General features: G+C 36.3%; 3 protein-coding genes and 1 pseudogene across 6 annotated transcripts; 2 read left to right on the top strand and 2 right to left on the bottom strand.

Annotated features, from left to right (window-relative positions):
- Positions 1-86,245: 86,245 nt before the first annotated feature.
- HPGDS (hematopoietic prostaglandin D synthase) lies at positions 86,246-129,400 on the top strand. Its single transcript, XM_074228060.1, has 6 exons — positions 86,246-86,316; positions 106,927-107,068; positions 108,840-108,932; positions 109,816-109,925; positions 120,971-121,069; positions 127,375-129,400. Exons 2-6 carry the CDS (start codon positions 106,936-106,938, stop codon positions 127,537-127,539), a joined length of 600 nt encoding a protein of 199 aa, XP_074084161.1. The 5' UTR covers positions 86,246-86,316; positions 106,927-106,935; the 3' UTR covers positions 127,540-129,400.
- Positions 114,416-115,917, bottom strand: LOC141517229 (ribose-5-phosphate isomerase-like). Its single transcript, XM_074228055.1, has one exon. The coding sequence runs from the start codon at positions 115,900-115,902 to the stop codon at positions 115,228-115,230; it is 675 nt and encodes a 224-aa protein (XP_074084156.1). The 5' UTR covers positions 115,903-115,917; the 3' UTR covers positions 114,416-115,227.
- On the bottom strand, positions 118,167-230,060 carry SMARCAD1 (SNF2 related chromatin remodeling ATPase with DExD box 1). Of its 4 annotated transcripts, none has more exons than XM_074228056.1 (23): positions 229,823-230,060; positions 211,202-211,379; positions 208,406-208,553; positions 205,086-205,149; positions 195,647-195,747; positions 187,590-187,691; positions 185,361-185,514; positions 183,901-184,292; positions 177,172-177,371; positions 162,298-162,388; positions 161,134-161,233; positions 153,877-153,936; positions 152,256-152,331; positions 150,538-150,673; positions 149,823-149,960; positions 149,085-149,180; positions 148,871-148,988; positions 148,554-148,675; positions 138,060-138,248; positions 135,509-135,627; positions 134,099-134,281; positions 130,463-130,572; positions 120,237-129,880 (listed from the first exon to the last, which is right to left on the bottom strand). In XM_074228056.1, the coding sequence occupies exons 1-23, from the start codon at positions 230,025-230,027 to the stop codon at positions 129,819-129,821; spliced, it is 3,144 nt and encodes a 1,047-aa protein (XP_074084157.1). In that variant the 5' UTR covers positions 230,028-230,060; the 3' UTR covers positions 120,237-129,818. The 4 variants fall into 4 exon arrangements, with proteins under 4 accessions (XP_074084160.1, XP_074084159.1, XP_074084157.1 ...); XM_074228057.1 differs by having other exon boundaries at positions 185,430-185,514; XM_074228058.1 differs by lacking the exons at positions 185,361-185,514; positions 187,590-187,691; positions 195,647-195,747; ... (2 more) ...; positions 211,202-211,379; positions 229,823-230,060 and adding an exon at positions 184,845-185,348 and having other exon boundaries at positions 118,956-129,880.
- An 11,994-nt stretch (positions 230,061-242,054) lies between these two features.
- LOC141517207 (coiled-coil domain-containing protein 115 pseudogene) lies at positions 242,055-249,288 on the top strand (annotated as a pseudogene).
- Positions 249,289-288,358: the final 39,070 nt, after the last annotated feature.

The raw sequence follows: 288,358 nt of genomic DNA, 5'->3' as shown, positions 1-288,358 counted from the left end.
CTGCTAGTTTTTTTCTTCCATAGCTCTCATTTTATTCATAATTTGATTTTTAAATGCTGTTCAATTTCTTCCAGGTCTTGTTCTAGTCCTCGTGAGCAAGTTCTTCTTAAAAATTGAAGTTAGAGTGGTGCAGTTATTCTTTTCTTCTGGTTTTTCTCTAGGATGATTCTTGATCCATAATATTTCTTCATTGCATTTGTTGTCTTTGTCTGGTCACTCATATTCTAGCCTTGATCTTAATTTGAGCTTTGTCTCAGAGTCAGATCCTTCCTCCTTGAATGGGGTTCTCAAGCTAAAGTCCTAACCTTTTTTTTTAATTTTTTTAATTTTTAGGTTCTTCTAACTGATTTTTATTTAATCTTTCTGCTTTTAAAGAGCTGGCTGCAAGAGAGGTATGTTATATTGTCCTCCCCATTACCCTTCCCCTATTTAAAGTTTCCTTGATCAGGTCTTCCATCTTCCTGGAATTTCCCAGATCAGGGTGCTGAATGATCTTCTATCCTTAGGGGTCTGAATTAGGAAACTGACTGGTCTGTTTTCATTTAGGTTTCTCTAGTCAGGGATCCATTGTTAACTTCTATGTTCAGGGAGCCACCACAAGTTTTTGGTTTGTTTACCTGTATTCATCCTGGTTTCTCTGAAAATACCCTCTTCCAATAGTTATCATTTCTGTTTACTTTTTTGTGCAAGCCTGGAATTAATGGATATAATTCCTGGTGTTTCTCTTTTGGGTTCTTGTTCAATATAGTACTATATTTCTCTTGCCTGAGGTCCAGGTAGACACAACCATGTCACCTCTTTCCTAGAATTAAACAGTGCTCTGCCATCTGCTAGTCCAACAAAAGAAGTCTAAGACCCTGTTCGAGAATCCACTCCATTTAAATTCCTTATTATTCCAATAAATATTCCATATTTATTGACTTCTTGAGTGTTGTGAATTTGGAAATTTTCAACTTTGGTAATAGCACATCTTGGTAAATTGCACCTAACAACTTATATACTATCTCTTTGAAAACAGAAGCTTAAATTTATTTAGTGTGCATAATTAAAATATATGTTGGAAGACAACAATATAATTCATTGATCACAAAAGAAGAATTGACTCAATCGGATAATTACTTTGCCTGTGGAAATTTCTTTCAACAACTTCTCCCAGTAACTATTACACACTGTAGTTAGGCAAAGAATAGTAAAGCACAGAAGGACTATGATTCAGAGGAAGGAAAAAACACTATGTCTATAGACAGATAAAATATTTGGGAAGAGACAAAAGGCTACAAATTTCAGGGAAAGTAACTCTAGGAAGATAGAGTGGAATAATAAAGATACTTTCCCCCAGAGGTCTACTTGAACTTTCTTGCTGGAGTAAACTGAAACTACTAGTAAGGCAAGGAGAATAAGGAAGACTCTGAATCTTCTGTTCTCAGAAAGAAAAAAGGGAAAGGCGGAGGGAGAGGAAAAAGCAGGAAGGTGCAAGAGATAGATTGATGACAGATAGATGGATGGATAGATAGATGATAGATAGAGACTCTTCTGATACAAAGACAGAAATGCCTCTAAACCTACACCACTTAGAACAAAAGTTGTGCTGGACCTGAAGTTAGGGAGACCCTAGTTAAAACCAGACTCAGATGCTAGCTGTGTGATCTTGGGCAAGTCATTCACTTCTGTTACCTCCATTTCCTCAACTGCAAAATGAGGATTAATAATAGCATTTACCATCCAAGATTGTTGTAAAAAACCCTTAGCAGAATGCCTGACCTATAGTAGGCATCATATATATATATATATATATATATATATATATATATATATATGTATATATATATAAAATATGTATATATATGTGTGTGTGTATATGTATATATGTATGTGTATGTGTATATGTATGTGTATGTGTATGTGTATGTGTATATGTATATGTATATGTGTATGTGTATGTATATGTATATGTATATTCTTCCTATTGTTAAGGAAAAAACAGCCCAGTGGCTGACATATATAGTAAGCTTGTTGTTCAGTCTTGTCCAACTCTGTGACCCTGTGGACCACAGCACTCTAACTCTGTCCAAGCCGGTTTACTTGGCAAATTACTGGACTGGTTTGCCATTTTCTTCTTTAGTCACTTAAGTCAAGCAAAGATTAAGTGTCTTGCCCAGCTAATTAATGTCTGAAGCTGAATTTGAACTCAGGTCTTTCCAACTTCCAGACTCAATACTATCAATTGAGCCACTTGGTTGCCTCCATACAGCAAGCTAGTAACCATGTAGTAAATACTTCGTGATTGATTGAATGTCTCCCTGACTTAGAGGGAAAATCTTAAATATAAAACTGCCCTTTCCAATTTATATTTTCCAAAAAATCTCGCACCACTATCACAAAATCAGAAACCAATTTAAACCCCTCTCTGTTCAGTTTTCCTAACCTTTTCAAACTGCAAAATATACAGGTATCATTGATATTCCCTCTTTTTCCTTGCTAATGCCAAATGTTCTTTTTCACCATTATATCTTTTCCCCCCTTTTCAGCTTGTTCTTGAAAACATTTGTTTCTTTTCTAAAGTAGCTGTTAGCCAGCTGTACAGCAGTTGGTCATTTTCTTCCTGAACCAGATGAGAACAGGAGAGGCTAATCCTAAAAAGACTTGGCATTTTGCTTAATTCTCACCAGAAACCTTTTATATTTTGACTGAATCTAATTTCCTCTAATCTTGTGAGGATCTACTTAAAGTTTGTTCTATCAAAATTGTTAATTCTTTCAATGATCTATTTTTTTCTTGCTACCTAAGAGATCTAGCAATGTCAGGTTGGTAACCTTATGACAAATGTCCCTAAAGAGACAGAAGAGTAACAGGTTCTTCAGATACTTTCAGAAGACCTTATTTTACTGCTCCTAGGAAACTATTTGCAATCAATTCAATCATCAAATGAATCTCTTACAGCTTTGATGCAACTTTCATGAGTACTCCAGTAAAAATCATACCCAAAGATCTGTAGACATGAAAAAGTTATTTGACATTGATAAGAAAAATGAATATTGTAGGAAACTATATTATATTTAACTTTCTAATCAATCAATTAGCATTTATTAAGTTTGTCACATGCTGAATAACCTAATTTAGATTACTTATTTTCTCAAGGAAGGGGAAGAGGAAGGAGGGAGGAAGGGATAGAATTTAGAACTCAAAACTTTTTAAAAAATATTTTGAGATATAATTAGGGGAAAATATTATGTTAAAGAAAAAGTATTGGGGCAGTTAGGTGGCATAGTGGATAAAGTACTGGCCTTGGAGTCAGGAGTACCTGGGTTTAAATCCGGTCTCAGACACTTAATAATTACCTGGCTGTGTGGTGGCCTTGGGCAAGCCACTTAACCCCATTTTGCCTTGCAAAAAAAAAAAAAAAAGAAAAAGTATTTACCCTGTGCCAAGCACTATATTAAGTTCTGGTAATACAAATAAAAGTAGGAAAAAAGTAGTCCTTGCCCTCTAGGAGCTTACATTCTAATGGGGGAAGAAAAATAAAAGGAAACTGAAAAAGGAGATGGGGTTAGTGGAGAGACAAAGGGACCCATTATTGGGACATAGTAGAAGTTTTTATGAATGCAACCAAACTGGTTTTGATGCCTGCTGGCTAGATTCCCTGCCTCAATTGTATCCCCACTCCAAAACTTCTGCCACTCAGTTGTAAAACTGATTCTCCTGAAGATCAAGTATGACCATGTCATTCAATTAACTTCAGTGGCTCACTATCATCTCCAGGATCAAATATAAAATCCTATGATTAGCATTAAAAGTCTTTTTAAAAGGTGACCCCTTCTTATCTTTCTAATGTTGTTTCACCTTACTCTCCCAAATATACTCTGATCCAGTAATATTGGCCTCCTTGCTGTCCCTTGATATTCTAGCTTCCATTCTGCATTTTTACTGTCTATTCTCTCATCTCTACTTTATCTATACATTATCTATGTACATGTGTGTGACATAAATAAAGGCAAATTTAGTCTCTCATTTGAAGGAATGAATTACCTAATGTAGCAGATAACATGCAAAGAGCCATGTGAGATGCTAGCATTAATGGGGAAGATCAGGAATGACTTCTCATAAATAATGTAATTTTTCCTAAGGACTTAAATATAGTAAGAATGAAAGACGTTTGGTCTGGGTCCTTCCTCAAAACTGAGATTGGGGAAGAACCCAGCAGGGTAAAAAGGGATCCTTGCGGAGGGGTAGAGAAAGAAGGCAGCTGAAGCATGGTGACAAAGTCTTGAGACTAGATCCCTGGGCTTAAAAAAATGAACTTTTGTCTTAGTTTTCCTGGAACTAGACCTCTATCTTGGCCATCTCTGCTGCTTAGGCTAGCCTCAATCCCATTCCAGTTTCTCTTTCTACTTTGTCCTTCCTGACTAATTACATTCTAATGTAGTTCCTGAGGTCAGAACCTTCTTTGCTTGTTTATATATGTATGTCCAGGACCTGGTACAGAACAAACTCTCAAGGATTCTTGACTTTGACCAAAGTATAATGCTAAGGGTCAGTTATTGCTCATGTAAAAACAGATCTGAGGATTGGGATATGTGTGTTCCCATGGAGGGGGGCAGGGAGAGATGCTACTATCTCTCTTACCAACATACCCTTATATCTCACACCTGTTGTTACACTGTCATAGCTAACATTGCCTCGCTTGACAAAAGATGAAAGACTGATATAAGCTGTTGTTGATGGTTTTCATTCCTCTTCTAGGTCATTAAAAGGACACTTCTTCCCTTCCTCAACCCCCCTTAGTCATAGGACTTATTGTTACCCTGATGCCATCTGGGAGGATGGAAATAATGTCATATGCTTTTGAATCCAATAAATTTTTGACTCCCTGGGGCTTCAGATCAAATGGTTTTAAATTCCTTATGCCATTGGTAGTGGTCAAGAACAGAACAGAAATAGTTGGAGAAGATTCAAGCACCATGTACAGTAAGTTGGCAGAATACAAGTCAAAATATGTCTGTATGGCTGGACTGCTTTTGATGTGAAGCTCTACCCTGTATTCTTAGAATTAATTACAACATTGAGAGAGTAGTCAACATGGGCATACATAAAAGTTGTGTCCAGTGTCCCCAGGCTCATTCCAACATCTTGAAAAATGTGTATTTTGTGTGTCAGGCTTAAAGTTTAATTGTTAATTTTTTCAAAAGCAAATTTAAATTTTAGTTTATTTTGTTTGATGGATAAAAATAATGCCCTTTGTGATTGACTTCCTTTACATTTCAAGTAATTCAAATCATAAAGGAGATAACAGCTGAAATGGAAGGAAAGTGAACTTCAGAATGAGGAAGACCTGGGTTCAGCCTTTCAGACCCTTTCAGGCTTCAAGATGACTACAAATTACAGAACAAGCACCAATGTGCATTAGAAGAGGGAATTTCCTTATTGATAAATTTCTATGCCAATAAAATGAGAGATCTGATAAAAAAAAAGGATGAGTCCTTAAGTTTTTCAAATTGCTTTATTAACATTAAAAATGAATTTTCTAAAAAAAAAACCTTTCATTATGTGCTTATGGTGTACCTAGCACAGTGGTAAGTGCTGAGAATACAAATACAGAAACAAAGATGGTTCTGTCCTTAACAATCTCAACAATTTAATAGAGGAGACAGCACATTTGGGTGGGGGGCTCAAGGACTGGCACTTTGGACCTGCAGGTAGATGGAGCCACAAGGTAGTGTTCTGACACAACTCATTTGAGAACAATGGGAAAGTTGATTTGACCATAGATACAGAGTTAGGGATGGGGTGGAGAGGAAATAGTAGAGTAGAGCATAAAGTGAAGCAAGGATGGAACTTTTCCTAAAATAGTGGACCAGATGAGACATTCACCAGAGAAGAAAGTTTTAGAACTTCCAGGACATGGTCAGAGTATCCCATTTGATCTTTAAAACTTTCTAAAGGAGGTAGTTACAATATTGTTTTTCAGATAAGAAAATTGTGATGATCACACAGCAACCGAAGGACTCAGACTTTGATCTCTAGCTATAACTTCTGTGCTCTAACCACTGGGAAACTTTCTTCTTGTTTAAACATTTATATATAAATATTTCCTAGATGAAGACTACTTGGATTTAAATTGACTTAGGTTTCAAAAAGCAAATAGGTAAACAGAAGGGAGGGGTTGGTGGGTGGGGGGTGGGATGTATGTGTGTGAAAGATCCAGAGAGTTTGCATAAGCCACAACCTTGATATTATTCAGTTGAACAATAATTATTTATTCAGTACCTACAGGACCCTGTACTAGGTATTGTTTTGCAAGACAAACAAAATATCTTGACCTCCTTGAGGGTGATAATAATACACATTCATATGTGTGTGTGTTTGTGTGTGTCTGTGTGTGTGTGTGTGTGTGTGTGTGTGTGTGTGTGTGTGTATAAAAGCAAATACAAAGTAATTTGGGAATATAAACAGAAGTCTTATGTAGGAGGTGGCACTTGAGCTGAGACATGAAGGAAATGATGATTTGAAGAAGAAAAATTCAGAACGTGAAACCAGAGGGAGATAGGGAGAAACAGATGATAAGGGATGGAAATATAGTGTACAAAAATTCTTTGGACCAGTTTGGATGACAATATAAGATTTAATGCAGTTGACAAATCCTAAGGCCACTAGACGAAAGGATTGGTAATATCAGTTTGAGGTGTAGGGTGAAATAAAAAGTAAATTCTAATTATGAATGACTAAAACTAGTAAATGGAAAATATTGGAGATATATATATATATACATACATAAATATATATATATATCACTAGAAATGTTAATTATAGCAATAATAAGGAATTAGAATGGGCTATGAGGAACTGAAACTATCACTCTTTGAGGATGAGATGCAGATGTTTGCAGATGTATACTTTGAGAATTCTAGAAAATCCACAAAAAATTACTTGAAATAATTAATAATTTTGGCAAAGTTGCAAGGCATAAGCTTGATGAATGGAAGCTAAACTGAATAATTGCAAAACCATTATCAACCTTGAATAATATAACATAACTTCTTACTGAAGAGAAGTGGTGGTGGGGGGAAACTATGGCAAAATATATACATTGTCAGTTGTATTTGCTATAATTTATTGAAGGGAAGGCTTCTATTTGGGATTCTTTGGATAGGGGAGTATTTCCAGTCATGGTTGATATAAAATCAAGAGACATCAATAAACTTTTTACTCATATAAAATTTTTGCAAAAAGATTATAGATATGATAGCTACATGGAAGATGGACTAAAGGATGATATTCAGGCAGGGAGACAGATACAAGGCTATCACAATCGACCAGGTAAGAGGTAACGAGCAACAATTCAGTGTGATGTCTTTGTGAATGGAGAGAAGAGAAATAAATATTAAATGTGCTATAGTGATAGAATTGATAGGGTTTGTCAAAAGTTTGATTATGTGGGCAGAGATTATTCTTAGGTATGGGATTTGTGTGACTAGAAAGATGGTGATGTATTTAGGAGAAATAGGGAAGTTTAGAGGAGGAGCAGGTTTGGCAGGGGAAGAGTTCCATTTTGGATATATATTGAATTTCGTAGAGATGTACAATAGGCAGTAGTTGATGTATGCCAATAACTAGTTGTTTAATGTGGACTTGGGTATCTTAATAGGGGTGGTAGTTGAAGCCATGGGAGCTGTGGTAGAATCACCAAGAGAGAGTAGAAAAAGACATTAGAACTGGACAGTGCCAAGAGGCACATTCATGTGGAGCTGATGGGATATGGATGATGATGCCACAAAGATTATCACAAATTTATGCTTTAAGAGAATAACTAGGAGAGAGCAACATCATAAAAGTTGAGGGAAGAAAGCAATTTCCTCTCTTTGATTATCTCATCTTTTTTTTTAATTTCCTTTTTCTTGATCTACTCACTCATTCCACCTACAAATATCTCCTCTATTCTATGTGACCAAGGCTGTCCCTCTATACATAACATATTCTATGGCTTGAAAAGAAGCAAAATAGATATCTCCAGTTTTTATTTTCTCTACCTTTCTCCTAAGGAAACATTAATTCCTGCCATGAAGGGAAGTAGGAAGTTGGAACCAAAAGCTTAAACATATTGAACTTTTATTTCCAATCATAGCATCCTGAACCCATTCTCATCTAATCTCAGAAACTAAATAAGGTTAGGATGTGGTCTGTACTAAGATAGGAAAAATAATGACCATTTATGGCAGAGAGAAACTTGTGTTATACAAATTCCTTCAATTTAGACTCTTCTGAGATCAAGATGTTCCATGATTTATGATAGTAAAAAAATAATACTAATAGACAATAAGGAAAGGGAAAAAACCCACCCAGGAGAGAATTACAACTCAGTTCCTAAAAATGAAAAATAAAATTCCAAGGCATAAATCCTAGAGCACACCTGCATCTTCAAGGATTCCATGGGAATGACAAAAAAATTTGACAAAGCACATTCCCTTACAAAAGTCATGATATGGTCAAAACCATGATCATTTCTTTCTGATGATCATGAAACAAAAGAACTGGAAGCAATTAAAGCTGTAACCTTGGATTATTGACAATTGGCAAAGGAAGACATCATTAACTTAGGATCTTCCATAAAGAAGCTTGAGTATTTTAAAATAATAAACTCATTGATTCAAAAAAACAGATAGAAAATATTGGTCTGTCTTTTGAAGGAAAGTGTGGAGAGATGTTGCTTCAAAACGCATGGGTAAATGTTCTCAAATTAAGAGCCATTTTAATGACATCATCTGTAAATTATGACTAAAACCCAGTATAAACTCACAATACTATATGGCTGACTGCCTGTTTATTCATTGTTCCTGGAACCAATTATTCCTTTTAGCAGCTTCTCCTAACATGTTTTTGCAAAACCAATTGATGGTACTAGTAGTCATACATAATATACATATATATGCATACATAAGTATGCATGTATACACACATATATGTGCTAATTGAGTTCTTTGAGTTACATACATCTCTATAGATATAGACATTTAATTTTTTTATTGTTAATTGTCTTTGAAAATATTATCTATGTAACCTTGGTCAAATTAAAGAGATGCAGGACTAAACTGCAATTTCCTCTCAAGTCTAACACTCTATGATTTTATGGATCTCAAAAAACTGAAAAACTAAGATGTGATAGACATCTATATATCTATATTACATAATCATAATATTCAGCTTCATAATTTAGCCATTTCCCCAATATATGAAAATTGTAGTACCAATAAAGGAAGGATGCCTAACAATCAGCTATCAGACATTATCATAATTAGCTCCTCCTCAGACATATCATGCTGCTTCATGAGCAAAAACAAAAATAAAATAAAAGAGGAAAGAAAGAAAGAAAGGAAGGAAGGAAGGAAGGAAGGAAGGAAGGAAGAAAGAAAGAAAGAAAGAAAGAAAGAAAGAAAGAAAGAAAGAAAGAAAGAAAGAAAGAAAGAAAGAGAAAGGAAACAACTAATGAATAGAATTTGAAGAAGTTGAGAAGGGAGAAATCTACCTGATTAGCTGAGAGGAGAATGAAGGGAAGAGAATTATATCATCAGATAAAAGCAGGGAAAAAAGGAACTAACAAACAAAACAGTAAAGAGAAAAGGTTGACAGATGAGAAAGGGGGATCAAGGATAAGGGAAAGATAGCTGGTGAGAACATGGCCACCAAGAGAAAGAAAAGAAATAAAGAGTAAAATCACTGAAGGAACATAACTGGGTTTACAACAGAAAGGGGAAAGGGGAATTAAAGCTTGAATAAAAACAATTACAAACAGGAGGATAATATAAACCTAATTCTTATAATTTTAAATATGAATGGCTAAGTAGTTATAGAATATAATAACTTATAAGTTATAGATTAAATAAGAAAACAAACATAAGTTTTATTCATGAAGCATATTTTAAAAACCCACAAGACATACACAAAATAAAACTGAGGGGATCGGGAAAATTTTACTTTTCATCAAGTGAATCTAAAAAAACAGGAGTTGTCACCATGCCATCAGCTAAAGCAAAAGCAAACATTAAAAAAATAAAGAAGGAAGCATATATATATATATATATATATATATATATATATATATATATATATATATATATAATATATATATGTGTGTGTGTGTGTTTATTACATATGTATTATATATGTATTACAAATGCATATTTATGCTGAAAGGGATTATGAACAATAACCCAATATCAATAACAAACTTATGTACTCTGAGTACCATAGCATCCAAATTCAAAAAGGAAACAACATTATCTGAACTTTGAAAAGATATAGACAGTTAACACAATCTACAGAATATTTCAATAGATCTCTATCAGTTTTGAATAAATCTAACAGAAAGAAACAAAAGGGAAAATGTGTAACTGAACAAACTGCTGGAGAAGCTAGTGGTAAAAAGCTTTTGACATCTTTTAAATAGGATAATGAAGTCATATATGTATATATACATAATTCTCTGAACCACAAACAACTTTTTCAAAAAAATAATTATGTAGTAGGACATAAATACATTTAAAATAGATATAATACAAACTAATGTAAAAAGGAAGAAATAGTTAATATATGCTTTATAGACCCCAATTCAATGAAAATACAAATTAGTTCAGTGACCACAAAGAAAAGATATAGACCCAAATGAAGACTAAAAAAACAAAATCTTAAGCAATGAGTAGATCAAGGAACAAGTCATAGTAGTAACTGATGACTATGTAAAAGAAAATAATAATGAAACAGCATACAAAATTTCTGGGATGAGGCTAACACAGTCCTCAAAAGGAAAATCATGTCCTTACAAATGTTCATTAATAAAATAGAAAAAGAGAGGATTGATGAACTGATTATGCATTTAAAAATTAGAAAACCAACAAACAATGTAAGCACATAAGAGTAAATATTAAAGGAGGAATAGATAAATTGGAAATAAATATGTAGAAATGATAAAAGCTTTTAAAAAGATAGTTTGATAACCCTTAGCTAATCTGAAAAAAAAGAATTGAGCAGAATAGCAAAGCAATAAAATAGCAAATGAGCAAGATGAAATAGCAAAATCAGAGGAAATTAAAAGAACCTAAACACATTATAAAATAACAACAAACCCAGAAGAAATAAAAAGGATAATTTAAACATATTATGTATATATGTAAACAAAACTGAGAACTCTAAAGAAATTGAGGAATACCTTCAAAAATACAAAATACTCAGGGGTGGCTAGGTGGTACAGTGGATAGAGCACCAGCCCTGGAGTCAGGAGTACCTGAGTTCAAATCCGGCCTCAGACACTTAATAATTACCTAGCTGTGTGGCCTTGGGCAAGCCACTTGCAAAAACGAAAAAAAAAAAAAAATACAAAATACTCAAACTATTAGAAGACCAGCTAGAAATCTCATATAATCTAATATTATAAAAGAAAACAGACACAAAGGTAAAGAAACCACAAAGAAAAAAACCCCAAACCCGTGGTCTTGATAAATTCACAGGAGAGTTCTAGCAAACTTTTAAAGAAGTTAGTATTCATACTTCATAAATTATTCTCTAAAGTTGAGAAAGAAAGAATCCTAACAATCTTTTCGTGGAACAAATAAAGTCCTAATTCCTAAACAAGGAAAGATTAAAAAAAAAACAGAAGGAAAACTATAGACCAAACTAAAATTTGACTCTTTTAGGAGATTCACTGACAAGAACTCAAGCTTGGAAACATCTGGATTCTGAAAGGTTGATTTTCGTTTCATGAATAATATTGATGCTGTAACAAATTTTTAATGAATATTGGCTCAAAAAAATTAAACAAAATTCTCTGAAACTCCAGCAATTTATTCAAGACTGATCAGGGGAGGAAATATATACTATTGCAGCAAGAAAGTCCCATCTACTCTTGTTTGTGCTTATTATTGATGTTTTTTCTCATTAGAATCTAAACTTCTTGAGGGTGGGGTCTATTTTTGCTTTTTATTGGTATTCTGCCACAAAGTATATGCTTAACTGATTACTTGATATGATCAAGGTTCTAGTCCTGGATCTACCAGTTATTCTGTGATCAGAATTTATCTCCTCCTAAGCTTAGTTTCTTCACCTGGAAAATATTTGCCCTGACAACCTCACAGGGTTGTTATAGGGACCAAATAAAATAGTATACATGAAAACATTTTGCATTTCTTATGTAATGTTTTTTTAGTTTCAATGTGTTGAAGATCTGGGTTCAAGTTTGACGTTACCATTTGTCTGGTGACCTTGAGTCAATTATTTCACATTTCCCGGTCTCTATTTTCTAATCTGTATAATTAGAAATGGGTGGTGAGGTCAGTTGGCTCAGAATGGTCTTTTAAGGTTCCTTCCCGTTCTAATATTCTGTGATTCTTGATGTTTTTCTACATAGAGAATGAGCGGGAGATATATACAACCTCGAGCAAAACAAAACATACTATTAATTTAATACTCATTTAACATAAAATGTGGAAAATGTGGAAATACCTAAGTGTCAGTATTGGAAAAGGCCTAGGTGCTAGAGTCCTGGCAGGATTTCTGTAACTATCTGTCTATTCTCCATTTTTAACAATCAACAATTTCAACTAGTGCATTCTGAAACTTAAGCTATGTCAGCTAAGGTTTATTTTAGTCCACTTTAGATGCTTCTTCCAAGGTAAGAGAAATTTTGTAGAGAGATTTTTGGTGTGAGGAAACTACTCTTCTATGAATTTTGAATCTCTTTTGTTGCGCTTTGCTACATTTAATAAATTCGAGAGAAAAAAAAAAAGTTTGGCTCTTTTAAGAGACTCGCTGAAAAGAACTCAAGCATGGAAACATCTGTATTCTGAAAGGTTGACTTTCATTTCATGAATAATATTGATGTTGTAACAAATTTTTAATGAAGTGAATTACAAGATTTGGGTGGGGGGTAGTTATGAATAATTATGCAGCAGCAACCATAACCATATGAGTCCTTTCTGTAGGGGAACACAGATGGTGGTAGCCCAATGTGAACATGATGACTTTCTTTCTCCCTCTCTCTCTCCCCCTTTCTCTTTCTGAATCCCTCTTTCCTTCTCTTCTTCTTTCTCTCTCTCTCTCTCTCTCTCTCTCTCTCTCTCTCTCTCTCTCTCTCTCTCTCTCTTTCTTTTCTTCCCTTTCTTTTCTTTCTTTCTTTCTCTTTCTTTCTTTCTTTCTTTCTTTCTTTCTTTCTTTCTTTCTTTCTTTCTTTCTTTCTTCCCTTCTTTCCTCCCTCTGTCCCTCCCTCTCTCTTTCTTTCTTTTCTTCCTTCCTTCTTTCAGCTTGTCTGAGGCAGAGAGATATTTAAGTGAAAAAGACACTGCGCTTCATAACTCAGTACTTTAGATTGAGGATGGCTCTGGGTTTAGTCAAGAAGGGAAGACTAAAGCCAGGGAGAGTTCCTTTCCAGCTTAGAATTTCAAGTTTCAGATATATCAATTTTGATAGTCAACTGAATGATTGAAAAGTTGAAGTTTGGGAAAAATGATCTATGGTTTGGAGGACTCTGACAATGGGTGGATGTCACCAACCCACAGGCTGGAGTGTGTTGGAGCCAATGTATACTAGTTTAAAGGCGCCAATTGTTAAATATCCAGTGTTAGTTTCAGAAAGTGACAAATTACAAATCAAGGGTTGATTTTTTTGTTGATTGTCTAGAGTCTGAAAAGATTTGAAGAAATTGATAATAATGCAGATTAAATTGAAAAGTAAGTCATCATAAGATTTATTTTCCTCTGGGAGCTGTTGTTCAATGTTTATCAGCATACCACTACAATAACAGATAACAAATGAGATAAAAACATTCAATCTGTAACCTGTGATTGTAGCTTAAAGTTTAACAGAAGCAAGAGAAATGGTTTAATATACAGCCAGAGGAAAATCAATCAATTAACAAGTATTTATTAAGTAACTATATGCCAGCCTCTAGGGATGTGATATAATGCATGAAACAATCTCTACTTTTTTAAAATTTATTTTATTTTTAATTCATGGACTAAAACAAACTTTCCATAACAATAAAATATAATAAAAATAAATATAACAAAAAGGTGATTGCACATGAAACTACGCATCTATTGTGTACAACTTGATATTAGTTTTAAATATGTAATAAAGTTATTACACAAATTTCTTTTTCCTTCCCTTCCCACTCCCTACCCTAAAGATGTCTACCATCAGACACATAAATAGGTGTATAAATGTAGACTTTTATTTATCAGTTCTTTCTTTCTCAGGATGCAGATAGCATATTTCTTCATATGTCTTTTGTAGTTAATTTGGATACTTATAATAGTAAAAAAATTACTTATTTGCTTAAAGAAAGGATCTTCTAATACTAAGGTGTGAGCATGTAATATATAATTTGAGTAAAACTTGACTGCACATGTATGGATGTTGCTGAATAGAGCAGCTATTTCTTCTTTCCAAGTTTTTAAAACCATTTTATGACTCATGCTCATTTGCTAGTGGGCTAGTACCCTGTTTGTAATTCTTGTCCTGCTATAGTCTCTAAATTATGTATTGTTTTGCTTTTTTTGCTTATTTGCATATATATCCTAATCATTATGAACAGATCATGTGTGCCTACTGATATTGTTTCTATTAGCCGGCTCTTGTTGCTCATAGTGTACTAGTATGATTAAAAAATGGCACCTGTTTTGTGTAAATTGGCTTCCCTTTAAGGAGCCAGTGACTTGATCTTGGGGTTTGTTGTGTTCAGGAGATTTGAGCTAGAATTATTGACTTGACTGCCTTGTTATGGCACAGATAATATAGCACTCTAAATTTGCAAAGGGCCTTATAAATGTTATTTTATTTGATCTCACTCAACCCTATGAGGCAGATGCTATTATCCCCATTTTAGAGTTAAGGAAACTGATGCTGATAGGAGGAGGAGTACAGCTATGAAATGTTTGAGGTCAGATTCAAATGAAGGACTTCCTGGATCTATTCCCCATGTCACTTATCTGCCTGATCTAAATTCATTTAGATTATCTGCTGAAGAGATCATGATAAATTTATTATATATCTAAAAGGAATAGCAAGTTGGACATATTAGATTTTTAAAATGACATTATGGAATGGAAATGTTTATTTTCTTCCATCAACTAAAAAAAAGTTTTAAAATCACTGTGGGTTCTAAAATTTGCCCAATCCTTCTTGTCTCCAACTTTTACTAATGGAGAGGAAAGAGAAAGGGGAGTAGATAAGGGCTGAAGCTGAATAAAGTGCTGTTTGAGATCTGACGGCTTCAATAAATTGTATAACCAATAAGAGTGAATTGTTGAATCTGTTGGAGTTGGTGATGGAGGAATTCTTCAGAATGCCAATAACTATGGAGAGGGGTGGAGGAAATAAAGGGTAAAAGCTCTGTCTAAGTGGGGGCCCCATGCTACCTCTTCTTTCTGTTTGTGCTTCTCAAGTCATGGAATAGGAGCTTAGAGATTCAAGGTGATAGGAATGCTGTATTCTTGGCAATTTATGGGAACAATCCAGATTGTGAGTGGAGTCAAGGGGGAGGTGTACCAGTTTAATCACCAATGGAGTTTTGGAAAACATCAGCAGAAGACGCATAGACTACTCCCAGATAGTCCTAGTGTCACCTAGTGCCACACTACACCACAGTCCCTCAGCTCTCCAGAATAGTAGAGGCAAAGGAAGAGTAGATGTATGCTTTGAGAATTCTAGAAAATCCACAAAAAATTACTTGAAATAATTAATAATTTTGGCAAAGTTGCAAGGCATAATCTTGATGAATGGAAGCTAAACTGAATAATTGCAAAACCATTATCAACCTTGAATAATATAACATAACTTCTTACTGAAGAGAAGTGGTGGTGGGGGGAAACTACGGTAAAATATATACATTGTCAGTTGTATTTGCTATAATTTATTGAAGGGAAGGGTTCTATTTGGGATTCTTTGGATAGGGGAGTATTTCCAGTCATGGTTGATATAAAATCAAGAGACATCAATAAACTTTTTACTCATATAAAATTTTTGCAAAAAGATTATAGATATGATAGCTACATGGAAGATGGACTAAAGGATGATATTCAGGCAGGGAGACAGATACAAGGCTATCGCAATCGACCAGGTAAGAGGTAACGAGGAACAATTCAGTGTGATGTCTTTGTGAATGGAGAGAAGAGAAATAAATATTAAATGTGCTATAGTGATAGAATTGATAGGGTTTGTCAAAAGTTTGATTATGTGGGCAGAGATTATTCTTAGGTTTGGGATTTGTGTGACTAGAAAGATGGCGATGTATTTAGGAGAAATAGGGAAGTTTAGAGGAGGAGCAGGTTTGGCAGGGGAAGAGTTCCATTTTGGATATATATTGAATTTCGTAGAGATGTACAATAGGCAGTAGTTGATGTATGCCAATAACTAGTTGTTTAATGTGGACTTGGGTATCTTAATAGGGGTGGTAGTTGAAGCCATGGGAGCTGTGGTAGAATCACCAAGAGAGAGTAGAAAAAGACATTAGAACTGGACAGTGCCAAGAGGCACATTCATGTGGAGCTGATGGGATATGGATGATGATGCCACAAAGATTATCACAAATTTATACTTTAAGAGAATAACTAGGAGAGAGCAACATCATAAAAGTTGAGGGAAGAAAGCAATTTCCTCTCTTTGATTATCTCATCTTTTTTTTTAATTTCCTTTTTCTTGATCTACTCACTCATTCCACCTACAAATATCTCCTCTATTCTATGTGACCAAGGCTGTCCCTCTATACATAACATATTCTATGGCTTGAAAAGAAGCAAAATAGATATCTCCAGTTTTTATTTTCTCTACCTTTCTCCTAAGGAAACATTAATTCCTGCCATGAAGGGAAGTAGGAAGTTGGAACCAAAAGCTTAAACATATTGAACTTTTATTTCCAATCATAGCAGCCTGAACCCATTCTCATCTAATCTCAGAAACTAAATAAGGTTAGGATGTGGTCTGTACTAAGATAGGAAAAATAATGACCATTTATGGCAGAGAGAAACTTGTGTTATACAAATTCCTTCAATTTAGACTCTTCTGAGATCAAGATGTTCCATGATTTATGATAGTAAAAAAATAATAATAATAGACAATAAGGAAAGGGAAAAAACCCACCCAGGAGAGAATTACAACTCAGTTCCTAAAAATGAAAAATAAAATTCCAAGGCATAAATCCTAGAGCACACCTGCATCTTCAAGGATTCCATGGGAATGACAAAAAAATTTGACAAAGCACATTCCCTTACAAAAGTCATGATATGGTCAAAACCATGATCATTTCTTTCTGATGATCATGAAACAAAAGAACTGGAAGCAATTAAAGCTGTAACCTTGGATTATTGACAATTGGCAAAGGAAGACATCATTAACTTAGGATCTTCCATAAAGAAGCTTGAGTATTTTAAAATAATAAACTCATTGATTCAAAAAAACAGATAGAAAATATTGGTCTGTCTTTTGAAGGAAAGTGTGGAGAGATGTTGCTTCAAAACGCATGGGTAAATGTTCTCAAATTAAGAGCCATTTTAATGACATCATCTGTAAATTATGACTAAAACCCAATATAAACTCACAATACTATATGGCTGACTGCCTGTTTATTCATTGTTCCTGGAACCAATTATTCCTTTTAGCAGCTTCTCCTAACATGTTTTTGCAAAACCAATTGATGGTACTAGTAGTCATACATAATATACATATATATGCATACATAAGTATGCATGTATACACACATATATGTGCTAATTGAGTTCTTTGAGTTACATACATCTCTATAGATATAGACATTTAATTTTTTTATTGTTAATTGTCTTTGAAAATATTATCTATGTAACCTTGGTCAAATTAAAGAGATGCAGGACTAAACTGCAATTTCCTCTCAAGTCTAACACCCTATGATTTTATGGATCTCAAAAAACTGAAAAACTAAGATGTGATAGATATCTATATATCTATATTACATAATCATAATATTCAGCTTCATAATTTAGCCATTTCCCCAATATATGAAAATTGTAGTACCAATAAAGGAAGGATGCCTAACAATCAGCTATCAGACATTATCATAATTAGCTCCTCCTCAGACATATCATGCTGCTTCATGAGCAAAAACAAAAATAAAATAAAAGAGGAAAGAAAGAAAGGAAGGAAGGAAGGAAGGAAGGAAGGAAGGAAGAAAGAAAGAAAGAAAGAAAGAAAGAGAAAGAAAGAGAAAGAAAGAAAGAAAGAAAGAAAGAAAGAAAGAAAGAAAGAAAGAAAGAAAGAAAGAAAGAAAGAAAGAAAGAAAGAAAGAGAAAGGAAACAACTAATGAATAGAATTTGAAGAAGTTGAGAAGGGAGAAATCTACTTGATTAGCTGAGAGGAGAATGAAGGGAAGAGAATTATATCATCAGATAAAAGCAGGGAAAAAAGGAACTAACAAACAAAACAGTAAAGAGAAAAGGTTGACAGATGAGAAAGGGGGATCAAGGATAAGGGAAAGATAGCTGGTGAGAACATGGCCACCAAGAGAAAGAAAAGAAATAAAGAGTAAAATCACTGAAGGAACATAACTGGGTTTACAACAGAAAGGGGAAAGGGGAATTAAAGCTTGAATAAAAACAATTACAAACAGGAGGATAATATAAACCTAATTCTTATAATTTTAAATATGAATGGCTAAGTAGTTATAGAATATAATAACTTATAAGTTATAGATTAAATAAGAAAACAAACATAAGTTTTATTCATGAAGCATATTTTAAAAACCCACAAGACATACACAAAATAAAACTGAGGGGATCGGGAAAATTTTACTTTTCATCAAGTGAATCTAAAAAAACAGGAGTTGTCACCATGCCATCAGCTAAAGCAAAAGCAAACATTAAAAAAATAAAGAAGGAAGCATATATATATATATATATATGTATTACATATGTATTATATATGTATTACAAATGCATATTTATGCTGAAAGGGATTGTGAACAATAACCCAATATCAATAACAAACTTATGTACTCTGAGTACCATAGCATCCAAATTCAAAAAGGAAACAACATTATCTGAACTTTGAAAAGATATAGACAGTTAACACAATCTACAGAATATTTCAATAGATCTCTATCAGTTTTGAATAAATCTAACAGAAAGAAACAAAAGGGAAAATGTGTAACTGAACAAACTGCTGGAGAAGCTAGTGGTAAAAAGCTTTTGACATCTTTTAAATAGGATAATGAAGTCATATATGTATATATACATAATTCTCTGAACCACAAACAACTTTTTCAAAAAAATAATTATGTAGTAGGACATAAATACATTTAAAATAGATATAATACAAACTAATGTAAAAAGGAAGAAATAGTTAATATATACTTTATAGACCCCAATTCAATGAAAATACAAATTGGTTCAGTGACCACAAAGAAAAGATATAGACCCAAATGAAGACTAAAAAAACAAAATCTTAAGCAATGAGTAGATCAAGGAACAAGTCATAGTAGTAACTGATGACTATGTAAAAGAAAATAATAATGAAACAGCATACAAAATTTCTGGGATGAGGCTAACACAGTCCTCAGAAGGAAAATCATGTCCTTACAAATGTTCATTAATAAAATAGAAAAAGAGAGGATTGATGAACTGATTATGCATTTAAAAATTAGAAAACCAACAAACAATGTAAGCACATAAGAGTCAATATTAAAGGAGGAATAGATAAATTGGAAATAAATATGTAGAAATGATAAAAGCTTTTAAAAAGATAGTTTGATAACCCTTAGCTAATCTGAAAAAAAAGAATTGAGCAGAATAGCAAAGCAATAAAATAGCAAATGAGCAAGATGAAATAGCAAAATCAGAGGAAATTAAAAGAACCTAAACACATTATAAAATAACAACAAACCCAGAAGAAATAAAAAGGATAATTTAAACATATTATGTATATATGTAAACAAAACTGAGAACTCAAAAGAAACTGAGGAATACCTTCAAAAATACAAAATACTCAGGGGTGGCTAGGTGGTGCAATGGATAGAACACTGGCCCCTGGAGTCAGGAGTACCTGAGTTCAAATCCGGCCTCAGACACTTAATAATTACCTAGCTGTGTGGCCTTGGGCGAGCCACTTGCAAAAACTAAAAAAAAAAAGAAATACAAAATACTCAAACTATTAGAAGACCAGCTAGAAATCTCATATAATCTAATATTATAAAAGAAAACAGACACAAAGGTAAAGAAACCACAAAGAAAAAAACCCCAAACCCGTGGTCTTGATAAATTCACAGGAGAGTTCTAGCAAACTTTTAAAGAAGTTAGTATTCATACTTCATAAATTATTCTCTAAAGTTGAGAAAGAAAGAATCCTAACAATCTTTTCATGGAACAAATAAAGTCCTAATTCCTAAACAAGGAAAGATTAAAAAAAAAACAGAAGGAAAACTATAGACCAAACTAAAATTTGACTCTTTTAGGAGATTCACTGACAAGAACTCAAGCTTGGAAACATCTGGATTCTGAAAGGTTGATTTTCGTTTCATGAATAATATTGATGCTGTAACAAATTTTTAATGAATATTGGCTCAAAAAAATGAAACAAAATTCTCTGAAACTCCAGCAATTTATTCAAGACTGATCAAGGGAGGAAATATATACTATTGCAGCAAGAAAGTCCCATCTACTCTTGTCTGTGCTTATTATTGATGTTTTTTCTCATTAGAATCTAAACTTCTTGAGGGTGGGGTCTATTTTTGCTTTTTATTGGTATTCTGCCACAAAGTATATGCTTAACTGATTACTTGATATGATCAAGGTTCTAGTCCTGGATCTACCAGTTATTCTGTGATCAGAATTTATCTCCTCCTAAGCTTAGTTTCTTCACCTGGAAAATATTTGCCCTGACAACCTCACAGGGTTGTTATAGGGACCAAATAAAATAGTATACATGAAAACATTTTGCATTTCTTATGTAATGTTTTTTTAGTTTCAATGTGTTGAAGATCTGGGTTCAAGTTTGACATTACCATTTGTCTGGTGACCTTGAGTCAATTATTTCACATTTCCCGGTCTCTATTTTCTAATCTGTATAATTAGAAATGGGTGGTGAGGTCAGTTGGCTCAGAATGGTCTTTTAAGGTTCCTTCCCGTTCTAATATTCTGTGATTCTTGATGGTTTTCTACATAGAGAATGAGCGGGAGATATATACAACCTCGAGCAAAACAAAACATACTATTAATTTGATACTCATTTAACATAAAATGTGGAAAATGTGGAAATACCTAAGTGTCAGTATTGGAAAAGGCCTAGGTGCTAGAGTCCTGGCAGGATTTCTGTAACTATCTGTCTGTCTGTCTATTCTCCATTTTTAACAATCAACAATTTCAACTAGTGCATTCTGAAACTTAAGCTATGTCAGCTAAGGTTTATTTTAGTCCACTTTAGATGCTTCTTCCAAGGTAAGAGAAATTTTGTAGAGAGATTTTTGGTGTGAGGAAACTACTCTTCTATGAATTTTGAATCTCTTTTGTTGTGCTTTGCTACATTTAATAAATTCAAGAGAAAAAAAAGTTTGGCTCTTTTAAGAGACTCGCTGAAAAGAACTCAAGCATGGAAACATCTGTATTCTGAAAGGTTGACTTTCATTTCATGAATAATATTGATGTTGTAACAAATTTTTAATGAAGTGAATTACAAGATTTGGGTTGGGGGTAGTTATGAATAATTATGCAGCAGCAACCATAACCATATGAGTCCTTTCTGTAGGGGAACACAGATGGTGGTAGCCCAATGTGAACATGATGACTTTCTTTCTCCCTCTCTCTCTCCCCCTTTCTCTTTCTGAATCCCTCTTTCCTTCTCTTCTTCTTTCTTTCTCTCTTTCTTTCTTTCTTTCTTTCTTTCTTTCTTTTCTTCCCTCTTTTCTTTCTTTCTTTCTTTCTTTCTTTCTTTCTTTCTTTCTTTCTTTCTTCCCTTCTTTCCTCCCTCTGTCCCTCCCTCTCTCTTTCTTTCTTTTCTTCCTTCCTTCTTTCAGCTTGTCTGAGGCAGAGAGATATTTAAGTGAAAAAGACACTGCGCTTCATAACTCAGTACTTTAGATTGAGGATGGCTCTGGGTTTAGTCAAGAAGGGAAGACTAAAGCCAGGGAGAGTTCCTTTCCAGCTTAGAATTTCAAGTTTCAGATATATCAATTTTGATAGTCAACTGAATGATTGAAAAGTTGAAGTTTGGGAAAAATGATCTATGGTTTGGAGGACTCTGACAATGGGTGGATGTCACCAACCCACAGGCTGGAGTGTGTTGGAGCCAATGTATACTAGTTTAAAGGCGCCAATTGTTAAATATCCAGTGTTAGTTTCAGAAAATGACAAACTACAAATCAAGGGTTGATTTTTTTGTTGATTGTCTAGAGTCTGAAAAGATTTGAAGAAATTGATAATAATGCAGATTAAATTGAAAAGTAAGTCATCATAAGATTTATTTTCCTCTGGGAGCTGTTGTTCAATGTTTATCAGCATACCGCTACAATAACAGATAACAAATGAGATAAAAACATTCAATCTGTAACCTGTGATTGTAGCTTAAAGTTTAACAGAAGCAAGAGAAATGGTTTAATATACAGCCAGAGGAAAATCAATCAATTAACAAGTATTTATTAAGTAACTATATGCCAGCCTCTAGGGATGTGATATAATGCATGAAACAATCTCTACTTTTTTAAAATTTATTTTATTTTTAATTCATGGACTAAAACAAACTTTCCATAACAATAAAATATAATAAAAATAAATATAACAAAAAGGTGATTGCACATGAAACTACGCATCTATTGTGTACAACTTGATATTAGTTTTAAATATGTAATAAAGTTATTACACAAATTTCTTTTTCCTTCCCTTCCCACTCCCTACCCTAAAGATGTCTACCATCAGACACATAAATAGGTATATAAATGTAGACTTTTATTTATCAGTTCTTTCTTTCTCAGGATGCAGATAGCATATTTCTTCATATGTCTTTTGTAGTTAATTTGGATACTTATAATAGTAAAAAAATTACTTATTTGCTTAAAGAAAGGATCTTCTAATACTAAGGTGTGAGCATGTAATGTATAATTTGAGTAAAACTTGACTGCACATGTATGGATGTTGCTGAATAGAGCAGCTATTTCTTCTTTCCAAGTTTTTAAAACCATTTTATGACTCATGCTCATTTGCTAGTGGGCTAGTATCCTGTTTGTAATTCTTGTCCTGCTATAGTCTCTAAATTATGTATTGTTTTGCTTTTTTTGCTTATTTGCATATATATATCCTAATCATTATGAACAGATCATGTGTGCCTACTGATATTGTTTCTATTAGCTGGCTCTTGTTGCTCATAGTGTACTAGTATGATTAAAAATGGCACCTGTTTTATGTAAATTGGCTTCCCTTTAAGGAGCCAGTGACTTGATCTTGGGGTTTGTTGTGTTCAGGAGATTTGAGCTAGAATTATTGACTTGACTGCCTTGTTATGGCACAGATAATATAGCACTCTAAATTTGCAAAGGGCCTTATAAATGTTATTTTATTTGATCTCACTCAACCCTATGAGGCAGATGCTATTATCCCCATTTTAGAGTTAAGAAAACTGATGCTGATAGGAGGAGGAGTACAGCTATGAAATGTTTGAGGTCAGATTCAAATGAAGGACTTCCTGGATCTATTCCCCATGTCACTTATCTGCCTGATCTAAATTCATTTAGATTATCTGCTGAAGAGATCATGATAAATTTATTATATATCTAAAAGGAATAGCAAGTTGGACATATTAGATTTTTAAAATGACATTATGGAATGGAAATGTTTATTTTCTTCCATCAACTAAAAAAAAAGTTTTAAAATCACTGTGGGTTCTAAAATTTGCCCAATCCTTCTTGTCTCCAACTTTTACTAATGGAGAGGAAAGAGAAAGGGGACTAGATAAGGGCTGAAGCTGAATAAAGTGCTGTTTGAGATCTGACGGCTTCAATAAATTGTATAACCAATAAGAGTGAATTGTTGAATCTGTTGGAGTTGGTGATGGAGGAATTCTTCAGAATGCCAATAACTATGGAGAGGGGTGGAGGAAATAAAGGGTAAAAGCTCTGTCTAAGTGGGGGCCCCATGCTACCTCTTCTTTCTGTTTGTGCTTCTCAAGTCATGGAATAGGAGCTTAGAGATTCAAGGTGATAGGAATGCTGTATTCTTGGCAATTTATGGGAACAATCCAGATTGTGAGTGGAGTAAAGGGGGAGGTGTACCAGTTTAATCACCAATGGAGTTTTGGAAAACATCAGCAGAAGACGCATAGACTACTCCCAGATAGTCCTAGTGTCACCTAGTGCCACACTACACCACAGTCCCTCAGCTCTCCAATGAATAGTAGAGGCAAAGGAAGAGTCAGATGTATGCAAACCTAATACTACTATTATCAGCTCCCAAGAACTCACTTCCAATCCACAACAGCTGTCAGAGTGAGTCATCGGAAAGTAGAATGGGCTGCCTTGGAAGGCAAAAGATTCCCCTAGATCAGAGATCTTCAAACGAAGTGGTGAGCATTCTGAAAGAATGATCCCAAAGGGACTTAATGAAAAAAGTCATCTACAGGCATTCTGATCATATTTGGTCTCTGTATTCCTGAGGGTAAAGCGAGGCTGGCGACTTAGCATAGCATCTCCTCATTTAAGTTCAATTCACTTTCATGTCATGGCACCATCTCCTGATACTCATGGTTTTCTTAGAGAATGACAAACAACTACACCATCAACAACAATGAAGAAGATAAAGAAGAAAGAAGCTAGGAGAGGAAGAGGAAAATGCCATGGGAAACCACAGAGGGTTTGAGGTACTGAGACTTTTCCTTCCTTTCTGCTGAGGATGGTCATTGGATATCACTTCAGGATACTGGGGGGGTTTTGCTATTCCAGCTGATGTCTGGCTTGCAAACCCTAATTCTAAGTTCATGAGAACCTAGGAAGACTGCACTTCCTATGAGAGAGAGAAGAGATCCTAAATCATCAAGTCAACTTCATGTATTGCTGTGCATTTGCTTGCATCAGTAACTTTCCAATCTTTAAGACATGGTGTTTCTGGAGTGACGAGTTGCTATACTAATGTTTACAACTTGGCTAGACTGTTGGACCATATCACATAGGATGAAATTAAATCAGTTTCTCATATAGAAGATAAGGGAAGTGTAGTTGGAAAGAAGTTTGTCTGAAGAAGATCTGAGGGTTTAAGAGGACACACTATGAGAACAAAATGATTCAAGAGCATGTTACAGCATGAAAAGTTTCATGAAATGCTACATAGCTCCCAGGAATGCAAAGCTGATAATGCCACTCTACTTGGTCAGACCACCATAGCGTTTAATTATGACTTCAAGAAGTTTAGAAAAGACACTGACAGAAAAGAGAGAGTGTCTAGAGGGTAGCCCTCAGATCAGATCAAACTCTTAAAGTCCATGACATAAGCAAATCCTTTGAAGGGAACTGGGGCTTTATAATCTAATGGAGAAGTTATAGATTTCGAATGAGAAAGAACTTGGAGGTTCTCAAGTCCAACATCCTTATTTGATAAAGATCACCTAGTTAAAAGTGCTGAGGAACTTTTGAACCCAAGTCTTCTTGATTCCTTAGCCGATGCTTTGTCCAATATGCTCTAAAAACTCTGGTAGAGACATTATAGATTTAAATGGCTATCATATGAGAGTAGGATTATAATTGTTCTCTTTGACCCTCAAGGGCACAAGCAGGAATAATGGATAGAACTGGAAAGATGAACATTTAGATTTGATGTCATGAACAATTTAAAATCAATTATATCTTGTCCAAAAGTGAACATCAGATGGTGGTGGCTTCTCTTTCACTATAGGAATTCAAACAGATGTGGAATGACCAGTTATGAAGCATTGGTAGGAAAATTCTTGTCTATATAAAGTTTGGCATAGATGGCCAGAGAGGTACCTTCCAACTCTGAAATTCTATGATTGAAGGAGGAGGTCACCAGGGATGGGGGAAAAATGAGCCAAAGAAAATAATTTGAATTTGGACCCTGAAAGGAGTCTTGGCGAATAGCTGGAAACCTCTCCCTAAGAATATTACATAATTAAGTAGCTAAAAAAATTCAGAGCTACGAATGATATCATAAGAAAGATTACCACTTTTTTTCTGATCCTCTTAATCTCCTCCCCTTTCCCCTTTGCCATCTTTTCCCTTCTAGCAATATGTAGTTGTATGTGTGTACAATATATATGACTGCATATATTTATATTAGATAACATAAAGAAATGAAGAGCACTAAATTTTAAATGCCAACACTTAAAATGTGCATATACATTTCTGAGATTTAATGATTAACAATGCTTTAAATGAATATTTCATGAAACTAATTTCTGATATGAATATTCAATACATATATATGATAATCTCTATATTTTGACAGGCATTTAAAACTAAGCAATCTACACTACTGTAAATCCTCTAAAATTAAAGGGTAGGTCACCTTTTTAATGAGATTTTTTTTAAATTTGGGGAACTTTTCATTTTAAAACATAATTTTCAAAATCAAAAATTATTTTTGCCTAGAGTAAATTTAATGATTTCCAGATGGCAAAAAACACAGCAGAGTTTTCTATGTTATTACAGGAATAAAGGCCAGGCACTTATTTTCGACTTTTGGAGATATTACGAAAAGCTTACTTTTTATTTTCTTAAATGGCTTTAGCTGCATATAATTTCATATCCTGAATTTTATAGAGCAAATGCAACTACAAAGTTTAAGTCTCTTTAGAACATTAATTCCCCACAAAATAAAAAAGATATCTCAGAACTACAATGCTCACATTTGTAGACAATTCAAAGAAAAAAACAAAAATTCAATCCTGTTGCATATTATTAGTTATTTTTGAGTGACTCAAAAAAACCCCCCAACTATTTGCAGTGCAGTTCACCTTCCATGACCCAGTGTTAACTAGGACTTTGATATTTTTAGTCTAACATAACTGTCAGCAGATGGCGCTGGGTCAAAAGGAAAATGATGCCATGTAAGTCCCAGAAACAGATGGTAATGATCTGCTTCTGTCCTAGGCTCCTTTTCACTTGTTCTACTTATGGTGAACCCTTTGATTTACCAAGTGCTGTTAAATGTGCCTCTTAAATTTAAGTAAGGCATTATAATCATCAAAATAAAATTAAATAAAAAAACAAGGTGGTCCTTTTCTACTTGGGGAAGGAGGTAGGGAATGGCGTTGGGGGTGGGAAGAACTCACACTAGATGTGACAACTGTTCTAAATTCTGAAGGCTACCGGTGATTCTAAAAGGTGGTGGGGAGGAATGGAAGCATTTAGGTGTGTCTGACAGCCTGAGCAAGAGCCAGATTAAGGAGGTAGAATGCCATGCACAAAGAAACAAGTAGACCAGATTGGCTAGAAGTCAGAGGACAAGGAGAGTAAGGTGTGATAAGCCTGGAATAGACTCAAAAGTCAATCAGGGAATTTGTATATATCTTACAGGCAACGGGGAGCTTCTGGAGCTCTTTTGAGAAGGGGAATCACCTGCTTAGACCTATGCTTCAAGAATATCACTGTAGCATCTATATGTGGAGAATGTGGAAGAATTGGAAAAGCAAGATAAGGTGGGAAAGTCAATAAAAAAGCTATTGCAATGAATGAATGAATGGATTTTAAAAGCATATATTAATGTCACAAGGAATACAAACACAGAAAAGAACCAGTTCCTTCCTTAAGAAACTTACATTTTAATGAGGACAAACATCATGTTTATGAGGATTGAGACCAGGGAAGGGCAGTCACAGAATGATCAGTTGATGGCCTGCCCTTTCCAGGAAAAATGACAGGATGAAAATATTTATTTGAATATTAAACCCCAGAATAAAAAAGTGGAAAGGCAGCAAAAATACATGCAAAGTGGACAGTTGGGTCTGATGGTCTATGATACAAGATTGACAGAATGGATGGCTAAATGGAATATAAAACATAACCTGGTCTGGTTGTCAGGAGACAAATAGATAGTGATGACTAATTGAATTGTCACCAATCAATGACTGAGAAAAAGGCCACTGAATATGGTAATTAAGAGATCACTGAAATTTTGGGAAGAACAGATTCAGTTGATAAATGAAATTAGAAGCTAGATTGCAAAGTTTAAAAGTGAAAGGAAAGGAAGCTGAGCTTACAAATATATATAAAATAATAACTTTTTCTTTGAATTTGCCTGGGAAAGTAAAATATTTGATGAGAGTTTAAGAGAATAGTAAGGTCAAGTGATGATTATTGAAGAATGGGGAAAATTTCCACATGTTTGAAGACAGCAAGTAAAAAATAGGAGACGAGAGATTGGACTAAAAGAGAATAGAATAGAGGATAATGAAAGGGGGTTTTTGGATATCGAATGTAGAACGATAAGGGAGCTCATGTGAATGTTCTCTATTTTTTTCTGTGAAATACGCATCAAAGTTTCTATTTAGAAGAAGTAGGGAAGTGGTGTTGAAATAGGGTCAGAGAACCAGAAGAACATTGTACACCCTAATAGCAACATGGGGGTGATGACCAACCTTGATTATTCCATCAGGCACAATTTTGGGCTATCTGTAATGGAGAATACCATCTGTAACCAGAAAAAGAATTGTGGAGTTTGAACAAAGACCCAAGACTATTACCTTTAATTTAAAACAATTATCTTATTATGCAATTCTGCTATCTTTTATACTTTATATTTCTTCCTTAAGGATATGATTTCTCTGTCATCACATTCACCTTAGATCAGTGTATACCATGGAAACAATGTAAAGACTAACAGACTGACTTCTGTGGGGGGGGGGGGGAGGGGAAGCAAGATTAGGGGGAAAAATTGTAAAATTCAAAATAAAATCTTTTAAAAAAGAAATAGGGTCAGGGGTGTGTTTGGTAAATGTTTAACAACATTTTTTTAAAATTTAATTTGCATCTATTAATCTTAAGTCTTAAATCAATAAAACAATAACTCAAGCCCTTGTATATAGGATTGAGGGTACAAATTCTTAACACTAAAAATTTAATAAGTGGCTCTTTCCAGACTGGTGCAGCCTCCATCACACCCTGGGTAAATCAGAAGCAAGTAAGAAGAAAGGGTTTTTTAGAGCAGTTGGGGGCGGGGGATTTGAAGAACAGTCAATTAGGGAAGAGTAAAAAAAGATTGCCTGGTGGCATTTCTGAGTTTGGCTCTGAATGAATAACCTATTTTTATGGGTCATTTTGTCAACTTTAAATACAATAGAATTGACTTCTCTTGTGTCAAGATTTTTTCTTGTTTCAAGATTGTTGTAGTGGGATAATTATGTTAAAAATGACTATGCTGATCAATGATATAATAGCAAACATTTTTATAGTGTCTATTGTCTAAGTGCTTACAAATCTGGTCTTGATTGATCCTCACAACAAGTCAAGGAAGTGGGTGTTTTTATTATTTTCATTTCATATATGAGGAAACTGAGACGAAACAGAAGTGACTTCCTTATGGTCACACAACTAGTAAAGTTTGAAGCTAGAGTGAGCTCATTTCTTCCTGACTCCAGACCCGATACTCCATCTGCTATGCCATCTAACTAAAAGATGTACCCATCCTTAAGCTCTTTAATTTTTTCAGTTCCAGATGTTGTGTGGCTGTGAGTCATACAGTCCTTCAGGCTTTAAACATCTGAAGTGAACTATCACTCAGAGGACAATGGAGAGGCATCTGGTGGGTATGAGAAAGATGTAATCCATTATAAAAGAACTATAAATGAGGAGTGGTATAAAGAATTTCATCCAAGAACTGATTGGAAACAAAAGGTTATAGTTATGTAGAATAAATTAGGAAAAACTGATGGCTGACTGTTTGCCATTCATGTCCACATTTTGTCAAGAGAGTATAATGAAGGCTTTCAGAAAAAAGATTCCCAGTGGTGAACTTATTAGATGACATGAATGACAAAATACAAGATAGAAAGGTATAGATGAGTTGAAATATGCATCAATGGAGAATGATGATACTGCAGATTATTTGGAAGAAAGGGAATATGGTGCAGTGGGAAAAAACTGACTTTGGAATCACAGGTCCTGAATTCAAATCTGGCTTCGGCACTCCCTACTTATATGACCTTGGATAAATCATTTAATATATTTAGGTCTTAATTCCCTTATCTATAAAATAAGGGAGCTGAACTAAGTGACATTTAAAATTCTAGTTATAGAGCTATAATAGTACAGTTACAAAAGCAACGTCAAATAACAGAATCAATAGGGAAAAATATGAGAGACCTCTGAGAATAATATCAATAGTAAACTTCAGAATTAAGTGACACTATAAAGGACTAAGATTATGACAATTAGTCCCATCATTTCCTGGCAAGCAGAAGACTAGAAATGAAAGCAGTTTCAGAGTTTGTATTATTGAGTTCAAAGATCACTGCATGGTGACTGTAGACATGAAATTAAGACAATGCTCTATGGAAGGAAAGCTATGGTAAATTTGGATATCATACTAAAAAAGTAACAAAGGTCTATGTAGTCAAAGCTATGGTTTTTTTTCAGTGACAATATATGTCTTGGTTATTGTTTTGTAAGAAAAGCTGAGAACTGCAGATCAATGCTTTCAAATTGTGCTGTTGGAGAAGACTTTTGAGAGTCCCTTGGACAGCAAGGAGATCAAATCAGTCAGTATTTAAAGAAATGAATTCAGACTATTCAACACATACTGAAGCTGGAGCTTAACTACTCTGGTCACATAATGAGAAGACAGGAATCATTGGGGGAAAAACCCTAGTGTTGGAAAAGACTGAAGGCAAAAGGAGAAGGAAATGGCAAAGAGATGAATAGATGGTGTCATGGGAGCAATGAGCATGAGATTGTATAGGGTCATGAAGAGTTAGACATGACCGAATGACTGTAAAACAACAATATAAAGGACAATAAAAACACCTTTTGAGCGATATTGAGATTAATGAAAAGAATCAAGGAAGGGTTATTTCTGAGAATGGCAATCGACTCTGATTGGTTAACAGTTAATGAGAGGATGAATATTATAACGAGAGATGGGTTTATTCCAATGAGGGTCTTGAGGTTTGTGACACTGAGCACCCAAATTTTAGTCAAAGTTTTATGTTTCCGTATTACCAATCTGACAAAAGGAAGATACACATTTTTCCAGACCTGCCTGAATAAACACAATGAGCAGGAATCTATCATTTACCTAAACTTAGAATTTCTTTACTCTCTTTGTCCCCTTGAATGGGTAATTCTATGACCAAGGTTTCCCACACTGAGTGTTTTCTTGTTGAGAAAATAAAAAAAGGGAAAAAAATTGGTACTAATTCAATAATTAATTATTAATATGTGAAAGAAGTAATCATTTCTCTCAAGTGCAAGAAACTGCATGATGGTCCATGGATTTGACAAAAGTTTTGACTTTTCCCAGTAGGATGGAAGATCTTTCTGTTCTTTATATCAGATTAACAAGGAGACACCGACCACCATTTCTCTTCTCTGCTGCATTTGACTGATAATGGATAATCCATCACCTGATAGCACCTGTGAATTTCTATCATCGGTTTTGATGGCACAATAAGCTGCCTTTGGCAAAGCTAATTCAACTTCCCCAATAAAGGAAGAACCTCAATTATATGTATATAGCTGTAAACATTCACTGGTTTCTTTTTCTTCTTTCTCTTGTCACATTTTCCCTAATTGCAACCTTCAGACATAAGTCTGGTCTCCTTAGATCCTTTTCTGCTTTGTTTTCTCCTTTACATCCTCTTCCATTCTTTTAAAGAATACTTTATTCTCTAACGCAACTTAGAGAGTAGAAGCATATATTTCCAACTTCTTCATTTTTTTCCTATGGTAGGAAGTGAACCAACCGTATACATATATGGCTATTGCACAGTATGTCAGTGATGCAAACCCAGCACACTCTTTGGAGCTCATAGCAAAGTTTTCAGAATGCAGATTTTACACTCATTAGTGTTCTACTTGGTAACTTTTATATAACTTTTGGGCGATAGCTAGTATGACAAACTGCCTGACTTGACTTGTGAAGATAATGAGATGCCACTGCTTTGTTTTATTTTTTTTCCCACTAATATGCCAATGTTATCTTTTTACTCCCCTAAATACCAAGCTCTTTGACCCCTCTTGGCAGTAAATTTTGAGTGATTTTACAGAGAAAATCACATGATATGCCTCCATGGGTCAATGAGATAGTTCCCTTGACTCAAGAAAGGATGGGACCTGGCCAGAAGATGGGGAAAGAATCAGAATGGCAGGTACTACCCCCTTAGTATGTCCATGGAGTTCTTCAAATAAATAAGTTCTTATAGCTTACAGGAAGCAATCACAAGTTATTTGTATCTTATTTGTAATAATGAGAAGTTTGTGTGGGGAGAAGAAACCTTCTATCATATACCCTCAAGGGGCCCTACACAAATATACAAGAAAAAATAGCTATCTCCAGAACTGTTTCTCCATTTCCCTAGACACAATGACAGATATTAAAAACTATTGAGTCATATGCTGAAGCAAATGATCTTATCATAAACTGTAAAGGATGTGGGCTAGTCATAGGAGTATGGTAAGAACTAACATATGGACAGTCTGACTTAGAGTTCCCATACAACATAAAAAGATCCAGAGAAAAATCTTTACTATATAAGAGAGATCCATTTTGGTATATGTACTGGTAGACATGAAAAAGAATCACGCAGGATGAAAGGATGGGACTGACTTGCAGTCCCTAATAAGTGCATGCACACACTGAAGTTTGAGTATTTTACTGACCATTTTACATAGAACCAAGAGTCTTGATAAAATGAGAGTAAATTATACTTGTTGCTTCATTCAGTTTACCTACTCTATCATTCTCTCTTGTACCATGCAAGATGTTTTCATTAAGCCATGTTGATCATTTATTGTTTTCTCCAAAAATTTATGTAATAATTTTTTCCATCATTAATTCTAAGTAACAGTTTTACAAAATAAAAGACTTTCAGAATTGGAGAGTACTCTGTGGCTATTTGATTCTACCTGTATCCAAAGAAGAACCCTATCCATAATATTACTGTCAACTAGTCATTCAGCTCCTTCTTGAAGACTTGTGAAGATAACATGAAGGACAATAAAGAGTTAGTAATTATAAATTTGAATGTGAATGGGATGAACTCTCCCTTAAAACAAAAGGAAATAGCAGAATAGATTAAAAACCAGAATCCTATAATATGCTGCTTAAAAGAAACTCATTTGAAGCAGAGAGACACTTATAGAGTAAAGGTAAAAGTTGGAGCAAAATATATTTTGTTTCAGCTGAAGTGAAAAAAAAGCAGGGATAGCAATCCTTATCTCAGACAAAGTAGCTGCAAAAATAGTGTTAAAAGAGATAAGGAAGGGATCTATATCATCCTAAAAGATACCATAGACATTAAAGTAATTTTAATACTAAATATGTATGTACCCAATAGTAGAGCATCCAAATTCTTAGAGGAGAAGTTGAAAGAGTTACAAGAAGACACAGAAACCAAAACTCTACTAGTGGTAGAACTCAACCTCCCACTCTCAGATTTAGAAAAATCTAACCATAAAATAAACAAGAAGGAAGTAAGCTGGTAAATAGATTGTTAGAAAACCTAGACATGATAGACTTATGGAGGAAATTGAATGGGGGATAGAAAGGAATATACTTTTTCCTCTGCAGTACATGGCACTTACACAAAAATTGACCATGTACTAGGGCATAAAAATCTAATGATCAATTGCAGAAAGGCAGAAATAGTGGAGACATCTTTCTCAGATCATAATGCAATAAAAATTACATGCAATATTGGGCCAGGGAGATATAGACCCAAAACTAATTGGAAACTAAATAACCTCATTTTAAAACATGAGTGGATCAAACAACAAATTATAGAAAGAATTAATTATTTCATCCTAGATAATGACAATAATGAAACACCATACCAAAATCTATGGGATAATATATAATATGTCAGGGGACAGATTATATCTTTAAATGCTTACATGAATAAATTAGAGGAGGAAATAAATGAACTAAATATGGAACTAAAAACTTAAAGAGCAAATTAACCCCCCCCAATTAAATACCAAATTAGAAATCCTAAAAATTAAAGGAGAAATTAATAAAATTGAAAGCAAAAAAAAAACTATTGAATTAATAAAAACCAAGAGGTGGTTTTATGAAAAAATCAATAAAATTGATAAACCTCTGGTCAGTTTGATTAAAAAAGAAAGAAGAAAACTAAATTGCTAGTATCATAAATGAAAAATGTAAGCTCACAACCAATGAGGAAGAAATTAAAGTAAAAATTTGGAATTATTTTGCCCAGTGCTATGCCAATAAATTTGACAATCTAAGTGAAATTGGTGAATATTTACAAAAATATAAGTTGCCCAGGTTAAATAAAGAGGAGATTAAATACCTAAACAACCCTATGTCAGAAAAAGAAATTCAACAAGCCATCATTGAACTCCCTAAATAAAAATCTCCAGGGCCTGATGGATTCACAAGTGAATTCTATCAAACATTTAAGGAACAACTGGTTTCACTTCTATATAAACTCTTTGGAAAAATAGGTGAAGACAGAACTCTGCCTAACTCTTTCTATGACACCGATATAGTGCTGATACCCAAACCAGGAAGAGTTAAAACAGAGAAAGAAAAGTATAGATCTATCTCCCTGATGAATATAGATGCAAAAATCTTAAATAAAATCTTAGCAGAACAATTACAAGAAGTTATCACTAGGATAATACATTATGACCAAGTAGGATTTATCCCAGGAATGCAGGGTTGGTTCACTATTAGGAAAACTGTCAGTACAATTATTTTTATCAATAACAAACCTATCAGAAATGATATGATTAGACCAATAGATGCTGGAAAAGTTTTTGACAAAATACAGCACCCATTCCTATAAAAAACCACTAAAGAGCATAGGAATAAATGGATTGTTCCTTAGAATGATAAATAGTATCTATATGAAACTATCAACATGCATTATATGCATTGGGATTAAGCTAGAGGCATTCCCAATAAGATCAGGGTGAAACAAGGATGCCCATTATCACCACTACTATTCAATATCATATGAGAAATATTAGTTTCAGCAATAAGAGAAGAAAAAGAAATTGAAGGAATTAGAATTGGGAAGGAAGAGACAAAACTCTCACTCCTTGCAGGTGACATGATGATATACCTAGAGAATCTAAAAAAAATCATCTAACAAACTACTAGAAATAATTAGCAACTTTAGCAAAGTCACAGGATATAAAATAAACTCTCATATAACCTCAACATTTCTATATACGACTAACAAGATGTAGGAGAAAAAAACTAGAAAGAGAAATCCCATTTAAAGTAACTTCAGACAATATAAAATACCTGGGAGTCTACCTGCCAGGGCAGACTCAGAAACTTTTTGAAAACAATTGCAAAACACTTCTCACACAAATAAAATCAGTTTTAAATAACTGGGCAAACAGCGACTGCTCGTGGATAGGCCAAGCTAATATAATAAAAATGATAATTCTACCAAAAGCAAACTACTTGTTTAATGCCCTACCAAAAAATTACTTTAATGAGTTAGAAAAAAAATATAAGTAAATTCATATGAAGAAATAAAAAGCTGAGAATTTCCAGGGATTTAATGGAAAAAAAAAGTGCAAAAGAAGGTGGCTTAGCCCTACCAGATCTAAAATTATATTATAAAGCATCAGTCATCAAAATTGTCTGGTATTGGCTAAGGAATAGAGTGGTTTATCAATGGAATGGACTAGGTACAATAGCAGGAATTGATTATGGTAATTTGCTGTTTGAGAAACCCAAAGAGTCCAGCTATTGGGTTAAAAACTCTCTCTTTGATAAAAAAACTGTTGGGAAAATTGGAAGTTAGTATGGCAGAAACTTGGATTAGACCAACACCTAACACTCTTTATCAAGATAAGATCAAAATGGATATAGAATTTAGACATAAAAACAATATAAACATAAAAACAAAAGCAAACTAGGAGATCAAGGAAGAGTTTACCTGTTAGATCTATGGAAAGGGAAGCAGTTTATGACTAAGGAAGAGATAGAGAACATCATTAAAAACAAACTAGAGGGGCAGCTAGGTGGCACAGTGGATAAAGCACCAGCCCTGGAGTTGGGAGGACCTAAGTTCAAATCCAATCTCAGACACTTAATAATTACCTAACTGCTGTTGCCTTGCAAAAACCTAAAGGAAAAAACCCCCCAAAACCAAACAAACTAGAGAAGTTTGATTACATTAAATTAAAAAGCTTTTGCACAGACATGAGCACGGTAATCAAGATCAAAAGAAATGTAGGAAATTGGGAAACAATCTTTACAACCAGTTTTTCTGAAAAAGGACTCATTTCTAATATATACAGAAAACAGTCAATTTTTTAAAAAACAAGCCATTCCTCAACTGATAAATGGTCAAAGGATATGTAAAGTCAATTTACAGATGAGGAAATCAAAGTGATCCATAGTCATATGAAAAATTGCTCTGAATCACTACTTATTAGAGAAATGCCAATTAAAGCATCTCTGAGGTACCATCTCACACCTCTCAGACTGGCCAATATGACGAGAAAGGACACTGGTCATTGTTGGAAGGGATGTGGGAAATCTGGGACACATACATTGTTGGTGGAGCTGTGAACTCATCCAACCTTTCTGGAGAGCAATTTGGAATTATGCCCAAAAGGCAACAAAAATGTGCATAGCCTTTGAGATTATGAAAAAAGGGTAAAAACATCACTTGTACAAAAATATTCATAGCAGCCCTGTTTGTGGTGGTGAAGAATTGGAAATTAAGTGAATGTACATCATTTGGGAAATGGCTTAATAAACTGTGGTATATGTATGTCATGGGACACTAATGTTCTATTAGAAACCTTTAGGGATGGGATTTCAGGGAAGCCTGGAAAGATTTGCATGAACTGATGCTGAGTGAGATGAGCAGAACCAAAATAACACTGTACACCCTAACAGCATCATGGAAGTGATGTTCAACCTTAAGGGACTGGCTCATTCCATCAGTGCAACAAGCAGGCACAATTTTAGGGTATTTGTGATGGAGAATACCATCTGTATACAGAGAAAGAATTGTGGAGTGTGAACAAAGACCAAAGACAATTACTTTTGCTTTAAAAAAAAAACCCAGTATCTTATTATGTAATTTTGCTATCTCTTATATTTTATTTTTCTTACTTAAGGATATGATTTTTCTCTCCACTTAGATCAAATGTATACCATGGAAACAATGTAAAGACTAACAGATTGCCTTCTGTGGGGGTGGGGGGAGGGAGGCAAGATTAAGGGGAAAGTTGTAAAATTCAAAATAAATAAAATCTTTCTTTAATAAACAAACCAAAAAAGACTTGTGAGTGTGTTTCCCAAACCAGTGCATCTTCCTTTTCGATTATTTTGTACTATCTCATTATGAGCCAGTGAAACCTGGTTTGCCAGATTTGGCCCAAGCCCCAGGTTTCCATTTATGCTAAGTCTTAAGGGACCTGGAAGAGTCATTCTTTCTCTTGCCCCAGTCATGTTTATGCTATAGCAGAGCTAAGTTTTCTGGTTTCCTGTCTCTCAGTTTTCATCAGTAATTCAGAGAGGATACCCTTAATTCAGTGGTCCAGACTATGCCCTGCCTTGCCTCATTGGGTACTGCCCAGGCTTCTGTTAGTGTCAAATCAATTCTTTATCTTAAAACTCTATTTGGTTTGAATCTTGAGTGAGTTTAGACCTTTGATTGGAGGGTTCATCCAAGTGAATATCTGAGCCACAACACCAAGTGATACCTACTGGAGTAAAGTCAATGGAAGATCCAACTCCTATACTATTACCCATCAGTATGTTTTTTTTTCCTGTCCTTGTGAATAGCAATAATGTTCTGTTATCTGCTCTGCCTATGTAACTCTGTCAATTATCTGAAACATTCCCTAACCTTTTTGTACTATATTGTCCTCTTCAATTCATGTCTATTCAGTGTCTTATGCGAATTCAGATAATGACTCTTATCAATGTATGAATTTCCTCTAATAGAGAAGATTGCAATTCACCCATGAATTCTCATCTTTTCAGATTTTTGCCTAGGTCCTATACAGTCTCCACAAATATGAGCACAGTATACTAAAAGTCCTCTTTTCTATATTTTTTATATTTCAAGGAACATCTGGTTGTACATCTCTTTTCCCTCATTGCCACATAAGCAGCTCAACACTCTTTCTGATCTTATATCTACTCAATGATATCCCACTTTTTTGTTTCATAGATTACCAAGTGATCTCTCATGGCATCATATTGAAGGATAGCTGGTAGACAACTTGTGTGATTCACTGCTGTTCTTGTGATGTGAAGTAGATGTAAGGAAGCAGTATGCTCAGTCATGCTTATGGAAGAACATGAATAATAGTTATACAGGATAGATGTGCATAGAGGTGTTGCAATCTGCATTAGTGGAATACCCACATCAATCCCTTGGAAGGGTCCCTTGAAGTGTTCCACTTTGTCTCGTAAGTCATTATTGGAATTGTGCTGCAGCTTATTTGTATCCAACATATATCTTTCGATCACCTTTTCGATTACCCACAACTTGAATCCCATAAAGATTTTAGTCTTCCAGTATTTGCAACCTATAGCACCATTGAGAATTCATTTGTGTTTAAAGTATGATCTTTGCACCAAGAAGCAACTCATTACTGTTTTTTTTTAAAAAATAGTAATGCAATTCAACCCATTCTATTCCACCAATTCAGTGCTGAGTCAATTCAGTGCTTGTTCCAGCCAACATATATCTACTAAAGTACTAAACCAAATGACTAGCCATTCAATGATATATCCTCAAGACAATAGATATTTTAAAAATATTTTGAGTTTTTTCTGTATAGTTTGTTAGACTATTTTATTTTGAATAATCATGAGTATCTCTGAGGAATCATTTATATTGTCAATTATTTTTTATTTTTTTCCTGTAAATGCTTCCGGAGTTCCAATTTTGAATCTCTTCTTATAGCACCAAAAATAAATTTAAGGAAAAAACCCTTTGAAGACTGTGGATATAATCAGGCAGGAAAGATAGACAAAAAGCATCAAAGTACCGATTAAGTATTTACTATCTATCAGACACTGAACTAGGGACACAGAAACAAGTAAAGAGAAAAACATCACCTGCCCACAAGGAGCTTACACTCAAAGAAGGGGGGGGGGGGGGGCGGGGAACCAAACAGAAAAGGAAGCTGAAAGGTATAGGGAGAAAGGACTAAAGAAGGTACCAAGGTCTGCAAATGCTGAAGCAGAGGAGCTAGGAAGTAGAATGAAAGATGGCCCAGGGCCCTCCCCAAAATTTAGTTTCATGTTAAAACTTACTAATGGAAGAAGGACTGGAAGAGTTTAAAGGATTCTCTAGGGTGAGAAGTCCCTAGGTTCTGAGGGTTATTCCAGAGTGTAAACAAATGGAATTTTCCGTATTTGAGGATCCTTTGCTTTCTCCAGCCTTCAGATTGTAGGGGACCTTGTGGAAATAAGCTTTTAATACAAAAACACCAGGAACATAACAACCCAGAATGAGTATTTTTCTTGACCTAAGGTCGATCACTGAAGATCTATTTTTAAAAAAAGAAAAATTTATATACTTCTGTGCTTTTCTGAAGCATTGGCAGAAATGCTTGTGCTTAGGAACATTTCTGAATACTTATGTGTATTCTTCTTTCCAATTGTTTTGGAATGAGGCCTTTAATTGCTTCTCTGGTTATATAGAAACAAAAAAGATCTCCAAACCCTAAAAACAACAAACAAAAACCCCTTACTTGGAACATCTCGCATTCCTGAGAGACCTGTGGAGAATTAAGAAAAAAAGGTTTGCCTGGAAATGCAAAAAATATATTTGTAATTTTGAAATGCAGAGACACTAAAGTTCCCCTTGATAGCTTATATTTTCCCTTAAATGCTTGAAAATAATTTTAATAGGGAATGGTATTGGGAGAACATTCTGTCTGCTTGTGCTTGCAGTATATTTGTCCCACACACAAATAGCTGCCCAGCTGGTTGGAATTAAGAACTCCTCTACCCTTAGTTTTTTGTTGTCTTTGGATTTCCATACCCCTTTCTTCCCAAGTCACAACTGGGAAGCACAGATCAGCACAGTTTGGGATGCCAGCCTTTCCTTCCTTGACCTTCACTTATCATTTAGCTTCAGAACAAGATGGTCAATGTGAAAGAGGAGGAAGAAAGAAGGGTACATTTTCTTTTTCTCTCCAATAGAATGCAAGAACCTTATGGACAGAGACTTTTTGCTTATGCTATTCATGAGTCTACAAGGATAGACAACCATATATTCTACTACATGATATTCTTTGTTATTTGGGGGGCATACAATGACACCAAATTCATCACCTCCTTTCTTTAATTTTCTGTGGAATATTTGTGAGTTATTTTTCCATTTAACTTTTTCTTTGTTTTAGAATTATGTCAGCTGAGGCACGAGTCACAGATCTTACATTTATTTAGGGTACCAACAGATAAATTAATATTGATTCATAATCTAAAAACTGTTTCATAGCACCCTTTCAACATCTTTTTGCTCATCCTCCACCATCACTGTAGAAAAAAAAAGGGGCCAACCAATATCAAGAGAAGTATTGTTTAACATCCTCTGGGTGTGTGTTTGAGTGAACATTAGAATTAACATAATTTCCTGTTCTTTGAGTCATATCCAGTTTAATCAAGCTTTTATAAATTGCTTCAAATTCTTTACTTTTTATGTAATCAGAATAGAAAAGAAGTCTCTCATGATACCCAGAATTTTAATAGTCTCAGAAATGTTCTGCCAAAAACATGTTGAACAGGCCACTTGAAATTCCTTATCCCAGAAAAAAATATTCACAATGTGAATCCCCATCATACGCTTTTAATGCATATTTTTGAGGAAGAACAGTTCCCTTGGCTGGTAAGCAGTTTGTCTTTTAAAGGTCCATTTGAACTAACTGGCTCTTTTACCTGAGGAAAGAAAGAAATGTTTTATAAGTATCTCACTCACATAAATCCTTTCTTTTACCTCAAAGAAGAAACTATTTATTTTTTAGATGAAGTTGGTTTTGTGGGAAATGATAGTACAAAAAAGTTCTGTAAAGTTTAAAAGGATCAGTTATTCTTCTGGGAAAAGTTGAACTGTACATAAGAAATGCTATGCTCTGTAACTGCCTGGTCCCTGTAGACAAGTATTCTGTTTCTGAAAATGATACAAAATGATGTTTAATGGGTAGAAGGAAGTGGGTGTGGGCCAGGAGAGATGAGAGTTATTCTCCAAGTAATAGGTTTCAAAAAACCTATCTCAGAATTGGTTCCTAAAAGCATCTAGCCTTCCTTAAGCTCCATGAAGATAATGTGATTATAAATTATTTCATTCACATAATGTTTTTTTGAGACTCACACCAACTTATATGAGTGAGGTAGGTAGTAGAAGTATTGTTTCCCCATTTTATAAATGATGAAATTGAAGTGGAAATAATGCCTTAATCAAGAGCCTGGAAAAGACATTTGTTATTTCAGACAAGATCAGAAACTACTCCAATCTGGGTATTCCTGTCAAAGGCTTTAGGAAAACATAATAGATAGGTTTCTCCTGAATCTGCCAAATAATAAATATCTAAAACCAAAAACTCAACGTTATTTGTAATGAAGACCAGAAGTATTTTCAATAAAATTAGGAATAAAGCAAGAAAGTCCAATATCACCATTATTATTTAATATAGTCTCAGAGATGCTAGCTACAACTATGACAGAAAAGAGAAATGATAAATATTGGGATGATAATGCATTGCTGATGGAGTTGTGAAATGATCTAATCATTCTGGAGAGCAATTTGGAACTATGCCCAAAGAACAATAAAACTGTGCATAACTTTGATCCAGCAATACCAATACTAGTTGGGTGTAGGGTGTGGTCAAGGAGGACTAGTACCTCTATTGTTAGGGCTGCCTTCTTTGATGTCTTCCTGAGCCACCTAACTCTCACCTGTGGCTCCAAGAAGCTGTAACATGCACAGTGACCACATCCCAGTAAACCATTTCGACAGATGGGTTGAACCAATTTAAGGGTAACCAAGGGAGTCTCAAACTCACAGGTGAGTTGGGGGGTGGGAGGGTGTCTACCCCAAGCTTGTGAAGTCTTGCACTGATGGAATGGGAAGATGAGAACCCTGTTCCAATGGCCATGAAAGCAGTTGAAGAAGGTGCTATGGAATATTTAGAGCTTGGTTAGACATTAAAGACTCCAATATCATCCACTGCATTTAGAGCCTTCACCAGTTGTCTTGACTCTGTCTTGGCACTGGATCTTGATGACTTTGGAAGACAGAGTGAGGACTGAGACTCTGTGCAGCTCTGCCTTCCTTAAATCCAATTTATGTACACATAAAACATCACCCATACCACTTTATCATTCCTATCTCAAAGTCCTGTGGTGAGTGGCAAGTAACAAAGCAGCAGATATGGATACACTGAGACTTATAGTTATAACCCTGGACACAGGTCATAGGACCATTTCTCTCCCCCTACCCCACCCCCAAATCAGCAGTGGGATTCAGCAGCCCCCTGGGTGACTGAGTAGCCCTTTTAAGGATCACACTGCTTACCTCCTGGTGTGAGGAAGTTGCCCTAAAAATTACCCAACCCTGGCCTGATTACTGCAGCAGGCAGTAATCTTGACCCACAGTGCAGTCAAGACACACAAAAAATCTACAAAAAGTTATTCAAAGAAGAATCCGCTTACCATTGGTGCATGGAATGTGTGCACACTAATAGACAACACAAGATCCAATGGACCTGAAAGACAAACAGCTCTTGTTTCGAAAGAACTCAGCAGGTATCACATCCAAATAATATCTCTGAGTGAAACAAGGCTGGCAAATGAAAGTCAGCTTACTGAAGTTGGACCTGGACAGTGAAGGGGAGTGCCATGAGCTGGGGTAGGTTTTGCAATCAAAACTAATCTAGCTAACAAAGGTTGAATGCTTACCAAAAAGAGTGAATGACAGACTCTTGACAAAGAGATTTCTACTTTCAGGAAATACCACGCCACCATCATCAGTGCCTGGATTCCACCATGACAAACCCTGATGAAGTCAAAGAAAAATTTTATTATGAAGATCTGGAGACCCTTGTCATCAATGTACCAAAAGTGGATAAGCTTATAACTCTGGGTGACATTAATGCTAGAGTAGGCTCAGATTACCAGACATGGCAAGGAGTCCTTGAGAGGAATGGAGCTGGAAACAGCAACAGCAATTGTCACCTGTTACTGAAAACTTGGGTACCTCATGACCTGCTTATCACAAACACTGCCATTCCATTCCATTAAATGTCTTCCATTTAAAATAATATTTGTCCTTCATTTTTGGAAAAGACCATGGCATCAGGGAGGTGATTCCATGACAAGAACTTGAATTGGATTTGAGTGAGGGGGTGCCATGCTAAGTCACCAGCCTTACTTTCTCCTCCAGAGTCATCTGGGTCCAGTGGTCAGATATGAATCAGGATGACTGGAGATGGCCCTGGATGTGGGGCAATCAGAGTTAAGTGTCTTACCCAGCCAGATTTGAATTCCTGTCCTGAATCCAAGGCCAGTGCTCTCTCCACTGTGCCACCTAACTGCCTGGATGCATTCTTGTAGCAAATATTGGCATCCAATAGATTATGTGATTGTAAGAAGAGAGACAGGATGTGAGAATAACAAAGGCAATGTGTGATGCAGAGTGCTAGACAGATCACAGATTCATCCTCTCCAAGCTTAATATACATATTCAATGGAAGTAGTGTACCCAAGGCAAAAATGATTACTAGAAGAATCGATGTTAAGAGATTAGAGTGTCTCTCTGAGTGAGAAGAGTTTGTTGCTAACTTGGAGGGAAAACTGAGCCAACACACAGTTGGCAACAGTGGAGTGGAAAAAGAGATTGCAGTTTTCAAAGATCTGGTGTACAGCTCTGAAGTTACTCATTTGGGTAAGAAAACTTGCAAACATCAAGATTGGTTTGATGAAAATTATGAGGAAATTCAGAAGCTGCTCAATGAAAAATGAGAACTCCACAAGGTTTACCAGCAGAACAGTTTATTCATTTCTAAGAAGGCAGCATTTACTTCCATCAAAAGTAAAGGACAAGAGAAACTTAGAATGATGCAGGAAGGACTCTTGGCTCAGTAAGAAGGCAGATGAAATCCATTTTAAGCAGACAGTAATAATCCAAAGTACTTTATGTTGCCCTGGATGGACCAAAGACCTATGGTGCATCTCAACCCCCTCAGTGCTGATGGAATCATGATGATTAATGATAGGGAAAAGAGGCTAGAAAAAAAGAGTTAAATACTTCAATAGTTAATATTAATAGTTCTTAACAGACCATCATCACTCAATGCAGAACCATTGACTGTTTACTTCAAGTTGAAGTCAATCATTTCCTATTTGAAGTTCCAATCTGAAGAAGTGGTTTTGAATGCCATTAGGCTCCTTTCAAGTGGCAAACCACCTGTTGCTGGTGATATTCCAATTGATATCTACAAGGTGGTGGTGGTGGGGTGTCCATTGCTTATCCAAAAGTTGACTGAAATTTTTCAGGTTATATGGCATGAAGAGGTTATCCCTCAGGAATTCAAGGATGCTTCCATCATCCATCTCTCTAAAAGTAAAAGTAATATGACAATCTTTTAGTTATTGCTGCTTAGATTCTTGTCAGAGTTCTTCTCAATAGGCTGATCCTTCACACCTTGAGATGCAAAAAGTGTGAATTGGAAACACATATTCTCCATCAGCCACCACACCATCCATATGTGGAACCATCAGTTTCAGCAAATGGTGAAGTTTTGAGTACTGTGGGAAAGTTCACTTACCTTGGCAGTGTTCTTTCCAGGGAAGCCCACATTGACAATGAGGTTGACACTTACTTTGCCAGAGTTAGCTCAGTGTTTGGGAGGCTCCAAAAGAAAGCGTAAGGGAAAATATGTAGTAGATTAAAGTTTGTTCTTCATTTTCAAAGAAGATCATGACATCAGTAAAGTGATGCCATGACAAGCACATAAATTTGATTCGAGTGAGGGGGATGCTGTGCTAAGTCACCAACCTCACTTTCTTCTTCAGAACCATTAGACTATCAAACTGAAGGTCTACAGAGTCATTTTGCTAACCTCATTGCTATATGCCTGTGAAAGTCAGACAGTCTGCAGGCACTATGTCAGGAAAATGAATCACTTCCATTTAAATTGTCTTAGAAGATTCTGAAGATTATCTGGCAGGAGAAGATACCCGACCCTGAGGTCCTTTCTCCAGCTAAGCTGCCTAGCATTCCAACATTACTACAGAGAGTGCAATTATGATGGACTAGTCATGATGTTAGAATGCCAGACATGAACTTGCCAAAAAGACTATTTTATGGAGAACTCTCACAGGGCAAGTGCTCACAAGGGGTCAGAAGTAGTGATACCAGGACACCTTGAAGGTCTTTCTTAAGAACTTTAGAATTGATTATACAGCATGGGAGACCCTGGCACAAGACTGCCCAGCATGGAGTACCCTCATCTGTGAAGGTGCTGCACTCTATAAGGAAAGCATAATTGAAGCAGCTCAAAGAAAAAGTGACATATGTAAGTTTAGAATAAGAACCCCAGGTGATCACATGGACTATTTATTCCTGACTCTTGTAGTTGAGCATTCCAAAATTGTATTGGTCTGATCAGTCACAGTCTGACACACTATTTTTCATCTGAAATATACATGTTCAAGAATATTCATAGCAGCTCTTTTTGTGGTGGCAGAAAACTGGAAATTGAGGGGATGCTTATCAATTGGGGAATGTCAGAACAAGTTGTGGTGACCAAGAACTACACATTAAAAGTATACTCATCAATTAGGTAATGAATGAACAAATTCCAGTAAATGAATATCCTGGAATATAAATATTTTATAAGAAATAATGAAGGGGACAGTTTCAGAGAACTCTTGAAAGATTTGGATGAACTGATGCAAGGTGAGATGAGAACTAGCTAAATAATTTATGTAACTAAAACATTGTAAAGACAAATAACTTTGAAAAACATAGGACTTAAAAATTTTGATAAAAAAAACCAAAAACAAAACCATTATCAACTTTGACCAATTGCAATTCCAGAGGATACGTGATGAAGTAGGCTACTCACTTCCTGACTTACGGATCAGATTGAGACATTTTTTTGGACCTAGTCAATATGGCAATTTATTTTGTTTGACTACCCAAAGTGAGAATTTTGGTTTTTTCTTTCTTTTTTATAAAATAATGATAAGCGGTATAAGGGAGAGAAAACATATTTCTTGTTCATTGAAAATATTAAATTAAAATTTTAAAATAGATGACGAGTTTATTATATTCTTAAAAGTAGAAGTAAATTGTACATGATACTACTTGATGTTTTCTTAGAAAATCTTTTTTGTTCATCTTTGCATAAAGAAATTTCATTGTATTTGGTGTTTACTAAGGTCAGAATTTATAAAAATGAATTTTTTTAAAAGTAGAAGAAAGGTTATATGTCTATTATAGAAAATTAACCTTAAGTTAGCTCCTTAACTAGAAAGTTGCTTGATGAATCTTATAGGCCCAGAATCGCAAAATTGTCTACTGAGATAGGGTGGGGGTGCCTTCTTCACTGACTAAAAGAGTATTACCTCTTTCCCAATAGATATAGTATGCTGTGGTAGAAAGGTAATAGCCTCTCTACTCTAGACAGGATCTACATTCACATCCATCCTCTGATATTTAATATTCATGTTTCCTCATCTATACAATGAGGAGTTTTGACCACTGACTTCCCTTCTAGGTCCACATTTATGATCCAATGAAATCACGATTCTTATGAATCAGTGAAGTTAATACATTATTATTATTTTATTATTATGTTCACATGATAGAGAAATCCCCACTCTACAAAGTTGAGCAGTTACTGTGATCAAAGTCAAACCATTATTGGTCATCTAAAAATATAAAGTTTTTATTGTACAAGAATTTCTGTATTTGTTTCCTTATCTGACATTTGGAATTTTGTTTCAGATATAAAATCAGAGTTAAAATGGAGGCTCTTGTGTCACAGAATGTTGTAGAAGGAAAGACTTCAAGAATGAATCTTTCAATCCGGTCAACTTTGGATCAGGTCTATCCATAATAGCATGAAGATGTTGGTGTAAATGGTCCAATAGTTGGACCATTTACGGTCCTGTATTCATGTACTATTCCATTAATGATTCCTTTCCTTCCCTGACTCTGCCTCTTTTTCCTTATTAGAATTATATTCCATAAAAGATTGCCCTTTAACATGATCAACCCAGTTTGGTCATTAGGGCAACTTGGATAATTGGGCTATATGTTACTCCTGATTTGACCCTGATCCCATGGGCAGGCTCAAGTGGCTTAAAATGAGGGCTGCCCTGGGTTTCATGCCCTGGCTCATTGCTCATGGTGTGCAAATGGTCATGAGTCAGAAGATCATAAAACTAGAACTGGAAGAAACCTTATAGACTGTCTATCCCAATCCCTGACTCCCAGAGTGAGTATTAGAGGCAAGATCTGAACCTGAGTCCTCTGACTGCAGTTAGTACTGCTTCCATCATACTGTGCTATATACTCATGGGGGTAATATTAAAAAGTTGTGATGGTATCCTTTCTTTCTTTCTTATATTTTTTAACCTTTTCAAAAAATTTATTTTAATACCACTTTAAATTCTCACTATTTTTGAAATGAAGCTGAGAAAAGATATTCTTAATTGGCAACTTAATTTGTACAGGGGTCATAGAGGAAACCAAAAACAGAATCAGTAAAACAAAACATACTAGGACCTCTTGTATTTTATCCTCAATATAATTACTACTTTTCTTCACTAAATAATTTACCTCATTGGACCCCATAATATATGAGTACTATGAAAAGCAAGAAAGCAGAAAAAAAATTACTCCATGCAACTAATGAAGTAATGATTCAGCTTTACTGAACTGATAGTGGACAAACCACAGAGTCAGTTAGTCGTGGGTTCAAATTTCACCTCTGCCACTTACTGACTCTGTGAGCCTAAGAAAAGTTTCTCTGACTCTCCAAGACTCTAAGTCATATAATCATTACTTCTCGACCTGGAGGAGTGTCCTCACCCAAAAGTCCCTAACTAATGAACTCACAGGTATAGCATGAACACTGTTTCTTCCTTAAAAGAACCTTTTTTTTTTTTAAAGGATGACTGTTAGTTATGCTTGTCTCTTGTAAGGGCTAGAGAGGGCCTCTATGATCACTAGGTAGTGAATGTTCATTTGAAATAGTTGGTGAAGCACCAATGACTTTATTTCAAACATCATGTACTCTTTTTTTTTCAATTATAAAGATTTTATTTATTTTGAGTTTTGCAATTTTTCCCCTAATCTTACTTCCCTCCCCCCACCCCCCACAGAAGGCAACTTGCCAGTCTTTACATTGTTTCTATGGTATACATTGATCCAGATAGAATGTGATTAGAGAGAAATCATATCCTTAAGGAAGAAACATAAAGTATAAGAGATAGCAAGATCAGACAATGAGATATGTTTTTTTTTTTCTAAATTAAAGGTAATAGTCCTTGGTCTTTGTTCAAACTCCACAGTTTTCTCTGGATACAGATGGTATTCTCCATTGTAGACAGCCCCAAATTGTCCCTGATTGTTGCACTGATGGAATGAGCAAATCCATAAATGTTGATCATCACCCCCATATTGCTGTTAGGGTGTACAGTGTTTTTCTGGTTCTGCTCATCTTACTCATCAGCTAGCAAATTTTTTTAACTAAGACTGTAGTCTCAAAATTAGCAATCAGAACGTTTTCTGGTGTTTCCATAAAATGGTGTCTGACAGTCACAGAATCATAAATTCTCAGTTGTACATATTCATAGTTCTTTATTAACTGAATTTTTTTTTGCAAGGCAATGGGATTAAGTGACATACCCAAGGTCACACAGCTGGGTTATTATTAAATGCCTGAGGCTGGATTTGGACCCAGGTCACATTTGAACTCAGGTCCTCCTGACTCCAGGGCCAGTACTCTATTCACTGTACCACCTAGCTGCCCCTACATAGTTCTTTTTTTGTGTGTGTGTTGTCTATTTTTTATTTCAATTTCATGGTACAAAATGTTTTTTTAATTTATTTTTTATTCTCATTTTGTACAAATGTTTTTTTACATTAATAAAATATTCTTGTTTACAAGTAAACAAAATACCCCTCCTCCCCCATGAATATAGATAGACTTGTTTGGGTGAAAAAAGTAAAGGTGAGAGAAAAAAATTAAAATAAAAAAAATAATAGTAATAATTGTAGGTATGGCCAGGTGGCGCAATGGATGAAGCACCAGCCCTGGAGCACCCGAGTCCACATCCAGCCTCATAAACCCAACAATCACCCAGCCGTGTGACAATGCAAGCCACCTGATCCCCACTGCCCTGCAAAAACCAAAAAAAAAAAGAAAGAAGAAAAAGACCCAAAATAAAATAAAATAGTAATAATAGTAGGGGTGACTGGGTGGCAGACAGAGCATTGGCCCTTGAGCCAGGAGCACCTGGGTCCAAATCCGGCCCCAGACACCCAAAGATCACCCCGCTATGTGGCCCCAGGCAGGCCATCCAGCCCCACTTGCCCTGCACCCTCCCCCAAATAATCATAACAAAAAATGTGCTTGAGTCTTTGTTCCAACACCAACAACTCTGTCATGAGTGGATCACATTCTTTATGGTAAGTCCATCACAGAAGTTACTTCCATATTTTTCCACCATTGCCATTGCTGATCGCAACTCCCTCCTTTCTTATTTCTCCACTACCATGTACTCTATTTTCTCTCTCCTTTCACTCTGACTCTGCTGTAGGGTCGCTGAGTGGCGCAGCAGACAGATCCCTGGTCCTGGGGCCAAGAAGCCCTGAGCCCCCCTACCACCCCTTAGGCCCAGCATCCACCTGGCCCTATGGTCCTGGGCAGGCCTTCCATTCCCAGCCCCTTGCAAGAAGTAAGAAAGAAAATGTGTTATATCTGAACACTGTCCCCCCCATGGTCCATCCTCTCCTCCTTTATTCACATCCCCACCCCTTCCCCCTGCTCCCCCCCTCCTTCTTACTCCAAATGTCTATACCCCATTGAGTATATTTGCTGTTTCCTCTCCTAGCCATCTCTGATGAGAGCAAAGTTTCCCTCATTCCCCCTTGCCTCCCCACTTCCATATCATTGCAATAGCTCATTGTAATAAAAAAAATATTATGTGAAACATTTTGGACTATTCCCCCTCTCCTTTTTCTTTCTCCCATTCAATTTCCCTTTTTTTCTATTGACTCCATTTTTACACCATATTTTATCTTCGAATTCAGCTTTCTCCTGTGCTTCAACTTATAAAAGCTCTCTCTATCTGCTCTATTAACTAAGAAGGTTCATATGAGTATTATCAGTGTCATTTTTCTATGCAGGAATACATGCAGTTCATCCTCATTAAGTCCCTCATATTTCCCCTCTCTCCTCCAATCTCCATGCTGCACCTGAGTCCTGTATCTGAAGATCAAACCTTCTGTTCAGCTCTGGCCATTCCAAAAGGAACCTTTGAAATTCCCCTGGTTCATTGAAAGTCCATCTTTTTCCCTGGAAGAGGACATTCAGCCTTGCTGGGCAGTTCATTCTTGGCTGCATTCTAAGCTCTTTTGCCTTCCAGTATATTGTATTCCAAGCCCTACGAGCTTCCAATGTAGCTGCTGCTAAGTCCTGTGTGATCCTGACTGCAACTCCACGATATCTGAACTGTGTCCTTCTGGCTGCTTGTAATATTTTCTCTTTGACTTGGGAGTTCTGGAACTTGGCTATAATATTCCTAGGGGTTGGTTTTCTGGGATCTCTTTCTCTGGGGGATCGGTGGATTCTCTCCATTTCTATTTTGCCCTCTGCTTCTAGAATATCAGGGCAATTTTCCTGTAGTAATTCTTTGAAAATGATGTTCAAGGCTCTTTTCCTGATCATGACTTTCAGGTATTCCAATAATTTTTAAATTATCTTTCCTAAGTCTGTTTTCCATATCAGTTGTTTTTTCAATGAGATATTTCACATTTTCTTCTAATTTTTCATTTTTTTGGTTTTGAAGTATTGATTCCTGATTTCTGGTAAATTCATCAATCTCCCTGAATTCTGTTCTTTGTCTGAAGGATTTGTTTTCCTCAGAGTGTTTTCTTATCTCTTTTTCCATCTGGCCAATTTTGCTTTTTAAAACATTCTTCTCCTCCATAACTTTTTGAACTGTTCTATCCATTTGACCTAAGCTGGTTTTTAGCATGCTATTTTCTTCAGCATTTTTTTGGATTTCCTTGACTAAGCTGCTGACTTCATTTTCAAGTTTTTCCTGCATCTCTCTCCTTTCTTTTCCCAGTTTTTCTTCCAACTCCCTCATTTGATTTTCAAAGTCTTTTTTGAGCTCTATCATAGCCTGAGCCCAATTTCTGTTTTTCTTGGAGTCTTTAGATGCAGGAGCTTGTGCTTCGTCATCTTCAGACTGAGTGTTTTGATCCTTCTTGGGCTCATTTGCAAAATATTTCTCAATAGTCTTCTTTTTGTTTCTCTGCTTGCTCATTTCCCCAGCCTGGGCCTGGTTTGGGGTGTTTCTTGAGCTTTTGGGACACTCCCACAAGGGTCTCAGTGTGTGAGGCTCTGTCCTCCCTCCTGGTCTGTGAATGACCATAAGCGTCCCCCTCTGCCAAGGGGCTGATGTGGGGGGGGGGCTGCTGTTCTATGGGGGGGGGGGCCTAGACTGTGGTCAGGATCTGAATGTGGTCACAGCCCCAGAGTCCTGTTCCAGAGGCAGAGGACAGAGCTAGGCAGTCTCTCTTCACTCCCCTCCCTCAGCTCAATGGGCTCATGCCCTGGGGGCTCCTGCTTACCAGCTCCACCTGCTTCTGTTTCCTGGATCAGGGCTGGGGAAAGACCAAACTGCTGGCTGTGTGCCCTGACGGCTGGGCTCCATGTGCTCGCTCTGGCAGAGGTCCCCCACTTTGTGCCGGTGCTCCTCGGGGTGCAGCTCTGGAGACTTCCCCGCTGCTGTGAGCTGTGACTCCCAATGCCCTGGGGCTGCCTCCAGGAGGCTGAGGTTCTTTGGCTCTAGCGGGCCACCCCTCTGGTGGGCCGCCTCTCCGATCCCGGGCGCAGAGCCTTTCTGCTCTTTTCCCGGTTACCTTGGGTAGGAGAACTGCCTCACTGGGTCCTTTTGTGGGTTCTGTCTCTAGAAAGTTTAGTTAGAGTCCTTAGCTGATGAATTTTATCAGAGAGCTCCTAAGACTCGATCCCTTCTTGTCGCCATCTGGGCTCCTGCCCCCCGTCATGTACTCTTGGTGGGACTGTGCAAAGCACCTGTGTACACAGTTGGAGACTCATAAATGTATATGGTACTGTTCTCTGAATGAGTTGATTAAATGTTCTTGAAATTTAACTGTTACCTAAATTTAAATTAGAAATAAACAAAGTAAAAAATGACATTTGGAGTTTTTTTTAGCTATAAAAATAGAGTTAAAATGGAGACTCTTCAATCACAGAATGTTGGAGAAGGAAAGATTTTGGATTAGACCTATCCATGAATCTGTGCCCAATGAAGTATTCTCTCTAAATAACATTAAAGAAAACCTTTGTTGTGTGGGGATTTGGTACCTCAGTGAATGGCAGTTAAATCAATGCCTTTGGAATTAGCTTAAATTTTTATTTACATTAACTAAAATTTCCACCCCCCAGATTTCAGTTGCTATCGAAAGAAAAACTAACAAAGCAAATCCAGTTAATCCAACAATAAATCAAAATCCAGCAAGCACCTAGTAAACCCTTTGCTAAACACTAGGGGATACAATGACAAAAGTGAAAATAATCTCTCAAAGAACTTTCATTTTATCAGGGAAGACAGCATTACATATATTAGTATACACAAAACCCATGTAATTTGGTGGAGGAAGGCATCAGCAGCAGGGGAGATAAAGAAACATATCATGGAGAAGGTAGCACTGGAATTATTTTGAGGAAAGGGGGATTCTAAGATGGGGAAGTGAGCAAGGAGGGCATTCTAAATAAGTGGAGTTATCAAGGCAAAAGTATGGAAATGGGAAATGGTGTGCCAAATGTGAATAACAGTAAAGAAAACTGGTCTGTTGCATTAAAGAATGTAGGAATGGGAACAAAGGTTGAGAAAGTCAGAAAGTGGTCAAGTTGGGAAAGACTTTCAAAGTCAAATTTATGGTTTATAATTGAACCTAGAGGTAAGAAGAGCTATTAGAAAACTGAGTAGCAGAGTAATATGAGAAACCCTGCTCTTTTGGAAAAGAAAGTTGACAGTTGAGTTGAAGACAGATTGGAGTACAAAGCAAAATGAGATAAGGAAAGCAATTGGAAGGTTAGAGCAAACATCTAGGCTACAAGTGAGGAGAATAGCACTGAACTTAGGTGATTGTGTTGTAGGTCTTGAGAAGGGATTGGATCTGAGACAGATGGCATATTCTCTGAGGAGAGGATATGCCAATATTGCAAACATGGGTGACTGGAAGGTTGATAGTACTCAATAGAAAGGGTAGTTTCAGAGGAAAAACTTGTTTGGGAAAAAAAGAAAATTAGCTCAGTGTTGAATTTGTTGAGCTAATTGTAAATATTCTGGGGGTAAATGGAGATAAACAACTGGAGTTCAAGGGACTAGAAATGTTTCTATAAAACTGGATCTCTGTGGTCACTGAGTCAGTGAAAAGAAAGGATAAGAGCAGACCTGTACAGAGCCTTGGAAACAGAAGATCAGGAGGCACGATATGGATGGCAACCAGCAAAGGAGACTGGAAATGATGGTTAAGACAGCCACCAAGAAAGCAGAGTCACAAAAATGAGGAGAGGAGAAAGCGTCCAGAAGGAGAACATAGTCGACAGCATCAGAGTATGTGGAGAGATCCAGATGAGCTACGATTGAGAAGAGTCCATGAAATTTGATCATCAACATATCTCTAGTAACTCTGGAGAAAACAATGAAAGGTGAGCTTTGAGGACAGAAGTCAGTTTACAAGAGACAGAGAACTAGAAGAGAAGGGACACCATATCCTAAAAATGAACTGCGAAAGGAGAGATTTAGGACTCGATGAGATAGAGTTTATGAAGGGTTTTTCTTTCCCCTTAAGATGAGGGAGACTTGTTTGTTTGTAGACAGTTGAGAAGGAACCAAAGATGCTGTAGTAGAGGATGTGCAGTAGAAGGGCTTTAACTGTGTGACCCCTGATTATTAGGTAGCTTCAGTTTCCTCATCTGTAAAACAAGGTTAATAATAACACCTATCTCCTAGGAGTGTTATGAAGATCAAATGTGATAATTGTAAAATGTTTAACACAGTTACTGGCACATAACAGGTATCATATAAATATTTGCTATTTTTGTAAGGGAAAGACTGATGATTAGAATAAAAAAAAGACTGGGAGGACAATCTGCTATAGAAAATAGGAAGGGATGGAATCAAGGGTTCATGTGGAGGTTGGTTATTAGAAAGAAAGAAAAAAGGGAAGAAAAGAGTATAGTTCCTATAAAGGAAAGAACATACTTGAAGAACAGTCAGTGTTATTATCCATGCAGATTTATAGAGAACTCTTGCATGAGGTGGTGTTTGTCTACAAATAATAGCTTGATATATTTTACTAGTTCCTGGAATTGATAAATGTCTGGCAAAAAAATTCATTAACCATATTGAATTAGGATTTGAATTTATAGGTTACATACCTTGGCCCAAAGACTCATGATCCAGTTTTTCCAAATAAATGAACAGAAATTGGACATCAGGAAGAAAATGTTTCAATTAAAAGCAATTATTATGCCATCTCTAGAGAGATGATTCCCTGGCAAAATCTGAATATAATATTGATCACACATGCTGGGAAAGCAAAAGACATTGCCTACAATTAAAACATGACATTTAATTTTTAAACTGAACTTCCTTTGGACAACAAACCTATTTCCTTTTGGAATGGGAAAGGAATTTTGGTTCCAATAAATATTGTGCTTCCAAGTAAGACAAACAGATACAAACACAGATTTTAAACAGTGTTTAAGAACCCCTTCAGCAATAGGGAAATTACATTAATTCCTTAGTGCTATTAGAAGATCATTTAGGGGTAGCTAGGTGGTGTAGTGGATAAAGCACCGGCCTTGGAGTCAGGAGTACCTGGGTTCAAATCTGGTCTCAGACACTTAATAATTACCTAGCTGTGTGGCCTTGGGCAAGCCACTTAACCCCATTGCCTAAAAACCCATAAAAAAATCATTTAGAGGATTATTGTGGTGTTAAAATGTCCTAAAAATGATCTAAATGGCCCAGTGACTGGTTGAATTAAACCAGAATGATACCATTAGGAACATTTTCATTTTTTAAAATTAGAAGACTAGACATGATGTTGGTTTCTGGATAATATGTGAATGCATAAGGCCAAGTGATTATTAAGAGCAAGCATGGGTTCGTAAAAAACAGATCATGCCGTATGAAACTAATTTCCTGTTCTAAAAGGTTATCAGGTTAGTAGATCAGAGTGGTATCATAGACATAGCATGTAGATTTTAAAGCATTCGAATCTGTATTTCTTAGGCACCTACAAAGTCTCATGCCCAGGGAATACAAAAGTGAGACATCTGCCCTCAAGAAACTTGCATCTATTGTCTGAAATAACATGTATGCAAATAAACACACATAAGATATATGCTAAATACATGCAAAGTAATTGGGATAGGGGACAATGGGAATAAAGAAAGTCTTCTTTGAAGGAAGAGCACTTGAGCTGAGGCTTCCAAAAGGAGGAAGTGAGGAGGGAAGCTATCACATGTCTTGGGGGACCAGCCTTACCTCTGAACCCTGAGCTTCCCCACCGAATTTCCTTATTTTTATCCTTCATTTTTGAAGAAGACAACAACTTCAGGGAGGTGATGCTAGGATGAGCACCTGAATTGGATTTGAGTGGGGTGGGGGGTGAGGGGGGACTCTACCAAGTCACCAGCATCACTTTCTCCTCCAAAGCATCTGGGTCCAGTGACCAGATGAAACATTCCACTTTTAATCATCATTGTTACAGCTGCTTGCAGTTCTATGAAGTCAAAGGGAAAGAATATGGGAAGATTATTGGGGGCATGAAATTAACTACATGGCTTAGTATTGGGGATGTTTAGTATTGGGGCTTAGTATTTAGCTTTGGGGCAGCCTTTGTTCTGTTACACTTTCCCAAAATCAGATCAACTACTGCCAAACTACATTTCTATTGACTTTCTGAATATAACAGAATACAGTTCTAGATCTGTTCTTGACATACATGTCCTTGTCCCATGGCACCTCTAATAACCTTTATCATTTATCTCTCTCCAGATGGGGCAGCTCTGCTGCTGTTACATTTTCAGAAAACTTTGAGACCTTTGAATTACCTCTATGTTCAAAAAATAAGATATCTTGGAACCAGTCAAAACTAGTTTGCCTTATAAAAGATTACTCTTTCCTTCACCCCGCTCCCCTTTCTCTCTCTCTCTCTCTCTCTCTCATACAAAAGATATTTGTTATGAAGAAACAACTAGAGCTAACAATAGATTGGCCATGTGAGGTGAGTAAGGGTGAGGAGGGACTGAAGCACATAGCTTCTGAGGTTCTTTTCAACTCTGAGATTCTAAGGAATATTGTTTTGATAATTTAACTTTTCTCAGATTGGAAAACTTTAGAAAGTACATTGTTTGGTTCAGTTTTCATGGAATTCAATACTCTTACTTTTTTTCAGTTCACAATCATTTATTTTCTTGTCCTTCAACACCACATTTATAAGGAAAAAAAAAGAAAAACCAAAATAATTGGTTCCATTTCAAACCATTATACAAAATGTATTTTAAAAAAACCCTTTAATTTATTTTTATTTTTTTAACTTTTTCAAGGCAGTGGAGTCAAATGACTTGCCCAAGGTCACACAGCTAGGTAATTATTAAGTGTCTGAGTGCAGATTTGAACTCAGGTCCTCTTGACTGCAGGCCTGGTACTCTGTCCACAGTGCCACCTAACTGCCCCCTAAAAAAAAACTTTTAAAAATTCTTTTAAACTCTTCTGAATACTAATTGTAGAGTGGGGGGATGGAGAGGGTAGAGAAACAACACTAAATTTTGTGATTTGAATTTAGTCTCTGGATTCGTGAATTTAGTTTCTGGATGATGTGTCACTATTGTGAAAGGAAGATATCCATTCAGTCCCAAATACAAGGACATTTTGGATCACACTTAATTTGCAATAGTTGCCTTTTGACATCAAAACTATTTTGCATTTTATTAAATAAGTAAAAATAAGTCAGCCTGTAGTAGAGGACATATATTGGACAGAGAGATATGTTCTATAACTAATCTATTCCCTATAAACTGAATATGAATCTTACATTTAAACATTGACTCTAACCCACTGTTCAAGGCAATACACACCCTTATCCCATTGCATTGTCCAAACTACCAAGATGAGGTCCATGAACTTTTAGAATACTACCTTGTGCTTCCTGGACTAGGTAAATCCCTTCCTCCAAGTACAAGACAAGCCCCTGTCAATGTGAAATCCTTAAAATAAAGCCAGTTTTGCTTTTCTGTTTCTATCCTTAGCATTTTAGCATAGAGCTTAGCACCAAATTAGCACTTAATAAATGTTTTTGTACTCATTCTTTCATTCATTCATTCAAGCCAATTTATAGCTTCATTTTACTTAAGACAGACCACAAAAGGGAATAGAGCTTTTCATTTCTATCAATATAAATTTAGTCATAGCTATAATTTGTAGTTGTCTTGAATAACTTAAGGTAGCTAAATATCTCAGTGCTGGATCTAGAGAAAGGAAAACCTGAGTCCAAATCTGAGCTAAGACACTTCCTAGCTTTGTGCTCCTGGGCAAGCTACTTCTCCCTATTTCCTTATCTGGAAAATGAGCTGGAAAAGAAACATGGGGTCCTAAAGAGTTAAACAAAACTGAAATGACTCAACCTCAACAAAATGATAACATAGATAAAACTCTAGAAGATAATGGCATGTTAATACTTTGTCAGCATAATAACATTCTATTATAATATAATCTATGATTATATCCTATGACTGTATCAACCAAGCTGGGAGGAAGGAAGCAAATTGTCCCCTTCTTTAAACATGAGTCATAGGTTATAGTTCAAATTTGTCATTATAATCTTCATTGAGTATTTTATATTACTAAATGCATATATTATTTCATTTTACTCTTAATTTATGGAATAAAACAAGCATTTCCATAACATAGTATAATAAAAACTGTAGATCTACCATGCACAACTTGTTAGTCTTTGTTAATACAACAGAACTATCATGTAAATTTTTTCTTTTTTTTTTCTTCCCTTCCATCTGCCCTAGATAGGGCTACCACTCAATGCAAATTTATATGCACACATTATACATATATATAAATATATGTAGATTTATACACATATGTATAAAATTATTCTTTAAACTCTTTATGTTTATTTATGTTCTTATGTTCTTTCTCTGAATGTCAATGGCATCTTTTTTCATATGTCCTTTTCAGTTAATTTGGGCATTTAAAATAGACAATTAACTTTTTCGCTCAAAGTCATTCTTAAACCAGTATTGCTGTTGCTGTTCCCTAGGTTCTGCCCATTTCACTTTTGCAAGTCTTTCCATATTTCTCTAAAATCATTGAACTCACTGGTTCTTATAGCAAAGACACATTCTATCACAATTATATACCACAACTTATTTGGCCATTCCCTAGTCAATCAGCATCCCAACAATTGCCATTTCTTTGCTACCACAAAGAAAGCTGTTCTAGACATTTTAAAACACATAGACTCTTTTTCTTTTTCCCTAATCATCTTTAAAGATGTTCCAAGTTAGTGAGATTGGTGGATCAAAGGACGTAGATAGTTTAATAAACTCTTTGAAGATATAAATATATAATAAGTACATGCTCAGAATAATATGTCTTTGCAACATATGATGATGGATGAATGATTTCATTGTTAGGGTTTTACATATTCAAAGGCTCATGTATCCAGAGTCAGGAGTCATAGACCTCAGAAGTCATCTAGACCAGGTAGGAGAAGAGTCAAGAGATAGCAGTATCATGAAAAATAGAGAAGAAAGAATAACCTGAAGGAGATAGTGGTCAACAGTGTCTTGCAGTAGTCATGAAATCTGAAAACTCAGACTTTACAATTCAAATTTGTTATTTTAACATTAACTGAATATTTTATATTTCTAAATGCATGTTTTGTTTTATCTTACAGTAGTCATGAAGTCTAAGAACTCAGAAAAATCTGTAGGCAATTATGAAATCATCAATAGCTTAAGTACAGGAAGTTTTAGTTGAGTGATAAATTTGCTAGGTTGCAGAGGATTAAGAAGTTAATAAGGGGGAAAGGAGGTGGAAGTAGCAAGTGTAGACAGATTTTTAAAGAAATTTGGCTGTAGAAAAGGGTGGATTGAAGAGAGATATTGGATCATAGCTTAAGAGAATAAGAAAGTCCAGATAGACTCTTTTTAAGGATGGGGATGGGAGGACCAGAGCATACTGGGACAACAGAGAGTGAGCCTACATATAGGGACAAATGAAGACTAGAAAGTGAGAGGAGAGATTGTGGGCATGATCTCTTGAGGAGAGGTAAGGAAGCTCTACCACTTATTCAAATATGGATATTGCCCTTGTTAAGCATAAGAGCAATCTATTCAGCACATCCAGGATGGAGAATAATGTCAAGAAATTATGAGATTTAAAGTAGGAAAGAAGGGGCATTTCACTTTCTGAAGAGTTGGAAGCATACTTTTAAAATTTTTTCTTTTTCTTGAGGTTTCTTTTGGGGGAAGTCTATTTTCTTTCATAACTTAAGTATTATGGAAATGTTTTGCAAGAATACACATTGATAAGCTATATCAAATTGCTTGTTTTCTCAGTGACAGGGTGAGGAACAGAAGGAAGGGAGAGAAATTGGAACTGTTTTTAAAGCCAATGATAAAAATTAATTTCCAGATAACAGGAAAAATAAAATACTAAGTAAGCAAATTTAAAAAAAATCTCTGTAAAGCATGACACAAGACCTTCTACAGAGATTTAGGAAATCATTGGCAACTTTGGAGATCAATTTTAATTGAATGCTGAAGTGGAAAGTCAGATTAAAGGAAGCTTAAAAGAACATAAGAGAAAACATTAATTATATGATTTTTTTCAAGTGGTTTAACTGAAAAGGGAAGAAGAGCTATAGGATTGCTGATTTTGTTTTTTATTTGTTTGATGAGGGATTCTTGGGTGTGATTGTGGGCTCTAGGGAAGGAACTTGTATATAGGAAAGGATTGAGGATTAAAGAGAAAGTGGAAATGAATACAATTTACTAGGTAAGGGAGGAGAGTGGAGGGAATCAAAAAATTAAAGCTATAGTCGATAGATTGCTCTTGACCAGAAGGGATGCCTCCTTATGAGGGTCTGAGTGATCTTTCAGTATATGGTCTTCATTTTTTTTCAGTTAAGCATAAGATGAGGTTCTCAGCACAGATGATAGGGGGAAAGGAATGACAAAGTAGATCTGAGAGGAAAAATAATACTTGAAACAGTGACAGTGGTGAGTAGCAGAGGGAATTGATTTGGGAGGAGTAATAGGACTGCCTTGCTCTAGGGAGGGTCCAGCTGAGATCACTGATGCAATCTGTAGTGGACCCAATCAAATCGGTGTGTGATTTTTTTTTTCTAACTCCATTACACAGAATTTAAGCAAGGAAATCTGTAAAGTAGGCAGATGCTGAAAACAATCCAGGTGTAGAGTTTGACAAAGCAGTAGGACAAATGTATTCAAGAGAAAAGGATAAGGGGCAGTTGCTCAGTGGATAGAGCACTGGCCCTAGAGTCAGGAGGACCTGAGTTCAAATCTGACCTCAGACACTTAATAATTACCTAGTTGTGTGGCCTTGGGCAAGTCACTTGACCCCATTGCCTTGCCAAAAAAAAAATATTCCAGAGGACTGAGGATGAAGCCCACTTCTTGACAGAGATCTGACTGACTAAAGGGACAGAATGAGAAGAGGATAGTATAGTATTCAACTGGTTTACCAAGGGGTTAAGATTAGGAAAAAGACAAAGTATAAACAGAAGTGGAATGATGCCCTGGGAAAGTACTGAAGGATGAAAGAATCAGAATTAGAAAGAATTTATGATGAAAATGAAGAGTAGGTTTAGGAAGATTGAGGTATAGAGAAGGATAGAAAGATAAATGATTATGATTGGATAAAGGAAATGCATAATTTTTTATATGGAGCGTAATGCTTGTTGGGGGCGACAAAATCAAGGATAAACCCATGAGCAGCTAAGATGGAGGTGAGGAATTGGCCTTCCATATTGAGTATAAGGAGAAACTGAGAATGTAGGGTATTTAAGGGAATATCAAGAATGAGGGAAGGAGATGGAGGGAAAGAGACTAAACTAAGTACTGAATTTTTTAAGAAAGGAAGGAATGATTGAATAAATCGTGGTATATAATGATGGAAAATTCCTATGCTAGAAGAAATGAGCTCAATAATCTTTAAAAAAATGGGTAGACTTGTATGAAATAATGAAGTGAAATGGGCAGAACCTGGAGAACATTGTATATAGTAACAATATTGTTTTAAAGACAACATCGAGTGAATAAATCATTTTGACTATTTAAATGCTCAAATTAAATATAAAGGACATATGATGGAAGATACGATCTGCCTCCAGAGAAAGAACTGATAAGTAGAAGTGTATATAGAATGATTTTATATATATACAAAAAAAAATGCATATTTGTGCTAAGGATAGTCATAGCTAGGGTGAGGGAGGGAAGAAAAAAAGGGGAAAAGTTACAAAATAACTTTATTATATATTTAAAAGATGTAGCAAATTATACACAATAGATTAATGTTTCAAGTAAAAAAGAGAGAAAGAAAGGAAGGAGAACTCACAATTCCAATTCAGGAAGCTGGGTTGGGAGTTTAGTTGTGGGCTCGGAATGGCCCTGGCCTGAATAGCAGGACCAGTTTTGGCAGAAGATAAGATGAAACCTAAGTAGAATTTCTCCAACCAGAATGATGATGTGGAACAGCATGACAGCTCCCCAGAGCTGACAGGAAGAATCTGAAGATGGAGGGCCTGATACAATTTCATGTCAACTTCTGAAGAAAGACCCTGAACAGGAGGAAGTAGAAATGCTATCAGAGAAAGATAATGAGTCTGCTGTCACTGATATGCAGGAGCATAGCCAGGCTCTGGAGCTTTATTTGCCTGACCCTGAAGAATAAAGATGAAGAAGAGAAGGGAGCCATAGCACTGTGCTGCAGAGGCTCTATGCCAGAACTTGTGAAGTTGGGGAAGCACAGAAATATGCTTGCCCCAGGAATACCTGCTTGAGAGATTTCAGATGCCCCATGGAAGAATATAGCATGTCACATTCTCTAAGCTCAACTGGCAAGTTCTCTGTTGATGTGACTAAAATTGAAAACAATCTTATTTCCCTTTTTCCAATTCCAGACCCAGTACCACCTTAGTACATAAATGGATATATTCGTGGTATCAAATTATTTGTTCAGGCAAACTGAATCATCTCCAAATACCCCCTTTTACTCATGTCTGTACATGTGGGGACATCTGTCCAAGCCCAACCCAGTTTAGCAAGTAATGCTTGGCAGAGAATAAAGCATAGTCAATTTTTTTAAGAGAGAAAGAAGATAAAATAATCTGGGGGTTGGTAGACTCCCAGCTGTCAAAACAGCTATCAAAATCTGGGTTGGATGATAAATGTGGGTTGAATGAACCTCAAGGGAGGAAAAGTTGCTGAGTGATGACAGAAAGCTGAAGGAGCAAGGAGGACCCCAAAGCCATTACTGTGACCAGGGTGAGAGATATGAGAGAAAATACAAGCAGTTATCATCAAAGACGAAAGAAATTAGAAAAGAAGGCATTCCAGAAGACATAATGGAAGAAAGTCTGGAGTGGAAAACTGTGACAGTCTGAAAGGGAGGAGAATGAAGTGGGTGATCAGAGAAGATTGGTTAGGAGAGTTTGTTTTGGGGAAGCTCACTGTTACACAATTGTGCCTGATTCTTAGTGGAGTTCTCTTGACAAAAATACTAGAGCAATTTGCCATTTTTTTTTCTAGTTTTAAGGCAAACAGAGGTTGAGTGACTTGCCCAGGGTCACACAGCTAATGAGTGACTCTGGCTGGATTTGAACTTAGGTCTTCCTGTAACAATTGTAACAACTGAATCACCCAGTTGCAGGATTTATTATTATAGGGATGGAAAAATTGTAGGTGTACTAACCATTAAAGAATGAGTCCAGGGGGCAGCTAGGTGGCGTAATGGATAAAGCACCGGCCCTGGAGTCAGGAGTACCTGGGTTCAAATACAACCTAGCTGTGTGGCCTTGGGCAAGCCACTTAACCCCATTTGCCTTGCAAAAAAAAAAAGAAAAAAGAATGAGTCCAGTTTGAATAATGATATCTGCTGATGAAAAGAGATGCTTTAAAAGGTACAAGGTAAACAATTTGTTCCATCACAATCCCAAATGCCCAACTTGCTCTGTTGCTGTGAATTGGGGTAAACCAGATAGATTTGTGATCCTAGCTCTGTTGCCCAAATGAGAGACCTTGGGAGAGGATGGTAGGTGGTTTTGGTAGGTCCCTAGAACAGGACCTCACCAAGTTGGTCCTTTTGGTTAGTCTTATTGAGGATGATTGGTTAAATTGTAGGATGTAGATTTTTGCAGGGAAGGGTTACCTTCCATTGAGCTAAACATGAACCCCGAACCCTTGCTGAGACAGAGATATAGCCTAGTCTCTTGAAGAGAGGACAATCAATCAAGAAACACTGGACCACATTCACTTTGATTTACTCTGGTGAAAAAAGGGAAAGCAAAGAGGAGCTTGCAATTTAATATGTATATAGATAGTCAATAAGATACATACAGTGAAAGCAAAATGGGGCTATACTTTTGGGAAATGGAAAATCTTAGGCAAAGACTTATCCAGGCTAAGATCTAATCATAAAGTAAAAGAAATTCTGAGGTTAGGCTAATGGGTGGCTTCATGCTCATTTTGTTTACTCAGACAAATCTAGGAAAATGTGAATTCTCCTTTTAAGAGGAAATTACTAGCATTTCATGCTTCAGTAAAAGTTTCCCTCCCAAAAATGTTCAAGGTGAGTCTTAAATTAAGGAATCTAAAGAGGTTGAGGTAAGGAGGGAGAGCATTTCAGGCAGTGAAAAGTCATGGAGATGGGAAATGGATCATCCTGGGCAAGTAATAATTATTTGGCCATTATCTAGGGTTACTAGGAAACAAATAGAATTTAATAAGTAGGTTGGGTGGAACTGGCAATGCTCTACATTTTAGGAACATCACTAGCAGCTGGGTGGAGGACTAATTGGAACAAGGAGAGACTTAAATGAAAGAGAAGAATTAGGAGGCTATTGCAATAATACATGAAAGGAGATGCAGGCTGGGCCAGGGGGTGAGTGGAAAAAAGGAGAAATATGTCAGTTAGTCAGCAAGAGTTAGTAGTTAACTGTGTGCCAGAGACTATGAAACAATTTGGAGACAGAACACCTCCTTTGGCAACTTCTTGCATATGTAGGGTGGGATAGAGTGGGGAGTCAAGTAGGAAAGGTTTTGAAACTTAGTTGATAGGAAAGAGGGTGATTTCATTGATAACAACAGGAGGGAGAGATAGCAAATTCTGTCTGGGATGTGTCGAATTTGAGATGTCTAAAAGTGACATCCAGCTTGAAATGTTCAAGGGACAGTTGGTGATTTGAGACTATGGTACAGAGAGATCAAGGGAATCATCTCTATAGGGATGATAACAGTTCCACAGAAGGTGAGGAGATCAACAAATAAGAAAGTAGGACACAGAGAATGCTTTAGCTTGGTCTTTGGTGGCTGGAGCTGTCTTTGTTCCCCAAAACCCAGGATGATAGATTAATATTGTATTCTATAGTCCATAAGAATGACCTGTTAATTGAATATACCCTTTTACCCTTCTGCTCTTGGATCTCCAGATCAGAGTGAAGCAAATGAATAAGCAAGGGTTTTCTCCAGCCTCCTTTTCCCATTAGAAGTAGCAATGGTGACTTTCAGGAGGAGCACATGGTGAATGTGAGTTGTGCCTTCTCTCTTCAGCTAATAACTGTTCTATTAATAATTTCTATTAATAACTATTGAATCGGGACCAAGGTTTTTCTCCTTTCCTACTTCCAGAAATAAGTCAGAGTGGGAAATCTTAGGCAAAGACTTATCCAGGCTAAGATCTAATCATAAAGTAAAAGAAATTCTGAGGTTAGGCTAATGGATGGCTTCATACTCATTTTGTTTACTGACAAATCTAGGGAAATGCGAGTTCTCCCTTTTGTCAATAGGTGATATGGAAATGGATAAAAGTCTCTTTCACAAATATTTGGGTGCTCAGTGTCGTGGACCTCAAGACTCCTTGGAAAATAGTCCACCTCTCATTATAATATTCATCCTCTTTAATTGTTAACCATTCAGAATCAATTGCCACCTAAGGAATCTACTGTTGACTCACAGTTTATATGCTCTTGCTAGAGCATATAAACTGTGAGTCAACCAACCTTAAGGGGCATTCAAGAATGTCACTAACTTCTTTTATTAAAATGCTAGCATTACTAATAAAATGACTAATTACCCAGAAATTATGTCTCTTGAACTCTTTAAATATAATACTACACAGGTGAATCTGAGAGCTTAGACCTGCCTCTTCTGGCTGCCTTTTTCTTCCTTACTTTTCTGAGCACAGATCAGAGATCAGATCTTGAGAATAGATGAATCCATCCTTTGGGTTGCATTTTAGGTGATTGTTGAAGCTAAAAATTCCTTAGTTAGAGAGCCTGGCACTAGCTTTCCAGAGGTAAGGCTTTCCCAAAAGATACCTAAAGTCATTCAGTGAGGAGCCAGTAGTCACCAATCAAGGTGAATGGGAAATATTCATTTAACAGTCTCACAAAAGATCTTTACATTTTGGGAGGGCAAAATGAATACTAGTTGTGTATAGTTTTCCTGGCTTTCGTCTATGTTTATGATTCCTATGAATTTTATGACTAAGGAAATGAAAAACTTCCCCATACCTGATATCCATGTCATATAAGGAGTACCTTGTGGGAGAGAATCCTGTTACCCACCTTGGGTAGACACAAGCTATATCAAAGTCTTATTTTAGAGATTTTCCTGGAACATTACTCAATGTAAGACTAGAGTCTTTAGGAAGGGACTCTGCCACTATTCTGACAGAACTGAACTAAACTTCCATATTTAACTTTTTTAACCTGATCTACCTTTTTGTATTCTCTATTCTGTTTCTATCTCTTTCTCCTCAACATAACTGTTTCTCTTTATATCATCAGAATGTCATTCTTCAGCATCTCTGATCCATCTTGGTCTCACTTTCTCAATATAGTTTCAGTTTTTAGAACTCTACTTTTCCTTCCTCTAGGAAATAATTGAGAGCAGTTTCATCCTTCCAAGATTCCTATCTTGCCTAACCAAGTCAACCAATTCCTCTCTTTGAATGAGTTAGATGTAGCAAAGAATTTTTTTAATGTTCCCTCTAGCTTTCAAAAGATAGAATTATTCTTGAGAAAAATCAAGAAGTTATTAGTTGTTTTTCTTTTGGCAAAGAGAGAGAGGAAGTGGGAGACAGAGACTGAGACTGAAAGACAGAGAAAGAGGCAGAGACAGAGAGATACATAGAAAGAATTCTAATAGATGTCTGGATAATTAAATTCTCCCATAATGACCATTATACCTCCGACCTAATTTATGTTTGCTTGAATTTATCTTCTTCCTCTTCCTGTCCAGATAGTCTGTCCTATACTCCAATGGGGGAAAAGAATGTTTTTTTCCTCCAGTTATTTCATGCAAATTTTTCTTTATCATGCCAAATTTTCTCACATCAGTATTATCTTCCTGTTATACAATTCTAAACCAGGCCCCCTTTTAAATTCTGTTTCCTTTGAATAAGATGTACACACCCAGAGTCATATTTTATTCTACCAACCCTCAGTGATCCCTATGAGATCAAAGTTGTCTTTTCTTTTAATTCTTTTATTTATTTTCACATACCATTATAGTCCTGTTGTTAAAGCAAACATAATATCCCCTCCCATTACAAAGATAGAAAAATCAAGAAAAATAAAGTGAAAGGGGGAAAAATGTACTTCAATCTATTTTCAGATACCAACAGTGTCTCTGGAATGGATAATATTTTTTATAAATTTAATTTTATTTATTCATACATTACTAAAATAGTCTTGTTGTAAGAGTAAACATAATCCTCCCTCCTCCCCAAATAAAAATCCTCATGAGAAATAAAGTGAAAGAAAGAGAAAAAAAATGTACTTGAGTCTGTGTGCTGATATCATCAACTCTGTCTCTGGGGTAGAACGCATTCTTTATCATAAGTCCATCAGAGAAGTTGCTTCCATATTTTTCCACAGTTACTGTTGCTGATTGTATTTCCCTCTATCCATTCCTCCCCACTACAATTTATTATATTTTCTCTCTCCTTTCACTCTGTCCCTCTTCAAATGTGTGCTATGGGGCAGTCAAGTGGCACAGAGGACAAAGCACCTGCCCTGGGGCTGGAAGACCCCAAGACCACATCCTACCCCAGAAACCCAGCAACCACCCAGCCCCATAGTCCTAGTCAGGCCACTCAATCCCACCACTTTGCAAAAAGTGAAAAAAGAAAATGTGTTATATCTGCCTATCCTCTCCCATGAGTCCTCTTCCCCTCCCTGTCCCTTTTCTCCCATTCCCTTTCTCTCCTTTCTCTTTTAGATTTCTATACCCTATTAAGTATGTATATGTTGTTTCCTCTCTGAGCCATTTCTGATGAGAATGAAGATTCCCTCATTAACCCTCACCTTCCCTACTTCCATACCATTGCAAAAGCTATTTCTTGACTCTTTTACATAAAATATCTTGGTCTATTCTACCTCTCCTTTCCCTTTCTCCCAGTACATTTCCTTTTCAGCCATTGACTCCATCTTTAAAATATATTATACCTTCACATTTAGCTCCCTCCTGTGCCTTGTCTATATATGCTCCTTCTACCTGCTCTATTAAATGAAAAAGTTCACTTGAGTATTATCAGTATCATCTTCCCATTCAGGAATACAAGCAGTTCAACATCATTAAGTCCCTCATAATTAGTCCTTGCTGTCCACCCTCTCTATGCTTCACCTGAGTCCTGTACTTGGGGATCAAATTTTCTGTTCAGCTCTGGTTGTTTCAACAGGAACATTTGAAATTCCCCTGGTTCATTGAAAGTCCATCTTTTTTCCCCCCTGGTAGAGGATGTTCAGTTTTGTTGGGTAGTTGATTCTCAGTTGCATTCCAAGCTCTTTTGCCTTCTGAAATACTATATTCCAAGCTCTATAAGCCCTTAATGTAGATGCTGCTAAGTCCTGTGTGATCCTGACTGTAGCTCTACAATATTTGAATTGTTTCCTTCTGGCTGCTTGTAATATTTTCTCTTTGACTTGGAAGTTCTGGAACTTGGCTATGATATTCTTGAGGGTTAATTTTTTTAGAGCTCTTTCTGGAGGAAATTGGTAGATTCTCTCAATTTCTATTTCGCCCTCTGCTTCTAGGATATCGGGGAAATTTTCCATAGAAATTCTTTAAAAATGAAGTCAAGGCTCTTTTCCTGATCATGACTTTCAGATAGCCCATTAATTTTTAAAATTGTCTCAGTTGTTTTTTCAATGAGATTTTTCATATTTTCTTCTAGTTTTTCATTCTTTAGATATTGTTTTACTGTGTCTTGATTTCTTGCAAAGTCAATGACTTCTTTTAGCTCCATTCTACATTTGAAGGAGTTGCTTTCTTCAGAGAGTTTTCTTATCTCCTTTTCCATTTGTCCAATTCTGCTTTTTAAGGAATTTTTCTCCTCATTAACTTTTTGAACTGCTCTTTCCATTTAACCCAAACTGGTTTTTAACATGTTTTCTTCAGCATTTTTTGGCTCTTCTTTACCATGCTACTAATTTGGTTTTTATGTTTTTCCTGGATATCTCTCATTTCTCTTCCCAATTTTCCCTCTAGCTCTCTTAGTTGATTTTCAAAATCTTTTTTGATCTGTCATAGTCTGAGCCCAACTCCTACTTTTCTCAGAAGTTTTAGATGCAGAAGCTTGGACTTTCTTATCTTCTGTATTTTGATCCTCCATGGGACCGAAATAATTGTCTATGGTCAGGTTCTTTTTTTCTGTTTACTCATTTCTCCATCCTGTGTCCTGGTTTTGGGGTGCTTCCCAAGCTTTTGAATTGTTATTGGGACACCTCCAGCAAGGACCTCAGTTCCTTCAAGGTCTTAAGGGAGGCTCTGACTGCTTTCCTGGCCTGTGCTCTGGTCTGTGGGGCCCTCCCCTCTGCCCTAGAGCTGGGAGGAGGGTCCCTGCTCTGTGGCAAAGGGGGGCTCCAGGCTGCAACCAGGGTCTGAATATGGACCAAGCAGCAGAGTCCTGCCCCAGAGACAGAGGAAAGACCTCCTTCCATGGGCTGAGTGCTCTGGAAGCAGCTGCAGGTCAGCTCCCTGCTGGGCGGCTCTTTGGGTCTGCTTCCATTTCCCGGGGTCTGGGCTGCATTGATGGCTGAAGCTACACTGAGGAGGACTGCACCAAGGAGGATTGCACTGAGGAGGGCTGTGCTGAGGAGAGCCACTCTGGCCTGAGCGTTGCCCTCTCTAGCATAGGTTTCCCCACTGCTTGGTGTTCCCTGAGTTGACAGGTCAGGAAACAGCTTCTGCTGCCAGGAGCCAGTGCTTCCAGGGACCCAGGGCTGGAACTCCTCTGCTCTGGTGATCCTAGATGCGCTGCTGCCCCCTCCAACCCCATGGAACAGAGCCTTCCCAAGGTCTTCCAGGTTACCTTGGACTGGAGACTTGCCTCACTGGATCTTTCTGTGGGTTTTGTTTCTCAAAAATTTAGTTAGTCATAATTTTAAGGTTTTCAAATATTTTGCAGAGAGCTCCTAAAAAAGGCTGTTCTCACACTGCCAACTTGGCTCTGCCCTCAAATTTGTTTTTTTTTATTAAGACTTTTAATTTAACTTGCTAATTGCCTAAACTTTGTTCAATGTCTATATACAACTAGTTGCCTACTTATTAATATGTTCAGCTATTCATGCATTAAAAAGAGATATAATAATAAAGATGCCTTGTGATTCATGGCAATCTGACCTCCTAGTGACCTTAAAAACATTGTTCTTTAAAGTTCATAATCCAGATGATTTTTGAAGTAAAATAGAAAACAAATTTTAGCTCTATCCAATGTGGTTACATATAGGTAGTTTAAACAGGAAAAAGATGATGACTAGAACTTCAAAACTCTTTTCTCAAACATCTGACACTCAAAGTTAGAATTACTGAAAAGAAATGCAAACACATACAAAGCCAACATTACCCATAGTGGAAATTCTCTCGGAAGTGGCCTTTATAGGCAGCAAAATATATTTACTATGCAAAGTAATGAAAAGTCAATAATAAGGAAGATAGAGATTGGCATTGTCAAAAGTAGAAATAACTTACTTCATGGATTGAATAGCAACCAAATTATCCTAGAGGGCCACAAACATTGACTCAACTGGGTGACATGTTCTGGTTCCAACATCAGGGAGCCTGTTGCTTTTTCTTCATAAATGGTTCCTCTTCTGAGTCCTGGAATTCTACTTACTTATTATCACCAGAATCATAATTAGTGCTTAACTCTTACTCAGGGGTAGCCACTTTCTCCTGGGAACGCGGGGAGGAGAGAACCTTCCTTTAGTGGTTCCTTCACTGTCCCTGTGGCTTTCATTTCTTGGTTCTCCTTAAGCTTCCTCCATAGGGGATGACCCTGAAGTCTACTCCCTAAGCCACCCCCTTTCCCAGGATCCCATCTCCATATCACATCTTTCTTCCAGAACAGCCCTTCTTTTTTCCTGCCTCCTCCCTCCAGATTCTCTGACATAGAATAGATGCCTCTCCCAGACCACCCTCCTCCTCACTCCCTTCCCCACCCCTACTTCCCAGAATGACACATAATTGTGATAACTGCTTTTTGACTTGAGTGAAATCATTCCTTGTCATGCACCTCTCTTCTGGGATTGCTATGAAAATACACTGAGATTACATTTATAAAGTACCTAGCACCTACCTGGCCCTATACAGATGCTTCCCTTCCTTTCCCCTTCCTTTGTGGTTATGTTTATCACTGTCACAACCACTTCTTCAATTCTGGGTTTTCCTTCCCCATATTTCTATTTTTAACTTCTCCTTTTTTTTCATAAATACCCAGTGTTCCTTTAAGTACTGATACTTTTTATAAATAGGGAACTTCCCCCCTACCTTATTTTTTAGGATACTTTAGGTATCTTGAGAATTTTTTAAATACAGAGAAGTAACACAAGTGTTTAAGTAGGAAAGGTAAAAGCTAACAGAGTTCTCAAAAGAAAACTCATCTTCCTCACAGAGCTGGTTCTACATACATCTTTCTGAGCTTCCTGCTATTGATTGACGCTGTCTTCCTTCAAGTCAGCTCCTAATCTTCTCAAATTCTTTTGCTTCTAATCCAAGATATTTACATTCACCACTGCCATACAGTCACGGAGTTGTTGCTTTTACTGACTTTATATAGGTAATTGGTGATGCCAGGACAGCTTTGCTAACACCTGGGGGAGTGTTGTCTCCTCATGCTCAATTAGGGGAAATGGAGAAAGCTGTGCTCTTCCAAAAAACAGATGAGTTAACAAACCTAGCCAAATTCAAAGCAAGGCAATGGCAAGGTCTGGTTTTTGGTCTTTGCTCAATCTTCTGCTCCTCTAGATTCAATAAATTCATGAAGCATTTAGGTGACCTCATGGAAAGAATGATGGATTTGGACTCAGAAGACCCAAGTTCAAGTCCACCTCAGATACTCATTAGCTATGTGACCCTGTAGCAGTTTCCTAATCTGTAAAATGGGCTAATAACATTTATTTCATAGAGTGGTGGTGATATAATGCAAAACTTGAATCATATAAATGCAAGGTAGCTGTACCTAAAAAAATTAAGGGAGTACCTGTTGCAATGCCTGGAATTCTAAGTGAAATCTTGCAATTAGAAAGGAAATCTTCAATTTTTTCTTATGAATTTTCAGGGCCTAATAAAACTGATTCTTTAACATGTTCCAGAAGTTTTAGTGCTGGAGTTCTTAGCCTTTTTGGTTAAGTACATAGATTCCCTAGCACCTTCTGGTGAGGCCCTGGGATCCCTTCTAAGAATAACATAAATGAATAAATAAACCTTAAAATGCATAAAACAAAGGTAGCCAATTTTACTGAAATATAGTGATCAATTTTAAAAAATCAGATTCACAGATCCCAGAGTAAGAACCCTGCTTGGTGGAATAATAAAAACATAATGGATACAGATTTTCATCTTTGCCCCCGTCAGCCCCTGTTATTTGTTTCTTTTTTTGTTTTGTTTTATTTTTAGGTTTTTTGCAGGGCAAATGGGATTAAGTGGCTTGCCCAAGGCCACACAGCTAGGTAATTATTAAGTGTCTGAGGCTGGATTTGAACTCAGGTCCTCCTGATTCCAGGGTCGGTGCTCTATCCACTGGGCAACCTAGCTGTCCAAGACTATAAGTCTTGAAGTCAGTTCTCCCCGATTCCAAAACTAGTTGTCTTATCCTCTAACTCATCTAAAGTAAAAACAAATAAACCTCAAACTCTATTCAGAAGGAACCTGGAAAATGTCTTTTTTTTAAATCAAACCATAAATTAAAAAGACTAAAAGTGTTAGAGAAAGTTCACATGATAAATCCAGACTTTTAAATAATTTAAATCTGATATTTGCTCTTCCTCCCTACCTCAAAAGAAAACTGAACAGTGTTGTTAGTTGATAGATGGTCCTTGAGAAAGTGATAACTCAATAAATACTTCTAGCTGATCAGTATTACTGAACATTATAAAGTTTAAGCTTTTGAAGGAAATTTAATGATTCACAAAAACCCCAAATACAATCTCTAAATCTATACAATAATAGCACCCATATTTTTCTAATGTTTCCAGGTTTATGAAATGTCTTATATACATCATCCCACTTGAACTATACAATAACCCTCTGAATAGCTACCAGAAATATTATTTCCCATATTTTCCAGATGAGGGAATTAAAGAATCAAATGACTTGTAGTTACAAAGTTAGAAAGTGTCAGCGTCAGAATTTAAACCCAATTTTCTTGACTCTACTATTCCATAAATAAACCAACATTCATTTGCGTTGGATGAAAATGGTTCACAAATGTATCCTAGATCCTAACTTGAATTTTAATCTAAAATAATTCCAAAAGTTTTATGTCAATACTCAGACTGTCATGGGTTTGGAGTGAAACAGAATATAGGAGCAATTTTCCTTTTAACAACTGATATTCTTATAATAAAACTTATGGAAGTACTTTTGGTGAAAACACAACTCTTCAAATAGAAGGTAATCAGTGATTATATTTAAGATCTAAGGCTGATACTTATAAAATAAATAAAGACCCAATGGGTTCTCTAGGATCCCAACATTGCCAGATGAAAGAACAGACTCTAAAAATATTCAAATTGTGAACCTGCCATTTATTGTGTTCACACAAAAAAATCCAAGATAATATGCTTATGAAACATGATTATATGGTAAACATTGAATATTTCCCTCAGGGAAGTTTACCGTTTGACATACATTAGCTGGAAGTCCCTGGGGCAAACCTTTTATGAAATTTCTCATTCAAGTTCTTAATCTATGCTCCCTTTCAGGTAGCCTTGGTGCAATGCTTTGTTTAAGATAAAAGGATACATGATGTTTTTAAATGTATTATTTAACATGTTAGAATTTTTTTTTTAGATTTTTGCAAGGCAATGCGGTTAAGTGGCTTGCCCAACGCCACACAGCTAGGTAATTATTAAGTGTCTGAGGCCAAGTACTCCTGACTCCAGGGCTGGTGTTCTATCCACTGCACCACCTAGCCTCCCCTTCATGTTAGAATTTTAAGTGGACTATGGACTCCTAAAAATGAACTATGGATTCCTACATGAGATCATTCTAAAGAGTTCATTTAAACAAACAACCTATATTCAGCAACTCATTTAATTCTTTTTTAAACTGATAAGAGTTTTAGTGATGCTCACCAAGAAGCACATTAAAAATTCACCACTTGAGAAAAGCAATAACCTTAAAGTAAAAAGACTTACAGTCTGCCTTAGGCAGAAAAAAAACCCACTCCAATATTTAATTTGGAGGAAATATGCATTAATAATCATTCTTACCTCTTCTTACTCACTATTCAAAGCTCCCCACTGAGACTCATTGTGGTACCAATTCTATTCTATCCTTGTATTGGCATCAGTCCAAGAGTGTTTTTGAATGCTCACAATCTGAGATACAGGAGCAGGTAATAGAGTTCAAGTAAACAGATTTTCTATTTCAAAGGGTTTCATCCTTCAGCAAATTGGGGGGCAAATATCCTTGGAATAAATCTGTTTGATTATCATGGAAAATAGCTTCTCACAAAATAACAAACCATAGGAATGAAGTTTCAAATGAAAAGTTCTTTATATTACCAATGTCAAGGTAATTTTTTAAGAAGTTGAAGCTGTATGTGAAGATCTCTGGCTTCTTGTCTAGGCTGGGAAGGTGGGAGAATGCTCCCAGATTCCTTGATAACTAGTATACGGCTCTGCCTCCTCTGGCTTCCCTCAGCACCTACTCTTTCGTTGGTTTCCTACTGTTGCTATTTGTGTGGCCACTGACACCGACTCTGAATAGTGCGGAAATGACCTGGTCATTTGGGACCTGGGAAGAACAGCAGGGTGAGTCCGACTCCAGCATCCTGTTGTAACAGAAAGAGGTAAATGTTTTAGATTGTCTTTGCTTCTTTGTTCCAATTGTACTTTAAAAGTAGCATTAGTGCTAAATATCTTTTCTCTTTTTTTAAAATTGTCACATACCTAATAACCAATTAAGAAAAACAAAGTATAAACTAAGGAATAAAAATCTTAAAAGTCCTTAGCATTTAATGAAATAGAATTAAAACAAGTAGATAAACTAATAAACAAAATATTTATTTGATTGATATTCTATTATAAATATCACTATTGTTGTTTGATTTTTTTAATACATAATATGAAAAGTATAAACTTAACTTGTGGTTGGTCTTGAGGTTGTGTATCACTTCCTATAGGTCCTTCTGCTTTTCTACATATTAATCATATGTATCACTTTTATAACACTGCAATATACCATTAAATTAATTTAGTAACATTTATTCAGTCATTCTTCTATTCGTTGGACACATTGGTTGTTCCAAGATGTTTGCTATTGGAAATGAATTAGCCGTGAACACTTTTGTATAGTTATACTTTTTTAAATGATATGTTAAATATAATGTCCAAACAATGGAATTAATAGTCCCAAAGTATGACCTTAATCATCATCTCTATGCAGATAACATTCAAATCTAAAAAAAATTCCCAAACATAACATATAGCATATAACATATTCTGACTATATTAGTCAGAAAGCACAGACAAAAATGATAGATAACCCAAGAAATATTTTTAAAAAGCTGAAAAAGTATGCTTTGATCTGAATTTAGTCTATCCAACTCTGGAGTACCACCTCATACCTCTCAGACTGGCCAATATGACCAGAAAGGATAACAATCCTTGTTGGAAGGATTGTGGGAAATCTGGGATACTATTACATTGTTGGTGGAGCTGTGAACTCATCCAACCTTTTGGAGAGAAATTTGGAACTTTGCCCAAAGGGCAACAAAAATGTGCATACTCTTTGATCCAGCAATACCACTCCTGGGTCTATATCCTGAAGAGATTATGAAAAAGGGTAAAATCATCACTTGTACAAAAATATTCATAATCATTACAACAACTGAGAGATACATCATCACATCTAGCAGATTGGCTAATATGACAGAAAAGGAAAATAGTAAATCTTGGAGGGAATGGGGAAAAATTAGGACATCAATGCACTGTAGGTGAAGTTTTGAATTGATTCAACCATTTTAGAGTGCAAATTGGAACTATGCCTAAAGGGTTACAAAATTATGAATACTTTTTGATGCAGCAATAACTCTATTAGGCCTATATCCCAAAGAGATTTAAAAAAAAAGAAAAAAGAAAATCCTTCCAAGCTTCCCTGGAAGAAAAAAAAATTCTCACAATTTTCCAATTTCTTTCTAATCTTGATTGTATTGATTTTGTTTAGGCAAACTCTTTTTAATTTAGTGTCAAAATTATCCATTTTACATACCAGAATGTCTTTTCTCTCTCTCTCTCTCTCTCTCTCTCTCTCTCTCTCTCTCTCTCTCTCTCTCTCTTTCATTGGATTTTAAATTCTTCCCTAGTACATAGATCTGAAAGAGAAAACATTCTATGTTCCCCTAATTTGCTTATGACATCACCATTTTTTATCTTATCTTGATATACTGTGTGAAATATTGACCTTTATCTAGTTTCTGTCAGACTACTATTCAGCTTTCATCTTTGACACATATTGAGTTCTTGTCCCAAAAACTTATCTGCATTTATCAGACATAAGATTAATATAATCATTTGTTATGGTGCACTGTGTACCTAATCTATTCCACTGATCCACCTCTGTATTTCTTATCCAAGACTAGATTGTTTTGATGACTATTGCTTTATATTGCATTTTGAGATCTGGTACTGGTAGAATACCTTCCTTCACATCTTTTTTCCATTTATTTCATTGACATTTTGACTTTTTTCTTTCAAATGAATTATTTTTTCCAGCTCTATAAAATAATTTTGATAATTTTATTGATATGACCCTGAATAAGTAAATTAATTTAAGTAGAATTTTCATTTTTATAATATTGGCTCAACCTACCCATGAACAAGCAGTATTTCTCCAATTGTTTAGATCTGATTTTATTTGTGTGAAAAGTGTTTTATAATTCTGTTCATATACTTCCTGGGTATATCTTTGCAGGTAGACTACCAAACATTTTACATTGTTTGCAGTTATTTTAAATAGAATTTCTCTTTCTATCTCTTCCCGCTGGACTTTGCTGGTAGTGAAGAGATAAGGTGAATGATTTGTTTCACATTCAGCAACTTTGCTCAAGGTTAATTATTTCAACTGGTTTAATTATTTCTCTAGAAATCTCTAAGTATACCATCATATCATATATAAAAAAATGATAGTTTTGTTTCCTCGTTGTCTATTTTAATTTCTGCAATTTCTTTTTCTTCTCTTATTGTCATAGCTGTTATTTCTAGTACAATTCTGAATAATAGTGGTGATAATGGGAATCTTACTTCACCCTGATTTTAATGGGAAGACTTTAAGCTTATCCCTATTACAGATAATACATGAAGAAGGTTTTAGATAGATATTACTTTTAATTTTAAGAAAAATTCCATTTATTCCTATGCTTTCCTAGTGTTTTTAATAGGAATGGATATTGTAGTTTATCAAAAAAGCATTTTCTATGTGTATTGAGATAATCATGATTTTTTGTTGACTCAGTAAGGTTAGTTGAGATGATAGTTTTTCTAATATTGAACCAGTTATGCACCCCTAGTAAAAATCTCACCTGGTCCTAGTATATTATATTTGTAATATATTGTTGTAATTTCCTTGTTAGCATTTTATTAAAAATACTTGCATCAATAATCATTAGGGAAATAAGCCTATAGTTTTCTTGCTCTGTTTTTGATCTTCTTGGTTTAGGTATCAACACTGTATTTTTAAAAGTTTTGCTAATCTTGTAATTTATATTATGTAAAAGAAATTTGGTTTACTCTTTTCCTATTTTTCCAAATAATTTATATAGTATTGAAATTATTTGTTCTTTAAATGTTTGGTAGAATATATTTGAGAATGCAACTAATCCTGAGGATTTTTTCTTAGGGAGTGACTTTCTTTTTCTAGGATAAGGTTACTTAAGTATTATGTTTAAATAGTAATTAATTAAATATATTGCTTAAGTATTATATTTCCTTTTCTGTTAATCTGGGCAAGTTTCATTTAGATTGTTAGATTTATTGTCACAAACTTGGGCAAAATCACTCCTCCTAATAATTTCTTTCATTTCTTTTTCATTTGTTATAGGTTCACCTTTTTCATTTTTGATTCAGAAAAAAAATAAATAGCTTAAGGCCAAACCCAGATTACTCAATTATGCCCTCCTTCATGTTTTATACTACTTCTTATTCGACCCACTTGGTCAATTCCAAACATGCTGCATTCTTCTTTCACATGTGCCTAATTCCTGTGCCCATTTTGTCAAAAATTCTAATAATAGTAAAAACGTATTTTTCCAGCTTTACTGACAATGCTCTAGTCCGTATCCTCCCTCCCTCCTACAAAAATTGCATAAGTGACTTTGTTAAAATGCTTTGATAAAATGTAGATAAAATACCTTCATTGGTAAAATAAATTTCCTTTCCTAGAGGTTCTTATCACTGCCTTCTCTTCAGGAGCTGTCGCAACCTTAAAAAATACAATTTAAATATTATAAAGGCATTTTTTAATTTATAGATGTAGAATGCCTAACTGATCAGTTTCCATATAACCCTGTATCTTAAAGGTCGAAATAGGCAGACTTTTTGTAGAATATTTTTTGCATTTCTATTTAAATGAGTTCAAACAAACACAATCCTCATGTGGGAAATCTCTTACAATAACATTAAAAATTCCAATTTAGGCAAGTTAACTAGAAAACCTGTGCTTCTAAAATTAAAATGAGAATTAAATTTGAAATAACAGAATTTGCAGTAAGGGGTTTTTCCTTAATAGGCAAGGGAAAAAGTCCCAGAACATATTTTTAAACATAAAAAGGAAGACTAGGACCATCTGTCTTCTCATTAAAAAGAGCAAAAATCCCACAATCCCACTTGGCAAATTCTTTTTTTTTTCAATTGGATGAACTGAAAACAAGGAATATGACAGTAAGTACACATAGCTTCTGTTTGATATTTTATTTTGGTTTTATAAAAATTTATAAAAATTAATTTTTATTTAACTACTCTTCTTTTTAAAATTATTGGCACATAGGGGTGGCTAGGTGCCACAGTGGATAGAGCACCGGCCCTGGAGTCAGGAATACCTGAGTTCAAATCCGGCCTCAGACACTTAATAATTACCTAGCTGTGTGGCCTTGGGCAAGCCACTTAACCCCATTGCCATGCAAAAAATAAAAATAAAAAATGAAATTATTGGCATGCTTGTCAGTTTTTTCCACAAATTATTGCCTATGTATGAATAAGTTTCTAGTTAAAAAGAAAGAACTAAGGGATGGGAGTTAATAGATTTTTAGTTTGTAATTTATATTTTGTAAAAGGAATTTGGTATACCCTTTCCCTATTTTTCCAAATAATTTATATAGTATTGAAATTATTTGTTCTTTAAATGTTTGGTAGAATATATTTGTGAATGTAACTAATCCTGAGGATTTTTCTTAAGGAATACCTTTAGGTTTTAATAGGTTTTAAGTTCCTGGAACACAAGTTGCTTTTTTCCTTGTTTGTCTCTAATTTGAAAATTGTCTTTGGATCATAAATCCTAGAACTTTCAGGACTTATAGAAGACATCTAGTCTAACTTCTTTTGTATTGCTATATTTTGTTTTGACCTCATCTGTATGATGGAATACATCCTCCTCCCACCCTTATCTAGTAGTGTATTATACACAGCAAAGAATAAAAAAAAAAGGAAGAAGAGGGAAAGCACCTCAGGAAAACTTACATACTCCCTGAATCTGGGATTAAAATCTTTCACATCCATAGGCTATCTCTGCAAAGAAGTGAGAGAGTGCATTTTCTTATTCACTGGACTCTATCATCTCTTTAAGCTATTTGCACAGTTCTGCCTCACTCAAATCCAATTCACAAACGAGTTAAGAGATCCCCTCATGAAGTATTGGTCCTCTGAAGAATGAAGGTAAACAACAACAATAAAGGCTGCTGCATAAGGTCTCTCTGCACAGGGATGAGGACTTCCAGAGAAGGTGTTGTGAGCTAACTCTTTGTCACACATATTTCTTACCTGTATGGTTTTACCACTATATGCATTCTGAATATATTTGTGAAAGGAGTGAACTAGGGTTTGGGGAGAAATTCAATTCAGACACAAGTCAAAACATCACCCCTGTGAGATCATTGGTCCTCTTCAAAAATGAGAATGCGAATGATGGACAATTATCTGATCTCTCTCCTCTTCTATTTGAAACTCTGCTTGATAATCAGGTTTCCAGTCTTATCAATAAACTGAAACTGTTACCTCTAATTAGCAACTATCTTTTAATTATAAAATCTTTCAGCCCTTATCCTTCCCAACCCATGTGCTTCACTTGACATTGTTGATTGTATTCTCTCCTTTCTGGGATTCCATACTACTATTCTCTTTTGTTTCATCCCTTACCTTTCTAAGCACTCCTCCATTTCTTTTACAGGCTCATTATCCATAACACATGCCCTTAACTATGGGAATTCCTCAAGGCTCTGTCCTCCTTTTTTCAAACAATTTCTCTTGGAGATTAGTTTTCTAAATGCTGTATTTTACAAACCTTTCATAGTGTTTCCTTCACTGATTATTCATCGCTTTCAATTAGATAATCAGACTAAACTAACTTTTGGAAATGGTCAAATACTGATGAATGGGATGTTTTTAGAAAAAAACTGATAAGGCATATATTCTGATGCAAAGTGAATGAATAGAATCAGGGAAACAATCAACACAATAACAGCAATATTGGGGTGGCTAGGTGGCGCAGTGGATAAAGCACTGGCCCTGGAGTCAGGAGTACCTGAGTTCAAATCTGACCTCAAACACTTAATAATTACCTAGCTGTGTGGCCTTAGGCAAGCCACTTAACCCCATTTGCCTTGCAAAAAAAAAAAAAAGATGATCTACTGTGAAAGTCTTAGTACTCTGATCTACCACAACTCCAAAGGACTCATGATGTAAAATTCTATGCATCTCCCAGGTATTTTTTCCTGTCAAAATTATTTTAAATGAGGTATTTCTAGTTATCTCTACTAGTAGGGTTAGGACCCTACTAGTAGTAGACCCTTCCCCTGGATCTTCCAAGTTGTCTTGGGCTAGAAAATTGTTTCATTCAATCTTTTTATGGGTTTTGTCACTAGAATTTGGTTAGAGTTATTATTTAAAGGTATTTGGAATGCTTTGGAGGAGAGCTTGGGTGAGAACCTGCCTTTAGTCCACCATCCTGGCTCTGCCTCCTCTCATTCTCTTTAATGAAATTATTGTTTCTATGATTTGTTCTTTAATCCACTTATTTTTAAAGAGTAGGTTGTTTAGGGGCAGCTAGGTGGCACAGTGGATAGAGTACCAGTTCAACTCAGGAAGACCTGAGTTCAAATCTGGCCTCAGAAACTTAATAATTGCCTTGTGACCTTGGGCAAGTCACTCTTAACCCCATTGCCTTAAAAAAATAAAATTAAAACTAAAAAAAAAGAGTAAGTTGTTTAGTCTCCAATCAATTTCTTTTTCTGTGTTTCCCATGGTTTCTATTTAAATATAATCTTTGTTGCATATTGGCATAAAAAGAAAGCATTTGATATTTTTACCTTTCTATAGTTTTTAGCTGTACAATTTTTTATGCCCTACTATATGGTTTATCTTGGTAAAAGTACCATGTGTATAGGGAATTAAAGTTATTTTTGTCATACAATTTTTATCTTAGGAACATTTAATTTGAAAAGTAAATATTCTATCTCTGAGATCTAAGGATATATGACAATATTAAAGATAAATTACTTTAAATTACATGATATTAACATTGTAAATTTCATAATCTCAAAATTGGAAGGGATTTGACTTCTAGTCTAGCATCTCCAAATATCTATTGGACATATCAAACTAGATGAGTCAATGTCATCTTTAACTCACTCTGTCTAAAACAGAACTCACTATCTCCTCCTACCACCTCAAATCTTCCCTTCCTTTCTAACTTTCCTATCACCATTACTGTGGAAGGTCTGCCTAGTCACCTTGGCTTGTAACCTAAGTGTGATCTTTGTCCTTACTCTTTTTCACTTTCACCCCTCCTCCACCCATAAACAATCAGTTGCAAGTCCTGTCATTCCTACTTTCAAAACATTTCTTTTAGTATTCCTCCTTCTCTCTTCTCAAACTGTCACCATTTTGGTACAAATCCTCATGATCTCATTCCTGGACTATTGTAATGGTCTAGTAGCAGTTCTCTCTTACTCAAGTCTCTCTTTACTCCAGTCCATTCTCCATTCAATTCTAAAAATTAATCAAATTTGAATATGCCACTACCTATTCAATCAATGCTAATGGCTCTCTATTGCTTCTAAGATCAAATATAGAATCCTGTTTGGCTTTCAAAGTTTCTAATAACTTGGAAACTTCCTACCTTTCTTATCTTACACTTGATAAAAATTGTATGGCAAAAATAACTTTAATTCCCTATACACACAGTAATTAAATACAAAAACAGTTGAAAAACTAAAGTACTATAGAAATGTAAAGTTTTGTAGTTTATAATTGAAAGCATTATTTTTATAATTATTTACTGAAGGCAAAAGTATTTTTCCTTGAAGCTGAAAACAGGCCTATATTTGGTTTTCTATAAACTATAACAAAAAATAATCATTTAAGAAACTTGATCATAAAGATAATAATTGTCTGAGGTGGGATTTGATTAGAGGCTTCCTGACCCCAATCCAATTCAACACCACTCTGCCAAACTGCCTTTATAACTATTAAAAATGTAAAAGTCTGAGAAAATATGTTGATATATTTTTATATAATATGTTTTAGTACATAGTACCAAATTAAATGTTTCAACAGGAGGAATTTTTGAAAAAAGGAATTTTCCTGAATATATTTTTTCCTATTGGAACATGGCAGCTTAAGAATTAAAATAGAGGGGGCAGAGCTAAGATGGCAGTGTGAGGGCAGGAATTCCAAAAACCTCTATTTTAAAAATACTCCAAAAACCTTAAACAAATATTAGAGAAGCAGAATACATAGAAAGACCTAGTGAAACAATTTTCCAGACAAGATAACTTGGAAGATCCATGGGAAAACTGTTCCACCAGGGTGGGAAGTGGCAGCAGCACAGCCAGGGTTATACTGCACAAGAGAGAAGAGCTCCAGCCTTCCAGGAACAGCCTGTGGGGCACCTGGGTTCCTGAGGGTGCCTGGGCTCATGGCAATGGTTTCCAGTCCTCCCAACCCACGGATCGCCAGACACAACTTGGAAGATCAGTGGGAAAACTCTGCCAGAGTGAGGGTAGAGCCCAGGCCAGTGCTGTCATCTTGGGGAAATGGAAGCAGGCCTATAGTGCCACTGAGCAGGGAGTTGCCTGGCAGCTGCTTCCAAGGGTACTCAACCCACAGAAGCTAGGAGGGTAGGGGGAGATTGTTGAGGTCTCTCTGCTATTCCTGGGACAGGACTCCTCTGCTTTGTCCATATTCAGACCCTGGTCACAGTCTGGGGCCCCCTATTGCCATAGTGGAGCTGGGACTCTCTTCACAGTTCCAGGGCAGAGGGAAGTGCTTGTGGTCATTCGCAGACCAGAGCACCAACTGGAAATGAGTCAGAGTCTCTCATAAGACACTGAAGGAACCGAGGTACTTGTGGGAGTGTCCCAATAACATTCAAAAGCTTAGGAAGTATCTCAAAACCAGGGTATAGACTGGGGAAATGAATAAATAGAGAAAAAAAAGAATCTGACCATAGATAATTACTTTGGTCCTTCAGAAGATGACAAAGTCAAAGTTTCTGTATCCAAAGCTTCCAAGAAAAATAGGTCTCAGGCTATGAAAGGGCTCAAAAAACATTTTGAAAACCAAGTAAGGGAAGTAGAGGAAAAATTGGGAAGAGAAATTAGAGCAATGCAGGAAAATCATGAAAACCAATCAGCAGCTTGGTCAAGGAGATACAAAAAAAAAATACCAAAGAAGACATATTAAAAACCAGTTTAATTCAAATGTAAAAAGCAATCCAAAAAGGTTAATGTGGAGAGGAATGGCTTAAAAAGCAGAATTGGCCAGATAGAAAAATGATAAGAAAATTCTCTGAAGAAAACAATTTCTTCAAATGTAGAATGGAGTTAAAGGAAGCTGACATTGTGAGGAATCAAGAAACAATAAAAGAAAACCAAAAGAATGAAAAGCTAGCAGACAATATGAAAATATCTCATTGGAAAAACAATGGATCTGGAAAACAGATCCAGAAGAGACAATTTAAAAATTATTGAGCTACCTGAAAGTCATGACCAGGAAGAGAGCCTTGACTTCAATTTTAAAGATTGCTACAGGAAAATTGCCCTGATATCCTAGAAGCAAAGGGTAAAATAAAAATTGAGGGAAACCACCGATCACCTCCTGAAAGAGATCCCCCCAAAAATAACTCCCAGGAATATTATAGCCAAATTCTAGAACTTCCAAGTCAAAGAAAAAACATTACAAGCAGCCAGAAACATTCCAAATATCATGGTACTATAGTCAGGATTACACAGAACTGGGGCAACTAGGTGAGGCAGTGGATAGAGCACTGGTCCTGGAGTCAGGAGGACCTGAGTTCAAATCCAGATTCAGACAATGACAAATTGCCTAGCTATGTGACTTTGGGTAAGTCATTTAACCCCATTTCTTTAAATAAATAATTTTTTAAAAAAAGGATTACACAGTTCTCAGCAGCAACTACATCAAGGGCTCATAGGGCTTAGAACATGATATTCTGGAAGGCAAAAGAGTTTGGATTACAACCAAGAATCAACCACTCAGCAAACTGAACATTCTCTTCCAGGGGGAAAAGATGGACATTCAGTAAAACAGGAATTCAAACTTTCCTGTTGAAGCAGCCAGAGCTGAACAGAAAGTTTGATCTCCAAGTACAGCACTCAGGAGAAGTACAAAGAGGAGTGGATGAGAACAATAAATTATGAGGGATTTAATTATGTTGAATTGCTTATGGGAATTGCAGTATGGGAAAATGATACTAAGTCATTTGAATCATCTCAATTAATAGAGTAATTAGAAGAAGCATATATATTAGACAAGACTCAGGAGAACGAATATGAAGGTATATTTTAAAGATGGAGTCAATGGAGGAAAAGAAATTGGTTGGGAGAAAGAGAAAGGAGAGGAAGAATGGGTGAAGATATTTCATGTTAAGAAAAACTTTTTTGCAATGGAGTGGAAGGGGGGAAGATGAGGGGGAATGAGTGAACCTTCATTTTCATTGAAATGAGAGGAAACCTCAAAGAGGAAACAAGATGACACTTAATAGGGTATAGAAATCTATCTTACTCTGGAGGAAAAAAGAAGAAAGGGATGGGAGAAAGGGTATGGGGGTGGGGAAGGGAGGTGTAGGTGAAAGAAGAAAGATCATGGAAGAGGGTAATCAGATACAACACTTTTTTTGTTGTTGGTTTTTGCAAGGAGGTGGGGTTAGTTGGCCTGTCTGGGATCACATGGCTGGGTGGTTGTTGGGTATCTGCGGCAAGATTTGGGCTTGGATTCTCTTGCCTCCAGGGCTGGTGCTCTGTCCACTGTGTCACTTGTTTGTCCCACAACACACTTTTAAGGAGGGATAAAGTTAAAGGAAAGAGAGAATAGAATAAATGGGAGTGGGGAAGAATGGATGGAGGGAAATGCAATTAGCAATAGCAACCATGGGAAAAAAATATGGAAGCAACTTCTCTGATGGAATTATGATGAAGGCAATCCATCCCAGAGACAGAGCTGATGGTATCTGAACACAGACTGAAGTACAATTTTTCTCTCACTTTTTTTCATGAGGTTTTTCTATTTTTTTGGGGGGGGGATTACTCTTACAACAAGACTATTTTAGTAATGTGTAAATAAATAATTTTTAAAAAAGAATTAAAATAGGAATGACATAGTAATACATACTTATAAACTCCCATGAACTTTGAATATCAAATTAACATCAAAAAGTTCCATTGATATGTGTACAAAGGTCCTTGAAAGTGCCCTGAGTAAGAGGAAGTCTGTATAATTTTGCTGTCTGCCCACACTATTTATTTTTAAGGAAATGAAAAGATATGTGGAAGTAACTTGCTGTCTTAGTGTGTTTGACTTCCATTTGTCTGTATTGTCTGAAGTACAGGGGCACAAGAGTCTAGAAGGAAGACACAAGAAAAGTAAGTAATCTTCCTAGGTAATAGGTGGAAAAGGAATGAAATATGCTTCTCTTCATTTTGTATTTTCTTTCTTTTTTAAATTCATATCTTGTTCTATCTCTGAATATTGAATCAGCTTTTTTCTTCTCATATAGCATGATTTTCAGTAGATCTAGTTTTGCTCTCAACTTCTCCATATTGTTACAGAAACAGAATTCTTTGATCATTTCAGAAAAAAAACATTTATCAAAACTAAATTTTGATATTTTTCCTTAACTGAACTTTCACTTTAAATTTTGCTCAGTTGTTTTAAATATGAATAACTTTTTGAGACCTGATTTGGGTTTTATTTTTTGGCAAAGATCCTGGAGGGGTGGGCCATTTCCTTCTCCAGTTGTTTTTTTTTACATAATGAGGAAACTGAGGCAAACTAGGTGACTTTCTAAGGATCATGTAACTAGTTTCTTAGGACAAATTTGAACCCAGATTTTCCTGATTCCAGTCATGGTGCTTTATCCAGTGTTAAAAATGACCACAATTCAGAGAAGAAAATGATGGAATATGAATACAAATCGAAATATTCCATTTTCACTGTCTTATATTTTTTCTCTTGTTCTGTTTCTTCTTTTACAACATTATTAATGTGGAATTATGTTTTATATAAGTGCACATATATAACCTAGGGAGGAAAGGAGGGAGAAAAATTTGAAACTCAAAATCTTTCAAAAAATGAACATTGCAAATTGAAAATTGGAACATTGCATAACTGGAAAAATAAAATACTATAAACTTTTTTTATGTTTTTGCAAGGCAAATGGGGTTAAGTGGCTTGCCCAAAGCCACATAGCTACGTAATTATTAAGTGTCTGAGACCGGATTTGAACCCAGGTACTCCTGACTCCAAGGCTGGTGCTTTATCCACTACACCACCTAGCCACCCCTTAATACTATAAACTTTTAAAAAAATTGATAGTAGTTCTTTTTGGTTTGTTTTTAGAAATTTAGTAGTGAGAAAGAAATACTATTTTGGTCATTTGAAATTTCTTACAGAAAGTTATCTGGCATTTCCCATTGGTATTTTGGAATGCATAACTGAAAACTTCTGTTTCATTTTTTTACTTTGTAACAAGTTGTAAATGTATAATTGTCTATTTTATCTACTATGTATTATACATTACTATGCATTATGTTACATTATGTACACACGTAGATTTAGAACATGCTTAAATATTTTGCCAAGAATTATATTTTTTACTGTTCTCAAGTTTTTAAAAATAACTACTATAGTGCAGTTAAGATTTGTTCCTAGTTCAGAATTTAGTGTCCGACACAATTTAAGATCAGAAATAATAATGATGATAATAATAGCCAACTCATATATGCTTCCTATATGCTAGGCACCATGCTGACAGCTTTACAATCTTTATCTCATTTGATCCTTCCAACAACCCTAGAAAGTGGATCCTGTTATTATCTCTATTTTTATACTTGAAAAAACTGAAGCAAATAGAAGTTAAATGTAGGGTCCAAGGTCACTCAGTAAGTATCAAAGGTAGGATTTAAACTCAGGACTTCCTTATTTCAGATCTAGCAACTTGTCCACTGTGAACCGTTAGCTGCCCCTAAATATAATGAAATTTCATTGGAATTCCAGAAGTAGAATTTAATTTCACAAGTCCCAATGATGAATTTTTTATTTGATTGATTTTGTAGTGCTTTTAATATTCTTCAAGCCTTTTAATAATCTTATAATCAATAGTTAATGAGAACAGAAGTTCTTAATTGTAAATGTAGTACCTCCCTAGTCCCCAACTCTTCCCAGAATTGCTCTTTTAGGTTCAATGTACTATTTGTACTATTTGAGTGCACAATTCATTCAAACCAGTAGTTCATGAGGCCCTACTAATGTTTGCTTTTTTTTTCTAGTCATTTAGCAAGCACAACTGATTCAAAGCAAAAACATATAATGAATAGGAAAAATGAATACATAAATTCACAGTTGAACATCATTTCCTGCCCTTAATAAATGTGAGTTATAAATAAATATACCATCAGTGCATGAGTAATGGAATACATATTTAGAAAAAAGTATGGCCAAGGCATATTCATATAAGGCTAATAAAACTGTCCAGGTATAAATTTCTTCTTATAATTTTATCATGCTACTCTTATTGAGCCTGCTTCCTCTTGTGTGTGGCATCTCTGCTGGGTATAACACTCCATTAGTCCCATGCTAACTTCTTCTTCTTCTTTTTATTTTTTTTTGGTTTTTTTCAAGGTAATGGGGTTAAGTAACTTGCCCAAGCTTGCCCAAACTCATACAGCTAGGTAATTATTTAACTGTCTGATTCTGTATTTGAACTCAGGTCCTCCTAACTCTATCCAATGCACCATTTAGCTGCCCCACCATGATAACTTCTTTTATGACTTGTGAGCAACTAACCTCAGCTGGCTATTCTCCAGTGGGTTTGTATTGTCCACTGGGTATGTGGACATTGGTCCCTGTTTTCAACTTCTGAGCTTCATCTCTTTAGGATTATGTATCCATTATCTCACCAGTCTGCTAAAGAATAGTGGCCTAATAAGGGCAGACGTACAGCTCATTAGTTATAGCTACCACACACAGCTAACACAACAAAGTAGAATGCTCCTAAACTAGTCATTTCTTTTCAGATTCTAATGTCTGAGCAGAGATTATAGCCCTTTGTTGCAGATAACTGTCTTGGATATTCCCAACATCTTCTCTGGTTAGTCATGTAAATGAATTTGAACCAGATCAAAATCTAAGTTACAGAGACAAATGGTGTTCTTCCTTCCCTACCTCTTCCCCAGGGTAGTTTCACTGCCTTTATAATGTCTTTAGCAGCAGGGAATTCCCAGAAAAAAAAATCAAGACCCATATATTTTAGTTGACCAGTAGAATTTATCTCTAAACTGATAATCTGATCAAAACTGACCCAATATCTCAGTCATGAGGAACAGTTATTGTCTATCTAAATATACAGAAAAAAAGTAAAATAAAATTATTACTTGATCTGACCAAACCTTTTTTATTGAAGGTCTTTGTCTAGTCATTGCTAGAGGTGAAATAGACCTTGGAGATCCCCTCATTTCATAATGAAAGAAATGATTATTTCTCTCTTATAATAAAAACAAATTATTGAATTGGACTAAGGATTTGTCCCCTTTTCTACTTCTCATTCAGAAATCAGGCTGCCTTTGAAGTTTAGGGCTGATGAGGAAAGGAAAAGTTCAGATCTGTTCAAATGGTAAAGAAATTTTAATTTAGGTGAAATGATGGACTGTGGCTTGTTGTGTTTACTCAGGCAGGTCTGAGGAAAAGTGGATTGATTCTCTCTTTAGTCTAGATTATCCTAGGTAGGGTGATGTGGGTGTAGATAAATCTTTTTTTTATTTTGAATTTTTCACAATTTTTCCCCTAATCCTACTTCCCTCCCCCACCCTCCCCCACAGAAGGCAGTCTGCCAGTCCCCACATTGTTTCCATGGTATACATTGATCTAAGTTGAATGTGATGAGAGAGAAATCATATCCCCAAGGAAGAAAAACAAAGTATTGTGCCTAGTTGTTGCATTAATGGAATGAACAAGTCCATCAATATGGGTCATCACCCCCATGTTGCTGCTAGGGTGCACAATATTCCTCTGGTTCTGTTCATCTCACTCAGCATCAGTCCAAGCAAATCTTTCCGGGCTTCCCTGAATTCCTATCCCTCCTGGCTTCTAATAGAACAATAATGTTCCATCACATACATATACCACATTTTGTTAAGCCATTCTCCAACTGAAGGACATTTACGTTAACTTCCAATTCTTTGCCTCCACAAAGAGAGTTGCTATGAATATTTTTGTGCAAGTGATGTATTTTTATACATTACTAAAATATTCTTGTTTAAGAATAAACATAATGCCCCCTGCCCCCCAAAATATTGACCTTCTTGAGAAATAAAGTAAAGAGAAAAAAATGTGTTTCAGTCTGTGTTCTGATACCATCTGCTCTGTCTCAGGTGGATCACATTACTTCCATATTTTTGCACTGTTGCTGTTGCTGATTGTAAATCCCTCCATCCATTCCTCCCCACTACCATATATTATATTTTCTCTCTCCTTTCACTCTGTCCCTCTTCTAAAAGGTACTGTAGGGTGGCTAATTAGCACAGAAGACTGATCACCGGTCCTGGGGCCAAAAGGCTCAGAGCCCACATACCACCCCTGAGACCCAGCAACCACCAGGCCCCGTGGTCCTGGACAGGCCACCCAATCCCAGACCCTTGCGAGAAGTAAAAAAGAAAATGTGTTATATTTGACTGTTCTCTCCTATGATCTACCCTCTCCTCTATCACCCACATTCCTGCCTTCCCCTTTTCCCCCTTCTCCCCTTTTTACTCTAGATGTCTACACCCTTTTGAGTGTGTGTGTGCTGTTTCCTCTCTGAGCCATTTCTGATGAGAATGAAGGTTCCCTCATTCCCCCTCACCTTCCCCCCTCCCATATCATTGCAATAGCTCATTGTATAAAGAAGAAAAAAATATCTTTTATATGAAATATCTTAGCCTATTCCACCTCTCCTTTCTCTTACTCCCAGTGCATTTCCCTTTTAGCCATTGTCTCCATTTTTACAACATATTATATCTTCATATTCAGCTCTCTCCTGTGCTTCATCTATAAAACCTCCTTCTATCTGCTCTATTAAATGAGAAGTTTCATATGAGTATTATCAGTATCATTTTTCTATGCAGGAATACATGCAGTTCATCATCATTAAGTCCCTCACATTTTACCCTTCTCCTCCGCCCTCTGTGCTTCACCTAAGTCCTGTATTTGAAGGCCAAACTTTCTGTTCAGCTCTGGTTGTTTCAACAGGAACATTTGAAATTTCCCTGGTTCGTTGAAAGTCCATCTTTTTCTCTGGAAAAAGATGTTCAGTTTTGCTGGGTAGTTGATTCTTGGTTGCATTCCAAGCTCTTTTGCCTTCTGGAATATTATATTCCAAGCCCTACATGCCCTTTATGTAGTTACTGCTAAGTCCTGTGTGATCCTGACTGCAGCTCCACGATATTTGAATTGTGTCTTTCTGGCTGCTTATAATATTTTCTCTTTGACTTGGGAATTCTGGAACTTGGCTACAATATTCCTGGGAGGTTTTTTTTGGATCTCTTTCCAGGGGAGATCAGTGGATTCTCTCAATTTCTATTTTGCCCTCTGCTTCTAGGATATCAGGGCAATTTTCCTGTAGTATTTCTTTAAAAACGAGGTCAAGGCTCTTTTCCTGATCATGACTTCCAGGTATACCAATAATTTTTAAATTATCTTCCCTGAATCTGTTTTCCAGATCAGTTGTTTTTTCAATGAGATGTTCCACATTTTCTTCTAATTTTTCATTCTTTTGGTGTTGAAGTATTGTCTTGACTTCTTGTAAAGTCAGCAGCTTCCTTTAGCTCCATAATAGATCTGAAAGATTTGTTTTCCTCAGAGAGCTTTCTTATCTCCTTTTCCATCTGGCCAATTCTGTTTTTTAAAGCATTCTTCTCCTCAATAACTTTTTTGAACTGTTTTATTCATTTGACCTATGCTGGTTTTTAACATGTTATTTTCTTCAGCATTTTTTTAGATCTCCTTGACTAAGCTACTGACTTCTTTTTCAAGTTTTTTTCTGCATCTCTCTCATTTCTTTTCCCAAATTTTCTTTTTTTTTTCTGCCAGAAGTACATTTTATTACATGGTACACAAATCATGTTTTCCTTAGATCTTCACATTGACCTAATTTCACATTGTATCTGGTATTATCCCCTTGGCTAATCTCATCATTTGACAACTAGAATCAACTTTCCAGGTCCAATGTTTCATTTTCAAAGTCAGACAGAAGCAAAGTAGAGATTCAACCAGTGAAGCCAACCAGATACCAAACCAGTACAAGAGCAGTTCACAAGAACAAAATACAAAATAAAATAATTACATTGCATTCTAAGAATGACACCCTACCATCTACCAAGGAGAAATCATTAATGCTTCTCTAGCCAATCCCCAGGGCAGGCCCTTGCAGAACATCATTTTGCTTTCTAGATCCAAGAAATATATTACTATCCATTTTTTGTTGGCAGGTAAAAATCTTCAACCAAAAGGTATCGAGAATGGAAGCAATCAAAGCTTGGCACCAAGGAGCCATCCAAGTCTTATGTTCTTTCAACAACCTAGCAATTTGTTAGCAGGACCAACAGGTTCTCTCTCTCACTCCTCCAAGTATCCTGATGCCTCCAAGGTTCTGCTTTCCCCTGTCTCCCCACAAAGGAAAACCCTCACTTTTTATTTTCTTAGTTTTTGCAAGGCAATGGGGACAAGTGGCCCGCCCAAGGCCACACAGCTAGACAATTACCAAGTGTCCGAGGCCGGACCGAACTCAGGCACTCCCAACTCCCGAGCGAGCGCTCCACCCACTGGGCCCAAATTTTCTTATATCTCCCTTACTTGATATTCAAAATCTTTTTTGAGCTCTGTTATAGCCTGAGCCCAACTTCCATTTTTCATAGAGTCTTTAGATGCAGGAGCTTGTACTTCCTCATCTTCAGATTGAGGAGGATTCTTGGGATCATAGATAATATATTTCTCAGTGTTGTTCCTCTTTTTCCTCTGTTTATTCATTTGTCCAGCCTGTGCCTGGTTTTGGAGTGCTTCCTGAGCTTTTGAGTATTATTGGGATACCCACTTTGGGGGTTCTTTTGGTACACCCCACTGGGACCTTTATTCCTCCAAGGGCATATGCTCTCTTGCCTGTGCTTTGATACGTAGATGACCACAGACACTCCCCTCTGCCCTGGAGTGTGAGTAGGGTCCCTGCTATCTTAGTATGGAAGGCCAAACTGCAACCTGGATCTGAGTGTGGGCAAACAGCAGAGTCCTGCCCCAGGGAGAGCAGAGAGATTTCTACAGTCTCCCCTAACCCCCTTACTGTCTGTAGGCTGTGCTCTGGAGTTGCAGGCTGGTTTCCCCTGATTCTTGCTGCAGGTTCTGTGGCCGGTGCTCCACACTCCACACTCATTCTGATGTAGCAGAGTTCTCTTACAGCCCCTTCAAGCTGTTGCTGGGCTGGGCTGGGCTGCACTACAGCCAACCCCCAGTCCTGGTGAAACACACCTTTCTCACAGAACTTCTGAGTTATCTTGGACTGGGAAAATGTATTGCTCAGTCTTTCTGTGGGTTCTGCCCCTCTAAATTTTGGCTAGAGTCATAATTTGTTGGCTTTTGGAGTTTGGGGGGGGCAGGAGTTTCTGGGAAATGCTGCCTTCACGCTGCCATCTTGGCTCTGCCCCTTATAGATAAATCTTTTTGACCAAGATTGGATGTACAGTCATGTCCCCCAGTCCCTCATTAGAATAAGACCACTTCTCATTATAATATTCATTCTTTGCAGTATTAACCAATTAGAGTTGATTTCCATGATCAGGAGCCTCCATTCTTCTAAGGCCATATAAGCATGAGTTCCATGAGGAATATTTGGCATTCAAGAATGCCACCGACATCTTTATTAATTATATGCTAGCATAATTAATAAAATAATTAATTACCCAGAAATTATGTCTTTTGAACTTTTTATATGTCAACATAAATATGAATATTCCAATCCAAAGAGGTACTAGGTTCAAGAACCAGTGCAGACAGTACCTCAGAGACTATATAATCAGTTCAACTCTCTGCTTTTATAAATGGGGAAACTAGGAATCTTGGGAGATTATATGACTCTTCCCAAGACACACAGACAGAGTATTTGAACCCAGCTCAATGAATGCTCTTTCCGTTGATCAGTAAACCTTTTGAACCCATAACTCTGAGTCCTAGTCCAGTTCATTATATTCTTCACCATCTGTTTTACATCCTAGGCAAAGCAAAGACTAAATATCATGACTACCTACCAGGGCACATTTGAAATATTATAGAATGTGTGGTTAGGAACATACATTTGAATATATCTGATATCTCTGTATCACTGGTAAGACAAGCAGAGCAAGGAAGAACAATCATCAACTTTCTAAATTGTCTTTATTTTGACCCTTCAAAATAACAAGTCATCAATTTATTATATCTGTGTAGGCCAAGAAACATGTTAGTAAGTGAAACTGTGTTTGAATTTCACCAACATATTTTGGTTTCCCATTTCTGAGAGAGTGCCAGACCTGGAGTCAGGAGGACTTGAGTTCAAATTCAGCCTCAGATGTTTACTAGCTGTGTGACCCTGGGCAACTCACTTAACCCTGTTTGTCTCAGTTTCCTTATTTGTAAAATGAACTGGAGAAAGAAATGGCAAATTATTCTAGTTTCTTTTCTAAGAAAATCCCAAATGGGACAGAGTCAAATAAGACTTATCAACTAAACAATAAGAAGAAGAAGAAGAAGAAGAAGAAGAAGCACCTACTGTATGTTAGGACTATACTGAGCACTCGATTACTGATACAAAAATGAAATAATCCCTGCTCTCAAGAAGAGGGAACAATAGGTACACACATAAGTAAATACAGCATATATACAAAGATCAAACACTTTCATTAAAAACCTAAATCAATGTAATTTATTACAGCATGTATCTGTGGCACAATTTGTCTCCAGGTCTCTCTGAATTCAAGACTGGCTCTCTGACCCTACTCATATTATCAGTGAGTGAATCCATAGATATTTTGTAAATTCCTCCTCTATCCTAAGTGCCTGAGATACATTATTTTTTGGCAAGGCAATGGCATTTAAGTGACTTGCACAAGGTCACACAGTTAGGTAATCATTAAGTGTCTGAGGTCGCATTTGAACTCATTTCCTCCTGACTCCAGGGCCAGTGCTCTATTCAATGTACTACCTAGCTGCCCCACCTGGGACACTTTTTAAAGCAATGATACAGTTCCTATCCTTATGGAGCCTACTCTCTATTGAAAAATAGTATGGTAAGGGGTAGCTAGGTGGCATAGTGGATAAAGCATCGGCCCTGGAGTCAGGAGTACTTGGGTTCAAATCCAGCCTCAGACACTTAATAATTACCTAGCTGTGTGGTCTTGGGCAAGTCACTTAACCCCTTTGCCTTGCAAAAAAAAAATAGTATGGTAGCAATGGGAAACAGGGGTTCAAATACATAGGCAAGCATAATAGAAGGTGGGGTTTATTAGAAGACAAGGAGAGGTCCAGACAATGGGCTCTAGGATATTTTGAGGAGAGTCAGACAGACAGACAGAAATAGAGAGATAGAATCAGAGACAGAGAGATGGAGTAAATGAATGAATGAATGAATGTATGAATATGCTTTTCCCAGGGGCATCAGGAAGGGTTTCATGTAGGAGGGAATGCTAATCTGAACAGCACTGTAAAAGAAAGAAATGAAGGGGATTACATTATAAGCATGAGGAATGCCCTGTGATGATATATGCAGGCAGGAGGCAGCATGTTGAGGTTGGAAAACAGCTAATAGTTCATGACTGGAATGTTGGGAAGTAATGTGGGATAAGGTTAGAAAGGTAGACTGGAATCAAATGATGATGTGTCTTTGTAAGGAAGTGCTTTATCTTAGGACTAATGGACTGAAGAGTAAATGAGGATGTGACATGGTAGATGCCACTTTGACAGTTTTAACATTTTATTTGTTTTTCAATTATATACAATAGTAATATATACCCATCATTTTTTGCAAGGCTCTGAATTCTACAATTTTCTCCCCCTGCCTTTCCACCCCCCAGAAGGCTGTCTGATAGTCTCTACATTGTTTCCATGCCATACATTGATGCAAATTGAATGTGTTATAAGAGTAAATATAAGAGTAAACACAAAGCCCCTCCCCACCCCCCAAGAAGATGAGAGACTTCAAGGAGAGAGAGAGAGAGAGAGAGAGAGAGAGAGAGAGAGAGAGAGAGAGAAGTTGTACTTCAGTCTGTGTTCAGATTTCAATGGCTCTGTCACTGGGGTGAGTTGCTTTCCTTATCATAAGTACACCAGAGAAGTGGCTTCAATATTTTTCCTACAGTTGCTATTACTAGCTTTACCTCCACTCTATTCCTCCCCACTTTCATTTATTCTATTCTCTCTCATCTTTCATCCTAGTCCAGTCCAAAAGTGTGTTGTATCTGAGTACCCTCTCCCTCATCTTCCCTCTCTTCTATCACCTAGTCCCCCCTTCCCTCCCACCATTACCCCTTATCCCATCCCTTTCTTCTCATTTTTCTCTAGGGTAAGATATATTTACTCACCCTATTAAGTGTGTATGTTATTTCCTCTCTGAGCCATTTCTGATGAAAATTGAGGCTCACTCATTCCCCCTTGCCTTTCCCTTTTCTACTCCATTGAAAAAAGCTTTTTCTTGACTTGTGTGAAATTTCTTAGCTTCTTCTTCATCTCCTTTCCCTTCCTCCTAGTACTTTCCTTTATCACTCATTGAGTCCATCTTTTTACTATATGATACCATTATATTCTGCTCCTTCCCATGTCCTGTCTATATATGCTCCTTCTAATAGCACTTATAAATGAGAAAGTTCATATGAGTTATCAATATCTTCTTCCCATGCAGGAATACAAATAGTTCAATATAATTAAGTTCCTCATAATCCTTCACTTCCACCCCCTCTATGATTCACCAGAATCTTGTACTTGTAGATCAAACTTTTTGTTTAGCTCTGGTCGTCTCAATAGGAAAATTTGAAAGTCCCCTGTTTCATTGAAAGTCCATCTTTTCCCCTTAAAGAGGATGTTCAGTTTTTCTGGGTAGTTGATTCTCGGTTGTAAACCAAGATCTTTTACCTTCTGGAATATCATATTCCAATCCCTACGAGCCTTAATGTAGATGCTGCCAGATCCTGTGTAATCCTGACTATGGAGCCTCAGTAGTTGAATTGCTTGTTTCTGAAAGCTTTTAGAATTTTCTCTTTGATTTGGGAGTTTTGGAATTTGGCTATAATATTCCTGGAAGTTTTTCTTTTGGGATCTCTTTCAGGTGACTGAATTCTCTTGATTTCTATTTTGCCCTCTGCTTCTAGGATCTCAGAACAACTTTGCTGTATTATTTCTTGAAAAATGAAGTCTAGGCTCTTCTCCTGATCATGGCTTTCAGGTAGCCCAATAATTTTAAAATTATTTCTTCTGGATCTGTTTTCGAGGTCAGTTGTTTTTCCAATGAGATATTTCACATTTTCTTCTAATTTTTGGCTTTTTTGGAAGAGTTTTATTTCTTCCTAATTTCTTGCAGTCATCAGCTTCCTTTACTTCCATTCTGTATTTGAAGGGTTATTTTCTTCAGAGAATTTTTTATCTCCTTTTCCAGCTGGCCAGTTCTGCTTTTTAAGGCATTCTTCTCTTCATTTGCCTTTTGCTTTGCTTTTTCCATTAGGCCTAAGCAGGTTTTTAACATATTATTTTCTTCAGTATTTTTTGTATGTCTTTCACCAAGCTTTTGATTTGGTTTTCATTTTTTCTGCATCACTCTCATTTCTCCTCCCAATTTTCCCTCCATCTCCCTTAATTGCTTTTCAAAGTCTTTTTTGAGCTCATCCATGCTCTGAGTCCATTTTCTATTTCTCTTGTAGGTTTTGGATACTTTGATTTGGATAGCTTTGGATTTTGGATAGCTTTGATTTTGTCATCATCTGAGTATGTGTTTTGATCTTCCATGGGACTAAAGTAATTCTCTGTGGTCAGATTCTTCTTTTTCTGTTGTTTACTCATTTCCTTAGCCCAAGACAGCACTTCTAATGCTTTGGGGTTTGGGGGGGGGGGGCACACCACTGGGACCTTTATTCCTCCAAGGTCTTATGCTCTCTAGCCTGTGCTTTGATATGTAGATGGCCCCCATATTTCCCATCTTGGTTGCTTAGTATGGAAACCCAAACTGCAACCTGGGTCTGAGTGTAGGCAAACCACAGAGTCCTACCCAGAGGAAGAGCAGAGAAATCTCTGCAGACTTCCCTTATCGTCTCTGGGGGTGCAGGCTGCTTTCTCCAGATTCTCACTGCAGATTCTGAAGCCAGTGCTCCTCACTCCACACTCATTCTGGTGTAGCAGAGTTTTCTCACTGCCCCTTCAAGCCATTGCTGGTGATCTCTGGGCTGGGCTAGGGTAGATACCACTTTGGCAGCAAGATGGAGAATGTATTGGAAAGGAAAGAGAAGTCAGTGGACAGAGACCTAAATTAGGAAACCATTTTAAGAATCAAAGAGACAAGTAGTGAGATGATGAACTAGAGATAGAAACAATAGATTGGCAAGAGAATGAACATGGGAGCTGAAGGAATATGAGAGTACAAAAATAGGAAGGAGGAAGGAAGGAAACAAGCATTTATCAATCAGTCAATATACAGGCATTTATTAAATGCCTACTGTGAACCAGGCAGTATGCCAAGCTTTATATACATATTATTTCACTTGATTCTTAAAACAACCTTGTGAGGTAGATGCTAATGTTACATTCCCCATTTTTACATTTGAGGAGACTGGGGCAGAAAGAATTTAAATGACTTTCTCAGGCTCACACAGCTAATAAATACTTGAGACTGTATTTGGACTCAAATCTTCTTGACTTAAGTATCCACTGCATCAACCTCTGGATAAATTTGACTCTAAAACTTTGAGCCTAGATGATTGAACTATTGGGTGAATGATATCAGTGAATGCAGAGGAATATGGGGGTGGGGTGGGAGTGATTTTAATTAGTTAATAAACTTTTATTAAGCCCTTACTATGTAACAGGTTAAGTACTAAAGATGCAAAAATAGGCAAGTTCCTGCCCTCAAGAAGTTCACATTCAAATGGAGGAAAAAATAGCATGCAAATAATTATGTTCATTCAATATATACAGTGGAAATAGAAGATAATCTCAAAAGGAAGACACTGGCAATGGGAAATAGGGAGAATGCCATCCAAGAAAACTTTTTTCCCATGAAGTGTAATCTGATTTTAGACTTAGAGAAAGCCAGGGGAAGTCAGATGTTGGAAGTGGGGAGGGATACCATTCCAAAGGCATCAATATAACAAGAGGGCCAGTGTCATTAAATCTTGGAATAAGCAAAGGGATTAAGGCTTTGTGGAAGGGAGTATGGTAGGAAGAGATCAGATTGTGAAGGACTTAAAAGCCAAATATGATCCTTGAGGTAATAGGGAATCACTTTAGGAAGACCACTGTGATCACTTTGAAGCTGAGCAGAGCATAGTCTGGAGTGGGAAGAGACTTCATGCACAGGCAGACTTAGCAACAAGCTATGGTTCAGGTTGAGGTGATGATAAGGGCTTGTACTAGGATAGCAGCAATATTAGAGGAGAGAAGGGAATATATTTCAGAAGTGTTTTTTTGTGTTTATTTTTTAATTCCCTCCCCCTTACACGCAAAAATAAGTTTCAACATTCATTTCCAAAATCTTGAGTTCCAAATTCTCTACCTTCTTCTCACCACACTCCCCCTTATTGAGGAATGTTTGAAAGGCAAAATTGGCAATAGATTGGATAAGAATGACACTTAGATTATATGCCTAGGTTAATCATTTGCATGATGACAGTAACAGGAAAATTAGAGAGTGAGGAAGACATTTTGAGTTTTAGATGTTTACAGTCCATCTAGCACAAAATGTCCAACAGACAGTGGTTAATTCAAGACTAGAGATAAATAAGATCTATTTATCTATTTATGGTTTTAGGGGATGATACAAAGAAACTTTTAATGAAATTGAGGCCTTGTTAGTTATAGGAATGCAACTAAAGAAAACATGAAGGCCTTATGAACTACAGTAGCCTTAACCCATGGAAAGGTAACCATGTAATAACTAAGTAACTTTTCTCTAACTTTGTCTTCAAATGTTTAATTATTTAATTATCTATTGGAAATGATAAGTCCATCCAAAGAATCATCCTACCATGTTTTCCTATTACCATAAACATACTGTACATTACTGTTGTATCAATCAGTCATTTCTGATTCTTTATGACCCCATTCTTGGCAAAGAGTGACTTGTCAATGCTATCTAACTATTAAAATAGTTCATTTTAACTATTTGGGGGGGGTTGCAAGGCAATAGGGTTAAGTGACTTGCCCAAGGTCACACAGCTAGGCAATTATTAAGTGTCTGAGGCTGGATTTGAACTCAGTTAGACAGTGGTTAATTTGAACTCAGCTAGACACCAGGTCCCATGCTCTATCCACTATGCAACCCAGGTGCCCCTTGATTTTTAACTATTAACAAGAAAATGTGGAAGAAAAACATCTGTTACAGTATTAGAGAAGCATCGTGCTTCTCTTTCATCAGAAAATTTGAACCAGGATCTTGTTTCAAATTCTTGGTCTGTTACTTTAGGAATTAATATTTTTTAAGTGTGATGGACTTTAGTAGTGTTGTTTTATTACTCTTGAAAGGCAGTGGAATAGAGGAGAGAGTTCTAGGTCTGGTGTTGGTTGGATAGATCTGGGGTCAAACCTCTCCTAATCATTATATCGCCCTGGATTAAGACAAACAGGTTAAATGACTTACCCAGGGTCACACAGCTAATACATGTGAGGGCACATTTGAACTCAGGTCTTTCTGACTCCAAGCCCAGCACTCTACTGAGACACCCAACTGCCTCTTGATATTACTAGTTAATTTTATCTATTAACAAGAAAATGTGGAAGAAAAACACTTGTTAGAGTATTAGAGAAGCATTGGGCTTTTCTTTCATCAGAGAATTTGAACCAAGATCTTGTTTCAAATTCTGGATCTGTTACTTTAGGAATGGTCTATATTTTTGAAGCATGATGGACTTTAGTAGTGTTATTTTATTACCCTTGAAAGGCAGTGTGGAATAGAGGAGAGAATTCTGGGTCTGGTAATGATTGGATAGATCTGAGGTCAAGCCTCTCTTCTGATTACTATGTCACCCTGGACAAGTCACCTAGCCTTTCATCCTCAACCTCTTTTCCAAAGAAAAATGATAATTCTTGTAGTTTTGGCCTCCCAGTGCTGCTATGAGGCACAAAAGAGAATTATGAACTTTTGTTTTCTATGCTTTCCAGTGCTCTATCAGAATCAGCAGCTATTCTACATGAAATTGGTATGGAAATCCTCAACTCAAATTCTTGTCTTTCTCTATTAACTTTAAACAAAAAACAATTAGACATATAAAGTTTTCTTAGCGTTAATGATTGTTCTTAGCAGCATATGCCTTAGCCTATTTGGTTTAGGGTTGAAAACATATATGGACATGTTCATACGAAAACCTGAGGAACAAAAATGCTTCCAGTTGGGGATTTTGGTAACTATAGGAACCAGAAGTGGAGATCTGTTGCCCAGGAAGGATAATTATACAGGTAATGACAGGAATGCAATATGAAGGTGCTGTTTCTTTAATGAGCTGTGACTGTTGAAAAGATGTTCTGTAGAAAAGATAAGCATTTGTTCTCTGTTTGTAGAGTTGGGACAGTTACCATGATCAGATGGAGAGATTATTCCTATTTTAGAAAAAAATAGTTACCTAGTTATGTGAATAATTTCAAAACTGATCTTTTGGCCTTAGTGAAGTAGTTTAATGTGAAATAGTAAAAGAACCAGAGAAAGCTCCCCACCCACACCCCCAAGCTGGTTGAAGGGGGAAGATTTACAGGAAGATGTGCACTGGACTAGCATGGGATGAGAACAGCACTGTGATCCCTGTATAAGGGAATAGAGTGCCTATGGAGAACCACACAAATATGGAAAGACTTCAAGAAATTGCCAGAGTATTTATGCTTCCCCCCCCCCAACTTGAAGACATCTCATTGCTTTCAGAGTTCATTGGGCACTAACTTCTGTTGTCTGGTATATGAAGAACTATTTTTAAAATGAGTTATCTTATGTATTTCTGTATTATGTGAGTAGATAGAGGAACATGTAGGAATATTATTAAATTCATTCTACATATGGATTAATATAAAAAATCACAATTCTCTTTGACTGAACATAGATTGGAAAAACTTTAAATGTGAGTCTGGTTCAATCCACCCATTTTAAAGAATTGTAAAAAGTTTATAAATATCTCAAAGTATTTTTAAAAGTGTCTTAAAAATAGCTGTACCAAAATAAATGAATAGATGGTTGGGCCAGTGAATGAAAGAAAATAGCCATAAACAGGATGGAAAGGCTGGACAAAGAGGCAGAGGAGAAGGTGATGTGAAATATAAAGATGTTTGAAGGTCTGTCATATGAAAGAGGGACTGGCCTTGACTTGCCTAGTCCCTGAATGCAGAAGAAGGGAAAATGGGTGAAAGTTGCAACAAACAAATTTAAGTTAAATGTAAGGAAAAACTTAAGAATAGTTAGAACTATCCTAAAGTGGAAAGGTCCATCTCACGGATGAAGGCCTTCAAAAGAACACGGATGACCATGTGCCTGGTACATTACAGATGGGATTCTTGGTGAGCTTGAACTGGGATATTTCTGAAGTCTGTTCCAATTCTGACATTCTGTGATACATATTTTTAATGAAAATAAAAACACTCATTTAACTGATCTATTAAAAATCTTTCAAATGAAAAACAAATTTAGTAAGGCCTGTGTAGTGGTTATAGATCTATTAGGCTTTCTGATTTAGATCAGCTGCTCACTTCTTCAGGAAACTTTTAATAATCATTCCTCTAATCTAAGGGAAGGAAACCTCATAAACAAGGAGGGACTTTTTTTTTTTTTGAGTAGATACAATAAATGTTTGTTAATAATTAGTGGCCATTCCCTCCAGAAGTCAGTTTGTATTTTCCTATCTGGACAAATGCTACATTCCTCTCCCCTCCTCTCAGGATCCCCTTCCTGCCTGTCCATCCCACCTGCCCTCCCTCATTCCTCTAGCTAGGGGAATATATGCTCTTTGAGCTGGGTGCTGAGGACACAAAGGCCCTATTCTCCATTTTCCTCATTAGTGGTTGGGCTCCATTGTGTTTCCCCTTCTGTGGACCAAAGTGCCAGTTTTCCATCAATCACTTTCTGTTTTCCTACAGAATTATCGTTTACATTTTCATTCTGTCAATTCTCCTTCTATCCCTTGAAGCTATAGTGAGTAAAATTATCCCATCTATATTGTAGGGAGTGGAGAGGGGTTAGGAAGTCTCAGGTCCCATTATCTGGAAAACCCACATAAAATTTTTTGGCCCTTCTTTCATACCAGAGATGAAGAAATTATGTATCATTTATGGTATTAAAAATATAATATGTTGATAGTATCCAGTACTATGCATATATGCATATGAGTTTCTAAACTTTTTTCTGTGTCATGGGCTGTCTTTCATGTGTCATCTGTGACTTCTGCAAAATTCCCCCCAAGATTCCCATTTAATTTCTTATGCCAACTCTAGTACAAGAACTATACTAGACAATGCAGACATTTGGGTTAAAATCAACAGCATCTGTGCCCAAGGAAATTATTTTCTGCTAGTGCAAAACAACATTGAGATATATATATATATAGGTGGCACTGTGGATAGAGCACTGGCTCTGGAGTCAGGAAGATCTGAGTTCAAATCATTTAATAATTTCCTAGCTGTGTGACCTTGGGCAAGTCACTTAACCCCATTGCCTTCTAAAAACCAAAAACAAACAAACAAACAAACTGCAATGAGGAAATTATGATATGGAAGGGATTACTGTGTTTTTAAGTCATTTGCAACATCTCTCAATATTCCAATGAGTGCTGGAGTCACCCTCTGAGGTGCTGGCATGTCACTTATGTCACACAATACAAAGGTCTTTCCCAGAATGTGTTTTCAAATGTCAACAGTTGCTAATACTTTGTTATATAGTCTTCACCATTTATTTGCTTTTAATTGACTGGTAAATACCAGTTGCTAATTAGATGTTATTGGTGTAGTTGGATAATCTGGATAAGAAAGAAGCAGATGTAATGGAAGCCTCTCCATTCTCCTTTCTCTTCACGCCACCACACCAGGCTAGATCAAGCAGGGTAGGCACCTTTTACTGATATGACAGTGATAACAGTAGAGATGACCATTGTGACAGGAGTAGCTAAAACTACTGTGCATTCGTCTAACTAGAAAACTGAGGGATAACAGGAAGTTCTTGTGAGCTATTATTTCAATTATTTCTAGCAAATAGCAAAAGGACCAGAGGATACTGCTAAATTTAGGCTTTCTGGATCAAAGTTAGGCATTGCAAGTAATCTCTGCCAAGAAAACTCCCAATGGGATCATGACGAATCAGACATAACTGAAAAAACTGAACAGCAACTTGTGACAAACTATAGTTGGGCTAAACACTTAGATGGACAACATTGAGGGAAGACTGGAAAGTGTTTCTTGTAGAAGGTGGGATTTTAACTTCAACTTGAAGGAAACCAAAAAAGTCAAGAGGCAGAGATGAAGAGGGAAAGCTTGAGAGACGGAGAGTCTTGCTTGAGGAACAGCAAACACTAATATGTGTGTACTAGATGATTCATATACACGAGCTAAAATAAACAACATCTGTGCTCTAGGAAATTATATTCTGCTATGGGAAACAATATACATACAAAGCTACACAAAATGTATGCAAATAAATACAAGGTGAGGGGGGTGGGGAGGTAGGGAGTCACAATCAACCAAGATATCAGAGAAGCCTCCGTGGAGGGAGAGGATATTTGGAAGGAAATGAGAATTTGAGGTGGGGAAGTTCAGTATTCCATATATGGAAGATAGCCAGTGGGGGGGGGGGCAAACAGAGATAGAATGTGTGAGGGATGGCAAGGCTAGTTTAGTTGGGCGGCAGACAGTGTGGAGGAGAAAATGTACAACAAAACTGGAAAGTTAGGTTGGAGCCAGGTTTTACTTAATCCTGAGAGTCATGGTTTTTTGAGCCAATGAATGACATGGTTAGACCAATGCTTTAGAAAAAGCACTTTGGCAGCTGTATGGATAACAGATTGCAGAAGGGAGATACTTGACACTGGGAAACCAAAGACATAGCTCTAGTAATTGTCAGTCAGTAAGATAAATATTTATTAAGTACATATTAGATGTAAGGCATTGTGTAAGCCCTGGAGGGCATACAAAGAAATGTAAAAAACGGTCCTTACCTTCAGCCCTTACCTTATTATCCTCCTCAGTCTGGGGAGACAGCATGCAAACAACTATGTACAAACAAGCTATATATGGAATAAATTGGACATAATAAAAGGAAGAAAGGCACTAGAATTAGGGGAGATAAGGAAAGACTTTCTGCAGAAGATAGGATTTTGGGTTGATACTTGAAGGAAGACTTGGATGCCACTAGGTGGAAATGAGAAGGGAGAGCACCTTGGCATGGCAGACAGCCAGTGAAAATGCCCAACACTATGAAATAAAGTTTCTTATTAGAGCACTGACTAATGTCAATGGATCATAAAATATGTGGGGGTGAGGGATGTAAGATATTAGAAGACTGGAAATATGGGGGTGGGGCATGTTAGGAAAGGACTTTGAATGCCAAATAAGATGATTATTTGATCCTGAAGGTGACAGGAAGAACAGTGGAATTTAGTAGGTAGAGGGGTGATATGAACAGGATCTGTACTAGAGTGGAGAGAGAATTGTGACAGAGAAACCAACCAGCAGACTGTTGCAGTGGTCCAGGCACGAGGTGATGAAGGTCTTTGATAGGGTGGTAGCTATATCAGAGGAGAGAAAAGGCAGTGCAGGTGAGGCATATCATGAAGGTAAAATCAATAGATCTTTGCAACAGATTAGATATTGGCGGGAAGGAGGGGTTATGGTGGGTGAGTAGGTTGAAAGGGGTGAGGAGTCAAAGATGGCACCTAAGATAACACTTTGGGTGGTGAGGAAGGCCTAAATTAGGGTAGTGGTCATGTGATTAGAGAAATGGGGATGGAGGAGAGATTTATTGTGTCAGTCAACAGACATTTATCATAATATGTGCCAGGCCCTTCACTACCTGTTGAGGATACTAAGAAAGGCCAATTGTTATCCCTTCCTTAGAGTTTACATTCATGGAAGTAGACAAAATACAATTAAATGTGCATATCCAAGATATGCACAGAGAGGATGAAAGAGAATCTGAGAAGATACTAGCATCTGGGAAAGGTTTCCTTCAAAAGGTGGTACTTAAACTGAATGCTGAAGGAAGCCAGGAAATCAAGAGGTAGAAGTGAGAGATTAATAAATTCCAGGCATGGGAGACAACCAGGCCTAGACAACCAGGACCACTGGAGGAACTGGAAGTGGGCTAGCATGACTGGATCATAGAAGATATTAAGGGGAGTCATGTGTGGGAAGTCCAGAAAAGTAGTGTAACCACTGGCTACTTGAGTTTGGTTCTGCCTATGAGGAATTTTCCATTAAACAATGAATCAATGGTACCCTCAAGAATGGGTATCTCCACCCAATTTGAGCAGCCTTTAAGATTACAATTCTCTACTTATAGTCAATTGACATCTCAAGAGTAGGTGGTGGTTAATTTATTTCTCCACCCGATTTCTTTCTGTTACATTCACAATTCTCTTCATCTTTCCCCTGCATCATTCGGAAGGTATCAAGTTATGAAGAACTTTAAGCACCAGACTTTATTTTGGATCTCAAACGTAAGAGGGTGCCAGTGAAGTGAATCGCAAATACTGTTGACTTGTGCATTGCTTTTTCTCTAGAATACTACTGAAATAATGTTTTCTATTCTTCTTTCTCAGAATTGTATAATGCCACATTACAAACTCATTTATTTTAATATAAGAGGGAGAGCAGAAATCATTCGCTATCTTTTGGCCTACTTAAACATACAGTATGAGGATCATCGGATAAGTCTAGATGACTGGTCTGCAGTCAAAAAAAGTAAGTGGAATTAGTAAGACTGATGCTTCTTGACCAATGATTTGACCAATGGGAATTAGAACCATGGTGCTTTCCTGCTATTTCTCCAATGGTAACATGGAAATACTGTAAGCATATAAAAAGGTGATTTCCAACTTTTGGGTAATGGCAAGAACTGATTATTTATTCAATTTATCAACACCTACAATCTCACTTTTTGAGGCTATTTTGACCACTGAATTGGATTAACACACAAATGTTTTAAGATTGTGGCAGGGAAGTGATGTCCATTAGTACAACAGATTCTATCCCTTAAGACCTGAAGTTCAAATGAACAGGCTAGATAGTTTGCATATACTTCATTTGAAAAAAATATTCTTAAAGTTTTTCCTTATTCTAACATTTTGTTTTTCTACTGATGCTGCTACTTAATCCTACCTAGATTTTCTCTTTTCATTTTTAGGATTTCACTAGCTATATGGATCCATTTCTAGAAATGGAGATTGGTACCCATATTGTATATTTTTTTTTATTTTTTGGGAAAGCCAGTATATATATCAAAAGCAGAATTTGAACACAGGTCTTCTTGACTCTGAGACCAACTCTCTCTCCCTTATGCCACATTTCACTTGTCTGATCATGATAAATCTTTTTTTTTAGGTTTTTTTTTTGCAAGGCAAATGGGATTAAGTGGCTTACCCAAGGCCACACAACTAGGTCATTATTAAGTGTCTGAGACAGGATTTGAACCCAGGTACTCCTGACTCCAGGGCTGGTGCTTTATCCACTATGCCACCTAGCCGCCCCAATTGTGATAAATCTTTTTTCAGAAATGAAAACTCTATAGGTGAAGTGAGTAACCAAAGTTTTAAAGACAAAACTTTCCATTGAGTACTTGGGGTTTAGAGTTATAATGGAGGAAGAAGGTGATTTGTTCTAGACCAGAGATTTGTGAGGATTTATAGGATCCAGGCTCATAAATTTATAGTGAAGAACCTTTGGGGGCGACTGACCAAACAGAGTGGGCTTCTAGCTCAGTTCTTCCTCATACCAAGAACACTTATATTACACCATGGCTGTCCTGGAATGTGAGTTGTGCTTTGTCCCAATCCATTTGCAGCAATTGGGAATAGGGACTCTTGTATATTATCAGAAAGATTTATTTACTAGAACAATCTTGCAAATAAATAGTCATTTAAATAAGTGATAATAAAACAGCTTGAATTCTAGGAATTTTCAAAATATCTAATACCTGAAATTGAAAACCTTAATTACACAACTACAATTAATGGACAGCCACTTTTTAGTTTTCTAAAGATAATGAAATCAATATTCCTATTGCTACTGGAAAGGGCATGAAAATCTACTGTTCTGTGGTCCCATTCATAATTCCTGTGACTGCCTTTCCTGGTTTCATTCTCAATATATAGTAGACTATTAACTCATTGAGGGTATGGGACTTTTTCATTTTTGTTTTAGTAAACTCAGCCCTGTAGCATAGTGCCCGGCAAAAAATAGGCATTTAATAAGTGTTTCTTTGTTTGGCTTATGAGGTAAGAATTAAAAGAATGGTACTTAGTCATTTTTCTGGCATAAGAGATGCCATCATACTTTGGGATCAGTTCTAAAAACTCTGAGCTTTCCCTCATATCCTTTGCCAAAGAGTTCATCACTCTTGATTTGGATTGAAAAAAAAATCTCCATAACTAATCTGAAAAAAAACCCCAAAACAAAAGTTCATTGTGTTTTTACTTTGTGTATTAACTATTGATTTATTTTATTTCAATTAAAGCTGTTCCATTTGGTAAAATTCCAATTTTGGAAGTTGATGGGGTTCCCCTTCACCAGAGTCTTGCCATAGGAAGGCTTTTGGCTAGAAAAGCAGGTAATGCATTTAAGATTTCTGCTATTATAGATATTTTGTATTGATGATTCTGGCAATAAAAAGCACTGGAATTTAGGTTGTGTATTGAATAGGGATACCAAAGCTGATTTATTGGAAGAATTTTTACTGAACACCTATGCCAGGGACAGTGGAAATTCCCTGTCTTCTAAAGATCTTACAGTCTCTTGATCCAAATATTAATTCCATTCTATCTGATATTTGTTCATAAAAATTCCCCAAGGGAGTAGGTAGGTGATACAGAAGGAATTTTGCTGGGACCAACCCTGAGCATGGAATGTTTGTATTTCAGTCATGGTCATAGTCGCTATTTACTCTCTAAGTCAAGGGAAATTAATTTTTTTAATTTTGTGTGATATACCTCTTGGACAGGCTGGTGTAACCAGTGGAGCTCTTCTCAAGTTTTGAGCATATAAAGCAAAATATATAGGATTACAAGTGAAACTAAAGGTTAATAAAAAGAAGGATGTACATTTTTTTCCCCCATCCAAATTCACAGACTTCCTGAAATCTATCCTTGGATGCCCAGGCTAAGAATCCCTATTCTAAAGAAATAGGTACAGTCTGTAGGGATGTTGTATTTACTGATTCCTGCTAAATTCCGGCTCGGTGTAGAAAGTTTTTAGAATTAGCAATGATAGTTTGCTTATTTCCCAATGAATAATACAGGAAATTTTCTTTTAAAGCTCACTCTTTGCCTCCTCCCATTTCCACAGTAATGCAAATTATATTAAACCTCTGGAAACTAGACAGAGTTACCATTGGAAAACTTTGCAAATATTCAGTAAATCCTTTTTTTCCCCCAGAAGAATAAATTATAGCAATTGCTTTTCTGGAGCTGTAGCAAGCTTTCTCTATTTGACAGGTCTGGCAGGGAAGACAGAGATGGAAGAATGTCATGTTGATGCCATCATTGATACGTTGGATGACTTCATGTCAAGATTTCCTTGGGCGGAGAAAAACCAAGATATCAGAGTAATATCATGTCAAAATAATCACTATCTATAAGTAACTTGTTCTAGTAGATAGAGAACTAGACTCTGATTCAGGAAGACACAGGTTCAGATCTCTCCTCTGACATATATTACTGTGGAACTCTGGGCAAGTCACTGGGAATTCTCTTCCCTAATGAAATCACAGGTCTGGGTACACCCCCCCCCACACACACACATGTACACATACACATACAGGTAAGTATGTATGTATGTGTATGTATACAGGCACATTTTTATGAGAAAAATGAAAATTTTAAAGTATTATGTTCATGATAGTTTAAATTACATAGGAAAATATGAAAGATAAGCAGTGTAAGTTACCAATATATTTTGAGCAAGGAGGGACCCTAGGAATCATTTAGACTACCTAAGTCCCTCATTTTAGACATGAAGAAAATGGACCCCAGAGAGAGGTGAAGTGACCCTCTCACCCGTCATTCACCCCTCTCACACACCAGCTGCTACCCACAAACCCTAAGTGTCCCACAGAAATACCATGTTGATCCTAATATCAAATGTTGCAATAAGATTTATTCAAAGGCCATCAATTCCCACATTTTGGATTCTTCACAAGCATTGAGAATCATTGATCTGCCCCATTGCATCTAGTATATTTCCCATTTTTTCCATCGTGGAAGACAGGGTATCATTTCTCTCAATTGTGGTTAAGGGTAGAGAAAACTGCTGCATCACTAGGGATCCAGGATTTATATTTCTTTTCCACAAGTTTTCATTCTGCCTAAGTGAACAGTTCCCACAGAATGTGCCAGAGCTGACTTTAGGTAGCCTCTTTGGTGTCTCCTCCTTCTGGTTTCTTCTTCCCTGGGTACCCTTTTAAGAGCAGTAGCCTTCTATTTGCCATTTGCTTCTATTCTACTCCCCCCCCCCCCCGGCCAAGAATAAGAGATTCTTTTACCTGGTGTTCCTTCTGTAGGAAGTTCAAAATGATGTATAAATTCTCTCAGGAGGGCATCTGTGTTTTAAACCTCTATAATGTAGAATAAGAGTTTTTCCCCTCTCCTTTTAAGTAGCTTTTAGGCAGGCAGAGTAGACTATTGATAAGCAGAGAAATTTAGAGGAACTTCTTTATTAAAAATGAACCCACTCTTAGACCATTTGCATGGGTTTGGACCTAACACATCATTAAGGTGCATTGATCATCACCTTTCCTTCTCTCCCCCCTCCCTTCAATGGATTCCTTTCCCTACACAACAGGTATTGTGAGAATTCATTAATTACTTCATAAAATATTTTTAAATGCTATTAAAACCTTTCAAAATCAGCAACTTCTCATCCAGATACATGGCTGATCTCTTTGATCAGTCATGCCAGGCACACTTCCCATATATTCTTGTGGAAGCCAGAATTTCTGAACTGATTTTTACAGATGACCTATAGACTCACAACAATGGGTTTTGAGCTTGGCAATGTTGCTGTTCAATCCTATTATAAAAACATTTTTTTAAAAATAGAAACACCAGGTTTTCAACTGAGGAACTTTTTTTTTTACACAATAAGCATTCAAATAATATTCCAGTAGCTTTGTGCAGTTCCTTCAAGTTTCTAATAAGGGAAGGGAAATTGAAAACCCAAGACTCGAGGTCAGCAAAGACATTCCGTTGAAGCAAACTGGTCTGAGAATCATTTGCAAAGAAAATCTGATCACTGAATCCCTGGCAGCTGATGGTGATCACCAAATGAAACAGAGTTGTTGTTATTCAGGCATTTTTCAATGGTGTCCAACTCTTTTGAGGTTTTTTTTCATCAAAGATACTGGAGTGCTTTGCCATTTTCTTCCCCAACTCATTTTTCAGATGAGGAGCTAAGACAAATAGAGTTAAGTGACATGCCAGGGCTACACAAGTAACTAAGTATCTAAGGTCAGATTTAAACTCATGAAGATAAGTCTTTCTGATTCCCAGCCCACTGCTCCATCCACTGTACCACCTAACTACCTATAGTGAATAGGACAAAGGAGAAAAGTAAAGAGCCCAAGACAGAGTTGTATGGGACACATATGGTGAATGGGCATGACCTGAATGAAGACCCAGCAAAGGATACTGAAAAGGTGTAGTCAGATGTAGGAGGAGAACCACAGTGGGCAATGTCATTAAAACCTGCAGAGAAAAGAACAAAGAGAATGCTTGACAGAGTCACTCTGCGAAAAAAAGTTAAAAAGGATAAGCACTGTCTATGAGGAGTTTCAGTTGAGTGATACAGTCACAAGTCAAAGGGTTGAATGAGAGAGAGAAGAGGAAGTGAAGGTGCCTTATGTAGGCAATTTTTCTAGGAGTTTAACTGAGAAAGGAGAGGTATGGGATGGTAGCTTGAAGAAGTAGTGTCCAGGGAATGTCTTGTAAGGAAAGAATAAAAATCAATATAAAGGGAGAAACAGAAACAGAATGAGAGGGAGAAAGAGGAAGAGACGGAGACGGAGAAACAGATTCAGAAAGAGAAGACAAAAGGAGAGGAGAGGAGGGGGGAGAAGAGTTAGGGAGAGGAGGGGAAATATATGGAGGAAGAAAGCAAAGGGAATTGAGAGTTTATATAGAGCAGATGATTTGGGCCAGAATAAAAACCACTTCATGATGAGACTTAAGAGTTAGTGGGGTATCATGTCAAGAGAAAAGGAAAAAATGGAAGTAGTGGGAGCTCAAGGTAAATGACTTCAGTTTTCTCAGGAAAGCAAGAGGTGAAGTTGTTTATTTTTTTTTTTTTATTTTTGCAAGGCAAATGGGGTTAAACAGCTTGCCCAAGGCCACACAGCTAGGTCATTACTAAGTGTCTGAGACCAGATTTGAACCAAGGTACTCCTGACTCCAAGGCCGGCGCTTTATCCACTACGCCACCTAGCCACCCCGAAATTGTTAGCTTATAGACAGGTATAGAAAGCTGAGAAGAGAACAGGTTTAGAATAGCTTCTGTGGGGAATGTGATAATCAGTAATGATCTGTCTTCAGGCTTGTGACCATCATTATTTGCTATAGGATCTAACTTTTAATACTAAATCTTGGGAAATAACCAGAAAAAACTTTATCATTAAATCCCACTTCTTTTTATGGTGAATGAAGGATCTGATGGATCAAATTACTTGTCAAATGTCACAGATAGTAAGTAGCAGAAGTGGGATTCTGAACCCAGGTTTCCTAGCTCCAAATCCATTTCCTAACTCCAAAGATAAAAGAATTTAGAGCAATACGTTTTATCAAAACACCAAATATATATTAATCATACATTATATGCAGAACAAGAATAGGTTCAGGGGCAGTTGTCCTCTGCAAAGTAACAATCTAGAAGAGGGAAGTAGTTGCAGTTTAGTAGAACAAAGGAATTGAACAGGTTCTAATTAAGAAGTAGAGATTATATTTGTGATTTCATTAGTGTGTGGAAGTATTGGGTAAGGAAGCTAAATGCAGATATCATCGCAACTTCGAGTTGGGGAGCACTTAGGTTATATGACTTATCCATGGTCACACAATCAGTGTGGAAATGATCCCAGGTCTCACTGGGCTGAGCCTGGCCCTCTACCTATGATATCCAACTGTCTCTCAAATAAATTCTGCAGATCATTTTTGTCAAACTCTGATGTTCACTTGGACTAAGTCCTAAGACTCTCCTCCATTTAACTTTGAAATGTTAGTCATTTCACTTCCCAGAGCATATCAGGTTTTTATCTTTAATCTTTCAAAAAGCATCACTCTGAGATAGCCACGGCATTGGAAGAAGGGAAAAATTATTCCCAGCAAGAATTGGAAATTCCTGGAATGCCCATCATTTGGGGAATGGCTGAAAAAGTTTGGGCATATAAACGTAATGGAATATTATTGTGCCATAAGAAAAGACAAAGAGAATGACTTCAGAAAAACCTGGAAAGATATACATGAACTGATACAGTTATTTGAGCAGAACAAGATCTTTGTACATAGTAATAGCAACACTATGATGAACAACTATGAGTGACTTAGCTAGTCTCTGCAATATAATGATCTAAGAAAGACACAAAAGGACTAAAGATGAAAAAATGCTATCTCCCTCCAGAGAAAGAACTGATGTTGTCTGAATACTCTTTCATTTTGTATGTATTTTCTTCCATAAAATGACTCATATGGAAATGTTTCCCATGACTGCACATGTATAATCTATATCAGATTACTTATCATCTCAGAAAAGGTAAAGCAAAAGGGAAGAATAGAAACTTTAAATGTTAAAAATTGTTTTACATCAAATTAGAAAAAATAAAGATAAAAATAAAAATGTACAACTGAGACAGAAAGTAACATAATTAAAAAGAAGGAAGACTATACCTTTTTTCTCTTCTCCTCCTGAACTCTCAAAGCTACTCAAAATGAGATATATATATATATATATATATATATATATATATATATATATATATATATATATTCAAGAAGCAGAGTAGCAGGCCAAGCCAACTAGAAATCAAATGCATTAATAACCTGAACTAATACCAGAAAAGACTAATTCTTTGGCACGGGGTTGTTTTATTTCAATACACACAGAATGCAAAAGGAGACATCTGATGCCCAACTGTGCAAGTGACAGACCCTAGGGGAGAAAGGCAAACAAAGAATCCAAAAGAGGTGGACAACAAAAACAAACCCTCCTGATGAGAGGTCTCTCCCAGCAGCACTAAGGATGTACTGGTAAAGTCCTCTCTGGCAGGGAGGCCGAGGGTCATGGGCTTCCCCGTTTGGGTGAGTGGCCTGACCTTGGCTGAGGTGGGCTGGGGCTCATAAAGGTCACTATCAAGGGCATTGCTCAGCTCACACACACACACTCTAGGCCTAAATGTGTGACTATTGTGAGCTATGAAAAAGTAAACTCAAAAATAAACCCACAAATCAAGAACAAAGGCATAAAGATCATCAATGGCTCCTGTAAGGCATCAGGGGGCTGTTGGTTCAGCCCTTAACAAACTGAGCTGGCACAGTGGCTGACATTTTGGGATTTCCCAGAAAACCAAACACTCAGAATAATAATATGAAACCAGTAGCCTCAAGGACTCAAAAAAAACTGTCTTTTTTTTTTTGGTAGTATTTCATATAAAACATGAAATCAAGTTTTTTTACTTCTTTTAAAAAAGTGAGTATTTTTAGATAGAAAAAAATATATATGCTTCTCTATTTCTTTAAAAAAAAAGACAGGGGCATTCAATAATATTTCAGGAGTCTCCCCCCATGCTCTGACCGGCCGTCCTGGGGCAAGTACATTAAGGCAAAGGCTCTTGGGCTTCTCTGCCTCAGTGACCGGTGCAGCCTAGGTCAGTGACACGGCCTCTCCCTCATGATGACCGAGCCATCTTCCATGCCAAAGTAGACTCTTTCAGCCATGTTGATAAAGAGACCTGTGTCCACAACACCTGGTATCATTTTGATGGCCGTGTTCACTTCACTCCATTTGTGGACTCGGTCAAACTTCCAATCCAGCAGAAAATTGTCATTGTCCATCACCACAGGACCTGCCTTGCACTCAGCCATTTGTAGCTCAGCCACTCCACTGAACCTCCAGGACAGGGCCCTGGACATGGGGACGTAGGCCATGGGGATGACTTCAATGGGAATGCCCTTCACCCAGTGGTCGCCAAGGTTTTTTGAATCCTTCCTATAATCAGCAATAACGATGAAACATTTGGCATAGCCGGCTACAATCTTCTCCTGAGTCAGACAGCCTCCACCACCTTTGATGAGATTGAGGTCAGCATCTACTTCATCAGCACCATCAATAGCAAGATCAAGCTCTGGGTGTCGGTCCAGGTCACTTAGGGGTAAGCCATTCTGAAGAATTAGCTGCCGGGCCTGAAAGGACATGGGAATACAGACAACGTTCAGGTTTTCTTGTTTCACTCTTTCAGCTATCCTCTGTATGGCATGGACAATGGTAGAGCCGCTGCCAATGCCCAGCACTTGGTTATTCTTCACGTGGTTCTCCAAGGCCATGCGGCCCGCCAGCCGCTTGGCCTACTCCGTCCTGCACGTGGCCGGGGCTAGGGCCGGCACTCAAGATTAATTCTAAGCCACTTATTTCATATTTCCTCATCAACTTCCATACTCAGGAATGGCAGACACATGAACCCAAAGGTTTGTTCTCTGGGATGCACTCAACAACTTCCTTGCTTGCAACTTTTTGTCTAGGTCAACACATTCTCTTCCTAATTTCACTGTTGCAACAATTCAAGAGAGAAATAAGAATCAATAAAAGCCTAAGTAATTTGAAGAATGGAAATACTTTTATCTTTAGTGGCCAGATTTACCCAAGAAATGAAAATAGAGAACTGATTGACTGGCAATGCAAATATTTAGTTATAGGCAATCGAGAAGAAGAATCCAAGATCATGGTACAAGCCAAAACATACGACCTTGAAGATTAGATGCGTAGAGACAGCTTAAGGATCATAGACCTCCCAGAACCACCTGATAAATAAAAAATGCAAGAAATAAAAAACACCATAATGCAACAAATACATAAAAAATTTTCTAAAACTCTAAATACAGAAAACAAAGTGCCAACCAAAGAATTCACAGATCATCTCCAGAAAAAAAAAAGAATCCTTATACTTTATGCTACAACAACAAGACGTTGGTTAAATCTAGCAATTCAAATAACAAAATTCTATAAATGACCAAGAAAAAGATATTCAGCCATAAAGAAAAGAAAATTCAAGTAAAACAAGACTCTTCTGCAATCACCAGAAACCTCAGAAAGGACTGGAATAATATAAGGATATTAGATAAAAGAAAGACATTTGAAATATTCCTATAGTGGAGAGGATGAGTGGGAACCATTTAAATCCTGACAGATTGTTCTAAAAGAACCCTAGAAAAGAGAAACCCAGAAAAGATAAATACAACCACCACGAAAAGCACAAGTAAGGAAAGGAAATGCATATTCAAAATAATATTAGCATATGAAATTGTAGCTGAGTGTTAAATGATCCTATTCCTATTTTTGGTCGTAATGTTCTTAAGCAAAACCTATCTCAGAAGCATAAGTCGCCAACAAATAATATACAAAGCCCATTGCATAAATCACATTAAAATGGAGATAGAGAAATGTTGGAAAAAATTGCTGATAAGTCTTAATGTCAATTTAATTAATATCAATAACAAGTAGTGATTAAACACCTATGATGTATTAGGCTCATACAGACAGAACAAAAATAGTCCCTGCCCTCATGTTTTCCATAGCTGATTTGAATACTGTCTGGTCTTTACCTCTATAAAATTACTAGAAATACTCAGAACCTATTAGTTCTGTTTATTGCTTGGAGTTTGGGGAAGACAAAGGACTTCACAAACTTTTTATACTAATTTAAGTTCATTTTCCTCAAGTTATATCTTCATTCCCAAGTTTCTAGGACCCAGGCTTACTTCAACCTAGTGTGGGTCTAGTTCAGGTTTTAATGATATGTCAATCTTGTTCAAATGCAAAAAGACAAAAAACTGAAAACCCCAAAAGAAAACTCTTTCTTTTAATCCCCATTTTTCCCCCTATGGCAGGGTTACACTACTGCCATCTTATGGTTCAAACCATTAAATTTCATCAGGGTGAAAGCTATTACTAGTTTTTCATCTTAGACTTCATGGCCTTCACATTTTTTAAAAAGGGCTGATATAAAAAGTACTCTATTTGAATAGATTATGAAAATTCCTCTCTTATAGCATCTTTCTGAAACTACCTTCTGTATATGAATCTCAGGTATTTGATTCCAGGTGGACTAGTATCTTTTCTAATAAGATTTCATGATCTAAAAAGTCACTGCAAAATTTTAGTCCTAATTTTTAAAGCAAAAAATATTGAGGTCCAAAGACCCTTTTAACAAATTGGCATCTTATTAAACTTCCTTGTAACTTTACTTCCTCTCTAGGATTCAGTGACCTTGTTAAGCTGAGAGGATTATAGATACTACCTGACTATAACATCCATCCATCCAATCTATTCATCCAATCAATCATACAATAAATAGACATTTAACAGATACCTATGCCGAGAATTGAGGTTGCAAAGACAAAAATGAACTATTTCTTTTTTTCAAAGTGCACTTTTTATGTAAGGAAATGCCACAAACCATACAATTATATATATATATATATATATACATATATATGTATATATATATATAAACAATACATGTAACATACATAATTATAACATGCATATTATACACATGCATATTATATATATATAATGTGTGTGTGTGTGTGTGTGTGTGTGTGTTTGTGTGCGTTTCCTAACAGCTGAGAGGAAACCAGAAAAGGTCTCCTGTAGGAAGTGATGGTGCTTGCTTAGGGATCCCAAGCAGCAGAGGTTCACCAAGAATCTCCTGGGAAGATTCTCTTGGGAATGTTGCATGTGAGCAACAAGGCCAATTTTGCTGGACGATAGAATACAATTCTAGCAATGCAATGCTTTTAGATAAAGATAGGAAATTTCTCCCTCTTTTGCCAATTCTCAGAACATTTGAAGAAGGTATTATTGCAATTTTTTTCATTAGGTGTCAAAATTCTTATAACTTGAAAAGTGACCTGTGTCTATCTTAAGAGACCTTGTAACACCAAAATATCTGAAGATAACTAATAAACAAGGTCCTATGGAAAGTTTGTCACAGTATTCACTACTGTTTTACTAAATAGTTTAATGGAGGAAAAGGGAGTGGATAAGTAAAGATAATGACCTTTATGATACAATTTTCAGTGGTGAAAGCTTAAAATTCATTCCAAATGGAAATTCACTGCCCAGAATCCCAGAGATGAAGGGAACCTTAAGAGACAGTCTAGTCACCTAGATGGTTGTTAAATATCATCAGATGGCAGTCCATTCTCAACATCTGCAAAGGAATTTCCTATATCTATCTTAATGAGAAGTTTGTCATTCATAATACAAAAGTCAAATCCATTTGGATTTATAAAGGATTTTTGTTAATTGTGTTTTTTTGAGTTTTATTACAGATATCTTTAAGATTAAAAATTAGCTTTTTATCTCAGAACTCAGGGGCCAGAGGATGAACTCACTCCTTTTCCCAATAATTAATTGACTCAGAGAATATTGAAAGGTTGACTTCCATTTACAAAGTGAGATTTGAACCTGTCTTTCTGGCTCTTTGGTCATCCTAGTAGTCACTAGCCCATGGAGCCTTATACATTACTTCACTCAGATCCCACCAAGAAATAACCATGTGAAAATGAATGTAAGAGGATCTGGAAAGCTTTTTGCTTCCAGTTTTAGGTCAGTAATGGTTGAGTCACTTCACAGATTGAATCTCAGCACAAGAAGACATCCTGGATCCTTTTTATTTCTAGATCTAATTAGAGTATTCCAACACCTGGAGCAAATCTAGGTGGGGGCAGGTTGGGATAGAACTCTTATGTGTGTGGCACATATGTACACATACAGTTCAAACACTGAAGCCAATAGTGACAGGTCTTGGGGATTAAGAACCGGTAGACTGGAGTATTTGAAGGAGGCTGGGGTTGAGGGAGAGAAAAAGGATCACGTACCTGAGATTCAGCTTACTGAGATACATATGTACCTAGTTGACCTCAACAAGAATGTGTTCAAGGAAGAGAGAACTTTAAAGGTGATTTCTGAATGACTGCATTGTTTATCCTTTGTTCTCAGACCATGACATCAGGGAGGTGATGCTGCTATGACACACACATGAATTGGATCTGAGGGAGGGGGTGCTGTGCTAAGTCACCAGTCTCACTTACTCCTCCAGAGCCAGCTGGGTCTAGTGGCCAGCTAGGAACCAGGACAACTGGAGATGGTTCTGAATGTAAGACAATCAGGGCTAAGTGACTCGCCCAAGGTCACACAGCTAGGTAATTAAGTGTCTGAAGCCAGATTAAGTATCTCAGGCTTCCAGGGTTGGTGCTCTATCTACTGCCACCTAGCTAGGTGATCGTGTCAGAGGGTATGACAGATTCATTGGGAAGAAGGCAGCAAGTGCCAACTCCTCTTTGTAACACTGTCAGGGCAGTAGTCATCAAGCCTGAAGCTCTGAGACAAAATTTGCCAGTGATCACATATCGAACAATTTTAAGACTTGAACTACGTTCCTTTCACTCTAAATCAGAGGAATCCAAACACACAATGGAAGCAAAGGGCAGAGTACTTTTTATACTTCTTTAATACTAAAGAGGGCGAATGGTGAGATTACTACCTAGGGGTTGAGGGAGGGAATTGAGTGGCTGTAGCCCCCATTGCTTTCTTTGCCGCTGGGCCCCCTGGACTTCCAAAGTGGAGTGAGCACCAGTCCAAGCAGTTTTCCCAGGTTACCCTATCCTCCCCTATATGGAAGATTACCCAGGAGAGTTTTTGAGGTCATTGAACTTTGGGGGTCAGCAGCCCAAGCCAAGAAATCAATTAAGGGAGAGTCGCGGCACTTCTTATGGCTTATGGTGTTTGGAGGTAGGGGTAAAAAGGTTGTGTAGCACAAGTTAGAAAGGAGGAAAAACTGGGTTTTGATGAGTTACAAGTTCACATGAGTTAACAGATTGGTAACCTCCCCAAATTTCCTGGACTTAAGATCTCTTGAGTGTCATCAGAGAAATATCATGTCTCAAAAGAGGGAGGTGCCAGTTCATCATCCTGCTGGATTTCAGTTTGCAGCTCAACAATGGTATATGCCCAAAGGCTAAACCTGATGGTGAGGAGATTGAAAACCATGCCATATCTGAACAGTTCAAAAGTTGGCAATGTTTGCTCTGAAGATGAAGGTGGCTTAGATGAAGACAGATGTCTACAAGATTCTACAACATAGAAGGTTTCTGATTGGTCCCAGAGAGCAGAGCTAGGGTGGAAAATAGGCATAAGTTGCAATTAGCTAGATCTAGCTTTGATTTACTAGTAGTATCAAAAGTAGAATGAACTGTACTCTGGGAGACATAAGATATACAGAAATCTGAAGTTTGAACGAGCAATTTTAGAATTGATATAGATAAAATTTTTCTTCAATTATGATTGCCTTAATCTTTAACAATCTTTTTCCCCCCTTCCTTCTCCTAGGATGAGGTGTTTAATGAACTACTCACAAATGATGCACCTGGTTTACTCCAAGACTTAGACCTTTATTTGGGGAAGAAAGACTGGTTTGTAGGCGACTCTGTAAGTATCAACATAGTAATGTTTAAGGTAAATTTTATTATTGTTCTTGACTATAATGATAATAGGCAGCCTAGCCTTGGCTAGATTAAGACATGGAGTAAACAAGCAAGATTCAAGTTTAAAACTCACCTCTGACATTTTACTAGCTATGGGCTCCAATTAACCTCTAGGTGCCTTGAGCCATTCCTCAGACCTTATCTTCCTAAAAGTTAGCACCTCCCACTCAAGGAGTTCTCTATGCTAAAAAGTCAAAGATTCTGGGGTTGTAAAAGAATGGCAACTCATATACTCCTTTAAGCTTTGACCATCCCTACAAGGCATATTGGGTGAATATCATTATGTCTGTTTAAAAAGATGAGGAAACTGAGGCAAAATACTTGCCCAGATGACAGAAGTCAAGACTTGAACCTTAGTCTTCTGACTCTGGCACAAGGACTTTTTCTACTGTAATTCTCTGTAATTCTTGCCTCTTATTAGATACACACAATATCAACTGTGGCCTAATGGGCCAAAATAATATTTCGATATTATAAGATTTACAAAGTGCTTTATTATTACATATTACTTTTCATCTTCACCACAACCCTGTGATCTTGATGAGATCAAAAATCAAGTTAACTTGTTCATTCACATGGATAGTCCAACCTTTCAATCCTGACCAGAGGGTCTCACATTAGATAAAATCTAGAATTAGGTTATGAAAATGTTTCTGAATGGCAAGGCTTTTAAAATTAATTAGCTTAGTATTGTTTGCTATTAATAATAATGGGGTTAATTATTCATTGAATTATTTAAATACTGCATTGCTTTTACTAAAGCCATCCTGAAACTACTTTCAGTAAGTATTTACCAGATGAGTTTAAAGTCCAATATGCTTTCATCAGTCACAAAGAAGTCCTATTACCTTGCTGGACAATGTCTGCAAAAAATTGAACATATTAAGAACAGCAGATGACTAACTTGTCCTTGGAGTGTTCCCTTAAACTTCATTGAAAAAAAAGGTGAGAAGGGTTGGTGATAAAAACCAGGAACTGCAAACACTCAAAACAGCACTTTCTTTTACTACCAAAGTGCTGAAATCAAACTAGATATTAATTGGACAATGATTAAACAAACAATGGTCCACAAATATAATGGAATATTAACCAAGCTGAAAGAAGCAATGACTATAATGAGTACTGTGAATCATGGGAAGATTTATATGAACTGATGCAAAGTGAAATAAACAGAATCAGGAAAACTAAATACACATGCACTACAGCAATGAAAATAGAAAGAACATCAATAAATCCATCAAAACCTAATATTGCGAAATTATATTCAAATTTGACCCCTCAGAGAAGATGTACCTCTCACTCCTTCATTAAAGCTGGAAGATTATGGTCTATTTTAAAGGACTTAAAATGTACACCAATACATGTTTGCCAATCCTATTCTTCAAAATAGCATTTCTGGAGGCCAGAAGTCTCTTGGCAAACATAGCCTTAGCTTTTTTGGTATTTTTACACTCTTTATTTTGCCTTGTAGGATAACTGTAATCATCTTCATCCAAAAGTTCAATTATAACTTTTGGATTCCAGTTTGAAAGTCTAGTTTTCTTAACAGAAAATTTTATACTTAATCAGGTCCAAATGATATTTTGATATAATTGGCAGTCTGTTATAGAAGCAGAGAGGTTGCATTATCTTTGGAAGACAGGAAGTGGGGTCAGAAGGTATGAATTCTAATACTGCATCAGTTACAAGTTATGTATCTTAATCCTGGGCAAATCACTTAATTTGTCAGCTTGTTTCTTCATCTGTAAAATAGGGATACCACCTACAGTTTTGTTAGGATCATATGAAGCATTTCTTCAAGTACTCTGAAAATTTTAAAAATGCTTTATAAATATAATTTCTACTGTAGGGATTCTACAAGATAAATATTTTTATGCTTTTTGGTGGAGTTTTATGTCAGCCACATTAGGTGATTATAATTCCATTTTTAATTTGGAAGTCATACTTAATTCTATTTAAGAGAGATAATGGAGTTTAAGGTCCAAAAGAACCACAATAGACTTAAACTGCCTGTGATTAATGCTATGTTTTATATAAATTATTCTTTAAATGAATTTTGGTGGTACCATATTAGTAAAAGACAACAATTTTCTATGTAGAAACCAAATACTTGAGTTCTCTTTGGATTTTGATATATTTTATGTTTCCAGTAGTAGAACTGAGTCAAACTTTGTAATAATCAATTCAACAAAAACAGGATGTCAGAAGGGTTTTTCAGTAATTGTTGAACTGACAAGTTGTTATTTAAATTCCTGGAGAATTTTTTTGGCATAACTTTTTCTCAGTCAATATACTGTTTTCTTGTGTTTATAGTCTTAAAAAAAACAACAAAGTCGAGAATGTTTTGTATAAAGTGCATAAACACATAACTGGCCTATATTTTGAGAAGTCAAGTCAACAAGCATTTATTAAATGCCTAGTAATTAATTACCAGGCACTGTTCTAAGCAATGGTAATACAAAGAAAGCCAAAAAACCCATTCCCTGCTCTCAAGGAGCTCACAGTCTAATGGAAGGGAGGGGAGGGAGGAAGGGAAGACAAAATACAAAAACTACCAAAAAATAAATATATACAAGATATATACACAAGTCTCTGGTGTTACCATCTTTTGGAAGTAGATATTCAATGCTTGCTCTTCAAAAAAAGGTCGAGTGGAAGCTAATCGAGTGTTTTGCTAATAATTCCTATGCCAATGTAAAAATGGTGAAGAACTAAGAGGGAAATTAGACCTTCCATGATCACCATCCTCATAAACCCAACTCTAAATATGTCAGTAAGAGAAGCATCAAAGAAATGGCCAAGACATGCAGATTTGTTCATAAAAACACAGACATTTGTTTATGCTAGAGACACCAGACTAGTTCATTGCCCTTGAAAATTACATTGCCAGCAAACAGCAGAAACTGCAACCCATCATTTCATGATGCAAAAAATTAGCTCCTACTGAATATAGAGAAGACATGACCTGGCAGCTGGAATTATACATCAGCTCATTAAGTTTTATAAACTAAAGGAAGACAAAACCCTCATATTACAAATGTAGGCCTTAAAATGTTAGAGAACTCAAAAAATAAACTACCGAACCCAGACCATATTAACACACAGAACTTTTAGACCACAACTGCTTAAACACTGATCCATGAAAATTTTAAAAAATTTAATAGATGTCATTATAGAAAATGTGTATAACCTCCAAGTTACATGGAATGAAAAACTTTTTAAGAGACCTATTAGAAGAAATCACAATCATATAGGAAAAGGATGAGATATATAGTCCCATTTTCCAGTCCTCTATTTGAATTTCTTTTTTATTCTGAATTTAACCAAAAAAAGGCAACTTCCACATATACAGAATATAGAGTTTTACAAGAAACCAGAATCTCTAATATACAGCTTAACTTTTCTTTTGAGGCATATATATCACTTTGGAATTTTTGCAGATGTTTTCAGTAAGCCTAAAAAGGATAAACTTACATCCCAATAATTCAATTATGATAAAGTTATTTTACCTACCCATGCAAGTCTGCAGAACAATAAATATTACGAGAATAATAGCAGGGTAGAGACTTGACCCAGGACTATTTGCTTCTGAACTTCACCAAAAAATATCAAAATGAGATTGAGTCTTAATGGTTGTCAAAGGTACAATATGGCAGAGTGGATGGAGAGTTGCCTCTTAATAGCTACAGGGGCCCAGTTCTAGGAGAGGTGCCAATCTCCACTGCAAGAGAAAGTTCCTCAACAAGAGTTTCTTCAGTTCCCTCACTGACTAAATAATAGTTCTTTTCTCACTATCCCTCCCCCTCCAAAAAAAGTATGCCCAAGGAAAAGACTAATGGCTTTGAGTTTAAATCCTGAAATCAAATTGGACCAATAGATAAAGGTGATAAAAAAAAGACACATAGGCACCAAGCTATATGTCAGGAGACTTACTGGCATTGTCAAGTCAAAGGCAAAGGAATAAGCATTTATATAGCGTCTACTATGTGCCAGGAATATCGATGCCTTCACTAATATTTGATCCTCACAACAACCCTGGGAGGTAGGTGCTGTTATCCCCATTTTCCAATTGAGGAAACTGAGGCAATCAGAGGTTAAGTGACCTGCCTAGGATCTCAGCACTCTATCCACTGCATCACCTAGCTGCCTAAAAAGCTCAATGAGAAGAGCACATTTAGAAATATTAACACCTACACAATGCTTTGCTTAATGTACACTTTTGGAACAGTGAGACAGATGTCAATAGATTTAGGAAGTACCTAAAGAAAAATTCATACAGAATGAATGAAATATAGGTTCTGGATTGACTGATGCTACAGATTAAAAATATACAGATTGGAAACTTCTGGGATAATGAACAGAAACCACTTCACATGCATATACACTGGATTTATCAAATATAACCAAATGTAGTTACCTTTGGGTGGAGCCTATAAAACAACCTTTTTCGTGTGAGAGTCTGACATGAATTCAACCAACAAACAGTCATACACACTTGTGGACTGAAAGGAGGGGTTTATGATGGTAAAGACCAAATCATTCCCCCCAGTTACAGAAAGGTTATCCTTGAGGAGATAAGATTTATTGATCAATGCAGATTATGTAAGGAAGCAGAAGAAAACCATTATTTAACACCTACAAATACCTAGTCAGACATAACCAAGTAGGCAGATTATGCCAGAACTTATCTTTTATCAACGGAAGTAAAATCCTCATATGGAGAATAGAGATGATATTGAGAACTCAACAAATAAAACTGTATTGTGCTGGACCAGTCACAGAACTGTTGCCCACAACCATCTGAACATAGCATTATTAACAATTTAAGAATATTTTGGGGGTGGCTAGGTGGACAATGGACAGACCACCGGTCCTGGAGTCAGGAGTACCTGAGTTCAAATCAGGCCTCGGACACTTAATAATTACCTGGCTGTGTGGCCTTGGGCAAGCCACTTAACCCCATTGCCTAGCAAAAACAAACAAAAAGAATATTTTCAATGTATCTAAGTATACTTCAGAGTATACTTACTCTGCTAAATATACTTAGCTTATGGAACCCAAACCACATAAGGGTTTATACCCCCTTCATTCCATCTGCTACTAATGTTGTCCTGAAAATCCTTTTGTTCATTCTACAGAAAAAGATCTAACATGGCAGAGTTAGGCTGCAGCTGCCAAGATTTGAGACCATTGGAGTCCAGCTACCTAGGCCTAGAGTTGAGGGAATCACATCAGACATTGGTGGTCACACTGATGGGCAGATGGCCCTATTGTCTGCTCTGCTTTTCTTTTAACCCCCTTCTCCTCTTCAGCAAACCTCTCTCTGCTATTCATATTATTCCTTCTGTCTCTTTTCCTCACATTTCTCCCTTACCCCCATCCTCTTATAACACCTAGTAGCTCAACATTACCTTTTTTTGGTCATAGAAATTCCTAAGATTTTAGAACTGCAAAGAATCTTAGAGGGTCAACTCTTATCTTACAGATAAATGCCCTGAAAGGTAAAGCCATTTAGCTTGATACATTAACTCCTTTTTCATTTTGCTCCCCCTACTCTGCTCTTCTCAGCCACACTCAGAACAAAAGTGTCTTTACTAAAGAATTTAAAAAACCTATAGAAAAGTAGTTATAGATCTTGCCATCGACTAACTTCTAACTGATTAAGAAGCTGAGAGAACAGAGAACAAGTTTAAGAAATAATGAGCAACTGGTGAGACACAAGAAAAGGAGGGACTTGGTGGAAAGAACACTGGATTTCAATTTGTAGGTTGAGTCTTGAGTGACTCACTTCCTGCGGCACTTCAGTTCCCTCATCTGGACAATAAAGGATATAGACTAGTGCCAGTGATTTGCCTCGGGTCAGCAATGATCCCAAGATCCCATTCTATATATGGAATGTAGGATCAATTCTATAGACTCGGTAACTCATGAAGAGGAAGCACTTCATTTCTGCACGCATATTTCCATTTATTTCAGAGTATCTTTTATAGACAGAATGCTAAGTAAAGGTCACTCCCACTCTGAAATTCTCACTCCTTTCCTTCTCATCAAATTATTGTCTCCCAGGTAATTTTCTCCCTGGATTTTGGGGAGGAATTATTTTACTAAGATGCAAAGTGAAGAAGAATGAGTTCACATTTAAAGTTTAACTCTTAGAATGCAATTAGTTGCATTAGAATGCAATCAGTTAAATTAACAGTTTATATACAAATAACAACCTTAAGTAATATTTTTTTCTTCTTTAATTAGGTAACCTGGGCTGATTTCTACTGGGACATTTGCAGTACCACACTTTTGGTTCTTAAACATGACTTGCTGGAGAAGCATCCTAAACTAGTAGCCTTACAAAAAAAAGTTCAAAGCATTCCTGTGATTGCTGACTGGATAAAACAGAGGCCAGAAACCAGACTGTAGACCAGTGAATGGTCTGAGATTATTCTTTTTAGCCTGACCTGAATCATGTAAATTTGTTCTTGCTTATGCTAAATGAAGTCTTCTAGAAAAACAATTGCATTGTAATGCTTTTCACATTGTATTTTTGTCACTGTTGGTGGAACTTTTTTTACATTTATGTCATATACTGCATAAAAGACAATCAAAAAGTATTTGACTTTCAGTACTTTTTCTATGGCGTAATAGACGGAACACTGGCCACAAGTCAGCAAGAGCTGGACTCAAAAATCTTTATCTGGCACAAGCTATGTAATGTATATCTGAACAAATAATTTCATCTCTATCTGGGGCCTCAGTTTTCTCATCTGTAAAATAAAAATTTAACCTCAATGACTTCTAAGGTCCTTCCAGATCAAAAGCTCTGACCCTAACTAACTTTACTCCATTTACAATTGATATTGCCACTCTAGGATGCTTTAAATTGATGATCTTTTCTTCCACTGCTCAAATCCATACATACATCAATTATGGGGGAGGGGTCGGTGGCTAGGTGGTGTAGTGGATAAAGCATCGGCCCTGGAGTCAGGACTACCTGGGTTCAAATCCAGTCTCAGACACTTAATAATGACCTAGCTGTGTGGCCTTGGGCAAGCCACTTAACCCCATTTGCCTTGCAAAAACCTAAAAAAAAATACTACTTCATCAATTATGACTGGCTAGATGTATTTAGCTCCAATAAAACATGCAACATGAATGAAACTGCTTTCTTGTAGGATCAACCACATTTCAAATGTTAAAAAGAAATTCTCATATTTGAGAACCATTGCTTTACATGACCAAAAGTTCTAAACAACCCCACAAAGCAAAATCTGATCCAAATTCCCAAAATGTAATTCACTCCTGTGAGCCTTTTACAAACCCATCTCAAAAATGTTGAGGGGTTTCAGTTGATTTCAAAATCCTTTCAGCATACGTAGCAAGTTATTACTTCATAACTTTTTTCATTTGTAGGTGTATAATCCCTTGCAAAATATTAACATCCTATAGGTTTTAACACTTTCCATTTATAAATAAGAGTTTATTTATAATAATATTTACAGAATAGAAACAAAAACACATGAAGCTCACAAGTTACACAAAGAAATAGATGTACAATTAAAAACAGCAATTTTGACTGACAATAGGCAAAATTTTATAGACTTCCTAGAGAGATGGTATCCAAAAGACAACTTTAGTTCTTCTAACTCTTTGCTGTGTCACCCACACTGAACTGGAGTTCTAACTCTTCAGGAGTTCCTATCCTGGAAACTGGAGTTAATGATGTAGGCATCATATTGCCTCCAGCCAGGATTTATACTTAATTTCTATGTAGTACCTAATGCTGCCTCAATCTATATTCACATTCAATTTGCTATGTAGCAAAAGTGAATTTGTTCTGCCATCCTAGCAGAATTCCATCAAAGCTCTATTGATGCATGAATTTGTGGCAGGAATAAATAATGATCTGGGCAGCAAAGGAAAGCTGAAACAATTCATCAGAGCACCAAGTGCCGAGAAGCAAACCAAAAGAGGCATGCACAGGGCTAGTCGGAAGAATGTGCAGAACTGGTGCAAGGCTACAGAGAGAACAAAAGTAAGCCATAGCAATAATCCAAGAGGAGGATTATTTTCATTACTATTCATAGGAAAACAAAACAGTTCCTAGGCAAACAAGGGGTGGGGAGGGGGATGTTGGTAAGAGATCACCACCTTGAAATTCTGGTCAGAGTTCTCGATGACAATGGTGAGCATCTGCTTCAAATAGTAATAAAACTAAAGCTACATAATCTATACAGTTTATTTGACTAAGTTAATATAAAAACAGTACTTCAAATGAGTTAAGACAGGCAAAACAAAACATAAGCATTGTCAAATAAGGCACATGTAAAAATCTACACACATTATCCAGTGAAAGACAGTATTATATATATTTGGAGGTAGAAATAATTACAAAAATACTGACATATCTAAAGCATTAGCAGATCTGTTACAAACAATCACCAACTAATCCCCATTTGGAAAACTGCTTTGTAAAATATGATTATTCAACATCTTAAGGACTACATTTCTGTGGCAATTATATATTTCAGGTTTGAGCATTTGGAGAATTCATTTAGTGGCAAAAATCTTTCATACCATGAGAAATGCAATATGGATATTATAAAAAGTTATAAATGTTCATAAATCCCATGGTCTTCAGTAATGTAAATGTCCTTGGGTGCACCAAGTTGGTATTTTCTCCTCAATTAGAAATCCTTCTTTTAAAGACCTAATGAAGTCTTTAGTAACGTGGCTATATCTGCAGGTACATTTCCTTCATCACCTGCAAAGGAAATATGAACATTCAGAGGTAAAACATTTTATTGCTGTACAGTGAAAAATAACTTAAATAAATGTTTCTCTATGGTACCATTCTGGTCCTTGACAAGTGAGGTCTATCAGGTACAGTTCCTTATAACTGACTTAAGACAAGGAAAGACAAAAGAAAATAAAATTCTCAAAGTCAATATTTTAAGGCAAGTTATTACTTCACTTTACTTTGTGTGCAAAATAGGAATATTACCACCTCCCTCATAACACTGTTGTTAGGGTCAAATAATATCACAAGTAAGGTGTTTCTAAAACCTTAAAATGCTAAATAAATAACAGACATTAGCTTCAACAAAATATTATAAAAAATATAAAGATAAATAGGTAGAAGCTACAAAAATTTTATAAAATTCTTACAACTAAACCATGTTTTATACAATGTTCACTTAGGCAAAAGATGAATGTTTCCAATTTATAATGCAAAAATGTCTAAAGTAGACAGTGATACTTATTGTAATTATTAATTCTAATTTATTTCTCTAAGGTGCTAGTTGTGAGGAGCAAACAATTCTTCATGAGGCATACTAGTATTTACCTTCATCTGCTGTGGTCATATCTTGTTCTAACTTCAGTTTCTGTTGGTTGATTTTGAGCATGGATTCTTCTATTGTCCCTTGACTTATTAACTTTATGACATGTACTTCTCTAAAATCAGAAAGGGTGGAAGGACAGTAAGGAGATTTTTATTACCTGTAATTATAATTATTTGCACACAGAACATTATTATAAAAGTATTTTTAGAGCACTTATGTGTTAAAATTCCATGTCCAATCTAGATACAGAATTCAGATTCCTAGGAGACTTAGATTCTAGTTCGACCTTGGCCAATAACTCCTTCCTTAACAGTAACATGCCACATTCTGCCCACTGGTCCTTAATATTCAATCTCTAAATAAAAGGGGAAGGGAAAGCTGAGAAAGGACCAAAAAGATCTCTAATCTTTCTTATATATTATTAGTATATTAGTAATATAGTATTAGTATATTAGTAATACAGTATATTAAAAAATCATGATTTGTTCAGCCATTCTACAATTGATAGACATCCTGTTTCCAGTACTTTGTTGTAACAAAGAGATAAGGGACAGTTAGATGGCATAGTGGATAAAGCATCAGCCCTGGAGTCAGGAGGATGTGAGCTCAAATTCAGCCTCAGACACTTAATAATTGCCTAGCTGTGTGACCTTGGGCAAGTCACTTAACCCCATTGTCTTAAAATTTAAAAAAAATGTTAAAATGATTGAGGGATTCAGAGAAAAAATTAGATGAACTGATGTAGAGTTAAAATGAGTAGAATCAGAAGAATAAATTATATGATGATGACAACAACTTAAAGGAAAAGGACTGAAGGTCTTTAGGACTCATTTCTTAGTAGAGACACAACCTACTACAACAAGTGTAAGATGAGGAAAACATTTTCAGATGTAGTCAATAAGAGAATCTGTTCTTGGCTATGCTCATTTGTAACAAGTATTTGGTGGGGGAGGGCAGAGGAAGAATAATAAATTAGTGAAAAGCGAAGATGGAAAAAAAGCAAAGGAGAGGAATATCATTAAACTTTAAAAAGAAAACAAACAGTTCAAAAGGACACGAATGCATAATCTTGGCAATTTTTGTTACTGCCATATTAAATTTGATTAAAGCCTTTTAAAATAAAATGCACATATCACAATTTCATGATTTCATAAATGAGAAATGATTATTTCTCTTTACCATTTACTACTGGGGAGATATAGGAATTTTCCCCTTCCTATATCCTTAATTCTCTACTAGGTCAAGTCAGTCCCTAAGAATAGGATTGACAATGAGATTGGATTAATTTTTTTCTTCAAACTTGTTAGGACCCCACCCAAGAGGAGAAACTTACTGATTGCCCTCAGGTTTGGGAGAGAAAAGGAGGAAGGGAAAGAGAGAGGGGTATAGTTCTTTTGTCTAGTTGAGGGGAAGAGAGGGCATGAACCTAGGGGTGGTCTGGTTGTAAAAGCAGTATCATCAGTCATACCCCTGGTGGAAAAAAATGAAAGTAACTTTTGTGATGGACTTATAAAGAATGCGATCCACCCGTGACAGAGCTGGAGGTGTTGGAACACAGATTGAAACACATTTTTTATTATTATTTGGGGGGGGGGGGGTTTGCAGGGGAAAATGGGGCTACACAGCTGGGTGATTGTTGGGTGTCTGGGGCTGGATTTGGGCTCGGGTGCTCCTGGCTCCAGGGTTGGTGCTCTGTCCACTGCACCACCTGGCCATACATACAGTTATTATTATTAATATTATTTCTAATTTTAATTTTTTTCTCTCCCCTTTATCACTCATGCTGGTCTATATTTTTTGGGGGGGTGTATTATGTGTACTCTTAAACAAGAATATTTTAGTAATGTATATAAAAAACATTTGTACAAAATAAGAATAAATTTTTAAAAAGAATAGGTATCCTCATAATATTCATTTTTCTTATTAATTGTTAACTAGTCTTGAAGGTCTTAGTATAATGGGTCTTAAAAAAGTCATTAAAAATTTGAAAATAATACTATGAAAGAGTTAGAATAGTGTAAAAAAGAGGAACAGACGAAGAGTTCAAAGAATTGGATTGTCTAATTAAGTCTAAAGAATAATGAAACATAATATTTATCTGCAAAGACCTTTACATGCATTGCTTCATTTGGTCCTCAGAATAACCAGAGATTAATGACTTAAGTAACAGATAAGGAAAGTGAAGTTCACAGAGGTTCACTGATAGTAACACTTTTCTGAGACTGAATATAAAACTATGTTTTCCTTATTTCAAGCCAATCAAAGCCTTCAAATCCCTGATTATAGCAGTAGTCAGCTGAAGGAGTAGTCTGATAAATTGAAAGATCTTGAATATTGGGATTAAAACTATTTGACAGGGACTGCTAGGTGGCAGAGTAGATAAAGCACTAGCCCTGGAGTCAGGAGTACCTGGGTTCAAATCCAGTCTCAGACACTTAATAATTACCTTGCTGTGTGGCTTTGGGCAAGCCACTTAAACCCATTTGCCTTGCAAAAAAACCAAACAAACCTGGTGCTCAGATTATCATGTGCCATATTAAAAAAAACCAAAACATCACAAACAAAAAAAAATGAAAAAATACTTTCCTCAATTATGAATAGGGGAAAATTACATGACTAAAAAAGAAACAGAAAAGTACTTAAAATAAAATCTACAATTTTGATTACTTAAAATTAAAAGGATTTTTATAAATTAGTAGAGAAACAATTAACTCAAGGGGAAAAAATCTTTGCAGTATGGTTTTTTTCTTTTCTTTTGCATTATGTTTCTTACAAAAATGATTTCCAAGACATTTAAGGAATTGATTGAAATATACAAGAAAAAGACCCATTCCCCAAGTCAAGGCAAATGAGCACACAGTATTCAAAGGAAGCATTTAATAACCCTATGAAAATGTTCCAAAACATAAAAGGAAACTCCAAGGTTCTAGCTTACTTCTATCAGATTATCAAAGGTGATAAAGATGGAAAATAATAACTATTGGAGGAACTACAGATTACAGGTACATTAATACACTGTTGATGAAGCAGTGAATGAGACCATAAGTTATGGAAAGCAATCTGGAATACAAAATATCACTAATTATGCTTAACATCTTTGACTAAGCAGTACCACCACCAGGTTTAAAAATACAAAAAAAAAAAAAAAAAAAAAATCAAAGCAAAAATCAAGAACTAAAATATTTTGTGCAAGTACTGGAAACAAGATGTCTATTAATTGTAGAATGGCTGAACAAATCATGATTTTTCAATATCATATATATTTTGTAAGAAATGACAAAACAAGATGGTTTCAGAGAAACCTTTTGACGATTTCTATAAAATGATACAGAATGAAATGAGTAGATTAAAATAATATTGTAAAGAATGACTTAAGAACTGATCTATGTAATCAACTAATATAATTACAAATAACATGTAACAGCATGCTACCTAATTCTTGACAGTGTAATAAGACTCAGCATATAAAAATAGAACTCAAATTTTCTGACACAATTAGTGTGGGAATTTGTTTTGTTTAAGGAAATATATTTACTGAAAGCCTTCTTTTTTCTTTTTTTTTTCAATTAGGAGGTGGGAAGTTGCTGAAGAAAGGAAGAAGAGGGTAGAGTATGGAAAGGAAAATTCAGTATACTTACTTAGTCTGACCTACTCTATGGCATCGATCTTCAGCTTGTTTGTCGTTATATGGATTACAGTCAATATCGTGAAGTATGACAACATTTGCTGAGGTCAAATTTATCCCAAGTCCACCAGCTTTTGTTGATAGCAGAAATATAAAGATGTCCATGTCTGTATTGAACTGGTCAATTAGATGAATCCTAAAAAATTAATTCATGAAGTTATGGTGTCAAAGATATACTATAATGCTGCTAATTTGGAAAAATTTATGTAAAAGTCTGAAAAGAGAAACATTTATAATAATACAAATGAAAAATATTTTGTCCTGCAACAGATTAATAATATACTAATGAATGTCAAATTAATGAAGAAAGAGATAAGGATTTATTACTGATTTGTGCCAGATAGCAAACTGGCTAGTCAAAAGGTTTTATAAAAGGTTTTAAATTACTTGAAACAAAAGGGGGATAAATAGCATACACATAAATTCTTACATAAATGTATGAATAAATTCAACCCATCTCTATCAAAAACTACAATTCAAACCTCACATATTACTTGGTGCCATCTTTACATAGTAATATTTTTAAACATATAAAGCTCTATGGATATCATATATTTGTACTAATTTATATTAATGTTACACAACAAACTCTTTTAGTCAAAACTTTTAATGTTGTAATCACCTTAAGTTCCATTTTCTATCTTCTCCACCCACCCCTTTCTCCAAACTACATCTTCAAAAGGTTCAAGTATTTAGCAAGTTCAACAATCCGGAAGTTTCATGACACAAGGAATTGGACAAAAAAATTTGTCCTCAGTGATGATATAGCCCCAAGACATTCTCATTTATGAGTCGATCAAGATAGGGCTAGAGCATTAGTGTAATCATAATCACAGGAGCTTGAAGAACAGGCAGAGCTAAAGTCCTTTCTGCGTTAATATTCTTTGATAGGGTCCTGGTTCTCCTTACCCAGAACAAATATGTGTTGCTTAGTAGCTATTCCAAGGTTTGCATTGTTATAAAATTTCAATAATTACAGGACTTATTAGAAATAGCAACACTCTCAATAAAGAAACTGTTCATAGATTTGGTACTAGTGAGTTGCCAAGGCCAAAAATATTCTAAGAAGATTCATTTAACAATTACTTCTAGAAAAATGATTCCTTAAGTCAGGGAAAATAGTCGAAGTTCTAGAAATACTTAGAATTCTTCCTATAATCTTTTCCCCAAAAGCATTTAAATGATAAGTAAACTTTTAAAATTAATAGCACAAAGATAAGACATTTGAAATGTTTGTTTTAAACTACAGTTTTTAAAAAGACTAAAAATAACAAAATGCATAAATGTTCTAAATGTTCTAAATACACTATGACATCAGTTGTCAAAGAAATAAATTTCCAGTACTACAAGTTAAAATGCCAACCTTTCAGAAATTTGAGTCTTTCCATCCAATCTAAGATATCTATGCTGATGGTGTTTTAGAAGAACCTCTAAGATGTCCAGCATCATTGTAAACTGGCTAAATAATACAACCCTGTCACCCTATGAAGAGAAAGCACACAGAAATTAACAAATCATCATTATAATTCTTATAAAGCTTTGCAGTACCTAGATTCTTACCACAATCACTAGGCAGCATTATAGCACATACCTTTTATTTCTAAAGAATGCCACTCTAAGCCTTTTGGAGCTCTTCACTGTCTGAAGCAAACATTGGCTTATAATACACATGCTAGGTGCTAGGGATAAAACAGCAACAACAATAAACAGAAGTGTGCCATCAAGGAACTTATATTTTTCCTGTGACAGGGGGAAATAGGGATGGGCAGGAAGCCTGTAGTGATGTAACATGAAAACAAAGTAATTTGAAGAGGAATTAGATACTAAAAGAGAGGGGGAGGGAATGAATCTAGGAAATTTTATGGAGAAAAGTGACAACTATGCTTGAAAGAGGGGAGAGCAGGGAACCACTGAAGGTTTTCTGAGTGATATTCTTATTTGTACTATGGGAAGATTATTTTGACTGAAGAGGGAAAAGATGGAAGGTAGGAAAATCAATTAGAGAGTTATTAGTGTAGACTCCTGAAGAGATGACAAAAGAAACTAGGAAGTGGCCAGGTGAGTAGGGAAATAAGAAGTTAAATTCAAGATAGATTATTAAAGAAGAATCCATAAAAGATGGCTATCAAGTAAATGTAGGGGGGGGAATGAGGGAGGGCTCAGAGTCAAGGATGATTATGAAGAAACAATCAAGTTTGGAATAAAGAACTATGAATTCTGTTTTGGAGAAAGTGAATTTGCAATGCCCATAGGACAGACATCAAGGTGGGAATACTCAGCAAGGGTTGTAGTTCAAAAGGAAGATAAAGACATTTAGGAGTCATATATCAGGGATGATAAGTACAAAGAAGCTGTTTAAATAAATCTACCCTAGGGCAGGAGCTTTGGGGGATACTTATGCTTTGAGTCAAGGTTGATGATCTGGCAAAGGATCTAAAAGTAGGAAAGCCAAGAAAGAACTATCATTAAAGCCTAAGAAGGCAACAGAGGACAGTCAAAAGCAGCAGAGAGAAAGACAAGGCCATCATCAAGCAAAGTTGCAAGCTATAAAATAAACCCATATAAAATAATCAACATTTCTATATATTTAAAGTAACAAAGGATAATATAAAATACATATTAGTATTCCTTTATCACTACTGAAAACAATACAGACAGATCTAAGTAACTGGAGAAACAATAATTACTCATAGGAAAATCAATACAACAAAAATGATACTATCTAAATTACTTATTCAATGCCAAACCAAACTATAGAGATAAAAAATAATAAAATTCTTCTGGAGAACCAGAGAATATGTTACTGAACTTAAACATTTAAAATACTGACAAATTCTGAAAGAACAATTTTAGTAGACAAGAGGAACGGAAAGCTAACTTGCAAGGGAGAGAATTGAGTAAGAAGGCTGAGAAAGAAGAGGTAGCAAATATAGATGATTCTGGGGTTTAGTAGCAAAAGAAGAGAAACAGAGCAGGTTGAGGGAATGGCAATAGAGGGTTGCTTTTTAATTTTTTAAAAATAATTTTCAACACAGGAGAAATTAAAGCATTTTTTATAAGCAACAGGAAGACTAGAGCAGGCAGGAGAGACTGAAAATGAGAGTGTGAGAGGAAGAAAAATCACCTGGAGAAAATAGAAGGGGAGAGGAGATAGCATTTTTGGCCAAAAAGGCAAGTGCCTAAGTAAAAATCTTCCACAAATGAAATCAGGTTACATTCAGACCTGGTTACGGCTTTTTAAATTTTATTTTTTAAAATGTGATTTGAATTATGTCTGTTTTCAACTGAAAAAAATGTGAAAACTGTATAACCATTTTATCTTCTCATTTTAAGTTTATATACCATATATCATAAAATTACTAATGACTTGATTTTTTCAATATATTATAATGAACTGCAATGCAATCCTATTAATTCACAGGACATAAAATACATTAAATGTAAGGGGCATATTATTGGACAAGGACCTTACCCTGAAAAACAGTAATGTTTTTTTTACCATTTTAACAAAATTGTAAGGATGTAACCAGCAATAACCCATTGAATACTGTTTTCTTTCATTAAAATATCCCCACCCCCCCATCCCCACTTTTAAAATATATATTGCTTTTACAAAATCAGAATTCCTTAATTTTGTATTTTTATAAGATCTATATGAATAAAAAGTTATCTATTTTTAGTGATGATGTCACTAAAGATTATTATCTTAGTTTTTTGTTTTGATTTTTTTATCATCTTAATTTTTTTAAAGATTTTATATATTTTGCTATCTCTTATTGGTTACCCAATGGAAACCAGCAATATCCCATTACCTTACAAATAGTAAAGCTTTTAATAGTTGTAGAATTTACTTAAAAAAATTAAGCTAATATTAATACTGAAGGTAAAAAAATAAGTAACTAATTTTTGCATACCTTTCCTTTTAATTCTGATAAAATGCATTCTAGTTTCTTGAATTTTCCAGAATCCAAAATGAGATCCATGTCTAACATAAAGTCATTGATATGGGCATACTGTTTACAAAGTAAATGTAGTTCAAAGTCTGTCATGACTTCCATATCTTCAAAAATTAGGTCAGGATTAGCTTCACAATGTGTAGGTTCCTGAAAGAAAAGAAAATTTTATTTCAAACTATACCTTACAATATAATACATGAGTAAACTCAAATTATTTCCTCATGCTGTAGACTACAGTCAAGAAGACATAGGTTCAATTCCTGCCTTGATATTAATTAGCTGAGTGCTATTTAGCATGTCACAATCTCAAACCTCAACTTTGTCATCTGTAAATTGAGGAGAATGAATGTAAGACTTAAAAGGTGTATGCAAGCTCCAAATTAATTATTACACATTAATAAAATAATTAAGACTACTATTAGAATACTAGCAATTCACAACAGATATCGATTAAATTATACAATATTCTAATGCAACTATTCAGGATCAAATAAAGGAAAAGGTTTACTGACTTGAATGAGTGAGTCATTGACAATAAAGAATTAGAAACTTCAGCTGTAACCTGTTTCTGTTTAGTCTCTGTTCTTCAAAGCACAACCCTCAGATGCAATATTGCACACTGATATAGGGACCTTTTATATTACTAAATGTCAGTAAAAGTCAAGATTATAACAATTAACTTGGAGCATGAATGTCCCTAATTGATTTTATTAGGTCAAAAAACTGAATGAAATGAAAAAAATAGTATTCTAAACTTGTAAAACTCTTCAAAAACACATTGTTAGTTTTTCTCCATGTTCAACTTCCTTTGGCAGAAGAAAAAAATAGCAAAATTCAATAAGTAATCTTGAATTCAACATTCATTTTCATTTATCACTTAATTTATATTTATACAAGTTAAAAGTTTAAATAAAGTCCTAGGTGTTTATTTCCATTGCTTCTTCTCTTGCTGAGAAGTAAACAGAAATGAAATAATAAAAAAGAATTCAATGAAACTACTTAGGCAAGAACTTCCTTCAAAAAGTAAGATGGGGGGGGCGGAGCCAAGATGGAGACAAGAAGGGATCATCTTAGGAGCTCTCTGATAAAACTCATCAGCTAAGGACCCTAACTAAACTTTCTAGAGACAGAACCCACAAAGGGACCCAGTGAGGCAGTTCTCCTACTCAAGGTAACCTGGAAAAGAGCAGAAAGGCTCTGCTCCCCAGGATCAGAGAGGCGACCTGCCAGAGGGGTGACCCGCCAGAGCCAAAGAACTTCAGCCTCCCGGAGGCAGCCCCAGGGCGCTGGGAGCCTCAGCTCACAGCAGCGGGGGAGTCTCCAGAGCTGCACCCCGAGGAGCACCGGGCACAAAGTGGGGGAACAGTGGGGGACCTCTGCCAGAGCAAGCACGTGGAGCCCAGCCCTCGGGGCAAACAGGGAGCAGCTTGGTCTTTCTGCAGCCCAAAGCAGGAAAAAGAAGCAGGGGGAGCCAGTAAGCAGGAGCCCCCAGGGCATGAGCCCATTGAACTGAGGGGAGTGAAGAAGGATTGCCCAGCTCTGTCCTCTGCCCCTGGAACAGGACTCTGGGGCTCTGACCACATTCAGATCCTGACCACAGTCTAGGCCCCCCCCCATAGAACAGCAGCCCCCCCACATCAGCCCCTTGGCAGAGGGGGATGCTTATGGTCATTCACAGACCAGGAGGGAGGACAGAGCCTCACACACTGAGACCCTTGTGGGAGTGTCCCAAAAGCTCAAGAAACACCCCAAACCAGGCCCAGGCTGGGAAAATGAGCAAGGAGAGAAACAAAAAGAAGACTATTGAGAAATACTTTGCAAATGAGCCCAAGAAGGATCAAAACACTCAGTCTGAAGATGACGAAGCACAAGCTCCTGCATCTAAAGACTCCAAGAAAAACAGAAACTGGGCTCAGGCTATGACAGAGCTCAAAAAAGACTTTGAAAATCAAATGAGGGAGTTGGAAGAAAAACTGGGAAAAGAAAGGAGAGAGATGCAGGAAAAACATGAAAATGAAGTCAGCAGCTTAGTCAAGGAAATCCAAAAAAATGCTGAAGAAAACAGCATGCTAAAAACCAGCTTAGGTCAAATGGATAAAACAGTTTAAAAAGTTATTGAGGAGAAGAATGCTTTAAAAAGCAAAACTGGCCAGATGGAAAAAGAGAAAAGAAAACTCTAAGGAGAACAAATCCTTCAGACAAAGAATAGAATTGAGGGAGATTGATGAATTTACCAGAAATCAGGAATCAATACTTCAAAACCAAAAAAATGAAAAATTAGAAGAAAATGTGAAATATCTCATTGAAAAAACAACTGATATGGAAAACAGACGTAGGAGAGATAATTTAAAAATGATTGGAATACCTGAAAGTCATGATCAGGAAAAGAGCCTTGACATCATTTTCAAAGAATTACTACAGGAAAATTGCCCTGATATTCTAGAAGCAGAGGGCAAAATAGAAATGGAGAGAATCCACTGATCCCCCAGAGAAAGAGATCCCAAAAAACCAACCCCTAGGAATATTATAGCCAAGTTCCAGAACTCCCAAGTCAGAGAAAATATTACAAGCAGCCAGAAGGACACAATTCAAATACCGTGAAGCTGCCATCAGGATCACACAGGACTTAGCAGCAACTATACTGGAAGCTCGTAGGGCTTGGAATATAATATACCGGAAGGCAAAAGAGCTTAGAATGCAGCCAAGAATCAACTACCCAGCAAGGCTGAATGTTCTCTTACAGGGAAAAAGATGGACTTTCAATGACCCAGAGGAATTTCAAATGTTCCTTTTGGAATGGCCAGAGCTGAACAGGTTTGATCTTCAGATACAGGACTCAGGTGAAGCATGGAGATTGGAGGGGGGGGGGGGGGGGGGAATATGAGGGACTTAATGAGGATGAACTGCATGTATAGAAAAATGATACTGATAATATTCATATGAACCATCTCAGTTAATAGAGCAGGTACAGGGAGCTTTTATAGTTGAAGCACAGGAAAAAGCTGAATTTGAAGATAAAATATGGTACAAAAATGGAGTCAATAGGGAAAAAAAGGGAAATGGAATGGGAGAAAGGAAAAAGGAGAGGGGAAATAGTCCAAGATATTTCATATAATAAGATTTTTCTTTATTACAATGAGCTATTTGCAATGATATGGAAGGGGGGAGGCAAGGGGGAATGAGGGAGCCTTTGCTCTCATCAGAGGTGGCTAGGAGAGGAAACAGCAAATATACTCAATGGGGTATAGACATCTGGAGTAAGAAGGAGGGGGGAGCAGGGGGAAGGGATGGGGATGTGAATAAAGGAGGAGAGGATGGACCATGGGGGGAGAGTGGAATACATTTTCTTTCTTACTTCTTGCAAGGGGCTGGGATTGGAAGGCCTGCCCAGTACCATGGGGCCAGGTGAATTCTGGGCCTAAGGGGTGGTATGGGGGCTCAGGGCTTCTTGGCCCCAGGACCACAGATCTGTCTGCTGAGCCAATCAACGACCCTACAGCAGAGTCAGAGTGAAAGGAGAGAGAAAATAGAGTACATGGTAGTAGAAAAATAAGAAAGGAGGGAGTTGTGATCAGCAATGGCAATGGTGGAAAAATATGGAAGTAACTTTTGTGATGGACTTACCATAAAGAATGAGATCCACCCATGACAGAGTTGTTGGTGTTGGAACAAAGACTCAAGCACATTTTTTGTTATTATTTGGGGGAGGGTGCAGGGCAAGTGGGGCTGGGTAGCCTGCCTGGGGCCCCATAGCAAGGTGATCTTTGGGTGCCGGGGGCCGGATTTGGACCCAGGTGTTCCTGGCTCAAGGGCCAATGCTCTATCTGTCACCCAGCCACCCCTACTATTATTACTATTTTATTTTATTTTGGGTCTTTTTTTCTTTTTTTTTGGTTTTTGCAGGGCAGTGGGGATCGGGTGGCTTGCATGTCACATGACTGGTTGATTGTTGTTTTTATGAGGCTGGATATGGGCTTGGGTGCTCGTGGCTCCAGGGCTGGTGCTTCGTCCATTGCGCCACCTGGCCATACCTACAATTATTACTATTACTTTTTTTTTTAATTTTAATTTTTTTTCTCTCCCCTTTACTTTTTTCACCCAAGCAAGTCTATCTATATTCATGGGGGAGGAGGGGTATTTTGTTTACTTGTAAACAAGAATATCTTATTAATGTAAAAAAAATTTGTACAAAATGAGAATAAAAAAATAAATTAAAAAAAAAGATGATATAATGACCATTGTTGGAAGGGTTGTGGGAAATCTGGGGCACTATTACATTGTTGGTGGAGCTGTGAACTCATCTAACCTTTCTGGAAAGAAATTCGGAACTATGCACAAAGGGCAACAAAAATATGCATACCCTTTGATCCAGCAAGACCACTACTGGGTCTGTACCCTGAAGAGATGAGGAAAAAGGGTAAAAACATCACTTGTACAAAAATATTCATAGCAGCCCTGTTTGTGGTGGCAAAGAATTGGAAATAAAGTAAATGTCCTTCAATTGGGGAATGGCTTAGCAAACTGTGGTATATGTATGTCATGGAACACTATTGTTCTATTAGAAACCAGGAGGGATGGGATTTCAGGGAAGCCTGGAGGGATTTGCATGAACTGATGCTGAGTGAGATGAACAGAACCAGAAAAATACTGTACACCCTAACAGCAACATGGGGGTGATGAGCAACCTTGCTGGACTCGCTCATTCCATCAATGCAACAATCAGGGACAATTTGGGGCTGTCTGCAATGGAGAATACCACCTGTATCCAGAGAAAGAACTATGGAGTTTGAACAAAGACCAAGGAGTATTACCTTATATTTAGAAAAACAACAACAACAACAACAACAACAACAGAAAACACCTGATATCTTATTGTCTGATCTTGCTATCTCTTATACTTTGTTTCTTCCTTAAGGACATGATTTCTCTCTCATCACACTCAATTTGGATCAATGGAAACAATGTAAAGACTGATAAATTGCGTTCTGTGGTGGGGGTGGAAGGGAAGTATAGGGGGGAAAACTGTAAAACTCAAAATATATAAAATCTTTAAAAAAACCTAAGATGATAAAAAATTAAAAAAACTAAGATAATAATCTTTAGTGACATCATCACTAAAAGTAGATAACTTTATTAATATACATCTTATAAAAATACAAAATTAAGGAATGCTGATTTTGTAAAAGCAATTTATATTTTAAAAGTGGGATGGGGGGATGGGGATATTATAATGAAAGAAAACAGTATAAGAGAAGGGGATTAGACAGACAAGGAAGTTAAATGATTTAAACTAATACACAAATAATTTCGGGTTAGGGTTAGGGTTAGGGTTAGGGTTAGTCTTAGAAATTAGTCCTAAGTGGTCAAAAAATATGAATTCTTAAAATAATTGAAAACTATTAATAACATAAAAATTCACATCATTAATAAGAGAAAACCTCCTTAAGGTTTCACCCTATACCCAGAAAATTGGTAAAGATGACAAAAACATATTACTAATAGTCAATGCTGCAGGAGTTCTTGAAAGACAGGTACACTAATTCATTGAAGATGGATCTGTGAATACAACCACTCAGGAAAGCAATTTGGAATTAAGAAAAATAAAGTGATTTTTATATAATCAAGTTATATAAAATAAAACATTACATTTAATATATAATACATGAAGTTTATACCCTTTGGAAAATATCATTGGCAAAAAAAGGCTTTATATGTCAAAATATAATGACAGTAGCACTTTGAGGTAGGAAAATATTTGAAACAAAGTAGATACTCATCAACTGCAGAAAGGAAGAATGAACTGTGATACATGACTGTAATGGAGTAACACTGTTATATGGGAAACCATAAAGAAAAGGGAAAAAGGACTATCAGCATTTCCAAAACACCTACTATAATGTTTCAGGAACTATGTTGCTAAGAAATGGTGTTTCATTTGATTCTCATAGAAATTCTGAACGTAAAGTGCTATAACCTCATTTTACAATTGAGGAAACCAAGGCAAAGATTCTAGTCCTGAGGGTAGATTCTCATGTCTTCCCAGTGCCAGGCTCAGCACTCTATCTATTGTACCACTATAAATGTATTCAATAATGAGAAACAGGAAAAGACTTAAATGAAGGAAGACAAAGTGAAATATTTTTATACTTCATTCAAACAATGATAACAATGTAAATGTAAATAATCATCACAAAACATCTAAATAATGAAAGTTACAACATTATCAAGAATAAGGATGATTTCAAAGAAAAGATAAAAAGATGCTTCCCACACTCCTTTGCAGAAACTGAAGGTACAAAAGTCTGGAAGACTGTTTTTTTTCCAGTGCAATGATTAGTTTTGCAGAATTTTTTTGATCTTCTTACTCTTTGCTTTTTAAAATTTCTATTAAGGGATGATTCTGGGGAAGGGGAAGAGTAGAGTGAAATATGGGGGAAATTTAATTGATCATCAAAAATCAAAAGATGATAATAAAAACCTATTTTAAAAATTTACAATTGGTTTTGTGGTGAAGTAGAAGTTATCTGGGCACAAGGTTCAAGAATACAGGTTCACTTATAAATTACAGGGGAAAGCTGGGGACACAGTAGAATAAAGATTTAGTGACCTATCTATTTTTTGGTAAATAATATGGGGCACTATTTTGGGAGGAAATTATTCTCTCTTACTGTACTGTTGCATTTAGGAAAGCAATTTCATCACTTTATGTGACGAATTTGCCCCCATTTGACTTTGACATTTGTGAACTTAGATTTAGTGACTTATTTTGGGAGGGAGAGAGAGGGAGGAACACTTCTCTTATCCATGAAATGAGGAGATTGGGTAATTTTCCCCTTTAGATTCTGTTAACAATGCACTAGGGTTTCAAATTGATAGTAGTACATCAGAATAAAACTGAATTCTTAGAAGAGTATTATGATCCTATGCAAGCAATCCATTTAAGTTACAGAAAGTAAATGAGGAAATAGGGATTGATTCACAAATTTCTTTTAAAGTAAAATTTATGTGAACATAAATCACAGAAGTTTGGGAATGAAAAATAAGATAATTTTCATTCTTCCTTTTGAGGGTAAACTTTGCACAACATTTAAACTTGCAAATGTTAAACATATCTTCAACTTCTTAAGAGATCATCTGCATAGCAGATACAGCACTAAAGGAATTAAAATGTTTTTATTAACAACTCAACATTGAACATCAATACAATTGGGTGGCTAGGTGGCGCAGTGGATAAAGCACCAGCCCTGGAGTCAGAAGTACCTGGGTTCAAATCTGACCTCAGACACTTAGTAATTACCTAGCTCTGTGGCCTTAGGCAAGTCACTTAACCCCATCTGCCTTACAAAAAAAAATCTAAAAGAAAAAATACAAAACAATTAAAACTTCCTGTTACCTTAACATAATCTAAGTATGTTCCTATCAGAACTCTTCTCCTTTCTCCTTTCATTTTCTTTTCCCCCTGATTATAATTAGGGCACTTAGTATTCTCTGCTTCAGCCTTTTCCCCCTTTGCATTATATCATAAAGTTCTTTCAGAACTGCTGTTTTTCTATATTGGTTGGTTTTTAATTCCATTGTAGTATTCAATTAATTAAAGTATCCCAAATTATTTAACTTTTAAAAAAATAGATAAGTATGTATAGTATACTATGTTCATTTTTTAAAAACTTCCTTTTATACCTTTTTTCTTTTTCTCATAATTTTCGCCTTTAGTTCTGATATTTCTTTCACAACATGACTAATAAAGAAATTCACAATTGTACCTGTATAACCTTTATCAGACTGCTTGCTGACAGGGAGGAGGGGAGGATGGTGATTCTTGTCCTTTATTATTGAAGACCAAAATGACACTACTATGTCAAAGATGAGTTACACAATAAAGAGGTACCAACTGAATCATTGTTAGGCAATAATTAAATCAAACATAGGCTACAGTGTAGAATATCACCAATATATCCTAAAATTGTGTTTTTGTGATTTTCTCTTACAAATATTTAAAAATGCATGTTTTAAGCATTACCAACTTTTAAATCACAAACAGGACAATGCAAATGTAGTAATTATAGCATACATAATCATATTTTCTTTTGGGTTAAAAAAGAAAAATTAATTTCTTGGTGAACAATGCTCCCCTAACCCCCCCCCCCCCATAAAGAAAAAAGAAATGAGTTAGTGTGTCTGACTGTGGCTGATCACACCAATACCAGTATAGAATGCTCCACAAAGGTTGGGCACAAATAGTCCATGTGAACACCTGGGTGTTTATCTAAACTCACATATCTCACATTTCCTTTGAGTTGCTCCCATTCTGTCTTGCTCACAGAACTTAGCACCCTCCTGGATGATGAGGGCATGCCTGTCTCCCATGCCACACAATCAATTCTAAAGTTCTTAAGAGAGACAGACTTCAGGGTGTCCTGACATTGCTTCTTCTGACCCCCATATGAGTTCTTGCCCTGTGTGAGTTCTCCATAAAATAGCATTTTTTTTGGCAAGAGGAGGGTGGAAGAAAAATGAGAAACTCAACATCTTACAAAATGATGGATGTTGAAAACTATTTGTATGGAATTACAAAAAAGAAAATAACAAAAAGAAAAGTTTATACTTATCCTATTCAGTTTTGATACCTTTGACACCTGAATTTCACAGAATTACAGGATGTCAGAGCTAGAAGGGGCTTTAGATATTTCTTTTGTGGGGGGAGGGGTTGCAAGGCAATGAGGTTAGGGTCACTTGTTCAAGGTCACACAATTAGCTAATAAGTGTTTGAGGTCTGATTTGAACTCAGATCCTCCTGACTCCAGGGCTGATGCTCTATTCACTGTGCCACCTAGTTGCCACCCTTTAGAGTATTTCTAATCCAAACAAATGAAGAAATAGAATAACTGAAAAATAAAGATTTAGGATTAGTAGTTTAAGATAAGTGCTGTGGAAATGATTATAGTAATCATCTGTTTGATAAACCCAAAGAGTCCAGTTATTGGGATAAAAACTCTCTCTTCAATAAAAACTGCTGGGAAAATTGGGAGTTAGTATAGAAGAAACTTAGATTACACCAACACCTCACACCCTATACCAAGATAAGATCCAAATGGATGCAGGATTTATACATAAAAAAACAATACTATAAGCAAACTAGATAATAAAGGACTAGTTTACCTGTCAGATCTATGGAAAGGGAAGCAGTTCCTGACTAAGGAAGAGATGGAGAACATGACTAAAAACAAACTAGATGATTTCGATTACATTATGTTGAAAAGCTTTTGCACAGATAAATCCACTGCAACCAAGATCAAAAGAAATGTAGTAAACTGGGAAACAATCTTTACAACTAATGTTTCTGACAAAGGACTCATTTCTAAAATATACAGAGAACTGAGTCATATTAAAAAAAAGCCATTCCCCAGTTGACAAATGGTCAAAGGATATGCAAAGGCAATTTACAGATGAGGAGATCAAAGCAATCCATAGTCATATGAAAAATTGCTCTAAAAGATTACTTATTAGAGAAATGCAAATTAAAGCTTCTCTGAGGTACCACCTCACACCTCTCTGACCGGCCAATATGACCAGAAAGGATAATGACAATGCTGGAAGGGTTGTGGGAAATCTGGGACACTATTACATTGTTGGTGGAGCTGTGAACTCATCCAACCTTTCTGGAAAGAAATTTGGAACTACACCCAAAGGGCAAAAAAAATGTGCATACCCTTTGATCCAGCAAGACCACTACTGGGTCTGTACCCTGAAGAGATGATGAAAAAGGGTAAAAACATTACTTGTACAAAAATATTCATAGCAGCCCTGTTTGTAGTGGCAAAGAATTGGAAATAAAGTAAATGTCCTTCAATTGGGGAATGGCTTAGCAAACTGTGGTATACGTTATGTCATGGAACATTACTGTTCTATTAGACACTGGGAGGGATGGGAATTCAGGGAAGCCTGGAGGGATTTGCATGAACTGATGCTGAGTGAGATGAGCAGAACCAGAAACACCATATACCCTAACAACAACATGGGGGCGATGATCAACCTTGATGGACTTGCTCTTTCCATCAGTACAACAATCAGGGACAATTTGGGACTCTGCAATGGAGAATACCATCTGTATCCAAAAAAACAACTGTGAAGTTTGAACAAAGACCAAGGATTATTACCTTAAATTTAGGGAAAAAATCCCTGATATCTTATTGTCTGATCCTGCTATCTCTTATACTTTATGTTTCTTCCTTGAGGATATGACTTCTTTCTCATCACACTCAATTTGTAACAATGTAAACCATGGAAGCAATGTAAAGACTGACAAATTGCCTTCTGTGGGGGGTGGAAGGGAAGGGAAGTAAGATTAGGGGAAAAACTGTAAAACTCAAAATAAATAAAATCTTTAAAAAAAAGATAAGGGCTGTGAACTGAAGAGTGAGGAGGAACACACAATCATACATTTATTCTTACCTTTAGCATCAGTTGTGACATTATTTTGAGTTTTTCAGCTGTGTAATATTGACGATGTAATAAAGGGTGATTGGCCATTTTTCTTAGTTGCATCATCACATTGCCCATTTCTGAACTTTTCTCTGCCAAGTCAAAAGGTGTAAACTGAAATTTAAATCTACTAATTATTTTAAATGATAGCAAATATTCAATTTTTAAAAAAATCCTTTTAGTTCATTGAGATAAACACTAACCAAAAAAACCCCACCATGCAAATATAAAAGCAACACACATACTGATTTAAGTATATAAAGTACACTGTCAAAATCAAGTTATACCCATGCCATTGATGGATTTCTTCATTTTATTAAAAAGGCCCAAGTATAGTTGCTCCTGCTTTTCTGACATTGCACATAGCTCAACACAATCTTTTTTGGGAGGTAGTTGCTTCAGAACCTAAGAAAATGAAACAATTTTGAAATTTATGGAAAGTTTTCTTACATAAATAAAAAATTATAATATTGCTAACCAATACACAAAGGGAGAAATTACCTCTTCTTTTACTCTTCTCAGAATAAATGGCTTTATAATTTGCTTAGCATGTGCTATTCTCTCCTTTTCATATATACTTTGTTCTTCAGCTGACTTCTAATAGAAGAAAAAAAATAACAAAACTTTTAGAAAATCTCAATACAGCTAGCTTATTTATGAACATTCAAACACATTCTTTGATATAAACCTCTTGGTTTCTCCCACACCTACATTCTAAGAGGACCTTCCCACTCTTTCTAAATACTCCAAAGAGCAAAATTTATTACAGGCAAGATTTAATTTTTAGAATGTAATCTGCTTTTTAAAGAGAACAGAGATTAAGTATTGTAGTTGGAACTTTTGAGATATTTCAGGAACAACAAGCAACTGAAATTTCTGCTTAAATGAGAGAAATTTAAAATATATGTGCCAATTCAGCATCTTCCTTCACCAATAAGGAAAATGATAACAATTTTTTTTTTGTTATTGTTCTGTGTATCGATGGTAAAAATGTGCTACTCCTCTTTGCTTTCATTTTTGAACATATTCCCAGGTATACTTCATTCTAGGTTGAAGAAACATAGTTAACCATCCAGTTTGGCAGACCTTTTCCACCAAAAAAACCATTCTGAATGGTTTAAGCTTTCACCATAACAAATCAAAATTAAAAGAAGGAATGAAAATTAGTCCTGGAGATACACAGACAGACACACACACACACGTGTGTCTGTGTATAAGTGTTATGTGCTCTCTGCTTACTGCTTTGGAAGAGAACATTCTTCTGATTTCACTGGTGCTACTACTGAACATATGAGGCATGACAAAATTCAACAGAGACATGAGTTCCAATAGATTATTCTGAACAGGAGTGCCTGTAAGTAGCAGACGATTCTTTGCCTATGACAAAAGAGAGAAAAGGAAACAAGGTATTTTAACAAAACTAACCACAGGCCCCATAAATACATAAACACCCCCCCCACTTCCCCTCTACCCCCAACAACCTCATGAGTAAATGTGTTAGTAATTTATTCCAGGGGGGACACCAGAGATCACTAAGTTTCAAACTCCTCATTCTACCAAGGAAAATGAGGTCAAATGAAATTAAATAACTTATCCACGGTCATACAACTAACTGATAGTAGAGTTCATTTGAAAACTTCAGACTTCAGCCTCTCTGGTCAGTAGTTTTTCTACTATAACCTGTATTTTCCTTTTCTGCTAAAAGGAGTCAAGAGTATAGAAGTTGTTCAGATAAACATTTTATGTCTAAACATTTAAGTTGATCATGTGAAATCTTGATCAGCATTGCGACCTTTGCCCTCTTTTCCCAAAGAGGTTTGGCATTTCTGTCATGTACTGAGGCAAGTTTTATACTTGATGTTCTTATGGTATGGCTGACATAACAGTTTACACATTTGAACTGCAAAGTTTTAAAAACTTGTAATTTGTTAAGAACAGAGTAAGAAGTACATACGTTAATGGTCATGAGGTGCTGGTAGCGCACAGAGCCCATATTCTTCAACATGTGACCCTCATCAAAGATTGCATAGTTAAGTTTCAGTCGTCGAAATAAACTACGGTCATCTGAACTGCTAATTGCACAATTGTACCTATTGCAAATAAAATTTACAGAACAGTCTACTAAAACAGGAGACAATATAGAGATCTGCAAATTCCATAAAACATTTCACACCCAAAAGAAGCACTGATTCATTTGCATTAATTAGGAAAGAAGAATAGAGAGGATTATGGAACAAAAATTATTAATAAAAGAAAAAGGAAAAAGAAAATTCTAGGCATAGGATTTGTTCAATAATGGTTCAAATTATATTATCACATAACCATTACTAGTCAATTTTAAATGGAAAGAAAAAGCTAAGGTCTTTTCTTAGACAACTTAAAAGAATTAGCTGACAAGATAAAGACAGTTCTGTAGTTCTATGATAAAATCAAATTTTGTTTCTTTGAAATATATATTATGTGTATATATATACTATACAATGTTTATTCATAACTTTTAAATTATATGGTACAAAAACGGAAAGACAGTTATAGAATCATTTCAAATGATCACTTGTTTGAGCTTGAGGACAAACTAACAGGAATCATGTCAGAAATTTTGACAGAATTTGCAAAACAAGACCATCCTTCTACTGAATTGGAGAGTTTTTGGTCAGAAATGAGAAAATATTTTTATAATCAAACTGATTTGCAACTGTTTAAAGGAGTTGAGTGAGTTCTAACAAAAAATGAGGACATATATAGCTAGGTATCACATGACAGAACAAATACAACACAATACCAAATAGTTAAAAGACTATTGAATATTGAGTTACAAAAGGTGGATGATTCAAATGTTAACTGGAAACCTAAGATAAACAACATTCAAGCAACAATTTATTAAGCCTAGTTTTATACTAGTATGCCAGGCATTATCTATTAAAACTATTAAGCGAAATATCTCTAGCATGTTAGAACTCTTATAAGAGTTCTTATGGGACACCACAAATAGGACTAGAACGAAAAAGTACTAAAATCTGGTGGAGGAAAATATACTCACTAACGAAATCAATGAACAGAGTAAAGTTATATATTTAATAACCACATCATTACTTAATAATTCTACTGCCTTTAATGTTTTATTTAAATTAAATATTTATAAGCCTGAGGATAAATAACTACTCAAAGATGTGTCCTTAAATAGAGCATGAGCTATGAGAGCAGACAAAAATAAATGTAGTGCCAATGAATAAAGTGAAATAGGGTGTCTTTTGCTGACTGAATGAATGTCCACTTAACAAATGGCATAAGTTATGTAAATTTAGAGAATCTACCTCATATGTTCACATGGACTTTTTATGACCTGTGGGTAGAGCATATAGAGCTCTATTGGAATCAATCTGATCTATCACAGGTAGACATACTTTACTCTTAAAATAGTGTTATCATTTCGGTCCTCTTCAAGAATGAAGGACAACCATATATGTAACCAAATAATCAATAATCTCATAACAGGTGTTACTGACCCAAGAGGTGGTTAAAAAAGTCCCACCTGAATAAAGTCCAATTAAAATGATATCAAATTCTCAAATAAATCCAAATCCCAATTACTGCCACTGCTCCTATTATACACTACTATTAAGAAATAATAGTTTTCTTTTATCAGTTTTTCCTAGTAATTTTAGTACTTACGTAGTCACAATCACATTGAAGTCTACAACTTTATTATGAATATCATATCTAAGCTGTTTGCGATCTTCTTGAGAACCTACAGACAAAAATATTTTTGGAAAGAATTATCCTTTCAAATTGTACACAAAGGACATAAATTACGAATATTATTCATTTCCTATACCTTCAATTAAGTAACCATACTGTACAAGGTATATGCTAGGCTCTGGAGATATAAAGATAAAAAATAGATAATAGTCCTTTCCTTTGGGAATTGTTCATTCTACTGGTGGACAAAACACATTCAAATGAGACACAGAGAAATACAGAGGAAAGAATTTGAAGACCATTAACATACAGTTAAGTCTTCATGGAAAAAGGTAGCCCACAGGCTGAAGATTTCTGAGAAATTAAAAGTGCCAGACTTGGAGTCAAGAACACCCGAGTTCAAATGTTTCCTCAAGATATTTTAACCATGCAATCATAGGCCAAGTCACCTAACCCTGGGGAGAAAGCAATGGCAAACCACTCCTGTAACTTTGCCAAGAAAATCCCCCCCCCCCAAAAAAAGAGTCACTAAGAGTCAGATATGACTGCAAAGCAATTAAACAACAACAATGAAGGATGTATTTGAGAGGGGAAAGCATGGAAACAGTGAGATCAATTAGGAAGCTTATAAGAATTGAGGCAACAAATAGTATTACAGCAGACAATGCCTTCAATTCAACAAGTATTTTATATGATGTTTAGTGAGAGAAAACATTATGTATAGCTGATCTTGAATCAGAAGGCCTGGGTTATTTTTAGGCCATGTACAAATATTGCCTGTGGGGAATGGAGGCAAAGGTATACTTGATCTCTAGAAATGAGCTGTTGATCTGATTTGGTTAAATGAATTTCCTTTCTGGGGAAATTCCCTATATTAGATACATTAAAGGTTCCAGACTCTCTCCCACTTCACACTCTCAAAAATATATGAAAGAGGCAGCAGGCAAAGAATAAAAAGCCGAGACTGCCAATGCTTGTCTTCATGAAACCTGGAATCTGATTATGGAATTAAGGAGAGAGATATGCTAAGTATATCACCAAGTGTGAGTTAGGGTAGATTCTAGACAAAAATGCTACAACAAAGTCTGAGCTGGAAGAAATTCTTCTGGGTTTTCATTGGAAAGCTTGAAAAGTGAAAAGAATTTTTATAGGGATCAGGAAGAAGGACATTAAGCTATGGAGCTGGTGACTGCGCAAAAGCAGTCAAGTGGCAGGACTAAGTTAGAGAACAGTTATTGGTCCGGTTTGGCTAAAACATACAGTGCATGAAAAGGAGTAGTACTGAAAAGGAGTAATACTGAAACTCAAGGCTGAGGTAGATTGTAGAGGGAGAAGAAGTTTCAATAAAGTCATACAGACAAAAGAGAAATGCTGAAGAGCTTTGAGCTGGACTGCAATGTGATGATATGTGAGCATTAGGAGTATTATCTGGACAACTGTATGTAAGCTGAATAGAAAAGAGAGGACTATCATAAAAACTAGGCAAAGTATTCATGCTACACAGCAAAAGAAATAGAGGGCAGAGGGGAGGAAAGGGAAGAAAGTCAAAGGGTTTTCATTCTGAGTTTTAGAAGCAAAATAAACGTATACTAACCATAATAAAAGAGGACATCTAGGTTAGAGCACCATAAATTAACTTCTCTTATCCAGTTGTCTATAAAACAAAAAAAGCAGCTGTTAGTTGTTCCTACCATATGATATTCATAAAAGAAATTCAACAGTGTAACTAGTACTTAGTGTAATCATCTATTATTCCCTCCACCATAAACTGAAATCAAATTGAATTTTTACTATATACAGATGAAAACTATTAGCTGTATTCTATAAAAGTGGTTTGCAAGTTTGAATTTTATTATGATTTAAATATTTACCAAGAAATAGGTCATTAAATTTAAAGTACCAGATAGACTGAAAATAATAAAAGTAGACAGACTTGCCTTACAAGTAAAATCATTAATGCTTCAAGGTAACAAAATTTCAAGACTTTTCTCTCAACCAGTTTCATGAATCTAGTCAAGATTAACAAGGACTAAAGTTTTAGCTTTTTTTATAATTTTATGTTCTTAGTCAGTAGAAGCCCAGTCAGATCAATATGTGGACTATAAAAGGGATAGATAAAATAGAAAAACTACTTTTGAACAAACTAGTCTATAACTTGGGACTCTGTTTACTTTCTCAATTAACTTATATAATATTGTGGTACAAAACTACTGTAAATGAGCTTTACTTATAATCACCTAATTACATTTTAGTGACATATAAAGCAATTTATTTTCAAGGATAAGAAAAATAATTTCCTAAGTCACATTGAACTATGTCTTATAGAACTAACTGATGAGCCTAAGACAAAAAAAAAAGATTTCAAATTATCATTAACACTCTTTGAAGTGTATATTATTAGAAATAGTGAAATAAAGTGGCAAGATTTTTCCAAATTAACTGAAATTATACCTTGTTACTCAGTGACTTAAATACAAAGGTTGACAAATGGCATTGGAATAAGATATGAAAGAGGTCTGTATAAGACTACGATGCTTTATGCCATTAAGTCACTTACATTTTAAAAACAATTCTAAATTTTATAACTAAAAAACCCAAATACTCAAATATACAAACAAAATTAAACCCCAAACTCCATTTAAAATTCATTTTAAAAACATGTAAAAATTTAAACAAATGAACACATTTTATTTGGTTTTTCTTATTTTAACTGCTGTTTACTTTTCAGATTTTCTTGCTGAACTTTTAAAATATAGCAGGTTAACATAATATCTTGATTCTTCGGATTTTACTCATTACTTCATATTGACCCTCAAATTTTTCTCTGTACTCAATTCTCAGGAGTCCATAATCTCAGGGCATTCAGGATTTCTCCCCCAATGGAGTACACACAAACCTTTCATGACTGCCATTTCCTACTTAATGTTTGTTCACAATCCATCCAATATACTGCAAATCTTCATTTTCTTCTAATATTGCAAGGGTACTAGTGAGATACTGTCATCTACCTATCATCTCTCACTCGTAATATCTGAGCAGCCCAACTTTTCTTCTAATTACACACTTCTTTGATGTTATTTTTTATTCTTATTCTTCTTTAGAATTCCTCATTACTTATATGCAGCAGTCTGTGCACATTCACCCCATGCCTCTCTATTGTCCTCTGAGGTTTATCTCCTTTTAATTCTTTGGAAAACATTACACAACAATAAAAATAGAATGCTATCAAAAAAAAGGGTACTTTGCTCTTATGGAAAGTTTTGCATCTCAGCTTATTTTCTTCCTGTTCAACTCTGGACCCAACTTGTCCATTTGTGCTGTCTGATTCAAGATGTAATGTCAGACAAGTTCTGCAGGATGTCCATTAAAATTGATGTTGTAATACAGGCAACAGACAGTCTTAATCACCTTGGTTATTTCTATGTGAAGGTTCAGGCTAAGTTCTTTTGAGTGATTTCAGATCTTACAGGAGACTGCAATGTTTCAGGACTTGATGCAATCAGCATGATGTCATCTGCAAGAAAAGGAGCATCTGGAGGACCTCATTCTGCATGAAAAATCTGTTTTAAAAGGTGGTATCTGTGCCTGGATCTCCTCCACCACAATGGCCAGTATATATTTTTGACAAATATCCTTCTCCCTGTTTTACATTTGCCTGATGCTTAGGATCAGCCATTCCCCTTTCTTCCTTCCTTCTTCTAGTTGGGTAGCTCAAGCTAGGAGCGCAGCCCACTCTTGGGCACAACTGGATCTGTTTCCAACCTGGGACAGTTTATTCTCCTTCAGGCAGCCTGGGAGTCCTCTGCTCCTAGGGGCTCACCATCTGGTAACTAAGGACAGAATCTAATAGGCTTAGAACTAGAGACTCACCAGTCTCAACCTCCCCAGTAGTGGGGATTACAGGTCCACCCAGATTCTATTCCACCTTTCAAGGAATTATAAGTGATTTTGTTGGGAAAAAAGTCCTTGTAAAAACTTGTAAAGCAGTATTTAGTTTTACCAAATGAAATAATTTTTCAAAATCAACGAACAAGATCTTATATCGTTTAGTTAAAAAAACAGTAAAGCTGTGCTACACTGTGAATATCACTTGCAAAAATCTGCTTATTCCTTATTAAGACCCTAATCAAGGATTTTATATATATATATATATGTATATATATATATATATATATGACTCAAGGATTCAGTTTAGATGAGAAGCTATAAAGGTTAGTAGTTGTTGATAGTCTCTCAGTAGCCTTTTTTTCAGTATTAATAAGGTCCAATATACCTTTGATATCTTCCCCTTCTTTCTGAGAAACCTTGTATATACCAGTCCCTCAACATGTTCACCTTTGTGCCACCTCCAAAACAGATCTTCTCTATACATACATAGTATACGCAGTCTAATATTGTTGTTCTTCTTGTCTTTGTTCTCTTTAGTGCCATTTCAACCAATGTGACATTAGAGTTCCACTGTCCTTAAAGGAGAAAAGTTTGTTACAATTTTTTCCTCATTTTCTTCTGGTTGTTGTCCTGCTTCCATTTTCATCCTCAAATGCCCATGGAGTGACTTTGTTTAGTTAGACACCTGCCAAACTTTCTTTAAATTGATTTTATCCTTCCTTGGAATTCTTTTGCTTTGAAACAGTACTACACATAATGATGCATCATTATTCATAATATTTTATGAATAAATTTATATTCTGACCTGCAGAATTTGACTTTGGCAAACATCTTGGTGTGGTAAAAAAGTCAGATGTCTGCTGAATAAAGCCCTCTTCTCTAGGATCTTTTGGTCTCCTACCACCCATGCAATTAATTCGTTATTGGCTAAGTCTCAATAAAATTAGTGTCAGTGATTCTGCTGTCCATTTTCTGTTCTCAATTTGTTTAATTCAGAATTATTTTAATTCATATCTTTTTCTCATTTGTATTTCCTTTTTAAAAACAACAACTAATTCTGATCTTAGCTCTAAAAAGTACAGCTAACATAATAATATCACACCATTAACAAATCTTTTTCAAAGTATACTCTATTTCATTTATTATGCTGTTAGTTGGTATTCACCAATTCTTTTCTCAAAAAAAAGATATAAATATGAGATTTCTATTATTATCACCATTCTTCTTATATTTCTTCTTCCTTAACTATGTTTTCCCACTTTATGCTTCTCAATTTTCATATTTCCCACTTTTACCATTTTTTAAATACTGAAGGGCCTTATTAAGTTCATAAAATTTCTCTATTAATTAATTCTCAATAATCAATAGTAGTATGTAAATTGTAGTATGTAAATTATAGTCATCAGGACACAACTGATTGAGTGGTAAAAAGAATAAAAAACCTATAGTTTGTATGTTTGATATTTGACTGGATATTTGACTGAGAAAAGCAAAACATTAAGTGTTTAAACCTTTTCTTTCCAACAGGATGTCCTTCTGAGCAGATGTTTAGAACATATTAGAGTTCTTGAAAAATATAACCAAAGTGAACTCTGTTCAAAGGTTCTGAGAAATGTCACAGTAGCAAATCTTTTAATGTTCTTGTTTGCAGATGGTTTTGTCTCAACTACAGAAAGTGCTTAAAAACCATGGGGGCCCCTTTCAATGACATTTATGATCACTTAAAGATCTACCTAACAATGTACACAGAAAATACTATGCAAATAAAGAATGTATGTTACTGATACCATGACAAACAATCATATGGGTCATCCACTGACTTAATTCTCTGCATACATGTCTCTTGGAGAAGCACTGAACTGAATCTAAATTTGGAAAAGATGAGAGTGGACTATACCACATTTGGACTGCTACAGTATTTAATAATTTCAAACCATTTCAATTGCAAAAACTCATCTTTTTAACATCAATATATTCCTGGAGATGTTGTATGTATAGCAAGAAATAATGAAGCAACACACTCTAATACAGTCAATATTACTAATGACCCCAAGGATAGTGGAAATATATGGTGAGTATTAACAAGCTATATCTCACTGCCAAGAACTTAACATAAAATACATCATAAATGAAAATATGACTAGAAAAAAAAAAGGTGAACAACCATTTAACAAGGATCAAGAATAAAATGTAATTTACTGGTAGTCACAAAAATGTTTAAAAATTTCAATGTGGGAAGATCCTTTATGGAAAGTTCATGGAAAGACAAGGATAAGAGGATAACTTGGTAGTAGGACACCAACTTCAATGAGGGGAAGAGAATGGCGTAAGCTTGATTAAACCAATTAAGGCAGTTAATATTGTACTAAGGTCATATGGTAAATTAGAACAAAATGGGGTCAAGGTTACTACTAACAATCTATTCTAAATATAGTAATATAGTATTGTTTCTGATAACTGGTCTTATCTCCTACCCCACTGCTCCATTCCTAGGCTGGAGGGGCAGGGCCCAAACTGGACTCTATCCCCATCCTACTCCCTTCAATGGAATCACTGAATGAGTGTTCTGACTCATCTGTCACCCAATGCAATCCCTCTTCTATATTTAGTGAGTTCCCAATACTAGTTGGCACCCTAGCTACTCCCGTGCTACAGAATTATCTAAGAGCAAACTACTTCCAACCCTCCACCTTTTGTTTTTCCATCTCCATTTTCCCCAACTCTTTTCTTGTTCTAACTGAGTTTGGAGATCTGGCTTCAATCAGATCATATTTAATCCCTGGACTTCTCCAGCATTGGCTGCAGTATCTCACATACTCCATGTGTCAATTTGGTCCTAAAAGGGGACACAGGACACTCAGGTTCTGTTGAAACATTTAGCTTGCTCCTTTGAAGACAACATTCAGCAACCTCTCCTCTTATTAATATGGTTTAACCTAATACAGTTTAAGGAAGATATTATCTACTGGCCTCCAGGAAATTCTTCCTTTTAAAAATGGGTTCAATGATTCCCTTCTCTCCAAGGAAAAATGATAATCCCCCAAACAACTTAAGCTCCAATTCTTTAATGTCCTCAAAGCTCATGACCTATTCCATCTCAGAAATTCCATAAGTGTTTTACATCCATGATAGCTCTGTCAGATCTAGTTCTATATCCAACTAGTCCCTCTTTCTTTAGCCTTTAAAAGAAACATTTCTACCATTCTACCACTCCATTTCTGAGATATTACTACAGATTGGACTTCCCTTTCTCAATCTCTATTCAGTTCAATTCCACAATGTCCTCTACGCTCAAACATGGATCTCTTACAAACCCTGACCTTGGATTACTCATACACTGTGCTTCCTTGTTCTCAGTCATGTACCTTAATAAAGTAAAATATCACAATGACATTAACTACACATATGACAAATTTGGTACATAATTGCAAATGGGCCCTCAATTCTTTCATGTCTCCTTGATTCCCTAACTTCCCAAAGAATTTCGTTCTTTCAACTTTCAAACAAATAAATAGAAAATAAACTCAGAAAGGAAAATATGAGCCTTGGGGGATTAGGCAAAGGACCACTGTAGAAGATCACTGACTAATTAAATGAATAAGGGCATTAACATACACTGAATCTACAAAGAAGGTCAAAAGACATCCCTGCTCTAAAGAAGCTAGCCAACAATTATGTAAAAACAAGAGAGAATCAACTGAGAAGCTAATAAACAAAATGAAGGTTCCAATGGGGGGGGGGGGTAAGTCAAGAGTTTTCTTGTAGAATGTGGGGCTTTAGCTGAGATCTGAAGGCCAAGAGGCAATTGGAAAACATTCTGCGCATGAGGGACAGTCAATGACTTAGGCTAGAGTTGGTATGCAGTGTCTTATTCAAAGAACAGCAAGGAGCTAGTGTTGTAGAGGATTTGGGGAATATAAAATGTAAGTAGTAGGAATGGGCCAGGTTATGAATTTTATACTTAATCTTCGAGGCAACAGGGAACTACAGAACCAAGAGGAAGTGGGGAGAGAAGAGAGTGAAATGGCCTCCTGTAGCATCAACTTTCCTAGGGTTTAGCATCCACATCACATTTCCTAAATGTGGATATAACTCAAGGCTCTATCCTGAGAACTTTTTTCTCTCTATTCCCTCAAACTTCCCATGGGTTTAAAGTCACTCAGCTCTGTGCAGACTCATATGTACATATGGCCCCATGCTCTCTTAAACCATCAGTCCCATATCACCAATTAATGACTAGACATTTCAAACTAGAGGCCTCAGATATATCAAACTCATCAGATACAAATTACAACTAAAATTAGATGATCTCTGAGGTTTTCTAATTCTATGATGCATTCATTGAAATATATAAGGCAATGGAAAGGGGAAGAAACATGTATATAAGTGCCTATTATGTGCCAAGACCCTAGTAAGTTACAAATATCTCATGAGATGTATAGCTTTCAAAATTAGTCATATTATAGTCCATTACAGCTAGTCTATAATTTAAGTACTACTAATTCAAATAAAATTTTTTCTTGCTTTTAGACAGCATCAAAAAAGATGAGTATTATTAGTCATTAAATCATAAATCATAAACCAAATAGTGGTTATATGTATTTGTCAAAGAAAATGTTTAGCCAACCTGTGAATTAAGATTAATAAAGTCAAAATAATTATCTACATAAAATTTATTTTTAATTTGACAATTATATCACAGTATGTTAATTCTAATAAGTGCTGTTATCTTAAAATTGGTAATTATTTTATTTTGTTTTAAAGATATGCAAAGCAACATGATGAAGGGGAAAAGGTAGCTAGAAAACAAAAATAGAAACAGAAAATTTAGTTATCAAGATTCACTTCACAACAAGAGTATGTGGAAGGAAACAGCACCACCAATCACTTAACATTAAATACTTTTTCTTTTTAACTACAATAGACAAAAATGGTGGCTCTCCTCTCCCCCAATAATACCTACCTAAAGTTGAAGCTGGCACAACAATTAAATGAGGACCTCTATTACCTTCTTGGTAGAGGTATGCCAGGAAGGAAATGGCTTGAATTGTTTTCCCTAATCCCTATAAAGTAACAGTTAAAAAGGAAAAATTATCAACAAAGCTTTCAAGTATAAGTGTTGCAAATTTAATTTTTTCTAGTGCATCAAGTCATTAGAAATGAATAACTACTTTTTCCTCAAGTGAGACAAGTCTCATTAGTAAGTTTTTTCAAAACAATCAAGGTAAAGATTCTGTTTTTGCAAACTTAAGACATAAAAATTGCTAAATTGCAGCCATTCTTAACAGCAACGCCCAAACTGTTTTCAAATAACAAATGAAGAGTAACAAATGCTGTATTTTGAAATTTCCATGTCTATCTTCTCTGTTAGTATTCATTATTTAGTCTGCAAGTACATTTGAATATTTTCATTTAATATTGTACCAGATACATATCCTTTAGAAGCGTTGATCTCAGGACTGAATGTACTCTACAGTGATGATATACAAATACACAGGCTACCATGAGAAGAAGATATTCATCAATGTGGCAAGTTTCACAGAGTGAGAATAATAATTTAAAAATCCATCTTACTGGGTTATATGGAGACCTCAACTCTTCTCGTAGAATAGCCACTAGCTAGCTTATAACCTTGGAATCTAAGTCCTTCATCCACTGAATGAGGGGGTTTGGGCTACACTATCACAAATTTCCTTCCAGCTATAATTCTATTATCTTCACTTCCCTTTTTTGTTTTTTAAAGCCTTAAAATGTTTGTGGAGTTCTTCCTGACCATCAGAGCTCAGATTATTACTGACACTCAGGCCTGATCGTAAAGATATCAGTCCTCTTGAGACAGAATGGAAGGAATTAGAGTTAAATGCATAAGAACTGAGGCAGTTTAATGAAGTGATAAACAAAAGACAGGTCAAACAACTGGCATAACCCACTGAGCACAATCAGAAATATCAATGGATGCAGAAAACAAATTTCAACACAGTGACAGAATAGAAGCAAAACTGCAAAATGATAAAGTAACATTTTTTCAAGGGTTGGAGATAAATACTTAATATTATCAGAAAGATAGGCTTCAAATGACTTTCTATTCATAATAAAATTTAAAAGGAAAAATCGCCATATTACTTACCATTTCATCAGCCAAAATACCATTTAATCCGTGTTTATGTAGCAGTGCTAGCCAATTCAAACCAATCTTCTGATATGGCTTGAGAGACAAACTGAAAAGAAAAAGAGTGATTAAAAATGGAATGATCTTTGATTTTAGGTATTCTTTAAATCAACTTTAGATTTAGACAAATCTATTCCTATAGAGTATCCTGATCATAACTTTTAATTCCTCAATACCTCCATACTTGTGTTACTTGAATAATGGGTAATTCTTTCTCTAAATACTTCAATTATTATAAAGAACAATGAAGTAAAAAAAAAACATTGACTTCAATGAGATCTTTTACAAGCTTTAATACTTATTTAACAACCTGTTATTAGTACTAATAGCAAACAAATTCAGCCAATATACTTAATGTGATATCCTTTAAAAAGTTAATTTTAAAGAGAAAATATCACATTTCCAGATGAATTAAATAATTAAGACCATAATGAGAATTGCCATTGATTTTCTTATTTAGATAAAATAAGGGCAGCTAGATGGCACAGTGGATAGAGCACCAGCCCTGGAGTCAGGAGGACCTGAGTTCAAATACTACCTCAGATACTTAATAATTACCTAGCTGTGTGAACTTGGGAAAATCACTTAACCCCAGTGATTTAAATAAAAACAAATTTTTTTTTAAAAAGGTAATGGAGAACAGACATTTAGATGACATGCATATTCTTAACTTATTAATGTGAACATAAATCAAATTTTCTTTGAACTTTGAATCTGAAGATTATGAAGAAATACATTTTGGAATGGTAATGAATAAACTCAAAATTAAATACATTAATTTTTAGCAGCCCAAAATTTTTAAACAATTTTTACTTGCTAGTTCAAATCCAAGAGGTTAAATACATTTAGGAAATAAATAAAAAACAACAGATGTATAGCTTCACAGTCCTTTTGCCCAGGATTGAGTTTCCCCTAATTCTAATGTGAAAAACAGCAACAGCCTAGTGGACAAAGAGTGGGCTTTGCCGTCAATTAGATCTGGGCTGAAATTTCACTTCTACTACATACTGTTCAATCTGAGCAAGTAATTTTAAACTGAGGCAACTGTATAAGACAATAACCTGTAATCAAAAAGCCAAAAAAAAAGTTTACAAATATTCATACTTAGGTATGTTTATGTATTTATGCCCTCCCACCAAAACAAAGACACACATTTTGACGTATTATTCCACACAATCTAAAAAAAAAATTAATTTAAACCACTCCACTATTATAAACTCACATACATAAAAGGCAAGCATTATTGGTTAAAAGACTATTAAAATAGGCATTTAAAAACATTTTATTTTGCCCAATGATGCAACACAATTTTTAATATTTTAAAAAATATTTTAATTGCAAATTCTATCCCTCCCTCCCTTCCTTCTCTCCCCACTCCCATCAATAGTATGCAATGATGGGGGTTAAACATGCATAATCATGTTAAGCATTTAAGTTATTTTGTACATGAAGAATTTAAAAGACAGATAATATATATTATATTAGATATCATATAGTGCACACATGTGTATACACACACACACACACACACACACACATTTAGAGAGAGACAGATGGAAAGGTGAGAGGGAGAAAAAGTAAACTTCATCCAGATAACCTCAGTTCTTTCTCTAAAGGTGGATAGCATTTTCTATCAATTCTTTGAGATTTTTTGCTGAGAATACTGCTGTTACTCTGTACAATGTTCTGCTTCTGTTCTCTTCACTTTATAATAGACTTCATATATGTCTTTCCAGGTTTTCCTGAAATCTTGCTTTTATTTTCTTATAGTATAATATTCCTTTCCAATGATATACCATTACTTGTTAAGCCATTCCCCAATTGATGGGCATGCTCCTCAATTTTCAATTCTTAACTACCACTATCTGGGAACATATAGGTTTTTTCCTTTTTGGTTTTTTATTAATTGTTTTTAGCAGTGATCAACACATGGTTTCAAAGCCTTTAGGGCACAGTTCCAAATTTCTCTCCAAAATGGTTAGATCCAGTGCACAATTCCACCAGCAGTTCATTAGCATCCTAGTTTCCCCACATCCCCTCAACATTTATCACTCTTCTTTTTTTCTTGTCGTATTAGCCAAACTGATGACTGTGAAGGAGTATTTCAGACTTGTTTTAATTTGCGTTTTTCTAGACAATATAGTGCCTTAGAACAACATTTCATATGACTACAGAAAAATTTGATTTCTTTGCCTGAAAACCGCCGGTTTGTATCCTTTTGGCCATTTGTTAATAGGGAAATGATTTGTATTCTTATTAATGTGGCTCAGTTCACTATATATGTGAGAAATGAGACCTTTATCAGATTAATTTATCAGATAGGCATTTTGAAAGCATATTAAACATGATTTCTCCAACTGAATTTAATGCATCTCTATATCAAAGAAAATAGTAGCATGTGCTGGAAATGCATAAAATGTCTCAGATTAATTATAAGAATTTCTTTCTGTTGTTCTACTAGGGTTGCAAAAACACTTGAATATCAATTGCATTAATCTCACCAATTTCTTGCTGATATGTAGTACTCCTAGAATAGTACTCTTTGAGTAAATTTTGACAATTTGAAAAAAAATTATTACAAACTATTTTAAAACTAATTTCTGTTAAGGGACAGATAGCATGGAAAAAGCAGAATATAAAGGCCTAATTTCCTAGTTTTTGCAGATTGTTTTTCAGGGCCTCAATTTTCTCATCTGAAAAAAAAAAGTTTAAATTAAAAAGAGGGATAGAACCTGGACCTGTGATGTCACTAGCATAGAAAACTCCCATTTAAGAAATTCCCTTTAAATTAGTATGGCAGAAACTCAGAGTAAACCAACATCTCAGACCCTATACCAAGATCAAATAAAAATGGGTATGGGATTTAGACATAAAAGACAATATTAGAAGCAAACTAGAGATCAAGGAAAAGTTTACTTGTATGAAAAGAGAAACCGTTTATGACCAAGGACGAGATGGAGAATATTATTAAAAACAAATTAGATCATGTTGAGAACATTAATTTAAAAAGGTTTTGCACAGACAAAACCACTGTAACAAAGAGCAAAAGAAATGTAGTAAATTGGGAAACAATTTTTACAACTAGTGTTTCTGACGAAGGACTTATTCTAAAATATATAGAGAACTGAGTCTAATTTATAAAAAAAAAAAACAACCATTCCCCAATTGACAAATGATCAAGGGATAAGCAAAGGCAATTTACAGATGAGGAAATCAAAGTTATCCATAGTCACATGAAAAATTGCTCTAAATCATTACCGATTAGAGAAATGCAAATTAAACCATCTCTGAGGTACCACCTCACAGACTGGCCAATATGACCAAAAAGAACAATCATCAATGTTGGAAGGGATGTGGGAAATCTGGTATACTAATACATTGTTGGTGGAACTGTGAACTCATCCAACCTTTCTGGAGAACAATCTGGAATTATGCCCAAAAGACAATAAATGTGCTTAGCCTTTGGTCCAGCCTATTGGATCTATACTCTGAAGAGATCAGGAGAAAGGGTAAAAATATCACTTGTACAAAAATATTCATAGCAGTCCTGTTTGTGGTAGTAAAGAACTGGAAATCAAGTGAATGTCCATCAGTTAAGGAATGACTTAATAAACTGTGGTCTATGTATGTTATAGAACACTATTGCTCTATTAGAAACCAGGAGGGATGGGAATTCAGGGAAGCCTGGAAGGATTTGCATGAACTGATGCTAAGTGAGATGAGCAGAATCAGAAAAACACTGTACACCCTAACAGCAACATGGGGGTGATGATTAACCTTAATGGACTTGCTCATTCCATCAATGCAACAAAATCAGGGACAATTTTAGAGCACCTGTGACAAAGAATACCATCTGCACCCAGAGGAAGAACTATGGAGTTTAAACAAAGACCAAAGTCTATTAACTTCAATTTTTTATGTACTATATAATTTTGCTATCTCTAATATTCTAGTCTCTCCTCAAGGATATGATTTCTCTTCAAACACATTCAATTTCAATCAAGGTATAGTATGGAAACAATGTAAAAATTACCAGACTGCCTTCTGTGGGGAGATGGGGGAGGGAAGGCAGGGTAGGGGAAAGATTGTAACATTCAAAACCTTACAGAAAATAACGGGCGGAAACTACCATTGCATACAATTGGAAAACAAATAAAATATTAATTAAAAAATAAAAAATTCCCTTTACTACTGCAAATCAGCACTTTCTTTGCAATTCAATAGTCTTAGAGAATTGATTAGTGCAATAGTGTCATACTCAAGAATAGGGGCTCATAAACCACTAAACTAAACAAGGATCTCTGCTGGTCACACAGTCATATACTATGTTGCATGCTTTATTCTATTTTTATTTATTGTTAAATATTTCCCCCAATTACATTTTAATCTTATTTAGGCCAATGTCAGGAGTGCTATGGGTCACATGTGGCCTGTGAACCACATGCTTAAGACCTCTGAACTAGGCATTAAAAGCTTAATTTGCCCCAAATCACATATCTAATATATGTCAGAAGTGGTACTTTAATCCAGGTCTCCCTAATTGCAGACCAGCTCTTTATTCCTTCTGCCTAGCATCCTGAGACTATTGGGAGCTACTTATTTGGAGGGATAGAAAAGAACAAGAAACAAAAATAGCAGTTTCTGTGGAGATGAAACAGCATGAAATTTTCATTAGACACTCTATACATATATATGTGTGTGTACATTTATGTAATATATAAAATATCTATGTTCTGATGAACATGTGTTCAAAGAATAATTTTATTAAAAGAATAGTACCTAAAAAAATTCTTGATCTGTTTAAAAATCAGTTCTCAGAAGGCCAACAAATTAAAAGAAATATTATTTTAACTCAATTCAGTTTTGCTAGAATATAACTAGGCACAATAATTTAAATGGAACATATGATGCAGGAGAGAAAATAATGGCTTTTTAGCCTGGAAAAACAGAGAAGTAAGATTGTGAAAAGGCTTGAAATAGTAAACAGAGGATTTTATTTCTTATTCAAAAGTACAAGTGGAGCAAAAGGAATTTAAGGAACTAATCTCACCAGAGGTGTACTTTATGCATTCCATCTTGGAAGACAGGATTATAGATGGATTAGAGAGGGAGATGCTAGAGGTGAGAGCAGCAGTTGTAATTAAATTATGTGCGAATGAAGAGAAGGGGACCTAGGCAATAGATATTATCAATCAGATCTGGCAACTGACTGGGAGCAAAGAAGAATGAAGAGTCAAGGTTGTAAGCATGGATGACTTAAAAAAATGGAATTTCCTTCAAAAATGAAGTCATGTTAGGAAAAATAAGTTTTGTTTGAACATACTCATTTCTTTTAAAAGGTTTTTGCAAGGCAAATGGGGTTAAGTGGCTTGCCCAAGGCCACACAGCTAGGTAATTATTAAGTGTCTGAGGCCTCATTTGAACTCAGGTCCTCCTAACTTCAGGGCCAGTGTTCTATCCACTGCACCACCTAGTCGCCCCCTGAACATACTCAATTTGAGATTACTATGGGACATTCAGTGGGAAATGTCTAAAAGGTACTCGGTGACATTCAGGAGAAAAGTCTAAGACTGAATACACTGAACTGAAAGTTATCATATATATTAACTGAATCCACAAAAACTCATGAATTCAGAGCAGTGGTTATGTGGGGAGAAAACTGAAGAAGGCCAAAGACACAGACTTACAAAAATATACAATTAGAAGAGAAATTAAAGGGTGACAATCCAGCTCACCAGCCCTGGAGTCAGGAGGACCCGAGTTCAAACCTGACCTCAGACACTTAATAACTGCCTATCTGTATGACACCTTGGGGAAATCACTTAATCCCACTGTAAATAAAAATGAAAAAAAAAAAAGACTGAATTGCAGGGAAAAGAACCAAGAAAATGAAAGCATCAGAACTGAAAGAACCTCAGAGACCACCAAATCCAATCTGCATCTGGGGAAAAAAACAATCCTCATAATTCAAGTCATAAGAAACCCACTACTTCAAGATCCCACTTTCATCACAGCAGGGGCTCGGGCTCCAGTGAGTTCAGTACTCCTTATCCCCTCTCTGTCTCTCCAACAAGTTCCCCCATTCCCCCTATTCCCCCAGCATCCCAGGTTGCACTCACTGATAGTTCTCTTGCTGCTGCTCCAGAGGTTCTAGTCATCACTTTGGTGCTAAGCCCATGCCATCTTCCTGTCTTTCACATAGTTAACTCAACTGAACTTATATCTCAAGTCAAACCCCCGATTACTAAAGGATACCCTGAGTAAACAGCCCTTTGGTTGAGTTCCCAGTTAAGGCTTTTAAAAATATTTTTATCAGCACTGCTTCCTCTGGAGGGGAAAAATGCCTCTACCCTTGCCAGAATTCATTTATATACAGTATAAAAGACTATTTTCCCATTTGGAACTATGACATACAGAATGTATATTCTACAAGGTAAAAACCAGGACTCCTTCCTATAATTCTCCACTGAGGAAGGATTTCCCTCTTATGTCAGAGGAAAAACCAAAGGTTTCACCTTTACCAAACATCTTTACCAAGTCTTTTGGAAAAGTAGTTTATATGAGTAGAAAAGCTAGCTCACAAATGGTCTAGAAACAATGCTGCTGCTCCTCTAGCCCTGGAATCTCTAAGAGTGAAAAAAAAATAAGTTCAAGTAAAAGGAATGGGTTCATGGTTGGTGTGTACTGTTGGAGACCCTAAACCACATAATGGTTTGGGAAGTTCCTCCTGAGTAGAATATTCCCTCTTAAGAGTTAATATTCCTAGTGAAGTCCTCTCAGGTTAAAAATCATTAAAACAAAGACAGACTATTACCCTTAGACTATTCTTAGAAGAAAGAGGGAGGAAAGACCTTGCATTCCCAGCCAGATACCCTCCTGATTATGTTAGGGAGGGAAATAGTGGAATACTTCCAGAAAAGAGACCTTGCATTTTTAGTCAGCCACCTATTTGATAATAGACTGGGAGAACAGTAGACTGCCTTCTCTTATTTGATAAGTAATAAGAAGACTTTGCATACTCAGACATTAATTCATTTAGACAGACAACAAAAGGGCATTAGAAATCTTCTTCTGATGCCCGCACCATCTGGATGGTGAGGTAATATTCTACGAAAACATTTTATTCTTCTCTTGTTACCAGGTAGATTTTTTTCATGTAAACATCGTAACTCTGAAAACCTTAACAAATCAGGCTGGAAGTAAGGGAACTAGGGAAGGGGGGAATAGCGCTAGGCCATATAATCTTGCTTGACTGTCACCTTGGGGCAGCTCCTTGATCTTCACTACCTTTGTGAGACTTGGAGTGTGCTCTTTTCTCAAGAAAAGTCAAAATAAACTTTCTTTTTTTTGCTTAGAGGAATCTCTATATTTGTTAAGTGGATTTTTATGCTACACACTCCTATATCCAAAAAAATCCCCTAAGCTCCACATAATCTCCCCCATCCTCCATTATAAAAAATCCCTTTCAGATCTTACCTTTCGGTGTTATGAACAAGAGAGGATTAAAGATGCTCAGTCAGAGATGTGCAGTTAACTATGAGCATATAGGATTCATTCAGATTCGAGGAGATATTTAGACCAACTTGCATGGTCTTCAGTAGCACTGAACCAGATCAACCAGATCAGACCAACCCCCGGGAGCTTCATGTGATGAAAAAGAGAGAAGTAGACTGAGGGCGACCTTAAGAGAAACTCAACCTGGGAGAGTCTTGAGCTTTCCCATGGTGTCTTCCCTGCTGTTTCATCTGGCCCTGGCTGCTCGACCTCTGGAAGAGCAAGTCATCAGAGCTGAGCAGCACATCTCAGTTTCTCTCAGGTAGTACAGGATTGTGTCTTTTATGCTACTCAGAAGACAGGATACAGTAAATTCTAGAGGAGAAATGTTTGGTTATGGCCTATTAGACAAGTTTTTACAAATTAACTCAATCCCCCATCAAAAGGACAGTCTGCTAAGCAACAGACATCTTTGTGACATCCTGTAAAACAGTCTATTTACCTCTATTAAAATATTAGAGATAAGATTTGAGGGTGTGAAGATAGTGTAAAGATAGATGAGAATTTGAAAATTCCTTAAGTGTTGGTGATATTTGTAAAAGTTTCATAAGTTTTTTAAGATCACATAAGGTCTATAACCTGTGACTACTGCCTACTCAAGACAAAGGGGAAGGGATCGTTTCCCAATAGAGATACAGCTGTGAATACCTCAGAGGAGCTTACCAAATAAGCCAATGCAAACAATTTTCTTTAGCAATGCAAACCCACACCCACCCATGAGTAACATTCGTGGAAAGTTATTTATGTAATCCAACTCTCCAGAACTGTGCTGCACTGCCAAAGTCTCAACCAGTTTTCATTCTTCCTCTTGGTATAAAGTAAGTTCAAAATACTAAGAAAATTTGTGTCTGGTTAGACAACCTCAGCCAACTGACCCTGCTAGTCAACCTAGGAAAAAAGTATGCAACAGGGTTCTATTCTTTGCTAATTATCTTCAAATGTTTGTATATCAGATTATAGAAACAAGATCAAAAGTCCTGAATAGGCTGGAAAGTTGTACTGAAATTCACAAATTTCTGAAGAAATTTTACTAAACTTTTAAAGAAATTTATTAGGGATATATTAAAAGAACATGAAAAACATGAAAAACAGCATGACTAGAACAGTTTATATGAAAAAGATACAGAGAATAATCCTGGAGTATCACAAGCCACAAGCAGTTTAGAAAACTGAATGAATTTTCTACAAAAACAAACAAACAAAAAAACAAAGAACTTGACAGGATAGAATTAAGACAACTTGATTCAATCCCTTATAGGTCCAAGTCCATTTAAAATAAAACTATATCATAGATTTTATGCCCTACAAGCATACTCTAACTAGCTATCCCAGAGACTTGGCAACCTAACAGGCAGTCCCTAATTTATTACCATAGATCACACACACTATCATCATCATTAAATGTTGCTGCTCATTCACTTCTAACATGAATTATTTTGAAGCTTTAGTTCTTCCAGAGAACTTGGGAATTCAGTAATAAAACTTGTGAAAATAAAGAACAGCTAAGGTAGATGATCTGTGTAAGTTTGGTCTGCTTAGTGGTAGCCTGTCTTGGTTCCACAATATTTGCTTCTTTAACTTCCTTTTCCATGTCACTTGAAATTCTACCAAAAACAGATGTTTGGAATAAATGTGGAATATGGTTTTTGTTTTGTTTTGTAAAAAGTAATAGGATTAAGTCATTTACACAGTATAGTTCAATAAGATTACTTCTCTCAGAAAACTGGATTTGCAGTTAAAAGTCTGGGCAAGAATACAGATCTGGCTACTATGTGGCCTTGAGCAAATTACTAAACTCACTCTTAACTTCAATTTCCTAACTGGTAAATTTAAGATCATCTCTAAGTTGCCTTTCAAAGCTCTCAATCTTTTGATCCCAATAATCCCTGAAATAAGCTACACTTAAGTAAAGATACTTTTAACTGAAGAGAAATAGGAGATAGAAAATTTTTGGTGCCTGAAAGATTAAGGAGATAAAAGACCTAAAAGTGAAGCTTTAAGTAACTAGGGAAATATGCCTTGGGAGAAAAGTGGAGAGTGTATGCAACCAAATGGACATTTTTGTTACTTTGGCATTTTATGTTCACCTAAAAAAATTAAGTGAATTTTGGCTAAGTATTTTTAAAGTTAAATAATTTGTAATGGTTTGAGGGAATTTTGATAATAAATAACCACAAAGCAGACTAAACTGGGCAGTTTTGGTGAAATGATCATCATGCTGCTGCAGAAAAAAAGAAAAACAGCAGTACCAACTACACTTTCAGAAAGTAAATATGTAGATATAGCTACAGTTCTTTCTAGGCAAAGGAAACAGTAAGGTCTTTTGGAACTGAATCACATTTTCCTACCTTATCCCACACTATCCTATACTGGCTTAGAAAAAGAGACTATATGATACTATTAAAAGAAGGGCTTGTAAGATAAAGATAGCAGATGGGAGAGGGACAGCAGGGAGTCTGTATAGCTGGGGTCCTAGTTGTGGCTCAGGGGTAGAGAAGAGGGTTGTGAGGCTGGGCCTCCAGGCAGAGATTAGAAAAAAACAGTATTTAACATCTGAAGTCTGAGATAATCTAGAACCTGACTACATAATAAGCCGCTAACAATAATAACAAGGGGAAAGCAAAGGAGAAAGAAATGAACTATAGAACACTATTATGAGCACTAAAATGATCCAGGTCCGTACTCAGAGAAGACCCCAAAAAACAAAAGCCTATTCCTACTTCTAAGAAAACTGTCAACTGGTAACAACCCCCCCCAAAAAGTTCTTAAAAGAGCTTAAAAAGGTCTTTAAACATCAAATGATAGATTTAGGAAAAATTAGGGAAAAAAAAAACCAAAAAACTTTGAAAAGTTCAACCATTTGGAAAGAGATTCAAAAAAAATTTAAAAAGTAACTCCTTAAGAACTAAAATTAAGCAAGGAGAAGCTAATGATGTAATAAGACATAAACAAATCATTTTTTAAAAAAACAAAAGAAGAGAATATGAAACATCTCAACAGGAAAGCAATTGAATTGAAGAACCTGTCAAGGACAAATAGTTTAAGAACTGCTAGACTACTTAAAAGTTGTGATTTTTAAAAAAGGTTAGAAATTATATTACAAGAAATTATTAGAGAAAATTGCACTGAAGTACAAGAGGGGAAAACAGAAAAAAAACAAAAACCATTGATCACTACCTGAAAAGAAGTCAATACAAAAACTCACAGGACCATTATAAAACCAAGTTTCAAAGTTTGCAGGTTTAGAAGAAAATTCTATGAGCAACAAGAAAATAATTTAAATAATGTGGAGTTAAAGCTCAGATAAAGCAAGATCGAGCAATTTCTATATTAAAAAACTGAAAGGCTTAGAACATTATGTTTAGGGGGAAAAAAAGAAACTGGGCTTCAAACCAAGAATAACTGACCCAGCAAAGCTGAGTATAATGCTGAATGAAAAAAAAAAGTGACATTTAATGAACTGAAAGACTTTCAGATATTTGTGACAAGAAGACCAGAACTCGGGGCGGCTAGGTGGTGTAGTGCAGCCCTGGAGTCAGTACCTGGGTTCAAATCCGGTCTCAGACACTTAATAATTACCTAGCTGTGTGGCCTTGGGCAAGCCACTTAACCCCATTTGCCTTGCAAAAAAACCTAAAAAAAAATAAAATTAAAAAAAATTTAAAAAAAGAAGACCAGAACTCAATGTAAAGTTTGACATGTAAGATCAAGGAGAAACAAAAGGTAAACATTAAAGACCAATAATAAGGGACTGAATAGGCTGAACTGTTTTTATTTTTATATGGGGAAAAATAGTATCTCTTCAGATTTTTTTTAATATCACTTGGGTAGTTTAAAAGATCATACAAACAAGAAAGGCTTGGGGTTGAGTTGAATATGATGGGATGATTCTATAACATAAAATGGGTAGGAGGCAATAAAACAGAGTAATTATAAAAACAAGACATAGATGGAGAACTGTTATAGTTAGCAGGTATGGGTGGAAGGCCAGTAGTGCTTGAATCTTATATTTAAACTAGGTCAAAAAGGGAAACACACACACACACACACACACACACACACACACACACAAACAGAATAGAGAAAGGTATAAAAGACTTTTAAATGTATAAAGAAATAGGAGGGTGAGGGGATAGGATGAAGCAAGGACTTTAGAAGACTGTGCAGATCAAGAAGTAGGAGCCTGGAAGGCATTGTCAAGACAGCAGAGAAAAGGCAGCAATGCCCAGAGTTCTCCTCAATAACCATCTGAACACCTATAAATAATACCATAATACAATTTTTGGAGCAGTAGAACCCACAAAAAGGAGACGGTGAAGTAATTTTCCAACCAAATAAAACTTAAAAAGTCACCAGGAAAGGTCTGTTGCACCAGAGACCCAGACCCAGAAAACCTACTAGAGCAAGGCTTGGGAACAGCAATGACTGCCTAGAGTTGATAAGGAACTTGAAGAGAGGATCAGAAGGAGTCTCTCTACTGGCACTGGGGACAGGCCTCCATGGCTTTGCCCATACTCAAACTGGGGCAGCAGCTCTGAATGGCAAATCCAAGGCAAGGAGGGACTCTAGGTTTGTGGGCCAGAGTGAAGCAAGGACCTTCCTCACAGTTCCAGAAGAAAAGAGTGCTTGTGGTTACTCACAGATCAGAGCCCAGGCCAGGAAGAGTAGCAAATACACTTCTCCTTAGATCATACCATCTAGAAGAAATGAAAATGTAGTGGTCCCTACATATATCTCTGAAAGCACTTTCACAAAAGCCCTGAAGCTTGGGACAGTGTGCCTTCCATCCTTGAAGCAGAAGTCTAATTTTAACAAAGACTTAAAAGTCAAGTAAAAGACTAGAAAAATAAGCAAAAAAAAGAAAAAAGTCTGACTATAGAAAGTAACTATGGTGACAAGGAAGATCAAAATATACACTCAGAAGATAATAAAGTCAAGGTTCCTGTATCCATTGCCTCCAAGAAAAATATCAATTAGACACAGATCATGGGAAGAGCTCAGAAAGGATTTTAAAAATCAACTAAGAGAGGCAGAGAAAAGACTGAGGTGGGGGAGCTAGGTGGCACAGTGCATGGAACACTGGCTCAGGAGTCAGGAGGACCTGAGTTCAAATTCAGCCTCAGACACTTAATAATTACCTAACGTGTGACCTTGGGGGCAAGTCACTTTATGCTTATTGCCTTGCAAAAAACAACCCCCCCCCAAAAAAACAAACAAAAAAAAAATGGGAAGAAAAATGAAATGATGCAAGGAATTCATGAAAAAAATACACCGTGAAAAATGATCATAATGTAAAATCAGACAAATAAAAAGATTTAAGTTTGGGGGAGATAAAAATCCATTATCTGGTGAAAAATGGGAAGTGGGAAGCAGTTTGGCAAAAAAAAATAGAACAATATCTTAAACCATTTCCCAAGCCAAACCTGAAATGGATACATGACCTAGATATAAAGGGAGATAACAAAAGAAAATTGAAAGAACATAGAACATTACTCACCAGACTTATGGAAAGAAAAATTTATGAAAATAAAAGCTAGAAGCATTAAAAGGTATAAAATGGATTAATTCTGTTTAAATAATGTAGCCAAGATTAGAAGGAAAGCATATATATAAAAAAACTTTCAAAGAACATGACTTATTACTCAATTGACAAATAATCAAAGAATATGAACAGAAAGTTTTCAGATGAAAAAATCAAAACTATATATGGTCAAATCATTTTTGATTAGAGGAATGCAAATATCATCTTAGACTTATCAGACTGACTAACAGATGTAAACAAGTTTTGGTATATGAATATGATGGAATACTACTGTGCTCTAAGAAATAAGCTTGCTGATTTTAGAAAAGCATGGTGGGGCAGCTAGGTGGCGCAGTGGATAGAGCACTGGCCCTGGAGTCAGGAGTACCCGAGTTCAAATCAGACCTCAGACACTTAATAATTACCTAGCTGTGTGGCCTTGGGCAAGCCACTTAACCCCATTGCCTTGCAAAAACTTAAAAAAAAAGGGGTGGGGTGGGGAGCATGAAGATTTTCATGAAATAACGAAAAGTGAAATAAGCAGTACCAAGAGAACATTGTACATAGTAATAGAAATACTATCCTAAGAACAACTTTGAATGATTAATTTATCTTGAATATCATACCTCTAAAATCAACTACAAAGGTCCCATAGGAAGGAAGATGCTATCCACCTCCAGAGAAAAAGTTGATAAACAGAAGTATGTGCAGTATAATTTTACATATTTTACAGGCACACATATGGGTATGTATATGTGTACTTGTAATTGTAGCCTACTTGGAAGGCAGAGTGGGGAGAAAGGGAGAAAAACAAGCACAATGTTACTAGTCCTTTAATGACCAAGTATATTAGTTTAAATCATTAAAAATGCAGAACTGAGAAAAAATTAAATCTAAAAGCAAATTTCAGATCTTAAAACTACTGCTCAAGACTATTTGTAAGTTTCTCATCTGCAAACTTGGGATGATAAAGGCACCTACTTCCCAAGATTGCTGTGATCATAATTATAAAGCCCTCAACACAGTAAGTTCTGTATATATGTCAGTTATGCTAATGAGAATCACTGAGATATACTCTTATGTAGTCTGAACTTTGCTATACCATGTTTCTAAATTATTTAACTAGATTTGCATAATTCAATTTATTTAACTAGATTCCAATAATTCAATTTTTAGTTCAATGATATTAATGCTGAATATTTTAAATAGACAATGGGACAAATATTTTTCATTAAAATGAAAATCATTTTAATTTTTAAAAACACTGTAGTTAATTAAATCTAGAACAGCAAAAGTTTTATTCCTTCCCTGAAGCATGAACTAAAATTTGAAATCTAAGAGGTTTAAAATCACAGATAAATATTGTTTTAGTACCTCAATTTTAACTTGCATAAAACAGAATGTTTAAAGTATTGGTTCAGTATGAGAAATTTTCAAAGTGATTCAATTATTATTTTTTTAAAATATAAACTATATGTATACTTACAAGAACCAGGAACCATGTTTTCTTGAGGTCTTATATCAAAAGCACAATATTATACAGACTAAAACTAACTCATTTAAAAAAGATAAAATTAGGTAACATAAAATACAGAGTTCTGTCAACTTTAATTGAGTTAGAATTATTATTCTTCAGGTATTATTTATGGCATGATAACTACAAAGCGTTCTGGGGTTTATTTTCAAGCATCACTTCTCTAATTCTGTTTTCAGCAACACAAAATATCAATCTGGCTGCAATATGCAATAGATACTACCTTTGGTTTAGAATGGAAGGTTGATCAATGTTCCATCCACCTCCACCTTCAGTAAGCCTGGTCACCTGCTTGGTCAATTTATTTGAAATATCTTCGCATTTGTTCATAAGTCTTATGACTACATCCCTTTCTTGGATCAATGTTTTACAGTGCCATATTAAATCTTCGGACAATCCATTTGTCTTGCACATTTTTGTAAACTATGGGAGGAAATAGAAAATAATGAAACATCACAGTTTGAACACGATAAGACCTGCAAATTCTACTTTGTGTCTACCTATTTTATTTTTGTTAGTTTCAGCTTTCCATTATATTCTGAAGTGCAATTGCTGATTTTCTCAAGAATTACTTTAAATTCCCAACTAAATTTTCAGTTGGACTTTAGTAATCCTATTTCCATTTTGTTCAAGACACATCTACATAGATACAACTACCAAATCAAATTCAGCATGTCCAAACCTGAACTTTTCTGCTCAAAACTGGCCTCACTATTTACTTCTCCAAGTCATTCTTTGATTTTTGAGGGCCTCTGAGATTTGCTATCACCTTCCCTGTTCATCCTAATTTCCTTTTACTTAACCCAAACGCTCATCTCTAACAGCTCAGCTCACTGGGAACCCCATACACCACATTCCCATGCTCCTGCTGTTCCCTACTCAATGACCTTTCCCCTTCTCTGCTTACAAACTAAGCTAATCCATTCATCTTTCAAGGTCCAATTGAAGTTTCGCTGCCTCCATAAAGCCTTCCAGAGTACAATGATTTGTCTATTATGATTTCCTAAAGCCTTTATTGTATATACCAAGACACCTAGCTTCACTGTAAAGATTTATTTCTCCAACTAAATTAAAATTTCTCCGCAAGAACCAGCAAAATACATTTATGTCCAACAACCAGCCTAATTTGCCCAAGGAGAAAAAAATTGCAGGATCTGAAATCAGGTTATCAATTCCTAGGCAGGTAAAAATAAATGAGCTATTCCTGTGGAAAAAAATAACTTTTTGAAGATCAAATACTTTATGTTTCATAGCTTCCAAGAATAAATTTGTGCTGTATAGAACAGAGAAAATACTGAGCACCTCAGAGTGCATACTTATTGAATGACTTCTGGTTAATGATCACAACAAATTTAACTAACTAGAATTTATCAAGGAGTAAAACATTTTAATTTTGAAGGAATTCACTTATTTTCAATTAATTTAGGTCTTTAAGGAATTCAGAATGAATGAACAGTTAAAACATTTTACTTTGCCCTTCTCCTACACCACTTTTTCTAAGGGAAAATTGCATGATTAAGAATAAAAAAAAAGCTTGAATTAACTACATCACAATTACTGGAAGGAAGAATAGAACAAAAACACAAGGTGAAATCATGCTAAGATTTAATATATCTGAATTTCACATGTGTTGCCACATCTTACATTGAGTTTAAAAAGTTAATGTGTATGGGTTGACACATCAAATTAAACAAGGAAAGTCTTAAAGTGACAAAGAATTTTCACTCAAAATCAGCCTAAGTTGAACTATAATTCAAGAGTGTGTTAATTTCTTTCCTGTTGCTGCACAGAACTCTAATACTTATGCTGTGAAAAGATCATTATTCTTCATGAATCTTAAATTAGATTTATTCATTACAATCTCTTTCATTTTGCTTTGATATTGATAAAAGTTTTCAATTGTGCTACAACATAGAACAATTTAAATAGCAAAAATGAAGAAACAATCAAAGTTTAAGATAACATTTGGCTATATATTTGCTTATATAAAGAACATCATCATATGAGATTTTGAAAAACCCCAAAGTGGACTTTGATTGCCAAGAATCCTGATAAAAATGAAAATCCTAAAATCTAGAATAGCACAAATGAAAATGAAACCATGATTCAGTTTCCAAATTTTACATATTCCTCCAAGAATCAGCAATAAATACACTGGTAGGGGCGGCTAGGTGGCGCAGTAGATAAAGCACCAGCCCTGGAGTCAGGAGTACCTGGGTTAAAATCTGGTCTCAGACACTTGATAATTACCTAGCTGCGTGGCCTTGGGCAAGCCGCTTAACCCCATTTGCCTTGCAAAAAAAAAAAAACAAAACTAGAAAAAAAAAGTACACTGGTAGATTAGAATAATCCATGATTATGAAAAGGTCATATTCATGCAAAAGGTCAAAGACAAAATTTTAATATCTAGTAAGATATTTGTTAAGCATATTACCTTTATGAAAACATTTTTATTTGGCATCCATTTTAAATATGAAAATCTATATAGAACTGAATGTTGTGAAACCAGAGGCATTATTTGGCATAACTGTAAAAACACTGAACTGGAAGCAAATTAGAATCACCCAATCCTGGGCTCTCTAACTACATTTAACCTTTGATTTTCCTTACCTGAAAATGTGGTTCTATCAGTTCTAAAATACTTTGATTTTGTGCTTAAATAAATTAACCTAACTTTTCCTAGTTCCAATTTCAAAATATAACTGTGAAGAAACCCCCCCCACACAATCTCAACAAAACATTTTTCTTTTAATTCTGAAAAGACATAGCTGTTAACACCAAGTAACTGAAATACCCTTTTCTTGCCACAAAGTGTCACTATTTCTACATAAATTATCAAGTATCTATAAGAAAAAAATCTTCTTAAAAATACAGTCCTTTCTCAAACCTTTCAAGCCAGAGGTTACCAATAGTTCCATAACAAAATAACTAGTCTCATTGAGAAAAGGATCTTTTAGCTGTATGTTAGTCCAAAGCAAATGCATACATGTTGTTTGGGCTTAGTACATTTGTGCTTAATTTTAATTCGACTTGATATAAATGAAACCATGATTCAGTTTCCTAATTTTACATATTCAATATACAGAGTATAAAATGAGTCAAACATGAGGATTCACTGAAGTTGGCCCTGCTGTTTACCTAGACGCAAAGCACTTTGATCACAAGAGAAGGCCTCTAAATAAACAATGGGAAAAGTTAGAAACCAGAGTTAATCATGAGTTATCTCTTGATAACGTATTAAACTTGATGACATTCTACTGAAATCTAAACATCTTTTGATAGTTTAGAAGAAATCTAATATTAAAATTATAGTTCTACTAAGTTAACAGAACATTTAAATGATTAAAAATGTAAACCAAACTTTTAGATACAGGTTATTTCCAAAGCAAATTCACTATTAAATATTGACAAATATATTAAATGTAATGAAGATGCTTCATTTTAGCACCTTTCAAAATATCCTCATAGTTCATGATTCCTCATATAAAAGATCAATAAATAAGGACATAGTCTGCAGAGAAAGCAAGAAACCTATTAAAGTCAAGCACCATACACAAAGTTGTTGGAGCTTTAAAAATAAAAGACTGTTCATTTCTAATGAAATAATCTAATTCCTGCTACAATAAAGATTGATTCATTAGGGACTTTATAAATTTAAAACAATTTAAAATACTTGAAATTTACACAATACTTTTTTCCATTTAAATTTTGCCTTGTGGTAAATGGTTCACAATCAATACCTATACTTCTTTGTTGTCATTTAAATGATATTAAGAGACAAAAGAAATTCAGTTTTCAGAACAATGAAAAATATATTTTTGGTGGTATGTATCCTCATAAAAAAGACAACTAGATATTATGTAGGCACTAAAATGAATTAATGATTTTGGGAAAGAGAGTAAACAAAAGAAATTTTTAAGAATCATTAAAATGAACATGCATCTTATTGTTATGCCAAATTACCAACAATTTGATCTTTAAAAAAAAGGAGCTGTAACTAAATGATCTGAGGTCTCTTCTAGCTTACTGTTTACTGATTTTGAGAAATATTTTGAGCTACAGCTAATGGCAGGGATCAAGACAGCATAAAAAATTCTATGAATTAAAAAAAGAGGATGTAGGTCAATAAATTTGCCGAATCTTTACAAAAGAATTTCAACCCAATACATTAAATTTTTACTAAAAAAATGTATATTAACATCTTAAACGTTATTAAGAAGGGATAAAAGGCGAACAGTATGGATGCATAAATATAAAACAAGTATGAAAATAATTCTCCTAGCTAAAACCTAATGTGGTATTACAAATTAATGGGTCTGGGATATTTCAAAATAACCAATATTCAGTGTCAGTGATATCTGATAAATAATAAAATAAAAAATAATATAAATAAATAATATATATATAAAATAAAATAATAAAATAATAAAAAAAACCACTACTATTCATTGAAATGATCCAACTACAAAAATCAAACCATAGGTACTGTTTTACTCAATATTCATAATAAATCTCTGACCTCAACTTAATATACTTCTGTGACAGTTATGCAATAGGAGTAACAAGATGCTTTTCTACCCTCCAGTATATAAATAATAAAAATATAAAATTTAAAACTGGAAGGGGAGACCTTTGTGTAGAACTGAAAAAAAGAAAACAAAAATCCAACAACATTTTGCTGGGACTAAGGAGAACCACAGGGAAGGGGTGAAGAGAATGGAAAGTCAAAAAAAGGTCAGTAATTCTTCAATCTACCAATATACAAACTTGAATGGGAATACTAAGAAACTAAGTTACTTGCCCAGGGTCACATAACCAGCACTCTATTTATTATGGCTCTCATCAGAAAACCCTTAATTTACATTTTTCTTAGAGAATGAATGTTATACACTGGATAGAGAGGCAGATAGAGGTCTGGAAGCCCTAGGCTCAGAACTTTCAAGGAGCTTTCTCTGTGCTTTCTAAATGACTGATTTACAGATAAATTGCTTTATCTACACTAGAGGTAGTCTGTATTGAAGAAAGGAGTAAAAACTAAAACAAACCAAAAAAATTTGATTGGATTAAATTACTCTATGAAAGTTCAATAATGAACTGAATTTTTAGAATGTTGATAAGGTGATTCTAAAAGTTCATATTTCTACCCATTGCTTTCTAAAATACTAAGATGTTCAGTTGTCTAAATCCGGAATATCATAATTTTTCATTTTAATAATTCCATATTACAAATGAACACCTTTGCCTTGATTTTGGTATGTTAAGCGTATCGCACCTTGAAATAAAATGCTATTTTATGATTAAGGTAATTAGAAATTTCTAAGGCAAGAAAATCATAATCTAATATATAATTACCCTTTATTTTTGTTTAATTTTTTTAAATGGGGTGAGAACATTGTGAGGAATTTTAAAGCATCATTTCATTCTCTTGTAGCATCATTGTCAATTAATTGGTAAGGAAAAGATGCTTTCTCCTTTTTGGACTGTTGTGTTCTTTTAAACATACAACCGTATCTGGCATGTCCACATCTGCCACAGCAGTACAATTTATTTTTCTGTATTAGGATATTGGGGCATGTGGTTACAACAACTAAACATATGGATGCTGACAACTGCATTCTTTATAAAATAATGAATAATGGTTTGACAAGCCCAAGCAGCTTAGGTCTATAATAACCTATTACTCCTAAGAAAAAGAAAAGAGCAAAGGAGAGGAAAGAGAGCCCTTTAGCAAATACTTACGTAAAGAAATCACTCAGGCAAAACCAAACAAGTTGTGAAAGGATCTGTGCTCTGACAGATGTTCTGTTCAAAAGTTAAAGCTTCAGGCAAAACGAATTTCATTATGGAATACTTCTAATGATGCATTTCTGTATTTTTCAAATACTTTTTACTATTTTTCATTTTTTTACAACATAAACAATCACTTTCCCTCTCAAAGTCCCTCAGAATACTTGTACTCACATAGATTAGACCATAATTAAAGTTACAACTTTTGCTTTCCATCTTAGAAAAATAAAGTTTTATTTTTTATTTTGTTTTTGAAATTATCATAAGACAGTATTTACTGAATCATTTGTATTATTGCTACATAGGCCTAGAAAAGTAAATGTGATAATCCTTCTAGTTCTCACAAAAATTTAAGCAAAATTAAGATAAGCCTGAAGATTTTCTTTTAGGAATTCTGTATGAATAAGATTTGAAGCCATTTTGCTGAAACACAGGAAACTCAAAAGCACAAATACAATGTATAAGAAACGAAAAAGAAACGTAATTTCAGAAAATGAACATGGAAAGTGTACTTACCAGAGGTTATGTCTTCTCACCTAAAGTTTCAATTCTAGATTTCCACACACTTTTTTCTATCTTTTGAATTAAAAAAACACTGAAACTTGTAAGGCTCCATTAAATGGCTGCATTGTTTAACCAGGAAAAACATGTTAAAGATTGAGTTGCTTTAAAAAGAAAAATAAAATAAACAATTGCTTCTTTTATGCTGAAGCTTGAAACACTTAGACTGGCATTTTGAATCATGGAGATCCCCTGGGTATTGTTGCTGCTCCTCAAGAAATTGCTGTACAAATTCTGCCACATTCTTGCCTTCTGTATGGTTCTTTAGCAGAAACAGATCAGAACAGGCTAGCAAACAACTCCTTCCTAAATGGAAGCTCTAATTTCTTCTTCTGCAGTGAAATGAACCAAGTTTCTATGCAAAAGAATGAGTGACAGTATTGCTGGCCAATCAGCTTGGGTTTTTCAGGAAAATCACCCCTTAATTCATTCAAAATTAGGTCATATGACACTATTTGAAATGCTATTGGCTTAAAACAAATGTAGTGTTTGAATATACTCAGGATAAGGCCACCCATCTATGCTTTTCTGGGCTGAAGATACCTTGACTATAAATGTACTGTGTATAAAAAAAAGGGTAGGAAAAAAAAGAATGTAAACTTACCAGAGCTTCCCAACTGTTAAAGGGCCGGAGCTCTGTTATCTTCTGGGCTTTTTTCTGAGAACACTGGGGAATCAAAGTGAGTTCACCAATTGAAGCCCCTTGCAGGAAGTGAAGTATTTTACCTTTGTAACCATCCTCCATCACCTCCTCACCACTGCTATAGTCCTCATCCAAAGAGCTCCCGACATCAGAGCCTGAATCATATTCAGAGTCGTGCATTTCCTTTTTAGGATGGAAAAAAGTTTTTTTGCCTTTCTTGTTAAAACCATTCTGTGCTTTGACAGCAGATTTTTGTTTCATTTTTGTTTTAGAAGTGTTTTTAAGATGATTTTGATTCTTTCTTGAGGCAGCTTTTCCATTTGAAACTTCACTTTTTGAAGGATACTGTACATCTGTAAATATAATAAAGACAAAAAACTATTGGAAACACTATAAAGAAAGCAAATATCAAAAAGCTAGCCTTTTCAGAAATAAAGACTGTAAACATCTAAAGGAAACGTTTTCATTTGAATATAAGGATTCTTTTGCAAATTTTTTTTAGTTCTGACAAGTTATATTTTAATGGAGAAAGAGGAGCTAAGTTTTCCTAGAAATAAGTAATTCAGTAATCTTAAGTGGTATAAATATTTAAGGTAATAACTATGTAATATAATGGGTTAAAAATACTAGAAATAAAGTGTCATGCACACAGAAGGACAATTTTTGTTGAACTGCCAAATAAACATAAATAAAATTGAGTAATGCAGCCCAAAACTAAATTCAATGAAAATTCTCTGTAAGATAGGGGATATACTTTTGCCACTTTTTCTTTCAACTGGCAGCAAGATGGATCCAACAGCAGAAGGATGGTATCTCTTTGCCATGTGCTATTTCCCTCCCAGCACTCTCTGATCTCAATAATATTGCCTTGAAGCAGCTTGTGGCACAGTAAATAGACCGCTGACCTTGAAGGCAGAAAGGTCTGAGTTCAAATCCTGCCTCAGACACTTAGTAGCTGTGGGACCTTAGGCGAAGCACCATTTGCTCAGTGTCTTCAGTGGCAAAATGGGGATGACAAAGAGCCCCTAACTCTCAGCGGTGAGCACCAAGCTTGGCTCACAGTGGGCGCTGGGTAATTGCTGCTGCTGTTGTTGATGGGAACGAGAGCGGAGCTTCTACTTCTGAAGGAAAAGTCGAGGCTCTCTGGGCACAAAGACTGCGGTCCCCACTGCCCCTGCTGCAGCCAGAGCTTCACCTCTGCCCCTTCTGAAGGAATGATGAAAAGAGCCGGAAGCAGACCTTCACTCGTCTGCTACAGGAGGCTAACAGTGATGTTGGAAAAGAGGAAAAGTGTGGTTGCTTAATTTGTTTCAATATTAGATTTATCTATAGAGTAGAAAAGATATTTTTAAAAAGTGATGTAAAAAAATTTATAAAGATGAATTAACCCTTTAAAAATAAACTTCTTCTTATGTTCTTACCCATTTCAACCTTATTTGAAGTTGTGAAATCGGTATGCTTCATGATGGTATACGGCAGAGATTTTTTACCTTGTTGATCTTCAGCAAATACTCTTAAAGATTCCAAAGCTTCATTATACATCCATTCATGTTCCTTAAGTACTTCTCTAAGTTCCTAGAATAAATGTATATGCATTTTCAAAAATCCTAATTATAAAATTCACAAAAATTAGCTTATTTTTTGATATTTTTAATTTTATTTTTCTGATGTTCATAAGGATTGCTTCCCATTCTAATTCTGGATCAGAGAAAGGATCAGCTCCTAAGAGTAATAAACATGCTTCTAAACTTCTGCATTCCCTATACATAATCTCTGTACACCACACACATATAACCAAACTTTAAGAAGGTACTCAGTTAAGTTCAGCAAAAGCTTAACCTAGATGCTGAAAGATAGAGAACTCTCTAGGCCCAGACAAATCCCCAGATACGGAGCTTCAGTGTAAATGGTCCTCAGCAACAACTTTGTTGTATAGAGAAGAAAAGTCCACACCTCACTCCATATTACAAGACATTAGGCAAACATATGGTCCAAAGTCAATGTAATGTGTCTAAGTCTTGCAATGCTTTTTAGGAGTAACATAATTGATAATAATATCCTGAGGAATATGTCAGAGTAAAGGGGTGTGTGTCTGTGTGTATTTAATGGATATAAAAATGAACAGACACATCTAAAAAAATAATCCAGTCATCTGTTTTTTGCACTTAAATGTCAATAAAATGATTGCTCTGATAGCAATGAGTATCATCACTAACATGATAGAAAACAGTATTAGTTTTGTGGGTCCTTTACAGCTAATGCAAATAATGAATCCCCTAAAGCATGAATTCACTCTTCATATTTCTAGTAGGCTGGAAATAATTACCACAGTTTACATAATTATAAGTAATGTAGCATCTGGGTTTCATTATTGGCATAAATCAAAACCTAGTTGTATAGTAATGACATAATCACTTTACCGCTATACTACATTTTCTTTGTTCACAATGCCAAAAAACCCAAACAAAAAAACATAGAAACTTATAAATGCCATGGCTGATTTATATAATTTCCACAAATGACTTACTTCTCCCACTTCTATTAAATTTATTTCTAAAATGCCACCTAGATAGATGTTACAAATATTGGCACAAGAATAGTAAAGTTAAGCTGACTTAAGAAGATAAATTTGTTGATCATAATCTATAAAATGAATGCTAAACTAGTCAATTTCCATATTGTCTGATATAATGATCCACTTTAAAACACTAATTAGCACACTTCTTAAAATTATTCTATGTCCTAACCCAAATTAAAAACAAACCAAAACAGCACCATTTTCTTGCAGCTTCAAATGTTATATTACAAATTTAATCATTTAGGGAAATACACTGCTATAAATCACAGGAGTATTAAAATTGAGATGATGAAAACCCCTGTACCCTTTTGAATCTAAAAAGGGGAAGAGGAAGGACAAACATTTACATACTATATTGCAGGACTGGGCTAAGTACCTTATAAAAATATCTTATTTGATCCTTAAGACAACTCTGTGAGGGAGGGGGCATTATTATACACATTTTATAGCTAAGTGAATAAGTCATATCTGAACTTAGGTCTTTCAGACTTTAGGTACTCCATCATCCACATTGCCACTCAGCCATGTGATAATTCATAAAACATTCTACTATTTCTTGATTTAATAAGATTACTTTTACTCTATACATTGAGATTCTAATTGGAAAATATGCCTTTTGAAAATGTCGAGTTTCTTGCAACATAATTCAAAATGATTTCTATAAATTTCTATTAATACTTGCTAATTCTTTATTGCTTACATAATTAAAAACAGGTTTTATTCTCAACCATGGTGAAAATTATTTGCTTATACAATAATGCCAATATGCTAATAAACATTTCATTTGCTGATTCCACTTCTGAAAGACTGAACACGGTTAACTTCAAACTTCCCAATTTTCACTGTATACAAAAAAAAAAATCAGACTTGGCTGATAATCTGGTTAATTTTTCTAAACTGGGTTTCCCCCCATTTTTTTACTTTGTTCCAATAATTGGAAAGGGTGGTTGTTCAGCAATAAAGATGATAAAATATTCATAAGCTGAATAAAAAAGATGTTATTTAAAACTCCCTAAATTTTAAATGTGAACATGTGGCAAATGAATTGGTTAAATTTACTTCAACTACTCACCTCTTTAGCCAAACTGGGGAACTCAGTCTGCAGCTTTGCTACAATTGCTTCCTGTTTCTCCCATTTATCTTCTGATTCTTCAAAATCCTTTGACTCTTCAAGCTATTTAAAATAAAAAATCAGGAGTTTTTTTTGAGAAAGCAAGAATATTAATGTTCTAATCTGCCTAGGAAACCATAACATTTAGAGTTCTCAAAAATGGGAAAGATAACACTTGTAAGTTTATCTTTGTTTATTTCAGTCTAAAAGGTTAAAAAAAAGGCTAGAATATCTTGGTCAGGGGTGTTTAAAATTTCAATTTACCACAGTCCTTTATTTAGACAATGTTTATAATAATTTCCCCAATTAGATTACTTTACAGGAAATTAATCTATCTTCTTCCATTCAACATCAATTACTCGTGAAACTAAGTTTAGTTTTACTTTATTTTTTGATCTGACTTAACACATAAATGATTCAATGTGCCTCACTGGGAGAGAAAAGAAAGTAGCTATAATTTTATACTTCAAGGACAGACTAAAGTAGTCAGTATCAATGAAGAGGAATGCAAAGAAAATGTTCAAAAACTGCAGTCAACTGCATGATTTTATCTTTGGTGCTTCCAAGAACTGATCAATACGTAATTAAGACCCTAGTAAGTGCTGAGCACTAGGATACGAGTTAGAGAACAGACCAATCTCTGGTTACAAGGAGCTAATGCTAATATGGGAGGAATGCCTGTATGTGTAAAAATGTGACTAGGGACTAGACGTGGGATGGAACTGGTAGAGGATGCCCTAGAAGAGCACTAGTTCTAAATTTATAATCTTGAGAGACTCCTACAGAAATCTGTCCCCAGCAGCTAGGTCACCAAGCAGATAGAGTGTAGAGATCCAACAGGACTTCACTCCCTCACTCAATCGCTGTGTCACCCTGACAAGTAAGGGAACAACCTCTGTATGGATATGCATCTTATTTTCTCAATTGTAAAAACAGGGAAAGTGCCAGCACTTGCTTCCCAGGTGAGGACTGGTGCTCAGCTCAGAATTCTTGTCTCACCACCCCCAGCTAGGACATGACAAGGAGGAGGGACTCAAGGCAAGGGTTTGTGGACTCACTGCAGGTTCTCTCCTCTTCTCTTCCACCTCAGATATACAAATTCAATCTATGGACAGACTCAATCTAAGTACAAATCCATCCAGAAACCAACATCTCACATCCTAGACCAGAATAAGTTCAAAATGAACATGGGAAAGATACTAAACATTACAAGATGGAAAATAGATCATTTTGATTGTGTTAAATTAAAAAAGGTTTTGCATAAATTAAAATGATGAAACCAAGATTAAAAGGAAAGCAGAAAGATGGGATAATAATTTTTATAACAAGTGTCTCTGAAAAAGGACTTCATTTCTCAAATATATAGAGAACTGAGTCAAATTCATAATATAAGCCATTCCTTGATTGATAAATGATCAAAGGATATGAATAGGCAATTTTCAGATGAAGAAATCAAAGCTATTTATACTCATTTGAAAAAAATCAATGTTGGAGGGGATGTGGGAAAACTGGAACACTAATGCACTGATGGTGGAGTTGTGAACTGATCCAATCATTCTGGAGAGTAATCTGGATCCCAAAAGGGTTATAAGATAGTCCATACCTTTTGACCCAGCAATATCACTGTTACGTCTATAGCCCAAAGCTTTTTTAAAAAGGGACGGGAGGAAAGACCTATATGTACAAAAATATTCACAATAGCCCTTTTTGTGGTGTCAAAGAATTGGAAATTGAGAAATTGTCCATCAGTTGGAGAACAGCTGAACAAGTGACATATGAGTGTAATGAAGTACTGCTGTGCCCCTAAGAAATAATTTCAGAAAAAATCTGGAAAGACACAAACTAATGAAAAGTGAAGTGAGTAGAATCAGGACATTGTAACACAGTAATAGCATTATGAGGGTCAACTTTGAAAGACTTAGCTCTTCAAAGCAATTCAATGATCCAAAGGACTCATGATAAAAAAAATGCTATCCACATCCAGAGAAAGAACTATCAAATTGCTTACTTTCTTAGAGAAGGAGAAAGTGAGTAACTCAAAACTGTTAAAAATTGATATAAATTGTCTTTACGTGTAATTGGAAAAAATATTTGAAAAATATATACATATATTTAAGACTAAATATAAAGTAAGGAAAGGAGAACATCTGGAGGAATTGAGAAAGACTTCTTTGGAAGTGATGTTTGAGTTGCAATTTGAAGGAAGAGGGATTGATTTTAAAAGGCAGAAGTGAGAAAAGAATAGCATTCTAAGTCCAGGAAAGTGCAAAGGCATGGAGATGGTATGGAAAGCCATGTGGGAGGAACAGAGTTGAACAATTTGGCTTCATTACAGAAACCAAATTACAGAGTGCAGGGTAAGGAATAGATTGGAGTCAGTTTGTATGAACTTTTAAGAAAGTAAACAGAAGAGTAAGTTTCTATTTTATCCTAGAGGCTAAAGGGACTCACTGAAGTTGATTGAATAGGGGAATGACACAACCAGATTTGCCCTTAGGAAAATGCATCTTTGGCAGTATTTTATAGCATAGTCAGAAGTGGAAAGAGGTCTGAGATTTGGAAATAGAGAGCTGCTACAATAATCTAGGGGTGAGGGACTGACTTAAGGTGGTGGATTTAGAAATGGATTAGAAAAGAGAGACATTATAAAACAGAAACGAGAAGATTTAGTAACTAATTAGATATATAGGTAAAGGGAAAGAGAGTATATGTCAAGGTAATAGGTCTAAAAATCTTTAAAAACCTAGGAAACTGATGAGATAATTTCAAGGAACACTCACAAATAGGAGCAAAAGTAACTCAAAAAAGGAAACAAATCTTCCCAAAATACCATGGTATTATTCATCCAAATGTGCTAGGGGCCCTAGAATAAGCCAATGAACAAAAACATCCTTTCTTCTGCTCCCTTTCCAAGGTCCAAGCCTTCTTCTCTTTTTTTTTTTGTCTATATTATTCCCACTGGTGATTTCATCAGCTTCAAGGGATTCAACTATAATTTCTGTGAAAATGATTTTCAGATCTTTTTTCTAACTCTAATCTTTCCCCTAAATTCCATCTTCAATTGCCTACTGAACATCTAACTAAATTATCTTAAACTCAAACATGTCCAAAACTGAACTTCTTCCTCAAACCCTTCCTTCTTCCCAACTTCGCTATTAATGACAAAAATATCATCACTGATGTTTATTTAAAGACATATGCCGGGGCAGCTAGGTGGCACAGTGGATAAAGCGCCAGCCCTGGAGTTAGGAGTACCTGGATTCAAATCCAGTCTCAGACACTTAATAATTACCTAGCTGTGTGGCCTTGGGCAAGCCACTTAACCCCATTTGCCTTGCAAAAACATACATACATACATACATACATAAAAATAAAGGCATATGCCATCTCCAATTCTCTGTTCTCTTTTACCCTATCCCCCTATCAGTGGTCAAGACTTGATTCTTCTTTCAAAATCATCACTCCTTTCTGTACACTGCTCTCTTTTGTGAGGAAACCATCCTGATACAGGCTCACTCTATTACTCAGGCCTCATACTCTTACAGTAGCCTGCTGTTGGCTGCCCTCCTTTAAATCTCATCCCATTTCTGATTCCATATATTTTCACTGGCTGTTCCTTCACTTGGAATTCTTTCCCTCTTCTCCTCTGTCTCAGTTCCCCTCTAAGTCTCAGATAAAATTCCATCTTCTGCAAGAAACCTTTCCCACTCTTCTTTAATGTTGGTGCCTTTCCTCTAGGACTGTTTCCAACTGAACCTGTTTATCCACCCTTTAAACATGATCAACACAGATCTACTTATAGCCAAGTACGCATTTCAAGTGTGATCCCCACACTTGGTGAAGTGCTTTCTCACTGATACAGTCTGTGTTAGGAGCTGACCAGTAATTCCTGCTCCTGAGATGATCCACACCCAATGGTTTACACCATGTATACAGAAGCCAGTCTTTTCCACAAAGAATTTCTACTCACCAACTAGTCTTGTTCTAATTCAATCTACTCTTGCTTAATTACTAGGAGTTGAGATGAACTCATCATGTTCAAAACACAAACTAAAGCCTCCTTCCAACTTCTCCCTTTCTTTGAAGGGCCCCAGAACCTTTCCAGGTGACTCAGTTTTGCAATCTTGAAATCCCCAACCAATCCTGGCTCTGGGTTCCAGGTTGAGCTTTGCCACTTAACTACTTATATTGCATTAGACAACTTATTTGATCTCTTGAGATCAAATTCCATCTTCTGAAAAATAAGAGGATTCATAAGATAAAGTCTAATACAACTTCCCAGGTAGAATTCTATGATCCTATCACACTGTTTATTTCCCCCCTTGAAAATCTATAGGATTAATATCGGCCTATATTAATAATAGGCAAATGTGTAAATAAACATATACATATATATATATATACATATACACATATGCACACACACATTTATATATATATATATATATACACACACATTTATACACACACACACACACACACACACACACACATACACACACATATAAAATAAACATACCCATACAGATATACATATATGGGCTATTTCAATTAAAATGAGATTTCTTTCAAAGGCAAAAATGTGTGCATAAACATACACTGTCAATTAAATGCCGCACTTTGATTTTACAGGATAGATAATTTGGAGAAAGGTATAGTCATTTTAGACTAAGATAAAAGGTGATTTTAGTTTCTATTTCATATGCAACTGAATGAAGCAACTGGGATACAACAGGGATATACAACTATCTTCAAGTATGGGGGGTGGGGGCAGCTAGGTGGCACAGATAGAGCAGCAGCCCTGGAGTCAGGAAGACCTGAGTTCAAATATGATCTCAGACACTTGATAATTACCTGTGACCTTGGACAAATCACTTAACCCCATTGTCTTGCCAAAAAAAAAACCCCACAAAGAAAAAGAAGTATTTGTCAGGGTATCATGTGGAAAAGCAATTACATTATGTTTTAAGTCTAAAGGGCAGAACCAGGAGCAAAGGGTGGAAGTCAAAGACAAATTTAGCCTAGATATCAGGGAAAAACCTTCCTAACACTAAAACCAAGCTTAAAAAGCCTTCAAGGATGGTAGTTTTCATCTAAGAAACTGCATGTTTACTTTATTCTATAGTAGAGATTTCTTCAAGATGTGGACTTTACTAGAAGGCCATTAAAGTCCCTGCCAACTCTAAAATTATGTGATTCTATGAAATGTACTCTGATGTACAAGTACTAGTAGTCATCTAGGTAGTCATCTATTTTATACTATATATACTATATTTCTCTTGACTTCCAAGCATCTACAACAGTTTTGGATTCAAATAGTATAAATTGCTTTTATGTATTTTTCTCTCTCCACATATTTTTCATGCCCCCCCCAAACTCCATCCTAAACATTAGGAGTATGAAAAAAGTTAGGAATATTATTAAAAATCTTATTGTTAAAAAAAATCTTATTGTTAAATTCAATAATTTCTGGGGAACAAAAGAATCAAATAAAAAAAGAAAGTCATTAATTTGTTATGAATTTTAAGAAGGCATACTCAACAGGACAATTATCTTAATCATATCACTTTCTAAAAGTTTTATCTGAATGGTAGAGAAGAGGAATTCCTTAAACTGAGATAAGATTTTTATAAATCTTGGCTCACAATTAAAGAGACAATTTTTGTTTATTTCATTCTTTGATTTGATTAATTCCACACAAAACTGACTCAAAAGCAACTAGAAATAGTATGGAAAACAAAAAATCTGGCTAAAACTGATTAGCTATCCTTTGAGAGCAGATTTTACATAGCCTCAACAGTGACCATTAAAAAAAAGTATTAACAAGGGATTCCATCACCACTACTATTCAATATTGTATTAGAAATGTTAGCATCAGCAATTAGAGAAGAAAGAGAAACTGAAGGAATTAGAATTGGGAAGGAAGAAACAAAACTCTCATTCTTTGCAGATGACATGATGGTTTACCTAGAGAATCCCAAGAAATCATCCAAAAAACTACTGGAAACAACAATTTTAGCAAAGTTGCAGGTTATAAAATAAACTCTCATATATCCTCAACTTTTCTATAGATGTCTAGCAAGATACAGCAGGAAGAGCTAGAAAGAGAAATCCCATTCAAAGTAACCTCAGACAATATAAAATACTTGGGAGTCTATTTGCCAAGACACACTCAGAATCTCTTTGAAAACAATTATAAAACACTTCTCACAAATTAAATCAGATTTAAATAATTGGGCAATTATCAACCGCTCATGGATAGGTAGAGCTAATAAAAATGACAATTCTACCAAAACTAAACTGTTTTAGTGACCTACCAATCAAAATTCTAAAAAATTAATTTTAATGAGTTAGAAAATATTGTAAGTAAATTCATGTGGAGAAATAAAAATTCAAGAATTGCCAGGAGCATAACAAGGGATTCCAATGGTTATTTAATGATAGAATGTGTACAACCCTGCAAAACATTTCCCTTAAATGTAGGTCAAGAAACTGCTTTTTCAAGTCACTTAACCCCACTGCCTTAAAATTAAGAAAAAAAAACTGCTATTTTTCTGATCAAGAGCTACAAAATCTTATTAATTCTTTGCTAGGTGTCCTCTAAAAAGGAATGAAAGACCTATAAGACCTCAAATTCAAAGTTTATTTCTTATAAAATAAACTGATGAGACTTTCTAATAAAGTATATAAAAAAAATCTATGTTCTAATACAGATGTTTTCATTTCTTAACTCACTCTTTAGTGAGTAAAATCTTTATTTCAAAAAGATTAAAGTTGATTTTATATGATAATTTTCATCACCAACCACTGCATACAGTTTAGACTGAAGAGTGTTTCTTTCCTACAACAAATTTTACTAGGATGAAAAAAAAAGATGAATGTTAGACTTTGCTCTTTTGGTTTTTAAACATTTCAATCTTTTTAAAAATTAAGTTAGTGTGTTCTATGAGTAAAATCACAGAATCAAATTTGCTATCCCACATGATACCTTGGAAGAGCTGATTTCATGAGGAACAAAAAAAACTTTATTTCCAAAGTATTGATAATAAAGCATGGTACTCAACTTGAAAAAGATGGATTTAAGAGACATACATTCTCCAACACAGAAAATGTGGGAAATTGTTTTGCTAGACTATATGCATTATTTGTTACAAAAACTTTATCATTGCCCCTCCCCCCAATGGTGGCAGGGATTATTAGAGAAAATTGAACTAAGTAAGGGAAAAATAAAAAGAGGGCCATTAAGGCATCTTTTTTTACTAAAATATACAAAAGAAAGTACAGGGCACTTATTTATAAACTGAAATAGAAAAACAAGCTATATACAAAGGATCTGAATTTCATTTACAAATGTATAATTAGTTCTCTATTCTATGTGTGTGTGTATGCATGCACACATACCCCTATTTCATTTGGTGTTTTAAGTTTAGAAGAAAATTAAAAAAAAATGCTAGGTTGTAGGTGCTAAAGTTTACTTACTCTTCAAAAGTTAGTTATAAATCAAATAAGTTATAAGGTATTGGCAACTGTTATAAACAGAAAAAGAGACATTCAAAACACAATGACTGATTAATGAAGAGCACCATGTTCACCCTGCTACATGCTCTTTTATATATATTTAATGAGTAGGTTTCAGAATTTTTTTCAAGACTCAGATCACCTTGGTTTATTTCAAGATGCCTTTTAATGTCTTCATTCAAAGTATCTGCTTAAAAAATGATCTGTCAGAACCACAGTTAGTTTCCCAAGGAATATTTATTGAAAATGAACTGTTACCAGTTCTAACTAATGCAGGTCTTCAAAACATTTTGTGACTCAGCAAACTAGTAGAATTATAAACAAACAACAACAAAAAGAGGAAAAGTCTCACAAATGATTGGGGGGAAAAGGAAATTTTCTTATGGAATCATTAACCAAGAAAAAGTTTTCCAAGGAATTAGCTAATTTCAGACTACATTTTCAAAAGAGCATTAGTCATAATATTCTGAGGTAAAAAGTATGAGTAAAGCGTAACTTACAGGATTGAATCGTTTTCTTTTTACAGTTTGATCATCCTCATCCTCATCATCTTCAGAGGAGTATGAGGAAGATGAATCTAATTTTCTTTTCCGAGGTATACCTTTAAGAAACAGAAAAACCAGACTAAAACCTTGTAATAATGCAACAAGACTTTTCAATTGATACTGTCAAATATGAGTTAAATCCTGTTACTAGTAAGGATCTTTAACCAATTCCCTCCACTAGAAGCAACAGACAAATACAATAATGTTTTTCCTAATTGCCAACTACTCTTAAAATAATTTGGCCAACAAGCAGTTCCAGTGACAAAAGCTCATATAAAGTCCACGAAACAAGTGATAAAATTTTTTTAAAAATTAAAAAACCCACCAAAATATTATGAATTGTATGGCGATTATAACAGAGATAAATGAAGTCATTATCCAATTAGTAATATATTTCATAACATTTAAAACTAAGAATAGAGCACACTATCTATAATACTGATAAATTTTAACTTTATCTTTTGTCTGGATAGGTCTTTATAAAAATAGCCTGTCTGGAGTTCATGGCCTCAATAGTGAATTAATAGGGGTGGCTAGGTGATGCAGAGGATAGAGCACCAGCCCTGGAGTCAGGGAGTATCTGAATTCAAATCCGGCCTCAGACACTTAATAATTACCGAGCTATGTGGCTTGGGCAAGCCTAGTTATTTGCCTTGCAAAAAAAAAAAAAACTAAAAAAATAGTGAATTAATAAAGTGAAAAGAAGTTTATACAAACAGATGTCAAGCAATACACTCTACTTTCCTACCCTCTTCTTCTTTTTGAGGCCATTTTGTAGTGCATTTTATTTCAGAGTTTGTGCTTTTATCAGCTAGAGTTCAAGGATGAAGTGTGAAGAGATAAAAACTGAAAACTAATTGCTATGACTTAGATTATTGGATCAGATAAAGGAGAAATCTTTTTTAGGTGAGTAGTGTTATAGAAGGCTCCACAGAGGTAGGTATTTGAAGTAATAAGACATAAAAACAAGATAAACAAAATAAGAGATAGGAAAGCACAGGATGTATGATGTAAAAAAGATGGAAAGACAAGTTGAAATCCAATCACCAATGACAAATATAGGTTTTATTTAGAACACAGTAAGAAATGATTATAAATTTAATGAACTTAAGGTTTCTAAAGAGCAGACCTATATTATTAGGTTTGTGTATGTGGGCCAGTTACAATAATAATAATAACATGATATTTTGTCTTCCATTTTCAAAGACTGGAGATGGCCCTGGGTGTGAGGCAATCAGGGTTAAGTGATGTGCCCATGGTCATACAGCTAGCAAGAGTCAAATGTTTGAGGCTGGTTCAAACTCTCTTCCTCCTGTCTCCTAGGTTAGTGCTCTATCTACTGTGCCATCCAGCTGCCCCTATGTGGGCAGTTAATTTGGTAACAATGTGTAAAATAAATTAAATGAGGCAAAGAGTTAAAGAGAGAAAAAAAAAAGGTGAAAATTGGGTGTGAGAAATTAAAGTGAAGGGACAACTGGTAGGCACAGTGGATAGCACACTGGCCCTGGAGTCAGGAGGACCTGAGTTCAAATCCAACCTCAGACACATAATAATAATTACCCAACTGTGTAACCTTGGGCAAAAAGCAAAAAAATAAGTAAATAACAAATAAATAAATGAATGAATGAATGAATGAATGAATAAATAAATAAGAGAGAAATTAAAGTGATACAAGAAAATTATAAAGTCAAAAACTTGCTTAAAAAGGCACTAAAAATACTGAAGAAAATAACAACTTTAAAAAAAAACCAGAATTCCTAATGGTAAAAGAAGCACAAAAGTCCATTGAAGATCTCCTTAAAAAACAAAATTATTCAAATGGAAAAAGAGGTACCAAATTTTATTGAAGAAAATAATTTCTTAAAAATTAGAATTAGGCAAGTAACAGGTAAGGACTCCATGAGACATTAAGAAACAATAAAACAAAATCAAAAGAATGAAAAAATTTAACTATGAAATCTCACCAGAAAAACAACTGACCTAGAAGAGAGATCAAAGGTAGATAATTTATGAATTATTGGAATATCTGAAAGCCATGGTCAAAGAAAGAACCTAGATATCTTATTTTTTTAAAAATCAAGGAAAACTGCCCTGATATTCTAGAATCAACGGGTAAAATAGAAATGGAAAGAATCCATCAATCACTTTCTGAAAAAGATCACAAAATAAAAATTCCCAGGAATATTATAGTCAAATCCCAGAATTCCCAGGTCCAAGAGAAAATATTTTAAGCAGCCAGAAGGAAATAATTTAGCCACTGTGAAGCCAGTCGGAATCACATTAAGATTCAATGGCTTCCATGTAAAAGTATAAATGGGGGGGGGGGGGAGGTAGCGGTGGTGGTAGGGTTGGACTAACATATTCCAGAAGGCAAAGGAGCTTGGATTACTATCAACTCAGCAAAACAAAATATAATCCTTCTAGGGAAAAAAAGATATTTAATGAAATAGAGCACTTTCAAAAATTTTTGATGGAAACGTCAGAGCTGAACAGAAAAATCTGACATTCAAACACAAGACTCAAGGAGAGCATAAAAAAGGTAAACAAGTAAGAGTAATTATAAGAATCTCAATAAAATTATACTGTCTATATGTGGCAAGATGATAAATTTAACTCCTAATAATTTTATCTTAACTGGGGCAGTTAAAAGGAATTTACATGGGCAGAAGGCATGGATCTGAGTTGATTATGCTGGAATGACTGCCAAAATAATGGAGAAAGAGGGATGCACTGGGGGAAAGGAGAGATATAATGGGAAAAACTTTCTTACATAAATAAGGCATGCAAGGAAGTGCTTTTACAGTTAAGGGAAAAATGATGAGGGTGTAGGGTCATGTTTGAACTTCACTCTCATTAGAACTGGTTGAAAGATGCAAGAATGTTCTATGTCCAACTGTGAGTTGGGTATAGAAATATAACTTAGAAAATAGAGAGATAAGAGAGAAAGGGAATAAGAAATAGGATAAATTTTTTTAAAAGGGAGGATGGATGAAGGAAAACAGTAGTCAGAAGGAAAATAGAGTTCTGAAGATGGACAGGATAAAAAGAAACAGAAGAAAAACAGAGAGAAGTAAACAGTAATCAAAACTGCAAATGTGAGTGGCATGATTTCATCCATAAAATGAAAGTAGAAAGCCAAACAGAATCCAATAATATGTTTTACAAGAGACATAGTCAAAACAGAAATACACGCATAGTTAAAATGAAAGGTTGGAGCAGTGTCTAATATGCTTCAGTTGGATAAAGAAAAAGTGAGGATTAACAACCATGATCAAAGCAAAAGTTGATCTAGTTAAAGGAAAATGAATACCAAATTATTTTATAACTTTCCTCTGATAAAGTCCTCATTTCTCTAAGTACTAGGGATAAAAATGAATCAAATATAAAAATAAGTCATCTCTCAACTGAGACACTGATAAACAACAAAAAAATATAAAATTAGGCAATGCTCTACATAACAATGATTAGTGAAATACAAAACAACTCTGAGATACACTTCACATTATCAGAAAATGACAAATTCTATATGTCCAAAGGGCAACAAAAATGTACATACCCATAGATCCAGAAATACCACTACTGGATCTATACCCTGAAGAGATAATGAAAAGGGGTAAAAACATCACTTGTACAAAAATATTCATAGCAGCTCTGTTTGTGGTGGCAAAGAATTGGAAATTGAGTGAATGTCCATCAATTGGGGAATGGCTGAACAAACTGTGTCCATTATGGAACACTATTGTTCTATTAGAAACCAGGAGGGACAGGAATTCAGAGAAACCTGGAAGGATTTGTATGAGCTGATACTGAGTGAGAAGAGCAGAACCAGAAGAACATCATACACCCTAAAAGCAACATGGGGGTGATGATCAACCTTGATGGACTTGCTCATTCCATCAGTGCAACAATCAGGGACAATTTTAGGGCATCTGTGATGGATAATCCCATCTGTATCCAAAGAAAGAATTGTGGAGGTTAAACAAAGACCAAAGACTATTTACCTTTAATTTTAAAACAGTATTTTTTTTCCCAGAAGGATAAGATTTCTCTCTCAACACATTCAATTTTGATCAATGTATAGCATGGAAACAATGTAAAGACTATCAGACTGCCTTCTCTGGGGAGGTTGGGGAAGGGAAGCGAGATTGGGGGGGAAAATTGTAAAATTCAAAAAACAGTTAAAAAAATAGAAAATGACAAATTCTAGAGGGGAAGAACAGAAAATAGGTACATTAATGAATTACAGGAAAATAATGTACTTGGTCTATCCATTCTGGAGAACAATTTTGAACTAAGCCCAAAAGATTATAAAAGTGTTCAACACCCTTTGATACCACTACTAGGTCTGTATCCCAAAGATATCAATGGAAAAGGAAAGAAGCCTATATGTACAAAAATATTTAAGAGTAGTTCTTTTTGTGCTGACAAAAAAATCGCAAATTGCTTATCAATTGGGGAATGACTGAACAAATGGAAAATGTTTATGAACTAGTATGCTGTGGGGAAATGATGAGGGAAATGGTTTCAGAAAAACAAGGCAAGACCTATTTTGGTGCAAAATGAAATAAGTAGTATAGGAAATCACTGTGTACAGTAATAGCAATATTTCAATGATGATCAAACTAGGAAAACCTTGGCTACTCTAACCAATTCAATGATCCAAGACAATTCCAACGGAGTCATAATGAAAAATGCCATCTACCTCCAAAGAGAAAAACTGATGAACTCAAGTACAAAATGAAGTTCAATTCCCTTCTCTATTTTTCTTGCCTTTTTTAAAAAATATGGATAATATAAAAATATTATGCATGATTTCACATATATAATTGATATCATATTGCTTGCTCTCACAGTAGGTGGAATACAGAGTGGAAGAGGGAAGGAATTAGGAACTCAAAATTTAAAAGACCTACATAGCGGGTACTTAATAAATGTTTGACTGAATCACTGCTTTGTTGTGAACTACAATATATGTAATTTGTTTATGATGACCAATATTTAAAGGCGTTAATCTATCGGTCCACAAAGACTCACTAAGGTTTAAAAACTTGTTTTATTTCAATTCACTGAAAATTTTTTAAATGTGAAGTGCATTAACCTTACTTAATGAGAATTAATGAATTATGGATCTGATTCAGTGTTCTCAAGGTCATTATGCCAAACATCAATCTTAAATGCAGATACAGAAAATGAAAGTATAAATCATGACCCTGGATGTGTCCTGATCACCTTTCTTACATTAAGATTTTAAATTAAAAAGAAAGCTAAAAATATATAAATATAAATAATAGACTGAAAATAGAATTTTTAAAAATGAAGGTAAATGGGCAGATTCCTTAAGATTTAGCTTAAAACTTGATTTTTAAGAAAGAGCTACATGGGAGGAGAGGAGAGGAGAGGTCAATGGTACAGAAATTAAAACTCCAAGGCAGAAAAATAAAATCTAAACATGCTAATAAGAACTATTTAATCCCATATGAGTTGCTTTTCTTTTGCATATAGGGTATCTAAGTTTTCATTTTTGCCTGATAAAGGCAAAGACTGCCACAAGTCATAATCAACAAAGAAAGTTAATAGCCCAAATGCCATCTAATAAAATTCCAATTGAGGAAAAAATATGCTGTGTTCCAATTTCAGAATGTGATATGACCTTTTTAAAAATTGGCACTTTTAATGTAAACAGTGTAGCAATGTTATATAAAGAGAATTTTTACAGCATTTTTTGCATGACACATTTCAGAATCCTATGTAATCACAGGATTTGTTTATCCTTCCCTGCCCCACAATGTGACCTTACAAGAAGGAAAGTTATATTCCCTACTATTAATTCAATAGTATTTCTTACCAGACCAGAGAACTTAGATATAAGGGATCTTATCCAGCTTTCATTTGCCAAGGTAAAAACAGTTTGTAGCATAACCAAATACTAGAACCTGTCCGCAGACTGCAAGCTCCTTGAGACCAGAACCTTTATTTTGCATTTCTGTCTCTCTCTAGTACTGACTCCACAGAGCCTGGCAGAGTAGATACTTAACAAAAGTTTCTTGATGGAATTATCTGGTGTTCACTGCCTTCTACCATGACACCTTTGAAGAATATAGACTCTCACAATAGCTGAAATAAAGTACTGAGTTGTGCTCCTGATCTTTGTGTGATAGAGACAACGCATAGGTGAGTTCACCTCTTCTTCACCTAATCTACTGAATTCCTTTAATAAAAAAGAAATAGATTTGTTGAGGCAAGAAGGCAGGTGTTCAGTGACATTTCCATGTCTAAAAATGGTGCCTCAAGTCAGAAGATTTATGCTGACTCACCTAGACATGCTTACTCCTGCCTCAAAAGAGCAAGAACTCTAATTTTTGTTAGTAAAGAATTTCACCTCCTTAACCATCTGCTCTCAGAGCAGTTGAGGTAATGGTATGAAGCCTGATTTCTCTAAGCACATGTAAATGGCTAAAAGGCAAAATCTGTGCTACATACAAAGTTCAAAATGATTATTTTAGTATAAAAATGTCAAAGATGAACATATGCACAGAATTTAAGTTTAAAAACACAAATTGCTACAACTAAACCACTGCTACTTATAAAGAAAGAGCATTGATCTCATTGTATAAATAAGTTTACATATTTAATGAATTCTTGGCTTTAACTGAAAGACGACAATTAAAAGATTTATGATAACACTGTATAAAGATCAAGCATTTTCTTTTCCAAAGTAGGTTCATGTTGCCAATATATAGGTATACTCTAAGATAGAAGAGCACTTTTCAAATTGTGCTATTTAATCAGTGTAGACTGGCGGCTTCCTTATTGCCTTAAAACATGCAGGTCTCCCTGTTCGTCAAAAAAACCTATATTTGATCCATCCATCCCTAGCTGCTCTCGTATCTCTCCTCCATTTTTTGTTGCAAAATTATTTAAGACCACTATCTACAATAGGTGCTTTCATGTCGTCTTCTTTCAACTTCAACCTCTTCCTAACACTACAATCTGGCTTCTGACCCATCAATTCACCTGAAACTGCTCTGAAAATTCATTTTGTTGCAAAATCTAATGGCCTTTTCTCATTCCTCTTCCTTCTTGATCTTTTTGCAGTCTTTGATTCTATCTGATAGTATCCAAGAGCCCTCTACTCTCTTCAACTTTATACCTTTTTCTCTCTAAGTTTCTGTGATACTTTTTTCTAGGTTCTCCTCCTATTTATTTGACTACCCCTCTGTCTCCTATGCTAGATCTTCATCCAGGTCATGCATGTTAACAATAAGGTCCCCCAGAGCTCTATCCTAGATCTGTTTTCTTCATCTTCTTTTTCATTTCATCAACTCTTGTGAATTCAATTATGCTACTGAGTCTCAAATCTCTCCATTCAGCCCCAATCTCTCTGAACCCCCAAGTTCACAAATCCAACAGCCTCTTTCTTGAATTGATAAATTAGATGTCCTGTAGTCTCAACATATGCAAACTGAATTCATTATCTTTTTGCCTAAGAATTTCTCCTCTTCTTTTTTTTTTTTAAAGGTTTTTGCAAGGCAAATGGGGTTAAGTGGCTTGCCCAAGGCCACACAGCTAGGTAATTACTAAGTGTCTGAGACCGGATTTGAACCCAGGTACTCCTGACTCCAAGGCTGGTGCTTGATCCACTACGCCACCTAGCCGCCCCAAGTTTCTCCTCTTCTAACTTTTCCATTATAGTTAACATAATCCTACCTGTGACATATGCTTATAATTTAGGTGTCAATCTTGATTCACCACTTTCTCTCACTCCCTATATTCAAACCATTGTCACAATCTGTAAATTTTTACCTTTATCATATCTCTTATAGATGTCCCCCTTCTCTACTCTCTACTGTCATCGCTCCAGGACATAACAATTCTATCCAAATTAAATTACTTATAGAGTGCCATAACAATCAAACTACCATCTAAATTATTTTACCAAGCTAGAAAAAGTACTAACAAAATTTCATCCCATACCTGGACTACTTCAATGGCTTTTGGTCTCCTTGCCACATCTAGCCTCCATTTGTCAACTAATGTGAATTTCCAGAAGTGTAGTAACTGTTTTTTGTTTTCGTTTTTGCAAGGCAATGGGGTTCAGTAACTTGCCTAAGGTCATGTCTGAGGCTGCATTTGAACTCAGGTCCTCCTGATTCCAGGGCCAGTGCTTTCTATCCACTTCACCACCTAGCTGCCACCAGAAGTGCAGTTCTGACCATGCCATCCCATACTCAATAATCTTGTTTACTACTTATCATCTCAAAGATCAAATAGAAAATTTGAGCAATTTTCCTCTTTCTTTGTAGCCTCAATGATTACTGTATTCTCTACTACATAGCAGGTACTTAATACATTGTCTGAAATCAATGTTTTGCTGGGTTCTACAATATATGTAATTTGTTCAAGATGAGTTACATCTAAAGGAATTTATCACACAACCCACAAAGCCCCACTGAAGCTTATAAACTTGCTTTTCTTCATCTCACTCAAAATAGTTTTTAAATGTCAAGTACATGATTCTTAATGAGAATAGCAAACAACCTGGGACTGATTATTTTTCAGTGTCTCAAGGTCATTGTGCCAAACATCAAACTGAACTAGAGATAGAGACAACGAAAGTATAAAACATGACCCTGAATCTGTCTCAGTCACCTTTCTTACTTTAAAAATAAGTATCTGGAGGCAGCTAAGTGGTACAGTGGTTACAGTTCCAGCCCTAGGGTCAGAAGAACCTGAGTTCAAATCTGACACTTACTAGTCCTATGACTGAGGGCTAATTGTTTAAGCCTGATTGTCTCAAAAACAAAAAGAATCTGAAAATATATTACCTAAGAAACCTTGGTAAACACAACCTCTCTCTCTCAGCCCTCATTTTCCTGGTCTATAAAATCTGACTTTTTACCTCTAAATCTATGATCCAGTGATGATTGTTGGGATTTTTTTTAATCTATATATTTCTGCATTAAAAAACTAAAAAAATGTGTATGTAAGCACCCACATATATGTGTGTATATATGTTGATGACAGGTGAAAGCTGGAAATAATTTCAGGATTTAATGTGGTCAGATTTCCAAAAGCCCCCAAATCACTAAAAGCTAAAGATGACACTATAAGAATAAAGTAATTCTTATAATAAAATGATAATTTATTTTTAAAGTAGACAACTAATAAAAAGAATGCAAAAATTGTTGTTCTGAGAATATTCATAAGTTTTTGATATATGGAATGAGTATGACTTTCTGGAAATCAAGAAAACAGACCAATTTTTTAAAAAGCAACAGCTGAGACCTTGAGTATAAGGAAGTAGAGCTGAAAAAAGTAACAGGATTCTAAAAATGGCAACCTCTGGCTACGATAGAACCTTTCAGAGAAAAGCTCTTTAACATGTCCAACATACCTTCACCAAACATCAGCAACGCAGCAGCTATTGCTCCATCCATTGTACTTGTTGATTCAATCAACTAACCAAAAAAAAGAGGAAGAGTTAACTGTGAGAATTAAGCCAAAATTCTAAAGTTACCAAGTAAGAGAGCTCAAGTTGAGCTATTTAAATAAACATGCAGACAGATAAAAGTATAACAATATAGAGTATATGCCAAAGTTGAGTTTACTCATTCCTGACACTTTTTCAAAAATGTGAGGGGGGTGGGAGTTCAAAAATAGTCATTCAATCCCTAAGCATTTAGGAAGCACCTTATTATATGCCAGAAATTGTGCTAAATGATGAGTAATAAAAATGAAAGGCAAAAACACAAAGATCTCAAGAACTATCATCTTTACAATCCACTACCTTTATAAACATTAATAAAAAGCCAAATTGTCTACTATGGGTAGGATAAGAAATTTCACACTGTATTAAAAACAAACAAAAAGCACCCCTCTGCTTCATGCCTAAGCACTGTATGAGCAGATATCTATATAAATATATAGAAATCTACATACACATGCATATACACATTCTTGAGAGGGGGAAAAATCAACTATATTTTTTCTGGTCATTTAAATTCTTCAATTTACTCATTTTTCACATAGGATCACTGAATTTAAAAAGGAAAAGCCCTTATAAATCACTCTTGTGACATCTTTATCTTATAGATGAAGAAATTGGACCCAGGGAAATGAAGTGACTTGGTCAGTCACACCAGAGCAGAGACTTAACCAGTGTTTTTCCACATCAAACCGATTCAAAATTCACACTTAATATTAATATTTAGATTTTTTAAAAGGTTCAACATATTGGAATTTTCTCTTTATCCACACAAAATTAATCATAGCAAACCACTTTAAAATTTTAGATTATTTATCCAGTATTCACACTTAATATTTAGATTTTTTAGAAGATTCAACATATTGGGATTTTCTCTTTATCCACACAAAATTAATCATAGCAAACCACTTTAAAATTTTAGATTATTTATCCAGAGTTTATTTGATAATCAATGAAACAATCAGGATTCAAAGTTAAGTTCTGACCTCGAATCAATTAGTTCCAACTCTAAATATGGGGGACTTGTCTTAAGCAATTCCCTATCTCCTAGAACATTTCAGATTCTGGTAATTTGTTAACTGGTAGAACAACTGTTTCTTTTTCTTCTCTTTTGTTCCTTGTTATAGGAAATGCAGAAACAGGGTGAAGAAATTTATTTGGAAATAAAAAGGTAAGAAAATCTAAAAAGTCATAACATACCCATGAGATTCATTTTTGATTAGAAGCATAATTGATTCTGTTTCAATTTCATAGACCAAATCTTTTAAATACCTTTAAAAGATACTGAAATCTATCACCTTATTTACCACGTTCAAAAAATCCAAAGTCAAATTTCCTGATGTGTAAGTTTGAGCAATTTTTACTTAAAAATAAGGCATTATTTTTCTTGATTTAACACCTTTCCCCAATTACATGTAAAAACAATTTTTTAACATTCATTTAAAAAAAATTGAGTACTAAATCTCTCCCACCTTCCCTCCCCACTCATTAAAAAGGCAATGTGACAGGATATACTTATAGAATCACTCAAACATATTTCCATATTAATCATGTGAAAACAAGTAAATTTTACCTTCAAAATAAAGGAAAAGTATGCTTTGATTTGCATTCAGATTCCATCAGTTCTTTCTCTGAAGATGGATAGCATTTTTCATCCTAAGTCCTTCAGAACTGACTTTGACTTGGATCACTGTATTGTATTAAGTATTTTGTTTAAAAAATATTAAAAACTTTCTTGTTGAAAGCCCAATCACTGTAAATATGTATATACCACTAAATCTAAAAATTTCTAACATTCTTTCAATGCTGCAATTGGGAGTTCCTAAGACACTTGGTCAGGTGGCTCCTCTAAGTACCAATGCCACTTAAGGATATCTGGTAAATACACCCATTTAGAACATTAATGTAATAGCTAGAATTGCTTAGCACTGGAATTCCAGGCCATCAAGGGTTAAATGACTTGCCCAGAATCACACAGCTGGTAAACATCTGGGGTAGGATATGAACTCTAGTCTTCCTAAGTCCAGGTCCAGGGCTCTATCTACACCACCATCTTGCTTCCTCTTTAACTGACTCTGCACTTTTATCATGCCTATTATCGTATTTTCAAAATAAAGAATACTTTAAGGAAACTCTCTTGATGACTGATAAATCAACCCAGATTATCAGATATACATGCTTCAACAGCAATTCTGTGATCAGAATAAAATATGCCTGAAAAATTCTATGTGAACTGAAATTTCATCCACTAAAGTCTGTTTTTCTACCAACAAGCTAAATCCCCCTAATGAATCAACATAAAATCTTGGCAAGGAAAGATAAGAAAAAACCTAGACCTATTAAACTTGAAGCTGTTGTGTTCCAACCCATCAGTCATAGAGGGAGCTGCAGCTTCTGCAGAAATTTACTCTGAAGTCTTAAAGGGTGCTTCTGAGTCATGTTGCATCATCCAACAGGCCCAGCGCCTCTAGGGACGCACTCCTCATACTATCAACTGTGCCATCCTTCTTAAAGCCAGCAGTAAGATAACAGTGCTGGAACCTGAAATAAGTTATAGTAACAAGGATCTGTATAATATACTACATAAAATTAGAAACTTTGGGGCTTCAAGGAGACTTAAATGTTGTCTCTGACCCACTTCACATTAGTTCCACCATCATCTTGGATACAAAGAATAAAGTCAAAAGAAGCAAAGAGACTTCTCCAAACTAGATGTCAAACTCGACTTCACTGTGCCCAAAGTAAGCTGAAATAGATTTCCTTTCTAACAGACAACATTATGACTTGAGATGCAGATCTGGATATAGTTCCAAGCTACTATTTTATAGATAAGGAAACTGAAGAACTACAAAATGAAATCAGAAAGGCGTAGCTGGGTAGGGGCAGGGAGGGAATAGGTGAGCCCATCCCCCTATCTAACAGGTCCCCAGAGGGGAGGGAAGAGATTCTTAGCCCTCAGTGCTCACTGATCTAAACCTGAGGGGGGTGTTTCCCCATTAGGTTTTTACCTATATCATTGAGATCATAGAACTGGACCAAACAAGAACTATACATAAGATAGGAATACTACAGGATTTTCCACCCCCCAGGTATATAAAACATAAGACTTTTACCTCCAGACAAGTATATTACTGGCATTTTATTATTTCACAATATTATATTATTGTATGTTACAACAATCTCTAATGAAGTTATGAGAGAAGCCTTTTTTCTAGGAAACTAATTGTTACCTTAATCAAATCACTGTCACTTCCTTGGGGAAATAGTTCCTTCAAAGTCTGAAGTTTTGCATCTTTAAGCTCTTCCAATTCTGATATATCATTTCTTTGTGTCATATCAGGATACTCTTCAGTCTGTTCATCTTCAGATTGCTCAGAACTGGTATTTTCAGGAGAAAAGACATTTCTATTCATTAAAAATGCTACTTTAAACAATAAACAAGTATTTATTAACAGACTATTACATGCCAGCTCTGTGCCAGGTGCTAGAGATACAATGAGGGAGAAAGGGATACAAAAAAATAAATGGAAAGAGAATAAAAATAAATGCAAAATAGTTAAAAGAGAAGTCACTAGTAGTTGAAAAAAATGAGTTTTCCCTACAATGCATGACATAAAAAAAATTATTTTTCCCCCAATATTAAAATCAGCCTATACAGTTAAAGATATAAATCAATATTCCCCACATATACACAACTATTCAATCTACTCAATTTATCTATGAGGAATAGAGAAGGGGGCCCACAGAGCTCTGCCTTCTCTGTTGTCTCTCAATATTCTTTCCCTCAGAAAACTGTCCATGAGAAGTGTAGGAAAGGAAGTAGGACTATACCACTGGACCTAGGCTGCCCACATCTTGTATATTTCCTCCTCCCCTTACCCTCAAATTTTCTATATAAAATGTTTGCTGTCCCAGTACTTCTGAAAGATTATGATGGCAAAATTTTTTAGAAGGGAGATGGGTAAAGTTTAGCTAAGTGACTGAAGATTTTCCTGATTGATTCAAATGCTTATTTCATTCCATTCCATTCTGAATCATTTGAAAAAGAAAAAGACATGATGCTTATCTGTGAATGGAGGACAAGGGGTGTGACATTAGAACTAAAGAACGTAAACACTTTCATGTGGTTTAAACTCAATATTTTATAAGGGGCCAATTAAGGCCCACTGACTATTTCTAGGTCAGTCCGTTACTTGCTACATGCTTCATTCTTAAAATAACCACAAGTCATCCTAGCTATATGGATATAAAATATATAATAGATTAAATGTTATATTTATGATAATTCTTTAAAGAAGGTGAGTATCAAACACTAGGTCAGGCATATTTCCCTACATATAAGATTTCTTTAGGAAAATCGAGATTTACTTACAATATTTAATATGAAATGTAAAACATCTAAGAAAACCATCCCACAAAAATAAGACATTAAAAAAACATTTGGCCAAAAGACTGCTATCATTTCTTTTCCTGTGAGTTATTTCTGCTTCCAGGTGAACATAGAATGGTAGAATTCCAGATTCCAGGGATGGAAACTCAAATCATTCAGTCTAACTCTGACCAGAAGAAAAAGAAAATCAACATCATTCATAGCAAGTTTTCCACCTCTAAGCTGTAAATGCTTCAAAGTAAACCTCATTACTAGATTGTTTTAGAATACTTCTACTTAGATAGCTCTTCTTCACTTTCACTGTTGAGAGTACTACCCCCAACAGAACAATAAGTCTATTTCTTGTGTTTGCTATTTGCACATGACACTCTCTAAACTGATGTCTATTAAAAGTAAAAAAAAGTCTTTTTAAATAAAATTACAAATTTTCATTTGAGCATACAAATAAGACAAAATTTCAAAAAAACCTTAAGTAAAAATTACCCCAAAATATCAGATTTCACAATTGAAAACTTTTCTCCTTTCAAAAATATTTCCTTACTTACATATTTTTAAAAATAATTGAGATTGGGGTGGCTAGGTGGACAGTGGATAGAGCACTGGCCCTGGAGTCAGGAGGAACTGCATTCAAATCCAGCATCAGACACTTATAATTACCTAGTGTGACCTTGGGCAAGTCACTTAACCCCATTGCCTTGCGCAAAAAAAAAGAAAGCAAGAAGAACCCCTCCCCAAAAAGAGATAATTAACAGTCTAATAAAAATGGATTCATATAACATGAAAAGTTCTAGCTGTTCTTAGAATCAGTTGAAGGAATATCCTAGCCTATATTTAAAACCCAACAAACTATATGTGTGTACACACCCATCCACTGACCCAAATGAGTATAATATGACCCATGTTATCACTTTGATGCTTTGCTAAAAGAATGATTACTGTGTTTATTTTACACATTACTTATTTATAATAAGTATTTATAATGTTCAAGTTAACTAAATACAAAAATTTCACTTCTTGTAAGATAAATAAGAACTGAAATTTCTTCACAGAATATATGCATGAGGGGGCAGCTAGGTGGTGCAGTGGATAGAGCACCAGCCTTGGAGTCAGGAGTACCTGGGTTCAAATCCAACCTCAGACACTTAATAATTACCTAGCTGTGTGGCCTTGGGCAAGCCACTTAACCCCATTTGCCTTGCAAAAAAACCACCCCCAAAAAACCTAAAACAGAATATATGCATGAAATCTCCTAAAAAGTAAAAGCTGACCAAAGCAATGAACATCTGCAATTCCAACAACCAGAGATTGAGGGTATCTCTTAAGCTCAGAAGTTAGGGGCTACAGTAGATTAAACTGATGGAGTATCCTCACTAAAATGTAATATGATGAAACCCCTGGGAATAGGAGACCATTACTTTGCCTTAAGAAGAGAATTGGTCCATGTCAGAAAAAGAAGAAGTCAAAGTTCCAATGCAGATTAATAGTGGGACTGGTCATGACTGACCCCTGTTATTTGCAGCCTGAGTGAGAGAAATGGTCAAACTAAGAAAAATGAGGACAATTAAGTCACCTCAGTAATGTCATTTAAGAAGGGTACTGTAAATAATATATACTGTAAATAAAATATTCTACTTACACTATAATCACTGGCTCTCTTCCAGACTTTTTGTCTTGATTTATACTGGAACAATTTGGGGAGCCAAAATCTTCACTGTCAGAAGATAAATCAATAAACTGTATTCCTTTTTGATTCCTGAAATATGATACACCTGATTTTCTTTCAGGTTCTGGAGTTTCTGGTACACTGGAATCTTCTGTACGAGGAAGAAAACAAAGCTATTTACTAAGGACATTTAGATCACAAAGTTTACATTTCTATTCGTAACAAAATGAGACACGATAATGTAACCTTTCAACTCCCAAGTCACTATTTGTATAACATGTGGCAAGTCACTTCACATCTCTGAGACTATTTCCTTATCTACAGAGTAAGTGGGTGCAAGATGATTTCCAAAGGTCCCTAAGAGCCTACTATTATTCAATAGTGATTAAAATATTTCCCAAACTTCATTTGACTGCTTCTCAACTAAAACAGAAATTATATTGTGCATATCACAAAAGGGCTTTTTTTTGTCATAAACAAAATTTATCCTTGAAACCCTCTCATTTTCATACCCCTTCTTGCACCAATGTTACACTTCAATGTCCCTAAACCTTCTGCTTTGGCACCTCTCCAACATCTTCTGTCTCTAAAATTCTTGGGTCTTATTTACTCCTTTTTCCTTACAATGAAAACTCCTAATCCCTCCCCCAGAACCTTTTCACCTAAGTCAAAAATTTACCTTAAAACTAAAATTTCCAGATTATATTTTTTGTACCAGGTTCTCTAGGAGAGAACCATAAGATCACAGGTCCTCAAATAATGAGCCTTAAAATTCCCTCAGCACTGAGAAGACAAGAAATATGATGTTCATTATACCTATGAAGTTAAACAAAATATATTTTAACATAAATCATGCTGTAAGAAAAATAGGAAAAAATATGCTTCAATCTACATTCAGTTCATCTATTTTCCTATCTAGAGGTGGATAGCAATTGTTATCATAAATTCTTTGGAAGTACTGTGGATTGTTGTTATTGATCAGAACAGTAACATGTTAGATGATCTGTTACTGTGTAGATTGTTTTCCTAGTTCTACTCACTTCACTTTGCATCAGTTAATGAATCTTTACAGGTTTTTCTGAAACTATACCCCCCTTACCATTTCTTACAGTAATTGTATTTCTTCACAGTCATATCACTTGTTCAGATATTCCCCCCAGCTGAGTATCCATCCCCTCAGTTTCCAATTCTATGCCACCACAAAAGAGCTGCTATAAATACTTTTGCACATATGGTCCTTTTCTCAATGAATTTCTGAATACACTCTAAACTAAAACATAGATATCTAACCTTTTAGTTCTTCTGGGCTGCAACGCCCAACAAAAACTTTTCAAGGGCCACAGATGGAATTTAAAATTTATTTATAGCTATAACATAACCTGTTTTATCAAGGAATATAATAATAATAAAAAATTGTAATAATGCTACATGAATGGGCCTTGAGGACTGTGGGCAACCTGTGGGTCATACAGATTGGACACCTGCCCTAAACAGTTTTATCAGATTAATCAATCTAGTCACAGATAAAAAAAGAAAACAAAACATTTATTAAGCATTGACTACAGCCAGAAAGATTCTCTTTTGTATAGGGCACAAAACACATAGCTGAGTATGACTTGCTATGTCCCACAACCACAAATTAGAACACCTGCAGCAAGCACTAAGTATTACATTTTCAAAATGATGCTCATGAGTCAACAAGAAAAAGAGAAGTTGTTATATTCAGGATACATAAAGCTCCCCACTATATAATCTTAGTACACAGGAAATTATAAATGGGTTATATTTCAAAATTCACCTCTAAGTCAGCTATTTTGAATAATGAATACATTTACCCAAAGAAACAATCTATAATCTAGCTATTTACTATATAATAGACATGAAAAAATACAAGCTGTCTATATTAGACCACAAAAAATTTAATAAAAACTGGTTATTTTTTAAATTCAACTTGAATATTGATCCTTGAGGAAAAGAAAATTTAATTAGAGAAGGAAGTATATTAGTGACCTGTGCAACTTTAAGAAACTTCTGAAACAGATTACAGGTTTAAACATCAGAGCAACTGTTCTTTAAGACTGATTTCACAAGAAAATTAAAGTGACAGAAGATCTTTTTTGACCTATAAATAGAAGATAAGAGATTTCTCTTAGCTAACATAGTATGATCATTGGGTTTTAGATTTAGATTTAGAGCTGAAGACATCAAAGCATTTCCCTTCTCCAGGACTTGGCCAGAGTTGCAAGTATCTAAGACTGAGTTTGGAGCTCAAGCCTCTGGACTTCGGAAATGGGATAAAGGTGTTTCTAAGGGGGCATCAAAACAAGCTGACAAGGGCAAAGGATGTAAACCATCCTCTGCTGCCACTTAATCTGGTAATCTGGTAATGTGTTTCCGTATAACCAAAAGCAGACCTTTCATAGTCTCTTTCTGGATTTAAAAAAAAAGATACCAAGAAAACTTTGGACTCCATTAACTACTGCAACTGAGCAGTGTATGTAAAAAGAAAAGGTTGAGAATATAAATCAAGAGGCAGGATGCTCTTTAGAATCCATGCAAATGAAATTTCTATTTATCTGAAATGGATAAATGGGCCCTTTGCCCATCAAAAATTCTAAAATAGTAGAAATATTAAGGTAGGAGAAAGGATAGGCCAATTGTACAAGCTTCCCCACCTAAGAAGCAGCTAACAACCAGAGTACTAATTTGTTTCTATTATCAACATGGGACTAAAGTATTTTCTATCAAGAGGATCTATGTTCCCTATCTCACTTCCTCTTTCAAAACTCAAGTTTTAAAGCTCAGTTAATTCAGTTTTTTTAAATTTCCAAACAAAGATTATTTTTGTTAAAAATAAGCAAGGTGCTGTATTTTAACAAAAAGTGTTTAACTGGAAAGAGTTGATTAATCCAGGAAATAATTTTAAGTGCTATTTCCTTCATCTCTTTCCTTTGATTTGTCTATTTTAGTAAAGTCATCCTTTCTTTCTTTCCCATAGACCCAACACAAGTCAAAAATATACTACCTTAAGCATTTTTAATCAACAGTCATTCACAACATAAATCTTTTATTTTTATAGCCTCACAGAATGTTAAGAGCCTAGAAGGGTCATCCTAGCCCAAACATAATTCAGACCCAAAATGAACCAGCAGCCAAGTAGACACTCAGTTCTGAATGCAAATTCAGTTGTAATTTCCCCAAGGAAACATTTTTTTCCTGCTTCTCATCTAAATTCCAATCTGACTAATTACTATAAATTCAAGAAATACACAATCTGATGTAAGGGAAGGTTTTTAGTGATTTCTCCAAACCTAGACTTAGATAGAGAACCTCAAAATTTCAGTATCTAGTATTCAGTATTCTTATTATATTATGAAGGAAAATACAGAATTAATGTGATCACAGATCTATTTGTGAGAGACATTAAGAGCTATATATTCACAGCAGAGTCCAAGTAATTATCATTATTTGCTTTAAAAAAAAAGCTAAATTGAGTTGTGCTTTTGGCTTTCACCAATGTTGAAAATAGTTGCTGAGAGGCCAAATAAGATTATAAAAATACTTTTTAAGCTTGGTCTACTCAAAAGTCTACTCAAAGTAGCAAAAATGTAGACTCTGTACAAAATCTATGTAACTGGGTAAAGCAGATGTGATACTATAAATGGAAAGTATCTCCTACCTTTCCCCATACTCTGCATCCTTCTCTCTCTCAAAAATAGAGCAGATTTCAAGGTGTAGAGAGATGATTAACCAACTTAAAGTGCGAATGATAATAAACTTAACCCTTCAAGAGGATTTCATATAAATTTGAACTTCAATTCAATAAACATTTATAGCCACCAACACCCTCCCACCCAAGCACAGCAACTGAGATATGAAGACAAAAAAAAAAGAAATAATCTTTACCCTTAAGATCTAGATTCTAAGGTGGGTGGGTGGGGGGGGTGAAGTTGGCAAAGTGCTACACAGAGGATGCAGAGAAAGGGAGCATGATACAGATAAAATAAATACAAAGCAATTTTAAGATGGAGAACACACTGACAACCTGGATGGAACAAGATCAAGAAAAGCTTCATTTTGGGGGAAAGCATCTGAGCAGTCTTGAAAACAGCTAGAGGTTCTAAGACATACAAGTGAAGCAGCTCATTTCAAAGAGGTGGGGGGGGGGGGGGTGGGGACTATCCTGAATAGTGAACAGTAAATAAGCCAGTCTTAAGAGGGGAGTTTTTTTTTTTTAAGCCAAATGAATCTCAAACTGAAACAGTCTTTTGGGTAAAAGCATTTGTGGTACTACTAGGTTCATGGATACATCCCTCCCAGCAGCCCTAAAACACCAAAAACAAAATACCTGAACTAAGCAAAGTTTAACTGCAGGTAGCCACACCCATTCTTCCAAGCTTTTCCAAGAGCTCTGTAACCCTCAGGGCTTACTAAAAACAAAGAGTTATTAAGTCATTACTTAGGGAGTAGGTGGTTGTGACAACACAAAAGGCAAATTATGTCAATGTGGAGGGTCTCCAAGACTACCCAGAAGATGACAGATACACTATTGTGGTTCAAAAGAGGCAGTTATAGGATCGAAGAGGATACTGGTTTGGGATTGGGAAATATGGATTCTTATATTGGCTCTTCAATTAAAATAGTTACATGGCTTTAAACAAGTCACTTAAGTTTAGTTTGCTAAATTGTAAATTTCTAAACTGTGAATTTTAATTTAATTAATTTAATTTAATAGAAGTAATAGATTTCTGTTTATTTAATACTTATTCTCATTTTGTACAAATAATGTTTTTTACACATTAATAAAATATTCTTGTTTAAGAGTAAACACAATACCCCTTCCCCCAAAAAAGTATAGACTCGCTTGAGCGATAAAGGGGAGAGAAAAAAATTAAAAAAAAAATAATAATAGTAATTGTAGGTATGGCCAGGTGGCAGAGTGGACAGAGCACCAGCCCTGGAACCAGGAGCACCCAAGCCCATATCCGGCCAGTACACCCAACAATCAACCAGCTGTGTGACATGTCAGCCACCCCAACTCCACTGCCCTGCAAAAACCAAAAAAAAAAAAAAAAAAGACCCAAAATAAAATAAAATATTAATAACAGTAGGGGCAGCTGGCTGGTGGATGGAGCACTGGCCCTTGAGCCAGGAGCACCCGGGTCCAAATCCAACCTCAGACACCCAATGATCGATCACCCTGCTATGCGGCCCCAGGCAGGTTGCCCAGCCCCATTTGTCCTGCACCCCCCAAAAACAATAATAATAAAAAATGTGCTTCAGTCTTTGTTCCAACACCAACAACTCTGTCATGGTTGGATCGCATTCTTTATGGTAAATCCATCGCAAAAGTTGCTTCCATATTTTTCCACCATTGCCATTGCTGATTGCAACTTCCTCCTTTCTTATTTCTCCACTACCATGTACTATATTTTCTCTCTCCTTTCACTCTGACTCTGCTGTAGGGTAGCTGAGTGGCACAGCAGACAGATCCCTGGTCCTGGGGCCAAAAGGCCCCAAGCCCCCATACCACCCCTTACCCAGCATACACCCAGCCCTATGGTCCCAGACAGGCCATCCAATCCCAGCCCCTTGCAAGAAGTAAAAAAGAAAATGTGTTATATCTGACCACTCTTCCCCCCATGGTCCATCCTCTCCTCCATCACTCACATCGCCCCCTTCCCCCTGCCCCCCCCTTACTCCAGATGTCTATACCCCATTGAGTATATAGCTGTTTCCTAGCCACCTCTGATGAGAGCGAAGATTCCCTCATTCCCCCCCTTGCCTTCCCCCCTTCCATATCATTGCAATAGCTCATTGTAATAAAGAAAAATCTTATTATATGAAATATCTTGGCCTATTCCCCCTCTCCTTTTTCTTTCTCCCATTACATTTCCCTTTTTTCTATTGACTCTATTTTTACACCATATTTTATCTTCAAATTCAGCTTTCTCCTGTGCTTCAGCTATAAAACCTCCTTCTACCTGCTGTTAATTAAGAAAGTTCATATGAATATTATCAGTGTCATTTTTCTATGCAGGAATACATGCAGTTCATCATCATTAAGTCCCTCATATTTTCCCCTTCTCCTCCAATCTCCATGCTTCACCTAAGTCCTATATCTGAAGATCAAACCTTCTGTTCTGCTCTGGCCATTCCAGCAGGAACATTTGAAATTCCCGTTTCATTGAAAGTCCATCTTTTTCCCTGGAAGAGGACATTCAGTTTTGCTGGGTAGTTGATTCTCGGTTGCATTCTAAGCTCTTTTGCCTTCCAGTATATTATATTCCAAGCCCTATGAGCTTTTAATGTAGTTGCTGCTAAGTCCTGTGTGATCCTGACTGCAGCTCCATGATATTTGAATTGTGTCCTTCTGGCTACTTGTAATATTTTTCTCTTTGACTTGGGAGTTCTGGGATTTGGCTATAATATTCCCAGGGGTTGGTTTTTTTGGGATCTCTTTCTCAGGGGGATCTGTGGATTCTCTCCATTTCTATTTTGCCTCTGCTTCTAGGATATCAGGGCAATTTTCCTGTAGTAATTCTTTGAAAATGATGTCAAGGCTCTTTTCCTGATCATGACTTTCAGGTATTCCAATAATTTTTAAATTAACTTTCCTAAATCTGTTTTCCATATTAGTTGTTTTTTTTCAATGAGATGTTTCACATTTTCTTCTAATTTTTCATTCTTTTGATTTTGAAGTATTGAGTCCTGATTTCTTGTAAATTCAGCAATCTCCCTGAGTTCTATTCTTTGTCTGAAGGATTTGTTTTCCTCAGAGAGCTTTCCTATCTCTTTTTCCATCTGGCCAATTCTGCTTTTTAAAGCATTCTTCACCTCAATAACTTTTGAACTGTTCTATCCATTTGACCTAAGCTGGTTTTTAACATGCTATTTTCTTCAGCATTTTTTTGCATTTCCTTGACTAAGCTGCTGACTTCATTTTCATGTTTTTCCTGCATCTCTCTCCTTTCTTTTCCCAGTTTTTCTTCCAACTCCCTCATTTGATTTTCAAAGTCTTTTTTGAGCTCTGTCATAGCCTGAGCCCAATTTCTGTTTTTCTTGGAGTCTTTAGATGCAGGAGCTTATGCTTCCCCATCTTCAGACTGAGTATTTTGATCCTTCTTGGGGTCACAGGCAAAATATTTCTCAATGGTGTTCCTCTTGTTTCTCTGCTTGCTCATTTTCCCAGCCTAAGCCTGTTTTGGGGGTGCTTCCTGAGTTTTTGGGACACTCCCACAAGGGTCTCAGTGTGTGAGGCTCTGTCCTCCCTACTGGTCTGTGAATGACCATATGCACCCCACCATGGGGCTGAGGTGGGGGGGGGGCCTGCTGTTCTATGGGGGGGGGCCTAGATTGTGAACAGGATCTGAATGTGGTCAGAACCCCAGAGTCCTGCTCCAGAAGCAGAGCTCTGCTCTCGAGCGCTCTCTCTCTCTCTCTCTCTTCACTCCCCTCCCTAGGTTCAATGGGCTCATGGCCTGGGGGCTCCTGCTTACCAGCTCCACCTGCTTCTGTTTGCTGGATCTTGACTGCCTTGGCCATGCTGCTTGCTGTGTGCTCTGAGGGCTGGGCTTCATGTGCTTGCTCTGGCAGAGCCCTGCCCCCCCTTCCACCAAGTTGTGCCCGGTGCTCCCCAGGGCATAGGTCACAAAACTCCCCCACTGCTGTGAGCCACAGCTCAGCGCCCTGGGGCTGCCTCCAGGAGGCTGAAGTTCTTTCGTTCTAGCCAGCCACCCCTCTGACAGGCAGCCCCTCCAACCCCGGGGAGCGGAACCTTTCTGCTCTTTTCCAGGTTACCTTGAGTAGGAGAACTGCCTCACTGGGTCCCTCTGTGGGTTCTGTCTCTCAAAAATTTAGTCAGAGTCCTTGGTTTATAAGTCTTATGAGAGAGTACCTAAGAAGCCATCCTCTCTTGTCACCATCTTGGCTCCGCCCCCCCCCCCCCCAGAGTGTTAGATTCTGTTTAGAAATACCAAATGAAAATGGACATTCATTTTCCCTTTTAGTAATATATTCAGAAGGCAGTAATCAAAAGACTATCAGCTGTGTCTGAACTGCAGAGACTAGCTTGTATTTGAATGGAACTATGGAAGTGAAATAGATGAAATAAATTTCTTTTGTAAAAGACCTAAAACACTGCTTATTCTAAGACTCAAGAAGTGGCTTATGGGAGGGTAATAAACAAGAAGTTATCTCTCAGCTATCACTAAGTGAGCTGATCAACTCAAAAAAGTTGATGTGTCTGTCACATTATAGGATTAATTCATTTTCAAGTAAATTACTAGATCTCAACATGGGAAGAAAATGAAAATAAAAATACAGAGACATAAAGTTGGGTCAACATAAAACTCCAAGCTAATGGCTCCATTGAGCATATCAAGATTAATGCATAAAGTAAGCATTTTTTAGTAATCATAATTAAAGTACATTAAAAAACTGGAATGGGGCAGCTGGGTGATGCAGTGGATAGAGCATCAGCCCTGGAGTCAGGAGGACCTGAGTTCAAATGTGACTCAAACACTTAATAATTACTTAGCTGTGTGGCCTTGGGCAATCCACAAAAATAATTAAAAAACTGGAAAAGCAGCAACAGTATTTTTAAGAAAAATTTAAAAATTATAAATGAAAGGCAACATGGAATAATGGATAGAGCTGGTCTTTGAACCATTATGCCTGGAGTTCTCACCTGTGACACATTCAAACAGGATTCCTCAGATAATTCTCTTAAGACTATAAATTTTGGGGGTGGCTAGGTGGCACAGTGGATAAAGCACCAGCCCTGGAGTCAGGAGTACCAGAGTTCAAATCCAGTCTCAGACACTTAATAATTACCTAGCTGTGTGGCCTTGGGCAAGCCACTTAACCCCATTGCCTAGCAAAAACCTAAAAAAAAAAAAAAAAAAAAAAAGACTATAAATTTTATGACAGTTGCTAATGTGTATTATATAGCAAGAATTTTTTCATGGGAGAGTCCAAGACAGATGAAATCATAGTACCCTCCCAAAAATGATATTTAAGATGGATGTATACATCTTATATACATACCTGTACACATTCATCTTCAAAAGTAGGTTACACAAGAGGCCGCTAGGTGGCACAGTGGATACAGCACCAGTCCTGGAGTCAAGAGGAGCTGAGTTCAAATCCAATCTCAGACACTTAATAATTGCCTAGCTGTGTGACCTTGGGCCAAGTCATTTAACCCCGTTGCCTTAAAAAAAGTAGGTCATACAAACTGTAAGTATAACTATAATTGTAAAAAGACTAAGCCGTGGTCCACTGTTTATACAATTAGGAGTTGAAGAACTTCAAATTATATATTCAATTCACAAAAATAGCCAAGAAATTGAAAGAACATTTAGTATAACTCACTTTATATGAGGAAAGGGATGCCCAGAAGTGATTTGTCTAAGCACAAAACTAATTAGTACCAAAGTCTAAGAAGAACTAATTCCTAAGTCCAAAGAGGGATGTATACAATTCCAGGTCACAAATGCTCTTGGTGTATTTTTTTCAAATCTTAATAAAAACATGTATAAATCTTAATAAAAATCATCTTTAAGACCTTCTGCTTATGAGGAAAGGAAAAAAAGTCAGAATAAATTGAAAATCCCAGTCTGCTTAGCTCTAAAATCAGATGGTAACTTTGTTGTCCATGCTCTACAGTGTCAATTTTCAGGTTATTGATATATTAATTTTAATAAAGATATGCTTTTGGGAAAAAACCTGAATAGTAAAACATGTTAATATTTCTCAATTAAGTGTTCCTATGAGGTCAGGTTGCTCTGACCATGGAACCACAGAGACAAGGCACTACTGTTTACTTGGCAAAATCCTCCTCTAATTGTAGGCAAAGGTTAACACCCATGAGAAATATTTTTATAGATCTAAATCTCTAAACTAACTTAAAATGCAAAAGAAATTTTCAGAAGAATTTCTACCTCAAGAAGGTGAAATATTCATGGGCAAATGTTATGTTTCTGATGGATTGGAAGAGTTACATTGTATCTGCTAAATCTTGGGGTGGGGTGGGGGATACTGGGGAAATAAGAAACATCAAAAAGAACTTATTTTGAAAAAAAAGTATCATATTTGGCCATAATTCAACTCCTGGCTAAATCACTAAAACATGTAACTTTATAAAAACATTTATGAACACATAGCTTTATAACATTCAATTATGTATAACATAACAACAATCAAATATCTATGTTGGGCAAAGCCATGGGGATGAAAATTATAAGACCTTACAATCTAAATCTAATAAGGCGAAGAAAAGAACTGGATCAAGGGCTGTAAGAAAAACTGAGAAGAAAAATTCATTTCAGCTTCCAAGATAGAATCACAAAACAAGTGAGCCTGATATAATAAATGTTCTTTCATTTCTTGCTATTTTGTGTATTTTATGTTATACAACCTCAAGTGGGCCCTCACTGGTTGCCAGACATCTCTTCAAAGTCAACAGTACAGTTCCAACTCCAACCCTCTCAGCCAAGAGCCTTGACTCAATTATGAAATAATTGAGACCATCCACTTTTGAGTCCCCTCTTCCCCACCTCCTTTCATTCAGATGCCTTCTGTCACTCTCTTCCTTCACCTCTGTTGAACTAGATAAAGGGTCCTTACTCTTTACCACGGCGAATAACTGTTCAAGTGATCTTATTCTTGATCTTGGGCTTTCTTCTCCTGCTATACTACTTTATTTGGTGATCTCATCAGATTCCAAGGATTTAATTAACATCTCTAAGCTGATAATTCTCTTTCCTGTCCCAAACTCTTTGCTGATGTCCAATATCACATCACCAACTACCTTCCAGACACTTCAAACTGAATGCAAACTCAATGGATCCAAAACTGAACTCATTATCTTTTCCCCTAGCCTCCCTCTGTTCCTACCTTCCCTACTACTCTAGAATAATTATTACAGTATTCCCCAATACTGTAGTATTGGTGTACTAGTCCTAGTCCCTCAGGCTTGCAACCTATTTCTTATTATCTCTCCCATACCCAAGCTGCTGCGAAGGCCTGTTGAATTCACATTGCACATCTTTCTCTACTCTTAACACTGCTACCACTCTGTAGCAGACCCTCATCATCTCATGCCTAGGCAATAACTTGCTCTAGTACTTAACATTCCCAGCTGCTGTCTTTTTGGGCAACATTCCCTTCCTTCTTTTCCTTATTTGACCACTTCTCAATCTCCTACTGGAATCATCATCCCTACTACAGCCTTGAACTGTGGCTTTGCCACCCCAAGGTTTTGTCATGGGCCAACATCTCTTCCTAAACTTCCTCATCAATTCCCGTGGGTTTAATCAACATCCCATGTAGACTACCATAACTATATAACCAACCTTAGTCTTAGTCTCCTTTCATCTCCTTCACATCATTATCTGCCTAGTGGACCTTTCAAATTAGATGTTCTACTCAACTCAAATTCAGCATATTCAAAATAATAGTTTTCTCTTTGCCAAAACCCACTGGTCTTCCAAACATTCCCATTACTACTGAGGTCACCATGATTCTTCTACTCGCCTCGCCTCATTTAGTTCCTCATTCTGTATGTAATTAGCTGCCAAATCATGATTTTTTCCCCTTCTATAACATCTTTCCCTCTCCTTCCCTCCCTCCCAATTTGTTTCCCTGTCTCATCTCTTCCTTCTCTAATCCATTCCCTAAAATTAGCCAAGCAACATCAGTAAAGCACAGGCATGAAAATTATCAGCCAAGTTCTCAATTTCCAAAGGCTGTCTATTACTATTAGTAAAAATACATTCTGTGGTATTTCCAGTTCTTTCTGGTCCAGCCCTAATCTACCCACCCAACTTTTCTCCTGTGTATATATATCTTGCCTGTTTTTCCCCATTAGATTACAAGGACCTTCCCTTCTCTCCCTACAGCTTAGCACAATGCCAGAGTAAATGCTGACTTATGTACCATGCCATTTCTGGTGCTCTGTATAATGTTCCGATTCCCATCCCTGCCTTCAGGTCAGTTCTCCTCTATACCTCCAAAGACTGCCCTCACCCAAGTAGATTCTTTCTTTTCCTTTAAGACTTTGCTCAAAGTATGACCGTGAAGCTTTGCTTAACACTCTGCCCAAAGCTAGTGCCCTCTTCCTCAAAACACCTTGTGTCTAATCCACAGATATAGAAATCTACCCATAATTCCTAATAGAACTTTCTTGAAAGCAGAGACTTCCCCTTATGTCTCTGTATTTCCAAAGTCTAACACATTAAGTCATATTTAATGCTTGCTGACTGATAAAGGACACAAAGAGGACTATACCTGATCCTAGAGGTTTAAGAAAAAAATGACTAAAGACAAAAAGTTTTGAGCTGTAGAGAATAAGTGAGAAGTTTTTCTCAAACTTGTTCAAATTGCTCAAAGATGGGTAAAAGGAAGGTAGAGCTAGGAATTATCAAGGAAGAAGATAAGAAAATAATAAATGAAAGGATGGATAAAACTGTAATGAACCCACAACAGATTCCATATCTTTCTCCATCACAACTTGGCAGCTTGCAAAAGGAGAGAAAATATATTCTAGAGATGGTACAAGAGTTTCAAACTAGGAGAAAAGACAGGAGTCTTTTGAAACGGATCAAGTCTGAAAAAGATGAAATGAAAATAAGAGGTGAAAGCTGAGTAGAAGAGGGACTAGAGATCATGAAGTAAAAAAGTAGGTTTAAAAGTGAGGCCATAGAATTCAGGGAAGCCTGGAAAGATTTGCTTGAAATGATGCCGAGTGAGATGAACAGAACCAGAAAAACACTGTATACCTTAACAGCAACGTGGGGGTGATGATCGACCTTGATGGACTTGCTCATTCTATCAGTTGCGACAATCAGGGATAATTTTGGGTTAGCTGTGATGGAAAATATCATCTGTATCCAGAAAAAGAATTGTGGAGTTTGAACAAAGACCAAAGACTATTACCTTCAATTTAGAAAAAAAAACCCATTATGTTACTATGTAATTCTACTATCTCTTATACTTTACTTTTCTTCCTTATGATTTCTCTCTCATCACAATCAACTGAGATCAATGCAAACAATGTAAAGACTGGCAAGCTGCCTTCTGTGGGAGGTGGGGGGAGGGAAGCAAGAATGGGGAAACATTGTAAAACTCAAAATAAATAAAATCTTTCTTAAATAAAAGTGAGCCCATAACATAAGACAAAAGAATGTCTGAGGCACATAGATTTAGAGATGGAAGAGGCTTCCATTGAGCCCAATTCTTTATTTTACCAATAAGGAACAAGCATTTGCTAAGCACTGAGGTTACTAAAGAGCTTACAATCTAAGAGGGAAACAAAATGCAAATAACTATTGATACAATATAACATATAAATGGAAAGTAATCTCAGAAGGAAGGAAGGAAGGAAGGAAGGAAGGAACTAAAAATGGAGGAGAAAGACTCCTGAAGAAGGTAGGCACTAAAGCTGAATTTTAGGGAAGCTAGAAGATGAAGATGAGAAAGAAGAGCATTCTCTCCATCAGGGATAGCTAATGAAAAATCACAGGGTGAGATGCTGAAAGTAACACTGGAAGAATAACACACAGGCCAGATAATCTGGATCAGAATATATGCAGGGCAGTCAAATTAAAGACTAGGAAGGGAGGAATGAAGTTATAAAAGGCTTTAAATGAAAGAGGATTTTATATATGGCTTGCTGGAGTAACATCAAACCACTTCAGTTTTCTGAGTAGTGTAGTGACATCCTAAACATATAGTAAGGGCTTTTAATGAATACTTCTTGACTCACTGGTCAGACTTTCAGTTTAGGAAAAATACTTGGACAGCAAAAAGCAGAAGAAGAACCTGAGACAAAAGACCAAGCTGAAGGGGACAACAATAGTCAAGATGTGAAGTATGAAGGGACACATAAGGGTGGGGGCTAAGTGAGGGGAAAGAAGGAAAATTAACCAGCATTCCCAACAGATCTGATATGTGCAGTGAGTGCCAGTAAAGAGCTGAAGATGAAGCGCTTAGCCTGGGTGTCTGAGAGGATGGTGGTACCCTTTGGAATAAGAGAATGAAAATTGAGGAAAAAGGGGAGCATGAGGAAAAAAGTAAATTGGTTCTGCTTCAGACATGATGAATTTAAGAAATGTGCAAAAGGAAGTTGGAGATATGAAACTGGAAGGGAGGAATTTGGGCTAGATTGTGGTTGTTATTGTCTGTGCTTCCTTCTTGTTCTCAAAGAGGACCATCACTACAATATCAGGGAGGTGGTGTCATGACATGCAAATGAACTGGTTTTAAGTGAGGGGGCACTGTACAAAGTCACCAGCCTCAATTTTTTTCTTCAGAGTCATGCAGAGATATAATCAGGATGACTGAAGCTGGCCCTGGAAGTGGTGGGAGACCTGTAGCCTTTTAAAGCTTGGTCTATCCCAGGTCACAGTTTGACTGAGGCAAAACCCATTCAGTAATGAGGCAAAGTGGCCAAGAATGACCACTTCCAAACAAAATAAAAGATTAAACTGGGAGGGCAAGTCCCTCAGGATTTCTCAGTGATTAAGGCAAGGAAGAAAAAAAGAAGCAAAGAAAAGTCTTTTATAGTCCAAAAACAATCAGAGAAGGAAGACCCTCAGGGTTTCTGGCTTAAACAGAAACAATTGCTATTTATAGTCACTCTGATAACTGCCATGGGAGCTGACAAAATCATCCAGTGAGATAATACAGGAGGAAAAGAGGGCCTAGGACACAAGAAGTTGAGACCCAGAGCAATTAGGTGATTTGCCTTAAGTCACATAAAGCAATGAACAAGCATTTATAAAGTTGCCTTGTGGAGGGTCATGGGAATACAAAACCAAAAAACACAAGTCCCTGCCTACAAGGAAATTATTCTAGTGGGAGAGAAATTATAACAAATATGTGGGCAAACCCACTCATGTATATATGCATACATACACACCCAAATATATATACACATATATCAAATCAACAAATATATAGAAACAAAGACAGGGTAAGAGACAAGATAATCTTTGGGGGTAAGGCATTATCAGAAACTGAAATCTTCAGAAACAAGTAGTACAGAATATACTACAGAAACAGAAAAATCGGCAATCAAGCTCAATTTAAAGGAAATCAGAAATTATAAGCTGTGGAAGGAGCAAAAACATGGGAATATGATATAGTATAAGGTGGCAAAGACAGGACCGGAACCCAGGTCTTGCCTCCAACTCCAGAGCCTAGTGCTCTTTCCACTGTACCATATCCTAGACAAGGAGAGGTTTAGTCTGTATCAATCAGGAGCTAGGATGGGAGGTAAGACAGAAGAAAGGGAAGTCAAAAGATTTAAGGAACTTACACTTTAAATGACAGAGGATGTTATATATGGGTTGTGAGTAACACCAAACCACTTCACAGTTTGCTGAATAGTGTTTCCAACACCATTTAAGGTGTTGGAAAGAATGATAATATTGGAGTCACCAAGCAGAAGAAGAACCTGAGACCTGGTGTGAAGGGAAAGATTAGAGGAAACTCCTGAGATACATCAGTAGATGACAAAACAGCAAGAATCCAGGATTATTACCATATTGTCAAGAATGACATTTAGGCAGAGTGATCAAATGAATAGCACAAGGCTTAAAGTCAAGAAGCCCTACCACAATCTCCAACATATCCTGGGCAAGTCATTTCACATGTCTATATGAAAAAAGGTATTGACTTGCAATGATGGAGGGAGTTTGCTCACCCAGGAAGTTCTCTAAATCAATGACAGTGCAGGTCCAGTTCCTATGGCTATCACAATTACTACAGACATTATGTAGGTCAATCTATCTTCAGAATATTCCATTTATGGTTAACTTCCAAGTTAATGGGGAGGGGAGGAGGACAGGGAAGGGGAGAGAACCTGGAGCAGTCTAACTCAAATAAAATTAAATTATTTGCTTTCTTCTATTACCTATCAACCACACAAAGATCAACAAACCAACATATTTAGAACTAGAAAGAATCTTAGTGATTTTCTAGCCCAGGCTCATTTTACATACCAGGAAACTGAAAGTCAGAAGGGTTTGAAAATGACTTTACCAAGATCACACAGGTGCTGGGATTGGACCTAGACCCTCTGACTCCAAATCCAGTGTTTCCTGCTACAACATATTACAAACTTCTACTGAAGTAGCTACACACACACACACACACACACACACACACACACACACATATCCCACTTGATAGTAAATCTTATAGGGTAGAAACTTTTGTTAATTGTTTTTACTTCTATCTGGAGAGCCTAGCATAGTACCATTACTAGAGTACTATACGTAGCACATTCCACAGAGAGTACAACTATGATGGGCTGGACAGGTGTTAGAATGCCAGTCATACACTTCCCCAAAAAACTATTTTATGGAGAAATGCTTCACACAGGGCAAGCGCTGACAAGGGGGTCAGAAGAAGCGAGGCCAGAACACACTGAAGAACCTGAAGAACCATTGAAGAACTTTAAGAATGACTGTACAGCATGAAAGACACTGGCACAGGACCACCCAGCATGGTGTGCCCTCATTGGTGAGGGTGCTTGTGCTCTATGAGAAGGCAAAATAGAAGCAGTTCAAAGGAAATGTGACAGACAAAAGTTTAGAGTCCCCGTCCCAGTACTGGTTCACATGAACTATTTGAGCCCATCCTGTGGTAGAGCATTCCAAGCTCATTATTGGTCGGATCAGTCAAAGTTGGACACACTGCAATTTTTCTCAAACATGGTGATGTCATTTTGGTCTTCTTTGATAACAAAGGACAAGAACCAAACCCACCTTACACACAGCAAACAAGATAAATGTTGATCTAAAAATTGAAGGGTGAAAGCAACATTCTTGAGCTTGAGAAAGAGTTGTAAATAAAGAGAAAAAGCTAACCAGCTGCCTTGATACCCACCTTCACAGAGATGCAAAGTTGAAATCCCTGAACATTTCTGACAAACACTTGACAGTAGGAAAAAACTATCAATTAGGTAGGAGCTAGTATGGGAGGCAAGCTAGTTACTTCTATTAGTAACAATGAAGCAACAATGGATAAATGGAAAGAGCAATGGAACTAGGAGTTAGGTGACCTAAATCTGCTAAATTGTAGGGTTCACAAGCCTGGTAGACTGTCTTTTGTTTGTTGTTACCATCATTTTCCTAGTGTTTTTTTTTTTAGGTTTTTGCAAGGCAAATGGGGTTAAGTGGCTTGCCCAAGGCCACACAGCTAGGTCATCATTAAGTGTCTGAGGCCATTTGAACTCAGGTACTCCTGACTCCAGGGCCAGTGTTCTATCCACTGAGCCACCTAGCCGCCCCCTCCTAGTGTTTTAAAGAGAGTGGGAACTTGATAAATTATTGCTAAATTAACTGCAATTAGATCTGAGTTCTAGTGTTATTCTCCACATAATCCCAAATGTTCAAACTTAATATGTCACTCTAGTTGGGCTTCAGTTTGTTTGGGGGTTAGGCTAAATGAATCATGAGATTTCCTATAGTTCTAAAATTGTTATCCTAAGTCTAAGACAATTTGCCCTCTAACTATAGCAAGTGTTTATTACTAAATTTTATCTATTATCATCTGTTCCTGACTCTTGAAGGAAAAGTAAGGCTAGGAGGATAAACAGACCAAATTCTTCAGTCCTAAATTCTGTCTAAAGAAGGCTTGATGAATGCCATTGGCTATACGTACACAAAGGTAAAAAAAAGATATAAGTTTACAGCACTACTAAGGATCAATGCAATATGAAGTTTACTCCTCATCCAAAATGCTAAGTTTCAAGTCAATTAAAAGCTTTCATCTTTTCTTTCTACAATCCATAGCCTTCCTATATAATCTTGCAATCTACATCAAACTAAAATAACTCTCCACTTCCAGCTTCCTCCTTTCTGAACTGTATTGCTCTCCAAAAGCGGAGAATTCTAGAATCATGAGTCTGAAAGGCCCTCAGAAGTGATGCTGTCCCACTTCAATCCAACACAAGAGATCCCTGGAGAATACTCTTAGCAGAATGTGGTCCACTCTGTTCCAATATGTCCAGTAACTACCTACACACTTTCAGACAACTGTGTTAGCTCTTTATGGTTTGGGGTAAAACCTGTCTCTTTCCCTGTAACTTTCACTGGTTCTGGTTCTGCCATCTAGATTGGCAGAGAAGAGCTCTGTGGCCTGGGGTGAAGCGATTCTCGGGTCGATGACAAAAAAGAAGAAAAACACCTGCTTTTATTTTTCCACTCTTTTGCAACCACCTACATGAAATAATTTGGCCCCCTGGCTCCCTTTTGCATCCCCATGCTTTCTGCTTCCCCTAGCAAATCCCACAAGGCGTCTCGGCCGCCCTGGGGATGCTGGAGCTTGTGTCGGCTGGGCCGGTTCTGGGGCCTGGGTCTTGTCATCCCCTGCAGCGCGGGGGGCTGCCTGACAGACCCCCTCTTCTCCGCGGAGGTGCTACCGTTTCCTGGGGGTTATGAGCCTTCCCATTTTACAGGGGAGGAAAGAATGTCAGCAATGAAGGTCTCCAGGCCTCCCACCCCCGGCCGCGGCTTCCTCGCGGCTCGGGCTGCTGCTCTGGGGGCCCCGGGGGGCTCGGGGGGCACAAGGGCCCGGACTCACCTGTCTTCTCGGTTATGTCGGAATCCGGGGTGCCCGGCCTGCTGCCTGGCCTGGCCTCCAGGGCGTCGTCGTCCAGGACGGAGGAGGCGGGGGACGGCGGCTGGGCCGGCGGCGGCGTGGGGGGCCGCGGCGGCGCCGGCTCGGGCCGCTCCGGGATCCTGCTCCTCTTCTCGAAGCGGAACCGGTCCAGGTTGAAGAGGCTCATGGCGGCGGGAGCCGTGCGGCTGGGCCGGGGGACCTGCGGAGCAAGCCCCCACCGCACAGAGACAGGCCGTGAGGGCCCGCGTCCACCCCGGGGCGCGGGACAATGGGCGGCGGGCCCGGGGCGCGGGGAGGGGGAGGGGAGCGCGGCGGAGGGGGAGGGGAGCGCAGCGGCGGGGGAGGGGGCGGGCACACCTCTTTTCGTCACCCTCCCCGGCAGCACGCGCTCCCGGCCCCGCGGGCTCCCGCGGCCGCGCTCCCGGCCCCGGCCCGGCCCGGCGGCCCCCGCCCCGCGCCGCGAGCGGCCGCGCGCACACAAAGGGCCCGGCCCGGCGGCGGCGGCGGCGGCGGCGGCACAGGCCCGGCGGCGGCGGGGACCCGCCCGGAAGTTGACGCAACGCAAACCCGGCCGCGAGGAAGCGGGCAGGAAGGAGAAGACGTACGGGAGGCTGGCCGGGGCGGTCGGGAGCGGGCGAGGGCGGCCCGGCGGCCGGGCCTCGGAGCCTCGGGCAGGAGGGCGGAACGGGGAGATTAAAACACCGAGAGCGGCGGGCGACGGCAGCCGGGAGGGGACCTACGGCATCGGCGAAGGCGGCGGGAGCTCCGCGTGCGCGGCCTGATGACGCAACGCGCCGCCCTTGCGTCCCCCTTCACCCGCCACCGCGAGCGGAAAGGGTCAGGGGCGCGCGCTGTTGCTAGGACACCCCGCGAGCGCCCGCCCCCGCCGCCCCGCCCCGCCCCCGCGACGGACCGCGCAGGCGCCGTCCCCTGCGGCCTGGCCCGGGGCCGGGGGTCGGGCCGGCGCCTTGTGAGGCTCCCGTCTCGGCGGGGCCCGTCGGGGCCGCGTGCTGCCGGGCCGGGCCGGGGCCGGGGGTCGGGGCCGGCGCCTTGTGAGGCTCCCGTCTCTGCGGGGCCCGTCGGGGCCCCGTGCTGCCGGGCCGGGCCGGGGCCGGGGGTCGGGGCCGGCGCCTTGTGAGGCTCCCGTCTCGGCGGGGCCCGTCGGGGGCGCGTGCTGCCGGGCCGGGCCGAGGGCCGGGGGTCGGGCCGGCGCCTTGTGAGGCTCCCCTCTCCCGTCTCGGCGGGGCCCGTCGGGGCCGCGTGCTGCCGGGCCGGGCCGGGGGTCGGCCGGCGCCTTGTGAGGTTCCCCTCTCCCGTCTCGGCGGGGCCCGTCGGGGGCGCGTGCTGCCGGGCCGGGCCCCGGGCCACAGTCCTGCCTCGCCCGCACCGCCGCCGGGGCTGGCCCGGGAGGGCACAGCGCGCGACGCCCCCGGGCCTCGGCCCGCACGGTGCCTGCCGGGGCCCCGGACCCCAGGGCGGGACCCGGGGCAGCAGCGGCCCCCAAGCCGGGCACGCGGGCCCGCCGGCAGGGAAGGAAGGCCAAGCAGCATCCTCGGGGGACGCCGGGCCCAGCCGCCAGGCTGCAAGGCCGGAGGGAGGGCAGCTTGGTGCCAGCCGCACCCTGCGCAGCCCCGGGCCGCCAACGCCGCCCAGACGGAACTGAGCCGTTTGTTTCAGTCATGCCCCAATCTTGGGGCTTTTCTGGCCTAAGACCGCCTTACAGATGAGGAAACTGAGGCAAACAAGGTCAAGCGGCTTGCCCAGGAGCACGCCGCTGAATAACTATTGTGTCCGACATCGGATTCGAACTCAGGCTTTTCCGACTCTTGATCCGGCTCTGTGGGGTGATTGCTAGTTGTTGTGGACATCCAGCGATGGTTTTTGTAAGGTAAATTGTTCCTGGGGGCAGCCCTGCAGTCAGGAGTTCAAATCCGACCTCATCTCAATAATTACCTAGACTTGAGCAAGTCACTTAACTACACTGCCTTGCAAAAACCTAAGAAAAAAAATTGTTTCTGGAAGTCAGCCTATAAATAATGAGAATGGAAGGGCAATTGTGTTCTGAGCAGCCATTGGGAAATGAGAAATGGAAGCGAATCCTCCCGCTAACTTATTTCTAACCAGTCTCCCCTTTACTAGATTTGCAACTTTGACTCATTTTCCACTCTACAACGTCCTTCATTCCTCATCTTCAAACAATCTTCCAGTCTTGTCAATTCTATCAAGACAATATTTTCCAATTCTACTTCCACATCCCATCCCTTTTCTTGACTCACAGGGCCACCACCAGTTTAGGCCTTCATCATCTTCCAGCACCCGGTTTATTGCTCTAGCTTTCCTAATTCAGTTCCCTGTCTTTAGCCTCTTGCCTCAAATAACATTCTTAAAGAACAGTTCTGATGTTGTCTTTACCTTGTTTTAGAAGCTTAAGTGCCTCCATAATAAAATGCAAACTTCTCTTTTGCATTTAAGCTCTTAACTTATCTTTTTCCAACATTACACATCACTATTACCTTTCCAAAAAGTGTACATTTCCAGCTATAATTGTTCCCTGGCTCCATGACTTTAAACAGGCTGTCCATTCATTCCTGGAATACCCACCCCTTATACTGTATTATAAGTGCTTTCTCCTGATAGATGACACAACCTCTCTTGGCAGATTTTTGAGTTTACACCTATTATAAATGATATTTAGGAAAAGGACTAAAAATGAGAAAGAAGAGTCTCTGAGAGAAAACAGAATTAGATCACCCAGAGAACCATAGTAAAAAGGGTTGGGGCAAAGGGAAATCATTTCTAGAACCATTCAGGCTTGTTTCATTCTTTCATACCAGACATTGATTATATCTGGTAACTTATACATTGCCTCTAAATTTTGAGTTTTTCTTTTCTTATTTATCTCTCCTAATCTCTTTGCTCTGGCTCGTGAAGTCTTAAAGTTTTTGTCAGTGATGGACATAACTGTTATTGTAGCCGCTGGCTACTTGAGTTCAATTCTGCCTATGAGATATCATTATTCAGACTCGGTAAAGCAAAGTGGAAATAAAGTAAAAATTTATTTAAAAGGTTACAAAACATAGGAAGGGAATACACAGAGACAGAGAAAAGAACAGCCAAGAAACAAATCAGCAACATTATTACTAACGAGAGTGGTCTGGACATTAGTTCGCCAAACTGAATGATAGAGTTTCTCTTTGAAAGGGACCAGTGAAATATTAACAAATCCAGTTATACTTTAATCACTGGGAGGGGCTCCCTCAGCTTCAGTATCCTGAACCCAATTTTGGTGTCAGCAGGTAGCTGTGGCTAAAGAGAATCAGATTATCAACTGGGCAGCTGATCAGGGAATAAAGTTGTCTTGAAATTCCAAATACTTTGAACTAGACCACCCTAATCCTAGAAGGCTTAACTAATCTTAACAACCAACTGGCTATTATTTTTTTAAATTTATTTTTATTAAAGATATTATTTGAGTTTTACAATTTTCCTCCCAATCTTGCTTCCCTGCCCCCACCCCCACCCCCCACAGAAAGCACTCTTGTCAGTCCTTATTTTGTTTCCATGTTGTATCTTGATCCAAATTGGGTGTGATGAGAGAGAAATCATATCCTTAAAGAAGAGAAGAGAGTTCTAAGAGGTAACAATATCAGACAATAAGATATCTGTTTTTTTCTAAAAGGGAATAGTCCTTGCAGTTTGTTCAAACTCCACAGCTCCTAATCTGGATACAGCTGGCACTCTCCTTTGCAGAAAGCCCAATATTGTTCCCAATTGTTGCACTGATGGAATGAGCAAGTCCTTCAAGGTTGAACATCACTCCCATGTTGCTGTTAGGGTGTACAGTGGTTTTCTGGTTCTGCTCATCTCACTCAGCATCAGTTCATGCAAATCCCTCCAGGCTTCCCTGAAATCCTGTCCCTCCTGGTTTCTAATAGAACAATAGTGTTCCATGACATATACAGACCACAGTTTGCTAAGGCATTCCCCAATTGAAGGACATTTACTTGATTTCCAATTCTTTGCCACCACAAACAAGGCTGCTATAAATATTTTTGTACAAGTAATGTTTTTACCCTTTTCCATCATCTCTTCAGGATATAGACCCAATAGTGGTATTGCTTGGTCAAAGGGTATGCACATTTTTGTTGCCCTTTGGGCATAGTTCCAAATAGCTCTCCAGAAGGGTTGGATGAGTTCACAGCTCCACCAACAGTGTAGTAGTGTCCCAGATTTCCCACAACCCTTCCAACAATGATCATACTTCCTGGTCATATTGGCCAATCTGAGAGGTGTGAGGTGGTACCTCAGAGAAGCTTTAATTTACATTTCTCTAATAATGATTTAGAGCATGGATTGCTTTGATCTCATCTGTAAATTGCCTTTGCATATCCTTTGACCATTTGTCAATTGGAGAATGGCTTTTTGTTTTAAAAATATGATTCAGTTCTCTGTATATTTTAGAAATGAGTCCTTTGTCAGAATCATTAGTTGTAAAGATTGTTTCCCAATTTACTACATTTCCTTTGATCTTGGTTACATTGGTTTTATCTGCGCAAAAGCTTTATAATTTAATGTAATTGAAATCATCTAATTGGTTTTTGGTGATGTTCTCCAACTCTTCCTTAGTCATAAACTGCTTCCCTTTCCATAGATCTGACAGGTAAACTAGTCCTTGAACTTCTAATTTGCTTATAGTATTGTTTTTTATGTCTATGTCCTGTAACCATTTGTATCTTATCTTGGTAAAGGGTGTGAGGTGTTGGTCTAATCTAAGTTTCTTCCATACTGACTTCCAATTATCCCAGCAGTTTTTATCAAAGAGGGAGTTTTTATCCCAATGGCTGGACTCTTTGGTTTTTATCAAACAGCAGATTACTATAATCATTTCCTGCTTTTATACCTAGGCTATTCAACTGGTCCACCACTCTATTTCTTAGCCAATACCAAACAGTTTTCATGACTGATACTTTATAATATAATTTTAGATCTGGTAGGGCTAAGCCACCTTCTTTTGCACTTTTTTTTCATTAAGCTCCTGGCAATTCTTGACTTTTTATTTCTCCATATGAATTTACTTAACAATTTTTTTCTAACTTGTTAAAGTAATTTTTTTGGAATTTTGATTGGTAGGGCACTAAACAGATAGTTCAGTTTTGGTAGAATTGTCATTTTTATTATATTAGCTCTACCTATCCATAAACAGTTGATATTTGCCCAGTTATTTAAACCTGATTTAATTTGTGTAAGAAGTGTTTTATAATTGTTTTCAAAAAGATTCTGAGTCTGTCTTGGCAAATAGACTCCCAAATATTTTATATTGTCTGAAGTTACTTTGAATGGGATTTCTCTTTGTAGCTCTTCCTGCTGTTTCTTGCTAGACATATATAGAAAAGTTGAGGATTTATGAGGATTTATTTTATAACCTGCAACTTTGCTAAAATTGCTAATTGTTTCCAGTAGTTTTTTGGATGATTTCTTGGGATTCTTTAGGTAGACCATCATGTCATCTGTGAAGAGTGAGAGTTTTGTCTCTTCCTTCCCAATTCTAATTCCCTCAATTTCTTTTTCTTCTCTAATTGCTGAAGCTAACATTTCTAATACAGTATTGAATAGTAGTGGTGATAATGAGCACCCTTGTTTCACCCCTGATCTTATTGGGAATGCCTCTAGCCTTTCCCCATTGAATATAATGCTTGTTGATGGTTTCAGATAGATACTGCTAATTATTTTAAGGAACAGTCCATTTATTCCTACACTCTCTAGTGTTTTTAATAGGAATGGATGCTGTATTTTGTCAGAAGTTTTTTCAGCATCTAGTGATATGATCATATGGTTTCTGGTAGATTTGTTGTTGATATAATTGAGTATACTAACAGTTTTCCTAATGTTGAACCATCCCTGCATTCCTGGAATAAATCCTACTTGATCATAATATATTATCCTAGTGATGACTTGTAATTATTTTGCTAAGATTTTATTTAGGATATTTGCATCTATATTCATCAGGGAAATAGGTCTATAGTTTTCTTTCTCTGTTTTAACTCTTCCTGGTTTAGGTAACAGTACCATATTTGTTTCATAGAAAGAGTTAGGCAGAGTTCCATCTTTCCCTATTTTTCCAAAGAGTTTATATAAGATTGAAAGCAATTGTTCCTTAAATGTTTGGTAGAATTCACTTGTGAATCCATCAGGCCCTGGAGATTTTTTTTTAGGGAGTTCAGTAATGGCTTGTTGAATTTCTTTTCCTGAGATAGGGTTGTTTAGATATTTAATCTCTTCTTCATAACCTGGGCAACTTATATTTTTGTAAATATTCATCCATTTCACTTAGATTATCAAATTTATTGGCATAGAGTTGGGCAAAATAATTTCACCAACTGGCTATTATTTAGGAGTCAAAGGACTGAGAAATAAATTTATATTTTATGGAATATTTTTTATTTCAAATAGTCAACTTAAGTCTTTACCCTTTGCGTAGCTTCTTGCATGCTAACCTATCATTTTTTTTGTAAAATGAGTTTTTATTCTTGAACTTAATAAACACTAAATAAAATGAATGTTTCCAAATAAAATGAACTTGTGCATAAAACTGAATCTTTATATATATATATGTATATGTGTGTGTGTATATATATATATATATATATATATATATATATATATATATAAAACTTGCCTTTCTCTTTTTAGTAAGTCATATAATAAGAGAGAGCTTTCAAATCTGCCATGATTGTGTCTGTGTTAATTTCTGTCCTTCCATTCTCTTCTGTATATTGAAAAAAATGCTTTAATGACCATGGCCTCCTCCTCCTCCTTTCTTCTTCTTCCTTTTTTCCTCCTCCTTTTTTTCATCTTCTCACTAGATGCCCTCTGCCACACTTATTTTCTCAACAATCTTTTCTCCTTTTCCCCTTTCTCTCTCCTTTTCAGAGAAAGTAATTTTGTCAAAAATACATGTTATTTTCCCCCCTAAGAAATACAGAGTTCTATCAGGGGAATTTAATGCTCAACCAATAACTTTTTAAGACATAAGAAAAAAAATTTTCTTCTCCTTTGTTAAAAAACACCCCCAAGGGGCAGCTAAGTGGTGCAGTGGATAGAGCACAGGCCCTGGAGTCAGGAGTACCTGAGTTCAAATCTGGCCTCAGACACTTAAAATTACCTAGCTATGTGGCCTTGGGCAAGCCACTTAATCCCATTGTCTTACAAAAAAAAAAAAATCTTAAAAAAAAAACCACTCCCACAACTTTGATATGCCTAATTTTTCAGTATAAGGATGTTTTTTGTGCTATGCACTTGTGATAATTGTCTGCAAAACCATAACAGGCAAGAACTCTTCTTTGGTCATCAGGATTCTCTTGATCCCTTGATGAATTTTAGGTCAAGAGTCATATCCTTATTAAAAAATCAGTGCTTAGGGGTGGCTAGGCAGCACAGTGAATAGAGCACTGGCCTTGGAGTCAGGAGTACCTGGGTTCAAATCTGACCTCAGACAATAATTACCTAGCCATGTGGCCTTGGGCAAGCCACTTAACCCCATTGCCTTGAAAAAAAATATCAGTGATTAGATTTAGGATTGTACTTAAAAAAACTGTTAAAGCATTTATTTATTGCCTTTAACCCAAGATCAAATTGATATCTCTCAGAAATTCCATTGCTATGCTGCAATGAGATCAAAGAGAGAAAGAAAGATACCATTTACAGAAAAATATTCAAAGGAGTTTTTTTTAATTATAGAAAAGATCTGAAAAAAAATATCCAGCAAATGGGGAATGGCTAAACAATTGTAACACTTGAATATAACAAAATGTTATTAAAGGATGAATATCCATCAACAAGCACTGAGATTAGGCCAAAAAATGCAAAAAAGTTCTTGGTCTTAACTAGTGGGAAAGACAATTTACACATGAATAGGTATATTCCAAAAAAAATGCAGTGTGACCTCAAAAGGCTAGGACCAGGAATAGCTTCATTTCAAAAGAGCATTTGAGCTAAGTCTTGAAGGAAACCGGGAATTCCAAAAGGTAGAGATAAGGAGGTGGGTTAGAGAGTTTTCATGGTTGATCTTTGTTTTATAAAATAGACTTAAAATGGTTTGAGGGTTTTTAACTAATAAACTTATTTTTAGTATTTTTACATATTTGAAATAATTTTTAAAAACCTTCAAATTTCTCCAAAAAATATTGTTTGATTGTACTATAAGCATTTGAGATGGGAAATGGCAAGAAAGACCAAAATGTAGCATATAGAAAGACGAGAGATGAATAATAATGCAGGAAAGATAGGATGGTGCCAGATTGTGAAGAGCTTTTAGTGCCCAAAATATGTTTGATTCACAAGGTAATATGGAGCCATTGGAGTTTACAGAGTGGACAACCATATGAGCAGATGTGTGCTTTTGAAAAATAGCTTTTCTGGATATATGGAGACTCAATTAGAGTGGAGAAAGGCATGGTTAGAAATTAGTTGGCTTTTCTAATAGTCTAGGTAAGAGGTGATGAGGGTCTGAACATAGGGTGCTGACTTTTATGAGAGATGTAGTTATAGAAATAAGAATATATGAAAACAGATTTTTTGTAAGAGTGAGGAGTTGAGGATGATAATGAGGTTGCAAAATTGGATAAGGTTGTGATACCCTGGATTGAAATCGGGGAAATGTGGGAAAGTACAGGTTTAGGAAAGAAGAATACTGGCATACTTTGGAGATATTGTGGGTACAGTTTTAGACCACTGCAGTAAAGCTAATATTGCAAAAGAATGAGTCACACTAATTATTTTTGTTACCTAGTGCATATAAAAGTTATGCTTAGAATATGCTGCAATCTATTAAGTGTACAATAATATTGTGTCTCTAAAGTGTATATACCTTAATTGTGAAATACTTTATTGCTAAAAAAAATGCTAAACGTCATCTGAGCCTTCAGCAGGGTGTAATTTTTTTTTGATGATGGAGGGTCTTTCCTCCATGTTGATAACTGCTGACTGATCAAGGTGGTGGTTGCTGAAAGCTGGAGTGGTTATGGCAGTTTCTTAAAACATTTCACAGAAGAATCCTTTGTATCATGAGATTTGATTTGATAGCAAATCACAAAGGAATTTCTTTCAAAATAGAAGTCAATAATCCTACAAACCCTGCTGCTGCTTTATCAACCAAGTTTATGTATCAACCACGTTTATATTCTTCTTCAATATGGTTGTGTCTCAAGGAATAGGAAGACCAATAAGAAGGAGAGAGATGGGGGAAATGGATGGTCAGCAGATCAATTGGAAAACAGCATTTATTTAAGTTTACCTCCTTATATGAAAGTGATTCCTGGTGCCCCAAAACACTTAACAATAGTAACTTCAAAGATCACTGATCACAGGTCCCCATAATAGATATAGTAATAATAATGTTTAAAGTATTGTGAGAATTAGCAAAATGTGATACTAAAACATAATGTGAACATATACTATTGGAAAAAATGGTGCCAAAAAACTTAGTTGATACAGGGTTGCTTGCAAGCCTTCAATTTGTTAAAAAATATATAATTTTTGTGAAGTGCATTAAAACATTGCACAATAAAATGTGGTATGTCTGTAATTTTGTTTTTGACATTTTGAGTTTTAGATATCTATAGGACATGCAGTTCAAAATGTCTAATGAGTAGTAAAATGAAGTGAGACTGGACCATTGGGAGAGAATTAGGTTAGATATATAGATCTGGAAATATCTGTTTTGAGATAATCAAAAACTTACAAGATGTCAAAGTTACCAAATAAGAAAGTATAGCTAGAGAAAAGAAGTCTGCCCAGGAAGTCTTGTGGTACATCCATAGTGGATTATTCCATGGATGATAATCCCACAAAGGACACTGAAAAGGACTGTTCAGACAGTTAGAAGGAGAACCTAAAGATAGTAGTGTCATAAAAATACATAGAAAGAAAAGTAGTCAGTATTGAGAGGATGGTCACCAGTAGAGAAGTCAAGATTGATGAAGGTAAGGAAGAAACCATTTGATTTGGTAATTTGGAAGAATTTAAAGAAACATAGAAAGGCTTTTATGAACTAATGTACACCAAAATAAGAAGAACCAGGAAAATAATCTACAAGTAAATAAAAATAAAAGATAAAACAACTGAATTTTGTATAATTAGCTAGAGTAGTCTAAGAGAAGAGATGCACTTCTTTTTGTTCATTGCAGAAGTAAGCAATTATGCATATGGAATCAGGTACATACTATCAGATATGGTTGATTTGTCGGTTGAGTTTGTTTAACTGGTTTTTTTTCCTTTTTCTTTCAAAAAATATTTGTTACTAGACTTGCTTACTGTGTAAGGGAAATATAGAGGTATGTATTTGGAAATAATGTGATGGAACAGACTTGCCTCTTGGATTCTAGGTAGTATATATGTTTGTGAATAGACTGTGGCTGTAATCTCACCTAGGTAAATTGTATTATTCACTGCAGAAGAATGAGATTATCAGGGTGGGCTGCACAGCATGGATTGCACTCAAAAGTGGTTGGAATGCATGAAAGAAATCAAGATACAGTGGAACATACTGGGACATTCATCACCCTTATCTCATTTTCAAGAAACAAATCACTTGGTGACAAATATGTGAATGTCTTGGAGGACCCATCCAAGAGAAAAATCTCTTCCTGGTTTCTCTGAGTAGGGTTGATTTTTTTTCACACCATTGTGCCTTACTTGTATGCTTGATAAGGCCCCAGTACATTTATACAGAATTAAGAGTTTTTCAGGCAGAACTATTGGTGGAGTTGTGAACTAATCCAGCCTTTCTGGAGTACAATTTGGAACTATGCTCAAGGGCTTTCAAACTGTGCATATCCTTTGATATTGCCATATCATTATTAAGTATGTATCCAAAAGAGATTATTTTTAAAAAGGTTAGGAAAGATGTGGCTAGGTGGTGCAGTGGATAAAGCACCGGCCCTGGAGTCAGGAATACCTGGGTTCAAATACGGGCTCAGACACTTAATAATTACCTAGCTGTGTGGCCTTGGGAAAGCCACTTAACCCCATTAGCCTTGCAAAATCCTAAAAAAAAAGGTTAGGAAAAAGAATTTATTTGTACACAAATATTTGTAGTGACTCTTTTTTGTGGTGGCTAAGAATTGGAAATTGAGGAGATATCAATCAACTGGAGAATAACCAAACAAAGTGTGTTCTATGATTGTAATGAAATATTATCGAGCTATAAAACATGCCAAGCAGGATGATTTCAGAAAAACTTACATGAATGGATGCAAAATGACATGAGCAGAATCAGGAGAACATTGTACACAATAACAGCAATATTATACCTTGACAATTGTGAATGACTTAGCTATTCTCAGCAATACAGTGATCCAAGATAATCCCAAGGACTAATGATGAAAAATGCTATCCTTCTACATAGACAGAATTGATGTTGTCTGAATACAGACTGAAACATACTATATCTTTCTCTTTCTTTTTTTTTGGTTTGAGTTTTCTTGTGTAAAATGGTTGCATATGTACAACCTATATTATATTCTTTATCTTCTCAGGAAGGAGGGAAGAAATAGGAGAGATAGAATTTGGAACTCAAAATTTAAAACAACAGCATCAACAACTATTAAAAATTATTTTTACATGTAATTGGAGAAAATAACATATGCATGTATGTGTATATTTATATATTTATATATGTGTATATATATATCCAAATATATGTATATAAGAATTGTAGGTAGAAAATCAAAGTTCTTCCAAGGCAGATCAGTGTCCATTGCAGTGGGTTCACAGATGAGTCAGACTTCTATATGAGAGTTCCTTTGCCTGATATATTACTTGAAAAGTCAGTGTTATGGGGGACAGAGCCAAGATGGTGACAGAAGAGCGTCTCTTAGGTGCTCTCAAAACTTATAAAATAAGGAGTCTAAATAAATTTTTGAGACAGAACCTACAGAAGGGTCCAGTGAGGCAATTCTCCAGCCCGAGGTAACCTGAAGAATAGCAGAAGGGCTCCACTCCATGGGGTTAGAGGGCCAGTCACCAGAGTGAAGGAACCTCAGCCTCCCAGAGGTAGCCCCAGGGCACTGGGGAGCCACAGCTCATGGCAGGGGCAGTTTCCTGACCTGGGGAGCACTGGGCACAAATTGAAAGATGGGGTGGGGGCAGAGGGAGCCCATGAAGCCAGCCCTCAGGGCACTCAGCGAGGAGCAGCATGGCTGCAGCAGCCCAGATCCAAGAACCAGAAGTAGGCCAAGCTGGTAAGCAGGAACCCCCCCAGGCAACTCAGCCTTCAGTACTCAGCCTAGGTAGGGGAGTAGAGAGAGACTTCCAAGATTTGTCCTCTATACCTGGGACAGGACTCTGGGGTTCTGACTACATTCAGATCCTGATCACAATCTAGCCCCCCCCCCCATAGAACAACAGGACCTCCCCACCTCAGCCCCATGGCAGAGGGGTGTGCTTGTGGTCTTTCACAGACCAGGAGGGAAGACAGAGCTTCACACACGGAGACCCTTGTGGGGAGGTGTCTCAATAATACTCAAAAGCTCAGGAAGCACCCCAAGACCAGACACAGGCTGGGGAAATGAGTAAACAGAGAAAAAAAGAGGAACACCATTGAGAAATGCATTGTCTATGATCCCAAGAAGGATAAAAATATTCAATCTGAAGATGAGGAAGTACAAGCTCTTGCATCTAAAGACTCCAAGAAAAAACAGAAATTGGGTTCAGGCTATGACAAAGCTCAGAAAAGATTTTGAAAATCAAGTGAGGGAGATAGAAGAAAAATTGGGAAAAGAAATTACAGAGATGCAGGAAAAACATGAAAAAGAAGTCAGGAGCCAAGGAGATCCAAAAAAGTGCTGAAGAAAATGGCATGTTAAAAGCCAGCATAGGTCAAATGGATAAAACAGTTTAAAAAGGTATTGAGGAGAAGAATGCTTTAAAAAAAAGCAGAATTGGCCAGATGGAAAAAGAGATAAGAAAGCTCTCTGAGGAAAACAAATCCTTCAGATCTAGAATGGAGCTGAAGGAAGCTGCTGACTTTACAAGAAGTCAGGACACAATACTTCAAAACTAAAAGAATGAAAAGTTAGAAGAAAATGTGAAGCATCTCATTGAAAAAAACAACTGATCTGGAAAACAGATTCAGGAAAGATAATTTAAAAATTATTGGGATACCTGAAATTCATGATCAGAAAAAGAGCCCTGACATCATTTTTAAAGAATTCCTACAGGAAAATTGCCCAGCAGGGTGGCTAGGTGGCGCAGTGGATAAAGCACCTGCCCTGGAGTCAGGAGTACCTGGGTTCAAATCCCGTCTCATACATTTAATAATTACCTAGCTACGTGGCCTTGGAGAAGCCACTTAACCCCATTTGCCTTGCAAAAACCTAAGAAAAAAAAAAGAAAATTGCCCAGATATCCTAGAAGCAGTGGGCAAAATAGAAATTGAGAGAATCCACTGATCTCCCCTGGAAAAAGATCCAAGAAAAACTAATCCCCAGGAATATTATAGACAAGTTCCAGAACTCCCAAGTCAAAGAGAAAAGTATTACAAGCATCCAGAAGGACACAATTCAAATATTGTGGAGCTGCAGTCAGGATCACACGGGACTTAGCAACAACTTCATTAAAAGCTTGTGGGGCTTGGAATATAATATTCCAGAAGACAAAAGAGCTCAAAATGCAACTGATAATCAACTACCTAGCAAAACTGAACATCTTCCAGGGAAAAAGATGGACTTTCAATGAACCAGGGGAATTTCAAATGTTCCTTTTAAAATGGCCAGAGCTGAACAGAAGGTTTGATCTTCAAATATAGGACTCAGGTGAAGCATAGAGAGTGGAGGAGAAGGGTAAAATATGAGGGACTTAATGATGATGAATTGCATGTATTCCTGTATAGAAAAATGATACTGATAATACTCATAAGCAACTTCTCATTTAATAGAGCAGATAGAAGGAGCTTTTATAGATGAAGCACAGGAGAGAGCTGAATTTGAATATATAATAGATTGTAAAAATGGAGTCAAAGGTTAGAAGGGAAATATAGTGGGAGTAAGAAAAAGGAGAGGTGAAACAGGCTAAGATATTTCATTTAATAAGTTTTTTTATTACAATAAGCTATTTAAATGATATGGAAGGGAGGAAGGCAAGGGGGAATGAGGGAACCTTCGCTCTCAGAGGTGGCTCAGAGAGGAAACAGCACATATACTCAATGTGGTATAGACATCTAGAGTAAGAAGGAAAGAAGGGGGACAGGGGGAAAGGGGAGGTTGTAAGTGACGGAGGAGAGGGTGGACCATGGGGGAAAGTGGTCAGATATGACACATTTTCTTTTTTAGTTCTTGCAAGGGGCTGGGATTGGATGGCCTGTCTGAGACCACAGGGCTGGGTGTTGCTGGACCTTAAGGGGTGGTATGTGAGCTCAGGGCCTCTTGGCCCCAGGGCCGGTGATCAGTCTGCTGCACCACTCAACTACCCTACAGCACATTTAAGAAGAGGGACAGAGTGAAAGAAGAGAAAATATAGTGTACGGTAGTGGGGAAATACAAACAGAGGGAGTTGTGATCAGCAATGGCAACAGTGGAAAAATATGGAAGTAGCTTTTGTGATAGACTTATCCTAAAGAATGTGATCCACTCACAACAGAGCTGGTGGTGTTGAAGCTCAGACTGAAACACTATTATTATTATTATTATTATTATTATTAGGGGGGACTGTGGGGCAGATGGAGTTGGGTGGCTTGCCCAGAGCCACACAGCTGGGTGATTGTTGGGTGTCTGAGGCCAGATTTGGACCCAAGTGCTCCTGACTCCGGGGCTGGTGCTCTGTCCACCATACCACCTGACCACCCCTATCATCATTATTATTATTATCATTTTATTTTATTTTGGGTTTTTTTTTTTTGTTTTTGCAGTACAGTCGGGTTGGGGTGGCTTGCCCAGGGTTGCACAACTGGGTGATTGTTGGATGTCTGCAGCTGGATTTGAGCTCAGGTGCTCCTGACTCCAGGGCTGGTGCTCTGTCCACTGTGCCACCTAGCTGCCCCTATTATTATTTTTTTATTTTTATTTTTTCTCTTTACTTTATTACTCATGAGGGTCTTTTTTGGGAGGAGGGGTATTGTTCTTAAGAATATTTTAGTAATGTATGAAAAAGCATCATTTGTTCAAAAATAAAATATATATAATTAAAATTGAAAAAATAAATTTTATATATATATATAAATTTTAAAAAAAAAGAAAATTCAGTATTACACTATTGTATATGTAGAACCTACATCAAATTATTTACCACCATGGGGAGGGGAGAAAAAAGGGAAGGTAGTAGGAAACTGTGAAACTCAAAAGCTTGCAAAAGGATCATTGTTGATTGTGTGATGATGACCAACTATTATGAACTTGTTCATTTCACCAGTACAGTAATCAAAGATGATTCTAAAAGACTTGTGATGGAAAATGCTATCCATCTCAGAGAAGGAATTATGGAGTTTAAATGCAGACCAAAGCATAATATCTTAAATTTGAAAAGTGATCTTATGTATTTTTTCCTCTGAACTTTTTCCTCCATTTTGATTATATTCTTCTTTGACAACTTAATTAATATGGATATCTGTTTGACCTAATTATACATTTATAACCTATATTAGATTGATTTTTCTCAGGGGGAGAGGAGGAAAAGGGAGGGAAGAAGAAAAATGTGAAACTTAAAACCTTGCAAAAATATGGTTAAAACTAGAGGCATGTAGTTGGAAAATGATTTTTTTCAAAGAATCAATGTTGAAAACTATTTTTGCATGTAATTGAAAAAAATTAAATAAGAAAAAAGTTAGAAAAAGAAAAGTAAACAATGCATTAGCTGTACATTACTATAGTCTACTACACTGATACTACTACCACTTATCACCTTGGCAAGACCATGCAAGAATTATTTCTGTGTGCATGGTTTTTCCTGAAGATAACCATAGTTCAAGTTATTAGCTCCTGGACTTGATGTTCTATCACAGCTGATGCTTTCAGTTGGGGTACAAATCTATGTCTTTAAACTAAAATAATAGGGCATTGAAGGACTGCAAATCTATCCTATCAGAAGTCACCTGGGAGAGAAATATGTTTTTAGGAATTCTGTGTGTACTTACAATAGTAGTCATATTATATTCTGTGGTCAACCTGTTATACTGGGAGATAATCACTGAGTGATTAAATACCTAGTTTCCTCCTAAGAAAGGTGTCATCCACAGAAACTGTTTTACCTATGACATTATCACTGACATTAGTAACTCTAGATAAAAGGTTTCAAGAGAAAAGGAAAAAAGCTCAAGATCATGTATTTGTTTTTTAAATATAATTTTGTTTTCTGAATTCTCTCTATCTATCCATCTATCCATCCCCTCCTCTACCCATTGAAAAGACAACACATGCAAAGCAAATTCCTGAACTAGCCATGTCTTACCCGCCCAAGTAACACTCCTCTCCAAAAAAAAGAGAAGAAAATATGTTTAACCTACATTTTGAGTCTATCAGCTCTCTATCTGGAGGTAGATGCAATGTATAATCATGAGCCCCTCAAAATTGTGGTTGGTCAGCCTGTTAAATCAGAGTTGCTAAGTCTTTAAAAATTGATTATCTTCATGATATTGTGATTGTTGTAAAAATTATTCCCTAGGTGCTGCTAACTTCACTTCATATCAATTCATACAAGACTACCCAGGTTTTTCTGAAACCATCTTCTTCATTATTTCTTTTAGCACATTAACATTACATCACATTTTTATGCTATATATGTTGTTCAGCCATTTCCCAACTGATGGACATCACTTCAGTGTTCTATTCTTTGCCATTAAAAAAAAGAGCTGCTATAAATATTTTTGTGCATATTAATCCTTTTCTCTGTCTTTGATCTCTTTGACTTGTAGGACTTATATTAGTATCTCTGGATCAGAAGGTTTGCATAGTTTTTGATTTTTTTTTTTGGCCATAATTCTAAATTCTTTCCAGAATGGTTCATAGCTCCACCAACAATGCATTAAAGTACTTGTTTTCCCTCAGTCCACCCCAAACATTTGTCATTTCCTTTTTTTGTTAACTTTTGCCAAAGTGTTAAGTGTTACCTTAAAGTTGTTTTAATTTGTATTTCTTAGTGATTTAGAGCAGTGATGCCAAATTCAAATGAAAACGTATGTAAGGATCTAGAAGACAATAGACAATACATTAACCATATCTGTTTTATCAAATTTTTATTAATTTGTGTTAAATATTTGTCAGTTACAGTACATTAATCTCATTCTGACTCTGATTTAGAGCATTTCCTAAATAAGGCTATTTATTGCTTAGATGTCTTCCTCTGGAAACCACCTATTTATATCCTTTTACATCAACTGCGGAATGGTTGTAATTCTTATAAATTTGATTCAATTCTCTCTATATCTTAAAAAATGAGACCTTTATCAGAAGTAATTGCTGCAAAGATTCTTTCCCCCCTTTCTCACATCTCTTCTACTTTTAGTTGCATTGGTTTTGTTTGCAAACCTTTTTAATTTATGTAATCAAAATTGTCCAAACTACCTTCTATATACCCTTTATATTTTGTTGGGTCTTCTATCTGTACCTCTGATAAATCATTTCTTTCATACTCTACTAAGTGACTTTTGCTGTCACTCAGTGTCTCTTTGTGTACCCGTTTTGAACTTATCTTGGCATCCAGTGTTCAGTGATGGGCTATACATAGTTTCTGCCAGACTCCTTTCCAGTTTTCCCAACAGCTTTTGTCAGATAATGAGTTCTTGGAATCTTTGGGTTTATCAACACTAGGCTATTGTACTCATTTGCTTCTGTATACTATATATCTAATCTTTTCCAGAGATCATGTCTTTTTAATGAAACAAAAACAAAGTCTTTTAATTTAACTAGAATCATCATCTAGATTTATTGTATTGAAATTGTAAAGTTGTGAAGTTGTGGCAGCCCAGAGTGACCCTGAGACTCAGCCTCCCTGGCCTTGCAAGCCCTAGCCTCCCAGCTGGATGCATGCCTCTTGCAACTGTTCCTGGAGCTCGAGCCCCTGGAAGGAAAGCGAGCAGCACTGAACAAACGAGTGGCAGAGGGCTGGTTCTCCCTCTCTAAGACTTTCTATGCTCTGGGTGCCAAAGCCATCAGCCTCCTTCAGTCTGGCTCCTCTAGGGTCCCCCTCTTCCAGATCTGTACCAGTGAGCCCAAGCCTGATCGGCCCAAGTTCCAGGTGATTTTCACTAAACCTGGGGCCCCAAAGGACTTGAGAGCTGAGGAGGTCGAAGGCATGACTGATTGTGAGGACCCTGAGCCTTTCTTTCCTCCAGGGTTTCAGAGGTGGCCTCAGCTTTAGGGTGCTCCTCCGCAGCCCACCCCCACCCCCACCTGCCACTGGAGTATGTCCCGAGGGGGATCCCTTGACCTGGTTTGGGATCTTGGTGCCCCAGAGTCTGCAACAGGCCCAGGGAAGTTTCTGAGAAGCTCTGCAGATGGCTGGAGAGATAACTGGGCCCCAGAGCCTCATCAAGTAGGGAAGAGCCCAGATTCAAAGCCTACAACAGGAGAGACAGAAACTGCTTGATCAGCTGAAAATGACATGAGCACATTCTCTAAAATTTCCAGACCAAATTAAATATTTTGTACCTTGTTTGAGTGCCTACTCCCCCCATTGCCTTTATAGCCTTTGCCTTTGAGGCCTTCCTAGAGCTTGACTGCTAACTCATCCTGTCCTCCCTTGGTTTTTTTGTGTCCCCTGAGAGTAACAGAGCAGGCCAGAGACTGTGTCAGTAACCAAGCAGTCCAGATACATTTGATCACGAGGAGGTACTGAAATGTTTTGAAGAGTCTTCTCCAAAGAATTTCCACTCAACAGACTGTCACCAAACCAAGCTAAGGCACAGTCCTGAGCTGGGTAAAAACTAGGGTCCTATATAAGGCAAGAAGTCTTATTTCTTTTTTTTAAAGCAAGTTTTATTTTATCTTATTTTTCTTGGTTTTTGCATTGCAAATGAAGTTGGTGACTTGCCCAGGGTGGTTGTTGAGTGTCTGGGGTCTGATCTGAAGTTGGGTACTCCTGACTCCAAGACCAGTGCTCTATCTACCAGGTCACCTAACTGCTCCAGAAGTGCTATTTCTAACAGGATTTTGCAGTACAGGAAGGAGTTTGTTGCTATGATACATATATCTACATAGCCTTGTTGGTTAGCATATGTGATTACCCAAAATGCATATAGAAAAACCCACTTAGTGGGTATATTAACATAGGATAATGATATCGTAATTGACTTCATAAGCTCTAGGGAAAATGTGATTTATGGTCTAGGGTCCAGGTCTACATGATATGAAAGAAAACGTAGAAATCCCCCCCCACAAAAAAAAGAAACCTCAAGAAAAATAAAGTTTAAAAGTAAAGACTGACAGAGTGCTATCTGTGGGGTGGGGGTGGGGAGGGAAGCAAGATTGGGGGAAAATTGTAAAACTCAAATAATATCTTTAATAAAAAAAATATTTAAAAAAAAGAAAAATAAAGTTTAAAGAAAAAAAAGATATGCTTCAATCTGTTTTCATATACCATCAACTCTTTCTCTGGGGAAGGAGAACAACCATCATAAGTCCTTTGGATTTGCTGAGAAAAGCTGTCATTTACAGAGAAGGGACTCAGTATTGCTGAGAAAAGCTGTCATTCACAGCTACAATATTGCTGTTACTTGTACCCACTATATTTCACTTTGCATCAGCTCATCTAAGTCCAGTTTTTTTGAGAACATTCAGCTTATTGGGTTTTTTAATACATATTATTTTCCACTTACATGCAAAGACAGTTTTCAACATTCAACTTTTTTGTAAGTTTTTGAGTTTCACATTTTTCTACCACCATTCCTTTTCCAATCATGTTTAACATTTCCATATTAGTCATGTTGTAAAAGAAGAATCAGAACTAAAGGGGAAAAAACATGAGAAAGAAAGAAAAAAACATGAAACATGCTTTCAAAGTGGAACTAGTCTGCTTTGCTCTGCATTCAGACTCCATATTTTTTTCTCTGAATGTGGATGACATTTTCCATTACAAGTCTTTTAGAATTGGCCTTGATCATTGGATTGCCCAAGAACTAAGTCCATAAATTGATCATCATACAAACGTTGTTGTTAATGTGTACAATGTTCTGGTTCTACTCACTTCACTTAGCATCAGTTCATTCAAGTCTTTTCAGGCTTTTCTGAAGTCTACCTGTACGTGATTTCCTTCAGATTAATACTGTTCCATCACATATATATACCAAAATTTGTTCAGTTATTCCCCAATTGATAGTGTAAAACTTAAAAATATGGGGTAAGGGGCAGGTGGGTGGTGCAGTGGATGGAGGGCTGGCCCTGGGGTTGAGAGGACCTGGGTTTGGGTCTCAGGTCTGACCTCAGACACCTGGTGACTGCCTGGCTCTGTGACCTTGGACAAGTCACTTAAACCCACTGATTTGCAAAACAATAATAAAAAAAAACACCAAAACAAACCAAAAAAATATAGGGTTAACATAAAGTGACAGAAAATCTAGGTTAGATGTGAAGTTTTATTCTCTAGGATATACTGTAAACCTATAGGTGAAGGCTGCCTATTCAGGATGATACTTAAACTGAAGAAGATTGAGATATTTATACATGAACGAAGATCCAACTGTCAAATCTCCCTGGAGTCTGTTTTGTTGCACAAAATTTCGTATCAAACTTATACAATGCTGTATTGTCTAAGGGAGGACACTTTCCTGGAAAGGAAAATCATAACTGTTTGAGAAGAAAGGAAAATTGAGACACTGATGCACTGTGGGTGGTGGTATAAATTGATCCAACCATTCTGGAGAACATTTTGGAGCTATGTGCAAGGGGATATATTTTGATTTTGATTTTGATTTTTTTAATTTGTTTTGGGTTTTGCAGTTTTTCCCCCTGGTCTTGCTTCCATCCCCGCCCCCTCCCACAGGGGGTGGTCTGTTAGTCTTTGCATTGTTTCAATGGTGTACTTTGATCTAGGTTGAATGTGATGAGAGAGATCCTGTCCTTGGGGAGAGGAGATGGAGTACAGGAGGTAGCAAAATTAAAAAAAAAAGAAATTATAACATTGTAAAGGTGCTTTTTTTTTTTGGTTTTGAAATCAAGTCAAATCAACAGATCAGGCATTATGGTAGTAAGCACTGGGGTTACAAAGAAGGTAAAAAAGACAGTCCCTGCTCTCAAGAATCTCATAAGAGATGCTACTCTGGTATAGGAAGAAAAAAAAAACCAATTCTGTTTTGACAGTTACAACTATCAAGTTGTTCAATAGTTATACTATCAAATCGTGGGGTATTCAGATGACCTAAAACTATGCTAAGCAAGGACAGGACTTCAAATAGATATACATAAACACATTGGAGCACAGAAATAAGCAAACTCCATTTTGCTCAGAAGTCAACCCAAATATGTGCTACATGAATATATATGTCTTCTCTAATGAAACCAAGAAAATTTAATTAACTACTTTGAGTAAATATCACTATAATTTCCCTTTTTCAGGCTTCTGTGTTACTCAATAATAGTTTCCTAGAAGTTAGGCATTCTGCTTATTTAAAAATAGTTTCCCTCTGTGCCTTTCTCCACACCTAAACTGTAATCGAAACCAAAAATTTTTTTTCTGAATATTAGGATTATAAAAAAGAAACAAAAACATGGTGTGAAAGCAAAAGCAGTAATTTTTTTAAAAGGTTGCTTTGTTTGAGATTCCTAACTTATGGTTATTAGCTTTTCAGGGAATATGAAAAAATAGCTGTTAGAATTTTCAACTTTAGTAATAGATTTGATAGGAATTTTTTGCATGTGTGCTATGGGATTTCAAAAGAAGAATGTTATAATTAATTTTTAAAATCATGAGTCAATTCACTGGGGGTGGACAGTTCCTCCCATACCCTATACTTGATGTGCTATGATTGTGGGTGGAAAATAGCAAGATGGAAATTTAAAAATGCCTTTTGAAAATGGATCCCACAACTGCTTGATATCTTAGAAATATAATGTAATACTGCTTCTATGATGAGTCATTGAATGTGAAAGACCTAGATACCACAAAACCAAAGTAAATACTGTTTTCTTCCCTGGTTGCTAATCATCAGATAAGCCAAATATTTTTCATTTGCAAGTATACACCAGTTTCCATAAAGAGGATTCTGCTCTCATAACTCAGAAGGAATCCATACATGCTTTATTCATATATTTTTCTTTGAAAACTGTCAAATTCACTAACTTGTCATAAACAGGGAAAAAAATGTATTCAGGATTATTTTTTCTCTGTCTTGAAGCAATATTGCTTCAATATGTTCCCCTTTTTTTTTGTCATTGCTACATGGGATTGTAATGGGACCAGATCAATAATATAAAGATTCCTTGCTTCCCCTCATTTTCCTACCATATAGGAGGCAGTAAGCTCCATCTTTAAACTGCATAGCTGGAATAGGCTGCATCTTTAAAACTGACAAACTCCAACAGTCTCACTTTTTCCTAAGTATTCTTTCCTGCAGCATCCAGAGAGTAAAAATTATATACAGTACAGACTCTTTTAGGCTAGCTGGCATGAGGTGTTTTGGTTTCTTTTCTGTTTCATTTGTTCTTAGTTTCTCCATGTAGGCATCAATCACCAGCAGACCCAAGAGTTTGAGACCTTGAGCCCTTGGAGCCAGGATTACAGGTGAGATGCTGCAGTCATTCACCTATATGGAGAAATCAGGATCTTGAGCCCGAAAGGGATTTCAGATTTAGAATTTAGGATTGTGCTCTATGGAAACTGAGTTAAACTATGAACCTAATCCTTTCTCCTTCCTCAGAGACTGATGTGAAATAGGGTTTGGTGATTATATCTTCCATATATGTTGATTTATTTGTTAACATAACTTTCCTTTGCAAAAGCTAATCTGTTAATGACTAAATCAGTTTAGGGGACCCACATCCCCAATTGAGAGAGCATCATCAGTGGGGGTTAGAATCTTTTGCACAGGAACCTAGACTCCCTCCTTCCAACCTCTTTACTTTGTTTGTTTAGGTTTTTTGCAAGGCAAATGGAGTTAAGTGGCTTGCCCAAGGCTGCACTGCTAGGTAATTGTTAAGTGTCTGAGGTGGGATATGAACTCAGGTACTCCTGACTCCAGGCCTGGTGCTCTATCCACTGCACCACCTAGCTGCCCCCCACTTCCAACCTTTTTAAGGATATTGAAGAACCCTGGGGGAGAATGTAATCTATCTCATCTCCACTGCCTGAAGGTTAGGGTGGTCAAGTATTATAAAAGAAAAGGCAAAAATTTTTGTACTGTATACTTTCTTCTACATGTCCAAGATTTTTGTCCTTCATCTTCTCATCTTTTGTCCAACTATACAACTTTCATTATCTTCATGTAGAAACCCCTCAGAACCCAGCTGAGAACTGTTGATGGTCTTCAGATCTCAAACTAGGGTGTTGTTTTTTTTTTTTTGCTGAAAAAATGTATTACTACCTCAGCAGCCCTAAAGAGAAGTGGTCTTTTCTGATAGGAGACCAAAAAGACCCAGAAATGGGGAAAATTTTGTGCAAGCACAAAAGACATCAAAACCACTTGACCAGAATTGTAATGTGCATCTATGAATGAATGTGTCCAAAGTTACTGGTGAAATATCATTCTTTTTCTTGTTTTCTTTTGTTTAGCAAATTTTTTTATTAGAATTAATGGAGTTCATCTTGTCTGACTTGTTAGGTGGGAAAACATGTAGATGGAGGAGCACTCTTCACAGTGAGTTGTAGCCTTTGTTGGCCTCTTTGTAAACTCCTATCTACTAGAATGCAACCATAGGTTGGGGTGAATGAGTTAGCATAGAAAAACTAAAGAGTAAGGAAATTGGTACCACAGCCATGCTATACAAACATTTATTGAACATTTACTAGATGCTGTGGGGATGCATAATGTTAGGTGAAACAATATATGCCTTCATATTGTGAGGTAAAATACAAATACAGATAACAGTAATACACATTTTCACGTGTGTGTGTGTGTGTGTGTGTGTGTGTGTGTGTGTGTGTGTGTGTGAGAGAGAGAGAGAGAGAGAGAGAGAAAGAGATTTATAATACTTCAACCCTCCTTATACTAACCTTAGATACCAGGTCTCAAGCTGTGAAGTTCCAAACCAGGATCAAAGCCTCATCTATCAGGAAGGGTGGAAAAAACATAATTATTATATTAGAGCTGGGGTTTGATGCATAGCTGGGACTGCTTATTGATAAAGATAAGAAATTCCTATCATTTTATGGCTAACTCGTTCTCTCTGTCTTGCTACTGTATATTTGTGGTTCTGAGTTGGATGCTTCAAGGATGAAAACTTCATTCCTTTACTATCATTTCCCATTCTCTCATCCCTATCCACCTCAGTTCCAGAATTTTATATGTTGTTTCATTTTCTCTGATGAAATTTCCTATTATTTTTGTAATGTGTTCTTTGATCCATAATTTTTTTTAACATTAAGATAATTAGTTTCCAATTAAACTTGAATTCTTTCTTCAAAGAGCCTTTATTGATTATATTTTTTGAATTTTGGTCAATAAAGTATATATTTAATATTTATTTCAATTATATTTTAACTATGCCTTTTCTGCATTTGTAGGGTTTTTAGACTTGGCACATTGTCAGCTTTTGTAACAATGCCATATATAACTAGGAAATGTTCCTCTTGCTTGAAGTCTATTATATCTCAGTTTTCTCAAATTGCATCAAGATCTTTTAACTTCTTTTTTGTTAGATTTGTCTTGGTCTAAGGGGGCATGGTTTTCTGTCCATTTCTCCCATTAATTTGTAGAATTTTACTTTAAATACTTAAGTGCAATGCCACACTGAATGTGTATGTTTTAAGTATTGGTGTTATTTTATTACCTATCATTCCTTAAAGCAAAATGTAGCTTATTTCTTATAAAAAAATTATCTGTCTATTTTTACTATTGCTTTATTTCAGATGATGATTACTACTCCTTTTTTTTTAACTTCATCCAAATTATAATAAATTTTTCCTCCAGCCCTCTTTTTAGAACTCCATGTGGGAACACCTAGGTAGTGCAGTGGATGGAGGATTGGCCTTAAAGTCAGGAGAACCTGAGTTCAAATATGGACTCAGGCACTTAATAATTGCCTAGCTGAGTGACCTTGGGCAAGTCACTTAACCCCATTGCCTTAAATAAATAAAATTTTTTTAAAAACTGTAAATCTTTACCTTTCAAGTATATTTCTTATAAACAATATATTTTTTTGTATTCTACTTTCTAATCTATTTTTGTTCTCCTTTTCCTTTATATGAGTGAATTTATCCCATTTACTCTTATGGTTATAATTAATTTTTTTTATTTTTCCACATCATCTTCATTTATACTTTGTCCTCTCTTTTCCCTCTTCACCAATTTATAAAGAAGATGATGAAAGAGGACTATGATTAACATTAATGATCCCTAATTGAAGTGTTCTGCCTCTCTTCCTATCATTCTGACCTCATTAGTGGATCTTACTCTTTATTTCTTTTTCATCTTTGATTTATGATCCCTTCTCTTAAGTTTAAGTTTGTTTCACTTGTGACTATTCCTTCCCTCACTTTACCTTGGCTCTAGGAGAAAGTGAAACTGGTTGCAAGTTCCCTCTTACTTAAATCCAATTCACTGGCATATCCTGGCATCACATCCCTGATGTCATGGTCCTCTTTGAGAATGAAGGACAAGCAACAAATCAACCTGCCTTTTAAATCTCTCTCTTACCTTTCCCCTCTCCTTTTCTAATTCCTCATTGATTTTAATATATTAGTTTACCATGTTCTATGTGTAGCTCACTGTGTGTGTGTGTGTGTGTGTAACCCAACCTTTTTTTGTATCTCTAGTGCTTAGCACAGTGCCTGGAGTGTAATAGATCTTTAACAAATGCTAGTTAACTTGACAGACTGACTCTATTCCTTTATTTTAGGTAAGATTAGGTGCATGTGATTTCCAATCTCCTACTCCTTCCATTTTTGTTTCTAATCTCTCACATGCTATAATTATAAGACATATCAAGTTCTATTTCTTTTATTGCTAATTTCTTCCTTAGTGTATTCCTTATTTTCCTTTCCTTTTCTTTACTTTCTTAAACCCATTAAAACAATATAATCTGGGCTTGTCTGGACCTGCACATATCATCTAACCTAGAGGCACCCTGAAAAATCTTCAGAACATATATAGATTGCCTAATACTGAGGTTTCTGCATCCCCTAATATGTAGATAGGTATAATTGGTTGTTAACTGAACCAGTTATCATCTTTAAAACTAATGTAACTGAGATGATTTCTATCTTTCTGCCATTTTTTGCCTTCTGCATTCAGGAAGTGAAGAACACAGTCCACTCACATTTTGGGCTCTGTGAACTGAACCAGTGGAAAGGAAAAGACCTTCCCCAGGTCCTATTTTACTTTGGTTGAGAAATGGACCTGGGAGGCTTTATTACTATTCTATGTTGTTTGTCCTCAGTTCAAATGCAGGTAGCAAAACTCCCTGAATCAAGGAATTGAAGTCATGGCAACCTTAGAGATAGGATTACAGGCAGAATGGTACAGCCATCCATCCTAAAGGAAGCCAGAAGAAATTAGGGTGACCAGTAATCAAACCCAAAGATTTTTGGACTTGAAACCAGATTGTGCCTTATAAGAACTGAGCTGTTATGAACCTGATCCCTTTCTGCCACTGAGGTGGTACAAAGAACAAGAGAGATTAAGACCTATGTGTTGTGGAATAAATTTGTCAAGTTGTGATCATGTTTTTCAAGTATTTCTTTTTTTTTTTAGGTTTTATATCCATTTCCTCCCCCCATAAGATTATACTCAGTTTTAATTGTATCCATTTCTCTTTCTCCTTTTTGTTATATTGATTTTCCAGACTTTCTTTTATAAAAGTTGTAACATAGTCTTGTGTGAACATGACTATAGTTCCTCAAAGTTTGAATTGTTTCTTTTTGGTTGTTTTGTCCTTTGACCTGGGGAACTCTGGATTTTCACTGAGATATTCCTGGGGTTTCTTTCAAGATGTAACAGGTGGATTATTTCTATTTACACTTTGCCTTCTAGTTCTGGTTCTAATTGTTCTTGATAGTTTCATTTATGATTTCTTGAAATATTATCAGATTGTGTGATGGAAAGATTGATAATAACTATCAAATGTTTATTAAATGTCCCCTATGTTTTAGATGCTGAGGATACAGTTTCAAAATGAAACAGTCTTTACTCTTAAGAAGTTTACATTTCTAAAATGGGAGAAAATAAAACTAAACAAATATATAGAGAACAGATATAAGATAATAGATACAAAGTAGTTAGTTCAAGATAGTCTGGGAAGGAGAATAACTTGAAGAGGAGGGGAGGGGATTATGACATCCTCCGAGGTGTAGTGGCAAAGCAGAAAGAAATGCAACACTGTCATTACCATTCATAAAGTCATATATATATTCCTGAGTGGATAATTTGACAGAGCCAAGGTCTTTGTCAGTATTAATTATTTCCCCAGTCCTTAGTTGTGGTTGCTGAAGAGGCAGGGGCTGCAGAATCATTAGAAGCCATATCACAGAGATTGCTTCTCTGGATAATGACTTTGCTTGAAGCAGAACTTGGGTCTAAGGTCATGGACTACTCATGTGAGGAAGTAGTGGGGACAATAATTAGAATTATCTGGGACGTGCTGCCTTCTCAGGGTGCTACCCATCAGAGTACCTTTGTTACTTCCTTTAAATTCTTTCTTATTTCACAGGAATGCACACTGAGACTGCAGTTCTGAGAAATGATAACATGAGAGAGACATAAAGCACAACCTACAGGGAACTATAATGGGAAATAAAGCCAAACCAGTGCCCAGGCTATGAAGGACCTGGATAATTTATGAGCAATAACTGAGCAATAACTCAGTTTGGGCAAGAACCAACAACCAGGAAGTGACTGGTACAACCATAGGTGGAAGGGTCACAGCCAGTAGGCAACTGCAGCATAACTACAATTAAAAGTCACAGCAATATCTGGAAAGCAAAACACAGGGGTTTTGCAGGAAACTTGTACAAATGACACATCTGAGAACATTTGGTGGGGTCTGCCAGAGTCAAAGGAATAGATGGGATCAATTGGTTCTAGTCTAGGCAAGTGAAAGGAAACAGAAGGAACTGAAACCAAAAACTTATGTATGACACTTGACATTCCCAAAAAAATAAGGTCTAGTCCTAGCCACTACCTCCAGAACCAACAAGAACTGCTAATCCTAGCCACAAAAATGACACAGAGAGAGTTGGAAAAGTAGAACTTGGAGATTTGTGTAAACAAAAGAAAATGTAGAGCATGTTGTATAAATAAAAGAAAATGTAGAGCATGATGAAAAATACTGTGGAGGAAGAAATACTGAGAGAAGCCCAAAAGACAAACTCCTAAGAAGAGAGTAATTCTGTAATTTCAAGGAGAGTAAATGGAATGAGAAAAAGATATGCAAAATACAATTTAAATGAAATGAGAACTATGATTTTTTTGTTATTACAAAAAATGAAAACAAAGCAGATATCTATCAATTGAGGGATGGTTGACCAAATTATGGACATGGAATCTATTGCACATAAGAAATGACAAAAAGATTTGTATTAACTGATAAAGACAGAAGTCTTTAACAAAAGACTTCTTTAATAGAAGTCATAAACAAAAAGAAACAATTTCTATAAGTAGATTTTGATTAGGCTTAGATATTAGAAAGGCACTTACTTCTTTAAAACGCAGTCTTGAAAAGGAAAGATCTCAAAATTATAAGCTTTGGGCTGGCATCTGAGTGATTCAATATTTAAACTCTTCATTATACAGCTATAGTTTTACCTCCTGAAAAACCCCTATATTGAAAAATTCCAGGAATGTCATAATGAAAATCCAGGGCTCCCTGGTCAAAAAAAAAAAACATGCTATAAGAAGTCACAGAGAATGAATTCAGTTACTAAGGAACCATAGTCAAGATTTCATAAAACTTGGCACTTACGAATAGAAAGGAAGTTTTAGAATATAAAATTCCAAAAGGAGACTATAGTGGCATTTTTGGCAAAAAGTGATGAAAGCTTGAACTAGAGTGGCAGAGAGAAGAAAATAGATTCAAGGAATGTTGTGAAGGTAGAATCAGTAAAATTTGGTAACTAATTGAATATACAGAATAAAGGAAAGTGTGTAGGCTGGGAAGGCTTTAGGATTTGGAACCTAGGAAACTGAAAATGAATTAGGGAAATTTGAGAAAGTAAAGGTATTAGAGGGAAGAAAAGTTTTATTTTGGATATGATGAGTTTGAGAATCTTATGAGACATATACTTTAAAATGTCCATTAGATAACTAGTGATATCAATTTGGGCCTCAGAAGAGACTAGAACTGGATATGAAAATGAAGGAGTGAGAAAGAAAGGAATAAAAAAGAGAAATAGATAAGAATGAAATCCATATAAACTTATAAGATCACTGGGAGAAATGATATATAGAGAAGAATACACAAGACAGAGCTTTCTGACTCAGTTATAATTAGTGAGCGAAATATGGATGCTATCTAATAAAGGAGATTGACAAGCAGTGGTAAGACAAGTAGGAAGACAGAAAACAGTGTTGTGGCTTTATTCAGAGAGATGGTCAAGGGGCCAAGTGCTATGGAAATTAGGAATTTAACCCTGTTTAATTTGAGGTATCATTGGGACAACCAGGCAGAAAATCTGGAAAGCAGTAAAAAATTAGAGGCTCAGAGAAGTGTATATTTGGGAGTCATCTATATAGAAGTAATAGTTGAATTCATGAGAGAGATTACCAAGAAAAAAGTTCTACATGGAGAAGAGAGGGGACACTCACACCTAGAAGGAAGGAGCTGGCTGAACTGGAGAAGAGAATCAGTTAAGTAAATTGCAAGTAGGTAAGAGCATTCAGCCTCAAGGAAAGTAAGAGTATTGAAGAGAATGTATTATATAGCATTAAAAGTCACTAAGAAGGTGAAGGAAGGTGAAGCCTGAAAAAATACCTATGAATTTGACATTTAAAAGTTGAACCTGGAGAATAGAATAGTAAAGATAGAAATAACATTGAATGAGCTAGAGGAAGAAATGGTAAAAAGTGGAAACAATATGCAATAAAAAAAGGACAATGGCAGGGGCGGCCAGGTGGTGCAGTGGATACTTAATAATTATCTAGCTGTGTGGCCTTGGGCAAGCCACTTAACCCCATTGCCTTGCAAAAACCTAAAAAACAAAAAACAAACAAAAAAGGACAATGGGAAAATAATAGTAGTGTCAAAGGAAAGCTTTTTTTTAAATTTGTTTTGATAGATGAAAGTTGCCATCCAGCCTTCACTTGAAAATTTCAATGAAAGAGATATCATTATCTGTCTCAGTTTTTTTTAATCTGAAAAATGGAGTTGAATTTCCAAGGTCCAAACAGGATAAATCTAATCCCTCTTCCACAGAACAAATATTCAAATCCCTACCTTCTTAAATCTCTTCTCAGCCCCTCTCCCTCCTCCCCACCCATGATATCTCTTCTTCAGACTATCCTTAGTTTCTTCCCTTTATCTTCTTATTGCATAATCTTGAGCCCCTTTGCCACTTTGGCTGGCTTCTTCTTGTTTATTTACATACACTGAGACCCTGGCTTGTTCTTAGGCTTGGGAAAGAAGCCAATAGGTACAGAAAAACTGAAGATTTTAACAGATTCTGGATATACACATTTCTTTGAAATGCAGTATGGGGGGGGGGCAGCTAGACAGCATAGTGGATTGAACACCTGCCCTGGAGTCAGGAGGATCTGAGTTCCAGTCTGCCCTCAGACACTTAATAATTACCTAGCTGTGTGAACTTGGGCAAATCACTTAACTTCATTACCTTGCAAAAACCAAAAGAAAAAAATACAGTATAGGCTGGCACCCGAGTAAGCCAATATTTAAACCCTTCATTTTACAGCTAAGGAGACTGTGACCTCAATAAAATCATACTAGTAATAAATGGTAAATTCAGGAGTTTAACCCAGGTCTTCTGATTCAATATTCAGTGCCACCTTCTTAACTGTTCTATCTTTTTTCTCCTTTTCACTCTCAATCCAATATTTTTTTTTCTTTTCTTGTTCATATTTATAGAATTTAGATATGGAAGGAATTCTAGAGACCATTTAGTACAGTTCCTTTATTTTATTGAAACTGATGTCCAGATTGGTTAAGGTCAAACAGATTTACTACATTAGGAGAACTGCCCTCTTAACAATGGACTCTTCTTCATCATTAGAATTCTTAGGAGAAAAACATTGAAGGGTTAAAATATAAATTAAAAATCATCATAAACTAAATGGTCAAATTCCTGATAATCATAGTTAAAAGTAAGGGCAATGTATATACTAACTTAATCCTGTAAACTATTTATGCAATGATTAGCCTAATGAAGTTAAGCTATTTAAGTGTATATAGCCTTTTGATGAAAGTTTCCAAGAGTGGAAAAATTATTATTTCACCAATGACTTTGTTGTTACAGGTTTGAACAGCCAAAGGCAACAAAACCACCCAAAGCTCAGAATGTGTTATGAGCAACAAAGTGGGACAGGTCTTTACTGTCCCTGACTTTAATGATGCTATCATTCCAATTCCTAACCATGAAACTCAATGTGAAAATTTTAATTTGAGGAACTACTTCTTCAAGGAAAGCAGAATGGAAACTACTACACATTTAAACTACTACATAGTTATACAAAAGGATTTTTCTTTTCACAAGTCAAACTTTTGCATATTTCCCTTTATTTCTTTCCATGAGATATGATGTTTATGAAAAGTCATGGGTACTGAACTTGGAGTGAGGAAGACTGTGATAAAGTCTTACATATTTATACACTTGAATAAATCATATGACCAATGTGCTTCAAATATCAATGTAGCATCTCAGCCTCTTGGATTCTTAGTTTTCTTACCTGTAAAATGAGGGGACAGAAATAAATGACCAATAAAGTTCCTTTAAACCTGGGTGAGGAACCTTATTTCTGCCAAGGACCATTTCAGTATTTATAACATATTCATTGAGCTATATTTGGTCAAACATTTAATTAATTCACTTCTAAAAAAGCTACTAGATTTATTGAATTTTGAATCTTCGCCTTGGCAATGCCAGACCAATAGGGCCCAAGGACTGGTGGTTCTCTGTCCCAACTTTAAGCTCTAAATCTATGACTGTGAAATCTATAAAAACCATAAATAAATTGTATTCTATGTTGATGGAAAGAATTTCAATCACCAGGAGTTTCTGATATGGATGAAAAAATAGACTCTCAAGGTTTGCAATATTCTTGTGTAATGTGCCTATTGGTTAAATGGATGGTGCAATGGAAATAGAGATCATTAGAAACCTCTTAAATCTCAACTCTATGACCTTGGGCAAGTCATTTAACTTTCCTAGATCTTGATTTCTTCCTCTAAAAAATAACAAGAATATTGACCTAGATTGCCTCTTAGGTCCCTTCTAGTTATGGGTCTGTTGTATAATCTTTGTCTGGGATGTTAATCCAGACTCTTAATTACTGAATTTTAATTTAATCATTTGTAAACTTAAGAAGTTTTGATTAGGTGCACTCTGGTATCCTACTCTCCTTCCCAAATGTTTTCTTAGTCTATGGCCATATAGACAATATATAGATGTTACTAACTGCATTTCCTTATGAAAATTTTATCAAATATCTATGCCTCTATATACCTTATTGCAAACAAGATTCCTTTCCTTCCTATATTTGTAATATGCTTGCCCCTTGTGTAAATTAATAAAATTTTAGAAATAGCACTTTGAACTATCAAAATAAAGATACTTCATCATTTCTAAATACAATTCAGTATGTTTCAGTATCCTTGAAAAGCTAAGGGATTATTCTTCAACTTACAATCAGTGCTACTTTTTTCAAACAATCATTTCTTTGGTCATTTGACTCTTAAGTTGTTTAGGGAAAAAAAGAGGGAACCTACCAAACACCCCATCCATCAGCCGGCTCTTACCTTGGTATTTGGTGTCTAATCTCCCTCATCAAGGAGACCTTTCTCTGCAAATCAAAAGTCAGGGACTCAATGGAGTCTAGATAATCCTCCACATAGTTCACCAGATGAATCTGCTCCCCATTTGCTTCAGTCAACCAAACCATCAATCAACTTACATTTCTTAAAATACCCATTTTGTACAGCTTCTAGGGATATACAAACAATGATGAGGCAATCCAGGTCTGCAAGGAGCTTATATTCTAAAATGGGTATACAACATGCATAGGGAAGGGTGACCAAAGAAACAATTTTGCATCTAGGCAGAGACAAGGATTGTGACATTAGCTTGCCACATTAATTTTCAGTGGCAGCAGCAGTAGCACTCTATTTGATTATTTGATTATTCCAAAGCAAGAATGGAAATTGTGTATCTTTTGAGGGAATACCCACATGAGGAGGACTAGTAGATGGCAAGAAGAGTAAGCCCTATGATCCTGGTGCTTGATTGTCATCACGTTCTGTAGCATGTGAGAAAATTCGAGTTGGTTCTTGTTTGGAATAAGCCTAGCTACAATGAGGGTACTAAATCTACCAAACTTGGACCCAGATATGCATGAAACCCATATGTTAGGGCCTGCTTAGAACTAGAGTAAAATGTTTCTGGATTGTTATGAATTGTGAGCAACCAGAGGCGCTGCTGTCAGGCACTGATGAGTTTGTACTTGATAGTTAAAAAGAGAAAGAAATCTATGAAATGTCTAAACTTGCCACTATCCCCACCCCCCACCTTAATCTGTGGTAGAGGATGAGAGGAGGGATGTGAATTCTGCTTGTTGTTGCTATGGTGATATCATACCTTTGTGAGGAAAAGAGACTTAGGATATAGGAGAAGTATGAACTAAAGCCTGAAGATGTTGAGCCTGAAAGTTTGCAAATAAACAAGGTTGTATTTTTGTTTTCAGTTTCTTTAATGATTGAGGCTAAGAGTTTAGAGAGATTGTGCTCAAGAGTGAGGAAATGGAGGAATGAATCAGAGCACTAGATATTGCTTTGGCATTACACTAGATGTTTTTGCTGCCACAAGCACCCACTAAAACCCTGAAGAAGGATGAGACTACAGTGGTCTGAGACATCATTTTTCTCTTCCAGAGATCTAAGATAAATGGTGATGTGCCTTATTTTCCCTGCTATCCATCACAAATCATCTGATGATCAGCAGTCCTATACTTCAAAGTTTTTCTATTCTTTAAGTTAAGTTTGTTAAGTCTCTTGGCTGAGGACTTGGACTAAAAACATTGGGGTCATTTAGTGTAAATGCCTTTTCTCATTTTCTTCATCTCAAAAACTCCTTCCTTTCCCCAGTTGCTGATAAAGTGATGATCCCTCACCTTGACAAGACCTATCCCTTTGTGTGAGCACTTGCTCCTACCCCCACTTGTCTTTTCCATTGGATCTGAAACCTCTCCCTATCAACCAGTTTCTTCCCCACTGCCTTCAAATATGTCCAAGAATCCCCATTCTTAAAAAAGCTTTTACCCAACTCTAATATCCTTCAAATTATCACCCTTTTTCTCTCCTCCCTTTCTCAGCCAAACTCACTGAAAATGTTTTCTAACAATTGACTCTCCTTTCCTTTCTTCTCACTCACTGCTCTACCATTTAAAATCTGGCTTTTGACATTATCGTTCATTTTGAATCTGCCAGAGATCAAAAGACCTTTTTTTTTTTGGCCAAATGTGTTAGATATTTCTATCATATCAGACATTATTGATAACCTGCTTTCCCTGAATATTCCCTCTTCCCTCAGAGAATTTTTCCTGATTCACTTCCTGTTTGCCTGTCTGCTCCATCTTGGTCTCTTCTGTGGGATTAACATCCATATTATGTGCCCTTACTGTGGATGTCCCACAAGGTTCTATTCACATCTTTTTAAATCTTCTGACCCCAATGTCTCTCTCAATAGCCTCATCTATTCACATGGGTTTAACTATCATCTCTATGAAGATGACTTCCTGATCTACATATCTAATACCATTTAGTCCCTTGAGCTTTAGTCCCCAGAACATCAGTTTTCTTTTTTTCCCATCAGTCTTCTATTGGAATTGCAAGATGGTGATTGTTGTTGTTGCTGATGTTGATCTTTCATTCTTAAAGTCCTGAATTTAGAAAGGCCAAGAGTACTTCCTGACTGTATCCTGGACCATTCAAACATTTCAAGGTGGTTGTCTGTATTGCATCACTTGAGGGATAATAAGTGGTTTTAGATTTTTTGATGGCTGCCAGTGCCTTGAATTGTCAAGGTTCTTGAGATAAGAAAATTGGAAAAGGCAGTTACAATACTTTTTTGATTTCTGTATAAGGATAGAGGTTTCCCTGTGTAGAGAGACCTTCCTATGTAGTAGGAGAAAGGTCTGTTATATTATGTCTCCAAGGGAAGCAGAATAGATATCTCTAGCCTCTTCTCCTCTCCTCCCCCAACTTTCTCTCTAGACATCTTTGTGTTTGTATCTATCATATAATCTTGCACATAAATATTTATGGAAAACAAATTATTGGAGGAGAATCATTAAGGCTTCATTGTACTGAACTGTTAAAAGAAATCTTGGTTTGGACCTAGCCATGATTATTTAGGCAAAATCAAGAAAAGAAAGGTAAAACATTTTAACATAACATGGCAACAAGAACTTGGATCCAGTGTCTCTAGACATAGATAAGAGTAAACAATTGCCATATAAGGACAAGACAATGCTGATTGATACAGGTTTCCAATAAGGAAATGAGAATAGTGCTACTCTCAGTCCCCCCCCTCAATTATAGTATCATAGGGAGATGGGTTTATTACAGAAGCACAAGCTTGTTCTGGACAGCTGTCCCCTGTAGGCTGATATGCATGTACCCAATGTCTAATTGAGATTTAAATATGGAATCTTTCAGACTGACCATTGACCTACTTTGTTACTAACCATATGGTACAGGACCTTAATTGGACCTATAATGTTCTTCTGTCTCAAAGAATACGAACAGGCAGTTTTCAAAGGAAGAAATTAAAGCCATATTTAATCATATGAAAAAATGCTCCAAATCATTACTGATTAGAGAAATCCAAATGAAGACAACTATGAGGTATCACCTTATACCTTTCAGATTGATGACAAAAAAGGGAAAATGATCAATGTTGGAGAGGTTGTAGGAGGATTGGAACATTAATGCTCTATTGGTGGAGTTGTGAACTGATCCAGCTTTTCTGGAGGTCAGTATGAAATTACGCCCAAAGGGCAATAAAACTGAAAAATACCCTTTGACCCCATAATACACACACACACACATATATATATACATATATACATATATACATATATACATAATACATATATATATATATATATACATATATAGATATAAGAAATAAATAATGGGAAAAGTGCCACTTCTTCCAAAATATTCATAGCAGATCTTTTTGTAGTGGCAAAGAATTAGAAATTGAGGGGATTCCATCAATTGGGGAATGACTAAACAAGTTATGGTATGTGAATGTTATGGCTTACTATTGTTCTTTAAGGAACTATGAATGGTCGAACTCTAGAGAAGCATGGAAAGAATTACAGGAATTGATGCTGAGTGAAGGGAGCAGAACCAAGAGAATATTGTACACATTAAAAACAGTATTGTGGGGCTGCTAGGTGGCAGCACTGGCCCTGGAGTCAGGAGTACCTGAGTTCAAATCCCGCCTCAGACACTTCATAATTACCTAGCTGTATGGCCTTGGGCAAGCCACTTAACCCCATTGCCTTGCAAAAACCTAAAAAAACCACATTGTGAATTGATCAACTTTGATAGAAAGCAGTTCAGAGAGCTAGGATAACCCTGGGAGACCTGTTATGGATCATGGACTGTGCTATACACAATCAGATGAACAAAACAAAAAATAGAATTGAATGAATATTACCTTCACTTTTTAAATTTTCTCTTATGTTTTTCCTTCCTATCCCATGGTTTTTTCTTTTCCCTTAATACTAATTCCTCATACAGAAAATAATGGATATGTAAACATGTTAATCACAAATGTTCATGTACAAGGTTCACTATATTGTTCGCTGACGAAGAGAGGTTTTGCCAGAGGGTGGAAGGAAATTGTATAACAAATATGCATGTGGATGAATATTAAAAATTTTTATAACATGTAATTGGAAAAATAAAATAATATAAAAAATGTTCTTCTGTTCTCAACTACATCATCCTAATGTCTACTGCTTTTGTCACTTGGGAATCAAGGGAGGCATTGTAAACATGAGCAACACAGAATCCATATGAAGACACACAGGAGAAAACCTACTAACAGATACTTTATCTCCGAGATATTAGGAAGGCAAGAGGTTAGGCATTCCCTAGGGTTCTTTCCCATCTTCCTGGAATTTATTCCAGGAATTCTGGCTGAGGCCATATGTGTATGAATGTCACTGAACTCAGGAACTCAGGTGGGGTACTCCTGAAGAGCAGATGAGTATTCCTCCTCTCTCTGTCAGAAGAAAATCTTGAGCCAACCTATTTTGTAAGGCCACCATTCTAAGTATATTGACATTGGTATTAAGGTCCTCTACCGTGCATATGGATTTGGTAGTAAAACCTGGAAAATTTTGTTCATTTTACTGCAGTATGTCAGACTGTGACTGGTCTCATATATTGGAAATATGATGGAAAAGGCATGTTGAATCTTACTCTAGGAAAAGTGGATGGCTTCATACTTGCTTCACAAATATGTGCTAGGAGGGAGGATCAGTGTGGGTCAGAGGCTAAAACGCACCTGCCCCTATCTAAAACTTCCAGTCCAATTTGAGAAGAAACAATAATACACTTTTTTTCACAGGAAATAAGATCCCTATGGGACTAGCCTAACAAATCTACTTGTGTGCCAGGCCTCCTGGCTTAAGGAAAAAAATCTTGGAAGGCCCTTTCCCTCCTGAATGATCACATTTCATTTCAAGGATAGGATTATAATTGCATCCTATTTTCAGACCTTGTGTTCCTGTTCTGTTCATAATATAGGACTGGTGGCCTGACAATATGTCACAAGCCGAAGGGGTGACTGAGAATTAAAAAAAGGGTAATGTTCTTTTCCTAGTTAAAAGTGAATGAGTAGGAAGACTCATTTTTCCAACCCAGGGCAGTACAACTTTGTATTATGTCTAAATTTGCCTTATTGATTGCAAAATAATAATCATACAAGTCCTGGCTGTTTGCCCCCACACCCACCTGGGGCATCCTTTCCCCCAAGTACAACAAGGCTTGTGCATTTATCCAACAATTAGTCTAATTAAAGATACTGCTGGCATGTTGGATCAGAGGCACATATGTATTGGACTCTCCTGTTCTCCCAATCCCAATGGTGCAAAGCAAGGCATAATGTGCAAAAAACAAATACAAAGTAAATAATAGGTGAGGGGATAAGGGATTAGATCTTATTTCTCAGACAAATAAGTAGCCAAAGACCATTGACTGGTTTTGGGATCCCTTTCCAACTTAACTAGATCCAGGGGTTGATCAGGGATTGATTCCTGTTCTGGGCTGAGGTCAGTCATGACAGTTTTCACATGTGATGAATGTAGCTAGTTATCTGGCAACTTTAATGAACAATATGTCTATGCAACAGGATCTGGAAAAGTCCATTCCAGGAGACTAGAGGCTGGATGTGTTCCTGAAATTATAGATCCAATATGCAGTCTCCTGGCTCAAATAGATATATCATCTCTTTCAAAAATAAAATTTGCGGGGAGGCTAGGTGGTGCAGTGGATCTGGAATACCTGGGTTCAAATCTGGTCTTAGACACTTAATAATGACCTAGCTGTGTGGTCTTGGGCAAGCCACTTAACCCCCATTGCCTAGCAAAAACCTAAAAAATAAACAGACAAAAAAAATAGAATTTGCATGGAAAACTTAAGTCTTTTCATATGGGTGAAAGAGAACTAGACAAAGAGATCACATATCTTATGGGTGTTCCCTTCAGTCCCCCAAAGGGCACAAACTTGGCATTTCATTTGTTGATATTAGCATTTGAAGGATACTTTTAGATCCTCACATTTGTTCAAATCTCAGATATTGTACTGTGGAAAGGGAAAATTGTAACTTTAAAGGGGGGATTCAATGACCCTTTTCAGGTGAGAGAAAACAGAATCTTCCTTATAGACTCTGAAGGAAACTGAGCCAAACAAAACAGCAAATCATCTATAGTTTTTATTAAGGCAAACCCCTGGCACATCTCTTAGATCTTTGACTAGCACTTGTGTGGACAAGATGGGAGATTTGAAATAGTCCTGGGGTAGCCCAATCTAAATAGATAGGTGACCATTTCAAGGAAAGACAAAGAGGTAGTAGTATTGTTTGTCTGAGTCAACTAAACACTTTAAAAAACTGGCATACAAGTCAATAACAATATCTTTTTACGTGGTAAGGAATGATAATAGAAACAGAATCTGGGACCAACCTATCTTTTAGGATAATAAAATGCAGATTTTTGAACAAAGTAGTATACAGATAGCTCTCTTGGTTTTCTTCACTGACTGTACAGGGGTGTTGCAAGTTGACTGGCATGGCACTATTACCTCCAGGTGAATGCAAGCATCAATGACTTTTTTAATAGGGTCAACAGCCTACAAATTGATAATATCTTGTTGTATACAAAGAACACTAAGTCTTTAGATGAACACAGGTTCAATTGATTGCATGAATCCCATGTCTATAGGGCTCCAACCTCCACTATATTGGGGTACCATAAACCTTTTTAGATTCTTTTAAAGCCACCCAAAAGGCCAAATAAATTCCTTTATATTCTAACCTGCTCTCTCCTTGGTCACAAGGAATAAATGTCCTCATGTTTACATAACCATTCCCTTTCACACATTGAAAGTAGTGGGTTAGTCAAGGCTCATTGTTAATTTTTCTCCTTAATTTCCAGTTTTTAACCACTACAAAACAAAAGCTTCTATAAATATTTTTGTTCATTTGGGTAAAAAGTGCCATGTTTGGGGCAGCTAGGTGGTGCAGTGGATAGAGCACTGGCTCTGGAGTCAGGAGTCCCTGAGTTCAAATCCAGCCTCAGGCACCTAGCTGTGTGACCTTGGGCAAGCCACTTAACCCCATTGCCTTAAACAGACAAACAAAAAAGATAATATAAAAGTGCCATGCTTTTGGTTTCTGAGGACAACTAGTGCATTAGAAGTTTGGCTAGTGGAATAAGGAAGAGAGCAGTGAAATGCAAATGTGTGTGGGGGGTGTAAAGCTATTTATTGAAGGAAGAAACAGCTGACTGGGTCAGAGGAGACTTTGCCTTTTATAGGGTAAGTGCTATAGGAAAGCAGGGTGTTTTGGTTTTCATGAAGTTGAGAGCCATTTGGAATTTCTATGGGGATTAAGATTAGTTTTCTCAATGAAAAATAATCAATTGTGCTGAAATGGACAAAAATGAACCTCAGGCCTGGATCCAACACTTTAGTCTTTTGTTTAATTTTTTTGGTATTAGAGTTGGTTAGGGATTAGGGTCAGAGGCTGGGATTTCTGGAACTGCTTCTGACTGAGTTGGGGTAGCAACATCATGTTGGTGCCTTGAGTCCAAAGCAGAAACAGTAGATCCAGGTCCTCTTAGTTCTATAAGGTGACTATGGCCAGGGAGTCTGGTTGATCTTGGGTTTGTAGACTTTTTGTAATACTGTAGACTTTCTTGAACATCTTGTGATTCAAGTAATATAGAGAATTTGAAATGTCTCTCACCCCTTTGCCCCATTCCAGAAAGTATTCCTATAGCGACAAGGAAGGGTATTAAATGAGGGAACTTCTGGTATCTGAGATGTGTTTTGAGGGAGATAGGAACAGTCTGTGCAAGGCGGTCTCCTTGATATGGGGCATGAGGTAGTAAGAGAACAGATACCAGTCCAATTAGTGGGAAGGCATAGGTTGCAGTTGCAAGGTTTTCAACTTGGGGTTTCTTCCATGGCATGGTCCAGAATCCAAGCTATTAGGAGTAGAGGATATGCATATAGCAATAGCAAAAAGGAAGAACAATGACAATACAGAGAAGTATGGATAATAAAATAGTATTCCATGACTTTGGTAGTTGATAGTTGAATCAAAATATCTAGCATATAACATATGATAGTTACCTAATCCAGGAAGGATTGGTTTTATCAGTATATGTGGGAAAATTGAATGATACCAGAGCATATTGTGCATGCTCCCATGTCTTTGACTGTGGAAATCTGCTAAAGAGAGCTGGAACATGATTAAAACAAAATCAAATTGGTCCTTTGTAACTCAACACATACATAGTAGAATCAAACATTCTTAACTCTGTTTGACTTTAGGTAAATGTCACAGTTAACAATCAGCCATACAGTCACAACTCGGGAATAACCAGGGGAAACACTAATTTTCTGAAGAGCACAATGGGGAAATTGAGCCAGAAGGGAGTCTATCTTGGACTGAGACCAAAGATTGTCTTTTCAACCTGTTTCCAGACATGTCCACCTGTGACAATGTAGATTCACACTTCTTCTGAGTTGCTAGTGACCATAGCCTGTAGAAGTTCTTCTGAATAGTAGATTATTGACTTACTCATCCACCAGACAACAAAACCCAAAGTTAAACTTTAGAATAAAATTTATCTTTTATCCCAAAGAGCTAGCTTTATCTTAAGGATAGATACTGTTGTTTTGTCTCATGGGTTGCTATAAGAAATGAAAGTTTATTAGTTCAAACATACATCCCATGAAATTCATTGCTTGCTTTTATTTTCTTCTTCTTGAGTTTAAATTTGTCCTGGTATAAAGACAAAATCATTAGAAATCATTTTTGTATTATATAGTAACTTGCAGGTCTACAACAAGTCAGGTTACCTGTCTAGAAATTGCATGACTAAAATTGACTTATTTCCCAGGACTCATTGACCCTGCCCATCCTCAATCAACAGAGACCTCAGAGAAAGGAGCTGGGGTTTTTGTCCCTGACTTCCCACCCATCTATACTGGGGTAGATTATACTTTTTGATCTTTAGCTTTCAACATTATGATATGAGTTCAAACAGTTTACTTTTTTATAAGTGATGACAAACAGTTGTAGATATAATGACCTCCTGAAACAAAGCAAAGGCAGAAAAAAAATCATACAGTTACAGAACAAAGGTCTTCTGGCACGATCAGGGAATTAGCCTGAGTATGCTACCATAGCTCATTGCTTCCCTGGTTGCACACCTTCAGAACTTCTTTGACAAAATTAGGGTGTTAGCCTGAATGTGCTGCTGTAGCTCATTTCTTCCCTGGTTGCACATCTTTATGATTCTTTGCTACACCTCACCTGGGTTTTGGCACCAAATGTAAGGTTGGCTTGTGGTATAAAGAGGACAGCAATAAAATGCAAATGGAGGAGAGTATAAAACTATTTATTGATGGAAGGAACAGGGGTCTGGGTCTGAGGAAAATCTAGCACCAGGTATTTGAGAGAACCTGCCTTTTTCTTGGGGGTTGAGAGTTGTTTGGGGTTTCTATGATTGTCTTGGGAGATGATACTCAATCAGAGTTAACTGGACAAAGTGAAATCAAGGCTTGGACCCAAAAGACATGATAATGAAGAACCCCACAGTACCTTTAATCATTTTGCCTAGGCTCAATTTTCATGTCTGGTTTTTAGTGTTTACAGCTTACAATAATCAAAGGTCCAGTATTTATCTGGCCAAATGCATTTGGCTTAATTTGTTTCCCACCATTATCTAACCAGTGACATGTAGTGGGGTCCATGACAGGGTAGACATGAACAATATCAGTCAGGATTTGCACTGTGTGAACCTAATAAAGGTAGCATGGATACAAGCTTATTGTATGTACCCAACCCAGTTTGTGAGCCTTTGTGCAATCTGCAGTGAGGCAAGGCTCTAATCTCCCTCCTCTGCCCCCCATCATGGCAGGTGTCTATCTCTAGACTAGTCTGAACCATATCTCAAGTTTTGGATATTCAGAATTAAAGTAACAATTTTCCTTTGATCCAAGCTTTTACAGCTTGCTTAATGGGGAGTCAGAAGTAGATTTACTCTGTCCTGACCCCAAATGATACTGGTACTGATGGTGTCCCGATTAATGAACCCCCCCCCCAAATTCTGCTCTGCTCTGAATGCTCTTGTTGTACCCTTCCTAAAACCTGGAATTCAAGACAGACTCTTGTCTCTGTCTCTGCCCAAGGCTGATGCTTTGTCCTTACTTTTACTTTACAGGAGAATTGGGGTCTGCCTATAGGATCTAATTGTTTATTTTAAGAAATATTTTATTTATTTGTTTTTTTTTTAACTATATACACTCTGGTAGTTTTTGCCAGTCATTTGTTTTTGTAAGGTTTTGAGTTTTACATTTTTCTCCCTTCCTCTCTTCTCTCCTCCCTCCCCCCACAGAAAGCAATTTGATATAGGCTGTACTTTTATAACAATGCTAAACATAGATACGTATCAATCATATTGTGAGAGAGAAAAATCAAGTTGGAAGAAAGAAAAATAAAAAAGGTAGAAATTCCACATGTATATTGAGATTCATAGCAGCTAACAACAGCATGGGGAGATGATCATCTCCCCATGCTGTTGTTTGTATGTATGATGTTCTGGTTCTGCTCATTTCACTCTGCATCAATTCATGCAAGTCTTTTTAGTTTTTCTGAAATCCTGTCCCTCGTGATTTCATATAGAACAATAATGCACATCAGATACATATACCAAAATTTATCCAGCTTTTCCCCAACTGATGGACATTCTCTTCAATTTCCAGTTCTTTACCACTACAAAAAGAGCTGCTATGAATCATGTGGAATTTCTACCTTTTTCCATGATCTCTTCAGGATACAGACCCACTAGAGGACCTAATTTCTTATTACAAGTACCTGGGGTACTCTTGGACATCCAAAATCCACATTAACAAATCCAAATTAACAGACATGTTTTTACTTTATTTTGGGTAGGATGCCTCTTGCTGATGCCATTCCTCCCAGGGTTTTTTCTGACAGTGATTATAAAAAAGAACTTTTATTAAGAAAATTTTTTTCTCTTTCTCTTTCCTGTATAAAGAACATGTGTAAATCCCCACTTTGCTAGTGTCTCTCTCCTAGCACTAGCCCACTAATTTTCAGTGTGCCAATAAATGTTTAACCTATTTTAGAGATAGTCTGCATGTCTTGAATTCTTTCATAGATAACCCTATGCTGAATCCCAATTTGGTGTGAAACTCCAAGAATATATCTTTGACCTTCTTTTCCTTAGCAACCCAGTATTGGTCAAGACCAGTCCTCAACACTACTCTTTTCTTTTGCACACATGCAACATTCATTTCTTTATTCACAAATGAGAGTCAAATTTTGGTTCTGAATCTATCTCTCTGCTTCATGAATTTGGGAATTTTAATTCTCTGACCACTTCACAACTGTGATTGCTGGGAGAGTCTACTCCAATCCATGATCGGATAAAGATCCACATGTTGGCTGCTGAGCTGCTCAGTGGGATCACACTATATGGAAGAGTAGCCCCTTCATAGTTGCCATGATTCTTAAAAGAAAGCTTCATTCAGGTTTTGCCCTATTCAATGAGGCAAACTCAGGAAAAGAAAGGTAAAGTATTTTATTTAGCACACCAAGTTAACAAGCAGTTGAGTGTGACAGACCCCAAATTCGAACTGTGTGCTGATTTTGTGGACAGGAGTAAACATTCCCCATATAGAGGCAAGTCAATCCTGATTGGTATTGTTTTCAGAGAAGAGATGGAATTAGTGATTCCTTAGGTGTTCCCCCATCACAGAATCCTTAGGGTCATGGGAAAGGTAAACACACAAGTTAATTCCAGATTGGCATCTCCTGCAGGCTGCCTGTGCATGTTGAAATGACAATTAAATTAAAGCCAAGATGGTACAGTCAACAGGAAATTGCCTGAAATCTCTAGTAGTCACTTCCAAACAACTGTAAAGAAGCTCCCCAAAATGAATTTGGAAGAGCAAAACTAGTAAAAAGATAGAATGAAACAATCATCTAGCCTAAGAAATTTGGAAGGTCTACAGGAAAAGTCTTTCTCATTTGGGTAAAAGGAGAGTGTAGTCCAGGAATAGAAACATCCTGGAAGGCCAGTAGTTGGCCCAGAGAGAAGCCCTGAGTCCCAGTATAGCACCTAGCAACTAGAGAAATATAAACTCCAGGCCTCATATGTCCAGCATAGTGTCAGGCGAATGGGCAGATACCAGTGCCAGAACCCACCATGTGTCTTAGAACAACATTGGAAAAGCTGTAGGACCCCTGCAGCCTCCAGTAGCATGATACTCCTCACCTCGGCCTATCCTCTTAGCATATCACCAAGTGCAAGAGACCCCCCATAGGCCTCAGGGAAGCACCAGGAAAATAGCCAGGACCTATCACCTGGAATAAGAAACTTAGGACAGTGTCCCTTCTACCTCAGGAACAGAGTTTAAATTTCAAAGTTAGGGGAAAAGACTGGAAGACATGAGCAAAATATCAATAACAAAAAAAGAATCTGATGACAGAAAATTATGATGGTGAAAGAGAAGAGCACTAAACAGAATCAGAAGAGGAAAATGATGTCAAAATACCTATGGGCAAAGCCCCAATGAAAAAAGGGAATTGGATCCAAGTCTGAGAACTCAATGAAGAGCTCAAAACACTGAGATAACTTCAAAAACAGAGAGGTTGAAGAAAAATTGGGGAAAGAAATGAGAGTATTGCAAGAATGAACTGTTACTGGGTGAGATGAGCAGAACCAGAACACTGTGCACCCTAACAGCAACATAGGGTGATGATCAATCCTGATGGACTTGCTCATTCCATCAGTGCGACAATCAGGGACAATTTTAGGGTATCTGCTATGGAGAATACCATCTGTATCTAGAGAAAGAACTGTGGAGTTTAAATAAAGACCAAAGCCTACTACCTTCATTTTTTTTTTTAAAGTTGTCTTATGTACTACATAATTTTGCTATCTCTAATATTTTATTTTTTCTTCAAGGATATGATTTTCTTTCAACCCACTCAATTTTGATCAATGTATATAGCATGGAAACAATGTAAAGACTGCCTTCTGTTGGGGGGGGGTGTTGGGGGAGGGAAGGGAGGGTGGGGGAAAATTGTAAAATTCAAAACCTTATAGATATATGATAGGTACACACTACTATTGTATATAATTGGAAAACAAATAAAATATTTAAAAGAAAAGAAAGTATTGCAAGAGAATCATGAGAAAAGAGTCAACAGCTTGGAAAAAAAATAATTCCTTAAAATGTAAAATTGGCCAAATGGAAAAAGGAGGTACAAAAATCCACTGAAGAAAATAGCTCCTTAAAGAATAGAGTTGGCCCAATGGAAAAGGAAATACAAAACCTAACTGAAGAAAATAATTTCTTAAATATTAGATTTGGGTAAATGAAAGTTAATGACTCTAAGAGATAAAAAGAATCAAAGTCAAAAGCATAAAAACTAAAAGAAAATATAAAATACCTCAATAAAAAACAACTGACCTGAAATATAGATCAGGAAGTCACTGAACTACCTGAAAGCCTTAATCAAAAGAAGTACCTGGACATCATACTTCAAGAAATTATCAAAGAAAACTGCCCTGATATCCTAGAACTAAATAGGGCTAAAACAAACATTAAAAGAATCCATTGATCATCTTCAGAAAGATACCAAAATGAAAATTCACAGGAGCATAATAACTAAATTTCAGAACTTCTAGGTCTAAGGAAAAAATATTGCAAGTAGTCAGTAAGAAACAATTCAAATATTGGAGAGCCCCAGTAAGGACTGCACAGGGCTTAGCTGCTACAACATTAAAGATTAGAGGGCATGGAGAAATGATATTATAGAAAGTAAAGGAACTGGGACTATAACCAAGAATCATATATCTGAAAAAATTGTGTATAATCCTTCAAGAGAAAAAAAAATCATTCAATGAAAGACACAGCTTTTAAGCTTTCCCCTGAGAAGACCAAAGTTGAACAAAAAAAATTATCAATATCAAGATTCAAGAAAAAAACATTAAAAATTGAAAGAGCAAACATAAGGAATTCAAATAAAGTCAAGCTGTTGATATTCCTCTATGGAAAAATTACAAATTCCATATTGTAATTCTTTTTTTTGGGGGTGGGGTTTGCAAGGCAATGGAGTTAAGGCACTTACCCAAGGTCACACAGCTAGGTGATTATTTTTTTATAATTTTTTTATTTTTATTAAAGATATTATTTGAGTTTTACAATTTTCCCCCAATCTTGCTTCCCTCCCCCCACCCCCACCCCACAGGTAGCACTCAGTCAGTCTATACTTTGTTTCCATGTTGTACCTTGATCCAAATTGGGTGTGATGAGAGAGAAATCATATCCTTAAAGAGAACAGAATTCTCAGAGGTAACAAGATCAGACAATAAGATATCTGGTTTTTTTCCAAATTAAAGGGAATAGTCCTTGTACTTTGTTCAAACTCCACATTTCCTTATCTGGATACAGATGGTACTCTCCTTTGCAGACAGCCCAAAATTGTTCCCAATTGTTGCACTGATAGAATGAGCAAGTCCTTCAAGGTTGAACATCACTCCCATGTTGCTGTTAGGGTATACAATGGTTTTCTGGTTCTGCTCATCTCATTCAGCATCAGTTCATGCAAATCCCTCCAGGTTTCCCTGAAATCCTGTCCCTCCTGGTTTCTAATAGAACAATAGTGTTCCGTGACATACATATACCACAGTTTGCTAAGCCATTCCCCAATTGAAGGACATTTACTAGATTTCCAATTCTTTGCCACCACAAACAGGGCTGCTATAAATATTTTTGTAACAAGTAATGTTTTTACCCTTTTTCCTCATCTCTTCAGGGTATAGAACCAGTAGTGGTATTACTGGGTCAAAGGGTGTGCACATTTTTGTTGCCCTTTGGGCATAGTTCCAAATAGCTCTCCAGAAGGGATGGATGAGTTCACAGCTCCACCAACAGTGTAATAGTGTCCCAGATTTCCCACATCCCTTCCAACAATTATCATTATCCTTCCTGGTCATACTGGCCAATCTGAGAGGTGTGAGGTGGTACCTCAGAGAAGCTTTAATTTGCATTTCTCTAATAATTAATGATTTAGAGCATTTTTTCATATGGCTATGGATTGCTTTGATCTCTTCATCTTTAAATTGCCTTTGCATATCCTTTGACCATTTGTCAATTAGGGAATGGCTTTTTGTTTTAAAAATATGACTCAGTTCTCTGTATATTTTAGAAATGAGTCCTTTGTCAGAATCATTAGTTGTAAAGATTGTTTCCCAATTTACTACTTTTCTTTTGATCTTGGTTACATTGGGTTTATTTGTGCAAAAGCTTTTTAATTTAATGTAATCGAAATCATCTAATTGGCTTTTAGTGATGTTCTCCAACTCCTCCTTAGTTATAAACTGTTCCCCTTTCCATAGATCTGACAGGTAGACTAGTCCTTGATCTTCTAATTTGCTTATAGTATTGTTTTTTTATGTCTATGTCCTGTAACCATTTGTATCTTATCTTGGTAAAGGGTGTGAGGTGTTGGTCTAATCTAAGTTTCTTCCATACTGACTTCCAATTATCCCAGCAGTTTTTATCAAAGAGGGAGTTTTTATCCCAATGGCCAGACTCTTTGGGTTTATCAAACAGCAGATTACTATAATCCTCTCCTGCTTTTACACCTAGTCTATTCCATTGGTCCACCACTCTATTTCTTAGCCAATACCAAACAGTTTTGATGACTGATGCTTTATAATATAATTTTAGATCGGGTAGTGCTAAGCCACCTTCATTTGCATTTTTTTTCATTAAGCTCCTGGCAATTCTTGACTTTTTATTTCTCCATATGAATTTACTTACAATTTTTTCTAACTTGTTAAAGTAATTTTTTTGGAATTTTGATTGGTAGGGCACTAAACAGATAGTTCAGTTTTGGTAGAATTGTCATTTTTATTGTATTAGCTCTCCCTATCCATGAGCAGTTGATATTTGCCCAGTTATTTAAATCTGATTTAATTTGTGTGAGAAGTGTTTTATAATTGTTTTCAAAAAGATTCTGAGTCTGTCTTGGCAAATAGACTCCTAAATATTTTACACTGTCTGAAGTTACTTTGAATGGGATTTCTCTTTCTAGCTCTTCCTGCTGTTTCTTGCTAGACATATATAGAAAAGTTGAGGATTTATGAGGGTTTATTTTATAACCTGCAACTTTGCTAAAATTGCTAATTGTTTCCAGTAGTTTTTTTTTTAAGTTTTTGCAAGGCAAATGAGGTTAAGTGGCTTGCCCAAGGCCACACAGCTAGGTAATTATTAAGTGTCTGAGGCCAGATTTGGACCCAGGTACTCCTGACTCCAAGGCCGGTGTTTTATCCACTGTGCCACCTAGCCTCCCCTCCAGTAGTTTTTTAGATGATTTCTTTGGATTCTCTAGGTAGACCATCATGTCATCTGCAAAGAGTCAGAGTTTGTCTCTTCCTTCCCAATTCTAATTCCTTCAATTTCTTTTTCTTCTCTAATTGCGGATGCTAACGTTTCTAATATAATATTGAATAGTAGTGGTGATAATGGGCACCCTTGTTTGACCCCTGATCTTATTGGGAATGCCTCTTGCCTCTCCCCATTGAATATAATGCTTGTTGATGGTTTCAGATAGATACTGCTAATTATTTTAAGGAACAGTCCATTTATTCCTACACTCTCTAGTGTTTTTAATAGGAATGGATGCTGTATTTTGTCAAAAGCTTTTTCAGCATCTATAGATATGATCATATGATTTCTGATAGGTTTGTTGTTGATATAATTGAGTATACTAACAGTTTTCCTAATATTGAACCATCCCTGCATTCCTGGAATAAATCCTATTTGATCATAATGTATTATCCTAGTGATGACTTGTTGTAGTCATTTTGCTAAGATTTTATTTAGGATTTTTGCATCTATATTCATCAGGGAAATAGGTCTATAATTTTCTTTCTCTGTGTTAACTCTTCCTGGTTTAGGTAACAGTACCATATTGGTTTCATAGAAAGAGTTAAGCAGAGTTCCATCTTTCCCTATTTTTCCAAAGAGTTTATATAGGATTGGAACCAGTTGTTCCTTAAATGTTTGGTAGAATTCACTTGTGAATCCATCAGGCCCTGGAGATTTTTGTTTAGGGAGTTGAATGATGGCTTGTTGAATTTCTTTTTCTGAGATAGGGTTGTTTAGGTATTTAATCTCTTCTTCATTTAACCTGGGCAACTTATATTTTTGTAAATATTCATCCATTTCACTTAGATTATCAAATTTATTGGCATAGAGTCTGGCAAAATAATTTCAAATTATTACTTTAATTTCCTCCTCATTGGTGGTGAGTTCACCTTTTTCATTTATAATAGTAGCAATTTGGTTTTCTTCTTTCTTTTTTTTTTAATCAAATTGACCAGACATTTATCAATTTTGTTAGTTTTTTCATAATACCAACTTTTGGTTTTATTTATTAATTCGATAGTTTTTTTGCTTTCAATTTTAATAATTCTTTAATTTTTAGAATTTCTAATTTGCTATTTGATTGGGGACTTTTGATTTGTTCTTTCTCTAATTGTTTTTTAGTTGCATGTTTAGTTCATTGATTTCCTGTTTCTCCAATTTATTCATATAAGCATTTAGAGCTATAATATATCCCCTGAGAGTTGCTTTGAATGAATCCCATAGGTTTTGGTATGTTGTTTCATTATTATCATTATCTAGGATAAAATGGTTAATTCTTTCTATAATTTGTTTTTTGGTCCACTCATTTTTTAAAAATGAGGTTATTCAGTTTCCAATTTGCTCTGGGTCTATATCTCCTTGGCCCAGTATTGCATATGACTTTTATTGCATTGTGATCTGAGAAAGATGTATTCACTATTTCTGCCTTTCTGTAGTTGATCATTAGGTTTTTATGTCCTAGTACATGGTCAATTTTTGTATAAGTTCCATGTACTGCAGAGAAAAAGGTATATTCCTTCCTATCCCCATTCAGTTTCCTCCATAAGTCTACCATATCTAATTTTTCTAACAATTTATTTACCTCCCTAATTTCTTTCTTGTTTGTTTTATGATTTGATTTATCTAGATCTGATAGTGGGAGCCTGAGGTCTCCCATTAGTAGAGTTTTGCTGTCTATGTCTTCCTGTAGTTCTTTCAGCTTGTCCTCTTAGAATTTGGGTGTTGTCCCACTGGGTGCATATATATTCAATACGGAAATGACTTTATTGTCTATGGTACCTTTTAGGAGGATAAAATTTCCTTCCTTATCTCTTTTAATGCTATCTATTTTTGCTCCTGCTTTGTCTGAGATAAGGATTGCTACCCCTGCTTTTTTTACTTCAGCTGAAGCAAAATATATTTTGCTCCAAGCTTTTACCTTCACTCTATATGTATCTCTCTGCTTCAAATGAGTTTCTTGTAAGCAGCATATTGTAGGATTCTGGTTTTTAATCCACTCTGCTATTTGCTTATGTTTTAAGGGAGAGTTCATCCCATTCACATTCAAGGTTATGATTACTAATTCTTTATTGCCCTCTGTGCTATCTTGCCTCTGTTTGTATTTTCCCCTTTCCCCCCCCCCTTTTATCCATATTCCCCAGTATTTTGGTTTTGAATACCACCCCCTCCAGTGTTTGCCCTCCTATATCACACCCTCCCCTTTCTTTCCCCTTTCCCTTTTTCCCTTTTCCCTTCCCTTCCTTTTATTTCCCCTTATTTCCCCCACTCCCCTTCTCTTTCTCTGTCACCCCATCCCCTTTTCCCCTTTTAATACTTGAAAGGTTAGATGTTTTATAAGTTAACTGAGTATGTGTAGGTTGAGTTTAAACCAAGTCTGATGAGAAGAAAATTCAGGTGTTTCTCCTTTGCTCCCTTCTTCCCCCCTATTACCATAGGTTTTTTGTACCTCTTAGTGAATGAGATTTGTCCCATTCAATCCCCTCCCTCCTCCCGTCTCTTTCCTGTCCCCCCTTTTTAGGGAGGTAGTGTATTTTTTTAGATCATTCTATCTATGTCATAGAAAATTCTGAGTGTCTGTCCCTTCTAGTTCAGTATATTCTATTGAATAGTGTCAAAATTCCTGAGAGTTATTAGAGTCTTTCTCCCAAGTGGGATTAAAGCCAGTTATATCCTATTAGACAGCAGTCTCATGGATAGGTCATGGATGTCCATCATTTCTGGCTAGGTATATTCTCTCTCTTATAGTTACATTTCTCAGGATTTATGACAGTCTCTTTCCCGCCCCCCCCCCCATGCTGGGATATAGCCAGTTTCAACTTACTGGATTGCATTTTTTCTTTTTACCACCCCCCCCCCCCCGCTTTTTTTTTTTTACCTTTTCATGTGTCTCTTGAAGCTCCTATTTGATGTCCAAATTTTCTGTTTAGCTCTGGTCTTTTCATCAGGAATTTTTGGAATTCTTCCATTTCATTAAATGTCCATCTTTTTCCCTGGGAGAAGGCTCAGCTTTGCAGGAAAGTAGTTTCTTGGTTGCATTCCAAGCTCCCATGCATTTCAAAATATCTCATTCCAGGCCCTTCGATCCCTTAAAGTTGATGCAGCCAGGTCCTGCGTGATCCTTACTGTGGCTCCTTGATATTTAAATTGTTTCTTTCTGGCTGCTTGCAGGATTTTCTCTTTTATCTGATAGTTCTGGAGTTTGGCCACACATTCCTTGGTGTTTTCATTTTAGGATCTTTTCCTGGTGGGGATTGATGTACTCTTTCAATAACTACTTTGCCCTCCGATTCCATGATATCAGGGCAGTTTTCCATCACTAGAACCTGTAATATTAAGTCCAGGTTTTTTTTTCTCTTCAATGTTTTCAGGAAGTCCTATAATTTTCAGGTTTCCCCTCCTCGATCTATTCTCGAGGTCAGTGGTTTTGTTGATGAGGTATTTTACATTTGCTTCTATTTTTTCTATTTTTTGATTTTGTTTAACTGACTCTTGTTGTCTCATGGAGTCATTAGTTTCTGTAGACTCCATTCTTTTTTTGGGGGGAGGAGTTTTCTTCATTAGCCTTTTGCAACTCCTTTTCCAATTGGTCAATTCTGCTTTTGAAAGAGCTTTGCATTTGACCAATTGAGGTTTTGAGAGAATTAATTTCTTTTTGCATTTGCTCATTTGAGTATCTGAGAGATTTGTTCTCCTTTTGTGTTTGTCCAATTGTACTTTCTAAGGTTTTGTTTTCTTGTTGCAAGGTATTAATTGTCTTTCCCAAATTTTTAAGCTCCTTCCTTATTTCTTCAAGGAAGTCTTCCTGTGCTGGAGACCAGATTGTAGTCTCCTCAGAGGTTCCAGGTCTCTCTGAGTTGGGGTCTTTCCCTTCCAGGAATTTTTCTTTGGATCCACCTTTCCACTGACCCTTCTTCATTGTGCTAAGACTTTGAGTGGGGGTGGGGCTGGTTCACCTGGGTTTGGGATTGCCAAAGGCTTTACTGAGTGCAGTTTCTCTGGCTGGCCAGTAGGAGGTGCTGGTTGCTTTCTCTGGAGTGTCTGTGACCTTGGTTGAGAGGCCTTCTCCTTTCCCTTGAGGGAAGGAATTGGAGCTATTGAATTCTTTTGCCTTCAATCAATGGTGGGCTTTACCCTGGCCTGAAGTCATTCCTCAGCTGGGCTTGTTCCTTTCCTCACACACCTGGGCCTGAGGCAGAAGTAGTTTGCAATTGTTTGTTTTGGAGGAGGCCTCAGTGCAATGGAGGCGTGGACTCAGAGTTTCTCAGACCCCAGGAGCCCAGGGACGGCTTCCGCAGCTCTCCTGCACCAGACCTCTCCCCACAGCCCCTTCCCCAAGCTCCAGGGGGACAGCACCAACACTAGCGCCTCTGCTTCCCCGCAGACCCAAGCCCCCCTCATCCGGCCCCACCGTTGATCAAGCAGGTCCGACTCTCGGACCCTCAGACTCCCGGTTCCAATTCAGCTGTTAATCTGGCTGATCCTGGGCTGATCCTCCTCTGGAGCCCAGACTCACCCACCACTGGTACTCAGCCAAGGATGCTGCGGGAGATAAATCCTGAGGTAAATGTTCCTCTCCTGGCTTTTCTTTCTGGGTTTCCTGGTTCGGATTTCTCTCAAGAGGTTTGTTTCATGTGATAGATGGGGAAGAGATCAGGAGACTTTAGAACTGTGCCTGTCTTCTCTCCGCCATCTTAGCCAGCTAGGTGATTATTAATTAAGCGTCTGAGTTCAGATTTGAACTCAGGTTCTCCTAACTCTAGGGCTACTGCTCTATTCATTGTGCCACCTAACTGCCCCCACATTTGTAATTCTTAAGAAATGTATCACTAATAGTGCATCTTTAAGAAGTATAATAGATAGAGGTGAGATATAAAAAAATTAAGGAATATGAAAGAGGGTTCACTGGGAACAGAAGAATGGGAGAGACAGAATGAGGCAAACATGAAGAGGCACAAAGAACCTATTACCTTGGAGGAGAAAATGGTTTGGTGGGCACTGGGTATCACTTGAGGCTTACTTACCAAAATTGATTCAAGAAGGAACAGCATACACAATATGCTGGATAGAGAAATGTATCTTACTCTACAGGGAAGTAGAAGGGAAGGAGATTAAGAAAGGGGTGGGGGGGGACTGACAGAAGTGAGAATGGTGGGGACTGGAGTGATCAGAAGCAAAACACTGGTGAGGAGGGAAAAGATGAAAAGAGAGAAATGATAAACAGGGAAAATAGGATGCACTATAATCATAATTGTGGCTGTGAATGAGATGAACTCTCCCATAAAATGGAACCATATGACAAAGTGGATCAAAAAACAGAATTCTAAAATATGTTGCTTGCAAGAAATACATTTGAAGCAGAGAGACACATACAAGGTAAAGGGAAGAGACTGTAGCAGAATCTATTATGCTTCAACTAAAATAAAAAAAGTTGGGGTAGGAATCATGATCTCAGACAATGCAAAAGCAAAAGTAGATCTAATTAAAAGAGATAAAAAAGGAAACTACATCTTGGTAAAATGTATCATAGACAATGAAGTAACATCAATACTAAATACATGCACCAAGTGGTAAAGGATTCACATTTTAAAGAAGAACCCAAGTGAGTTACAAAAGGAAATAGACAACAAAACTTTACCAGTGATGCCTCAACTGTTCCCTCTCAGGATTAGGTTAATCCAACCAAAAATGAAACAAGAAAGAATTTAAGGACGTGACTAGAATTTTAGAAAAGTTAGATCTGACAGACCTCTGGAGAAGATTGAATGGGAATAGAAAAGGATATATATCTTTTTCTCAGGTATAAATGGAAGCTACATAAACATTGACAATATTTTAAGCATTAAAAACCTCAAAATCAAATGTATAGAGGAGGAAATATTAACTACATCATTTGTGGGAATCCTAATTCAACAAAAATTATATTTATCTGAGGGTAATGGAAAGCTAGATTAAAAATAATTGGAAATTGTACTGAATCCTAAGAATGAATGGATCTAAGAAAAATCACAGGAACAATCAATGATTTCATTAAAGAGAATGACAACAATGAGACAACATGCTCAAATTTATGGGTTTAGCCAAAGTAAAGTATTTAGGAGAAATTTTATTTTTAAAATTCTTACATCAGTAAAATAGAGAAAGAATAGATCAATGAATTGGATATACAGCTTAAAAAACCTAGAAAAAAAGAACAATTCAAAAGTTCCCAGTTGAACACCAATCCTAACAACCAAAGGCAAAATTAATATAATTGAAAGTAAGAAAAATATTGAACTAATAAATAAAACTGGGACCTGGTATTATGAAAAGATAGATAAATCATTGGTTAATTTGATTTTAAAAAGAGAACTAAACTTAGAGTTTATTTCTAGACAAAGAATGACTTTTGCATAGAATAAAAGTCTAAAATGGTATGGTGGGGGCAGTTTCATAGAAGAGTTTAGAACTGATCCTAGAGGGAGACATCAGAGATTATTGAAAAAAAGGAGTATCATGCAAACTCATCTGGTATTTGAGTGGAAATTGGATAGTTTTGAGAAAAGAGGTTGAGATAGCAACTAGAAGATTTTTGCAATGGTTTAGGAAAGAGGCAATGAGGATCTAAAACTAAAATAGTGGTTCTGTGGATAGAAACAATGAAATATAGATGAGAGTAATATCTTGAAGGCAGGAATGATAAAATTTGCATCTGATTGAATATGTAGAATGAATGAGATTTTGGAGTAGAATAAGATAAAGAGGTGGTGAATCTAAATTTGTACTTCATTTTCTTTCAATTTATTTATTTATTTTTTTCATCCATATATACATGTAAATTTTTAAGTTACAAAATTTCCTTCCACCCTCGCTTCCCACTCCCTCCACTCAGTGGCAAACAGTCAAGTTAGCATTGTAAATGCATATTTTTGATAAACTTGTTTACAGATTAGTCATTTTTGGTATGAGGAATTGAGATTCAGTTAAAGAGATACATAAGAGATCATTTTTATAAAGTGTTCATCAGATTCTGAAGGGTTGTTTTGTTTTGTTTTTCCCCCTCTGGATGAGGATAACATTTTCCATAGCTGGTCTAATACAGTTGTCCCAGCTCTCTGAACTGCTAAAAGGAGCTACTTCCATCAAGGTTGATCATCTCACAATGTTGTTAATGTGTACATTGTTTTCTTGGTTCTACTACCTTCACTCAGCAGCAGATCCCGAAAGTCATTCCATGCTTTTCTAGAGCCTAACCATTTATGTTTTCTTATAGAACAATACTATTCCATAGCATTCATGTACTATAACTTGTTTAACCATTCCCCAGTTGATGGACATCCCCTCAATTTCCCATTCTTTGCCACTACAAAAAGAGCTGCTATGAGTATTTTGGTACATGTAATACTTTTCTCATTTTTTATAATTTCTTCTGGATATAGACCTAGAATTGGAATTGCTGGGTCAAAGGGTATGAACAGTTTTATTACTCTTTGTGCATAGTTCCATATTACACTCTAGAATGGTTGGAACCATTCACAACTCCACCAGCAATGCATCAATGTCTCAATCCTCCACAACCTTTCCAACATTTTCCCTTTTTTCTCTTCTTGGCCAATCTGATAGGTGTGATGTAGCATTTCTCTAATCAATAATTATTTGGAACACTTTTTCATATGATTATATATAGCTTTTTTAAAATTTAAAATTTATTTATTTGTTTTTATCCATTTGTACATGCACCATTCTCAACTCCACCAGCAATGCATTAATACAACCTCTCCAACATTTTCCTTTTTTGTCATCATAGTCAATCTAATAGGTGTGAAATGATACCTTGTTGTTGTTTTAATTGATATTTCTCTAATCAATAGCGATTTGGAGCATTTTTTTCATATGATTATATACAACTTTAATTTCTTCATTTGAAAACTGCCTTTTGACCATTTATCAGTTGAGGAATGTGTCCTACATTTTCAAAGAAGACTACAACATCAGGGAGGTGATGCCATGACAAGAACTTGAATTGGATCTGAGTGAGGGGGTACTGTGCTAAGACACCAGCCTCACTTTCTTCTCCAGAGCCATCTGGATTCAGTGGCCAGATAGGAATCAGATGACTGGAGATGGCCCTGGATCCAAGGCAGTCAGGGTTAAGTGACTTGCCCAAGGTCACACAGCTAATAAAGTTTCAGAGGCTGAATTTGAACTTCTGTCCTCCTGATTCAAAATCCAGTACTCCATCCCCTGTACCACTTAGTTGCCCTTCAGATAATAGTATTTTCGACGGAAATAGTAAAATTTAAAAGAGGGTTGGAATTTGGAGAAAAGAAAAATTACAGCTATAGCATTCCTTTGTTTACCAGCTCCATAGTTACAATCCTCTCCAAATATTTTAAAATGATTTTATTTAATTTTTCCAATTATATGTTATTAAAGTTTTTCAACATCCATCCACATGCATATGCATATTTTTAAGTTACATAATTTCCTTCCACCCTCCCTTCACACACACCCTTCCCTCTGTGGCAAACAGTGAGGTGAACATTGTACATATACATTTGTGTTTAACATGTTTACAGATTTGTTACTTTCAGTATGAGGAATAAGGATCAAGGGAAAAGAAAGAAAAAAACTATGAGATAGGAAAGAAATAATAAGAGAAATTTTTAAAAAGTGAATGTAGAATTCATTCAGATTCTTATCTCCTTTTCCATCTGACCAATTGTGTTTTTAAGGTATTTTTCTCCACATTAACTTTTTGAACTATTTTTTCCATTTGACCTAAACTAGTTCTTAGCATGCTAGTTTCTTCAGCATTTTCTTGGATCTCCTTGCCTAAACTATTGACTTGGTTTTCATGTTTTTCCTGCATCTCCCTCATTTCTCTTCCCAATTTTTCCTCTATCACCCTTACTTGATTTTCAAAATTTTTCTGAGCTCTGAAATAGCCCAAGATCAATTTCTATATTTCTTGGGGGATTTAGATGTAGAAGCTGGAACTTTTTCATCT

Source organism: Macrotis lagotis, chromosome 3 (genome assembly GCF_037893015.1).
Source record: "Macrotis lagotis isolate mMagLag1 chromosome 3, bilby.v1.9.chrom.fasta, whole genome shotgun sequence".
NCBI lineage: Eukaryota > Metazoa > Chordata > Mammalia > Peramelemorphia > Peramelidae > Macrotis > Macrotis lagotis.
Note: the sequence above shows the minus strand (reverse complement) of the source record. Positions and strands in the feature narration are given on the sequence as shown.

Bases quoted from the DNA above. Each gene is read 5' to 3' on its own strand.
- SMARCAD1 (XM_074228056.1), bottom strand. From the start codon at position 230,027: ATGAGCCTCTTCAACCTGGACCGGTTCCGCTTCGAGAAGAGGAGCAGG. The intron at 149,961-150,537 runs GTATGTACTTCT...CTTTTGTCATAG, and splicing joins AGCACCTCATGACCATTAAC to GCAAAGAATCGTCTGCTACT. The intron at 135,628-138,059 runs GTATGCAAAAAT...TTCTCTTCATAG, and splicing joins TATCAGAATTAAAAGGAAAG to GGTGACAGGGTTGTATTATT.
- LOC141517229 (XM_074228055.1), bottom strand. From the start codon at position 115,902: ATGGCCTTGGAGAACCACGTGAAGAATAACCAAGTGCTGGGCATTGGC.
- HPGDS (XM_074228060.1), top strand. From the start codon at position 106,936: ATGCCACATTACAAACTCATTTATTTTAATATAAGAGGGAGAGCAGAA. The intron at 109,926-120,970 runs GTAATATCATGT...TCCTTCTCCTAG, and splicing joins AGAAAAACCAAGATATCAGA to GATGAGGTGTTTAATGAACT. The intron at 121,070-127,374 runs GTAAGTATCAAC...TTCTTTAATTAG, and splicing joins ACTGGTTTGTAGGCGACTCT to GTAACCTGGGCTGATTTCTA.